The 232512-nt window shown below is 45.7% G+C and overlaps 14 protein-coding genes, 1 long non-coding RNA gene and 1 pseudogene across 45 annotated transcripts; 10 read left to right on the top strand and 6 right to left on the bottom strand.

The window, feature by feature from the left end:
• Window positions 1–1180: 1180 nt before the first annotated feature.
• On the bottom strand, window positions 1181–11351 carry CTSK (cathepsin K). The gene is made up of 8 exons (XM_019740006.3): window positions 11210–11351; window positions 9587–9710; window positions 9007–9129; window positions 8766–8921; window positions 7564–7782; window positions 4044–4209; window positions 3688–3793; window positions 1181–1878 (listed from the first exon to the last, which is right to left on the bottom strand). The coding sequence occupies exons 2-8, from the start codon at window positions 9707–9709 to the stop codon at window positions 1779–1781; spliced, it is 993 nt and encodes a 330-aa protein (XP_019595565.1). The 5' UTR covers window position 9710; window positions 11210–11351; the 3' UTR covers window positions 1181–1778.
• Window positions 11352–12751: 1400 nt separating this feature from the next.
• ARNT (aryl hydrocarbon receptor nuclear translocator) lies at window positions 12752–66747 on the bottom strand. Of its 3 annotated transcripts, none has more exons than XM_019740002.3 (22): window positions 66580–66747; window positions 48583–48694; window positions 45862–45906; window positions 41027–41071; window positions 38216–38260; window positions 35948–36161; window positions 33071–33284; window positions 31760–31862; window positions 30219–30284; window positions 29741–29826; window positions 27859–27935; window positions 27042–27176; window positions 23758–23832; window positions 21285–21436; window positions 18629–18739; window positions 18396–18471; window positions 18119–18242; window positions 17824–17926; window positions 17312–17459; window positions 15913–16072; window positions 15330–15499; window positions 12752–14650 (listed from the first exon to the last, which is right to left on the bottom strand). In XM_019740002.3, exons 1-22 carry the CDS (start codon window positions 66602–66604, stop codon window positions 14561–14563), a joined length of 2376 nt encoding a protein of 791 aa, XP_019595561.2. In that variant the 5' UTR covers window positions 66605–66747; the 3' UTR covers window positions 12752–14560. The 3 variants fall into 3 exon arrangements, with proteins under 3 accessions (XP_019595561.2, XP_019595560.2, XP_019595562.2); XM_019740001.3 differs by having other exon boundaries at window positions 15913–16075; XM_019740003.3 differs by lacking the exon at window positions 38216–38260 and having other exon boundaries at window positions 15913–16075.
• Window positions 23851–24565, top strand: LOC109451624 (protein CEBPZOS pseudogene; annotated as a pseudogene).
• Window positions 66748–82847: 16100 nt separating the features above from the next.
• CTXND2 (cortexin domain containing 2) lies at window positions 82848–83142 on the top strand. The gene has a single exon (XM_088799595.1). The coding sequence runs from the start codon at window positions 82852–82854 to the stop codon at window positions 83017–83019; it is 168 nt and encodes a 55-aa protein (XP_088655721.1). The 5' UTR covers window positions 82848–82851; the 3' UTR covers window positions 83020–83142.
• Window positions 83143–88414: 5272 nt separating this feature from the next.
• Window positions 88415–111052, top strand: SETDB1 (SET domain bifurcated histone lysine methyltransferase 1). 6 transcript variants are annotated; one of them, XM_074319121.2, is made up of 22 exons: window positions 88415–88499; window positions 89728–89998; window positions 90778–90929; window positions 95612–95646; window positions 96283–96382; window positions 97002–97127; window positions 97298–97499; window positions 98299–98372; window positions 99640–99830; window positions 100563–100692; window positions 101358–101532; window positions 101618–101776; window positions 102387–103073; window positions 103533–103649; window positions 106860–107029; window positions 107582–108210; window positions 108766–108794; window positions 108909–109041; window positions 109324–109489; window positions 109840–110051; window positions 110317–110405; window positions 110605–111052. In XM_074319121.2, the coding sequence occupies exons 2-22, from the start codon at window positions 89739–89741 to the stop codon at window positions 110720–110722; spliced, it is 3954 nt and encodes a 1317-aa protein (XP_074175222.2). In that variant the 5' UTR covers window positions 88415–88499; window positions 89728–89738; the 3' UTR covers window positions 110723–111052. The 6 variants fall into 6 exon arrangements, with proteins under 6 accessions (XP_074175222.2, XP_074175220.2, XP_074175221.2 ...); XM_074319119.2 differs by having other exon boundaries at window positions 88495–88609; XM_074319120.2 differs by lacking the exon at window positions 88415–88499 and adding an exon at window positions 88544–88682.
• A 243-nt stretch (window positions 111053–111295) lies between these two features.
• On the bottom strand, window positions 111296–120442 carry CERS2 (ceramide synthase 2). 5 transcript variants are annotated; one of them, XM_074319126.2, is made up of 12 exons: window positions 119805–120120; window positions 119141–119211; window positions 114899–115072; window positions 114363–114480; window positions 114047–114165; window positions 113769–113826; window positions 113618–113668; window positions 113311–113403; window positions 113001–113129; window positions 112744–112850; window positions 112479–112632; window positions 111296–112290 (listed from the first exon to the last, which is right to left on the bottom strand). In XM_074319126.2, the coding sequence occupies exons 3-12, from the start codon at window positions 115069–115071 to the stop codon at window positions 112156–112158; spliced, it is 1137 nt and encodes a 378-aa protein (XP_074175227.1). In that variant the 5' UTR covers window position 115072; window positions 119141–119211; window positions 119805–120120; the 3' UTR covers window positions 111296–112155. The 5 variants fall into 5 exon arrangements, with proteins under 5 accessions (XP_074175227.1, XP_074175226.1, XP_088655722.1 ...); XM_074319125.2 differs by having other exon boundaries at window positions 119141–119215; XM_088799596.1 differs by lacking the exons at window positions 119141–119211; window positions 119805–120120 and adding an exon at window positions 120425–120442.
• Window positions 120443–121217: 775 nt separating this feature from the next.
• On the top strand, window positions 121218–126522 carry LOC148757804 (uncharacterized). Its single transcript, XR_016021775.1, has 3 exons — window positions 121218–121458; window positions 125605–125827; window positions 126401–126522. It is a non-coding gene; the product is annotated as an uncharacterized LOC148757804 (long non-coding RNA).
• Window positions 126523–126653: 131 nt separating this feature from the next.
• Window positions 126654–135462, top strand: ANXA9 (annexin A9). 2 transcript variants are annotated; one of them, XM_074319073.2, is made up of 14 exons: window positions 126654–126818; window positions 126939–127039; window positions 127507–127597; window positions 127759–127855; window positions 128412–128506; window positions 128723–128836; window positions 129047–129137; window positions 130198–130277; window positions 130463–130522; window positions 131118–131202; window positions 131338–131433; window positions 131514–131575; window positions 134717–134839; window positions 135076–135462. In XM_074319073.2, the coding sequence occupies exons 3-14, from the start codon at window positions 127523–127525 to the stop codon at window positions 135136–135138; spliced, it is 1041 nt and encodes a 346-aa protein (XP_074175174.2). In that variant the 5' UTR covers window positions 126654–126818; window positions 126939–127039; window positions 127507–127522; the 3' UTR covers window positions 135139–135462. The 2 variants fall into 2 exon arrangements, with proteins under 2 accessions (XP_074175174.2, XP_074175175.2); XM_074319074.2 differs by having other exon boundaries at window positions 127512–127597.
• A 491-nt stretch (window positions 135463–135953) lies between these two features.
• MINDY1 (MINDY lysine 48 deubiquitinase 1) lies at window positions 135954–144355 on the bottom strand. 4 transcript variants are annotated; one of them, XM_019739966.3, is made up of 10 exons: window positions 143516–144355; window positions 140607–141385; window positions 140182–140239; window positions 139698–139762; window positions 139145–139303; window positions 138710–138812; window positions 138202–138344; window positions 137197–137388; window positions 136758–136901; window positions 135954–136493 (listed from the first exon to the last, which is right to left on the bottom strand). In XM_019739966.3, exons 2-10 carry the CDS (start codon window positions 141057–141059, stop codon window positions 136413–136415), a joined length of 1398 nt encoding a protein of 465 aa, XP_019595525.3. In that variant the 5' UTR covers window positions 141060–141385; window positions 143516–144355; the 3' UTR covers window positions 135954–136412. The 4 variants fall into 4 exon arrangements, with proteins under 4 accessions (XP_019595525.3, XP_019595526.3, XP_088655723.1 ...); XM_019739967.3 differs by having other exon boundaries at window positions 140607–141422; window positions 143516–144233; XM_088799597.1 differs by having other exon boundaries at window positions 140607–141438; window positions 143516–144233.
• A 336-nt stretch (window positions 144356–144691) lies between these two features.
• On the top strand, window positions 144692–161620 carry PRUNE1 (prune exopolyphosphatase 1). 4 transcript variants are annotated; one of them, XM_088799598.1, is made up of 9 exons: window positions 144692–144847; window positions 144906–144926; window positions 151298–151390; window positions 151930–152132; window positions 153564–153748; window positions 154757–154915; window positions 155606–155700; window positions 157822–157980; window positions 159743–161620. In XM_088799598.1, the coding sequence occupies exons 1-9, from the start codon at window positions 144692–144694 to the stop codon at window positions 160169–160171; spliced, it is 1500 nt and encodes a 499-aa protein (XP_088655724.1). In that variant the 3' UTR covers window positions 160172–161620. The 4 variants fall into 4 exon arrangements, with proteins under 4 accessions (XP_088655724.1, XP_019595528.2, XP_019595529.1 ...); XM_019739969.3 differs by lacking the exon at window positions 144692–144847 and having other exon boundaries at window positions 144892–145500; XM_019739970.3 differs by lacking the exon at window positions 144692–144847 and having other exon boundaries at window positions 144893–145500; window positions 151298–151458.
• Window positions 161621–161750: 130 nt separating this feature from the next.
• On the top strand, window positions 161751–169403 carry BNIPL (BCL2 interacting protein like). 2 transcript variants are annotated; one of them, XM_019739973.3, is made up of 10 exons: window positions 161751–162316; window positions 163152–163241; window positions 163438–163502; window positions 163715–163939; window positions 166325–166507; window positions 166698–166800; window positions 166956–167087; window positions 167961–168047; window positions 168231–168329; window positions 168787–169403. In XM_019739973.3, exons 1-10 carry the CDS (start codon window positions 162273–162275, stop codon window positions 168821–168823), a joined length of 1065 nt encoding a protein of 354 aa, XP_019595532.3. In that variant the 5' UTR covers window positions 161751–162272; the 3' UTR covers window positions 168824–169403. The 2 variants fall into 2 exon arrangements, with proteins under 2 accessions (XP_019595532.3, XP_088655730.1); XM_088799604.1 differs by having other exon boundaries at window positions 163715–163756.
• Window positions 169404–169528: 125 nt separating this feature from the next.
• C7H1orf56 (chromosome 7 C1orf56 homolog) lies at window positions 169529–172015 on the top strand. Of its 2 annotated transcripts, none has more exons than XM_088799603.1 (2): window positions 169529–170784; window positions 171773–172015. In XM_088799603.1, the coding sequence occupies exons 1-2, from the start codon at window positions 169699–169701 to the stop codon at window positions 171932–171934; spliced, it is 1248 nt and encodes a 415-aa protein (XP_088655729.1). In that variant the 5' UTR covers window positions 169529–169698; the 3' UTR covers window positions 171935–172015. The 2 variants fall into 2 exon arrangements, with proteins under 2 accessions (XP_088655729.1, XP_019595531.3); XM_019739972.3 differs by having other exon boundaries at window positions 171616–171908.
• Window positions 172016–172125: 110 nt separating this feature from the next.
• CDC42SE1 (CDC42 small effector 1) lies at window positions 172126–179976 on the bottom strand. 4 transcript variants are annotated; one of them, XM_019739949.3, is made up of 5 exons: window positions 179401–179551; window positions 176071–176363; window positions 175433–175543; window positions 174646–174734; window positions 172126–174402 (listed from the first exon to the last, which is right to left on the bottom strand). In XM_019739949.3, exons 2-4 carry the CDS (start codon window positions 176122–176124, stop codon window positions 174660–174662), a joined length of 240 nt encoding a protein of 79 aa, XP_019595508.1. In that variant the 5' UTR covers window positions 176125–176363; window positions 179401–179551; the 3' UTR covers window positions 172126–174402; window positions 174646–174659. The 4 variants fall into 4 exon arrangements, with proteins under 4 accessions (XP_019595508.1, XP_019595510.1, XP_019595511.1 ...); XM_019739951.3 differs by lacking the exon at window positions 179401–179551 and adding an exon at window positions 179008–179283; XM_019739952.3 differs by lacking the exon at window positions 179401–179551 and adding an exon at window positions 176476–176731.
• Window positions 179977–180049: 73 nt separating this feature from the next.
• MLLT11 (MLLT11 transcription factor 7 cofactor) lies at window positions 180050–185355 on the top strand. Of its 2 annotated transcripts, none has more exons than XM_019739947.3 (2): window positions 180050–180425; window positions 184104–185355. In XM_019739947.3, the coding sequence occupies exon 2, from the start codon at window positions 184110–184112 to the stop codon at window positions 184380–184382; it is 273 nt and encodes a 90-aa protein (XP_019595506.3). In that variant the 5' UTR covers window positions 180050–180425; window positions 184104–184109; the 3' UTR covers window positions 184383–185355. The 2 variants fall into 2 exon arrangements, with proteins under 2 accessions (XP_019595506.3, XP_019595507.3); XM_019739948.3 differs by having other exon boundaries at window positions 184108–185355.
• A 1053-nt stretch (window positions 185356–186408) lies between these two features.
• GABPB2 (GA binding protein transcription factor subunit beta 2) lies at window positions 186409–210663 on the top strand. 5 transcript variants are annotated; one of them, XM_088799601.1, is made up of 10 exons: window positions 186409–186894; window positions 188248–188337; window positions 190789–190928; window positions 192868–193035; window positions 193584–193778; window positions 195739–195877; window positions 200124–200240; window positions 202076–202261; window positions 205451–205584; window positions 205739–210663. In XM_088799601.1, exons 3-10 carry the CDS (start codon window positions 190821–190823, stop codon window positions 206036–206038), a joined length of 1347 nt encoding a protein of 448 aa, XP_088655727.1. In that variant the 5' UTR covers window positions 186409–186894; window positions 188248–188337; window positions 190789–190820; the 3' UTR covers window positions 206039–210663. The 5 variants fall into 5 exon arrangements, with proteins under 5 accessions (XP_088655727.1, XP_088655726.1, XP_019595503.1 ...); XM_088799600.1 differs by having other exon boundaries at window positions 188252–188337; XM_019739944.3 differs by lacking the exon at window positions 188248–188337.
• A 5641-nt stretch (window positions 210664–216304) lies between these two features.
• Window positions 216305–229352, bottom strand: SEMA6C (semaphorin 6C). 3 transcript variants are annotated; one of them, XM_019740056.3, is made up of 20 exons: window positions 228843–229352; window positions 227127–227176; window positions 225293–225464; window positions 223525–223639; window positions 223184–223247; window positions 222968–223024; window positions 222514–222615; window positions 222213–222303; window positions 221886–222005; window positions 221602–221690; window positions 221064–221281; window positions 220647–220778; window positions 220223–220375; window positions 219815–219988; window positions 219399–219545; window positions 219040–219117; window positions 218858–218913; window positions 218631–218675; window positions 218194–218289; window positions 216305–217767 (listed from the first exon to the last, which is right to left on the bottom strand). In XM_019740056.3, the coding sequence occupies exons 3-20, from the start codon at window positions 225408–225410 to the stop codon at window positions 216743–216745; spliced, it is 2880 nt and encodes a 959-aa protein (XP_019595615.3). In that variant the 5' UTR covers window positions 225411–225464; window positions 227127–227176; window positions 228843–229352; the 3' UTR covers window positions 216305–216742. The 3 variants fall into 3 exon arrangements, with proteins under 3 accessions (XP_019595615.3, XP_074174666.2, XP_074174667.2); XM_074318565.2 differs by having other exon boundaries at window positions 229138–229342; XM_074318566.2 differs by lacking the exon at window positions 218194–218289 and having other exon boundaries at window positions 229138–229352.
• Between the last annotated feature and the right edge of the window lie 3160 nt (window positions 229353–232512).

The following is a 232512-nucleotide window of genomic DNA, read 5'->3' on the forward strand; positions in this document are numbered from 1 at the left end:
CTTCCCTCCAGGTTCCTGCATTGCCATCTTGTGCTTCATCTGTTACTTGTTCTTTACATCGCTGCCAGAGGAATCCTGCTAAAATATAGATCTGAGCGTGTCTCCTTCCTGCTCAAAAATATTTGATGCCTACTCAGTGCCGGTGTGTCTATAAAATAAAATATGAACTTCTTGGGACACGGGAGGCAGTGAACGCCCTCCAGGATTCATCTCCAACCTACTGTCCTCGCCTCAGCTCTACTAGGGATGTCTTAATATCCTGTACTTGAGCCGCTCCAGCCCTCACCCTGTAAACACACTGCTCCCTCAGTGCCTCTGTTCGACCAGAACCTTCGGGTGATACACTCTCCCTCCTTCCATCCCACTCCCCACCCCTGTCTTCTCTGCCCATTCAGACCTTTCAAAGCTCCGTTTTCAATGAAGCCTCATTTAAAATCCCATGAAGAATTAATGACTCATTCCTGAACTTGCATAATTAGTATTTATTTCATTATGATTGGTATTATTAGTTGTTTGGTATTATTGGTATTATTGGTATTATTAGTCTGTCACTAGTCTGTCACAAGGCCATGTCTTACCATGTCTTACTAATTTGTTTCATCCTCCTAGCCTTACATGCACTGCTTAGCACATGGCAATGAATAGTTACGCACAAAAAATAAATAATTTTTGCATAGAATGAGGTTAAATAGTGCCTGACACATGGTTAGTATCCAATAAATGTGAACTCTTTCTAGTGGTAAGAATAATAGGCATTTTGTGAAAAATGGTAAAACCGGTTGTGCTGATTTATTATTAGTCAGCTAAGTTCTTTTAGAATTAATCCTACCATTATAAAGAGTCTCAAATGTCCTCTTTTGTTAACAGCAAACGTTTCGGTTCTAGAACTTCAGGAGGCCTTAAGATATTTTTTCAAGACCCAAGTTTATGTGTCACTTAATCCGGTCCCCATAAAATGAAATTAAATATTGAAGTCTCCCTATAGCCATTTAACCCCTGAAATTTAGTACATTTCTTAGTACAGAGTAAGCACCTAATAAATATTGAAGGAATGAACAAATAAGTGAATTGAGATGAATTGTTTGTGACGCTCTCTTCAAACAACGAGCACATCAAGTGCGAGGAATGTGTTTTATGCACCTTTTTGTCTCCAGCACCTCACACAGTATCCAACACGAAATGAGTGGTTACTAAATAACTATTTATTAAGTTATAGACAAGAGATAAATACTCAGTTTACTTTAAAAACGCAAAGAAGGAAAAAGAAAACACATTTCTTGTATCATGCTAACTTGTACCAACAATTTAGGAATAGATTTATGAATTGGGGTATAAAACACAGAAAATGTCTACTTTGGGAGATAGAAGAAGTGACCTTGGAGGCTCAGAAGTCTCCAAGGTCACCTTGGTCCCCAAACTGTTCAATGAGAATCTAGCCTATCTGAAGACCTGTGGCCTCTAACTACTTACCCAGCATCCGCCCTAGGACAACAGTCAGGGCAGGCTGCGGTCACCTCTCTTAGCCTAAGAGCACGCCTGTTAGGGAACTTCCTCCTGTGGCTCAAGTGAAAAACTAAAGGCCTTGTGTGGAGAAAAGGGAAGCAGTAGGAGGGTCCCTTGAAGCAAAAACAAACGGGGAGACTGAATGGACAATCTCTGGATTACTCCCTCTGCTTCACGAAACGCACACCAACTCCCTTCCAAAGTCCATCAGTAAGGCGCACCATCACACCATCACGGAAAGAATGAAAGAGCAGGGTGGGGTCGGCCGGCTGGAGTCACATCTTGGGGAAGCTGGCCAGGTTGGCAATGCCACAAGCGTTGTTCTTATTCCGAGCCATGAGGATATAGCCTTTGTTTCCCCAGTTTTCTCCCCAGCTGTAGAACCAATCAAGACAAATACTTATTACCCTCAGGTATTTAGGTATGAAAACACTGAGTACCGTGCTAGGAACTGATGGCATACAAAAGTGAATAAGACTGTTTTTGACCTTAAAAGAGTTCAAAGTCAAGAGATAGAGAGAAGGCATAATGCCATAGGTCTCAAAGGTAGGAGAGATTGCTTTTGATCAAAGGATCAAAAAAGACTTACTGTATGAGGTGGCATTTGAGCTGAGGCCAAAGGCTGGATAGAATCTGGTTCTATGGAAATGGGATGCCAGTGGAGGCATGTGAAGTGAGTAACAGGAAAGGCAGGAAAGCATGGGACACGTGTTAAGATCACATGGCTGAAAACTCAGGTGCCTGATGGGGTGTAGTGAGACTTGTGTCTGGCAAGGTAGGTAGAGATCCGCTGGACTTATTTTTATGGCCAGACTAAAGAGTTTGACCCATCGTAGCGGAGGAGACACTGAAGGTTTCTGACTGGGAGAGTGATCTGATCCGATCTGTGTTGTAGGACGAGCAATCTTGAAAACATGAGTCTAGAGCATGCGAAAGAGGCAAGAGAGTCTGAAGCTGTGATCACAGGAGTAAAACCCATAGGAGAGATGAATGCAGCTAGGAGAATGGATGAGATTGCTAACGGAACAAGTGGAGAGAATAGAAGGTTAGGGGGGAGAGCGAGAGAGAGAGAATGGTCTGTGTATCTTCCTAAATTGTTTTCCTGAGTTTTCTGTCCCTTTTCCCCAACCAGCCAATTCTCTGATTACCCAATACATTTTCCTTAAGACCTGTCCCCTACACCTGTTCCCTTTTCCACAGCTCCCCAGTGACCCTGATCCTGCCTGGGCGTGTCCCTTATTCCTCCCAGCTCTCCTAGATGCAGCCTCCCCCCTTGGCACCTGGGTAAGGACACGGTAAATGCTTGGGACTGGGAAAGGGAAAACACAGGACAGAAGCCATGGGAAAAGGAACACCTTCTTAGAAGGGTGCTGGGGTTTGCCCTTAGTTGGGACCGTGATATAAAAGTTGCATTTGAAGCACCTCCCAGCCTCACGTTCTATCCTGCCAGCCAGCAGCCCAGCCCTGGCCTGTGAACTCCCCAGAGGCAGGACGCAGTGATACTGCCAGGCTGCTGTTGACCCCCGAGGAAGGCAAAAGTATAATTCTCATAAATCTGCCCCCCAACCCCCCGCCAAAGTCACAAGGGAGCCAAGGTTACCCTGTCGTTTTATCTATTCCCAATAATAGTGAAGGAAACATGAAGTTTTGCTATCTACTTTCTGGAAAGCGTTTTTCTCCACAGACTTCAAAATCTTTGGCCAGTTCACCTATGTGTCTATCCTAAGTGTAACTAGAAGGGCAGAAAGCTGCCGCACGGGACAATAAACCTCCACATTGTTCCCGACTGCTTTTAGACAAACTGATGATGGAAACCTCCTGAACAAACTGATCACGTTAGAGAACAGAGAAAGAAAAAATATATAATTCCAAAGCTCCTGCTGGTCCTTGCTGCCTCTCTCTGTTCTGGTTAGCTAGGTCGGTCCTTCTTGGGGGCCGTGAGACCACTGAGCTCGCGCAGACGTCTTGCTCCTTTGTGACTAAGCACCTTCCACAAGGACCAGCCGCCCAACACAAACTCTGAGTACTGCTGTCTGGCCATTAAATGTTAGGGTAGCCTCTGACTGAGAATTCGGAGACAACTTTGTCTTGATTTGAGAGAGAGAAAGGACTCTTGGGAAGTTGGAGTTGAGGCTGAGTGTCCAGAGGGAGACTGAGTGACAAATGTAGTGTTCCCATCATTACCTGTTTTTAATTATCCAGTGCTTTCTTCCCTTCTGGATCCCGTATCCCACGGCCAAAACCGCATGGTTCAGGTTATCGCTGTTGCAGTTTTCATCATAATACACACCTAGGAAACAATCAGTCAAGGTGAGGCTTTCTGCCACCCACTCCAGGAGACCAACCCTCCGTGGAATCCCATCCCATCAGTAGGGCTTCTGACATGGATGCTCTATGCTGCGGCAGCTGTTAGCTTCTCTCCGGCAGACTCTGTCTGACTATGGAAACTAAGCACTGAAAAGGCCCAGTGACCTTTGCGAAGCTGCCCAGCCCACATCCTGAGAGACCGGTGAGTGTGCTCTGGGGGAACAGCTCCCTACCTTTGCTGTAAAACTGGAAGGAGGTCAGGCTTGCATCGATGGCCACAGCCACGGGTCCCACGCGGGCCACTGCCCTCTTTAGGGCTTTTTCATTCCCCTCGGGGATCTCTTTGTATCCTCTGCACTTGGCTGCCTTGCCTGTTGGGTTGTACATACAACTTTCATCCTGGAAAAAACAGGGTTGAAATAGGATTAGGACAAAGCAACAGGCAGTGAACTGGTGAGCAAGAAACTCTACCAGTGTTTCAACTGACGTTCAGTGAACTAACAGGGGCTGCAAACTGGCCTCCAGAGAGGGTCTGTTCGTTCTTCATCAGTTTCGACAACTGTAAAAAAGAATATGAAAAGTGGACGCCTTGCACCATACACAAAAATCAGTTCCAGGTGGTCTTGAAACATAAATGTGAAAGCAAACACCATGAAACTTAGAGAGAGAGAGAATACTTTTAGTACCTCAGTGTAGAGAAAGATTTCTGAAATAAGATTTGTTTTAAGGCACAGATCACCTTCTAGCCCTGTAGTATGTGTGAGCCTGGGAGGGCAGGGATGCATCAGCTGCTGTGTGTGTGTGGGTGGGGTCGAGGCCAAAGCCCAGCTAGGGGGAAGGCCTGGGCCCTACGCACCTGTCTCAGGGGAGCTAGTGTGAGGCGAAGAGCTTGTGATGGACCTCGTGCTCTCATGAGAGACAGAAGAAAAATAACAGAGCCTGACAGGAAAACAAATTAAAAAAGAACTTAGTGATTTGGCCTGTGAATTTCCAACACTGTGGTTTGCAAGTCCAGGTAACAATGGTACGCTTCACTGGCAAGCCACAGGCATGAAATCTAATGACCCCCCACGTGAAGGTGGTAGGTTTTTTTTGGCAATTCATTTTCCTACAGACCACGCTTTCAAAACCCTAAAGATGCATCTGGAAGAATACATTACCTACATATTAACAATAAGAGCAGCATTTGACATGATATTCTAAGATTACACGATATCCCGTCTTAATAATTTCTCAAGATTCCTTTGTTTGCGGCCATATTTCCCTTGATGACTCCCTAGTGCCAAAAACTGCACAGATCTACAAAAAAATTAAATATCTGAGGAATCGTTTCGGAACGACGTCGTGCAATGATACTTTAAAGCCAGCATAATGTGCGTAATGTGCTGGGATGAACTTAAATTACTGTATTATCTGGCTCTTGCCCTATCAGATCTCTTCCTTTCTGAGTTTTATTTTTCTTTACCTCCCTCCATTCAGTCACATGCTCAGATGTGAAGTTCTTTCAGTTTTGGACAATAACTGCTTTTTAAAGGCTGTAAAGCAGATGCAAGAGAAAAATTGCTTAAGATTCAGAATGTTAAAGGGGGAACACATATCTTATATGGCTAATTCTCATTTTAATTGATTATGAGAACCAAATCATTCCACATTGTTCCAAAGTGCTGAAGACATCATTTGAGGGGTCAGGAGAGCAGAAATGAGAAGTCAAATGCTCCTTGCATTCCAAAATAGGGTCTCAAATATTACATAATTTTTCATTTAAATTATTCAGTCTCTGAGCTAGTAGTTAAACACTGTCTCAATAAACTGGTTAATATAGTACTGAATAAACGATGCAAACTGTCCATGGATCAACTATTAGCTCTGATAGTATTTATTTTTCTTTAAAATAGTTAAGTTGCACAAACCTTAAAATTGGCTGCCTGTATTAATCAACACGGAAAAAATTATAAACGTAAATCTGATTTTTTTGTTGTTGCATATACTGTTGGGATTTGTTTAAGTTTTTGATATCATGTGATGACAAAAAGTTGTCAAATGAGTAGTCGACAATTTAAAAACGAGTGTTTTGCCAAGTTCACATTATCTCACTCACTAAATGGCCAGATGTGTTCAGAGTTAAAAAGCTAAAGTGTTCAGGCAGATTTAATACACTACACACTACAGCAGCCCCAGCGTTCAAACAGGACTTGGGACCCAGCAGTTTTGAAAACTGTACACCGATTAAATGAATTGTTTTTCAGGTACCTCCAGTTTCTCAGCCTTGTATACCTGACAGCTAAAACACAAACAAACAAAAAGACATAACATGGAATCATAATGGGATGAAATTTACAAAATGAAGTACTGTTTTGATGTGGCCAATGTCATGAGGTGTTGAAACAACTTTACTGTGTAAGTTGTTAAATATCCAGTGAAATGGACCTGTTCAGTCATTTACGTTAATGAGCATTTTATTGCAGCAGATATCATTTCAGACGACTAAACATGAAGAAATAATGCTTACTGCTACTGGGGTTTTTTAAAGGCACAAACGGCCAAGGAAAAAATTCATAATTTCACGACACTAAAATTAAGAACTTTTCTGGATTGAAAGACGTCAGAAAATAAGCGAAAAGACAAACATCGACCTACAACACACAGAGTATTAGTATTCAAACATTTTTTTAAAATTCCTAAAAACCAGTAAGAAAGAGAAAACTAACCTAATTAAAAATGGAAAAATGATATAATATAAAGTCAATGCAGACAGCCAGATAAACGTACTGATGAAGCTGTCTCTATGGGATTTCTTACACACTGCCCGTGGGAGTATCCATTTTTCCAAACCCTTTGGTAACCCATTTGACATTATCTGGTAAAGCTGAAGATGCATGTACCCTGAGTCGGCCGATTCTGTCCCATGGTTTTATATTCTAGTAAAGACATTCTTGCACTTGTGCACAGAAGACACGCTTGGCAATGCTTGCAGCAGATAAACAGATCACGCAGATAAATTTGGCTCTGCTGCACAACTAGTGGCATGAATTTGAGTATGCTGTTTCATCTCCTTAAGCGTCAATTCCCTCACTTACAAAGTGAGGCTAAGTCTACTTTACAGGGCGGCCATGAGGATTACATGAGCAAATGCACGAAGCACACAGCTTAGCACAACACAGCCATCATTTTTATTACTAAAACTTGCTGTTGCTGCTTCAAAGACGCCTGCTACCAAGGCCCCCTATTATATTATCTGTCAGCCCCAGGTACAGTAAAAAGCCCTCAGATCTTCCTTCTTTTGGGTAAGACAGACCTCCTTCCTGTTGCTAAATGATCTTCTAGGAGGAAGTGAGTTGATCTCTAAAATTACAACAAATATGAAGCAACTTGTTTTTCTCTCCTTTTGTATATGTTTGCATGTTAACTTAGACAATTTGCTTCAGTGAGCTCCAGATCTGCAGTGAGATTCATGAAGTTGGCATGGTGGGTTTGGGATTTGTGATGGGAACGGAGGAGCTCCCAGAAACCTGCTCAGAGGTCTGTGGAATAACCCGTCCTCTGTTTTCTCTCCAGGGCAGAGAAGCAGATCGCCTCTGGCAGCCTAAGCTCCTCCAGACTGTGGGAACCTTCCTGGCCTTCTGTGGGCACTTATCCCATCAAGAAAGCAGGATAAGTTAATAGCAAACGCGATTTCTAGAATTGTCTCCAGTGCGTAACAGGAGGGGAAGGAGGCGCCATGACAGAGCTGTGTAAGTGTGGGGACAGTCTCACCTGTCCCACATACGGGTAGGCATCTTCAGAGTCGATGCCCCGGTTCTTTTGCACGTACTGGAAGGCGTTGGTCATGTAGCCCCCTCCGCAGCCATCATTCTCAGACACACAATCCACCAGGTTCTGGGGACTCAGATTTAAGAGTTCACCGGTTTTCTTCTTGAGCTGGCCCTCCAGGGCACCCACAGAGCTGAACGCCCAGCAGGAGCCACACTGACCCTGAGAGGTGGAACAGAGAAACTGTCAGTCACTGCAGGTGCCACTTTTTGTTTCTTCCCTCTACCTGGGTGATGAAGTTCCAGACAGTTTCGAAACTCCAGCACACAGGTCCCCGTGGCTGTTCTTCATTTAACATTTGTTGCATTGTCATTGCGCTGGTAACGATTTTGGTAACGATTACTACTGTTGTTACCATTCATTGTAGTGAAGCAGAGAATACTGCCTTTGCAACCCCTTCCTTACCCATGTGGCCTTGGGTATGTTACTATACCTCCCTGTGTCTCAGTTTCCTTACCTGTAAAATGTGGATAATAATAATATACTTAATGGGATTAAAAAATTAATTCACGTCAAGGATTTATAAATTTCTGACACATAATAATCTCAAAAAGTGCTAGCTATTATTAGGGTTTGTTCAGCTAGAGTGTAGATTTTAGTTTCCTGTTCTATTTTTTAAGATTGAAGAGTTTTTGAAGACACGGGTTATGACTTAGTTGTCTTGAATCTCTACTGGCTAGCACTACACCTGGTAGATTCTGGGGGGAAAAAACAGTTTTTGTTGAATGAGTGTTAAATCAGTAGATCATCTGGTTGATACAATCAACGTTGTGAAGGCCATGGGAAAACTGGCATTCTCATGCTGGTAAGAATGTAAGAGTGTAAAACCTTTTTTGGAAAGGAGTCTCTGTGACCTAGTGATTTTAATTTTGGGATGTATTTTGCGTAAATATTTGCACCTGTGCACAAAGGTGCTTATAGCAACACTATTTGTAAAAAAAAGAAAACCCATAAACAACCTACATGTACAAAGCTGGAGATGAGTTACATAAATAATGGAATAGGCTATATTCTCTTAGCATGGGGAGAGGTACCATAATTCCTTGCCCCTTTTTCCTGGGGCCTTCATACCTTAAGAACAAAGCAGCAGCAAAGGAAGAGATCGTGCCAGTTTACCTACCCACACCCAGGAGACCGGAGGGTACCTGGTTTTTGACCGGAGTGACGTATCCCTTCTTTCGATAATCGATCGAAGTTGGGACTTTGCCTTCCCAGTCTGGGATGTAGAGGGTATCGTTACTGCGGGAACGAGATGGGGGTACTTTGAGTCCAGTCATCTGCTGAACCACCTCTTCACTGGTCTGGGACAAAGAAGAAAGAGGCCAGGCCTAAGCAGCGACCTGAGGCCAACAGGGCAGGTAGGCCAGGTGTGGAGGCTCAACTCACCATGTCCCCCAAGTGGTTCATGGCCAGTTCATAGCTATGGACGCCAAGGGAGGCCTCAAGGTTATGGATGGAAATGTGCTTCAGGTTTTTTTCCCAAATTAAACGCCGAGAGGTTTCATCCACCTAAAGAGAGCAGTCAGTACAGGCATACACTGTGTGCGGTTCACAAAGTTATATGATGTAATACTGTGGAGGTTTTTAGGAGAAAAGATGCAAGTTCCAGTGATAGAGTTTACCGTCTAGTTGGGCAAATGACCACGGGCTTATTAAGAGCATGCAAAAAGAAACATGAATAATTGAATGCAAAGCTCTGGAGAGATGGATAGAAAAGTTGCTTATGGATTAACAACATTCATCTGAGAAGTCGTCCCAAAGGAAAAAGATAAGACAGTTGTAACGAAAAGGAAGGATAGTACTTGATGGAGGGTGAGTCGAGGAGTAGGAATGAAAACCCCATGTTAACAGTTAGGGGACGGGGGCAGGGTTGCTTGGCTGGGGTGGTGAAAGTATTGGGACAGAAGCAGGGAGCCTGGAGGTCTCAGGCTCCCCCCCACCGTGCTCCCCTCCAGGTCCTCGGCACCTTGCTATTATATTGCCTCCTGTGGGTCTTCTTCCACAGCTCCCATTGCGTGTCCAGTATCTCCTCGGGGGTTAGAGCAAAGCTCGCCAGGGGCAGCAGCAGCAGAACCTTAAGACCCCACATTCTGGGGAAGGGGACAATTAGAGGAGACTCTTCTATTTGCCAAGAAGTTCCTAGCCTGGCTTAGGATGAGGAGCTACCTGGAGACATAGTCCCAGACAGGTGGTTCTTCACCTTTGGGAACCATAGACTCCTTTGAGAAGCTAAAAGTTTTGCAACCCACTATAACCCCTCTCACCAGAAAAATGCATGCACACACAGTCATTCTGGGGAGTTCCAGAACCTGAAGTGCTGACCCCCTTCCTCCGCTGTATGAGGCTTTATGAGGAAGGTAGACAGAGAACAGTGGTGGTCAGGAGGGGTCTGGGATTGGATGGGGTGCTGATATACCTGGTTCCGTCATTTGACCTAGGGAGACTCAGGGCGCGCGCACGCGCGCGCGTGCACACACACACACACACACACACACACATCCACAGACAACTAGAAACAGGGTAGAAAATGGACGATCAGCGTGGGCTCAGCATTTGTCTCGGTGCCCCCAGCAGACTTGGAAGAGATGGGCAAGGTAAGTGCAAGGGGATGACGGTGGTTGGAGAATACACAGAGGAGAGATTTCCAGCTAAGTTCTGCATCCCGACCACTTCCAGGCATCTTTTTCTTTAGTGGCTAAATTCTTTCCTTTTTCCAGATCTTAGCAGGCGTCGACAAGGGTAAAGTTGACCATATTTCCTATTTTCTAACTGAGAGAATGGATTTCCTGTCTCCTCAGTATTCTTAGCAGTTCTTCTTTCTCTTCTGGTTCCCCCCTCAGGCAGGAAGCTGTTCTAATCTTGACCAGCTGCTGTGGGAAGGTTTTGGGGTTGTTTTTTCTCTGACAACAAAAAATCTCTGTGACCGCCTCACAGGCCAAAAAGCCTCAGAACCAAAGCTTGTTAAAAGAATGTAAGACAGAAAAGCAATGTGCTATGACCATTAAATACACAGCTTTATAGAAGTTTGGTCTAGCGTCGCTCACTTCTTGCAGTGGCTTACTTACTTATGTGCCCTCCATTTTAAGAACAATTTATAGTCTTGCATAACTTTTGAATTTATAGTCCATTTTTGTGTGCTCTTTGCAAACTGGCAAATATCCAGCAGGACATTTACTATCCGGAATGTTAGGGACTCTGAGATGTCACAGATTAGGAAGTACTGAGCTACCGTCTCCCTGCACCACTCCACCTTCCCGCTACAAGTTAACCCTTTGCGTACCTTTGGCCAAAACAGAAAACCCCACATAAAGGGCCAAAACACAAAACCCCCCCTTTGAAGGATGGGTAAAGGATCCCCTGTATTCTTGGCTTTCACTAGTAACCACGTATACATACAAATCACAAATCCTTTAGAAGAAATCCTAAAGATTTCCAGGTAGATTGTATACGGCCAGGAAATGACCTAAGGGCATCATTTCCATCCACGCAGCCTTTGGATCCCCGAGTCACTACACCCCTAACACTTCTACGATGCAGAATTGGCAGGAACAGAAAAGCTAAAAGTACTAGGAAGTCGAAAAAACGTTACCTGCTGGCAGGGATCTGTTCTCTGGGCTGGTTTCCGCAGGGAACTGTGGATAATGTGAGCGGATGACTGGGGTGCTGGATTTATTCCATTAGAATTGCGGAAGTCAGCTCCAGCTGTTGGTTGGAAAAATTGGATGGGAAAGAAGGGAGGGTAGAAATGCTGAGAAGGGGACTTGGGGGGGGGGGGAGGAGGTAGTGGATTTGCATGTTTCTGCGTGGGGGTGTGCACCTAGGTGGAGGGTTGCTTTTTTTTCAGTTTCACATCGACTCTAAGGGCAGACCAAAAAAATAGTAAAAAAACAACCCTCAAATCACATTAAGTTGGGGCTTATCTTCTCTTTGGTAGCTAGAGGGACACAGTTCTGGTCTCCCCCATCCTTATTAATTATATTGGGGGGTCACGTTTTCCTGACTTTTCCATTACTGTCTCTCCAACTTTGAAACTTGTTTTGTATTTGTGTCTGATGCTCCCATCAGAGGAGAGGGAATAAACACAGAAGGCTAGGAAAGAGTCGTAAGGGAAGTCAGAGGTTCCAAAAGCATCTGTATTTTATAAGCTTGTTGGCTAAGTCGTTGCTGCTTCATGGAGAGTATTAGCTCTCCCAGCCAAACATGCCTTTGCTGAGGAAGGATGTGCCCAGAAGGGCCAGATGAAACCGGTTCTAAAAGTAACCCAAAGCAGTACTCCTGGGAATTTCTGACAGCACATGAATCAATGGCATAAGCACTGCCAAGATCACACGTGACGTCCCTTACTAAGCTCTCAGGTGGTGGGATGCTGATGAACAGTGCCTGTCTCAGTTACTAAAACCCCCAGCCCAGGTCATCTGAGCTTCTCCTACTTCCCCCAACACCCAGGCATGTGACAGATCATGAGTCTAGCTCAGCCCCCAAACCACACCCCCAAACTCCATTTTCTTCCATAACCAGATGTGGGGCAACAGGAAAAGAGGGTCCTTGGAGCAGGAAGAATACATGGGCTCTGGATTCAGTTTCTGGCAGGATTACGCACGTATTCCTCAAGAACACAGTTCTCTGCCTCTGGGTTTGACGATGCGCTGACGAACCACATGGTCCTAGAGGCTTGCCAGGTCCGGACCTGAACAGTGTAAATTTCCCCGTCCCTAATTCCTTTTCACCCAGAGAGGAGGACATCCTGGAGGAAGGAATCCAGATGGGCGCTGCTGGTCTCAAATCCCAATTCTCCCCCGCTCTCCCAAGGATTTAGGTAATCCCCACCCCCACCCCCATGGTCAGATGTCCTTGCTGATTTTACTCAGAATGAGTCAGGGTCAGGAGGACAACCAAGGAATGCTGAGTGATCCGAGCCCTGTGATTCCTGATTCCTGAAATTATAGACACACTGTGTTTTATGTTTATATATTTGGAGCTCAGGCTATGGATTCAACTAGTTGTGGGTGTTTGTTGTTTATGAGCTGGAAAGGAATAATAAAGCCGCAATCAAGATGACACAACACAAAGCTTACAAAAGGAAAAAATATTTTGTTTTAAAATACTTGCTACATGTCATTATTTTTGCCACTGTACAAAGGCCAACAAGAACAAAACAAAACAATCAAAAATAAAACCCTGAAGGAAAAGCGGAAACAAAACCCCCAGAGCATCTTCTCCCTCCCCGCTCCAAAAGCCCTGTAATAACTGTACAATATTATAGTTCTGATCACATTTAAAAACAGGTGATTATTAAAAAAACAAGGATTTCATTGGAAACTCAACTTTTTGGTTTCTTACACTGTGATATAAATATATATGTATACTGTATGTGTGCACATAGAATAAAAAAATAAACTGTTTCCTTTCCCACTCCACGGCCTGGCACCAGACTGGAGACAAAGGGAGGGAACGCCCGTAGTGACTGCTCAGCCTCTGCAGGCCCCCCGTGCGCCTTAGTCCACTATGGCTACATTTAACGTCTTCTCCTTATTAATTCAGTCTTGCACTGAAGATACTGGCCTGAGCCAATGAAGAAAAAAAGGCTGATCCACATGACTGTTACCTGAGGACGACGGGTGACAGTAGGAAGCTGTGCCTACACTGATATGGCTGTAGTTAGTGACTAAGTGACCCTGTCGGGGATGGGCAGCCTGGCCCTGTCTATCACATGGTTTATGACACTTACGCTATCAAGCAAATTCAATCTCAAGACGGGAGAGAGGGAGCAAAGGGGAAAGAACTACAGGCCCAGAGGAGACCTAAGTCTCAATTTCTTGCCAGACTGGATACTCTGAGAATGGGATGAAGAGGCCACTTTGCAAGGCTTGGTATTTGGTATAAACTCCAGCAGTGTTTTCACTGGGCCTGCTAATCCAAGAAGTTGAGTTTCCATGCAGAAATAACCGCCACAGAACACACACAGGTGATTCCGACAGAAATATGCAGCATTATCCTTATGGCCACGTAGGGGACTTCTGAACATGTTTCTCTTGCCAGCCTATCTCCGTAATGTCTGCAGATCTTCCATGTAAGGCGAGAGCACCAAAAGCAGGAATGACCCAGCTTTATCACTAAATATGTTTGATGAGACCAAACAGATCAACAGAAGACTTTACATATCTGCTTACAGTTGCATATTGGCTGGGCATCGATGGAAGTGCAGCAAAGTCATTTATTGAAATACTCTTTGGCTGCAATACTAAGTGGAAAATACCTGGAAGATTTAACTCCTTAGGACTCTTAGAAAAAACAGAGAAAGACAAAGATAAAATCTGGGACAAATTTTGCATAACTCCCTAATAGGGAGAAAGAAAACACACACATACAGATACACACACACACCACACACACACACACGCACTTTCTCTCTCTCCTCTCTTGCTTCCTCATTCAGTTTCTTTCCAGAGGAATTGCTCACAAGCAGCAGAAAGAAAATTTGCTCCCGTCCTACAGCCCCACATACACCTACCACGTTTCATGGTCCTCATTTACGAGGACAGTTCTCCTTTCCCCCACCTTAGTCAGAATTTCTTTCCAAAAACGAACCATAGAATCCAAGGCAAACGGTGGACGTCAAGTTCTCGAACCTGCCCTTGACCTTAGCACAATCATTTCTGCACAGATCCCTGGTCAGGAGACCTAGGAAAGGCATTCCTAACCTCACCCAGCCTCAGTTTCTCAGAGGGTCCCCAAAGTCTTGAGGATTCAACCCCATGTCATCTACAAATTCTCTCCGAGAGGCGGGACGAAAAGGGGAAGGCCAGAAGTGAAAGGGCGTTCACCTTAGGGGTGAGGGAAGGGAAGGGAGAGGAACTTTTATTTTGTTTACAAAAAGAGTTGCTTTTGAAAAACAAACGGTGACTTTTTTCCCCCACCCCTTATCCTCACCCCAATAGTTCTATTCTGAGAAGGAGGGAAACATAGTGAGATCAGGAAACTCCTCGCTGTTGTAGCTGCTGCCCTGGTCTCCCAGCATGGACAGCATCTCCTGAAAAGAGAAGAGCAAGTTTGGGTCACATCCCGGGATCCCTTCTGTGTACCGAGCTCCTCCCCACATCCCTGCGCCCCCATCCCTGGCCTAGAGCTCCTGCTCGGAGCCCTCTTTCCTCCCGGCGAGTCTGGCTCCTGGCGATGCCAACCTTGTCTCCTAGTCCCTTCTGCCTTCCTCCTACAGTCCCACATTTCCCCCTTTTCTAGTCCTCAGTACTTTCAAAAGGAGAAAAATATGCCTGCCACATTTCATGTAACCCCCTGGAGGTTCTTACGGAGTATCTTTCATCCTATTTGTTTTCTACCAAAACCCGTTTTGCCTTCTTTCAACCTGTGTTTTAAACTAGCTCTTCCTTTGTGCTAAGATTATTCCATTCAGTCTTACAGTCCCCTCAGGATGTATGTAAATGGACCTTTAGAATCAGTACGTTTATTATACACAAGCTACTGTGCAGTGGGAATGGACTGAAACTAATTCCATGTCTTCGCAAGTGGTCTCGTTAGAGGCTGTGTGCATCACACTAAGTTCACAGTCTTTCCAATTAATGACATTTCTGCCCCTGTTCCCACTGCGTCTTCCCCCACACCCCAATCACGCCCACTCCATGCATGCTTCCTCTCTGTCTCTCCTCCCTGATCCTTTCTCTCTCAGTTCCTGATTTTCGGACTCTTCTCACCTGGAAGACCTCAGGCTGGCCGGGTTGCTGTGTTGACGGCTGTTGAACGTGTTGCTCATTAGAACTGGACCGATGGTGAGGCTGCTGGCCCTGCCACTGTGGCCAGACTCCCACCCCCTCTGCTGTCCGTGTCTGGAACTGTCCTGCGGTCTGCCCAGCCTGCTCAGGAGCTGTGAGGAGGAAGAAACTTCAGTGTAACTCCAGTGGAGGGAAAACCTAGACACAACACACAAGTGATTCATTTCACCGGGAACCGTCCTCCCTTCTCTCTGCCAGTCAATGCCTCTTTTAAAACCCAGCCTAAGCTAATTTTTCTTCTCTAGGGGCCTTTCCAAAGAGTTCTTTGCTCATGTTAGATTAAATTCACCTATTATGAAATGTATATACCTCCATGCTTTTTGTTATACGTGCGAAAGTCATTTTCATGTGGCTAGGTTTTAAATTCCAGATGGACTGTCGTCTTGCATTTCTCCACAATTAGCTCAGTGCATCCAGGACACAAGCAAACTGTTGTATTAAACTACCAAACTCTTTCTCTTTAGGGGTGTGGTTTTCCTGTTACCTCCTTCTGGTCTGAACTCACCAAAGCTGGACCCACGACTGGTGAGACCAGGGTAAGCAGCAGCGCCAGGGGACGCGGTGGGAGCACCGGGGAGGGACATGGGGCTAAAGGAGGACGGAGTCTGAAAGCTGCCCACACCAAACTGGGCAGAGCGGGTCTTGGCTGTAGCCTGCGTGGCCACCTGCTAGAAGAGAGAAAGGCACGGAGAAGAACACACGGACCGTTAGCACGACTGCACATCCACTCCTAGGAGAGTCACGCCCCCCGTCAATCACTGGGTTCGAGCCAGCTCCCACTCCCCCTACTGCGCATTTCTGCCAATTAACTCCCAATCTCCCTGGACACTATTTTTGAAGCAGTTGTGATAAAGTACAAAAAGAACTATGGGATTAATAAAAGTATACATTTAGAGTTGTGAGAACTAAAAGAAAATGATTTAAATAAAAGCATTTTACAAATTGTAAAGTGATATAGAAACTGGAGGCATGAATAACAGTATAGTATCACATATGGAGAAAAAACACTTTGCATCATTTTGTTCTTCAGTCTGCATTGCATCCATTTGTTCCTAATGATGCTTTTTGGGGTAACTAACATTTTTCTCATCATAAGACTAACGCATATGTATTGCAGACTATTTGGAAAGTGAAGGAAAATAAATAGAAAAAAATCACTCATAATTCTACCACCAAAGACCCATAGTTAAAATTTTTGGATAATTTCTCCAGTTTTTATTTTCTTGTGCATTTTTTTATATATACAATTGAGATCATTCTCCATATAATTCTGGAGCCTACTTTTGGTTTTGACTTTTTTATTGAAAATATTCCTATTTAACTATTTACATTTATATTATTACTATGTATTATAATACATAATACATACTATAGTTATATGTATTATAATACATAATACATACTATAGTTATATGTATTATATGTGTTACCTATTATATATTACTAACATAAGTATATATAAATATATGAAAGAATATTAGTGTTAGGCTTAACATATTATATATACATATACGCATATATATTATAAGGACTTTTCAACACATATTTTTTTTGTAAACAGACACTACTATGTGTAAATTCCTAATTAATTTTCTCTTTTGTTCCTGTATTTTGTCATCCTAACCAAAGTGGAAACTTCTTTAAATTTACTCCAAAACAAATCTGAAAATTGAACCTGTTCTAGATGTTCTGTGTGAGCAATCTAATTTGAAGTGAATATGTGAAAACCATAGACTTTGAGATTTTTATCTACTTGCTCCCCACAAAGAAAAAACCGGAAAGTAGGCAGTGGGAGCTGAGGAGAAGGTGCCTAAGATAGACAAGAATAACTTCACACACGGAAAAAAGTCCGACCAACCAAACAAAAAACGACACACTGGCGAGAGAGAGATGAGAAACTTTACCTGGGCAGAGAAGCCTGGGCGGGTGCTAGGGGTCCACGTTGGGGCTGCTCCCTGGGTGGGGTTGGAGTGGCGGGAAATCTGGGCCAACATCTGCCCTGCAGAGGCTGGTGGCTGGACGATGGTTACAGGAGGTGCCAGAGCACTATTTCTAGGAGTGAACAAACAGTAAGGTAAAGGATTAAAAGGACGCATTTATCACAAACTCTAGGAACACAGGCCAATCTAGCACTCTCCTTAGGTTCCCTTAACTTCCCGGGGGTTAAGGAAAACTTGATAGCAGAATTTGGAGAAAACAAGGAAGACTGACAGTCACACACTCATCGGGACACACAGAGATGGAACCTGGAGCATGGCAATAGGACAGGTGTGGCAATAGGACAGGAGGAAGGAAAACAGCTTGTCTCATCCTAGGCCCTGCAAGTTCCACTGCTTTGTAGGCAAGAATAAAACCTGGATTCAGCAACTGAATCCCTCAGTTGCCCTGTCAAGCAGCACACACATATGGGGCTCACCTGAAATTCTCTGCCGGCCGGGGGGTAGGAGGGAATGTGCTGCCCTGGGAGAATAGCTGTTGGGTGGCAGGGACAGTGCTGGAGGAGAGGCCTTTACTCTGATCTGCGGACCAAAAGGAGCGGGGGGGAGGGCCGGTCAAGGGGCTGTAGTATATGAGTTCAGCAAGTTCCTATTTACTCAGGACGTATTACGATTATGTGGAAATATGTTGGAAGACTACTGATTGGGCTGCAGCAGGCCCATCAGTCAATGATTGAAATGAGAATTTAAAAGGAGAGTGAGGAAGAAACATACCTGCATTGATGTTGGAGTAGATTTCTGAAAATCGTGGATCTCTATCCTGGGCAAACAGACCATCTGACTTCTCGAGGGACTTGCTGTGTTCTGGCCCTGTGGTTGTCACAGGCTGAACAGAGACCTGTGGAATCCAATGATAGAAATAACCACGAAAGGTTTAACATGACAGGTCAATAACCTAAAGTCCAAATAATGATACATACACTCTGACTGGCACTGGGGGGACATTTCTTAAGGAAACGCTCACCATCCTCTTCCAAGGAGACACACTCACCTGGGAATGACTGTAGCTGGCCAGTCCATCTCTTCCTGGTACCACATCCAAGTCCGTTTGCTGTGGCTGTTGCTGCCTGTATGTCAAAGGCCAGTGAGGAGAGAAATAGGAAGATTCTTAAAAAGATTCTAAGTAAAGGGCCTTTGAAAAATAAGCAACAGGAAAGTGGGACTACAGACAGCCACACCCTGGCTAGTCAGTGCTGAATAAGTGATTCTTCTGTCCCTTCTCACCTGGGTGCCAGCTGCCCTGAGCCCATCTCCAGGGGTAAATTAGCTGTGGGACCCAGCTGCGGCCTCTGGATTGTGCTGGACAGTGTAGGTCGTGGTTCCTGGCTGGCGTTCCTGGGAAATGGAGAGGAGAGCAAATGGTGGGGCAGGGGGATGATGTACAGGAAGCTCTGTGTGTCCCCTATAGGCGGGGCAACCACTGATAAATTCCCCTTTCAAGTCCAATCCTAAAGGTAACCTAAGATCTCAGATTCAACACACAATTCACACTGTGGACAACATGGTCCAGAAAAAACTCCTATGGCACATGCGTTCATCTGTTTGGGTTCTAACTCCTCTTAGGTATTCAATACCTAGTTGTTGTGGACGTGTGTATAACTATGCCTGCATGTCCATATTACTGTGTTTTTAAAAAGTCTAAGTAAAAAAACTGAAAGCGTACATACTGACACATTAAAAGAGGTTATTTCTGAATAGTGAGAATTTCTTTTCTTCTCTTATAGCTTTTGATACTTCCCAAATTTTCTATAAAGAATACTTATTTAAAATATTAACAATTAAAATTAATTGTGGCAGGGAAAATTCTATGTAAAAATGGAGAAAGCCATTATTTCCTGAAACAAGTTCTTTTTATCTTTTCTATTAAGCTTACTGGTGACACTGGCTAATAAAATTACATAGGTTTCAAGTGTATAATTCTATAATGCAGTCTATATATTGCATTGTATGTTCACCACCCAAAGTCAAATCTCCTTCTATCACCATATATTTGACACCCTTTACCTTTTTCTACCTCCTCCCTTTTTCTCTGGTAACCACTAAACTAACTGTTGCTGTGTCTATGAGTTTTTGTCTTGTTCATTTGTTGCTTTCAGTTTTATATGCCACATATGAGTGCAATCATACAGTTCTCAACTTTTTCTGCCTGACTTATTTCGCTTAGCATAATCATCTCCAGATCCATCCATGTTGCTGCAAGTGGCAATATTTCATCTTTTCTTATGGCTAAGCAATATTCCACTGTATGTATGTACCTCATCTTTATCCAATCATCTACTGAACACCTGGGTTGCAGAAACAAGTTGTTAAAAAGATTTCAAAATTTAAACAAAATGGAAACACAAAATACTATTTGTTCTGTAATATAAAGATGCAAAAACAAAAATCTACAATAATCATGATCATATACCTGAGTCCTAAGTTAATAAAAATTCCTAACCCAATCCACTCTGTTATACTAATTAGCAGAAAATTAAACTTTACAAGCCAGAAAAACTGATTTGAAGGATACAGATCCAGTGTTATTGCCAGCTACTACTCACACTTGCTAATTCCTTATAATCAGATCTTCAAGAGGTGGGTTTAAAGCCAGTGCTACAGACAGATTAAACGGAAAGGAAGCCACTTGACACTCACTGGGATAGGTACAATGAAAAAGACAGCAAGAACGTGGAGAAACTGTCACTCTCATACACTGCTGACAGGAGTGTAAAACAGTACATTTTGGAGCAGCTTTGGAAAAGTTTGGCAGTTCCTCAAAAGATTACATACAGCGTTACCACGTGACCCAGGGATGTACCCAGGAGAATAAAAACATATCCGAATATGCAAATACTCGTGGCAGCATTCTCAATAGCCGAAAAGTGAAGCGACTCAATATTCGTCAACGGATGCAGGGATAAACAAAATGTGTGCAGCCATACAAAGGAATATTATTTGGCAAAATAAAAGAACGAAGTACAGATACATGCTACAACATGGATGAGCCTTAAAACACTATCCTAAGTAAAAGAGGCCAGTCACAAAGGAAGCATATATTGTATGATTCCATTTATGTGAAATGTCTAGCGAGAACAGGCAAATCTACAGAGACAGAGTAGGCTAGCTGTTCTATGTGGCTTGGGGTACAGGATTTCTTTTTGGGATATGAGCATGTACTGGAATTAGACTGGTTAACAGTTGGCACAACCCTGTGACACACTTAAAAAAACGTGTGCTTTAAATGAGTGAACTGTATGGTATGTGAAATCTACCTCAATAAAATTGTTTTTTACAAAGCTGAGAAAGCAAGTTCAAACAGAAAGAAATGAAGGAACAGAGAGGAATAGACACTAACAAAAGAGTGGAGAGCTATGTTCTAAAGCAAACTATGGGCCAAAGCCAGTCCATCGCCTGTTTTTGTAAATAAAAGTCTGTTGGAACATAGACATTTTTGTTCATTTTATTTGACTAAGACTGCTTTCATGCTGTAACAGCAGAAATGAGTAGTTGCAATAGTGACCATACGCCCCACAAAGCTAAAACACTTACCATCTGGGCTTTTATACAGAGTGTGCAGACACCTGCTCTATAGAAAAATCCTGCCAGACCAGAGCAATAAACTGGTGTACAAAACAAAATCCTTTCTAGAAAGGGTTGAAACATAAATTGATATACAAACTCGTCACATTCAGAACCTAGTAGTCTCTAAACTAACGTCTGTTAAAATAAATTCTACTGGGACAAACTACCCAAATTATGAGAAGTCGGAAGAAGAGGCACTTCAAACTAATGGTGTTTACTACTAGAAAAGGAGACGAGAAGGAGGTAGCCTGCTAAGGCTGAGCAGACCGGGCCCAGGAGAAACCCCACTGCCAGGAAAGGCCTTTGTGGTACATACTTCACATTGGTGTTGGTACAGATGATGTACTCAATTTCATCTGAGTAAGGGTTTTGGAAAGTAAAGGAGCTGGTTCTCATCCACAGCCATTCTCTGTTCTTAGACCGGAACCGGAACATGACAGACAGCACCTGGCCTTTTAATTTCACCACCTGAAAAGTTTTCATGCTATCAGTGAAATCCACAAAAAATTTTTTAGAAAATTAAAAGTAAATAAATAAAATTCCCACTTCAACAACCCTAGGATTCTTGTGTCACTGTCCTCTTTTAACGTTACTAACAAAACAACATGAGTGAAAACTAAATAACGAGGACATATATTTACCATGTTTCTTCCCAGAGTCCCACGCTATCTGACCACTCTAGTCAAACAAGAATAACAATTACTTCCAGGAGTGTAAAGACTGTGTGTTTCCCCACTTCCCCTGGAAAGCCCCTTAAAGACTGCTGATCTAGCTTTACAGTCTATACCAGGAATTTGTAAGTTTAATGATACTGAATATAGTTTACACACTGCTCCTTAATCTTAGCTTTTTCCCTCAAACCCGAGAATTTGTTTTCATAGCACCCATGGCGGTTTCTATAAATAAAACTAAGTTGACCTTAGTCTTATTTTGCTTTAGTTTTTTAAAAGAAACTAATTTTAGATTATTTTAGTTCCTAGTCTCATGGCATAGGAAATAATCTTCTGACCCTCCCTCTCTAACAATAAAGAAAAAGTAATATTAGCAACTAACATTAATTTTGTAGTTACTATATGTCAACCACTGGGCTTTGTGCTTTTTCTTTTTTTTTAAGAACATCAACATTTATTTAATATGATAAAAAAGAAATGTGATATAAACATTTGCATTTAAACAATAGTAGCCTTTAATACTCCCATGTACTCACTGTATAACATAAACACGATGAATATAATAACATTTGTAACACAAATTAGGTACTGGGTTTGAAAACCTGCTTATTGCTATACATATCTATTTCAAAGAAGTATAAGCCCAGTACTTCAAAATATCTACATTTTAAATTGCTTTTTAAGAAAAAGTTAAGTGATAACATTTGTGTTTAGGCAGTTACTGCTGATGTTACAATCTGACAAAGTAATAACTACAGCAGAAAATGGAACATACTTCATTTAGCAATACAAAACTGGCATGTTTTAAATTTATATGTATAAATAACTATATATAAGTATGTATATAATATATAAATATATATATAAATAGCTTTTACAGATCAAGTGTGAAACGAAGCACTGAAGTAACTAAAATGGAGGATGAAAAAAGAAAATAATTTTCATTGGAATAACTAAATTTATGTAATGAAAAGCAAAAAGAAATATAAACCCATCTAGACTTAAGAAACATCAAAATCTGGAAAGCAGCAACTAAGTGACTGTAGCCTGCATGTTAAAAAGCACCTTCACTTGTGTACTCTAAAATCATAGCAGCAAGCTGGTGTCAGAATCTAACCATCTTGAGATTACGGAGTGTATACATGGCCATTAAAGCTTCTTGGAATCAACATTTTCCAGAAGTGATAAAATGATACTCTGTGGCCGAAAGTGTCAGAATTATAAATTTCGTGGATTTAAAATATACCCTACATTATCTTCTCACACTACTGAAGGTCCACGTCCTTAGCTTTGAATGGTGTCAACACAAGTCCGAATAGTCCATCTTGAGATTACAGATACATGAAACAGGATCCTTCTGTGAGCTGCAGCAGAGTGGATGGAACTGTGATGCTGGAGAAGAGGACTCAGGGGACAGAGACTTCTAATGGCCATTGTCTGATCTGTTCTAGAAGTTGGGCCGTGTGCTATAATGCATTACCTCATTTAATCTTCCCAAGAACCCTCTGAATTTAAGTACTGTTATTATACCCATTGTATCAGGGAGGATACTACTGAGTCATAAAGAGGAAAATTAACTGGTCTAATATAAAGTAAGAACGGCTACCTAATTCACCAGACATTTTCAGGACATAGGCCTGAAAATTACAATTAAGAGAGTCAGCTTACAGTGAAGAGTCAACTCTCATTTATCTATAACGGAACTGTAAAATGAATTTTTCTACTACTACCCACAGGTCAGTGAAGCCTAGAATATTTTAAATATTAGGTTGGTGCAAAAGTAATTGCAATTTAAAAGGTTAAAAATAATTGCAAAAACCACAATTACTTTTGCACCAACCTAATACTTTAAAGACAGTCCCTTGGATGCAGCTAGTTAGAGTCAAGACAGTCAGCAGCCAAAGCCAAACAAAAGAAACCTCACAAATTATTGAGTCTCAAAGTATTGGTCCTTTCCTGTTCCTGAAAAATACAGGTTAAGTCCTAAAGAATGTAAAGTCACACTGCCTGCCCCAAGTTCTTGATTCATCAGTTGTCAGTAAGTATTCGTGGAATGAATGTGATAATAGATATTAGATAAAAATATTATTTGGACCCAAACCAGGAAAAAAAGGTCACCTGTTGGAAGCTGTCTCTTAGAAGCTGCTGGTCTTCAGGATGACAGAACTCTACGATGTTCTTTCCTAAGAGTTCCTAAAAGGGACAAAGGAGAGGAAGATTAACACTTTGATGAGCAGCTAACTTTCCTGGCCCATTACAAGGCACTTGGGTTTCATTTCTCCTGTCTTCATCCTAGAATTGTAGTAAGTGTGGAGGAAAAAAAAAAAAAAAGACAGAAACAAAAGATGGAATCTGCTAAGCAACTAGCCGCTAGAGAGTTTTTCTTTCTCAGAATATTGGGTGTTTATTTTAACTGCACGTACAGATTTAAATACATAATCCAGTCGTCCTACATGTACAATTTGATGATCTATGGTAAACGTGTACAGTTGTGCAACCGTCACCACAGTCCACTTTTAGACCATACCCACTGCGGCAGCCGCACATGCACACGACTTGGGATGGCCCGTACCATGGAACCACTGGCAAAGATCTGTAAAGGACATTTAGTCGCTGAAATCTGTGGGCATATTTGGAGCATATGGTTTGTTTAATAAGATGAACGCAAGCCAAGATTTCAGGCAAACAATGAGCAAGAAATTTCCCTTTATCTTGGAAGTTTATATTACAAATCTATTGACTATTCTGGAATGTACAGAATCAGAGAGCAAGATCACAAAAAATGGTTGAACAGCAAAAGTTAGGAATTTGGCTAATATTCAAGGTTTATCCTATTTCATAGTATCAGGCAAGATTAAAATCCCAAAGTTGACATGGATGGATTCTGGAATATTTAAGACAAAATGTAAATTCTAATTAAGCCAAAGGTTTTATTCTTTGGACTAACTGTGAAGAAATTGATGGGAGGTTATGTTTATTGTTAAAGTTTTGTTTATACTACTCAAAATAAAGTGGTTCTCCTAAAAAACAAAAGAAAAAAATGTCCACTGCCCCCAAAAGTTCCCTTGTGCACGTTTATAGTCAATGCCTGTTCCCAATCCCCTCGCCAACCACAAATCTGCTTTCTGCTTCTTTAGTTTTGCCTTTTCTAGAAATTTCATATAAATGTAGTCAAAATATATAGCCTTTTATGTTTGGCTTCTTTAACAAAATATTTTTGAAATTCATTTTTGTATGTTCCGTGTATCAATAGTCTATTCCTTTTTATTGCTCAGCAGTATTCTAACACAGACATACCACCGTTTGTGTAACTATTCACTAGTTAATAGACAATTAGACTTTTCACTTTTTGGTTATTATGAATATTATAGCTGTGAATATCTGTGTATACATCTTAAGTGAACAAATGTTTTCATTTCTCTTGGGTAAATACCTAGGAGTAGAATTGCTAGGTGGTGGGGTAAGTGTATGTTTAACACTTTAAAAAACTGTCAAAATGCTTTTCTAAAGTGGCTATGCCATTTTACATGTCTGTCAACAATGTATGATGCTTCTAGTTTCGTCACGTTCTTGCTAAAACTCAAAAAAAGTTTTTAATTTAATTTTTAAAATTGAGCTAACATTGAGAACACTTCCTAATCTAGCCATTCTAGAGGGCATAACATATAGTGGTCTCACTTTGGTTTTGATTTGCACTTTCATAACGACTAATGGTGATGGGCATATTTTTATGTGCCTTCACATTTCTTCTTCGATGAAATGTTTACTCAAATCTTGTACCTTTTTGTTTTTACTGGATGTTTGTCTTAATGAGTTGTGACAGCTCTTTATGTATTCTGGACACAAATCCTTTTTCATATATATGATTTGCAAATGTTTTCTCCCAGTTTGTGACTTGTCTTTTAATTTTCTTAATGTCCTTTTAAGAGGGCAAATTTTAATTTTGATAAAATTCAACTTATCATTTTTTTCTTTTGTGAATCATGCTTTTAGTGTCATACAAGTAATCTCTGCCTAACTCAAGATCACAAAAATGTTCTCCTAGAAGTTTTATAACTTTTGCTCTACACATTTAAATCTTTGAGTTGATTTTTGTGTGTGGTAGGAGGTAAGAGTCTAAGTTCTTTCTTTTTTTGATATCCAATTGTTCTATCACCATTTGTTTGAAAGATTTCTTTTTTCCCCACTGAATTATCTTGGCATTTTTGTTGATAATAGGTTGACCATAGGGGGCCGGCCTGATGGCTCAGGCGGTTAGAGCTCCATGTTCCTAACTCCGAAGGTTGCCGGCTCGATTCCCACATGGGCTAGTGGGCTCTCAACCACAAGGTTGCTGGTTCAATTCCTCGAGTCCCGCAAGGGATGGTGGGCAGCACTCCCTGCAACTAAGATTCAACATGGCACCTTGAGCTGAGCTACCTCCCGATGGCTCAGTTGGTTGGAGCGTGTCCTCTCAACCACAAGGTTGCCGGTTCAATTCCTTGTCTCCCACAAGGGATGGTGGGCTGCGCCCCCTACAACTAGCAATAGCAACTGGACCTGGAGCTGAGCTGCGCCCTCCACAACTAAGACTGAAAAGGACAACAACTTGAAGCTGAACAGCACCCTCCACAACTAAGATTGAAAGGACAACAACTTGACTTGGAAAAAAGGCCAGGAAGTACACACTGTTCCCCAATAAAATCCTGTTCCCCTTCCCCAATAAAACCTTAAAAAAAAAAAAAAAATAGGTTGACCATAAATGTGAGCACAGACTCTAGTCTGGTCTATTGATCTATGTACCTAGCCTTATACCAATACCACAGTGTCTTGATAACAATAGCTGTATAATAGGTATTGAGTCAGGTGGTGCAAATCCTCCAACTTTGTTCTCCTTTTCCAAGACCTCGTTTTCACCAACCTCTTCATACAACCATAGCCAGAACTCCCTTCTGGCCACTATTGTTTTGAATGTTGACATAATGACTTATTTCTCAACTCAGGTATAGTTACCTGGTCTGCTAAATGAGAAATCTAAATAAAATCATGACAACTTACTTGTGGGTTACTATGCATCTAGGTGATTACATGAATTATCGAAAGGTGGCCATGGCACTGTAACTAATTAAAACGAGCACTTTTGCATCACTGTCATCTGCATTAATATCAGTAACAAAAAAATAAATATGTATTCACACCTGCTGCTCCCACCTGGTTTCACACACCATGTTTTTCTAGATCGGATGCTAGCCTTGGTAAGACTCTGAGAATAAATTTAGCTGCTGACAGAATAGGATCGTCTCTTTTTCTGAGCTAGGGCTGGTATGTTTGGCTGTCTCTAGAATGACATGACTGAATAATCTCAGCACAGCCGAGGGCAAATGAGAGCCCGCGTTGAGTGGTTGAACAGCTGCAGCTCTCACCTGTGGTTGGTAGCCAACAGTAGCCACACAGCGGTGATCCACAAAGGTGAACGTGCCCTCAATGTTGTGTCGAGAGATGAACTCTGTTGGTTGACAAACATTACTCATGTCTGTGCAGTTGGGCGAACTAGTTACCTGAGAGTAAAGAGACAAAAATGAGGCAAAATGACACCATTCTTCACAGATGTATTTCCTACCTCCTCACGGTCACTGACATGAGGCTCCCCATTTTAGGAATTTCAAAACTTTCACACCACATTCAGGAAGGAAAAAAGACAATCACCACCAGAGAGGGCACAGGCCTAGCCCCACTCCCACACACGCACTCTTTACCAACCTTGTAAAGAAAGATAAAAATTCATTTAACCCCAAACCCACCTACTTCCATTTAGCTAGGCCGTGTTCATTACTCAGATTGGAAAATTGTAATCCCAAGTAACCAAGATGCTTATCTATTTTTATGAGAAGAATCAAAATAGCCCCTCTTCTTTATTGTTAGTCATGGAAGGATATAATGAAAAAAACTTTCTTCTCTTGTACAGGAGCAAAAGAAATCAGTTGGAAATAAAAAATTCAGCATTGTAAAACTAAATATATGAAAAATAAGGGGAAAAGATTTCCCTCCCTCTCTCATCCTTTTCAGTTTCTGCTAAATCCAAGAGAAGTAATATTAACTATGAATGCCATAATCCTCCAAGTATTTGGAACTGTATAGAATTCTTCCTTTGTAGTCGGAGAGAAAAATAACATGAAAGTCCTGACGGAGATTTCTTCTTACTGAAAAGGGATGATATAAGTGTGAGAAATTCATACTTGCCTGCAGTCTGCCAATGGCCACCAGGCAGAACTTGCTCCCCTGGCCGGCCTCTGGGTCGTCATCTGGGAGGGAGACACCTTCAGGAAGGTGAAGTTAAAAGGTTTAACAAGGATCTCAAACTCAACTGCCTTCAAAAGTCAGATAGGTAATGATTTAAACTACATGGATGTATGAAGAGGCTAGATGTAACATAATGAGGAGTGCTGAAAGAGAAGAATAAAAGGACTCATCGATACAGAGCATAAACCATCGATGGCCTCCAGAAGGGAGGGGGTGGGGGGTGGGCAAAAAAGATGAAGGGGATTGAGGTACAAACTCCCAGATATAAAATAAATAAGTCACGGGGATGCATTGTACAGCATAGGGAATATAGTTAATAACATTGTAATAACTGTACAGCAACTAGACTTATCAAGATCACTTCGTATGGTATATAAATGCTGCATCGCTATATTGTACACAGAGAACTAATATGATATTGTATGTCAATTATAATTTTTTAAAAAAAGAATAAAGGTAAAAAACAACTACATAGAATTTACCATATATGGCAGGTACTGTTTTAAGTATTTATATATATATATTAATTTATATATTTTACCCATATTAACTGTAATAAACTGCAGAGTACAGGTCCTACCCAAAGTACGTATTCTAAAAACTATGCTGGCCAAACCAAACACATATGAAGGCAGCCATTCATTCTGTGACCAGGTCATAGGAAGAGAACAGATGTCTTGCCCAACCCATGACTTTTAAAGTAAGCCAACAACCAAAATGAAATTATATCAAACACCAAGAGTCATTTATGTCCTTTGGAAAAGAGAGAAGCCAAAGTTTCAATGTCTTATATGGCAAGGAAAGAAGGTTACATTTACACTCTACTATTCATAGTTCTCTTCTTTTTATCAAGAAAAATAGTATTTCTTTGAGAGCTATACAGAAGCATAAAAGATCATGTATACCTCAAGTATATGATTTATACAGTATACAAACTAAAATGTCCTAATGCTATTGTTCTTAAAATTAATTACATGTAACTACCATTTTTGGACGCCTACCATATGCCAGGCATGGGGCTAGGCACTTTTCTTACATTAAATCTAATCGTCATAATAACACTTTATGGGATGTATTACCTCCAAACTACAGATAAGAAAACTGAGGTATTTTTATAAAGGTCAGGCAATTTACTCAAGGACATACCGCTAGTAAACAACAATGCCAGAATCAAACCCAGGTTTTTCCAATTCCAAATCTCTTACCAAAATACACCACCTTGCCTCTCGTTTCTCTTAGTTTTTGTCTCCCTAAAATACCCACTTCCAAATTATACATACCTAGCAGGGAAGTAACAAAGTTGCTAAGATTTGGAAAATCTAACAAGCCAGTTTAAAAGGCTGATCCTGCCACCCCAACCACCTTTCTCACATTCCCTCTTTGACTTCAAGTTCTGGTAAATCTAATCACATCCTGATTTAAATGCCTTTGCAGAGAATATTCCCTTTATAAGTTACTACAATGAAGCCATTTCCCCCCTTCTCCCTACTTTAGAAAGCTTTCCCAAGTTAACTGTATTCAATGCCAACTGTTTCTTTATACACAAATACTTAGAATATAGGTCTTCTGTGTACATTATTATGAACCATTCCGTGACACAGCCAACACTGAGTCATTTTCAAGGCTGGGCAATCCATCTGCTCAACTGGTGTATACGCTCCTTAAGGGAAGGAAAGGGGTCTACTTTTTCTTTCCTATTTTCTTACAATTTGTACCAAAGTGCATTTCATATACCAGGTACACATGATAAATGTCAGCAAACTTTCCTGGCCTGTGAGGCGCCTGCTACGCCAAAAGAGAAACCCCTGTCTAACTTTCCTACCTGCTGGGGGCCAGGCTTTGATGTAGCCCGTGCAGTGGACCACCACGAAGTGCGGCTCCCCATCCTTCACAGAGCCAAGTCCGTTCCTAGAAGAATTACAGGTGTGAGGAGAAAACCCTACCTACCCAGTAACACATCAAAGGCAACGGCGACTTAGAGCCTTTAACTTTGTGCTCTTGGGTATTTAGAAAATAGGATACCTGTACTTGGATCTTTCCCACCCAAAAGCGACCATCATATTTTTGACCCCTGCCAAGCTAAAGCAACTTAAAGGTACTACAGCAGGAAGACAGTAGGTAAAGTGATAGGGCAACTTCCTTAAATGGGGTAAGCAAAAGAAGTTTTAGAAGTTCAGGAAAATATTGCCAGGAAAAAACTAACTAGAAGTGAGGGAGTAGGGGGAGGGCTGCGGAAGGAAGTACTACAGCAAGAGGCAAAGAGGGGACGATCTCTGCTTTTTCACTGCTCAGGCTCTCACCTGCATCTGTTCCTCACGAAGCTTAGTCTGTTCATGGAGACCGGGTCTACAGAGCTACTGCCACATCTGTTTCAATGAACAGAGAGATGAAAAGCAATTAAGCTGCAATATCAAAGAACTTACCATCGGTTAGCAGCCAGCTAACAGGCTCTGGGTACAACTAGACACAGAAATTTAGCAACAATGCTCCTAACAAAGAAGAATAAAGAGGTTAGGTTTGAAATTTCTAAAACTTGTAACTGTCCTGGAATTTGAAGTCAAAATGTTCTGCATGCAGAAGGGCAGAGATTCTCTACATCAGGGGTCAGTATGCTTCTTCTGTAAAGGACCAGACAGCAGACATTTTCAACTTTGTGGGCCATACAATCTGTTGCAACTAGTCAAATCTGCTTTTATAGAATGAAAGCAGCCATGGACAATATGTAAACAAATGGGCGTGGTTATATTCCAATAAAGCTTTGTTTACAAATTAAGAGCTGTGGTTTGCCAACTCTATACCACAGCCCAATCTATTTGCTACGTTTCGTTATTATTTATCTTGCTCCTGCCTGTGTGTTTCCATTAGCCATGTCCACATATTGGGACACTTTATCCCATCTTCTCTACTTTCTCTCATTTCTTTAAGTTAATAATAATAGATAAAACTTACACAGAACTTAATATGTGCCATGCATTACTCTCAGCCTCTTTACGGATATTTATTCATCTAATACTCGTAACTTTATGAAGTTGGTATTAATGTCACTCACAGTATTAGATGATGAAATCAAAACACAAAGTAGTCATTTAATCTGATCCTGATCTCAGAAGGTAGTAAGTGGCCAGTAGTACGGGCCTGAAGCTACACTAAACCAGAGCTACAACTCAATTTTGCAACTCTCCCCAGAAACCTTTCTTAACATCCTATGCGTCATTTCTAATAAGCATCTTCTCAGTACAACGTAGTCAATTTCCATTATACAACCTGAACTTTCATGACTTTAAGAGATGTCTTTTCTACCTGTGTAGAAAGCACTATCCTTTCTTCAGAATCCTAAAACATATAGTATTTACAGTATAGTATTTATAAACACTAAATACTAACTGAAAGACATAAGTCTCAATTTCTACCAAAGGAAAAGAAAAAGGCAGAAGTGGTCTGAGTACAGGATAATGTCTCATGATATACTGAGAAAAAAATATAGGTTTTGGAGTCTGACTACTATGGATTAAAATAAAATCCTGTCTCAGACATTATCTGTGTAATCCTGGGAAGTTAATTTCTTTCAGTCTGTTTTTTAATCGGCAAAATAGTAACCCTGAATTCTACCCTATTGGGCATTTGTGAGAAACGAGATGACAGTCACAAAGCACCTACCGTATCTGGCACAGGAGTCCAGTCAATGTTCCCTTATCAAACACTTTATTCTGTGTTACAGCCCATGTGGGTCTTGAGAGTTCAATTTAATCCAACTGGAGTTTGGATGTAAGAGTTGAACTCCTCTGACACTCAGCTCGTAACTCTTCCTCCGTCAAAGCACAACCTTCAGCGTGACACTCACCTCATGCGGCAAATGAACGACCTCCTCGAGCCCATACACATCCTCATGGAAGACTGCTGACCCTCCTTTTTCACTGTTCCCGTCTTCAGATCAAGGATACGCCCTGAAGAAGAACGTGAAGGGCAGTCTGGAGCACATTCCCATGCATGGGGCCGAGGGGGAAGGATACTGAAGGCCAAGATGAATAAGCAGCCTGTTTGTGCCCTCCGGTCTCCTTGCTTATCACACAACAGGCCAAGTAAGGAATGGATTTTAAGCCTAAAATACCTCAATTCTCATCAATAAATCTTACTCTTAACTTCAAAGGTAGCACTGGAAATAAGCCTGTGCAGGAGAAGGTTAGGAGTGGAAGGCTGTGGTGGCAAGCAAGAGGCAAGGCTATAATCTTGGGTCTTATTATTTTATACAAATGCATGCGCACACGCATGCACAGACACACACACAGACGCACAGACACAAAGACACATACACACTCAGTGAATGTTTCTGATTTAAAAACATAATTTTATAAGCTACAGAAACACATATCTATCTTAAGCCAAAATTTTATATTATATAGAAGCCAATGGCAACTTTTGGGGGAAAAGAACTAGAAAAATGAAATCCATCAAAAACATGAAAGAGGGGAATACTAAATGCCAACATTAATATAGCCATAATGGACTTCCCTGCATTTTATTTTAATTACCAGTTTTGACCTGCTTCCACTTTAATTTTATTTCCAGAGTTGCTTAGAAGCAGATGTGACTTGTTTCTTTAGCAAAACTCTGGCACAAAGACTGAATAGTATTAAAATGGTAGGGGGGTCGGGGGATCCAAAACCAAAAAAACAAGACAGAAAAATAGTACAGATACAGAAAAAACCCTTATACACAGACTAATAATCATTCCCCTCTAAAATAAAAATCTATTATCAGAGAACCTAGTGCAAAGCTGAGCACAAGTGGGGAGAAAAAATACCAGGTAGTTACCCATACAAATGGGACAGAAACATGGATAATTTAATTCTTTCAGAATGGAAAAAAAAGTGTATCGTAGGTTTGGCTTTTACTAGTTTATTTACATTAATATTAAGATTAAAGGAAACTTTTAATGAGCATTGTCACTACTGAAACATTTTCTAAGGATGAGCTACAGTCTATTATCTGCTTGTGAATACAAAGAACTGATTATATTCATTAAAGAAGAAAATTCTAGAAGCCTTGCCAGATTCAGTAAACAAATTATGAGCTGAAGCTCTTTTTCTATCTCAGGGAGAGAGAAAAAAGAACGAAAGGACTTCCTTGCATGTCCCATCCTCAGGTCTCATACCTGTCAGGGCGTTTTCCGAAGTGGAAAGCTGCTCACGAAGCTTGTCCACGTCATCTGGGTGAACCTGATCATAGAGGGTGCTGCCAAACCATTCCGACTGTGGCTGATTCAAAACCGGGGTCACTGAGTCAGAGACGTACACCACCCGGCCTGTCTCACACGAGACAATAAACAGAAAGCCATCTGCTGCCTCCAAGATCAAGTGTTTCAGTTCCTGACCAAGGAAGGGAAATCAAAGTTAATACTGAACGCTGAACAAACAAGTATTAGTCCTCATGGAAAGAAGACACTTCCGGCCGTAAGTGTTTTCTCCATAAGCAACTGCTGGCTCCTGCCTAATCTACAGCCACAGCTGTGCACCCTGAATGTAATTACCTTCCCTGACAAGGTAGTTTTTTCCAATAGATATTTCCACACTGTGTCTATGTCTCCACCTCGTCCTATTTACCTCAGGACTCACGATGGGGAAAAAAGACTTCCCACTAATGATAACTGAGTACTTGATTTCACCCCCTCTGGACTCTTGAGGATCTTCCCCTACAAATATTCCCGTTTTTCTCTTTCCTCTCAGATCTATAAACATGCTCAAGTGTTCTCAATTCTATACAAATCTTCCTTCAACTTTGCCCAATCAGCTCTCATGCCAAGATTATATACTAAGGATAATGCTAGTTAGAGTCACTGGTTCTGCTCCCTTACCTTGCGTTGCTCCACCCACTGCACTTGTCACTCTAACCCACAGCTTTCACGCTTTCTTCAGGAGCTGATTAATTGCCAAGTCCCCTTTCTTGGGGGGGACTTTACTCAGTCTGTCTGCAGAATCTGACAACGCTGTCCCTTCTATCCTTTAAACTGTATTTTCCCCTTCTTCTGTGACACCGCACTCCAACCTTTGCTTCCTTGCTAAACGTCCCTTCCCTACTTCCAGCTCCCTTTCCTTCAATCAAGTCTTTAAGTACAGGCATTCTGAAGGTTCTATCCTAAGTTCTTTTCTATTTATACCAGTTTCTCTCCCTGAGATATCATATCCACTCCTCCCCACTATGAAATGATAGCCACATCTACATCTCTAAACTTGCCTATTTTTTTTCCTTGAGCTTTAAGCAGGTCTGGATTCCAAGTATCTGTTAAGCATTTTCAAATAAATATTCCACCAGCAACTCAATTTCAGCATCTCAAAACCTGTCATTATTTCCCCTTCCAAGAACAACCCTGTGCTCTCCCAGCGTTCCCTTCCTAACAGGCTCACCTTCCTCTCAGGCTACAAGCCTGGAAATCTAATGCCTCTCACACCCCAGTGATAACTCAGTTTTATTCATTCTCTTTTCCAATACTCGGTCAGTGCCCTAGTCATCTCAGGCCAAGACTAACGAAGTAGGCTCCCTGCTTTCACCCTCTCCAATCCACCCTTAAAATGTTTCCACATGTACTAATACATTTTTGATGGCTTGCCATTGCCTAAAAATTAACATCTAAATTCTTTAACATAACACCTAAATGTTCCACCAGCAGGTCCCAGCCTACCTCTCCATGCTCTGCCAAGGCATTCTCAACTACTTGATTTTCCTTGAATAACCTAATTATCCTCACTAGGCTTTTGCTCAAGTTATTCCCAGGATTTACAACCCCATTCCTCTAGCCTTTGTTTTCCACATTTGCGTTTCTACAGGACTCATTACTGCACCTCTATTACAGAACTGATTCTGTGTTTCTGTTATGCCACCAGTGACAATCTCTTATCATTCTTCATTTTTCTCACAGCACAAAGCACCTGGTTAGCCCACAAAAGGTACGTAACTGGAGTTTGCTGACTCAATATCTGTATGTGTACTATTGGAACACACTGATTAACTATTTCAATGTACATATATATATATATATATACATATATAAAATCTGTGCTACATGTACTTTCATAGAGACCATCTTACATGGAAAATTCTTCTTGCTTTTTTCCAAGCCATATTCTTTCCTTCCTTCTAATCCTTTGAATAAAAGGGTGGCATTACAGGTCAATTTCTTTCTTCCTTATACCTCCTAGATTTTCCAATATTTTCTGCAATAACCATGTGGTATTTTTAATAATCAAGACAGAACATGGCTTCCTTACTTTTAAAAGTCTTTGCTGACCATCCTCACTCAGGCCTGGTCACTCTATTCACTTTAGCCCTCCCTCCAGTATGCATCTACTGTATCTAGTCCCATGTAAATTATTAATCAGATTTTCTTTTTGGTATATGTACTGCTGAAGCAAGCACTAATAAGTTTTTAAAGGCATTTCTTCTCTGTATGCATTTTCCTATCATTTTTCACTTCTGTGTGTATCCTGCCACTCGGATATGCATATTCAGACTGAGTTCCTGAAAGACTGGCAATGTTTTTGCCTGCTCCATTCTTTTCATAGTGCATCAAATGTAACAGGGCACATCTCTAAATGACAACTGCCTGTTAGACAACTTTTGTCACTAAAACCGGAAGCTGCTGCAGGAATAAGAAATCAGTTTCTTCCGTCTTTCACAACCTAAAGCCAAGGAAGAAGACTGGTGCCGTGGACACAATGATCTCTTCTTCCTGCGATACCACTGGTCTTCCGTCGTATAGGCTGTACTCATGAGTGAAATACTAAAATGCTTACAAGCTTGCGAAATAGTTTTCACAAGTCTTCTGGTTCTCACTGTTCCAATGCTAATAAGTGTTACTAGGGAAAACTCACTTTCCCATGGTCTGAATTTTTCCTTAAGAGCCGAATTCTTGTCTTTTAAACAATCTACAGACTCAGCTCTGCCCTGACTCCGCTATTCAGGATTACAGTCATCTACTCCAAAAAGATCAGCATTTTCAACAGACTCTAGACTCAGCGCCATCCATCCCAGAGACCTGATCAGTGAGGAAAGACGGCTTGTAGGTGCCATCCGTGGATGTATTGCCAGTTCCTCGCAAGGACTTCATGTGAGAAACTGCCATGCGTAAGATGGTGAGCTTGTCTGGTTTTCGAGCCAGGGCACTACAGGTGGGTACCATGTCTGACAGTTCTGTGATGTAGGCTGTCATCTTGTTCCGTCGCCGCCGTTCAATTTCACTGTGATTTTCCCTGTGTGGAAAAGAGAGGAGAAGTCCCATCCAGGTGCTCACATTTGGCCATTTGGGAGCAGGGAGAGTGATATGGATACCAAGTGAGCTGCTGAAGAAATGCGGTATTTAGATTTAGGAGTGCTTAAGTCTCAGAAGTTAGAGGAAGGTTTGCCAACCTTCTCATGCAGAGCAAGCATGGAACAGAAACTAACAAGGCAGACAGAGAATAAGCAGATACCAACAATTCTCTCCATTCCCTGGTAACTCCACCTTCTACATAAATTATCACTCCCTCAGAACAAAAAACTGTTAAAAAAAAAAAAAGAGGCTTAAAAAATGTTGATTTTATTCATTTAAGTTCCTGAGAGACAAATAACCTCAGCTTGGCTGACTCCTTGTTTACTAATTCAACTTTTTAAAGGCTGAAAGCATAAAATGACCAGTTTTTTCCAACACAAGTATGTTGCTCAACAGCTGATACAAGAATTGATAGACTCAACACCCTTGGTCTATAAAATGTTGTTTCTCTTAAGATTATCTCTGACTCTCAACGCTAGAAGACAGAATTAGAAGACTCTGAAGTTTTATTCGTCCCAGCAATGCACGAAGTCCTACCTTCTGTATCTCGGTGTGGTGCCAGGGCACCAAGCTCAAGAGATTGTAAGATGCCATCTATGAGAGGTCCCGTATGGATCCCCAGTTGGGGACAAAGTGAACTGAAGAGTAGGAGTGGAGTGGGGAGGAGTGTGAAAGGCCTGGAAATAGACATCTTGCATCTCATGAGGAGTACATCACGTCTCTAATACTGACACCCTCAAAATCAAGACAGAATGATACCATTGTTAAAAATAATAACACAGTAGTTTCCAAATTGGATTTCTGAAAAGCCTCATAGGTCCTCAGCGTCTCCCCTGGGAATGCCTCAGGAGCAAACCAAACAACACGCTGCATCTCTGCTTCTACTTGGGCAGCTGTGCTTGTCTTTTCATTTACTGCTGTTACCCCTGAAGGAGTCTATCTGAACAAAAGTTCTTTGTCAAAACAAAAAGAAAACCACTAATCTAACATAAATCTTTTTATAAGAAGAGCAAACTAAGGTCAAGGAGTTTAAGTGACTCTTCCAAGGGTTGCCTCCAGGCCCCTCCCACCAGGCTGCATCAGTTTTTTGATGAGTGAAAAATTTCATAGGAGACACGACTTGAAATAGCAAAATAAGATTGGGCCCAGCTGAAAGAGGGAATGACCAATAAGGGGGAAAGTAGGAAAAATAGGTGTTGGGGTCAGTGAGTTATATCTCTCTGAGTTGTCCCAAATCACAGAGCCCAGAAAACAGAAAAATCTGGGCACATTTCTTCTGCGCTATTTCTACATTATCAACAAGTCTGCTCTCCAACTGGAGAAAAGGTCTCAGCACAGAAGTCCATACTGAGTTACTCTGTCTGAGAAACATAAAAGTCCACGCTCAGACTGAAAGCACCTGTCTTCCTAGTATCTGACAGGTTTCTGGCACTGAGGTCCCAAAGGCTCATCTTTTAAACAGCCACATCAAGGCTGCTGAAACTTTTGCAGGAAACCACAGAAGACTCCATCACCAAAGCCACACCAGCAGTGCTGTGACAGTAATCTAGGCTGTGACTCTACATAGGAAAATAAAGGTTGGAGTCAATGCTGAGGCCTAAAGGCCCCAAACTCACTGCAAACACAAGTATATTTATTAGCTTTCTGATGAAAGAGTATTTCCCTGCTAAAGCACCAACTGGTAATACAGCTGCATTTTTATTCTAAAACCTTTTTATTCTGTGAAACTTAGGGCTGAGTTGAGATAATGAGGAAAAGAGAAAACTAACAGCAATTGCTTAAATTCCTAAGTTAAAATTCCCTCAACACACCACCCACGTGCTGATGGGGGAAGCCAAAGTTCCTGTTACACACAGACGTCTAAAAAGTCTTGTCCCCTCTTGTCATAGATAAGGAAAAACACAGAGAGAAAGGGGAAGGAAAGAGCAGAGTAAGAAAAGGACAGAAAAAGCAGCATCACCTGCTTCATCATGCTAAGAGATACTGTTCTCCTACCTGGCAAGTCTCTCTTTATCCGCAGAGCTCTGCTCATCATCCGACCTAAAAACAGAATTAATGAACTAAGCTAAAATTTAAATAAATAAGAAGGGAGGAAGAAAGGGAGGAAGGGGGGCCAGGGGGAAGAAAGCAAGACAGGAAAGAAAAGGAAAAGAAAACAGAATAAAATAGCTGCAGAGAACAGAGGGAAATGAAAATATGGACAGGAACCTTGCCTGTAACTCTACAAAGCCATCTGTTAGGATAAAGAAAAAAATAACTTACAGGACAAAGGTCAACACAGAAGCAAGGCCAATATTCATTATAATTAACATAATCTGAACACAGAAAGCATTTTGCCAATCAGTCTCTATAAAGACCAGGGAGATACAGCTTGAACAGAACCAAACAAGAGACTACCATTCTCACATACTGTTCCCAATCTGGAAAGAAATGACAGCCACATAATCAAAGAGGAAATCAGGATAAAAATGTCAAAAAAGTGACCACAAATACAATCTTTCTATAACACATAGGCACACACACACGTACTCACAGACAAAATAACCAACCAGGTTCTACTGGAGAAATTATGTCAGTAAAACTAAGAGCTCAGTTCCCGGCATTTTCCCTATCATTGATTTGATCCTGAAATATTTCTATTTCGGTCACTTTCCCGTTCGTTTTTCTGCAGTAAAGCCATACACTGATGGAGCCCCAGTACCAACTCCAAACTGAAATACTGGAAGGTCTGGTGGCAAAGGAAGAAACACAAGGTGTTGGTAGGTCAGTGTATTAGTAATCAATTCCATTTTAAATACATCATGTAAATAGATTAAGAAGCCTCAAAAAAAAAAAAGGTCTAATTATATCAACAGGCTGAGAGACTAGCTATTAAAAATGACAAGAACAATGACTTTACCAATATATGGCAAAGTTTCTATAAAATGGTCAGCAGAAAAAAAAGAGACCCAAAGTAACAATGATGAGAAACATGTAAAAATTTACATATACTAACTAGAAGAGAAAGAGAACTGAGTGACAGTAAGTAGTTTAAAGTTTCATGTTCATTGGGTTATTATAGTTCCTTAAGAAAGTATAGGGGTGGTCGGTTGGTTCAGTCAGTTAGAGCGCAGTGCTCGTAACACCAAGATCGCAGGTTCGATTCCCACATGGGCCAGTGAGCTGCACCCTCCACAACTAGACTGAAAACAACGACTTGACTTGGAGCTGATGGGTCCTGGAAAAAATACTGTTTCCCCAATATTCCCCAATTAAAAATAATTGGGGGAAAAAAAGTACAGATCATTTTTTTTAAGTTGAGAAAATCCATACGTTTTCAGCTTTTGAAGACCCTCTACTGAGTTCCTAAGGAGGGTATGTGAAGTGAACCAGCTTAACAAATCATATCGTAAAGGAAGGAGTTCTGTTGTTTGAAGCCTATTACTACTGCCTCCCACTACTACAGATCCGTAATCCCTATCCTCTAATATTTCTGCATGAAATATGTGATGTATAAATATTCGCATTAAGCAGGACAAATGAAGACTAAAATAGTTCAGGTCATGTTTTCATAGCCTTTTGGAGTTTCAGCCAAGACAGACTGTGAACCCACCGCTCCTATTTGACAGCCTGACTTTCTAATGCAGCTTGAAAAACTATTCCCCAAGTATCTGACTCATTTCTCATCTTAGAGATGGTTCACATCCTAAAGTGCTTACAAGTATCTACTTCAATAAACAAATTCTTCAAAAACCTCTTCAATTCCCTCCTTTCCTGTCACCACTGCCACCACTCTAGCCCAGGTCCTGGTGGTTTAATATCTGTCTTATTATTTCACCAGCCTCCTATCTATGGCCCTGTCTCTAGTGCTTCTCTTTGATCAAGTCTCCAGGCTGCTACTACAGAAGACTCCCATGTGCATTTTACACGGCATCTTGCCGTTCAAAGCCTATGATGGCATCTTACTACTTCCGAGTAGTCGAACACTAACTACTCTGGCAGGTATTTCTTCGGCCTCTACACTAGTGGTTCTCAAAGTCTGGTCCCCCGACCAGCAGCCTCTGCAATGAATAAGCACCAAGCGCTGAGTTAAGCGCTGGACTTGGGGTTCTTCATTTTTCTGAGGTAGCTGCATACTCAAGTTTAAAAAAACAATTCACTACTTAATGATACATATACAGAATGAACTTTCTAAAAATAAAACCAAAAAACAAAATACTAAAATAAAATTCTTAAAAACTAAAAATAAAACCAATATCTGAGTTGAAAAGGATTTACTGTTTAATAAAGAGCAAAGTATTTTTCATCTTGATGGGTAATTTAAACACGTTTCTTTCCATCAAGACTGCAGTCTCCACAATAATTGTTCCTCCGCTGTCATCTTAAAAGAACAAACCCATGATCTGTAAGACTTTGCAGACCCATTTAATAATAAATGCAACCAAGGTATTCACGTTGCTTGGCTTCCTGTGGACACCCAACCAACACACTGTATAGCCAGGTATCTAGCAGATATGTAAAAAACACTGTAAAATGTGCCATCAGTTTGAAGCCATATTACCTGAACACCAACGGTAATTACAGTACTAAGTTCGTCAGCTTCAGGACAGGAAAGAGACTGGACAGAGAAATTAAGTCTCACTGAAATAAAATTAACTTATCAGAGCGTCACTTCGTAAGTTACATAAATATCACCTGAAACTAATATAATATTAAATGTCAACTGCAATTGAAAAATGTTAACTTTAAAAAAGAAATAAGATTAAAACTCAGTATGCGTGAATTGCCTGGCCCCACCACGTGGACCAAGATACACTAGGACATTACCTGGCAAACCGCTCCTTATCGTTAGACATCTGATCGTCGTCACACCTGAAGGAGAAAAAAGGATTAGTTCAAAGCATTACACTTGTTATATCTATTTCACTCTGAAATGAAAACTAGAAAGGAGTAAAATATTCAACAGAAAAAAAGCCCATGGAAAAGCACCAGAAAGCCAAAGCGATAACAGCATCCCACAGAACTTAAAAAACCCACTACTATTTCTCAAGTTTCTGATGTCGCCTTTGCCATTACTTATCAGACTCTACAAAAAAAAGATACTGTCATAAGGGCACAGCTGACTGCCCTATCAGCACCACTCTGAGGTTAGGGACAGTTTCGTTTTTTCAAATTATGGCAAAAAACACATAAAATAAAATTTACCATCTTAACACGTTGCGTACGGCGGGGTTTAAATCCCTCGTGAAGATTCTCGTGATGCGTACGCAACGTGTTAAGCATTTTTTAGCGTACTGTTCAGTAGTGCTAACTATATTCACGTTGAGCAACAGCTCTCCAGAACTTCTTCATCTTGCAAAACTGAAACTCTATACCCACCGAACACCATCTTCCCATTCCAACCCTCCGCCCCACTCCAGCTCCTGGCAACCATCGCCATACTTTGTTTTTTTCTGATTCTGACTGCCTTAGGTACCGCTATAAACGGAATGATTCCGTACAGCTGACGCTTGAACAATATGGGTTTGAACACGTCCACTCACATGCAGAAAATCCATGCGTACGTGGACCCATGCAGTTCAAACCCACGTTGCTCAAGGGTCAGCTGTATTTTCAATCAGCCGTTGGGAAGCCACATCCGCAGAGAACTGACTTAAATTATACTGGGATTTTTGACTGCACGGGCTATAAACCTCAACTAATTTGACCCTAATCTCTGAGTTGTTCAAGGGTCAACTATATTTGTCTTTTCACGACTGGCTTATTTCACTTAATATAATGTTATCAAGGTTAATCCATGTTGTAGAGTGACAGGATTTCCTGCTTTCATTGGGTGTATACGTCACATTTTCTTTATTCATCTGTCAATGGATATTTGGATTGCCTCTACCTCTTGGCTACTGAGAAAATCGGGTAGGGAACATGAGTGTGCAAATATTTCTCCAGGATCAATTATTTTGGATAAATAACCAGAAGTGGGACTTCCGGAGCATATGGTAATGCTGTTTTTCATTTTTTGAGGAATCTCCACACTGTTTTCCATAGTGGTTGCACTATTTTTTTTTAATGGTGGCCACCCTAATGGGCGTGAGGTGGTATCTCTCCGTTTCAATCTGCATTTCTCTAATGATTAGTGATGGTGAACACCTTTTCATGTGCTTGTTGGCCATTTGTATATCTTTGGAGAAATGTCTATTCAAATCCTTTGCCCATTTTTAAATCGTTTTTGTTATAGTTGAGCTGTACGAGTTCTTCATATATTATAGATATTAACCCCTTATCATATATTATTTGCAAATAGTTTCTCCCATTCCATGGGTTGGTTACTTTTCACTGTTTCCTTTAATGTGCAGACTTTTTTTGTTTTTGTTTTGTTTTTAATGTGCAGAAGTTTTTAAGAGATAAAGTATGATTTAAACAATGCACCTTAAATCTTTGATCAAGGAAACACAATCCATCCATTCCAACAACTTCTATTTAATAAGCTAATAAATCCTGTTTGTTACTACAGAAACCACAAAGGAGGATGTGTCGAGGGAAGAAAACCTAACTCTAAAAACAATACTGTATTTTCTGGATGATCTATATTTTCCTTTTCTCATTGGCTCAGGGTAAAGCAAAGATCTATCAAATTTGGGCAGGAAGTGCTTCTGGGAGATAGGTAAGTCTTATAAAATTTGCAATTAAACCGTTATTAAATTAGAGCCAGAATTTATACTGCTCCTTCACAGGCTATAAGTCCTCAACTAATTTAACCCCAAGAATTGTCAAAGTTTTGAAAATAACTGGAAAGTGGAAGTGGAAGGATGGGCGACCATGGAGATACAGTAGCATTTCAAGCCAAGGACAAATGGTCTATGTCCTTTTCTAGGAGACAAAATATGCTATGAATCAGACGCTACAAACTCCTAATGAAAATAAGTGGCCTCAACTGAAAACAAAGAGACCAATAATTTACATGTTAACTTTGAATCTCAAGACTGAGTCTTCTAGAGCCTTGCTACTCAAGGGTGCTCAGTGGACCAGGCGCAGCAGCTTCACCGAGGAATCTATCAGAATTCAGAACGCTGGGTCCTACCCCAGACGTACTGAATTAGAACCTTCATCTTACCAAGAACCCCAGGTGAAGTTGTCCATGCAGTCACGTCTGAGAAGCACTAACCAGGTACTAGTAACTCTGATAGTGTACCTAGTTTCAAAGCCTTGATAGTCTTAAAAATAACTTTATAGATGTTGTCTAGAGAATATAAATGATATATAAACAAAGCAATGAAAGAGATAATAAATTACAACTTTCAAAAGTAGCATTCACTAAAGAGATTCAATGTTGATTTACAGATACAATGCAAATATGGCTTTCCCTCACTAACCAGAGTAGAAAAGTATTGATGGTCAAAGAAATTCGGTGAAACCTCTCTCAGGCATAATGACCCATCACCTAGTGAGATGAATTGTGACAGTCATTTTTTTATGGTTGGGAAAAGAACAAATGAACCTTTTTGGATTTGCATGTACAGTTGACACTGGAACAATATGGGAGGGGTTAGGGGCACTGACCCCCATGCAGTTGAAAATCCACATATAACTTTTGATTCCCCCAAAAACTCAAGTTGTCCCTTGGTGTCCATGGGGGATTGGCTCTAGGACACCCCCCCCCCCCATGGATAACAAAACCCACGGATGCTCAAGTCCCTTATATAAAATTACGTAGAACAATCTACAGTCTGCCTTTCATATCCATGGATTCCCAACCACAGATCTAAAATAGTGTTTTTGATCCACAGTTAATTGAATCCATGAATGCGAAACCTGGAGGTATGGAGGGCCAATTGTGTATTTATTGGGGGGAAAAAACACACGTAAGTGGACCCACACAGTTCGAACTCACATTATTCAAGTGTCAACTGTAGTTTGTTACTAGTAGATTTTGTGGAAATAAAGGCAGTGACTCAGGGCTAGAGCTAATAGGTATCAAGTAGACTAGTGGTTACCTCTGTTCCATTCATACGCACAACATAATTCCGCTACGAGTGTCTTCATTACAATTAGGGATTCCCAATTCGAGGAATTCCCAACAGAACTGTTTGAAAAAGTCTATCCTTCCCCCAAAGTTGAAATCTCTTCCCCTCTTCACATTTACTGACACTCATTAAGTCTGTAGAGTTTTCTTAGAGAATTATTTTCTTCAATATTTTGCAACTATTTCTTTATGGTGGCCGAGCCACAGCTGCTGTTTTCAAGAATATCTGGAAGGGTTCATCAACTAACTAGTCAGTAGCTAGAAATACAAGCCTTAGCTTTACATGTTACTTAAAAATAAAAATAAAAAAAAAGATATGTCACTGACTGAACTAAGTAAGCATTATAAAACTAAACAATGCCAAGCAATTTCCAATATGAGCATCCTCTGTGTAAAAACAAACCCAGAGATTATGAGTGTGTGTATGTGTGCACATGTACATTTAAATACACTTACATATGCACTGAGTATTTCTGGAAGGATACTCAATAAACTGGAAACTGTAGGGAAGGGTTCTGCAGGTCTGAAGTGAAAGGAAAATGTACTTTCACTAGATATAACTTTGCACGATTCAAAAATTCTGCAACAAAATATATTTATCTTACGTTTAAAAGCTTAGTTAATAAGACAAACAAATAAATGAAATGAAATCTGGACACTTGCATAATAAAATCAATTTGAAAACACAGGGCTCCTTTATCTACCTCTCAAGTAGCTGAGCCTCTGCAATGTAGACACTACTCAGGTAATATTTCTAACTTTGGAAAGAAAAAAGGCAGGTTGCAGTCCAGCTTATCTTCCTTTCTCTGACTCTTACTGCTTTCCTTACTTAAAAACAAAACCAAGTTACTGGTCTCAGCAAAAACGAATATTTCTTCCCTGAAAGGACTCCTTCATCAATATATTGGAAAGTCCATTTTCAATGCTCCAGGAGACTCTTTATTCAAAGACACAAATTCCACTCCTGCTCTGTAGGCGACATCATGGGATATCAGAGGATCCCCAACAAATTACACCTGCCAGGATCCACTCCCTTGTGTAACCCCCACACACACACTGATGCAAGGCTTTGGCCAACAGGACATCAGCAAATGTCTATACAGAGCAGAGACTTGATAAGCACTTACTTACAAGGTATAATACATCCTACAGTCCAAAGGATAAGGACTCACCCTCTGGATTGTAGCCATCACCATGCAAAGAATCTCAGTCTGGCTTCCGTAAGGATAAAAGACCACAAAGAGACACCAGCTATGTCAGCCAAGTCCACTTCCCAGCTGACCAGCTAGTGGAATGCAGGCTTATGAGTGAGTCGAGGCAAGATACGCAGAGTAACTACCCACCCAGCCAATTCACAGAATCGTGAGAAGAAATCGTTGTTTGTAAGCCACACACACAGCAATAGATAACTGACACAGAGGGTCTTGTAAAGTCTCTGCCCTTCCTTCATTGAGCTCCTTCCTCCGGAGCTATTAACAGAATGCTTGAAAATTTTATGGGGCATAATATAATAGGAAAGCTTAGTTTTAGGATGAAGTACTCTCCTTAAGCCTAAGGATGAAAATATTATAAGTCAGAAATATAGAGATCATGAACTAATTTTTACTATCAGAAATCTAGAGAAAGTTTTTCAAAATCTTACCTCAAAAATTTACTGTTCCCTTCTCCATCATCATCAAAATCCAACCTGGGGAAAGCCAACAATAAACAGTGTAAGCTTACTGATAATACAGAACATTCAGAAATTAAATATTCTCAACCTACAAGCTACCTGAACACCCACCCAAATGGAAGAAGGAAAAGGGGAAGTAGACAGAAGTTAAGCAACGCTATGTTACTTCTTCCTCTCTGCACCCAACAAGACAAGGAAAGTGAGACATCAAAAAAGCGTACCAAATGCTGCTACCTTACGTATTTCTAGGGAAGCAGTCAGCCTTTGCCCGAGTTTTACATCAGAGTACGTCCTCTACAAAAGGAATAGGAATCCATACAAAAAGGACAAGAAAAAACTAATATGAGTAATTCAGGTCCTTTTTCATTTGTGTAGTCTAAGTGATGTTATCAGCTCTCTGAAACATCTTTCAAAACAGCAATGTTACATAAGGGAGTGATGTAAGACCCTGATCAGAAGCTGGTTAAATGATGCTTCTTTGCTCCATTCACCTGATTAACATGCAATACGCTACATTTAAGACACTTTGCTAGATGAGGTGAAAGCAAGAGATCTGCCTTCGAGGGACTCTTTGCCTAGACAAAGAGAATATAAAACAAGTGAGAATGGGAAAGGGCCACGTGGGGAGCACAACCAACATGCTATAGATGTTCGGTGAAAGCAGAGGTGACTTTCATTTCAGGGAATGAGGGAAGGTTATAGGTAACTAGGAAGGCGGATCTACTGCTAGTCTCTGCACTCTATTAAACTAAACATTACTCACGTACCACCTTAACCCAGTGAGCTCGTGGCATCTACACTAGTGTGACAAGCTGACAGTACGGGCCTCTCTCGAGATGGGTTGTATATGTACACAGCATCAATCCTGAAACTATTCATTCCTCTTCCTCCCAGTAGCCCCTGATCACCTGTCAAATTCTACCTATGTACCCAGTAACTCCATTTCTAAGACTCTGTCCTAAAGAAATAACTAGAAAAAAATGTATGTACAAAGATCTTCACTGAACACTATATATAATAGCAAGATCTTCAAAACAACTTAAATGTCCCAAAATAGGAATTAAGTACATCCCTTTATGCAACTATTAAAAATTATGCATACCCAGAATATGTAACAATATAAAAAAAGGTTATTACATATGATTAGGTAAAAAGACCAGACTATATAAAACTATATAATTATATAACTATTTTTAAAATCTATATATAAAGAATGAAGAAATTACACGAGAGAGGACTCTGGGCAGCAAGATTACTGCTATTTTATTCTTTCTAACTTTTCCAATCTTTCTTTAAAAGAATGTGTATTGCTTCTTTCAACATATTTTCCTGATTACCAATACACATTCATTTCAGAAAATCTGGAAATAATTAAAAACAAATAAAAAATCAGTCTCCCATAAACCTATCAGCCTGAAATTTGATGAGTATCCTTTCACCTTTTTGCTATACACACACTATACATATTTTACACATTTTTTGCTAGCAGAGTGGTATATTACATACACTGTAACCTCTTCTCTTACTGCTGTGAACATTTTCCTGTACTGACACATTTGTCACTTCTAATAGCTGTACAGTATTCCATTTTTAAACGTAACTTAACCAAACTCCTAATTTTGATCTTTATAGTGCTTCTAATTGTTTGCTATTATACATAACCACAACAGTGGGTTTAAGAGAGTGGACTCTACAGCTAACCTCCCAAGGTTCAATCACAGATCTCCCACTTACTAGCTTCAGGACTTCGAGTAAGTTACTTATTCACCCTATGCCTCAATAAACGAGTTAAAATGTGTCAGGCCTTTGCAGACATAGTAGAAAGTCTTAATATGTCACTCACATTGACACCTTACCCCAGGGATCACTCTTACGTTAACTATTCATGGGATAAAATTTAAAGGCTAGCTATCATATTAACTACCTAATTTTTAAAAAGAAAAAAAAATTGTAATACCAAGAAATTGATAAAATACTATCTATTCTTCCAGGCCTTTCTAAACCTCCTTTCTGAAGACTTTCCCAATCTTTAACAACCAATTGTGGCATTTCCATACGATGAAACACACGGCACTGTTTGTTCCTTTCTGACAAACTTGGCATATTCTACCTTGTATTATATTTATGTGCATGGTGAGGATCCCTGTCAGAACATAAGCAACTTAAAGACCAGGACTGTATCTTATTTAGCTTTGTCTCCCACTAGCAACCAGCACAATACCTCACACTAATTACGCATTTCATAAATACTTTTGGAACTGAATGGACTCTGCATTCCAAATCAAGCCACGTGTCAATAACTTAGAGGAGAAATATTCTCCAGTTTAGCATTCTCTAAATTCAGAAAAGTTAAAAAGCCTACCCAAAAAGATTGAGAATGAAAACACAAAGCTTAATGAAGGTAGCCAAGTTTTCTCAGCAACAGTGAAATCTTTGGGCCTAACCATAGTCCTTTACCTTGCAGAGATTTTTGGTTTAAAAAAAAATGATTATAAGAAACGTAGATAAAAAGATTAATTCTAAATAAAGAATTAATTCTAAATAAAGGGACTAAAGAGAGTTATCTGAAAGCAGTGCAGTAAATAACCAGTTGAAGTGAGAGGGTTAGGAATAGCCAAGAGGGTTCAGTAACTAAGTAAATCAGGCTGGCTTATGGGAGAGACATTCACGACACAATACAGCCAAACTCACCCTGGTCGCCGCTTAATAGGCCTCTGGACAATGGCTCCTCCACCTTGCATCCCAGGCCCAGGGTTTCCAGAGGCAATGGCTGGACCCAGTGATGGTACATCTGACGTCATTTCTGTCAGAGAAAAATGGAAATACATAGTTTCAAAAGATGGTCCTTGCTTATCATCATCAACAAGTTGGTTAGAAGGGCTCAAGTTATGGATAAAAATCTCAGTAGTTTGCTAGAAAACACAAACACTCATATCCAGATTGCTCTTCTAGAATTCTTACACTGATAAAAGATTTCCCCCCACTTCAGTTCCCCCACTTCATAAGAGTTTGGAAGAAGGAATACTATACTCTGCAGCTTTCACTTTTAAAACCTTGTAATGGTGACATAACATTAACCTGAAATACACACACAAATTGGTTTATACATTTCACTCATGCAGCAAATATATATAACTTAGCTGCACTGATTTATTATATTAAGAAAATACAGGAAACCCAAAAACAAAAATCACCTAAATTCCAACACTCAAAAAAAAGTATACAGAGCTAAACTGTAAGTTCTTCATTATGGCTCCTTTTCCGGCCCCCTTTACCCCCTTTCCAATTCTATCTCATCCCCCAGAAGTAACCATTGTTAACAGGTGAGCTCATCTCATCTCCTATTTTTTCCTTCAGATTATGCGTACCTATCATCTCGCTTATCAAAAATAGTCACATTTTTTATTAATAAAAATGGAATCCTGACTACAACATGCTTTTGTCATTTAAATATACATCATGGATACCTATACATACACACAATTACAGACATATATACCTCATTCCTTTTTATGACTTCAATCGTATACCGTTGGTGTGAAAGTAATTGCGGTTTTTGCAATTTTTAACCTTTTAAACCACAATTACTTTTGTACCAATCTAATAATACATTATTCAACCATTTCCTGACTGACATTTATGTTATTTTTATTTACCATTTTACTATTATAAGTTTTTTTACTTTTTAACTATTGTAAATAATGCGCCAAGAACATTTATGTATACAACTTTAAATTCTCTTTTGCTATTTAGGATAGATTCCTGGAGATGGAATTCACTATGTCCAAGTATATAAGCATTTAATATTTTGATGGATATTGCTAAATTACATTCCAAAAAGGCGGCTACAATTTATGCACCCACTAACAGGATGTGAGCACCTCTTCCCCTCACCATCACTGGATAGTATATGTTTTAATTTTACCAAATTAGCAGGTAAAAATGTTATATTACTTGTTTTAATTTGCATTATGTTTCTTTTTATATTTATTAGTCAACAGAAGTCAATGAGTTGACTTCATATCTTTAATATTTTTATGCTGAACATGGACTTTTTAAAATGAATTTGTAGGATCAGTATACAAGGGATATTAAGTCCTTTGTCTATTATGCACTACAAAGATTTTCTCATCACTTATATTTGCCTTTAGTGATACATTTTGCATTTTATGCTGTTAAATTTATCAATGTTTTCCTAAATAATTCCTAGATTTCTGTCTTGCTTAGGAAAGCTCCCAAACTTCAAATTATTTCTATATTGTCTTATACTTCTGTTTCTCATAGATTTTTAATTGATCTGGAATTTATTACCTTATGCCTGCCTGGCATAACATTAGGACTCTCATCATTTTCTTCCAAATGGAGAGCTGATTATTCTAGGATCATTTGTTGAAAAGTCCATCCTTTCCTCATTTATCTGAGATGACTCCTTTATTATACTTTGTCTATAGATAATTATCTCTTTCTAGACTTTTATTCTGTATTAGCATAGCTTTCTGCTCCTATGTCAATACTGAACACTTGATTACAAGAGCTTCACCATACCTTTTAATTATCAAATAGGAAAGTCCTCCATTCACCATTAATTTACAAAAATTTTTTTATTAAATGTCACATACTTATTTGTGCTCCTGGGACAATGGAATAGATGTACTTTTCCCTATTCCTCCTGCTAAGTACAACTCAAAACCTCGGACATTACATAGAAAACAAAATAAGAATACTCTGAAAGGTGGAGGGAGGCAGACCAGCTGGGGACCACAGGACCTGAGGAATGACATGTGACGAGTTTCTCTCAGTTTTCTTTTTTGCCTCCTATATCCCAAACATGGGGCTGAAAAAGTTGGCAAGCTGGTAACACGAAGGGATACAGACAAAAACAAACCCACCAAAAGCCTGCTCTGTCTAGCCATAGGACGAGGAAAGGCGAAAGCTGACCAAGACAGAAAATTCTTAGACAACTACTCTACCCCAGCCAAACACCACAGGAAAACTGTGACCTCATTTGCACTCTACTGGCAAAGGTTGAGTGGGGAGGCAAACCATCCGTCCTTGCAAGGTTGTAACAAGGTACCCAAGAACCCCTTCTGGGATGGTGTCACAGGCCAAGTAGGGTCTTGGAACTTTCATCTCCACTGGTCAGAAGTGAGGACCTGTCCCACACAGTGTCAGTGGAAACCATGTGGGAAGATGTAACTCCCATCCCCATCCAGCAGTAACAAGAGCCTTCACCTCAGGTGTCAACAGAGGCTGAGTGGGGAACCTGGAATTCTACCCCCACCTAGCCACAACAAGGCGCACTCCTCCCACCCCCAAAGTGGTGCCAAGGAAAGCCAGCTGAAACAGGTTTCAAAAAGATCCAGTACCACGTAACATTAATACAAAAATGTCCAGGCTTCAATTTTTTTTAAAATCAATTATCATACCAAGAACCAAGAAGATCTGAAATTGAATAAAAAATAACAACCAAGGTATGCCAACAATGATGTAACACAGATTTTAGAATTACTTGACAAAACATTTTAAAGCAGCAATGAGAAAAATGCTTCAACAAGCACTTACTAACACAGTTGAAACAAATGAAAAATAAGAAGCCTCAACAAAGAAATAGGAGATATAAAGAAAAATCAAATAGAAATTTTAGAACTGAAATAAAAAGTTAAACGGATGGGCTCAACAGGAGAATTGAGGGAACAAAGGAAACAATCAGTGAAATGAAAGACAGAACATTAGAAATTACCCAATCTGAACAGAGAGAAAATAGACTAGGAAAGAAAATGAACAGGAAAAAAAACTAACAGAATCTCAGGTACCTGTGTAACTATAACAAAAGGTCTAATATTTGTGTCATTAGAGTCCTGGAAAGAGAGGAGAAAGAGGGCTGAAAAATAACATCTGAAACTTCCTAAATCTGGCAAGAGATATAACCTACACATTCAAGAAGTTGAGTAAACCCCAAAAGGATAAACCTAAAGAAATCCATTACTATACACATTACAATTAAATTTCTAAAAACTAAAGATAAAGAAAACTTTAAGTAGAGAAAAACAATACCTTACGTATAGAGGAAAAACAATCCAAATGACAACAGATTTTTCATCAAAAACCATGGAGGCCAAAAGAAAGTGGAATGATATTTTTTTAAGTTCTGAAAGAATTGCCAACCCAGAATCCTATATCCAGTGAAAACATCATTCAGGAATGAAGGGGAAATCAACACATTCTCTGACGATGGAAAACCAAGGAGAATTTGTCATCAGACCTACCGTAAAAGAATGGCTAAACAAAGTTCTCTAAACAGAAAGAAAATTATACAAGGAATTTTGGAACATCAAGAAAGAGCAAAGAACATAGTATGCAAAAACATGGATAAAATCAATAGGCTTTCCTTCTCCTTTTGAGTTTCTAAATTATGTTTGATAGTTGAAGCAAAATTTACAATGCTAATATGTTTCTAAATGTATATAGAGAAAATACTTAAAACAATTAAATTATAAAGAGGGAGAGTAAAGGAATGTAAAGGGAGGTAAGATTTCAACACTTTAAAACTGGTAAAATGAAAACACCAAAAGACTATGACAAGTTATGTGTATATAACGTAATGCCCACTACAGCAATTACAAAAAAAGCTGTACCAGGAGATACATTAACAAACATTATAGGTAAATCAAAACGGAATTCTAAAAAATGCTGACATAATCTATAGGAAGGCAGGAAAAAGAAAACAGAGAAACAAAAACCAAAACAAACAGAAAACAAACAAAATGGCAGCCCTAACATACCAATAATTTTATTAAATGTTAATGGCCTAAATAATTTTATTAAATGTAAGTGGTCTAAATGCCAATCTACAATTGACAGGCAGAGAAAATTAGAAAACATGACCCAACTATATGATGTCTACAAGAAACTCTCTTCAAATAAAAAAGCAGAGGCAAAATGAACGAGAATGGAAAATCATATAAAATTAATCAAAGGAAAGCAAGAGTGGCTATATTAATAATAACCAGATAAACTCCAGAGCAAATAAAATTACCAGAAACAGAGCAGGACATTATGTAATAAAGATTCAATCCACCAAGAAGACGCCTGGAGGGAGCATTTGAGATCTTGCTCCCTGACATATGTTGCCAGTTTGGCTCAAATAAACTCTTCTAAAAATTCTCAAAAAAGAAAAAGACACCTGCTGTATATGCAACAAACAAAAGAGCTGCCAAATATGTTACACAAAAGCTGACAGAACAGAAAGAAGAAAATAATTATAGTTGGAGACTTCAACACCCTCTCTCAAAAGTTGTCAGACCAATGAGAAAGAAAAGCAACAAAGATATAGATTTCAACACCACCACTAACCAACAGAGTCTAATTAACATTTACAGAAACACTCCAGTCAACCCCAGATACACATTCTTTTCAAGTGTCCCCAAAACATATACCAAGATAGACCATATCCTGAGCCATTAAACAAACCTCTTTTAAATTAGAACTGAAATCATCGATTGTATTCTCCAGTAACAATGGAATCAAACTAGACTTCAATTAACAGAAAGACAAAAGGAAAATCTCCATATACTTGGACACTAAACAACATATTTCTAAATAATCAATGAATCTAAGAGGAAGGCTGAGAGGAAATAAAAATGCACTGAACTACAATATAAAAGAAAATACAAGTTAGCAAAATTTGTGGGACACTGCAAAAGCTGTACTCAGAGGACATTTTATAGCACTAAAATGCTTACTTTGGAAAAGAGGAAAAGTCAAATCAATCATCTAAGCTTCCACCGCAAGAATCTAGACAAAGAACAAAATAACCCAAAGCAAGCAAAAGGAAGGAAATAATAAAGAACATAAATCAATGAATTTAAAAACAGAAAAACAATAAAGAAATTTTTAAAAAGAGCTAGTTCTTTAAATAGATCAATAAAGTTGACAAACTTCTAGCAAGAAAACAAAAAAGAGAAGCCATAAACTACCAACATCAGGAATGAAAACGGGTATCACTACAGACCCTGAAGAAATCAAAGGGATAGTTGGCAATGCTAAGAATAACTTAGACACAGAAATTTGGTAAATTAGAATGAATCAATTCCTTGAAAAAACACAAACTACAACTGACCCAATACAAAAAATCCAATGACTTGAATGGCCCCATAACTATTAAGAAATTGAATTCACAATTTTAAAACTCAAAAAAAGAAAGCTCCAGGTCCAGATAATTTCACTTGAGAATTCTACTAAATAAGAATTAACACCAATTCTACGCAATCTTCTCCAGAAACTAGCTGAGGAATGGGACACCTACCAATTCATCTTATGAAGCTAGTATGACACTGATACCAAAACCAAAGACAGTACAAAAACAAAACAAACAAAAAACTACACATCAACATTCCCCAAGAAAACAGATACAAAAAGCCTCAACAAAACATTAGCAAATAGAACTTAGAAATACGCAAAAGAATTATACACATAACCAAGTGTGATTTATTCTAGGGACGCAAACTGGTTCGGTATTTAAAAATCAATGAACATAATTCACCATACTAACAGGTTAAAGTAATAAAATTACAATCAGATCAACCTATGCACAAAAAGCATTTAACAAAATTCAACACCCATTCGTGATTAAAAACTCAGAAAAACAGGAACAGAGGGAAATGTCCTCAAGTTGATAAAAGAAATCTACCAAAAAATAAACAAAAACCTACAGCTAATATTATATTTAATAGTGAAAGACAATGCTTTCTCTGTAAGATTGGAAACTAGGCAAGAATACTCACTCTCGTTACTTAAACAGAGCGTGCGAAGTTCTAGCCAGTGCAAAGATGCAAGAAAAGGAAATAAAAGGCATATATACAGCTCAAAAGGAAAGAGATAAAACTGTCCCCATTTTCAGATGGCACGAGCGTCTTCATAGAAAAACCTAAAGCATCTATCAAAACAACCTCCTAGAATAAATTCAGCATAATTTCAGCATACAAAATATTTTTAAAAATCAATTGTTTCAGATGACGTATTACAGAATTGCACACCTGAAATCTATGCAACTTTACTAACAATTGTCACCCCAATAAACTTTAATTTTTAAAAAATCAACTGTTTCTATATACTAGCAATTAATACAAGGACTCCAAGATTAAAATACAAAGCCATTTATAATCATTTAAAAAAATATTTAGGTATAAATCTAACACGCACAGGAATTAATTGTATGATGAAAACTACACAACACTGAAGAAAAAAATCAAAAATCAAAATAAATGGAGAGACATAGTATGTTTATGTTTACTTAGCATAGTAAAGATGCTAATTCTCTTCAAATAGATATACAGGTTTAATGCAATTCTTACCAAAATTCTACCAACATGTTTTTGTAGATATAAACAAGGTTATTCTAAAATTTATATGGAAAGGTAAAAGAACTATAATAGCTAAAACAACTTTGACAAAGAAAAAGTGAGAGGAATCAGTCCACCCAATTTCAAGACTGTGTAGCTACAATCCTGCTGTCTTAGCAAAGGGACAGATGCAGAGATCATTGGAACTCAGAAATAGAGCCACAGAAATATGCCCGAATGATTTTTGACAAAAGTGCAAATGCAGTTCACTGGAGGGAGGAAAAATAGCCTTTTTCAACAAAAGGTACTAAAGCAATGGGACATCTGTAGGCGAAAAAAGGAACTCAACGTAAGCTTCACCCCTTATATAAAAATAATCAAAATGAATCACTGAATTAAATGTAAAATGTAAAACTATGTAACTTTTGGGGGAAAAAACAGGAAAAATTTTTCAGGATCTAGAGCGAGGCAAAGAGTTCTTAGACTTAGCACCAAGAGCATGATACATGAAAGGAAAGAAAAACTGATAAATTGGATTTCATTGAAATTAAAAACTTTTGCTCTATGAAAAACTGTCAGAGGATGAAAAGACAAGTTAGAGCGGAAGAACACACTGCAACAAAGGACAAAGCATTTGTATCTAGAATATAAAAAGAACTCTCAAAACTCAACAGTAAGAAAGCAAATGGTACAATTAAGAACATGGGCAAAAGACAAAAAGAGACATTTCACCAAAGAAGATATACAAATGATAAATAAGCACATGAAAAGATGTTCAACATCATTAGCCATGAAGGAAATGCAAATTAAAACCACAATGAGCTGCACTACACACCTATCAGAATGCTTAAAATAAAAAAATAATAACAATACCAAACGTTGGGAATGATACAGAAAAAGTAGATCACTTACACATTTCTGGTAAGAATGTAATATAGCATCACCGTTCCGGAAAATAGTTGGGAATTTCTTTAAACATGAAACTGACATATGACCCAGCACTGCACTTGTGGGTATTTAATCCCAGAAAAATGTTTACACAAAAACTCGATAATTGTAGTGGGTTGAATAGTGTAAAAATGCATGCCCAGATAGAACCTCAGAATGTGACCTTATTTAGAATTAGGGTCGCTAAAGATATAATTAAGATTGAGGTCACACTGGATTAGGGTGGACTCTAAATGCAATGATTGCTGTCTTTACTAGAGCAAGAAAAGGAACATTTGGATACAGAGACACAGAGACTGGAGTGATGTGTCTACCAGCTAGAAAAGAAGGTAGGTTTCTCCCTCAGAGCCTCCAGAAGGAACCAAACCTGCCAATATCTTCATTTCAGATTGTGAGCCTCCAGAACTGTGAGAGAATCAATTTCTGTTGTTTTAAGCCCTCCAGTTTGTGGTAATTTGTCACAGCAGGCCTGGGAAATGAATACAGTAATGATGTATAACTCTCTTAATACACTCTGGATTTGATTTACTAATATTAGTAGCTCCTTTTAAATGGAAAAGGAACTTAGAGTGATGTTAAGGGTAGCATAGTTAAGAGGTACTCTTAGTGCACTAAATTCAAGTACCTTCTATGAAAGTCACAGAAATTGATTTTACAGAATCAAATTGTCAAATTGAAGTTGACAGAAATTACAGAAAAACAGTAAATATAACATATTTTAGTCATTCAACAGTCTCCCAGATTTACAGAAAAGCTACTTCTAAATGTACCTATCTTTCCTGAAATAGGAGAAATAACATCAAACTAAGTCATTGAAAACATACGACTGAGAAAAATAGGAGTGATAAAGCATTACAAGTCGAATAGATAATGTTTTTTTAAATGTTGGTAACAATAATCCGTCATATTGGTAACTTGTCTAAAACATGAACCACTTTGGATATGTTTTTTAATGTTTTATTTATAAGTCCTAAAATCTACCTCCAAATTATATAATAAACTTCACCTAACCTCAAAACACAAGAATAACATACACACATAAATTTGACAACTTAGATAAAATGAATCAGTTCTCTGATTCATTTTATGCACGTCTTTTATTACAAGCCCAAGCATTTATCACTGACTTTAATACTGGACAAAGAGAGTACTCAAAACCACCATTAAAATGATGATGCGTAACAAAGCTACAGTAATCAAAATAGTATGGTACTGGCATCAAGACAGACATATAGACCAATGGAATAGAGAGCCCAGAAACAAACACTCACACATATGGTCAAATGATTTTCAACAAGGGTGCCAAGACTATTAAACAGGAAAGGAAAGTCTTTTCAACAAATGGTGCTGAGAAAATTGGACAACCATATGCAAAGCATAAAGCTGTAGCCTTCCTTACCTTACGTCATGTACAAAAATTAACTCAAAATAGATCAAAGACCTGAATGTAGGAGCTAAAACTATAAAACTTAGAAGAAAACATATGGGAAAAGCTTCATGACATTGGATTTGGCAATTTCTTGGGTATATCAAAAGCACAAGCAACAAAAGTGAAAAGCAGATACTTTTGATTTCGTGAATTTGGGCTTCACCAAAATTAGAAACTTTCGTTTATCAAAGAACAATATCAACAGAGTAAAAAGGCAACCCATGGAATGGGAGAAAGTATTTGTGAATCACTTACCTGATATGGGATTACTAATCAAAAACGTATAAAGAACTGCAACTCAACAAAAAGAACACAATCTGATTAATATAAAATGGGCAAACAACCTGATAGACAATTCTCCAAAGGGATATACAAATAATCAACAAGTAAATGAAAAGATGCTCAACATCACTAATCATTAGAGAAATGCAAATCAAAACTATAGTGAGATACCACCTCACACCCATTAGGAATGGCCACCATTTAAAAAAGAAATAAAGAAAAGATCAAGTGTTAGTGAGGATGTGGGGGAATTGGACCTCTTGTGCGTTGCTGGTGGGCGTGTAAAATGGTGCAGCCACTATGGAAAACAGTGTGGAGATTGCTCAAAAATTTAGAAATAGAACTACCTTATTGACCCAGCTATCCCACTTATGGGTATATACTCAAAAGAACTAAAAGCAGGGTCTCAAAGAGACAATTGTACAACCCCCATGTTCACAGCAATATTACTCACAATAGTCAAGATGTACTGTGTTTCCCCAAAAATAAGACCTAGCCAGACCATAAGCTCTAATGCGTCTTTTGGAGCAAAAATTAATATAAGACTGGGTCTTAGTACAGTACATATACAATATAATATATAATATAGGGTATAATATAATACTGGATCTTACATTAATTTTTGCTCCAAAAGACACCATTAAAGCTGATGGTCCGGCTAGGTCTTATTTTCAGGGAAACATAGTAGTAAACAACCCAAGTGTCCATTGAGATGAATGGATAAAAAAGTGTGGCATATACAGCCTATAAAAAAACAGGAAATTCTGTGTTATGCTACCATATGAATCAACCCAGAAGATATTATGATATGTTAAATAAGCCAGTCACAAATAAACAAATACTATGATTCCACTTATATAAGGTACATATAGTCAAATTCAGAGACAGAGTGGAGAATGGTGGTTGCTGGGGGTTGAAGAACGGAGAGTTATTGTTTAATGGGTACAGTTTCAGTTTTGCAAGATGAAAAAAGTTCTGGAGGTGGATGGTACACAACAATGTACATATACTAATACCAATGACTGTACACTTAAAAATAGTTAAAATGGCAAATTTTGTTATGTGTATTTTGGCCCAATAAAAAAATATTTTAATACATAAAAAAAATTGTATTTTTTAATCTATTATCTATTGAATTGGAAATTTATCCACCATATACAATTAAGAGAAAAAAAGCTACTGAAAAGTATATATAATATAATTCTTTTTAAAGTTCATGTGCATAACAAAAATCTGGAAGAATTCATTTGATATTTATTGCATGCCTACTATATGCCAGGTACTGTTGCAGGCCCTAGAGATAAAGGATTAAACAGAAGAGACAAAAATCTTAACCCTTATGAATTTTACATGTTAGTGGGAGAGAGAAAAACAAAGAAATAATTAAAATATAAACTGGGTTGACAATATGAAACTAACATTTTATAGGCAAAAAAAATGATTAAATATTGGTAATTTCATATGGTTCAACTTAATATTATAATATATAGTGATAAATGTGGAGAACAATATACTAGAGGAAGTTAAATCAGAAGCATATAAAGGTTCATGTATAGGAGGGTAGCAATTTTAGATAGTGAGGGAAGACCTCACTGAAAAGGTAACATTTAAGGAAAGATTAGAAGGAGGTATGGGAATTAACCATGTAGGTATTTGGAGGAAATGCATTCTAGAAAGAGTGCAAAGGCCTGGAGCTGAGAATGAGCCTGTTAAATTCTAGAAATAGTATGGATGATATCATGGCTAGACTGGAGTGAGCAAATGTTATACAGTAAACTATTAACAGTGGTTATCGCTGGGATGGCATTTAGAGACGTCTACATTTTTCTGTATATCTATATAACATTAAGTGCATATTATTTTTAAAACCAGAAAATGCATGATCCTTATTTTTTTTTTTTTAAAGAAAATTTATGTGTGTGGGGCACACACTGAAAATCTGAGCAAACACAGTTCAAACTCTAAAGTTAGATAAATCTGGATTCCAATTCTAGGGTTATACCACTTAGCACTTGTATGACCTTGGGCAAATGACACAATCTCTCTAAGTTTATCTGTAAAATGTCTAACAGTCCCTACCTTTTGGGAAGATTAAGTTAGATACTGCATGTGGAAATTGCTTAGCATAGTGCCTGACACACTAAGTATTCCTTAAACAGTGGCTTTATAAAAATATATCGAACACCAAAATGGTAACTGCTTTTGCCATTATTAATTGTTGTCATTTCAAAAGTAACATATTAAAATAGATATGGATATACAGAAAATCAAATGGAGCCAGTCCATAAAAATATTCAAATAATACAGAAGCAAACAATCAGAAGTAAAATTCTCCCAATCCCAATTTCCCCCTATGGGTAACCGCTGTTAACATTCTGATATGAATCCCTTCAGACCTTTTTCTATGTATGATATATTATAGGGCTTGGGGTTACTTACATAAAATGTAAATATGATATATTATAGGGTTTGGTGTTATTTACATAAAAAAAAGGTGAGGGACCATATTATACTTGTTCCAAACATTTTATTTTTTCCATGTAACAATATCTCTTAGAAGGTATATCAATAAATACAGTGTTAGCACATTCTTTTAAATAGTTATACAGTACTTTATAACACAAATGTAAATATTTACGAAATTCAAACTATCACTAACATAATGTTTCAGTGAACGTTCTTGTGTATCTTCATGCACAGGAGCCAGTTGTGTTTCTATACTAACAAATTTCTGAAAATGACCGGATCTAAGGAAGCACATTTCAACCTTTGCCCATTACCCTCCAAGGAGGTTACACCAATCAGGAGCCTCACCAACAGTACCCAATTATCCATACCTCCACCAGCACTGGGTTTTCGTAATCCTTCAAGTTTTTACTAATTTTCTCGGTGTAAAATAATTATCACTGTTGGTTTAATGTGCACTTTTCTATTATTAGTAAGACTGAGTATATTTTTACGTGCTATTGCTATTCATTTTTTTCTATCTCATCCTGTAAATTTTAAATAGTGAATATATTTTCTTCCTAAGAAAAGCAAAAATTTTCCATAAAAAAGTTCATACTTTTAATCAATCAATTTATATAGGATCTAAGAGTTAGAAGACTTTAGAGGAGGAAAAGATGACTGAGATGTTTGAAACTAAGGTCTGGCGTAGTCCCTAGCTAGCACAGAGGAGGTAATCAATTGGAAGGAAAAACCAAAGGAAACAAGGCAGGCAGCCGGCCAGCCAGTCAGGAAGCTTCAAAAGGGTAGGTCAAGCGGGCCTCAAAAAAAGTGAAGGAGGCATTCCACATAGACAAAAGGACATGAGCAAATCCACCAAAGGGAGGTATGAAAATAGCTGTGAAGAGCCGTAGGGAAACCGACCTATATAGAGCATAGAGTCTACATACAGGAGAAAAAAACAGATGTCAACTGTGAGAAGGCTTTGAATGCCAAGATAAAATCTTAGATCTGATTAAACAACTGAAAGACAAAATACACCATAAGTCAGAGTGACAAGAAAAAAATGTAAATTAAATGATTAAACTGATAGATTTAAAGTTTGAAGCAATAGAAGCAGGGAGACAAATAAGACTAAGCAAAATGAGGTGATAAAAAAAGCCTAAGTGAGTATGATGGCAGGATGAAAACGTAAAGGAGCTTCTAAATTTTTCAACTATGCAACTTCCGAAATAAGGATAGTTAGCTAAATGTATACATCTTTTACTTTCTTCCCACCCACCCATAAAAGAATTATACAAAGGAGAAAAACAATTTTATACAAGATATAAAACCACATGGATGAAAAAAATGGGAGGAAGAGCAATACATTTTTGGAACCTGGGTAAACTGCCTTGGTAGGCCCAAGAACAGAATCCTAAGCCAGCAAGGAAAAAAGCAGAAAACCAATTCAATTTACATACTGGAATCCCCCAAAGTCTCATGAACTGGTGATTCCAGTGGGAGGTGGGGGGAGGGCGAGCGGGGGTGGGGGGTGGGGGGGTGAATGAAAGCTAAAATAAATAAAGAGGATTGATTCTACATCTGTTTAAGCGGCAGGCAGATTCCCACATCCTCTCCCTGGTTCCTTCCAGGAGAGAAACTGCCCTTCCTCCGCCCTGTCAAAGGCTGCTTTATTCTCTGGAGAGTGTTAACCAGAGGTCCTCTAGTCTGGAGAACACCAGGCAAAGTCGAAAGTAAGGAAACCATACTGAAAACAGAAACTAACAGCAATGTATGCCAAATGGTTGCTTTATTTTTCTCCTATTGTACTGCCCCTTCCCTGTATTCCATGTTTCTTCTTTCTTGGTTTACTCTCTCCTACTAGTGAAGCACATGGTCTAATAAATTCCCAAGAAAGAGTGTAAAGAAGACCTTGGATGTATGAAAATATCTTTCCTCTCCTTCACTAATTGATAGTTTGCCTAGGTATGGAATTCTAAGTTGGAAATTATTTTGCTTCAGAATTTTAAAGGCATTGCTTCATTGTCTTCTACTTTCTAGTGTGACTACTGAGAAGCAAGACCCATCTGATTCCTGGAAAACACCAGGCAAAGTTGAAAGGAAGGGAACCATACTTTGAACTGACCTTTATTTTTCCCTGTGGAGCTTATAGGATAATCTTTGTATCAGATGCTGAAATTTCATGACAATGTGCCTTGACGCGGGTGTGTTTTCATTCACTAGTCTGGTCCTTTCAATTTGAAAACTCTTATTTCTGGGATATTTTATTTAAACAAAAAGTTTGGTTAAAAGATATAAAAATGGCTGTCACTGGGAAGAAGAAACTGAGAGAAGGGAGTAGAGGACTGCTGTTTTTATAACAAATCATGTAAAATTAAGTCCTTGAATATATGCATGGATAATTTTGATTAAAATAACTTTAAACATTTCGATGTTTAAATATATCGATTTTCAATATATGTTTTATATGGTTTAAAATGTTTTATGTTTTAATATCTTTATATGTTTAAAAATATATACTTTTATGCCCAAAAAAAAGAGAGAGATGTGATAGCCAGGTAAATACGTAAAAGAATCCAAACACTTCTAGTTGCTTAGCCTGAGGAACTGGAAAAACTGGGATAGTCATGAAAGATACAGAAAAGTTAGGAAGGGCAACAGATTTGAAGGAAATAACAGTGGACACATATATAAGTAGTATGTTAAAGATTATTCAACTAGAGATGTCTTTTAAATAGATAAAAATATAGAAAAGAAGCTTAACTCAAATTTTACTAGTTTTGGAATTAAATACCCCCAAGCTGTCATGGCCTAAGTAAAATCAAGAGAAAAAGGTTTAGTTTTCTTGAGTGTTGCAATTTAGTTTTTGAAGATCAATCACCATTTGGCACTGTGGAAATCTCTATGGTTATTGTCTTAGAAGAAGGTCTTCATCCATAGCAGAGAACCTCAAAAAACTTTCACAAAACAACCATAAAACAGCCTATTAATCTCATGTTAGTGGATTGTTGGAGTAGAGGGGTAGGGCTGGAACACAACAACTAAACTGAGAGACCACTATTTCAAAACAACAAGAAAACTAGAGTTCCCAAGAAAGCAGAAGTTATCTACTTCTTAATTTCTAAGAAAATAGGAAAGATTCAGGTTGGTACCACAAATCTAATAGCATACAGGGTCTTTATAAAAATGTTAATTGTATTTCAGTTGCTGAATTAGTAAAATATAAACTTTTTAAACAGTTTTTGCAATAGAATATAACAGTTAGCATCTTAATTTTACAATTTTATACTTAATTCCTATTTCTTGGTATAGTTTTAAAACTATAATTTATATAGGTGAAAATTATGTGGGGAAAAAAATTTTCCTAAATGTCAGCCTTAAAAACCCAAACAGTGTTCCTTCCCTTGCCTTCTACCATATTCTCCATCCACAATAAATGGTACTAACAAAAGAGTCTCTATTAATGAAAATACCAGAATGAAGGGAGGAAGAACCTACACTTGCACAAACTCATTCATGGCTCTCTGGTTTGAATACTGAATTGTAAATCAAATACCTAATCTCTTCCCTATCAGCCCCTTAGCCAATGCATTACAAATCACACATGCAATTTAAAGAGCTCCTCAAAACTGATAGTAGTCTATAGACAAGAAAGACATGGCCTAAGACTTCATGGACCACCTACCCACCCACTCCTGTTGGTAGAATTAGTGAAAATTAATAGAATATGAAGAATTATCAATTCATGCAGAAAAAGGCCATCATCACATTAGAACTATATTATGTCAGCATAACTCTTAGAGAGTATAATCTTACTCTTCTTTTGATCCAGCACCATGTTAAGACAGTGAAAATACAAAGGAACCAGGTCCCCAGCAAGACATTATAAAGAGCCATCAATAGTCTCTAAATTATACTCTAAATACAATTAAAATGATCAAGCATTGTTATTAATGCTGTGGATTAACATAAATGAAGCTTAGAGAGGAGTCAAATAATTATTTAAAAATCCTTTGCAGATATATGTAAAGATAGAACATGAACTGTAGGGAAACTGAACCACCAGCAAAAAAAAAAAACAAAGTAGAAAAATTCAAAGAAATAGGTGTGATGTAACTAGTCCTTAACAAGGCTTTAAGAAAAGAAAGTTTGACCACACAACAAAGACTTCCAACCTGAAAACCATTTGCTTTCTTTTCACTGAGCACAGTACATTTCCATCCTGTGTCCTCATTTCCCAAAATGCAGCAGGCTACTAAAAGTCCACAGTACATCTATGATCTTTCTTTTGATATAACAGAGTAAAAGGAGAATTGAAGAAAGAAAATACATCTTCTAATTGAATTATAATGTGTCGAATATGGGATCAATAACGTGGAAGAATTTTTCACAAACAAAAAAGAAATCTACAAAGTGCAGAAGCAGGCCACCAAAGGACAACAAACAAAATCCACTGTTTCATTAGCAAGGATACTGCACAAATACTTGCTATTTTCTGCTTACAGATTAAAGCTGATATTGATCAGCTAATGAAAATGTGGTCAAGAGATTATCATTCTGGTTCCTGTTGTTCAAAAAAACAAAACAAAATAGAGCAACCCCACCCACACTCTGGAAAAAAGCTTCTGACGTGAACTGAACTTGTTTACCCAGGCCACCTCTTAATAAGAGAAATGCTCTGCAACTTGACTAGGGTTATATAAGTATTTTGCAATGTGTTATCAGTATAAAATCTTGTTTATTTATTCCCTAGTTAACAGATAGAGGTTATTTTACTACAAAGCCGTAATACCATGTTTCCCCAAAAATAAGACCTAACGGGACCATCAGCTCTAATGTATCTTTTGGAGCAAAAATTAATATATGGTAATAGCATCTTTCCAATTTGACTCCATCACTCAGCACTTCCTGCACTGGAATTTCAGCCATTAATTTTATCTCCTTTTCCTCTAAAAAAATTTTTTTAAAGATTTTAAAATATGATATTGACCTTCTTTAAATAGCTCTGTTCCCAGATACATGGTGGGAAAAACTAAATTTCAGTGATTCAAGTGTAATAGCAAAATCTGGGTATTGCAAAATAATACTGACTTTCAGAGCCATGAAAGAAATCTAAATTTCAGCATGGAAACAGCATTGAATCCCTTCCACTGCAATATTTTCAACAAATTCACTTCTACTTGCTTTCTTTCTTTTTTTTTTTTTTTTTTTTTTTTTTTTAAGTCTATCAAAGATAGGAATTTCTAGGAAGGGATTTCATTTTGCAGGAGAATGGCCAAAGTCAGCAAGGCAAACTAGGACCCCTAAAATGAAATACTTCCTAGGGAAAAATAACTACAATATAGTGGAAAGAGGACTAGGAATTTGAAGACTTATCGGTCCAAACCTGCTGCACTACTCCCCCCTCCATCTCTTAGACGCGACTGGTTGTCTTTTTTTTGTTTTTTTGTTTTTTAACGTCCAAGCTCCCTCTTTTGAAGAAATTACCATTGAGAAATGGCATGGAACTGAACTTGTCTCGATCCACACCAAACAGTATTTAAACTTGGGATTCTGGATGCATGCTTGCTGTTGGCAAGATCTGCCCTGAACCTCAACCACTTCACAAACCTCTGCCTTCAGCAACTAGACCCTAGAGGCACCTCTTCAAACAGAAACGCAAGTTTCAAAGAACAGCCGGGGGGCTGGGGTGTGGGGGGGACGTGGAGGTACAGCCTAGAAAAACTGTGAGAATACACCGGTATTGAACTTTTTTTTTAACAGACATGAAAATCTAAACGTTTAAACATGTGGAAGTGCCACCTTAACTAAACAGCAACGTGGTCCAGTGTTTATGAATCCAAACTACTTTTAAAGGAAACCAAGACCCTCTGCCCACAGTCACTGGGCATCACGCAGCTCCAGTGGGCAGAGGGTTGAAAGAGGACCACACTGCACACCGGGACGCGGCCAGAGGAGTGCAGGCCGGCCAGCCCCGTGTGGGCAGCAACTCCAGCAGAACTCGGGGAACCGAACCCTCAACTCCCACCGCCGGCTCCCTCCCTCCACCTCGGGTCTCCCCAGGTCCCCAGGGTTGGGCCCCTCCCCCAGGTCACTCCCCTCCCCCACCGCCCCCTCGTCGCCCCCGCGCGTCCCAGCGCCCTCAGCCCCAACTTCGGCCCCTCAGCCCTGGGTCTCCTCAGCTGCCAACCCTTTCAGCCCCTCCTCCTTTAGAGGCGCCCCAGTCCTCCGTCTCCTCACCGGGGTTAGCAGTAGTTGCCGCCATGGCCGTAGGTGCCACCGCCGAGGCACCCCTCCCCCGAGTGGGAGGAGCCGCCGTCACCGAACTGGGGGGGAGCAAGAGGGGAGAACCACTCCCCAGACGCGGCGCCCTACAGCCGCCACTGCTACCGCGGAATCCAAGATGGCGGCCGCAGCAACCCCCACCGTCCCCAGACCCTGAGGCGGAGAGACCCCGCCCACAGGGGGGCGGAGTCAGCCTCCAAGGCCAGCCTCCTTGGGGAAACCGACCAATGGAAACGCCAAATCGACCAGAGGCAGAGCTGGCCACTCAGGCAGCGGGTCCAGTGGAGGAAGGAGGGCGAGGAAGAAGTCAGCTGTCTCCCTAATCCCACCTCCTGTGCGTCAGAGGTCAGTGATGAGTGACGTCAGTGAAAAACTATTTTACTAAAAAGCTTCCTTTGGTGGTGGATTCGCCCGGTTGGCCACTCTCCAGACGATTGGTTTCGTAAACCCTCTTTAGGGTGCTCTAATGCTTAAACTTCACGTGGTGATTTGTAATCCTTTCTATAGTTTTCCCTCTTTAAAGACCTTTGTCCCTGGTGAAAAAAGTTCAATAACTAATTTTTGAATGTCTGCTATAGAACTGGTAGTACAAGAGAATCTGGCCGCTTACGGTCTAGAAAAGGAGACATCGACAGCCAAAACCAGGAGGCAATATATGAAGAAAGTGTTTTGATTGAGTGCAATAACTTCCTTTGGTCAAAGATAGGGATGTAGTAATGGAGTTTTAATGGGGAAGTGATAAGATGAGAACTGCACAAATTATTTTCTAATAATATAGGAATCATTGAGCACTTTGGGCGAGACACTGTCTAAACTGTTTTATATGTTGTAATCCTCACAACATTGTGAGGTCAATACTATTACAGTGTTATTTCCACGTTCCAGATAAGGGAACAAAAGCAGAAGTTAAGCAGGGGACATCCAGCTAGTTAGTGGTGTGGAAGGCAAACCAAAGGCATCTGATTCTGGGAACACGTTACACCCATTCCCATTTTAGCACTATAAGATACTATCTCCTCAGATGTCTTTCACAAACTGTTTAATATAAATTTAATTAGAATTTCACCAGAATTCCCATTATGCGGTTGTGCATCTTTGCATTTTATAGATTATATGTGTACTACAAAGATTACATTGATTCATTTCTCTGAGTTCACAGTATAGTTTAACCTCAGCAGAAGTAGTATAACATAATTTGTTTATTATTGTTTACATTTGTTAGAATTAAATTTTTATTTGTTACTATTTTGTTGTGTTGCATTTCCAATTCACCAAAAGGAGAAAAATCATCCACTCAAAGAAGTACATTGAAGCATAAGAAGTAGGGGAAAAGGTAACAAGTACTTCAGTTCAAAGTTAGGTGGTAAAGGTAGCTAGTGGTGCAGATATAGAATGTGAATTATTATGTACCTTTAAATGTGGTAAGTTCATCCAAGCAACAAAAAAATAAAAATGTAAATAGGAAGTACAACTATGAATATCTGAAAATTGGGTTTTATTGGGTTTTATTGGGCCAGCAATCCATTTGTCCCTTGCCCACTACACCTTGACTGTTAGAAATTTTTGTCAGTTATTCAAAAAGCCATCCAAGCCTTCAAATCATTTTTGAACTACATACAATAATAACCTTGCTGCCAAGTAAAATGTATTTTTCCAGAGTAAATGCAAAACAATGTTTTCCAGTATGAATAGGTGAATGTGTAGATAAAAAAGATCCAAGTTATACACCTCATTAAAAAAAATGGTGAAAGTCATTTTGTTTCAGAGATGCTTGTACACCTAGCTACAAAGTTAATAACGAATGTTTTGCTTGGAGAAAGCATAACAAGCTATTGGCCAAAAAATCCCTAATTAAATATCACAAAGAAATAATCATGGTATACAATACGAAAAGGCAATATCAGCCCTGTACTTACTAACAGATGTTTACCTTCAAAGCAGTCACCCTTGGTATCTACACTATGAATCATTGCACAGCATATACTCGTATGCAGTACCTGAGGAAAAATGCCCAGAAACTTCCTATTTGGTTTATCATTTAAAATTCAAGTTACAGAAGGAGATATTTTTATTTAGAAAAAAAATGTCATTTAAAAAAGAATTATTTTGTGAGGTATGAGAAAATCCGGAAAAGGTATCTTGGGATCAAAATTGATGGAGTTGTAGCTTTGGTTGTAGAAAGGATATTATTCCAACAATAAATAAAAGGTCGGTCCACTTTCTGTTTTATTCAGAGGAATATTTCTCCTGATTCTGATTCAGCATAGAACAAAATAGTACAAACTGTAAATATAGTAAAATAACAGCCAGTAAGCATAATCTTTGAGAAGAAAATAGGCAAATGATAGAAGACTACTTTTTCCACAATTAAGTATGGAGGCCAATAATGGGAAAGGGACTTTCACAAGGTTATTAAAACAGACTGGAGTAAAAATCCTTTCTTTACTATACATATAATACTAAAAATACATGTATTTTTTCAGATAGTAAGTTTGCCCTAATGGCTTATCTGAACAATATTTTAATTACTTTTATTAACCTGAACTTACGACTTCTAGTTCTAAATACCATGATTTTTTTTTTTAATGCCATGATTTTTAATCTTAAAACAAAGTAGCGGGATTTTGTAAGAAAACCAGACTGTTAGAGAAATGCCTTGACTGCCAAAAGTTTATTATTTCACAATACATGATAGTTTTCTTCATCAGAGAAAAAAAAGTGAGTGACGCATTATTGAACATATTTTAAACCACATCCAAGTGTTGCAACTGAATAGGGGAAAAATGCTTTTCAGAGCCAGATACAACCCATGCAACTGAATACAGCTCCTATTCTCTCCCAAGTTGAAGCATTGAACTTTTGAGGTTGCCTTATGCTCTTCTACTTAGGATCTCACAAATTACTGAAAACTGTCTTCAATTAGAAACTCTTCATGATACTAGATCCATGTTAAATCCAATTACAGTATTCTCCCCTTATCCCCAGTTTTACTTTTCATGGTTTCAGCTACCTGCAGTCACCCGCAGTCCAAAAATACTAAAGGGAAAAGTCCACCTCACTACATCTCATCACATAAGCATTCTCATCTCAGATCATCACAAAAAAAAGAAGGGTGATTGCAGTACAATAAAATATTTTGAGAGAGAGAGAGACCACATTCACAAAACTTTTACTGTAGTGTGTTGTTATAATTGTTCTGTTTTACTGTTAGTTATTATTGTTAATCTCTTTATAAATTAAATTTTATCATGGGTATGTGTATGAGGTATGAGCAAACAATGTGGTGAATATTTAAATTTTAAAAATATATATTACAGTGAAAGACACATTGCCATTAATCCCCCTCAAAATACTCCCCCTCACTTCGAACACCCTTACCCCATAGTTTCTGCCACTTTCTGAATCAGTTCTGGAAGTTCTTTTTCGTGAGTGTCTTTAGTTGCACTGTTGTGGCTGCCATGATGTCCTGAATCATTTTGACTTTGGGGAAGAGGCAGAAGTCACAGGGTGTCAGATCCGGTGAATAAGGTAAATGAAGACACACCATAATGTTTTTATTTGACAGAAATTGCCGTAGCAGAAGCGATGTATGACATGGAGCCTTTCCATTGTGATCACAAAATATGGTGAATGCTGCTGCCAAATGCCATCCAACAGAAAGACAGGGATCTTTAATATGGAAGCAGCACATTGAACCTTAGTAACAGTGAGTGACAAGTTTCAACTTGTTCAGTGCAGTCAGTCGGGTGTGAGCTACGGTTGAGAGAAGGTGTGTTATTCTCTCATGGAAGGTGTGTAAATCATGGATTACGAACAACGCATTAACATGAAATGGGCAAACAGTTTCACCCTCCGTCACAACACTCGTGTCACACATCGCTTCTGGTACGGCAATTTCTGTCAAATAAAAACATTACGGCGTGTCCTCATCCAACTTATTCACCAGATCTGGCACCATGCAATGTCTGGCTCTCCCCCAAAGTCAAAATGACCATGAAAGGTAAACATTTTGAATCGATTCAGGACATAGAGGTAGCCACAGACCGTGCAACTAAAGACGCTCACAAAAGAGGACTTCCAGAACTGCTTCAGAAAGTGGCAAGAACGATGGGATAAGTGTGTTCGAAGCAAAAAAATACAAATACAAATAAAAATAAAATAAAAAGTGTGTTCGAAGCAAGGGGGAGTATTTTGAGGGGGATTAATGGCAATATGTCTTTTACTGTAATAATTTTTTATTTTAATTTAAACGTCCACCATATTTTTTACTCACACCTCATGGTCAGGAAAAAACATGGTATATGTAGAGTTCGGTACTATCTACAGTATGAGGCATCCACTGCAAGTCTTGGAATGGATCCCCCAAAGATAAGGGGGACTACTGTATTCAGAATTATCTGGTAGCCATCGAACACTCATTATATCGGACAAACTCATTGTAAATTCAGATTTTTCTAATTTTAGTAGGAAAAAAATTAGGAAGTCGATTGTGAAGACTGACCTAGTCCATGTTTTCAGCTTACCAACATTAAAGTTAGTATTACTACTATGTTTTTTAAACTATTACAAGTTATTCTGTTACCTTAATCAATTTTTTAAATAAAATGGTGATCCACAGATGCACCAGTTTTCAGTGCTTCCAGAGAGAGTTGCCAGATTTAGCAAATAAAAATACAGGTTGGCCCGTTAATTTGAATGTCAGATAAACAACAAATAATTTTTTAGTAGAAGTATGTTCCAAATATTGCATAGGACATATTTATGCTAGCAAATGATGTATCTTTTATCTGGAAACGTTACTCCTGGCAGTTAGAATTTTAAGGAACACTAATCCAGGTTATTTTGGGGAGGTGAGAGACTGAAAGCAGGAAATCCACTTGGGTAAACAGCTATGCAGAAATCCAGAGGAGAAGTTTCAAGGACTTGACATAGGTCAATGAAACTGAAAAGGAAATGATTGTCGTGAATAATGTTGTCACAGAATAATCAACAAGTCCTGCCATGTAATTGTATATGGAATGAGAGAAAGCTAGGATATCAAAGAAGGCATTTAGATGATATCAGTAACAGAGGCAGGTGCTAACTGGAAGTTCAGATTTGTTCAGCTGAAGTTCAGTTGATGGATTGGTTGGTGGGACAGCCAGGTAACAATGCTTATTAAGCATATGAAATAGGGCATCGGCCCAAAAGACAGGTTGGGCCCTAGACCTAAATTTGTGTATCGACTGTAAGTGACTGGTGGTTACAGAGAATAACAGCACCAAAGTTAAAAGAAATAAGAAAAAGCACATAAAGAACACCTCAAAAACTGCTTGCTTCCGATGATGGAAGAAGGAAGAGGCAACCTGGAAAGAGCAGGGCAGTGGAAGCCAAAGGCGTCTCAAGATAAAAGAGTTTGGGCAACAGCCTCATATTTTCAGAGAAGAGGATGAGCAAATCTAAGGAGAGTAGAGGGAGTGGAAACCATAGTTCCAGTGAGTAGAAAGTGAATAGAAAGTGAGTAAATAGAGGCAGATGGTTAGCATACACCACTTTTTCAAGACATACAGCAATGACGAGAAAGTAACCAAAGGATACTGGGGTGGCAGACAGGTTAGGGGTGGGACTAGAAACATATGTCTATAGACTGAGCTTGTGGAAAGGGGCAAATTAGAAATGCAAGAAAATATATGTGCCCAGGAAAAGAAGTGAGACTGGTCCGAGGGAAAACAAGGAGATAGGTTAGGGCTGCGTGAGGAAGTGTTACTCTCAAAAAAACCAAGGCACCCTTTTACTAAAAAAGTGCAGATGTTTTGGAGTGGAGGGAGGGAGGTTGACAACTCTCATGCAATGGCTTTGATTCTCAAAGAGAAATAACCGGTGAAACTTCCACTGAGGATGAAAGGTAGAAATGGTGCTGGGTGTAGCAGTACAGCTGTAGGTAACTGGTTGAGAAGTATATGAATTGTCACGTGCTCCGAGGACCCAAAAAGAGAAGGCATAAATTTTCATGACATTGTGGAGCACTGTTAATTCTTTCTCTGCCAATGCTCACACAGAATCCTGAGGAAAGGGAGTGAACAGAGCAGTTTACCCAGAATTGGAGGACTGATTGACAAATTAGGTCATATCTTGGTGATGGAAGATTCTGGAACTGCAGAAGAAGCACAGTTTAAAAGTGTGTGGAAGGGGGTGACACTGGTCAGAGAAACAAGAGAAGCCAGAAGAAGGTTATTGGGCTGAGAAGAGAGAGATTGAATTCTGAAAGCTGACGTTGATTGTAGATTCAAAAATGAGGGAGCGGGAGTGGCAGAGGACAGGAACGGGGAACAATATATATCACAAAAAGTTATGTTAAAAAAAGTTCTATATCTTCAAATCAATAAATGAAAGATGAGTAGCCTAATCAAAGAATGGAAAGGATAGGTACAGGAAATCTTCAAAAGACATACAAACAGTAAAATTCAAATACCATAGTAATCAGGGAAATGCAAGTTTTTAAAAACCAAGGTATTATTTTTTGCCTATTAGCAGGACAAATATTACAGAGATTGAAAGTAATCTATATTGGTGCTACTGTGAAAAAACAGACACTTTCACAGATCTTTGAAGGGACTGTGAACTGCTATCACCTTTTTAGTGTGTAATTTGGCAATACTTACTAAAATTCTAAATGGTCATATCCTACAAACCAGCATTTATATTTTTAAAGTTTTGACGAATTTATCCCATAAAAACGTGCCCAGATAAATATGTACAAGGATCTCCATTGCAATGTTGATATAACAGTAAGATATCTGAAACAACCCAAATGCCCTCTAATAGAGAAAATGGACCATGGGTTATCTATGCAATGGACTCAGCAGCCACGAAAAAAAATGAAGTGGCTCTAGATGTATTAAAATAGAAAGATGGCCAAGATATACTGTTAAATGAAAAAAACATAAAATAAGTATTATTTTATAAATAACAATCACAATAAATACAGAAATTAAAGCTGGAGAAATTCACCAAACTGTTAACAGTGTATCTCTGGAGAATGGGATTAATAGGACATTTCTATCTTTTGGTATATATATATATATATATATATATATATATATATATATATATATATCTGTAATGTTTGAATGTGATATGACTTTATATTACATTTATAATTATTTTTAAAAAGATATAATTTTATTTTAAGGTCGATCACTAAATAAATGGTAGTTATTATAATGAGCCCAAAGCCTGGTTTTGTTTCAGGTTTTAGTTTTTCCTACTCTAGAAAGAAAGAGCTACTATACTGCCCTTCCCTCAGCTCTTCCACACAATTTCATATGGTCAAGAGCAAGGGACATTTGGAAACTGAAAATATGTTTTAATTGCTACATTTAGTGTTATTGGGGAAAATAAAAGTCTGAGGGCTGGGACTATACCTCATTCTCATTCTGTCCCCAGCAATTAGCACAGTGATTGAGACACATAGTAGGCACTCACTAAATATTTATGAAATATAGCACATTTTGCAGGAGAGTTACTTTTTTTTTTTTAAGGGGTGATATTTTGGAAATACATCTACTTGAAAAAAGAAATTTTGAGTAGATAATATGCACAAGGTATATGGTAATTTGAGGCCCTGAAGTGTGTTCTTCCAGAAATATTCTGTATATTTATAAGCATACACACCACACACACACACACACACACACACACACACACACACACACACATCCTATAGAAGTTTTTTTTATAATGAACCAAATAAAACCTCAGAGGAAATAGTAGTCAATTTTGCATTTGAGTTATATATACACACGTATAATAACTAAAGCTAAGTGAAATTGTTTTGACTTCTCTGATCCAAATGTCCTAAGCAAATTCTTTTTGAGGAAAAGGGGAGGTTTTTAGAGCTTCATTGATCTTGTTGGCAAAGTTTCTGATTCATTAAGGTTGGGATGGGGGTCCAAGAATTTGCATTTCTAACAATTTTCCAGGTGACGCTACTCATCCACCCGAAAGCCCACGACTGGCTCATTCTCCCATCATGTGGATCCTACTTAGAAGACATCACTGGAGCGATTAACCTTGGCTGCCCCAGACCTGGCAGAGTTGTGGAAATATTCTTCTACTGATCTAGGCTCCAATTTAATCTCATGGGATCACTTTCTCACTCACTATAGGAGTGTCTGAAACTTGATCCTGTTTTAGTTGAACTATTTATGAAGCCTCTGAGTTCAGTGTGGGAGTGGGGAAGGGAGAGAGCTCGCAACCATCTCCTTTTGTAAGAGGGGGTTGAGGAAAAGAGGAGAGGCTGCCAAGAGATGTGCTTGAGTGGGAGACTGCCCTGCCCACAGCCAGCCTTGGATGTCACTCTCTCAAAGGGTAAGTAACTCCCCTATTGCCTTCCTGGGGGAGTTTTTATGAAATAATCCCCCCAATTCTTCTGAGTTTAATAGTACCTTTCTACACGCTTGGGAAATACTAGGGAAATGACTAAGAGAAGTAAAGAGCTATTTTTTTCTTGGAGTTTTTTTTGTTTTTGTTTTTTTTTGTGTTTATTTTTTTTGGAAAGTGAAACTTTCATCTGAGAGGGGATGGCTTAGGCATAGTCTTGTTTTGAGGCAAGTTAGGGGGCGGGTGAGACCACTATTGGTCCTATTAGCTATAGGATGTCTTGGATTTGGGGGCTTATAGTAAGAAAGCTTTATTATTATATTTCTTCACCATCACCTCTCCCTTCAGACTAAACTTATAGCCAGGAGAGAAAAGCTGGGTCTTTTTAAGTTGTTTTGTTTTGTTTGAGAAACATAAGGTACTACAGATGGTGAAAATGAAGTGATTTGGGAACAGAACACAAGGAAAGGAAGAAGTGATTGATCTTTCTAGTAAACGTTAAGTAAAAAAGGAACTGACTTTGCTGCAGATTTATAAATACTGTTATTCTGTTTACTGTCATGCGGGGTGTTATGCGGGGTCTCTGGTCCTGCTCTCCTCACAAGAATGCAGGATATGGCGAGGCCAAAAAGGAACACCAACAGAGCCATAGATAGGGGCGTCATACCGCTATATTCTCGCTGGCGGCTGGGTTGGAGACACAGGAAGCAGGAGCCACACGATCCACAACCTGCCATCCGCTTCTCTGTCAACCGACCCCACTTGCTAACTGCAATCCACACTCGCTAGCTCAGCCACGGCAGTTATATCAGTGGCTAATGGCTAACCAGTAACAGCTGATGGCCAACTAGTCACAGCCAACGGCCGTCTACTACTCGAGCCAGCATCTTTCCATGTGAGGCTGAGAGCCTGGGAACTGCTCTCTGGGACTCTGTCCCCACACTAACTTAGCAGGATCAAATTTTACATAAACCAATAGATTGATGCCCGACCTCCTTTTCCTTACTCTGGTCCTGAAGGTGCTGCTATTCATCTCACACAAAACAGCAACCTTCAGAGCTACTAAAAAAAAATTGTAGGGCAGGTCCTCTCTTTGGAAAACAGATTTTGGATCTACCCTTTTATCTGTCATTTGGATCGTCAAGAAAAAGAGAAAATAAGAGCCAAGAACATACAAGGCATACCTGGTACCCAAACAACATTAGCCTTTTTCTTTTCTTTTTTCAGTAAGAATGTATTTTACTCTTTGAGGGAGAGGGAGGAAAGATATCAGCCTAACAGGAGCCAAATTAGCTTATTGGAATTTGGCAGCTATGAGTGAGACATTTGAATAAGTAAACTGGAAACCTTTGATTCAAAGTTCAGGAATTCAGATTCAATTAGATAAGGAGAAGGAGAATCAAAGATGACTTGATGTTTGCCCATTTCCAGATATTGAGGGTTTTCCATCTCTCCTGCAGCAACTGAGGCTGTTGGCAAATCCCCTCCTTGAAATTCTCTCATCTCTTCAATTTCATGACACTACATTCTGCAAGTTCTCCTACTTGTAGTTATTCCATCTGTGGTTCCTTGACCTCTTTCCTCCCCAAGAAATGCACACATTCCCTTGCTTCTAATTCTCCTTGACCACCTCACCTACTCCTATGATTGGGTGACTCTTAGCTCTAAAGACCTTGCTCTTCTTTCCTCCTAAACTTCAGTCCCACATTTCTGCCTCCTGAGCTTGCCACACCTTTAAATTCAACCTACCCCAAACTGAACTCATCATCATCCCTTAAAATATCTGCTATTCCTAAAATACATAGTAGTTCTATGAATGGCAACGTTTTTCGTTCAGCCATCCACGTTCAAGGCCCAGAGTTTTCTTTATCACGTCCTGCTTCCTCATGCTATATGTTCATTTCATTTATAAATCCTGTCAAATCCTTTCACAATCTCACATCCATTCCGTCCTTTTTGTGACTCATTCTGTTATCCGAGTTTATGCTGTTGTTACCTCTTGTTGAAACTGCTACAACTCCTCATTGTTTTCCATGCTAGGGTATCTATTATTTCCTGTTCCCAATACCTTCTGCAAACTGTTATCAGTTGCCTTCCTCCTCAATGGCTTTGATTATTTACCTTGCTTCATTCAATAAGCATAAATTGTATATGCACAATGTGCCAGGCTCTGATATAGATATTCATTCATTCATGTAAGTATAACAGCCCTGTTCGGTTATGCCATGAATGGCACAGATGCAGGCCTAACCCTTAGAGCTTACATTCCAGTTAGAGACAGTGGGACACATAGCAAGATACGGGCCCTGCTCTCAAGGGTTTGTCTGCTCAAAATCCTTCAGTGCTTCCCCTATGCCTGAAAGAATAAAATCCAAATTCTTTACCCTGACTTATCTCAAGCAAGAAAAGTATATCTGGATGCATAATCTTGAGTTTGCATGAGTCATATATTCTGTATTGGGTACCACATTTTAAAAGGGATATAGATACAGTAGAATTTCTTCAGTGGAAAATGACTAGAGTGATAGAAAGACCATATCCTCTGAGAAATGATTAAATGATGAAATGATTGAAGAAATGAGTCAACAAGTACTTTATAGCTATCTTCAAATCCTAAAGATCTTGAATATGGAAAAGATATGTGTTGTCCTACGTGGTCATAAGTTAAAAGTGGAACACAGCCAAGGAGACAGATTTGGCTTAATGTAAAGAATGCTTTTCAAAAACGGACCACTTTGGAAGACCGTCACTTCTTGACCCCTGAAAAAATTACCCAAGCACTTAAAGCAGGGCCTTTGCAGAAATGATGCAACAAGGTGTCTTTTAAAGATTCCTTCCAACTATGAGATTCTACGATTTTAATACCTTTCACTTTCATGTATTTCGAATTCCACCATACTGAATTAAGCAGAATTTCCCACAAAGTTCCCATGCTTCCCTGCCTCCATCATGTTCTTTCTCTGCTCACAAGACCTAGTTTATTTTGTTGTTGTTGTGGTTCTGTACTTGTTAAATGGTAAATGATGCATTGAAATTAAATTTAAAGTTGATAGAGTTCAAATAATAATAGAAGAAGACCTGATTGTAATCCTTATTTCCCAAATCACACAAGTATGTAGGTAAAATAAAGTGACAAGAGCCACTATAAAAGGGTATTCAGTCTTGAGTCTCCCATACCCTAGGACGCAGGTGTGAGTAAGCTCAGGAGAGGTGGGTCAAAGGACACTTTATCTCACAGACACTGTCAAAATCTTATCCCTGCCAGACCCAGGAATCCAGACTGTCTCCCTTAGGGTGAATTTTTCACCAGGAAAATATCTGGTGAGAGATAAAACAGATGGCTGGAAGGCCCATTCCCAATCATCATAAAGACTTGTTTTGGCACGTAAAGTCTGGGGGGGACACACAGCCTAAGCTCAAATTGGAATCCTTTCTTCACATCATGTCATATGTTGAATGTCTATTATACTCCTTGCACCCAGTGAATTGAAACCCAGAGTGGTTGTCAGTGCTTTGAATTATGGGTCCCAGGCCTTCTAAGATTCCCTTCTCTGTTGATATTAGACTCTTTCCATACTGTGTAACTGTGACATATGACAAATATGCTCCAGAACGCCATTGAAATGAAAAATTTATATAGCATCGACTTTCAGATGCTCCATAGCAAGAGAAATGATGCAAGAAATGAGGAACTTAGTAAACCTATGGAGGGTAATAATAGCAAACACTTGCCTAGCAGATGTGATGTGCCAGTCGCTGTTCTACGTTCTCTACATGCATCGATTTATTTCATCTCAACATCCACTTCATAGGATTGTTATATGTTACCCTCACTTTACAGAGAAGGAAACCAAGACTCTACTTCTTTCTTTCCTAGTTGAACTCCTTGTAAATAATTTAAAATTTTAATGTCTTCGTTTCCTCACCGCTCTTTCCTGCTTAATCCACTAACATCTGGATTCCTTCTTTACCACGTTGCAGACACTGTTTTCTTTTAGACCACCAATAGTCTTCTTCTACCTTAATTTAGTGCCACATTCTCCAACGCATTCATTCATTCATTCAATCAATGTTTCTACATGCCCACTTTAGCAAAGTGGAGTGCTACATTCATTCACTGAACAGATATTTATTGATATATTATCTATAAATATCTAATTAGGTAATTAGATAGCTAATTAGGTAATTAGATATTATCTAATATATCCTAGACTTTTAGGATAATAAAACCCAACACGTTAGATAGGGTCCCTACTCTCATGTAGGATTACTATTTTATCAGAGAAGACAGACACTAAAGTAATGATAATAAACTATAGTGGATGTTACTACAAGATCTCCCTGGGAAATTAACATTTAAACTAAGACCTAAAAAGTTGACTATAGGAGGTGAATCATGTACAGAGAATGTTAATGGAAAAGGTTTGGAGGCAAAGGCGGATCATTCAAAACTCATGATACTGTGAGAAAGAAGTCCTGCATTGCTGGGTCAAAAAGTACAAGGGAGAGACTGGCAATAAAAAAGGCAGACCAAATTGTAGAGAGGCTTGAAATCCTGCTGGTTGGCTCAGTTGGTTAGAGCACGGTGCTCTTAACAAGGTTACCAGTTCGATTCCCACATGGGCCAGTGAGCTGCACCCTCCACAACTAGATTGAAACAACTGCTTAACTTGGAGCCGATGGGTCCTAGAAAAACACACCTTAAAAAAAAAAAAAAAAGGAGAAGTTTGAAGATAGTGGAAAGCTGCTGAAGGATTTTAATCTAAGGGCTGTGAAAAATAGTGTAAACAAAGCCACCTCAAGATGGAGTTGGAGCTACCATCCCACAGGAATTGCCTTACTACTCAAATCTTTGAAATGTTTATACTGGCTAAAATAATCTTTGGACTGGGCCAAAGCAACATTGTATTCCAAACAACTGTTTGCAAAGCTAGCAGAAAAGCAGACAGTCTGACTACTGGACTGCAAATTAAAGACATTCTTTAGAATGAGCACCACCATTTATAGCTAAAGAATCACTTAGCTTATTGCCCCTATAGAAATCCCTTCCTTCACTTACTAACACCAAGAGAAATTCCTTCCTTCTATTCATGTAATTATTCCCCTTCCCTTTCTCATACAAATCTCTTGCCTTCACCTCCTAATCAAAACACTATTTGAGTTTCTGCCTGAGTCAGAACAGCTATTTTGTATCTCAAACACTTGTTGTCTTTTATTTTTCAGTTAACAGGACTGATCAATTTATGTTTATTAAAGATCGCTTTGTGGTTTGGAAGGTAATAAGAGTGTTTTCAGGAAATTGGAGAGTAGTTGCGGGAGTCTGGCATTTGACAGCCTAGAGTACAGTGTTGGCCATGGGATAAAGGAAAGGAAATTGATTTGAGAGAGATTTTGGAAGTAGGCCCAAAAGGGTATTAACACATATAGGGAAGGAGAAGCCAATGAAACGTGGGTCACCATAGCGCACATGACCTGCTCTGAAAGAGCACTGTAGAAAAGACAAGGCACAAACGACCCATTAAATAATTTTTCAAAACAAATCTATTGGCATTTTTTCTCTCTAGGCTTGAATGATGCTCAGCTCTCTTACTCTCATGATGCACTTTTCATAGTTTCCACAGAAATTCCCTCACTGGTGGTATCGAACTTCAGATCCCTCGGAATCAATGTCCTTCCTCTGGCTGGTCTTTGCAATGCTGAATTCAAGTTCATGTCCAGCCGCTTTCTGTTTAAGTAGCTTCAGCCTAGCAGGAAGCCCTCTTGGCCTAGATTCTCTTTTATATAACCCCCAAGCTGGGCCCTGTCTGTGGGGTCCATATCTGGCCCCTCAAGAGAAAAAAATTCCTCTTTGATCAATTTAACTTCAACTCTCCCTTTTTCTCAGTTGCCACAGGTTGCTTCAACCCCTCTTTTCTTCCTTTCTTTTTTAAAAATGTTGTCTTATTACGGTAAGAACACTCAACATGGGCTCTACCCTCTTAAATTTGTAAGTGTACCACGCGTTATCAATGACGGTAGGTACAATATAGCATAGCCAATCTCTAGAACGTATTCCTCATGCTTAACTGAAACTTTCAAACTTTCTGCCCGTTGATTAGTAACTTCTCATGACTATTGATGTTGGGCATCTTTTCACGTGCGTATTGGCCATTTGTATGTCTTGTCTTAGAGAAAGGTCTATTTAGATTGTTTGCCCAAATTTTTGATTCGGTTGTCTTATTATTTAGTTGTAAGAATTCAAGATACAAATCCCTTATCAGATGTATGACTTGCAAAGCATTTTCTCCCATTCTGTGAGTTGTCTTTTCGCTTTCTTGACAGTGTCCTTTGAAGCACAAAACTTTTAAGTTGGTGAAGTCCAATTTATCTGTCTTCTTTTGTTGTTGCTTGTGCTTTTGATGTCATGACTGAAAATCCTTTGCCAAATCCATGGTTTTGAAGATTTATTCCTTTGTTTTCTTCTAAACATTTTATAGTTTTAGCTCTTACACTTAGGTCTTTGATCTACTTTGAGTTCATTTTAATATACATATGATGTGAAGGAAGGGTCCAACTTTATTCTTTTGCATATCAATCTCCAGTTGTCCTAGCACCATTTTTTTTCCTCATTGAATGGTGTTGGCACTCTAATAAAAAAACAGTCAGTCAACAATAGATATATGAGTTTATTTCTGGACTCTCAATCTAGTCCATTGATCTTTATGTCCTCCTTATGCTAATATCACTCTATTTAATAACTTAATAACTATAGCTTTGTAGTGAGTTTTGCAATAGGGACGTGGGAGTCCTCTGACTTCGTTCTTTTCAATATGATTTTAGTGGACTCAGTTGTTTTTTTTTTGTTTTTTTTTTAAGATTTTATTGGGGAAGGGGAACAGGACTTTATTGGGGAACAGTGTGTACTTCCAGGCCTTTTTTCCAAGTTAAGATGTCCTTCCAATCTTAGTTGTGGAGGGTGCCGGTCAGCTTCAAGTTGTTGTCTTTTCAGTCTTAGTTGTGGAGGGCGCCGGCAACCTTGTGGTTGAGAAGACGTGCTCCAACCAACTGAGCCATCTGGGAGCTCAGCGGCAGCTCAGCTCAAGGTGCCATGTTCAATCTTAGTTGCAGGGGGCGCTGCCCACCATCCCTTGCGGGAGTCGAGGACTTGAACTGGCAACCTTGTGGTTGAGAGCCCACTGGCCCATGTGGGAATTGAACCAGCAGCCTTCGGAGTTAGGAGCACAGAGCTCTAACCGCCTGAGCCACCCGGCCGGCCCTAGTGGACTCAGTTTTAATAACTGAAATTGATGACTTCTAGGATGTACCTGATTTTTCATTACGAGCTGGGAATGATAGCATAGCTAAACATAGTGATTAGAAGAAAAAAAAACAATTTTATGTTCATATCCAGTAAGTTAAGACTCCACAACAAATTAGTCAACAATACACACTCTCAAAAATTTTAAAAACTCTTAGAGAAGAGTTTGGATTTAATCCATTATTGGACTGTTCAACACAGCTTTCCCTGGATCTTCTAGGGCAAGGAAGCCCCAGTTGATTTCTGAGTTATACATATTGGCTCGTGTTTTGCCTTGGAGTAAGTCTCTAAATATTTAATACTTTTATGTGTGTGTATAGCTTGAAAGTCACCTATACTAACTTTACCAGTTTCATAAGTGCTCCTTAAATAAATCTTTCTGATTTTTTTTTTTTTTTGGCAAAGCCTGTTTAGTTTCCACATAGTGTTATTAAGAAAATATATACATACACGTACACATATGAACCAATAAGCTTGTGTTATCCTCCTTTGTCTAGGAATATGACAAATCTGAAGAGATACCTGAGGAGGTAGCTACTGCTGGACAAGGTCAAGAGGTGTGTGTTCCCATGGATGACTCAAGCCTGACCAGCACTGTTGATGTAGACAAAGGTTTTGCCATCACCTTTGTTGTTCTTCTGTTTCTTTTCCTCATAGTGATGATTTTCCGCTGTGCCAAGTTGGTGAAGAATCCCTACAAGGCCAGTTTCATAACCACAGAACCATCCCTGAGCTGAACTATGAGAAACACCTGGTAGACTCTCCCCTTCACGGGAGCTTCAAAATCTTTTATATGGACGATTATGATCCAGACTTTGTATTATTTCACCGGCCTACTTCTCAGCCTTCTCACGCTTGTATTCCACAACAGGCACATGAGGGTGAGTTGAGAATAATAAAAGGGGTGAAACACAAGCCAGTTTGTATTGTTCCTCTTCAGGGAAATGGTTATAAAAGGGGGACAGAGACAGGTTGAACTTGTTGATTAAAATAAGGCCATGGGTTTTAATTGTCTAGGATCTCATGTCCTTAAGATAAGACAGTTGGCCATAATTTTGTTATGTAATATAATATCGTGATGCTTGGTAAGGCACACCTGAAGCTGGAAGCCCTCCCAGAGGGGGTCCTAGGAAGTCCCTTCATTATACGAATGTAAGGCTAGCAGGAACCGATTGTCCTGTGATAAAAATCTTCTGCCCTTCTCAAGTGGACTCTGTGGTGGAGAAGGGTAATTCGTCTTGAGTGACTTCCTTAATCTCTTTCATCTAAATTTACTCATCTATAAAATAACATCTAAGAGGTTGAAAATAGGCCCTCAAAAAAGATATGTCCATGTTCTCACCCCCAGAAACCTATGAATGTGACCTTATTTGGGGAAAGGTTCTTTGCAGGTATAATTAAGTTAAGGGCCTCAAGATAAACACATCCTGGTTTATCCAGGTGAGCCCTAATTCCAGTGACAAGTGTCTTTATAAAAGACAGAAGAGAAGACACATGGAGACAATGGGAAAGGCCATGAGAAGATAGAGACAGAGGTTGGAGTCAGGCAACTACAAGGTCAAGAACTCTTACCCGGAACCACCAGAAACTGGACTACGCAAGGAAGGAATCTCCCCAGAGTCTCTGGAGGGGAGTGCAGCCCTGCCAACACCTTGAGGTTGGACTTCCAGCCTCCAAAACTGTGAGAAAATAAATTTATGTTTTCATAGCCACTTAGTTTGTGATGATTTGTTATGGAAATTACAGGACACCAATATATAATTATAATGATGATGATGATGATGACAATGATGACAATGACTTTCATTCCCAGGGAACTTTTAAGAGAAAAGAGAAGGAAATCATAATCCCTACTCTCTGAAGTCTGAAGTTAGGGAAATTTGGTAGGGTGGACTATGGTCAACTGGCGGGAAAGTCCGTAAGAGAATTCACTAGAAGGAAAGGGAGCATCTAGACCACCAACCAAAGCTTGACACAGGTTTGGCTTAAGAGGATTGGTTCTGGCACAGAAAGTGATAGAGATTAAAGCTCTCAAGTTCAAGTTCAGCCATATGTTCTAGGCAACAGTGACCTAGCATGTGACGGTGACCTAAGAGAGCCATTGCCTTGGCATCTGAGTGGGAAGCATCACTGGGACTTGGGCAGGGACCTCGACCAGCTTATAAGTCACTTTAGAGGAGACATGGACCCATGGCATCATGCTGGAGCAGGCAGTAGCAGTGACACCAAATGGTTCGGAGACATAACTCTAACCACACACTGTTAGCAGAGACTTGATCATTGTTTCTGTTCCCAACTCTTGGAAGCAGGATTGAGCAGAGTAAATTCCCAGGATTATTCAAAAATGGAGGCAGGGGAACCAAAGGCTTCCAATGGAGGTACTAGAGTTTACGAAAGAGAGAGAGAGAGAGAGAGAGAGAGAGAGAGAGAGAGAGAGAGAGAGAGAGAGAGAAATACGATTTGTACCCTGATTTAATGAAAAGAAATCCAGGGTAAGGTGACAGTCGGGGTAAAACAAAATCAGATTAAGACTGATGTCAGTACATGAGTGTGTGCCCCCCAAAAAACTCAGAAATTAATGTTTCCCACACCCCTTAAAATAAAACGCAGGACAAACACACGATTAACGAGAGCATCAGTCTGCAGTCATTAGAGAGTCACAGGTCTGACTGTTACCCTACTTTCTCCGGTAACCTACCTAGAAAAAAAACGCACCACTTGGAAGAAGTAGACCATCCGTGAAAGCAGAGAAGTAGAAACAAGTCAAGTCAAAGTCTCGCAGGGCCAATGTGAATGCTATTCAGGAGACTGGGCATTTCTAGTCCCTGGGGCTGAATAGTTCTTGTGTGAAGATTCAGTGAGTTGCCGCCCACAAATCGCTATCTGGTTTTACTGCGCACATTATCTCTGCCAATCTGATGTCCTTAGGCATTCCTTTCACACACACACCTCTCCCCCTTAAACTGTCAGCTACAGATCCGGTCAGGTCTGCAGAGAAGTTTTACTGGGCCAGGCCCCTTCCAGTGTTAATCTACAAAGCATGTGTGGGTGTGCGTTAGATTCTCTTTGTTTTTTTGAGTCAACATTTTCAAATTACGTTATAAAAGTAACAAAATGCACATGGTAAAAAAAAAAAAATTTGCTTTCAAACCATTACCTAAGGATAAAAATGCACAAAATTCTTACACACTGCCTTGTTCCCCAATCCTTCCTTCCAGGGGTAACTGCTGTTAAAGTAGTTTGTTTTTGCATGTATGTGTATCTTTCCAGACAGTTTTCTGTTCTTTTTCTTTTTCATGTAATATGTGTGAATAAACTACTTTCATGTTTCAGTATTCAAAAGGGATAAAATGGTGTACTGTGAGAACCCGTACTGTCACTCTTGCCCCACCCTTCCATTTGCCCTCTTCAGAGACAACCAGTGCTAATTTCTCATGTCTCCTTCCAGTGATATTTTAGGTATAGGTATATTGTTGCCACTGTTTACACAAATAATAGCATGCTAGGTATCATATTCTGCACCTGCTTTTCTCATTTAATAATAAGATCACATCATATCAACGCACAAAGAGCTTCCTTAACCTTTTTTGAAAACACAGCAGGAAAAAAAAAAAACACACAGCAGGAGTTTGGGTGTGCCATAATTTGTTTAACCACCCCCTGCTGATGGAAATTTGTATTGTTTCTAAATAGTTTGCTATTTCAAACAATGTTGCAGAAGACAATTTCGCACATATCCTTTCAAAGGCATGCGATTTCAACTGTATGTAGTTTAATTCCTAGAAGTCGAAGTGCTGGCTTAAAGAGTATTTTACAAAATTTTTGAATTAGTTGTCAACATTCAAAACTCAGAAGTTTTCATAGAAAAATATGAATTTTTAAAATCCCTTGAAGAATTGGAGATCCGGTAATGTATCTATCACACAGGACAAAAATTAACTGGAGCTAAGTAGCAGCTGCTCCCTGTAGATGACACATGTATTTCCCAGGTGACCACACTCCTCACCCACCCCATTTTGCTCCTTGACATTACTTTCTTGATGCCTGAAACCCTTTGTTTTTAATCCCTTTCTTCTTTTGTTTTGATTCTGAGCTCACTCAGCAACCTTTAGATTATGATCTAATTTCCCTTAAGTCTGTTGTAGGGAAAGGATCATTTGGCATTCCAAGGTTTTGGCCCTTGGGCTATGACTTCTCATGGTCAAGTATTAAGTACCATGTGGTTGTGATGTTTCAACGTATCAGTGGATTACCGGAATGAATGTGCTGAGCACACCAACGTGAATAGTCCAATTGGTGTATCAGTTATTTATGACTTTATATTATTAAACTGGCAATAAACTACGTCAATAATTTGGAAAACTTAATAATGTGAGTCATTTATAACAGGACCTAATGATCTCCAACAAGAGTTCATCTTCAGATCTTAACAAAGCCAAATCTTGGCCCTGCCCTAGAAAGGATTACACAGCTCAAACTTGCCTTTCCTACAGTGCTTCTCATATTTTAGTGAACAAATTATTAAAATTCAGATTCTGATTCAGAACATCCTTAATGGGATCAGCGATTTAGAATCTCTCACAAGCTTACCCGTTGTGCAAGGCTTTTAGAAGCCACTTTCTGCATCCCACGGCTGATTTCTACGTCTCATTGTTTCAGCCTTCTCAGAGCAATGAAGAAATCAGACTGGAATATGATGCCCCAAATAGCTTCTGTTTCTCTTCAACATTCCCCATTCTTTATTTCTACCCCAAACCACCCATACACATGTCAGAAAGCTGAAAGAATCTAACTAACAGAAACTGTGGGGACAGAGTCCCAGGAGAGCAGTTTCCAGGCTCTTGACCTCACGTGTAAAGGCGCTGGTTCTGGGAATAGCGGGCCATCCGCTGTGACTAGTTGGCCATAAGCTGTAACCAGTTAGCCATTAGCCACTATTATAACTGCCATGGCTATGCTAGTGTGTTGGTTGGCAGAGAGGTGGATGGCAGATTGCAGCTACCAAGTGGGGTGGGTTGGTTGACAGAGAAGCAGACAGCAGATTGCAGCTCCTGCTTCCTGTGTGACATGCAGGGTGGCATGCTGGGTCTCTGGTCCTGCTCCCCACATAAGAACGCAGGACATGGTGAGGCCAAAAAGGAACACCCACGGAGCCATAGATAGAGGAGTCACACCACTATATTCTCGCTGGTGGCTGGTTTGGAGACACAGGAAGCAGGAGCCACACTGTCCACAACCTGCCGTCCACTTCTCTCTGCCAACCAACCTCACTTGCTAGCTGCAATCCGCGCTTGCTAGCTCAGCCACCATCTTCTTGCTAGCCCCTATCTGCTGCTAGCATAACCACGGCGGTTATATTAGTGGCCAATGGCTCACTGGTACAGCTGACAGCCAACTAGCCACAGCTGATGGCCATCCAATCACAGTTGATGGCCATTTACTACCTGAGCCAGCACCTTTCCACGTGAGGCCGAGAGCCTGGAAATTGCACTTCTGGCTCTGTCCCCAAACTCAGATTCCATTTGGGGGAATTTCTTCCACGGAAATAAAAGTACTACTTCAAAAGGATGTTACTGTTTATTGTTGCATTATTGGTAGTGGCTAAAAACTAAAAATAATTTAAATTTCTAAACATGGTTTAGACAAACTTTGAAGTATTATGCAACTGTCAGCCAAATTTTCTCCTTTTTATTGACTTCAAGGGATGTCCACGTGTTAAATGTAAGCAAAGCAAAACAAACAACAAAAAAATTTCACACACGTGACCTTGTACCTACAAGCCTAGAAAACTAAGCTAGTATTTTACTTCAAAGGAGCAGGGGTGGTTAAGCCATGCGAGAGAAGACGATATTGTTTTTCTTATTACATCTTGCTATTCCTCGACTTGTTACAATTTGTATGACCTACGTAATAAAACAAAATCCAGTAAAAGTGAGAGAAAAATATGTAAACCTGAGTGTCGACCCACGGAGTCTTTACTTAATAACCAGTATTGCTGCCACCAGTTGGGGGGGGAGGGTGGAGGAGGCGGAGCTTCTGTAATATATTCCAGACCACGCCTACTTTACTCGGCCAATCGCTTCTCCCGTGTGCCCTGCACGGCTCGCTTTGACGCATGCGTACTCGCCTGAATTTGCCTAGCCTCAGAGGGTTACCCTGCAAGCTTTGGGTTTGACCCCGTCAGGCTACCGTCGTCGGGACCGGAACGGCACCTGAGGTTTGCTTCCGGGCGTCTCTTTTGCTTCCCTTTCCCTCCCCTCACGTTTTTACCTTCCCCCTGCTCCCTTTTCTCTTTCGTTCTCTCCCGTAGAGGCCCACCCCTGAGGCGTGAGTCTGGGGTCTGGTTGGTGAAAAAGAGCTATTGTGGCTGGAAGCAGGGAGGTGTGGGAATTTAACTGAGGTATTTGGAAACCAAGGGCTTGTCTGGAATGTTTTGTTTGTAGGAGGAGGTCCGGTGAGGATGGGAAGGAAGTTTTCCCCCTGCGGCGAGCGGGGGCGGGGTTGAGCTGGGTTTGCAGGAGCGTGGGACGCACCCCTACAATGGGTAACACAGGGCTGGGGCGGGATCTGGGCAAAGTGAAAAGTGGAGGCGCTGAGAACTGGCACTGGGGTTCCCCCGGCATACTGGCATCAGTTTTGCTTTAACCATTTGATCAGAAAAGCATCTAACATCAATGTGTGGGTTATTTGGGTTGTAGGTTTTAGGTAGCCACATTGTGTTCCAGGTTGCTTTATTTCCCTTGCTTTGGAGAAATCTCGTTGCTGCAAGCTTTTGTGTGCTTAAGTACTGTAGACTCTTAAAAAAGTAAATTTCCACATGTAATGTAATGTAAGGAGAGCAACTAATGAAAGAGAAAACAGTGAGTTAGTGAGTGATAGACCGACCTCTCCTCTCCAACTGGAGGTATTTGTTCAAACTAGGCAATAGCATGCAAACAAAGATGTATCTCATTAGTCCATTAAGGAACACAGGTCACAGAAATACAGGCATACCTTGTTTTATTGCACTTTATTGCGCTTCACAGGTGTTAACGTTTTTTAGAAATTGAAAGCAAAGATCCTCTACCAGCAAAAAGATTACTTTATTGCAATACTCGTTTTATTAAGGTGTCTGGAAGCCCAACCCTCAATATCTATGAGGAATGCCTATATCTTAGTAAATCGGCTCTCTTGAGTTTCCGAAAATATTGTTTCCAGTAGTTCCCTGTTGTACAGTGTATGCCCTCTCAAACTTTTAAATCTTACTCAGGTTTAAAGTCTATAGTGTAAGATGAGAACTCTGTAGAATCTCAGCATCATATAGTGGAGAATGGGGAGAGAGCCCAACATCAAATCTAACTATATTTGAATAACAAGGAGTAGAAAGGAATTTTATTAGGGGGCCGAAATTCTCTGTTGTGGTTATAATGACAACAGAGGTAACTTTAGCTTTCTCTTCCATGTAGAGGACAACAGCATGTCCTCCCTCCCTGGGTGCCTTGGGTTGGATGCAGCCACAGCTGCGGTGGAGTCCGAAGAGATTGCAGAGCTGCAGCAAGCAGTGGTTGAGGAGCTAGGCATCTCAATGGAAGAACTGCGGCAGTTCATCGATGAAGAACTGGAAAAGATGGACTGTGTACAGCAGCGCAAGAAGCAGCTGGCAGAGTTGGAGACGTGGGTCATACAGAAGGAATCTGAGGTGGCCCATGTTGACCAGCTCTTTGATGATGCATCCAGGTGAGGACTACATGGGAGGAGATCTCTCCATTGGCAGACATTTTTAAAGTATAATTATGCATGACACTGTGTCATGCACCTTATAGTTTCCAAGGTACAGATGTGCAAAACCTGACTCTGCCTCAAAGGTTAGAGTCCAATATCTTACCTCACCACTATCCATATACAGAGGCTGCCAAAAAAATGTTTATACATTTTAAGAAAGGAACAAACGGTATTAAAGTTGTAATACTCAATATATACTGATAACAAAAGATGAAGACAGTCATGTGTATACATTTTTTTGGCACCCCCGGTATATAGAATATTCCTCTATCAGAGCCTAATATGTGATCGGAAATAGGGGCCAGGTCTTGAGTCCCTTCCCTTCTTCCTCTCACTCTACTTCAGAACAAGTGCTTTGTTTTCTTAGTAAGATCAACTGAGGAGCGAGGATTGTGAAGAGTTACTGTCTTATGTAACTGGAGCATTAATAAGGTCCTAGGGCCCTAGAAGATTTATTTCTGGTGCCCTGGTTGGCACTCAGGACACATTTTCAAATAACAAGGTAGATGATGAGATGTGGTTGAAAGGCCCGTATTTTGGGCTTACTGTGGATTTTTGAGGAACTAGTCTGGAAACCACTACTGAAACATTTTTCTATGGGAAAAGCATTCTGTTCTAAACAGAGATGCTTTGGAATGTGGCTGTTTAAATTGAGGTCAGCATATACTTAAATATATATAAATTCGAATGGCTCGTACACCTACTGACCTTTTCTACATGTGTTCCAATATTAGGGCAGTGACTAATTGTGAGTCTTTGGTGAAGGACTTTTACTCCAAACTGGGACTACAGTACCGGGACAGTAGCTCCGAGGACGAAGCTTCCCGGCCCACAGAAATAATTGAGATTCCTGATGAAGATGATGATGTCCTCAGTATTGATTCAGGTAAGAGATGAAGCTGTGGATCGGGACGTCTCAATTGAAATTGAAACACTAGAAGGTGAGAAGATGGAAGAGAGGAGACACCACTGTCACTAACTCCATGTTCCAAACCGTTGGACTTGTCTGATACAGGAAGAAATAGAATGTTGTTAGTGTTATAGTGTCTCCTACACGCTACTTCCTGATTGGTTATCCTCCTTTCTTTTTATAGGTGGCATTAGCACCAACGTATATATCCCAAAACAGTACATTGTTTGGTTTTATTTATTTTTTAATAGTTTTTTAAAGGTATATTTTATATACGATAAACTGCACCCACTGTAAGTGTACAGTGTGCGTTTTAGTATATTTATACAGTAATGCAAACTTCAGTGCAATTTAGTTTTAGGACACTTGTGTCACTCCAAAACATTCCCTCGAGCCTGTGTGAGCAGTCTCTGTTGTTACCGCAGCAACCACTGATCTGCTTTCTTCCCGTAAAGTTCTGTCTTTTCTAGAAATTTCATATAAATAGAATCACAATATGTCTTCTGTGGGATGTCTGGCTTCTGTCACTTAACATAAGGTTTTCGAGGTTCATCCGTATTGTTGCATGTGTCGGTAGTTTGTTCCTTTTCTGCTGAATGATATTTCATTGCATGGCTGTTCCACATGGTTTTACTCATTCCTCAATTGATAAACATTTGGATTGTTTCCAGTTTAGGCTAGTATGAGTAATGCGGCTGTGAAATTTGGGTATAAATCTTTGTGTGAACACTATGTTTCATGTCTCTTGGGTATTCTACCAGGAGTGGAATTGCTAGGTGTTGTGATAAGTGTACGTTTGAGTTTTTAAGAAACTGCCATGCTGTTTTCCAAAGTGGCTATACCATTTTACATTCCCACTAGCAAAGCGTGGGGTTCCAGTTTCTCTATGTCCTTGTCAATGCATGGTATTGTCAGTCTTTTATTTTAGCCATTCTAGTGGGTGTGTAGTATTGTCACACTGTGATCGTAGTTTGAATTTCCCTAAGGACATTAAGCATCTTTTAATACATTCACTTGCCATTGATATATGGTCTTTGGGGAAACATTTATTCAAATCTTTTGCCTTTAAAAAAAATTAGATTGTTTTATTATTATTATTATTATTATTATTATTATTTTTAAATTGGGAAATATTGTGGAACAGTGTGTTTCTCCAGGGTGCAGCTCAGCTCCAAGTCCAGTTGCCGTTTTCAATCTTAGTTGCAGGGGGCATAGCCCACCATCCCATGCAGGAATTGAACCAGCAAACCTGTTGTTCAGCGCTCGCACTGTAACCAACTGAGCCATCCAGCTGCCCCTGTCTTTTTATTATTGACTTAGAAGACTTATACTTTAGGTACAACTCATTTATTGGATATACAAGTATTTTATAAACATTTTCTCTCAGATTATATGGTCTTTTCATTTTCTTAATGGTGTCTTTAGAAAAGTAAACATTCTTAAGGTAGGGTTGAGGTTGGTTTGTTTATTTTGTTTATGGCTATCCAGTTGTTCCACTACCATTTGTTGAAAAGACTGTTCTTTTGGTACCCTTGTCAAAAATCAGCTGGCCATGTATGTGAGGATCTACTTCATCACATTGATATAAATGTCTATATACTAGCACCACTCTGTTTTAATTACTATAGGTTATAGTACGAGTAAGTATTAAAATCACTTTATTAGTGAAAAGCCTCCAAATTTATTTGTATTTCATATACGGGTATATTCCAAATTTTAGGAACAGCTTGTCAGTTTCTACCCCCCAAAAAAATTTTTTTTTGACCGGCTAGGATTTTTAATATGAACTGTATTGAATCTAAAGATTAATTTGGGGAGTATTGCCTTTGTAACTAATAGCAAGTCCTCTAATGAATGAACATGGTACATCTGTCCTAAGTATTAGGAGTTTATTATTTTTAATTCTAATGTGAATGGGATTATTTTCTTAATTTTACTTTAGGATTGTTGCTAGGATATAAAAATATAGTTGATTTTGTGTATTGATCTTGCAGCCTATGACCTTATCAAGTTCACTTATTACTTCTAGAAACTTTTTGTGGATCCATTAGGATTTTCTATACTCTAGATCGTGTCACCTGCAAATAAAGTCAGTTTTACTTCTTTCTTTCTAATCTGGGTACCTTTTATTTCTTTTTCTTATCTTGTACTCACTGGAACCTCCAGTACAATGTTAAGTAAATGTTTTACAAGCATATCCTTTCCTTGTTTCTGATCTTAGGGGGAAAACATTTGGTCTTTAAGCATTATAATGTGAGCTGTAGGGTTTTTGTGGCAACACTTTTATCAGGTTGAGGGAAGTGGCTTCTATTCCTAGTTTGCTGAGTGGTTTTTATCATACCTGGATTGGATTTTAGATTTTTGTCAGCTACTTTTTCTGATGATCATATGATTTTTGTCCTTTATCCTGTTAATAGGGTGTATTAATTATTTTTTTGGATGTTAAACCAACCTTGCATTCCTGGAATAAACCCCTCCCCCTTCATTTTAGTATATAATCTTTTTTACATGTTGTGGTTTCAGATTTGCTAATATTTTGTTAAGAATTTTTGAACCTATGTTCATGAGGGCTGTTGGTTTGTAGTTTTATTGTTTGTTTGGGTTTGGTATCAGTAATATGGGTAATAAAATGTTAGAAAGTATTCCTTTCCTCTGCGTTTGTGTGGAATTGTGGTATTTCTTTCTTAAATGTTTGATAAATTCAGCAGTGAGACCATTTTGGCCTGGACTTTTCTTTGTGGAAAGTTTTTTGTTTTTTTTAATAATCTTTTTAGTTTGGAATAATTTTAGATTTACAGAAAAATTACTGAGATAGTACAGAGAGTTCTTGCATACCTTTCACTGGTTTCTTTTAATGTTAATAACTTATATTACCTTGGTACCTTGGTCAAAACTAAGAAGCAAACATTGGTACATTGCTTTTATCTAAACTCCATACTTTATTTGATTTTTGGACTTTTTCTGTTCTTGGATCCAATCTAGGATGCTACATTGCTTTATTGTGGAAAGGTTTTTAATTACTAATTTATTTTCTTTACCTGATATGTCTACTTAGATATCATTAGTTTGTGTCTTTCTAGGAATTTGTCCATTATATCTAAGTTGTTTAAATTATTGTCATAAAGTTGTTCATAGTATTCCCTTATAATCCTTTTTAATTTTCATAGGTTCTGTAGTGATGTAATTTCTTTCATTCCTGACATTGGTTATATTTGGATCTCTTATTTTTCCTCGGTTGGTCTAGCTAAAGATTTATCAATTTTGTTGCTCTTTTTCAAGGAACCATTTTGGGGGTTCATTGATTTTTCTCTACTGTTTTTCTGTGTTCTCTCCTGTTTTCCTGTTTTCTATTTCATTGATTTCTACTCTGATCTTTATTATTTTCTTCCTCCTACTCTCTTGGGTTTGATTTGCTCTTTTCTAGTTTCTCAAAGTGGATGCTTAGCTTATTGATTTTAGACCTTTCTTCCTTCCTAATTTAAACATGTAAAACTATAAATTTCCTTTTAACAATGCTTCACTGCGTCTCATAAATTTTTATATGTTATATTTCATTTAGCTCAATTTTTTATTTTGTGATTTTTGTTTGACCAGTGGATTATTGAGGAGTACATTGTTTGATTTCCAAATATTAGGGAATTTGCCAGATTTCTTTCTGTTGTGAATTAATTTCATTGTGGTCAGAAAACATACTTTGTATCATTTCAGTCCTTTTAAGTTTCTTTAGACTTTTTTAATAGCCTAGCATGTGGTCTGTCCTAGAGAATGATCCCTGTGTGCTTGAAAAGAATTTGTATTCTGCTGCTGGAGTGTTTTATAAATGCTACAACAAAAATGACCTTCGTAGGATGACCCACATGTGGTATGACTCCATTTACATGAAATGTCTAGAATCAGCAGATCCATAGAGACAGAAAGCAGATGAGTGGTTGCTGGGGGCTGAGGAGATGCTTGAATGGAGAGTTACTGCTAATGGCATTTTCATCACCTCAATAAGGAAATCCCATACTTATTAGTGGGTTTTCTTTTGGGGATGATGAAGATCTTCCAGAATTAGATAGTGATGTGAGTTGTACAACCTTGTGAATATACTGAAATGCACTAAGTTAACATTTTAAAATGGTAAATTTTATGGTATGTGAATTATACCTGATTTTTTTTAAAGTTTTTTTAAATGAAATGTCAAATGTATTTCCTTAGTTGCACTAGCCACATTTCATTTGCTTAGTAGCCGTGTGGTAACAGATTGGACAGTGCAGATGTAGAGCAATTCTATTATAGCATCAGAGCAAGAAGTTCTACTGTATAGCACTACTCAAGAATAAACAACTTTGCTTAATTTATTGACCACATCTCATTTTTTCAAGTCATTCAAGCTAATCCATAAGTAAGTTATTGTTATAAAAATTCAAAACCCAAAATCCCACAGACTGCCACCTGTCCCAGTACTTTACCCCAGGTAAGCACTGTCACCTATTGGCTGTGTATCTCCCTGGACCCTTTTGGTACTTTGACATAGATACGTATACCTGTGTCTACTTTGCAGTTGTTATCAAGAGTACTTCCACGATAATGCTTTTAGGTAGCTTAGTTCTTGATTTCTTGGAAATTGTTGTATGTAAGTATCTTACACTCGTTAGAGTTTTTCTCATCCACAGGTGACGCTGGGAGCAGAACTCCAAAAGACCAGAAGGTGAGTTGGAATTGGTAGGGGAAGGGGGACAGATAAGAATATGAAAATGGGAGAAACTTTTGACCTGACCATTCAGTCAGTTCAGCCATTGACATATAATCCTTCACCCTGTAATCAGCCCTGTGGGTTGTAGTCCTCTAACAGATGTGGTAAGACTGCAAAAGAGGTTACTTAAAGATGCATACACTGATTGCTACCAAGTGTAGAATCTGGCAGTGTCCAGCTAGGTGAGATCAATCAAGGGAAAACTTCCTAAAGCTGATTTCTGAACTAGATTTATAAGAAAGGGCAGTTTTGCCTGATAAAGTAACCAGAAGCTTCCAAACATAACTAATTCTACTTTGTTTCTTGGAAGACAAGTTATTTCTTTTTCTGAAGTCATTTCTTTTTCTTTTTTTTTAAATTTTTATTTATTTAAGTGTGTTTTTCCAGGACCCATCAGCTCCAAGTCAAGTAGTTGTTTCCATCTAGTTGTGGAGGGCACAGCTCACAGTGGCCCATGTGGGGATCGAACCGGCAACCTGGTTGTTAAGAGCACCGCGCTCTAACCAGCTGAGCTAACCGGCCGCCCCCTGAAGTCATTCCTTCCCCATCCTACTGTTTTAAAACTCGTTTCCCTCCTGCCCTTCCTTACAGCTCCGTGAAGCGATGGCTGCCTTACGGAAGTCGGCTCAGGATGTGCAGAAGTTCATGGATGCTGTGAACAAGAAGAGCAGTTCCCAGGAGCTCCATAAAGGTTAGGGTCAGATGGGGGTGAGCTCCTACAGAGAGTTCATGGGTGACTGGCTTTGTTTTAGCATCTAAGAATCCTTCTCCACCTCTGTTGGGCTATACAGGTCAATATAAGATTATTTTTTATTTTGTTTTCCCTTGTGTGTGTAAGTCTTTTGCCTGCCGATTTTCCAGGGTGTGATGGCTTTGTCCAAATACCCGTTTAGCTCATTTTTGTGACTCCTTCCAGATAGAGATGAGAGAGGAGAAGAATTCAAACACTTAGAAAGCAGTTTGAGGAAAGCTCTGTTTGTAGAATGGGGCTGTTTCAGGAAAATGTGGTATAAATACTACTTGGCACTTCATGAGTGGCAGGTAACACTGTTAATGAGTTGGAAACATTTGGTTGAAGTGAGATGCCCTTGAATTACATGCAAATTTCAATTATTTGAGTTTTTCCTGTTAGCGTTAATAGTCGAGTCAGCTTTGTCTTATGCTTCTGCCCTTAGTCAAGAGAGAGCAAAAGTAGTTAAGGATCAAAGATGGCCACATTTTCCCTGGTTACCTCACTGCCCTCTTCTCTTCTCCATTCTCTCCCCAGTCTCTGTCCTGTCTCTTGAGAATGCCTTCGCTTTCTTCCACAGGGACTTTGAGTCAGATACCCGGAGAACTAAGCAAAGACGGGGACCTGATAGTCAGCATGCGCATTCTGGGCAAGAAGAGAACTAAGACGTGGCACAAAGGAACCCTCATTGCCATCCAGACGGTCGGTACGTTCAGCCAGTGCAGGAGCTCACGAAAGGCAGCCTGCAGGTCTCCTTTGCGGACCGACTCCTGTCCGTCCCCTTAGCCGGGCCTCTTGTCTCGCACTCGGCAGCCAGGATGTACTCACAGACTGATGGCTTGGAACATTTGTTGTGTATCTTTCCCTTTCCCTCAGGGCCAGGAAAGAAGTACAAGGTGAAATTTGACAACAAGGGAAAGAGTCTGCTGTCGGGGAACCATATTGCCTATGATTACCACCCTCCTGCTGACAAGCTGTATGTGGGCAGTCGAGTGGTGGCCAAGTACAAAGACGGGAATCAGGTCTGGCTCTATGCTGGCATTGTAGCTGAGACACCAAACGTCAAAAACAAGCTCAGGTACCTGGACAGAGGACTGGAAAGAGAGCGGAGGCCGGGAGCACAGCACCTGCCCTGTTCAAGCCATAGTCCAGATCTCACAATTAGCCTTTGTGCTTAGTCCCCAGTGGCCAGAAACCCTTTCTCTTTCTTTGCCACAGGAGTCATGCGGGTGATTCTCTCTTTCTCCTCTTTTTTTTTTTTTTTTTTTTTTTAACCTTTCTCAAGGACAACACTTGGAAATCTAGGAGAGTACTCAGGATTGATTACTAGGGGAATAAGGAATCCTTAGAAATCAATAAATAAAAGTGGAGACCAAATGGTTTTCGGAATAGGAATCTGATAGTGGAACAAGAATAAATAGCTTTTGGAAAAGTGGGCGTATGTTGCTTAGGTTAAGGGAGAATTTTTGTTGTTGTTGTTAATATATTGGGGAACAGCGTGTTTCTCCAGGGCCCATCAGCTCCAAGTCAAGTCGTCCTTCCATCTAGTTGTGGAGGGCACAGCTCAGCTCCAAGTCCAGTCGCTGTTTTCAATCTTAGTTGTAGGGGGCGTAGCCCATCATCCCATGTGGGAATTGAACTGATAACTGTTGTTCAGAGCTCGTGCTCTAACCACCTGAGCCATCCGGCTGCCCAAGAGAGAATTCTTAACTCTTGGGGTGGGAAGAAAGAATAACAGGGAGAAAGCAGTAGACTGGAACATCTCTGAAGGGTGTCCTGTTTGAGACAGAGGAGTGGAGGCTAAGATAAGATAATGCCTATAGGTCCATGTTAAATACGACCCCCTGATCTTTCTGCCATCACTCTTTTCCTTACAGGTTTCTCATTTTCTTTGATGATGGCTACGCTTCCTACGTCACACAGTCTGAACTGTATCCCATTTGCCGGCCACGTGAGTGTGTTTCCTCTCTTCCTTAGTGGTGTAGACTGTCTTCCTTACCTTGTGTTTCTTCGAAAGACGCCCAGTTGAGGATCTCTAGTATTCTTGATGCTTCAGTCCCAAAGAGCAAAAGTTTGATTAAACCCTTTCACTGCATTAATTACTTTCAAATTTTTCCCTTTCAAAATGTGTCAAAAATCCACAAAAAATAAAAAATTGATATCTTGACTATTTTATGCATTTAATAATAACATTTTGAGCTGCCTTATACATTACATTTTTATTTTAAATCTTTGTTATATGGTAATAAATTTACCATTATATTGAATTTTAACAAAAAATAAACATACTAAATGGCATCAATTAGATGTAAGTATAAATAAGAATCTAATGGCATTGATGACATAAAAAATGTATTACAAAATGTTACACAATATGGCATACAAACTGTCTTTGTTGTTGATAGTGCAAGCCATAGGAAAACATACCTGAACGTTGCAGCAAAAGTGTTAATGTCCTTTGGAAGATACAGTTTTATTTGTTCATCTCTAGTGCTGGGTCTCTGTAGCCAAAGAGTGAAACACTGGAAGGTCAGGCCTGACCTTGGGTGGATACTCATATTGTAGACATGTTTTGATTTCTTTTCTAAGTGATTAGGTTTGAGACGATGTTACTGCTTTCCTGGTCTCATGCTTTGTCTGACGTGTATATAAATCTGTGGTCTGCGTAGTGCTTTCTACAGAAGCTATGTTAGTGGGGGCTTCATGCTGTCCCCTGCACTTGTGAGTGGCTTGGGGACAGACTCCTACAGAAGCAACTGTTTTTAATTGCAGAAGAGTCAACTAACACTGCTGTTTCCATATAACATGACAGTAAATGCTTTCAGGGTTCCTTAGAAGCCTGATAGAGAATGGGAAAGACAACTTTTTTTTTTTTCAATCCGTTTCATGATGCCACCTGATCTTTTTGATTTACCTCTAGACTTATATCTAGTTAGCAAGAATTTCCGTTTAAATTTTTCTAAGAAGAAACATCCATTTTTCCGAGATGAGTGACTCAACCTATATTTAATATTTACTTGACTTGTGTGATCATTTACATGGTGAGATCCGATGCTTTTAGGTGATCTTAGGTTTGCAGCCCTTGAGGTTATGATTTCTTCATTTATTTTTATGTCCCTCCCAACTGACAAAATACCAAACATCGCCTTGCCAACCAGTTTTTCCTGTGCGTCGTGCCCTGGCTGCCCTCTCTCAGCCCTCCTTCTTTCTTGGGACAGTGAAAAAGACGTGGGAGGACATAGAAGACATCTCCTGCCGAGACTTCATAGAGGAGTACATCACCGCGTACCCCAACCGACCCATGGTGCTGCTCAAGAGTGGCCAGCTTATCAAGACTGAGTGGGAGGGCACGTGGTGGAAGTCCCGAGTGGAGGAGGTGGACGGCAGCCTGGTCAGGATCCTCTTCCTGGTACTGTTCCCCTAAAGTTTTGGAGGGTCCGGGGGGGCTGAGGCGCGTAAGAGACAACAATGAGGATGGTTTTGTCAAACGTCATAGCTTCCCTCTTTCTTGTTCTCCTATCTGTTCTCATTGCTTTGGGTCAAATTTTGCTGTGTCCTTTGTGTTCTCCTGTGGGTGGTGGTTGAAAATAAATTACCTGGATTTAATTAGGATACCAATCTGCATGGTGGTGGTGGGGGTTTTTGTTTGTTTTTTTTCATCTAGGAGTAGCCACGTTGCATGTAGGTACAGAAAAAGCAGCCAGTTCCATTTGTCCGTGCTTAGGGTTTGGTAGCGGAGAGGGACAGAGAAGGAGGGGTCAGGAATTGGAGGTCCGGATGCTCTTTCAAAACCCAAGTTAATTCTTAGATCTTATGTATCCATCCTTTTCTCCCCCTCACGCCTTAATTTGAATCCTGTTTCTTCACTGAGCTATCGCAGCTTTTTGTTCCTAAGGCCTTATGATCCTGGTCATGTTTCTTATAGTCAGTAAAAACATCTATCGCTTCTGAGGTTTCTTAAACAAGACATATATGTTTTTCTAGTTCATATTCCTGATGCCTGTCATGGAGCCCAGCACATCAGTTTCTTGACGAGATGAAGAATTCAGGGCACATGGAGTATAAATTCTCCGCAAATGGCAGGATAGGGTCTAGTCTTTAACCCATTTAATCCCGCCCTTCCTTCCTCCCAATCCCCCAGGATGACAAAAGATGTGAATGGATCTACCGAGGCTCTACACGGCTGGAGCCCATGTTCAGCATGAAGACATCCTCGGCCTCTACCCTGGAGAAGAAGCAAGGGGGACAGCTCCGGACACGTCCCAATATGGGTATGTCCTGAAAGATACCCTGGGGGAGGGAAGAAACGCACACCCCAGCCAAGGAGATTATATACAATGGCTATCCTTTGTTTACCAGGATGATACTACTGACTCATTGGAAACAGGACGTGTACCCTGAGTTGTCCCCAGTAGTGGTGATGGATTTGTGGTGCTGCTTCCACATGCTGTGGCTCTGATTCGTTCTAAACAACCACATAAAAATCTGAAACAACTGGCTTAGGTTAGGGATGTTGGTGGTAGCTGCCTCTGGTACTCACAGGACGATCACCTGCTTTTTGTTACCTGTGGTCACCATTTTATAGCCCAAACTGGTTTTGTTTTTATGTGTTCCTGGCATACTTCCTGTTTGATTTTTTTTTTTTTCCTCACTACACTAGTTGATCAAAGAACATATTTTTGGAAGTTTTCACCAAAATAGAATCACTAACATAAGTTGTCCGAGGCAGGAAGAGAAACTCTTACTGTGTAAGTCAAAGCCAGGCTGTGCCAGTTTCCCCACTCATTGTGTAAAGATTGGGAACTGACAGTCTTAGCACTCACTCAGAATGCTTCCATTTTTGCTTTTTTATGTTATGTAAATTGAGGACCAGGTGTGTGCATGAAGACAGGTGACACCGTGATCTTCTCAGTGATCCATGTCCTTTTTCCTGTAGGTGCTGTGAGGAGCAAAGGCCCTGTGGTCCAGTATACCCAGGATCTGACCAGTACCGGCACCCAGTTTAAGCCAATGGAGCTCCCACAACCTACAGCCCCACCCGCCCCGCCTGCTACACCCACCCCACCTGCCCCACCGGCTCCACCTCTGTCCCCCCAGGCAGGTGACACTGAGTGAGTGCTAGTCCTTCTTTTTGGCCAGTTTCTTTCATATTTCGTATTTTCTGTATCCTTTACCATATGATCTCTAATCTCCCAGAAGCTTGGAAAGCCAGCTTGCCCAATCACGGAAGCAGGTAGCCAAAAAGAGCACGTCTTTCCGGCCAGGATCTGTGGGCTCTGGTCATTCCTCCCCTACATCCCCCGCACTCAGTGAAAATGTCCCTGGTGGGAAACCTGGGATCAACCAGACATACAGGTGAGAAAATCTCAGGTGCTCTGGGGGGGGCTGGCAGTATGAAGTGAGTGGTCCCTTCTAGGGAGGTTCCTTGGCTCCAAGGGCCTTTGTTAAGGCTATTACAGTGAAGAGTTTGGACTTGAAACAAAAGCTTTAACCTTGGAAGCTTCCAAGAAACAGAACATAAAAATAATTGAATTAGAAACTGGGTGCCAAGAAAGTCATTTGTTAAAAGTTCTCATTGACTGTGGTGTCATCATTGGTACAATAAAAAGGGAACACTACAACCTCTTTCCTTGAACCGTGGGAGTTCATAAGGACATTTATAGGACACACAGCAGGAAAAAGAGCATTGGTAGAAGACTGGACTCAACTTCCATAATTCACAGGCAAAAACTTTTAGGAAAAGATACACTGTTGAGATAGAGGTATTAATGGTCAGTGAAGATTAACCAGGATGTTTCCTTGTCTGGGTCTTTTGGCAAGGCATGGGAAAGTCTGGTGTCAGCTTCAGCTTCAAGAGCACAGCTGTTTGAAAGATTAAAGAAGTGGTTTAGCCAGGTGTGGGGGGGTAATTATATAACAGATAGACCCTGTTGCATTCTTACCTGATCTTGCATCTCATTTTCAGATCACCATTAGGCTCAACAACCGCTGCCCCGGCACCCCTGGCGCCCCCGGCGCCCCCAGCACCTCCTATACCCCCCGCTCCCTCAGCACCCCCAGCCCTCCCAGCCCTCCCAGCTTTCCCAGCATTCCACGGCATGCTGGAGCGGGCCCCGGCAGAGCCCTCCTACCGCGCCCCCATGGAGAAGCTTTTCTATTTACCTCACGTCTGCAGCTATACTTGTCTGTCGCGAGTCAGACCTATAAGGAGTGAGCAGTACCGGGGCAAGAACCCTCTGCTCGTCCCACTGCTCTATGACTTCCGGCGGATGACAGCCCGGCGCCGAGTGAACCGCAAGATGGGCTTCCATGTTATCTATAAGACACCCTGTGGCCTCTGCCTTCGGACAATGCAGGAAATCGAACGCTACCTGTTTGAGACTGGCTGTGACTTTCTCTTCCTGGAGATGTTCTGTTTGGATCCGTACGTTCTTGTGGACCGGAAGTTTCAACCCTTTAAGCCTTTTTACTATATTTTGGACATTACCTATGGGAAAGAAGACGTTCCCCTATCTTGTGTCAATGAGATTGACACAACCCCCCCGCCCCAGGTGGCCTACAGCAAGGAACGAATCCCGGGCAAGGGTGTTTTCATTAACACGGGCCCTGAATTCCTGGTTGGCTGTGACTGCAAGGACGGGTGCCGGGACAAGTGAGTCGGGAGGGCTATTGCCAGCCCTGCCTCCACCTGTTTCGGGGTTGCCTTTCTTTCCACCTCTTCCAGTGCCTTCTGTCTGTATCCCTTTCCCCTTTCCCCACCTGCCTTTACCTCATTCCTCAGCTTAACTGCCTTGAGGCACCATGAAAACTGTGAGATAGAGGCACTGGGGTTGACTTGGCCCCACTGCATAACCCTGGGTACAAGTGTGTGTTTCTGTCTCTGATTCTCTGCCTCTTCCTTTGTTTCCCTCCGCCATACTTTCCATTTCATCATTTGTCTCTTGTCTTATTCTTACTCTATCATATGCTTACTCCATCTTTCCCTTTCTCATTTACATGTATGAGAGAAGAAAAAGAAATTTCCCCACCTTAACCCCATCTTTTTATCAGTGCTTCTTGCCTCTAAAGAAAACCTCACAGCTCTCGCTGTCATGCCTTCTATCGTGTACAGGTCCAAGTGCGCCTGCCATCAGCTAACTATCCAGGCTACAGCCTGCACCCCTGGCGGCCAAACCAACCCCAACTCTGGCTACCAGTACAAGAGGCTGGAGGAGTGTCTGCCCACCGGGTAAGTAGGAGAAAGTACAGCACCTCAGACTGAGGGGCACGTTCTTGGTTTCCTATGCTTGTAGGAACCATCAGAATTCTAAAATTTAGAACCAAAAATAGAGTAACCAAAACAGGCATTTTATCAGTTAAATCTCATTTACTGAAATCCCAGCTCATGTTTCTCCCTTGGGCTTTCGTTGAAATGAAGACATAGAATGATTGAAAAGTGTCTAGTAATTTTCTGTTGCGGTCAAAGGTGATCTTAATTTTATAGCTGTATGAATGTCCTAACAGATTTCCCTGAGCTCTCCAACCAGAAATTGAGTGGCGGTAGGCAGAGCCAGCATGTGCGCTCGAGAAGAACAGATCAGGGCAAGAGGAGAGTGGTTGCGTAAGAGTATGTGAACTAATAAGCCTAGTGCTCAAGATACATAATTAGCAGAGAGAACAGGAGAAGAGAGGGGAAGGGCATCAATGAAATAATGCAGATATTTTCCTATAATTGAAGAGTCTGTTTCCAAATTGAAAGGGCCAGTCAGGTCCCAGTGTAATGGATAAAAATAGACCTGCACTAAAACACATGATAATAAAAACACTGAGGACAAGAAGAAAATCCTAAAAGCTTCTAGAGAAGAGAAATAGATCACACACACAAAAGAGATTCAAAATGACTTCAGCCTTCTCAAAGCATCATGGGAAGCTGGATAGCACTTAAGCAATCCTTTCAGAATTCTCAGGGAAATTATTTCTAACCTACAGTTCTAAACCCAGGCAGACTGTCAGTTGAGTGTTAAAGCAGGCTAACGACGTATTTTAGAACATGAAATACCTCAAAATTTTCCATTACTCCCCTTCTCAGAAGTTACGAAATAGTTACCAAAACGAGGGGATAAAATCAAGAAAGAGGAAAGCATACAGATCCAGGAAAGAGGATCCAACTCAAAAGGGGGGTGAGGGAAATCCCACAGATGATAAGGAAGGAAAAGGGGGCTTCCAGGCTGACTGCTGAGTGTAGGGAACAGCGGGTACGACAGCGGCCAGACCTGGCTGCAAGAGCCTTCGGGAAAGTAAACAGTTTGATAGGAAACCTGCTGTGTCTGAGTATCTTCAAAGGAGATTGAGACATTGAAACCTAAACAGAGGAAAAGACAGTTACTAGCTTTAGCTGCATCACTGTATCATTTATGTTTTTGTTACAAACAAAATATTTGAATCTTGTAACAATGTTTAGACTTGATAATGCTGGGTGGTAGGTAAGTATTCATTGTATCTTTTTTACCTGTTGAAACGTTTCATTAAAATGTTCTTAAATAACCACAAATAATATGTCACTCCCCTACTTAAAACTCGCCAATAGCTTCCCACTGGACCTCGGATTTTATTCTCTTAGTCTTGGGTCACAAGACACTACTATCTTGCCTCTTCCTATCTCTCTCCCTCCAGAACTGTTCCAACCACACTGATACTCTTCAGTTCCCGGATCCAGTTCACCCAGTGTTTGCCAGCCTACCTCGAGGGCCTTTGTACATACTGTGCCCTCTTCTTGGCGTGCTCCCGCTGTCCTTTGCGTAGTTACCTTCTTTAACCTTGAGCTCTCTCAGCTCTGTTCTCACTTCCTCAGACAAACCTTTCCCGGTCACTCTAAAACTGGGTCATCGTCACTCCCTCACTTCTCTCAGCGAGCACCCTGTGTGTGTCCTTTATAGCATCTGTGACAACTGGCGCTTATTTGTTGAGTTGTTTTTCTTCTCTTTTCCATGAGAATGTAAGCTCCGGACGGGGTGGGGAATCTTGTCTGTCTGGCTCACCGCTGTATCACCAGCAGCTAACTTACCCAGTGCCTGGCACCTAGTAACACCTCAAACACGTTTTGTTGAATGAATGAGGGATACTCAGTATAGCTCTCTGGAAGTTTCGTCTGGTGATAAAACCTGAGTTCACATTCTGACCCCCTCCCTCCCAAGCTGATCCTGGCTCTTCAGCAGTAAACACTGACACCTCCCACCCTCACGCCCAGTGGAGTTTCAAAGGACTGAACTACGTCGTTTCTTGATATGGTTGCTGGTTCCACGGTGTATCTGTGGAAATTCATTGAGCTGTAGACTTAGGTGCCCACTTTTTTCTGTGTATGTTATGCTTTAACAATGTATTTAAAGTTTAAAAACACCCTCATAGGGCTACTTTGAGGATAGAATAAGAATGTATGTAAAGCAGTGACGTGATACTAAACCAAAAGTGTATGCTCAATGAATAGAAGCGAGTCTTACCTTCTTTGTCCAGAGGGATAGGACTGATGTCATCAACCAACTAAATGTATTCTTGTCATCTTTCCAAAAGTAAACATTCCCCTTCAATTTACATACCAGGAGAAGAAGTAGTCAAATCCTAACACAGAGCACAGCAGGTAGAGCAGAAACACTGACACCTGGAAAGACGACAGTTCTCTCGCTGTAACTACTTCCTTTAATGTCCATATTTTCTGCAGCTCTCTGATTAACTTCAGTGGTTTACTTTTTTTTTTTTTAATTTATTGGGGTGATAGTTGCCAGTAAAATTACATAGATTTCAGGTGTACAATTCTGTATTACATCATCTATAAATCCCATTGTGTGTTCACCACGCAGAGTCAGTTCTCCTTCCATCACCATATATTTGATCCAGTAGTTTACTTTTAAATGTTGTTAAATCCCTTGAAATGGATACGGAACATGAGCTCCCTGAGATTCCACTGTCGTGTCCCCAGTGTCTGACACAGCTCTTGGTGTTTTTTAAGACGTTCACTGGATAGAAAAATGAAAGTCAACTTTACCAAAAGAAGAATCCCATGAAATTTAGTACCAGTTCGCCCTCTTTACCCCCTTTTAGTATCTACGTATTGGCTTCTGCGTTTCTCACATATCTTTATTCATGCATCGACTTTTACACACTGACGTAGCTTACGTACTTATTTTAATGGCTCTTACCCTGCTCACATCACAGTTGCTGAGCTTTTCTCCAGGTTAGTCATTCTGCTATTCACTGTTACTAATTGCAGTGCTGTAAATTTCTGCCGAAATCACTTCTCCCCCTTCTGAATTATTTCCTTGGGCTGTATTCCCAAATGAATCAAAAGAGCACAGACAGCTCAGTCAGTCTGCTCACTTATATCTTAAGAGTGATAACAGTTGTGTGGATTTAATGCTCTAGTGATCACTGTGTCGTGATCCATTTTCTTGCAACCTCCTCCCAGAGTTTATGAGTGTAACAAACGCTGCAACTGTGACCCAAACATGTGCACAAACCGGTTGGTGCAGCACGGACTCCAGGTTCGGCTCCAGCTGTTCAAGACGCAGAACAAGGGCTGGGGTATCCGCTGCTTGGACGACATTGCCAAAGGCTCCTTTGTTTGTATTTATGCAGGTTGGTGACGAAAGGTTTGCAGTCTTGGGTTGGGACGTGGTGGGGAATTGAATCCGTGACAAGTTTGAACATAAGAAAGAAATGCTTGACACGTGAAACAGGACTACGAGGAGGCCCAGATTTTCTTCTGTAAAAAACATGATGAGTGATGTGTCCATCTGGGGGGATGAGGGAGGGACAGAAGTGCTTCCTAAGGACAAAAATGACAAGGGGTAAAATTGCGGGTGTGCTGTTTCGGAAGAACGTGACGGTGAAGTCCTCAGTACCATTTTCTCCCCCCATCACTCTATCCCGTCACTCCGCTGCACCCAGAGATCTTTGGGTGGAGCTGAGAAACCTGTTGGTAAACAAAGGAAGGAGGATGCGTGGGAAGGCAGGAAGCAGGACGTAAAACCACAGTAAGCTCCTCGTGCTCCCCTGGCGAAGGCGCACAGGAGAGGAGACTCCAAGTGGGGGCTGCGTGCTTGTGGGCTGGGGATGGGTGGAATGGGCCTTGCTCTTTCTAAAAGACCCTCATCACCCTGGAAGGCCTTTCCTTTGCTTCGTTTCCAGGCAAAATCCTGACGGACGACTTTGCAGACAAGGAGGGCCTGGAGATGGGTGACGAGTACTTTGCCAACCTGGACCACATCGAGAGCGTGGAGAACTTCAAGGAGGGCTACGAGAGCGACGCGCCCTGCTCCTCCGACAGCAGCGGCGTGGATCTGAAGGACCAGGAGGACGGCAACAGCGGCACTGAGGACCCCGAGGAGTCCAATGACGACAGCTCGGATGACAACTTCTGCAAGGACGAGGACTTCAGCACCAGCTCCGTGTGGCGTAGCTATGCCACCCGGCGGCAGACGCGCGGCCAGAAGGAGAACGGCTTGTCCGAGACAGCTTCCAAGGACTCACGCCCTCCAGACCTCGGCCCCCCACATCTGCCGGTCCCCCTCGCCATGCCTCTGGGTGGCTGCAATCCGCCCTCCTCTGAAGAGACGCCCAAGAACAAGGTGGCCTCGTGGTTGAGCTGCAATAGTGTCAGTGAGGGTGGCTTTGCTGACTCAGATAGCCGTTCATCCTACAAGACCAGCGAAGGTGGGGACGGCCGGGCTGGGGGAGGCCGAGGGGAAGCCGAGAAGGCCTCCACCTCGGGGCTGGGCCTCAAGGAGGAGGGAGACATCAAGCCGGCCAAGAAAGAGGTAAGCAGTGACAGGGGCCGTGGCTTTTGGTGGCTTTGGTGCCGTCCAGACTCCATGCTGTCTCCCCAGGAGTCTTCACACGTAGATTGTTTACTCAGTGGCTCTTTTCTGTGGTAAACCTGATCATTTCCTCCTCCAGCCAGCACAATCCCAGTGTTTGTTTCAAGAACCGAATTATTTTAAAATCAACCTGCTGAGTAGCTTCACTTCTAGAGTGAAGGGTTTATAAGTGACTTTTAATGATGTTGAAACCGACCACATTACAGGTAGTGAACTGTGTCCCTTGTCCTTATAAGACTCTACCCGTGGTGTTTTCCATGAGCATTTGACGCCCTGTTGGGGAGGGTGGAAGACCTCTGCCAGGCGGGGTTTGCTGGTGAGAAGACAATTGTTGCTGTCGGGCTGCAGAGTCATTTCTCCACACACACCTCACTTTAGAGAGCTTAGCTTTCCCTGGCTAATGTCTCTGGAAGTCATTTGAGATGAAGACTAAATGTTGGATTTGTTCCCTAAGACCTCAGCCACATTTAACCCTCCACTTGCTCTCTCTTCCAGGACCCTGACGACCGACCCAAGATGTCAATGTAAGTGCCTCCTTTTGACCTGTTTCCCAATCTGCCTTCTCGTCTCCAGCCTACGAAAGAAGCCAGAGAAACAGCCAGTAACCTGACCCCTCTTGCTCCTTCCGCTCCCATCAGGGTTACTGAGAGCTCTCGAAATTATGGGTACAACCCGTCTCCCATGAAGATGGAGGGACTTCGCCGCCCGCCTAGTAAGACGAGTATGCACCAGAGCCGCCGGCTCGTGGCCTCAGCCCAGTCCCACCCTGATGTGAGTGGCCTCGTCTCACGCTCCGCCTCACCAGCCTTCTGTTGGGTTCAGAGTCTGAGTGCAGGGATGTCCGCTTCACCTCAGGCCCTTCACTGTAACGACCGCTAGAGCTTTCATGCTGCTTTGGCCTCGACTTCCTGTCTTGTTTCCCTCCACCCAACCTCTCCTCTCCGCCTTGCTGTAGCCTCAGCCCCTCCCCGCCTAACTCCTGGTAAGAGCAGGAGCTTGAAGGGCCCCGTCCATTTACTCTTCTTCCTTCCTCTCACCCTTCTGCCTCCCCAGGATGTCCTGACACTGTCCAGCAGCACAGAAAGTGAGGGGGAAAGTGGGACCAGCCGGAAGCCCACTGCTGGTCAGACTTCAGCCACGGCCGTTGACAGTGATGACATCCAGACCATCTCGTCTGGCTCTGAAGGCGACGACTTCGAGGACAAGAAGAACATGTCCGGTAGCCTGGAGGAGTTTAGGGTGGTGGGAGGAGCCTAGGAAAGTTGGTAGAGGAGTTTTAAAGAAAGCTGAGGACGTGGGGGAAAATTCAGACCCTGAGAGTTGGTGCATCTCTGGGAGGGCTCCCTGGCTCCCGGCTAAACCCGTCCACTTCCTCTCTGGTTCTCCACTCTTCCCTCAGCAACTTTATCCAGCAGATCTAATCCTGCTTGGAAAAAACTGTCACTTACGATCTTTGCTTCAGTCCCAACTTACTGTTACTCCTGAGCTGCGGTCGATGGGATGAAAAGGGGGTAGAATATCCAGCCATGAGTTGGGACGGGTCCTGACCCTGTTCTCCTTCCTGTCCAGGTCCAATGAAGCGCCAGGTGGCAGTAAAATCAACCCGAGGCTTTGCTCTTAAGTCAACCCATGGGATTGCCATTAAGTCCACCAACATGGCGTCCGCGGAGAAGGGGGAGAGCGCACCCATCCGGAAGAACACCCGCCAGTTCTACGACGGCGAGGAGTCCTGCTACATCATCGACGCCAAGCTCGAAGGCAACCTGGGCCGCTACCTCAATGTGAGACCCCTTTTCCCGCACGTCTGGGTGCTGGATTCTCCCATGGGCCTCAAATCCAAGTGCTCTTAACACAACTCTAGAAACTCACCTCTTCTTGTTACAAGTGCTTGATCTCGAAGGATCCTAAAGCCGTAGCTTTCTTTTAAAACTCCCCTGCTCTGATGGGGAGGATCCGACGGCATCGTTTTTCCTCCAGCCCTCACGCCTGCCACAAAGCCGGGTCCCGTTTCCTTGGTTCTGACTGACCCTGTCCTTAAACCTACAGCACAGTTGCAGCCCCAACCTGTTTGTCCAGAATGTCTTCGTGGATACCCATGACCTTCGCTTCCCCTGGGTGGCCTTCTTTGCCAGCAAGTACGAGGGAGTCGGGAAAGGGGGTGTGTGGGGAGGAAAAGCAGCCCAGGGTCAGGGAGGGGCGAGGACTTCTGCGATCCTGAAGTGCCTCCTGTGACCCAGCCGGGACCCAGCCCCACCCCCACCCCCACCCGTGCAACCCCAGGCACCTGGGCTCCCTGCCATCCTCACCACCCGCCCCCCTTGTGTCCCTGTGCAGGAGAATCCGGGCTGGGACAGAATTGACCTGGGACTACAACTACGAGGTAGGCAGCGTGGAAGGCAAGGAGCTGCTGTGCTGCTGCGGGGCCATCGAGTGCCGAGGGCGCCTGCTCTAGCGCGCGCTGCCACCTCCCCTGCAGCCTCCCGGCCTGCCCTCTCCTCAGGAACGGAGTCTCCCTGACTGTTCAGCTCTGACCCCCAGCTCGCCAGTCTAGCTACGCCCCCAGCTCCTGGTCGATAGAAATGGGGGTTCTGGAGCGGGAGACCCCTTCCAGTGTGGTGCTAGCAGCCTGGGCCTGACATCCCTCGGTCCTGTTGGGCATCCCCACCATCCGACATGTGTTCTGCTTCGAACGGACTTGATTCCCAGAATGAGGGCTGTGTATCTACTACCCCTGGTTTGTATTGTTTCTTGAAAGTCTTTCAACAAGGTGTTAAGACGAAGACTGTGATTTGATTTTTTTTCTCCCTCAGCCCCCACGCTCCCAGTTCTGGGTCTTTCCGTAAGAGGTCTGTTCGCCCCCGTCCTTCCCAATGGGCAGCTGTCATTAGTCTCGAACCTTCTCTACCTTTGCTTTTTCTTATTTGCCCCGTGAAATTTGAAACCGGAATTGTTATGTAACCATGAGGAAGACGACCTTACTTTATTTAGTTGATTCCCCCTTCTCAATTCCCAATAGTCTCAGACATTTGTTGCCATGTTTTACTTAATCTTTAATATATTTTAATTAAAAAAACCATTAACAGTACATTTTGGTCTGAAGTGGTCCCTCTGCTAAAATGCCAGGTGCTAGCTGTAATTCTGGCTTTAAAACCAAAACCCCAAATGTTTAATAAATAAAAAAAAAATCAGAACTAGTTGCCATTCTACTTCAAACCAGCTAGCCTAGGGGGAGAGGCCAGAAAAAGGAGGCAGTAAGATCCTGGACCTGTGACTACAGGGACAGCTGGCAGAGAAGTAGTACCAGAGACTGAGCAGTCCCCAGTATGGCCCCCACTTTTTGGCAGAGGTAGGGTAAGGGTCATGTGTACCCTCCTACACTCAATTCATTTGCATCTTAGGAGAGAAACAGTTAAAGTCTCAGCTTTGGTTTCTGGTCCAAGTTAGGGAGCTTAGAAAGATGAGCCCTGGTCCAACTTTGGCAGAATGAGGCCCACAGATGGGACAGTAAGGCACGCCCCTGGCTCTGGAGGTCAGGGAGGCAAAGGCAAACGGCCAGCCTCTGAAGGCTACGGAATGTGAGTTGCAGCCCCCACCCCCAGAGTTGAGGAAGGGTCCTGAAAGCAATAGGAAGGACAACTTGGGAAATGAGGCCGTTCCCCCCCCCACCCCCGACGAAGGACATAACCAGCTTCTCCAGGTAGAGACCTGGGGATAGGCTGGTTAGGATTTGGTTTAAAGGCAACTGGGTGACTAGCAGGGGTGGGGGCACAGAGAACTCTTCTCTGGCTTTCGCCTTTCTCTCCAGAGCTTAAAGTGACCCTGTGGGGAGGGTGGGGTAGCTCCTTGGCTTTACGCATTAATCTGAGGGGCTGCTGGGACAACGGTTCAGTCATTCTTACGATGGTTGTTGAGGATGGGGTGGCCGTTGGCTAGGGGCCGGCTCTTTGCTCCCCCAGCCGCTGCCTCCTCCCCCTCAGAGCTCTCCGTTTCTTCCCGGTCACTGCGTTCATCTTCTACCTGCTGTAAAAGGATAAGCAGGGTTATTCCATGTCCTCCGAGCCCGAAGGGTGGCCTGTGTGCGGGCTTGTTCCAGCTACAGCCAGGCCCCACCGCAGCTTCTCAGAGGCTGCTTCCCGTAGAGGAAGGGGTTTGGGCAGCAGCTAGACTTAAGCGTAGTAGGGCCTACAAAGTGGGGACCGAGCCTTCACCTTTCCAGTTATGAACTTGTGAGCCATCCGCAAAATGAGGTAGGCCCAGAAGATATGCAGCGTCTGGAGCACTCCCATCATGGAATTGAAGAAGTAATAGCCAAAGAAAGCAGGGTAGAGCTCCAGTGGGTACACCACGGTGCAGTGCAGGATCCTGGGAACAGGAAGCAGGGCAGAGCTGTAAACCCCGCAGGGGGAGGCCAGGATGGAGGACAACGGCGGGGAGGCAGGCGGGACGCGGGGTGTGGTCCAGCCTCCTACTCACCAGAAGGGCAGGATGACCAGGCGGGTGATGATGAAGACGATGGCGAAGACGATGAAGATGTTGTTGCAGGTGTTTTTCCATCCCGCGTAGTTGAACATCTTGGCTGACTGCATGGGGAGCCCCGGCCGTCATCACGGGCCCCTGGCTCCCCCATTCACATTCACGCGTACAACCCGGTCCCCGCACCGGCTCTCTGCCCTGCCCCCACCCTACAGAGGGTCCAGAGAGCCTGGCCTGGGGCCTCTGGGTTTGCTGACCTCCAGCAGGTAGTCAGAGGAGTCGTGCAGAGCCATGATGAGGGTCCCCGCTCGGATGTAGTTGGCAAACCAGGAGAAGCTGATGAGGATGATGGTGGCCACGTGGTGGATGATCTGCTCCTTGAAGTCCTGCAGGAAAGAGGCAGCTTGTTCCGGACCTCAGCCCCCGCTATTCCCCGTTCCTCCCGCTCACTTTCAGTTCCCCATTGCCCACAGCTCCATCCAAAGCACCCAGAAACCGGAGGGGAGGCTGTTCATCACAGAACTCCACGTCGGCTTCTAGGCTTCATGGCGCGGCCCCTGGACCCACCTTTCGTTTGACATCAGAGGCAATGCTGAAGAGCAGGGACCAGTAGAAAGAAAGTTCGATCATGTAGTACCAGTACTGGGACGGGATGGTGGTCTGGAAGGGAGGAGAGAGAGGTAGGGGCCCCAGAGCCTCGGTCTCCCCCCTCCAGACCCAGCCCCTTGGCCCCTGAGGTTACGTTTAGCGCTGTGACACCAGTCCCTTCTGCCATGTGTTCAGGGGTCACCTCTTCACAGGGGTACATGTGTCCCAGCCCACCCTACTCTGATTCTCTTCGTCACCCCCATATAAGGAAATCAGGACTCCATACCTGTATGGGGTAGCCCTCCCAAACTTTCTTCATGTCATAGAACCAGGGTTTCTGCAGAGATGGCAAGAGGTTAACAGACGGACCCACATTCTATGGCGTCCCCACGCCTTGCCAGAGGACTGACTCCCACGGCCCAGAAATCCCCACTCACATCCACAATGACAGCCATGCCGGCAATGAAAGCAACCAGGTAAAATGTGAATCTCCAGCTGGAAGAGGAAGCGGAAATGGCTAGAAGAGTGGGGTGGGAGGAGGGCACAAGCCTCCCGCCCCCAAGTCCTCCAGAGATCTTCTGGGAACATAGGAGGGACCCAATCATCTCACCTGGGTGAGACCTCACCCTGCATGCAGCTGTTGCCCCCACCCCTCCCAGTAAGACACACAAGACCTTCCTCTGCCACCCAGCTCCGCATACCCCAGCAGCCCCACCTGGCCTCTCGGAACTTCTTGAGGAGACTGGGCCGGTCCTGGTTGCGGCGGCGGCGGAACCAGCGTTCCACCTGGCGGCCAGAGAGCCCACTCTGCCGGGACAACAGCTCTACCTCCACCTGGGTGTCGCGAAGAAGCCATCACAGGGCACTTCAGAACTCAGCAGCCATCCCCCACCCTCCCACCCTCCCCCTGTAGCAACCTAAGTCAGCACCACCACCTTCCCACCCACCCTCTCCTCTCCTCCCTTCCCCTCCCCTCTCCTCCCTTCTCCACCAGAACTCAGCAAAGCCCGGAGAGGGGCTGCAGTTCATACCTGTTTGGGATGCTTGCCGTTGGTCAGGTAGAAGTGCTCCAAGGTGGGATTGGGAGCTGCCCGCAGCCGAGTTTTCTCCTTGACATTCAGGAGGGCAGCCAGGGGTGTGGCCACGTAACTGGGGAAGGAACATGAGTGAGAAGTGTCTGGCTCTCTGGAAGCACCGCGGTCTCTTGGTAGCCCCTAAGCTGGGAGAGGGAAAGGACTGCAAGCTCAGGCAACTTCATCCTGGGCCTCAGTTTCCCAGCAACCCCTTCTCCGGCTTCTTTGGTCTACCCATCGCTGACAAAGCCGCCTGTGTTCACGAGTGACCAGGCGGGTGGAGGGTGAGAACAAACAAGCATTGACAGAAAGGGTATGGGGGTGCCGAGTCCTCAGGAAGACAATGCTGCCTTCAGTGGGGGACACAGTAGGCAGGGACCTGGGTGGCCAGAACAGCAGGGTCCAGGACCACTTAAAAGGCAAGAGACACTTGAAGTGCAGGAAACGGTGTGGCCGGCAGCCAGGGAGGGCATGGGGGAGGCTGGTATGCTCACAGCTCAAAGAAGTATCGAATGATGAGGAAGAGCAAGGCCAAGGGTAGTGTGATGTAGAGGTCTGAGGCTTTGGCGTAGACACGTCCATCTCGGTCTTCTAGGTCAGCCCAGGTTAAGTTCACAGGCAGCCACAGCCGTTCCCACCAGAAGTAATCATACAAGGTCTGGAGCATCCTGAGTGAGGAGGTGGGGGAACGGAGAAGGCATCAGCGGGGGTCGCCATGGGGGGACAGAGAGAGATGATAGTTTTCATGGTGTAACAAAAGGAGCAGGGGGCAGAGACTCAAGCCCTGGGCTCCGGTCCTGGTCACGTGGCCTTGCCCAAATCAGTTTCCTCGTCTGTAAGATGGCGTTTTTCTAGTTCTAACATTTACTATTGACTGTAACTACAGGTGATGCTGACACCACCACCACCACCACCCCTCCCCCCGGCCCAGAAGGCTGGATGCCCTAGAATGAAAGAACCTCAGGTCGCCTGTCATTCTGCGATCCCAGCATGGGGGACAGGCAGGATCTGGCCCGAGGCACCCTCCCTTTCCCCCACTCTCCAGCCACCCCCTCCAGCCCCTCAGCCAAGCGACAACTGCAAACTTCCCAGCCGGGGAAGCTCAAAAACAGATTGCAGGTATTAACCAATGTCACCACAATAAATTTAATTACAAAAGAAAACAAACGTATTGCCGGGCTGGGGCAAGCCCTCCCTTTTCCCTTCCCTAGAAGCCATCTAGGCAGCAAATCCCTAGGGAAAATTAAAAGGCTAGAATAAAGTAAAATTATGTCCCCAGATGAGGCTGAGCTCTACGACAGTCAGTGGACAGCAAACTTTTGCACACAAGATTAACACCCATGACAAGCCACCCAACGCCTACACATAAGGCAGAAGAGCCCTAAGTAGACAACGTGCTACACAAAGTCAGAGACTGGGGGACAGGAAATCGAAACAGCAGACCAACGCATCTGGCAGAACCAGGAGCTACTGCTTGTTAAGGCTCCCCTGGAAAATAAAATACTAGTCTGCAGGGGGACAGCTGCACAAATACCCTCAGCTCAGGAAGAGCTGCTGCTTTCCTCGCCTCCGCCTTTCTCCACTGAGAGAGAAAGGATCCACGAGGGGTAGTGACCACTTGGACATTGAATGAGGGGGGAAATGGTCTGTGGTTCACAGGGAGCCAGCAGTTGCTTGGAGCCCAGAAAAGAAGCAAGATGGTCCCAAGAGTCAGTGATGCTGGAACCAGCACACCTGGCAGTCCTGGGACTCAGCAGTGAACGCCAGCAGGGGGACAAGGACGGTAATTTCCAGGCTCCCTCTCCCTCACCCTCCCAGGAGACAGGAGAGATGGTGGTGTCCAGGCTGGCCTTGGGACCAAAGCTGACTCAGAGGAAAGGTGGTCGTGCCCCCCTACCCCCGCCAGGGAGGAAAGAGAGTGGGGAGCTTGTTCCCCACTGTGAACTGGAGACCAGTGGCTGCCCCTGGCAGAAGGCTCATCAGATAGATCACAGCTGGGCTGGGCCTCTCATCCCTCCTCCCACAGCTCCGCCACAGAAGCACTTGCGAAATCCCTCTCAGCCTGTCACGGGTCAGTATTCCAGCTCAAGGACTTTACCCTCTTGTCCCAACTCCTGGTCACTGCTCTCTTGGATGAAATCAGAGGTCAGCACTAACAAAGGAGCTTCAGCTCCACCTTCCCCCCAACACCACACACACACACACACACACACATTCCAGGCCTCAGCTCCTGAGGGCACTGCCCCTTCCCCCTCTACCTTAGCCAGAATAAATATTTAATTAGTTAAAGAGATGGAAGCCTTTTGAACTGAACAAAATTAAACATAATTATCCACAGTGTAACTTTCCCCACACAACCGCGCACACGCACACACACATTTTTCCTAGAGAAAAGTGGTAGAAAATGTAATAGAGAAGGGACAGGGCAGACGCCATGTGGTGGCCCCTGGCTGTCCCTTCCCACCGTCGTGCTTGGCCTGACTGGAGGTGGGGAGTATACCTGACCCAGTCACCTGACAGCTATGGCTCTTGGAGCCGTTTGCCCTCCGGGGAGATCTAAAGCCAAGGGCACAGACAGGCCTTGGCGTTGGCCCCATCCCCACCCTGGTCAGACAGGGACATTTTGAGGATTAAAGATTAAGGGCACTGACTGGGGTCCCCCTGGCCTTTGGGGCCCAGGAATGTCTGATGCCCTTCCTATTCCAACAAAGAAAGTGAGGGGCTCGGGAGGTAGGCAGAGGTGGCAGTGGTCAAGGGCAGGTGCCCGGATCGTGGTCTATCTGAACCTAGGACACGACAGCACCTGTCTCCTTCCCGCTCCACGCAGGGAGTGGAAGGCGGGTGTGAGCTGTGAGGACAGAGCATAGTGTCAGGCATTCAGAAGTGCAGAGTAATGGGGGCTCCTGCACCTGGGTCTCAGGCTTTCTGTGACCACAGCCTTCCATTAGCAGATGAGCCCTATCTCATCCCCACCCCACCCCCACACCCAGCCTGGCCCAGCAGGGAGAGGCACCCGTTCCAGGAGGTCGATCCAGGAGGTCGGGACTTCAAAGTCAACATGGGGGGAAGGGAAAGCAGGGGCTCCCACCCGGCTCACTTACACACCCTCACCGAACCAACGGGTCTGCTCCCAGGGGCGGCGCTGGCGGCTTCTTGGCACCCGCACACCAAGCCAAGCAAGGGGTCCCATAAACAAAAGGCTGGGGCAAAAAAAGGGGGCCGTGTAACGGGGACAGAGACACCAGTCCCCTGAACCTCAGGGCACACACACCTACAGATAAGTTTCCACGCACAGATTTACTCCCCCACCCCCCCCCCACGCACACACAAGGAGACAATAGGTGTGTGTGTCTCAGATTCTGACACGCCCATGCACACACACACACACACACACACTCACACCTCCTCAGAAACACAGACGCCACTTTCGGAGGCGCAGGCTGGAGAGGGGCCAGCAGAGCAGGGATTCATGGCATTGGATTACCAGGAACTTGAGCTCAGCTCAGCCCAATCCACACCCTTAGCCCCAACTTTGACTGACCCCTCCCAGGTGAATGAAAAGGGGCAGAGGGTCCCCAGGGGGACTTGGAGACCCAGAGGGCAGGGAGGGCAGAAGTGTGCGTCTGTGAGAAAGGGATCTCACAGATTCCGTGTGGTAAGAAACAGTCCCTCTGGCTCTCAGAGGTTGGTGGCATAACTGAGGAAACTATAACAGGATAAGCAACGGAGGAGAGGGTGACAGAGACCGTCCCACAGGCTCCCGGCTTCCACTGAAGCCTGAGGAACCACAAAAAAGAAGTGGGAGACGACCTGAATAGTCTTCCTCGTTGAAAACTGTTCAGGCAGCAACAGCAGCAGGCCATGAACTAAAAGGTTGTGAGCGACGGATGAGGCCAAGAAGGGGCGGCGTCACGGCTCCAGGCTGCCGTCTGTGCCCCCAAATCTCGCTTGTCTGCGCTGCCCCACCAGGGACCCCAACACACCCAAATACTGCATGAGACTACAGCACCCAGGGGTCAACAGAGGCTGGCAGGTTGAAGATGGGGGGAAGGGCTGAAGGGCGCATGAAAGGACCGGCCAGCCCATGGCCAGTGACAGCGGAAAGAGGCCCTTTGTCCCAGAGGGAAAGCTGCTCAGAGACCCCAGTAAAGGGAGTGGATTGTGGGGTACCCTGGGACACCAGGAACTCTCTTTAGAACAGTGCCTGTGCAGGTCACTGGATGATGAGGGCCAGGCCCCTAGGGACGACGAGGCTGCAGACAGCTCCCTAACCCCTAGGCGCCTCATCACCAGCTCAGTCACCACCCACCTTCAGGCCCGGGACCTTCGGACCGGGACAGTGACTCCTCCAATACAGATGTGGGAGTGACGGCCTGCTGGAGGCCGTCCCTGATTCGATTCTCTGGGGAGAGGGGCTCCCTCCACACCTCACGGTCCTCAGAATCCCCTGACTGTTGGCCTGGTAACTCGGGTGACTGGGACCAGGTTTGGATGCCAGGAGCCTGGCTTGGGGTGAGGGAGAAACCCCCAAGCTCAGACCACAGAGTCAGGCATCACACCTGCAATTAACCTACTTGCCAGAGAGCCTCGGGGCCAGTAATTCACAAGCTGTGGCACAGCAAACCAGTTTCACCAGCAGCTCCCCGTCCCCCCCGCCCCTGCCACACACACCCCATAACGGTTTAGGAGCCTTACCCTTGGGGGGCACACACCCCATAACGGTTTAGGAGCCTTACCCTTGGGGGGCCGGGGCAGACTCTCAGAGGCACTCCTTCCTGTTTCCCGTTAAGCACATGGACGCTCCGACCTCCCTCCGGGAGTGGGCACAGTACGCCGGTCAGAAGAGAAAGAAGCAAGACCCTCCTCTCCCCTCCCTCTCCGGCCACGGACCCGTCCAGGCCAGGGGTAACGCTGCGGGCCCCTGCTACGCTGGGGGCTCTCGCGCAAATGGTCACCAAGCCTTGCTACTGCCCCACAAAGGGGCGCCTGTGGCTCGGGCCCTCCGCCACATCCCCGTGTCCCAGGGCCCCCACCTCCCGACCCCAACCTGTTGCCCAGGAGGGCCTCTCGGCGCGCCCGGGAACGCCGAGGTGCCCGACTCGCCGGCCCGCGGGCGGCGCTGGGGGCCGGCCGCTCCCGCCAGGCGCCCGGCCCGCCCTCCCCCAGGCCCGCCGCCATGAGCGCGCCCGCAGAGGCCCCGAGCGCACGGCCGCCCCGCCCGGCCGCCCCGGTCCGCGACCCGGTGCCTTCTCCCCTCTCGGCCCCCGCGCCCTCCCCAGCCGGGCCTCTCCAAGGAGCTGCGTCGAGGCAGCCCCCGGTTCTCCCAACTTCTCCGCGGCCGCTGCCCGCCCCAACCCTGCGGGCAGTGCCCTGGGCGCCCGGGCCGGGGTCCCCACTCACTCGGCGGCAGCGGCGTCGCGGAGCTGGCCGGGCCGGGGGCCGCTGCTCCGTCTCCCTTCTCGTCCGAGCTCCGGGCCCCACCGGACTGGCTCGGCCCGCTCCTCTCCTCCCCCTTCCGCCCGCCCGCCTGCCCGCTCCCTCCCTCCTTCCTCCTCCTCCCGCCGCCCGCCGAGCCCAGCCGAGCCGAGGCCGAGCCCAGCCCGGGAAAGAAAGGCCGCGAGCCACCCCGGAGCCGGGAGACTGGGCGTGGGCCTGCGGCCCGGCGGCGAGAGGGGAGGGGAGGGCGGACGCGGGCCGAGGCCTCTGCCCGGCAGCCGCTCCCAGCCCCCGCTCCCCGCCTCCGCCTCCCGTTCCGGGGACCCCGAGCCCTCGGGCGGCGCCTACTGCATCACCGCCCCGGGGAGAATCCCCCGACGAGGGGCGATAGTGCGAGCTCCCCCAGCCTCTCTGTCTCTCCGTTAGGGGTGCGATGGAGCCCTCAGACCCGCGAGGTGCCTGCGATCCCCCGCGCGGAGGGGCCGGGCCCCTGCCCCACCCAGCCCGCCCCCAACTTCTGTCCGCGACCGCAGCCTGGCAGCTGCCCCCATTCCCTCTGCCCCGCCGATCGCCACACTTCCCACCTCCAGCCCCACGGGGCAGTGGAGACAGGAGGGCGCCCCGGCTTCCGGGCGGGCGCAGCCCGGGGGCGTCCTGCTCGAGTGCAACGCGCCCAGGCCAAGCGCCCCTCCAGGGCCGACCCAGGCAGCGGGCCCTTGTGATTCCACTGCGGTTCCCAGCGCGGAGCCCGCGACCCCTAGGTGTCCCCACCCCGCCGCCGCCGCCATAAAACCCACAAAGTTTCCCCCCAACTTATCCTCAGCGGGACACATATCCTCCTGGCAGACTCTGAAAGAGCCAAACCCCAACTTTTGTACAGTGCATTCGAGTTTTCAATCTACATCCGTGTTCAAATTCATCTTTTAAAAATGTTTTTCCTTTAGTCTGGTAAAATTGGTGTTTCAGGAAGATGCAACATGTTTATCCTAGAAAACTGTCCTTGGCTCCTAGTGTGGACACTGTGTGGCTAAGATATGTTTGAGGGTTTGTTTAGAGAGAGAGCTATAATTACTCCATGTAGAGGTAACTTAATTTTTTACCTTGATGAAATGTGGGCGTTTTTATACTGTCTCAGAACCTCTGACAGTAGCTTGTTCCATGGTTCACCTGGTCAAGTTCAGGTGCTCTGACAGTTCTTTTAGGATGGACTGCGACCCCCTAGTAAACTAGTTTGAGAGCTTGGCCCTCACCTAAGGCTTTTTCTGGAGAGGTTGAGAGGCAGAGGCGGACGGATTTCTAACCTGTTTGTTCTTTTGCTCTTTGCAATGGGAAGGCCCACCCCCTGACCCAGTCTCTCTCCCCCACCCCCCCACCAGGCCAGTGGACTCCAGCCTTTTTCATCCTCAGACCTGCCAAATTTTTCAGTTCCTAGCAACCCCTCTAGCCCTGTTTTCCTTTGCCACACGCTGAACTCCTTCCTTCTTAGCAAATGTTGTAACTCTCCTCTTTCAGCCTTCCAGTTCCAAAGTTCCCTCTACCTTTCTAGCGCGCCTCCCAAGATTCCTCCTCCGTTCACCCGTTTCCAGCAGGGTTCCAGTATGTCCTCATTGGACCCCAGGTAACCTTTGGGTCCCTCTCTAACTCCTCCCCACATCTCTGTCCTACTTGACGCCCCTTCTTTAGAGTCTGAACCTTCTTAAGCAGTTTTCCTGTTGCCAAGTTTTCCCAAGGTCCCCACCAAATGGTGTTTTTTTTGGTTCTTTTCTTCCTTAGTTGTGGAGGGCGCAGGTCACTGACCCATGTGGGAATCGAACCGGCCACCTTGGTGTTATGAGCGCTGCGCTCTAACCACGGAGCCAACCGGCTGCCCCAGCCCTCCCCCCCATCACCAGATGTTTTAAATGATTCCTCGGAGGACTGGAGACCAGTTAACATTGTTAACTGATAGCAGGGGTGAGGGGAAGTTTTGGGGCAGAAGTTAGATTACCAAGGCCTGAGAAATAAAGATAAGAGGGTGTAACCCTCCCCCAGGAGACAAAGGAGGAGGATGGAGAAGAGGAAACCTGGCCTCAGGCACTATTAGAAAGAGGCTACCAGTTCTGTCAACATAATTAGGACACACACACACACACAGTGTGCAGCCTCGGCTGGATCAGGAGATTTTGACCACCGCCCTTGTGACCCATCCCCCATGGCCCCGGGCTGGCATAGCCACACCCATAGTGCCCCACTGCTGCCTCACTTCCTCTATACGGGCTGGTGAGGTGTCCCTGAGGCCTTCAGCCTGGGATTTAGGTATCTGAGCGGGCTTCCGGGTGGGCAAAGACATAAACCCTCACTATGGGAAGTGGGTCTACCCAGGTAAGGCTGCCTCTTGCAACATAGAAGCCTATTTGGGTAAAGGAGTAGAGCTTGGCTGGCTAGGACCTGAGCAGAGGGATTCAGGTGCCAGGAGTTCAGGGGGGAAAAAGTTTCCTTACAAGAGAAAAAATAGCCAGGAGGAATGTCTGTATACTCTGAAATCATGCAAGGCAAAGTACGGTCACACAGCGCATGAGGACGTTTTGGTCAAGGGTCCACAAACACAAAAGTGGTCCCATAAGATTATAATGGAGCTAAAAGTTTCCAATTGCCTAGTGACTTCACAGCAGTCTTAAAATCGTAGGAGCGCAAAGCTTGCAAAAATCAACAAGGCCTTGGTTGAGACAGCAAACAACTTTAATCTGGGTGTGGAAGAGGATGATCCAAGCTCCTTAGAGAAGGTTCCTGAGTTGACTAATGAGTTGTTGGAACTGGAACAGGAACGCAAGAGGCAAGAGAAAAGGAAACTGCAGAAGAAAAAGAACCCCCAAAATATTCACAGTGAAGGATTTCGCAGGAGCTTTTCACAAGCTCCTTAAAAAGTTTGAAAACATGGAGTCCCCAACACTGAAAGGTTTTCATTAATAGAGAGGAATGTTTATGGTGCATTTTCTGTGTGAAAGAACAAAATTCAGCTGAGTAAATTTAAAGATCTAATTGGCTTTATTAAGCCTTTCATGAATCCAGCAGCCTCCCACCAAACTACTAGAAGGAAGCTCCGAGGTTTTGTACAAAATGGAAGGTTTTTATAGGCAGAAAGAGGGCTGGACTAAGAAGTTAAAAAAGTGGATTATTTCAGGCAAGGACTTTCCTTTAGGGAGAGGCAGGGGGTCTTCTCAGGCAGATTACCCCACTAAAGTTGATCAGGAAATTCCAGACTGAATGATTTAAAATTCCCCTCCTGGGAAGGCTGAAACTGCAATTAGATTAGTTATTAAATTTTGGTTTGGTACCATGGCTTAGCAAAAGTGACTCCATTTTGGCCTGTTTTTTATTGTGTTTGTTTGTTTTAACATCTGCTTACAAGCAAATCTACGATGAAAAAAAGAAACCAAGCTAACCACTGTGGACTTGTTTTTGAAGAGAGCTGCCTCCCCATGAGGAGCCTCAGGCAGGTGATGTAGAAGGTGTTTCCAGAAGAAGTTTCCAGAAGAAGGCATTGTTGTCGTAGATGACACAGCTCCATGTTATTGCTCCTGAAGGCCTTCCCATGGGACAAGATGTGGAAAACAGTGATATACTGATGACACAGACCCTGTGTAGGTGGAGGCCCATTTTTTTTAATAGAAAAAAGCTTATAGAATAAAGTTATAAAGGAAGAAAATGTTTTTGTACAGTTATACAATGTGTGTTTTAAGCTAAGTGTTGTTGCAAAAGAGTCAAAAAGTTTACAAAATGTTTAAGTTTATAAAGTAAAACACAGTAAGCTAAGGTTATAGTAAGCTAAGGTTATTGAAGAAAGAAAAACGTTTAAATAAATGCAGTGTAGCCTAAGTGTACAGAATTTATCGTCTACGGTAGTTACACTATGTCCTAGGCCTTCACGGTCACTCACTCACTGACTCACCCACAGCAATTTCCAGTCCTGCAAGCTCCATGCGTGGTGAGTGGCCTATACAGGTTTGAATTGTTTATCTTTCATACCATATTTTCACTGTGCCTTTTCTATGTCTAGAGATGTTTAGATGCACAAATACCATTGTGTTACAGTTGCCTGTAGTATTTAGTACAGTAACATGCTGTACAGGCTTGTAGCCCAGGAGCAGTAGGCTAGCCCATATAGCCCAGGTATACAGTAGGCGACACCAACTAGGTGGGTGTGTGTGCCCACGATGGAGTCACCTAACCACGCGTTTCTCAGAACTTGGACCCCAACTCAGCCATGCCCTGCTCTGAGTGATGAAGAAAACACTGAGAAGAAATTAGGAGACCTGGATTCTGGTTCCAGCACCATGGCCTTGGGAACTCACTCAGCCTCCTTGAGTCAGTAAGAGGGGGTAGGAGACCAGATGGTCTCTAAGCTCTCCTCCAACTCTGAAATTCTAAAATGTAGAGCAGAGGGGGAGGAAGTGATTGGTAAACCTGTAAACAGTCATGCTCTGGAGTTGAACAAAAGCAAACCGAGGGACAAAAGAAGTGAGATCCGACCAAGTTTCAGTGGGGCAACTGTAAATGTGTCACACACCTCCCCACACCCCTAGGCAACTGGCACTACGCTTGGGCCACGTGACTGGGGTTCTGCCTGCCTTCTCCAGATTCTCCAGATTTGGAGTTCGGCCTTGAGGTCAGCCAGGAGTCCCTTGCAAAGGCTGGGACTGGGAAAAAAGAGCCCTCTCTCCCCCTCCATTCCCTGCTAAGCCTACTTGGGGCCTGTGCCCAGAAGAGACTGACCGGTACAGAAAGCAGAAGGCATGGGGACCCTGGCTGTGGAGCCACTGTACTGCAGTAACCCAGCCCAGGAAGTCTCCTGCCTGTCTCACAGGGGTCCCTTGAGTAGATGTCTACCCAAGGCTCTTCTCCTGATCCTGCCTGCCCACCGAGTCTCTCTAGGAACCTGAGGTCTTCAGGAGACTGCTCTTCCCCACGATGGAAAGAACAGGGCTTTGAGATCTGTGTGGAACCAGAGCCTCCAAACTTCAGGTGGCCACGAGGGGGCTCTCGGCTCTCGGTGGCTACTGATGCCCTCTTGTGGCCATATTGGGGAATGGCAGGAAAGATGTTGCAAAAGAGCCGAGATTGGACTTCCTAGGGAAACAAGTTAATAAGTTATCATTGTACAATAACATAGCAATATTTATTATTACATATTAGTTAACATTTTGACACGTGTACTTACCACTCTGTGCCTGTCACGCTCCTAAACTGTTTTACATGTATTAATGTATTTGATTCTCCCAATAAGCCTAAAATATTAACACTGTTATTATCTCCGTTTTGACAATGAGAAAACTGAGCACAGAAAGGGTAAGGTAGTTGCCACGTTCCCACAGCAGACCAGGATTCTGAGTCTAAGGAGTCTGGCTCTAGAATTTCTGCTTTAACTATTCTGAAACTAAGACTCGTTTTTCAGGTTGCCAGGTAAAATACAGGAAGCTCAGTTAAATGACAATTTCAGGTCAACAAATAATTTGTTAGCATAAGTATATCCCATGACATATTTGGGTCATACTTAATACCAATAAATTATTTGTTATTTGTCTGAAATTCTAATTTAACTGGGTGTCTTGTAATTTTATTTACTAAATCTGGCAACCCTAATTTCCAAGGCGCCTTTCCCTGTCAGATGTTATCACATATATTACCTCATTTAATCCCACCCAGGAAACTTAGCCTCAGGTGCCCCAGGATACTGTCCCCCCACCACCACCCCCAACCTCTCCCAACATTCTCTTTTTTTTTTCAGGTAAAGAAACAGAGACGGAGACCTGAAGTGACTCGCTGTGGTTACAGAAGGTAACAAGTAACAGAGTTGGGGACTGGACCCGCATTTCTCCAGCGGACACCAGTGTGTGTTTCCCATTTTCACAGGAGAAAAGTGATGGACAGGGATTGGCCCATGGAGATCCCTTCCTGGCATCTCCTTAGCCCTGGTCTGTTTTGTGGAAGAGCTGCAGGTCCCTCGTCATGTAAGAAAACCAGTGAGGGCCTTCCTGGGTTGGGACCCTGGCACAGGATTGGAGACAACCCCCTAAGCTTCTGTGCCCAGCCCCCACCTGACTGCTCTAGGGAGGCAGGAGGGGACTGCTCCCAGACCCTAGGGAGCCGGCTGTCAGGTTCCAGTAGCTGCCTGTTCAGGGGCCCCTGCGGCCCCTCAGGACTGTTCACCTGCTGCCCTGTGCCCCGACAGCACCAAGCCCAGCTGCTAAAACAGTCCTGGCAGCCAAAAGGCAACTGAAGGACTCCAAGGAACAGGGACCCAGGGAGCCTTCCGCGTCTCCCTGTTGCCTTTCGGGAGCGCGGTGCTTCAGCCCACAGGGAACACCCTGTGCATTTTTTTCTCTTGACTCTGCTGATCTGCTCCCACCGCCAAATATCTGTGCCCTTATTCCTCACTGATGTACACAGTCCCCTGGCCCTCCCCACGCAGCATGCTGGCTCTAATAAGGCAGTTGTCAGGGAGTGTCTGCGCTGGGACCCCCTCTGGGGTGCAAGCTGGGGTGCATGGCCGGTATGTGCCCCAACAGGTTTTTCTCTATCAGCCTGAGATCAGCCTGGAGCCTGTCTGACCTGCCCCCCAGGGAGCCGGAGATAGAGCCAGGTCAGAAGCTGGATGTAGAGACTGGGTTTCTATGGTCCGAGCGGGTCCCGCTGGGAAAGCAGCGCACAAAGCCTCCTGTGTGCCAGTGGAGCTCCTGAGAGGCTGAGTGTGGTTCTCACGCGTGGGCTGAGGAGATGCTCCCTAGGGAGGTGTTTGCTTGTGGGACCCGGTACCGCCTGGTCCTCTCCCACGTTTGGGAGGGGCCAGAGCCTGAGACAGCAGCTGGACTGGTCATCTGACTGGCTGCTGGGCAGGCTGCTCGTGCCCTGCTCTCCTCTACAGGGCCACACAGGAGCTAGTGCCCACACAGGCACGCCACCAGGCTGTGACCACACCCACCTCGCCCTCAGCACCTCCGGGTAAGCACTGGACCTGGGCCTGCAGGCTGGCGGGGGTGGGGGGGGTGGGGGCTGTGCATGGCTTAGGGGAGGGAGGAAGGAGTTTTCCTTTCTAACATGAGTACCTGCTCTTTTGCCCAGGCACCCATGTACCAACAAGAACACAGAGTCACATCAGCTCAGAAATTGCACCTGCTGACCTAGAAATCCCTGCCGGAGACTCCAAGGGTGAAAGACAGCAGGTAGGTGGCTTGGCCAGCGGGGGCTCACCGGGGACAGTGCTGTGAGGAGTTAGCTGCCACCCCACATTTACTCCTGCCATCTTGCCTCACCCGGGAACACCCAGCCAGGCCACGGGAGGTAAGGACGTGGAACTCAGAAGGGGTCTTCCACCTCAGGCCCACAGTTAGGGAGCCCTGGGACCAGCCCTGGAGTCAGCCCTGGAGGGCTTGTTTGGGGCTAGTTTCGGCAGCACCCTTGCTTCTTGAAGGAGGGTGCGAGGTGGGGAAGGTGGGGGCTCCCCTCTTACCCCTCTACTTGGGCTCCCAAACCTGCCAAGCAGGTTAATGTCCCATTTTTCTACAACAAGGGGAAAGAACAGGCAATGGGATCCCAGGCTCTGGGACCTGGCGGTGGGGGCTGGGGGGTGGTCATAAAAAGTCCCAAAGGCCGGGAAGTTCCCCTCAGCTGGCTCCTGTCCCCTCCCCAGCACAGTGAGTTACACCATGTCTGTGACCAGCGGGAAGGCCGGACTGTCTCTGACCCAGGAAATCCTCAGCTACCTGGGCCTGGCCAACAAGGTAGGGGCTGCTGGGAATGCAGGAATCATTTTTACTACATCAGCTCCGGGGCTGTGAGGGGGCCAGAGATGGGGAAGAGCAGGCCCTGAGGCCTGCCGAGGGCCTGAGTGGGGCACCTGGGAGGGCGTGGGCACACCTGCAATGCCTCCTTGCTCTTACAGACGGCAGCGTGGGGGACCCTGGGTACGCTGAGGACCTTCTTGAGCTTCAGTGTGGAAAAAGATGTGCAGAGGCTGCTGAGGGCCATTGCAGGCCAAGGTGAGCCCCTTCCCCTGTGCACTAGGGGATCTACCTTTAAGAAACCAGATTCTGGTCCGAGAGAGAGCCAGGAGGGAGGACCCGGCCATCTCGATAAGTGGTTGTGGAATGTCTTAGTTCCTGTAAGTCAAGTACCACAGGAGGTGTGGCACCGGCCTGCTCACACACCCTGGGAGCTGTCTCATTGTTTCCATTCTACAGATGAGGAAACTGGGGCTCAGGGAAGTGAAGAGGCTCGCCCAAGGTCACACATAAAGGGTCGCCCAAGGTCATAAAGGCAGAGCCAGGGTTCTAATCCAAGTCACTGATCCCCCAAAGCCACTTTTTCCCCATCACACTAGCTACCTTTGCCTCAGTTTGGGTCAGATTTGCATGCTGTTTTGGCATCGTATTTGTATCTTCTTTTGAGACCAAATGGAAGTGGGGGTGAAGCCCTCTCTGAGCGCTTGTTCTCTCCTCCTTTGCAAGTCTGAGGAGTAAGGGGACCCCAACCCTGTAAAGACCCCGCTGGGGGTCTGCCCGGTGGGCACACAGCCCAGCCCTCATCTTCGTTCAGGTGTAGATCGCAACGCCATTATGGACGTGCTGACCAATCGGAGCAGAGAGCAAAGGCAGGTCATCTCCCGAGCCTTCCAGGAGCGTACCAAACAGGTGAGACCCCTCTGACTTCCCAGGAGCAGCGGACTGGGGTGAGAAGCCCCCTGAAAGGCCTGGGGTACAGCAAGAGCAGGCCAGCCTGTGCCCCCTGGTTAAACGGGGGAAAGTGCTTTGGGCCTGAGATGAAAACCAGCCAAATCTTCCCAAACCTCCCCACACGCTTGGGCCTCCCCCTCATGCCCAACCCTCTGTCCTGGGGACCCCTTCCAGGATCTGCTGACGTCGCTGCAGGCAGCAGTCTCCGGCAACCTCGAGAGGCTCGTGGTGGCCCTGTTGAAGCCAGCAGCCCATTTTGATGCCCAGGAGTTGAGGACAGCCTTGAAGGTACCAGGAGGGGAGGCTGGGACATGGGGACACACTGAGGGAGGGACATGGCTGGGCGGCTTGGCCTTCGCCCCTCCAGAAGAGTGGACTTGGCAGAGGCCCCTTTTAACATTCTCTGTGGACCCTTAGAAGGACATGTGGTCAGCATCTGCTCTCTGCTGGGGTGAATGACATGGTCCCGTCTCAGGGTGGCCTCCCGATTTCTTGTAGGACTCAGGTTCTGCTGAGGACGTGGCCATGGAGATTCTTGCTACCCGTGCCCCACCCCAGCTGCAAGAGTGCCTGGCAGTCTACAAACACGGTGAGCGCATGAGGGAGAGCGCCACAGGAGCTGGGAGGGGTCAGAGGGACTGTCCTGTCCTCTCTTGCAATCACTGTGGCGAGTCCTCTGGGAGCCTGTCTGCCCGACCTCTGTTCCCTGGGGCTGTCTCCTTCCTCCCTGACCTCCTGTCCTCCCGGTCCTCCCACCAGTGCTGAGTCTCCCCAGGGGAGACAGCCAGATGTGAGTCTCCCCAGGGGAGACAGCCAGATGTGATCTTTAAAGAAAGAGAAGCAATGAGTAACCATCTTAGTCTGGGGCTCCAGGGCGGATCCCAAGGTAATGACAATGTTGGGCGCTGTGACAGTCCCAAGGGTACCCATGTCATCTTCCCAACCCCTGGTTGATTCTGCCGTCACACCACATCCCAGGCTGAATGGAACCTTGCTGCAGCCGAGGGGAAAGGTGGGGACCTGTTCTCTAAGTCACGGGGTCACCTCTCAGGCCCCTGGCTGCTGGCCCTGTTTGGCTGCCACATGCCTCACCCACTACTTGGGAATGAGTCTTTTCTCATCCTCATCGTAGCCCCCCCTTTTTTTCTTGCTTTCCCCCATTTCCTTTGCTGTCCAGTCTTGGCCTATCTCCTAATCCCTCTCCTACCCCTCTCTGTTCTCTTTTCCCTTCCTTTTCTCCCTTTCCTGCTCTTTTCCCTTTGTAACATCCTACCTCCCGCATCACTTTCCCTCCCCTGCATGGAGGGGGCCAGGCCCTAGCCGTCCTGCCTCATATGGATTTCCCGACTTCCTCTTCACTGTCTGGCCACCCCTGGACTAACAGATGCCGCCTGCCTGCAGCAGGTTGGCACCTGGAGATGAGGCCGTGCCACAGCACGAGATCCCACAGCAGCGGGTGGTCACGTCTTCGGGACGCTTTTTGGGTGGCCATGATGGTCCTTCTGCCTTCCATCCTGGGGACTAGCAGCCATGCAAGCAGGGGATGGCAGGGTTGGTGGGGTACACTGGGTCAGGCATTCGACAGGTCCTAGAGGCATCCGCCTTGGAAAAAGTCAGGAGGACTCAGGCAGCTCCCGACCCCACCCCAGATTTCCAGGTGGAGGCTGAGGAGGACATTAAATCTGAGACGAGTGGCATCGTGCAGGATCTACTGCTCGCCCTGGCCAAGGTGAGGAGAACTGACCTGCAGGGGAAGGGAGGTAGACCACCTGGGAATGGGGTGGGACAGAGTGGGGAGCATTGTTGTGGTGCGATGAACAAGAGAGGGCTTTGGGGGGAGACCAGGTTTGGTTTGTTGCCCTGGAGATAAAAAGCTGCCCCTCAGAGAATCCTCCTGAGACAGTTTCCTTCTAGGGGGGCCGTGAGAGCTCCTCTGAAGTCATTGACTATCACCTGGCCGAAGAGGACGTCCAGGTGAGCAAGGGGTGAGACCGCACAGCCATGCACGGAAGACATGCCCTCCACCGTATTTTAGAGCCAGTGACCCACGTACCCATTTGTCCTACAAACCTGTCCTTGCCGTGAGGAAGGAGTCCTCCGTGGAGTGGGGGCCTGGGGCCTTTTCACTTGTCTAGCCTCTGACTCCTGAACTCACAGAAAGGGAGCTCGGCAACTCTCATGGGTATTTGGGTGGGGGACCCTCCCTCGGGGAACACTTAATTAGTGGGGGCCAGTTGTTCCCAAACTGGAGGATCGAGCTGTAAGGGTGGAGTCCCTCTCTTGGTCCTGTCCTTTTTTTTTCAAGGAGGGCGCAGCTCACAGAGGCCCATGCGGGGATTGAACTGGCAACCTTGGTGTTATTAGCACCACACCCTGACCAACTGAGCTAACCGACCACCCCCATTGCATTGTTTGAAAAACCATAAATAAAAGCCACTAATTCGCAGGTTAAAAATAACTTTTCTGCCCTTAATCCCATTCCATCGTCATCATGGTGGATCCTGGGAACATTGTGATCGTGGCTCTCCAGCCCCCCAACCAACGATCCTGATTTACTCCCCCTTCCCAGGCACTGAAGCAGGCTGAGGGACCCGGCACAGAGGGGACATGGGTCCTTATCCTCACCCAGCGAAATCCTGAACACCTCCTCCGAGGTACCCACCAGGCTTGTCTCCCCAGCTTGCTCTAATGATGAGCTCCGGCTGAGGAAGGTGGGGAGGGCTTATCCTTCTCTGTGGTAATCAACCTCCCACATTTCTCTCTCTAACTACCTCCCCGCACACTGCAAGTGTTTGAGCAGTACCAGCGATGCACCGGGCGTGATTTGGAGCAGACTGTCCAGAACCGTTTCCACGGAGACGCCCAGATGGCTCTGCTCAGCCTAGGTAGGGGCCTTCTCGCGACACGTGGGGTCTCCTGGGGTTGGAGCTACCTCTCTCCATCTCTTCTCCCTCTTTGCTTCCAGCCTCGGTGATCAGGAACACACCACGGTACTTTGCTGAGAAGCTTCATCAAGCCCTCCTCCAGGTGAGAGGGCCCCTCCTGTTCCCTCGCTTTGGAACAAAAACTGGTGGGGAGACACCTCGTGGGCCAGAGGGGAAGTTTCACGCTGCCGCTAACGTAACAATCTCATAGTCACTTTATAAGCATATAGCAGCTCGCTTCCTAGGGTTGCAGACTCTCTCTTCAAGAGTAGAGGAGCGAGCTGTGGTGAGAGCTAAGTTAGGTGACCCTAAGGGGCACTCAAACCCACGTTTTGGCCTCATTCATGTCTACATGGCTAAATACAGATAAGGTTGGCTCTGGAAGACCATGCTTTGTCTGGTTTCACTTGTTGCCAGAGTGGTGATGGTGGGAACACCAGCAACAATAACGACAAGAACCAGCATTTCTTAGGTGCTCCCTGTGTGCCAGGGCCTATGCTTAGCCCGTTACACACTTTTCAGTTAGTCCTCACAGCCACACTCCATCCCTGTGTTACAGCTGGAAAAAACTGAAGCACAGAGAGGTTAAGGACCTTGCTCAACGACACACAGCTTTTAGGTCGTATAGTCTCCCTACACACACAGGCTGGTCCTGTAGGACATTTAACTGCCACGCGTCAACTCCTGGTCTATACAATAGATGTAGGTCTCTACAGGCAGACCTCATTTATTGTGCTTCACAGATACTGCAGTCTTTTAACAAATAGCAGGTAAGACCCTCCACCAGCAAAAACATTACGACTTGCTGAAGGCTCAGATGATGTTTGCCATTTTTTAGCAATAAAGTAGTTTTAGATTAAGGTGTATACATTGTTTTATTAGACAATACTATTGCACAGTTAACAGACTACAGTATAGTGTAAATATAACTTTACTACGTCTTAGGAAACACAAAAATTCAAGTGACTCACTTTATTGCGGTGGTCTGGAACCGAACCCACAATCCTCCCGCGTATGCCTGCACTATAAGCTCCACCATGAGTGCTCGTAGCACCCAGCACCACCTTTCTCCGCACTGGTCAGACTCTGTTCCATATGATCCATAGTTAAAATGGCGGCTTCGGTTGGAGTGATTTCATAAGTAGAATCCAGTCATTCTGCTCATTGAGCTAGGTCTCCTATTAGGACAACTGTCTCCCAAAACCCAGAAATAAAAAACTCACCAAAACTTTGAAGAGGAAAAGAGTGGTTACCATTTGGCAGAGGGAATAGCTTTCTGTGTACTGGCTGAGAGTCTCACATGCCTTATTGACCACTGTTCAAAAGACAGTGCATTTAAGTACTTGATTCATCATCCAGAGATTTCCATTCTGACAGCAGATTATTGTACTTACCCAATAAAGCCTGGACTTTTATAACGAGTCAACACAAATTCATTTGAAGAGTTGTGCTTATCTAATTTTGCTGTCAAAAAAAGAGAAAAACTTTTACCCCAGCAGTAAATAATTATAATGTATGTCTTTGGGTTACAGGACCCACACTCTTGGATGTAAATGCCAGATTTATCTTAGAAGTAGGAATCTAAAAATAATCTAGGCCCAGTTTTCTGAATTTTTTAAAAAGAGGATAAACTCAACCAGGATACTTCTGTACTATTTTATGAGAGATAGGTGAAAACATAGATTGTGAAGAATATTTCTTCAGAAAAATGACCTTCAGTGAAGGCTGATTCAGGACACATTTGGACCAACCTGAACCATAAAATAAATGTTCGTTATAAAGATCATTATTAGACGCCAAGTACATTGTCAAGTATCAAGACAAAATTCATATTTAACATAGGTTTGGTGTGGACGGTACGTGTACACCAGAGGGAGTGTTCAGTTAATGAGTGACTCTTGCCCCAGTTCTACAACTTTGGAGTGACGAGAGTTGGGCGAAGGGAAGAATCGATACTTGGGGGAACAATTGGCAATCTTTATCACAATACGAAACTGATGCTACATGAAATTTAAAATATGGTAGCCATCAGGCCCACTGACGATTAGGTAATGAGTCCAGATGAAATATAGTATCCTGTTTTCCCTTCATCCCTTTCTTTTGTTTCTTCATGGGAGTTTATGACCTGTGGGGTGCCATGGGTGTGGGTTTCAGGCAGTCTGGGGAGGGTCATGTGAGTCAAGTAATTGAGGAAACTGAAAAATAGGATATTAAATGGTGGACAGCTCATGACACAAGTAGGATTTTTGCAACCAAAAGTTTTTATGTAGCAACCTCTCATGATAACACTTTACTTACTATAATCAATTGTAATGCGTGATTGATGTAATGACATGATGATGGGTTTGTGCCTCTATTATTTCTAAACTGAACCTTCCATTATCTTCTTTAACCAAAAGGCAGGAGGCCTGGGGCAGGTATAGGAGAAAGACAGTGATGCTGAACCCCAGGGGTCCAACCAGGAGAAACTCATGTGTAAAGATGAGGGCAGCCAGATGGCTTGTTGGGTCTGGATTGGAACCGGAAGTCACATGACCCTGCTCCCTCTCAGAGCCCCACCAACTCAGTTTTTGGTTTATTTTGTTGTGTGTGGGATTTTTAAAAAATTTTTGGGGGGAATATTGGGAAACAGTGTGTTTTTCTGGGGCCCGTCAGCTCCAAGCTGTTGTCCTTCAATCTAGTTGTAGAGGGCATAGCTCAGCTCCAAGTCCAGTGGCCGTTTTCAATCTTAGTTGCAGGGGGTGCAGCCCACCATCCCACGAGGAAATTGAACCGGCAACCTTGTTGTTGAGAGCTCGCGCTCTAACCAACTGAGCCATCCCACCGGCCTCAACTCAGTTTTCTCCTTAGACATTCACTATCTTGGAAGTTAAAAATAGTCTTCCTGGCTTTCATACTGGAAGTCTTTATAGGAAGCAAGTCTTTTTTTAAGGCCCTGCCTTTGGAGCTGCCTACCACCAAGCTCTGGAGGAGCGAGGCTCTAAGCAACTGGCAGGGCCAGGAAAGACATGTGGAAGGAATGAGAAGTATTCCAGCTGCCCCCAGAGACTGATCTCCCTGCTGTGCCGCACATCTTCCACGAGGATGGACAAAGATAACTTTTCCCCTACATAACATATACTTCTCTTTTCCCTTGACTCTCACGTCACCTCCACTGTTCTAGAATAATCTACCGTGCTGTTTAATGCCCATCCTGTGAGAATCTCATTGCCACCCCTCTCCATTCTGTTTCGTCCCCCACCAGGAAACTGAGCCCAACTACCAAGTCCTGACGCGTATCCTTATTTCTAGAAGTGAGACTGACCTTCTAAGCATCCGAGCTGAGTTCAGAAGGAAATTTGGGAAGTCCCTCTACTCTGCCCTCCAGGTGAGACTCGGCTAGTTCTTAACCTGGAGCCCCAGAGCTTCACCCCTCACCTCTTCCCCGGCATCCACTGCACACAGCAGAGCATATCATGCCCTGGAGAATTCATGAGTCTTTGGTTAACTTAGGTGTCGGACTCCAGGCACCAGATGAGTTCTAGACCCGCATGAGGGAGGGGGCAGAGTGCCTGGGCCATGAGGGTCGTGAGTCCTTCTAACACATGACTCTCTTATGTGTAGGATGCAGTGAAAGGGGACTGCCGGTTAGCCCTACTAGCCCTGTGCAGGGCTGAAGACCTTTGAGACCTCCCTGCCACCATCCCACATGACATTCAAGGATCTGAGCGTCCCATGTGTGGCTGAGCCTACAGGAGACCAGCTGGGCCTGCAAATAGGATAACCCCTCACTGAGCACATGTTCCAGCTTCTTGTTGAGGCTGGAACTCGAAGTTTTCTTTTAAATCTCTTAATGTCCCTCATCTCCAAGTGATGTCTGGTACCTGGGCCCCCTCACTGTCCTGGGTGTGGGTTGATGGGATCTCTCCGTGATGGTTTCTGCCCGACTCATCTTTCCTGAGCCCTGGGCAGAACATCTCAGTGATACTTGAATTCTTTTGGCTACCTTCACAGTTGTTTGTGTTCCCTGATTGAAGTTTGGGTGGAACAGGACGTGGGCTGGGAGGAGGCCTTGAAATTGGAGGTGCCTTTGATGTGTGCTTGGATATGCAACAGGGAATCCTGTTTGGGGCTCTAGTGCTGCAGTTATCAACAACCCCTCTCCCCTGGGCATCTCTACCCTCCCCTTGACCCCATTATTCTCTCTTCCCCAGGAAACTTTAGGCAAAATAATTGAGAAACAGAAACCAGGACATGGTCAGAGGTGGCAAAGGACCATGCCTTGGAAACCCACCTCCAAATGAAAGGACTAGTTCCCAAAGTCTTATCAAGAACATAAAAACAACCAAAAAAGGAAAAAGCGGGCTTTGGTTCCCCCTGCTGGCTCTATTCGAAATGACAGCCAACCCCTTCACACCTCTTTACCCTCCCTCCCCTTTCGCATTCCTCAATTGGGTCAAATACTTAACCCCATTGCTGCAGGGTAAGGCAAACAACACACCTCAGGAAACAAGTTTTATTTCCAAACCCCTAGGAAGGCGTTACAAATAATGGAGATAGAAACCCAAATCAAACCCCTACACAAAGGAAAATGGGCCTGCAGGGTAGACAGGAGGACACAGCCAGTCAGGGGTGGGAATAGGGGAGATGCATTCTAGACAGGGACCTCACCCTAAGCCTGAGTCTGTGTGCTAGTGTGATATTCTGGGGAAAGGGAGCTGGGAATCAGAAATCCTCACCCCGCTAGCCCCACTGTTGCCCTGGGTGACTGGCAGGAAGCGAAGGCCACAGCACATGAGGGCAAGGATGCCACCGAGTCTGACCTTGGCATTGACTGCCTGCCCCGATCCCCACCAGTCCATAAATAAGTTACCCTGCATATCTTGGGGCTTGACGGGGCAGCAAGCGAGCTAGCCAGGGCCTCTGGGAGAAGAGGCAGGGCAGCCTGGCACTGGGCAGCGCTACAGGAGGACACAGTCGGACTCTTGCTTCGGCCTCTGTCGACGCTCCCTGGCTGGGCGTCCGGATGTGGCTCCTCTCCCCTGTGTGGATGTAACAACCAGTCACCCGGCAGCCTTGCCAGAGCACAAGGCCTGAGACTCTAGGTAGAAGCAGGGGTCGGGATCAGGAGGGAGAAAGACAGGAAGGGGTGCAGGGGCGAGGGCCAGACAGCGGAAGGCCCCGAGGGCATCCTTGAAGAGACAGCCACAGGCAGGGCTCACAATCGCACATGCGTGCACCGGGAGCGGCAGGGGTGGCACAGTGGGGTTGTGGGCAGGCGGAGGGGAAGGCTGCAGGGGGCTCACCTGCGGCACCAGGGCCCGGGCGGGCACAGGCTGGACCCCTTGCTGCTGTTGGTACTCCTCATTCTGCAGCTGCTGGGCCAGCTCCAGGTCGCTAAGGCCCACCGTGCCTTGTGGCTGCTGCAGGGACAAGGCGATCAGGTAGTCCTGGAGGGGGTAACGACAAGGTGTGGCTGGATTAGGTCTCCAAACCCGTTTTTCCTCATCCTTCAACTTCTTCACCTCCTCCTCCGTCACAGCAAAATCCGCAGCCAAGTAGGTCCCCGTGATGCCAGAGCATACACAGCAAGCACGAGAGGGTCCAAAGGTAACAAAGTGAAGGGGCATGGGTGTCACGTGCTACGATCTCTGGATGATCCAATGCATGCCGCTGGCCTACGGCTGCGCGTGCTCGGACGTGCGTGAACGTGCTCTCTGCACCCTTCCCAAAGGCCCCACACACCTGGTCTACCTGCCGCTGCTTTTCGGGGGAGCCACTCCCACCTTCTGCTCCCGGCCCCTTGTCCAGGGAATGACTGAGGTGAAAGTCAGAGTCACAGAAGCAGCTGTCGCCGTCCACATTGTGCAGGCTCTCCCACACCACTTGCTCCTCCTGGAGAAAGCCTTGGTCGGTGACCAGTAGGTACAAGTGACTCTGCAAGGAAGAGGATGGAGCTGATTGGGGGGGTAAGTGATACAGAGGTGGTTTGCTGCCCCAGATCATCTGACATGCTCAGAGGCCATTTGAACCAATTGGAATGCCGGCTGGAACACGCCACTGGACACGTGAGCATCTTTTGTGCTTATGTGGCTATGGGAAGAGGGAAGGGGTAACTGAGTGTGTGGTCAGCTAGGTGGTCACCGTGGTCAAGCAGGGTCCTCAGAGTGGAGGTCCCACCCAAGATCCTGCTTCCTCCCCTCTTCCCATGGTTCTCTGGGCTCACCCAACGGCTATGAGGAGAAATCCTTTGACAACCAAAGGCCTTTCCCGCTCCTCCCAGAGAGCTTAGGTAATTTCTAACTTTGCAAAACTACAGTATTGTTTAAAAGTTCCACTGTCTGTCCCTTCCTGGGAGAGGATTATACTTTCCTGTCCCCACTGATGGCAGGCTTGCTCCTCATGGCTTGCTCGGGCCAGTGAGATGTTGGCAGAAATGACACATGTCACTTCCAGGCAGAAGCAGTAAAAGCGAGTGCATGGTGCCCCTCCTATATTCCAGATAAAGGCTGTTTTTGTCAGCCGGGGTCCCAGAGTGGTGATGACGTGGGACGGACGTGCAGCCAATCTACAGTGGACACGCAGCCTGAGAGAAGCAAACCCTTGTTCTGGCAAGCCACAGGGATGGGCAGGGACACGTGTTACCAGAGCTTAATCTACCCTATCCTGACTGAAGCACTGACCCGGAAGGAAAAGGCCTGAGGACAGAAAGAGCACTCCCCTCCCCCCCCCCACTCCCGCACCCATCACCTTGTGCTTAGTCATAGTGCTGAAGTGGTTGTTGCGGAAAAAGACGCTAAGTTCATCCTCCTTGGCCGTGGCCGTCAGCTCACACAGTCCATGGTAGGTCAGCTGTGCCGCGGTCGTCTCCAGGAACTGCTCTGCGATCAGGCCTGCGACGGGCACAAGACAGCGGGGGCGGGGGTTTGGCTTCAATCCAAAGTCATAACTGGTAGGACCCCCCAGACAGTCCCTGTCAACAGGCCTAGGGGTGTCCCACCGTCTGAAGTCCCTTCCCCGAAGCCTGGCCACATTCATTCATTCAACAAAGCGTTACTGAGTGAGCAGCTACCTCGTACCAGGCACTACGCCGGGCAACAGGGGGACATGCCAGGGAACGACCACAGTTCCCCAAACTCCCTTTCATGGAGTTTACATGCCAGTGGGATGTAGTAGGAGGGAGACAGACAAACCATCAACCTAAGTAGCCACCATTCCCTCCACGTAAGATCCACAGCGGGGAAGGGAGGGGAGTCACCTTCTGTCACGAGGTTGGTGTCGCTGGAGTGCTTACAAGTAATGATCTTCTCTACCAGCTGGTTGTAACTCAGTTTCCCCACTGCGCTCACAGCCTCGGGACTCTGCATGGGCAGCGGGGCAGGGGGGTACAAAACAATAAAACATTGAGATCTTTTTAGGAAGGAAATGAACCAAACCCACAAGAACGGCAACCCGTGACCAAAGGTTCCTGAAACTTTTGATGTCTAAAGACCCGCATACGGTCTGCTTGTGTTTCAGTGGTACCCCCCAAAATGGTTGAAATTCAAGGAATTCTGCACTGGGTCCTGCCTCTCAATGCTTTTACCTTCTGGAACCAATCTAATCCCTACCTCCTTAACCCTCACCCCACAAAACTGTGCTTCTCTGTCAGCCTGAGCTGGATTAGAGGTGCACGGGGGCCTCTCACCCTCACCTGTGGGTCCACAAGCCAGCCGTGGTACAGAGGTATGCCCAGGAGGTCGAAGATGCTGCATTCTGGTGTATACTCAAAATCCGAGACGCCCGTGAACCGCACGTTGACATCCAGACCTGTGGCCAGTTTAGGCAGCACTGTCATTGCATCGTCCACATTCTGGGGGCAGGAAAGAAAATGGCGGGTCTATCGAACCAACACACTGTCCATCTTAGACTTACACAATGTTATATGTCATTTCTATCTCAATAAAGCTGGAGGGGAGTTAGAAAATGATGGATAGTCTAGCCTCCCCTCCCCCTACCCCACTCCCAAAGGTAAAAAATTAATCTTGTTGCTTTTCTTCCCTGGTTCTTCTACAAGCCATTACGTTCCCCCCTTTGCCTCAACCCTTCTTCGGCTAATGTAACTGAACATATTCTCTAGGACGCAGATATACCCTCCTCTTCTTCCTACAGAAAGAAATCAGAGTTCCAGGAACCTTCAAGAAAAGCAGCAGAAAGGCTTCTCTTACTAGCCTGTAACCCCCGCTGTCCACAGACCTTTTGCTCACCTGCTGAAAATTAAGCTGCAGTCCCTCTGACTTCTCCTGGGGTTTGATGGACAGGAGGCAGTCTCCTACAAGACAGGATTCCTCATCAGCCTACCTACCGATTGTCCCCAAAGCCGCTTTGTCTTCTCCTGGGGACTGGCTGTGAGGTCACGGAACCACAGATTTTTAAAGCTAGAAAGGGCCTCAGAATCTAATCCAGGCCTTCCGTTTCTCAGAGGAAGAAATAGGCTCACACAGGGGAACGGCCCCCCCAAGCTCACATAGTGAAAGCTCAGGGCAGAATTGGGGTTACAACCCAGGGTTACAACCCTGACACCCTGACTTTTGCTTTTCATTCCCCAGCCTTGCAGAAAAGCCCCCCAGACCGCCATCCTCCCCAACACATCAGAACCCCAGACGCGGAGTCCGTCAATGTTCTGGATTTCTGGTGAGTGGACAGCACTTAAGTCTTCTGCGTAATTCCCCTCAAGGCCCAGTCACTCACCGAGGTGGGCCATGAGCTCGTCTGAGGTGATCACTTCCTTCTGAGGGGGCAGCTTGACCTGGAGGCAAAGGGGTGACCAAAGGGTCAGCCAAGTGAGTGCTTTCCGTCACACAGCACTGAAGGAGAAACCCACAGAAAGGCGGGGAGATGGCAGGGGGGTGATGGACAAAGAAGGCTTGCAATGGGGGCGGGGGAATAAATGTGATATACTTCAAGGCAGTCCCATGTGCCAGAGGGTGGACGATACAGGACTAGGACAGGTAACTGTTTTGATGAACATTTTATCTCACTTGTTCAAGCTGGAGAAACAGAACCATCTGGAAAGTTTTGACTGGTTTGAGAAAAATCAGGATGCTCCAGGGGGTGGGTCAGGGAAGAGAACATTCCCCCCCATTTTCTGAGCCCCAATCCAAACCATCTCTCACCTTCCACTGAAGAAAGAGGACGTTCATGATGGCGAGGAGGGGGCAAGGGCCGTTAGCACTCTGTGTGATGACGGGCGTCCGTTCTCCCTTCCAGGGGATCCACTTTACACAGTAGAAATCCAACTCTGGCTGTCGGGCCCTGGGGGACTGGGGAACCTCCTGGGGCCTGGAGCACGCCCCCTCTGTCTCTCCCTCGGGCTCTGTGCCATGGGCCGGCCCTGGCTGGCTTGAGCTAGTGTCAGGAGGAAGGGACTCAAGTTTATCCCGGCCCTGGGCTGGCAGCGAGGCTTGGTGGGCTGGCTCCTGCTCTCCGGCTGGCCCGTGGGCGTCTCCAGCATCCTCATCTTGAGGGAGCTCATCTGGTTCTGACGGGACCTCATGGTTTTCAGAGCTGACTGCTTCTGCAGTCCTGGCCGTCCCAGAGGCCAGCTGCTCAGGAAGATGGTCTTCCATGGTCAGGAGGAGTCTACTGAGGGGTACCAAAGGACTTCACGGTCCTCGGGCACTTGCCTAATCCAAGCGTGGTATGCAAAACAGAGACCGATCCAATACAAAGGAAATCATTGGGCTGGGAAGCAAACGGACCCAGAAAAGTCTTGGAAAAGGGTTGCAGTGGGCAAGGCTGGACAGTATCTGCAGTCACTCCTGTCGGGCGAGTGTGTCTTTGTCAGCTTGGGTAAACAAGGGCAGCCCCAGCGTGAGCTCTTTTCACCTCTAACCTTCTGTGACCAGATGGGGCCAATGAGTGTACAGGACCTTCAGCCTTGGGACAGGTGATTCTAGTGGGATTGAAGACATTGGGTGGAGTCAGCTTCCCTGAAACCGATAAGGACTAGGAATGCAGAAAAGACAGAGAAAAGGCAGAGTAAAAGGAGCAAGACAGACGGGAAAGAGATGGAGAAAGAAATGTTAAAACTATACTAATGGTTATTTAACACAGTTTAGCTTTAGCTTGTCCTGTAATAAGCATCACGTCCGTAACCCCCACCTTTGCCAGGATCCAAGTAATTCCTCTGCCCTACACCAAACTCCGCTGTTCGTGGACCTTCCTGAGCACACACAGGCTGTTTGTACCCTTAGGGCTACCTTCTCTCTGCCACAGCTCAAGGACGAAGCCATGAACAGTCACACAGAGCTTGGAGTGAAGACTAGAAATGCAGAGTCAATATCATGCCCCTAAAGACGAACCACTGGTGAGAAGTCCTTCGTGTCAGAGGACGCTACTGAACCTTACACAATCTCAAACCACAACAAAAAGGTCTTGGGAGGGGCTTCCTGTAGGCTAGAGAGGGGAAATGGAGGCCGTAGGGATTTGAGTCGGAGACTGGTACTGATTAATAAGTGGACCACAAAGACCACAGCCCCGCACAAATTCTCCAGTAAGCTTTCCTGGACAGCTGGAGGTGAGATAGGAACTTCTCCCAAAACCGCCTAAACCCAGAGATACATTTTGGCCCACTATTTATGGAATATAGAAATACAGCTCATCGATTTACATTAAAAAATGCTCCAGGTACATTCACCTGTCTGTGCCTTGGTTCTTTCTGTCTGTTCCCATCTAGGTCATTCTAGATCTGAACCCGGACCTGTTTAACCTGCTCTCTATCGTACTAAACATCAAGTTCAGCAGGGACAGACATTTAATTAACACTGTGGATAGTCAACAATAAAAAGCCACAAACTCTGCCCTCTGGAAAACATCTCCCTCCAAACTCCTTGCTCCCCTAGTCTCCTGACTCAGGGTAAGAAATGGGAAGACATTAAACTTGCCAGAAGTCTTGTCTTTCCTCCAGCTCCTTCCTACCCTGAAGTCATGGCTTCCTTCTGGTAATCTGTCAGGAATTTAGGGCAAGGGTATGGCCTGGGAGATACAGTTGAGGAACATAAAAAGTTCCGAAATACACCTAGTCACCCAGATTGATCCTCCTGATTCAGACATAATTAATGCTAGCTGCATCTGATTCGCATGTTGCTAATTTAGAATCAGAGTAGCAAAAATTGCCTGCAGGCCTGACACTTTATTTTTCTCTCTCCTTTCCTCCCCTCCCAAATGACACTTAGAATGAGCCTCAGAAGCAGAAACCAGAGCCTAGGAAAGTTTAAAAAGCCTAGAGGAAAGCAGGGCTCATTTCTTATCTTTTTTGTCCAACGCCAGAAAAATGATCAATAATTAAGTGGGGGCTGGGCAGCTAGCTGGCAAGGGGTTGAGCCAAAAGAAACCAGGAGCTGGACAACGGAGGGAACTGCGTGCCAGAGAAACTGGGCAAAGCTGAGTGGGCTAAGTCTAACGCGGCTGGGCAGGAAACGTAATGGAGGATTTCCACTGTACAAGGTGTATGTCTGGTGAGGTGGGCATGGGGTATGTCAGAGCAGGAAAGGCGGGGCGGGTATTCAAACAAACAAATCAGGATTCCATTCTTTCCCTCTTCTCAATTCGAGTCCTACGCATTCTCTCCAGCTGGCGTTATCCTCTGATGGTGGGTGAGGGAGTTAAAATAGCCCTGGCCCCTCCCTAGCAGTGCCAGTAAGTAGCCAAAAGTTGGCAGAAGCCTATAAAATGGGTAGATAGCTTTAGTAAGACTCCCACCCCTCCCCCCAGAACTTTCCTCTCCCCACATGTCCCTTACTGTCCCACTCCAATCTCCTCAGTGTGACCCAGATCTTCATGCAACTAATAGTTTAAGTTACCCCCTCAGAAGAAGTCAACCACCACCATAGGGCAGAAAAAGAAGAAAATGAAGAAACCAAGCAGCTTCCCTTTTGTGTATTGCCCCTACCTTAGCCCCTCCAGACCTGGGGAGACCAAAGGTGGGAGGTTAGTCAGTGTCACCTCCCCAGAGCAAGAGAGAAAAATAACTGAGGGTAGGTAGGAGAGGAGGTGAAAGAAATGGATAAAACGAAGTTTTTACCTTAAAGAAGTGGGTGCTGTTCCCGGACTAAAAAGGAGGGTTCAGATCTGGCAATTCGATGGGGGCGGTGGGTACAAAGAGGGGTGTCGCCTCAGTTGCAGCTGCCCTCCAGCTGTCAACACCAGTTTCCACATACAGGTTTATGACAGCGGCGGTCCTGGCTGGGTCCTGGCCACTTCCGGACTCACGCCCAGGACCCAGGGCACTGGAGGAGGGTGCGCACAGGCAGGGGCACAACCCAGGTGCCCCCCCCAGGTGGCTCAGAGCGCGTCTTCAGGATTCCTGAGTCGCCGCGTCTAGGGCGTGCGCTCCAGGCCCTGACTACAAGCTGGTTTTCAAAGGAAGTTTGTGGTTCTTTTTTCTTCTTTTTTTCTCTTTTTCCCTCTTTTTTTCCCATCGAGACAAAGAAAAATTAGTCAAGGAAAGGCTTCCTGGAGAAGGCGCCTGCCCAGCACGGTAGGGTTTCCATCAGGGCTCTCTGACCTGGTCAGCAGCTTGGTTGATTAGCAGCAGTGAGGGAGCGAGAAACAAGGAGAGAAAAACAACAGAGCCTTTCTCTTCCCTCCGCCTGCCGCTGAAAGGGACGGAGCGCTGTGCCTCTCTGGTGAGAGCAGGGAAGAGCAAGTGCCCTTGCCCAGCGGGGAGGAGCAGGGCTGGACAGCAGCAGCCCGCTGGATTTGGGCTTTCTCGGGGAAGACAGTCCTTTGCTCTGGATCCACAGAAGCAGGGCCAAAGAGCGAGATATTTACACGTTTACCCATTTAAAGTAAAAAAAAAAAAAAAAAGAAAGAAAGAAAGAAAAGAAAAAATCCTGCTGCTTTCCAAGTTCTTACTTTATCATTTGTTTGATCCAGAAATGAAACTGATTGGGCTATGGCCCTGTTAGTGCAGAAATCGCTGTGCAAGACCCAATACCCCTGTGCTCCGGTCCTTGTTCCCACACAGGCTTCACCTCCTCTCAGCTGCTAGCTTGGGGAGCAGCAAAAGCTAGTGTCAGTCGGGCTGTAGGAAATAAAAGGATGGATTAATAAAGGAGGGAACATTTGATGACGAGAGTACATTTGTTTGCAGCACTCTGTACACCGGGGGCCTGGAGGGTGGCAGTTGGAAGGAGGATGGAACACGACTGCACATTCTGAAGGGCCCTCCAAGCTCTACGTACTGGGCTGCCGCAGGATGACTGAGCAAGCAACTCTGAAGGCTGAAAGGGCAGTTGGCACAACTGGGGAGGCAGAGAGCAAAGAACCCAGATTACAACAATCCAGGAAAAGAATAAGGAGACATTTCCGAGGCTGTATTAGAAAGAAAGCAGCAGCAGGAGTTGGCAAGAGAGTGTAGGTATTAAGAAGAGGCGCCAAAGATGATTCTAATGTTTCTATCACATGGACAGTCACAGAGTTGGTGGCAATGGGTCAGTAAAGGGGAGAATTCAAGAAAGATGGAGAAAAGCTGTTTTGCCATGTGTAATTTAAGATGTCAACCAGAGGCTCAGTGTAATATATGGAAAGATGCTCTACTTAGCCTGACTCGAGAGGGAAAGTTCAGATGCCACGAAGACAGGTTACTGTGACACATACACGTTTGTATGTCAAATGACTGAGCTTAGAAAATTCTCCTTCCCTCAATTCTTGGAGCCATTTCGGAGCTTCTGGACTACGACTCCCAGGAGGCCCTGCGCCACGCCCCACTTCGCACCTCCGGAAAGGTATCCCGTGAGTCTCTGGGCGCAGAACTCCGCCTCCGCCTCCGCCGCTGGGGGCGGGGCGACGTCGGACTCCAGGAATGCGCGCTTACGCACTTCCTCCCCGGGTCGGGGCCGAATCCCAGCATGGCGGGTTCGAGTCCCGCCTCCTGACTGTAGCTACAAGCCCCTGAGTCCGGGGTGGGGCGCATTTGCCGGATAACCTCTCCACCGCGAGGGGCGGCGGCGCACGTTGCACTTCACCATGGAGGACTACCTGCAGGCTTGCCGAGCTGCTTTGCAGGTAATGCACGCCTGTCTGTGACTGTAAGAATGGAGCGAAGATGTGGGATGTGGGGAGGGTCTGTGTGGAGGGAACGCGGAATTGTGGGGTCGGGGCTTGGGGACCAGGGCAATGGGGAACGCGAACCTCGCTCGTGACAGTGGGAATACAGCTCAGGCTCCCCATTTTGGGCCCCTTGCTTTTGGGGTCTGCCGGAGAGCGGGGAGGAAAACCGTGGGTCTGGGTCCTGCATCTGAGCCTCTGGCCGCTGTCGCCTGGCTCAGTTCCCGCGAAAGGTCCCGGGCTGCGCCGCCGCCAGGGGTGCCCCGGAGGCGTGTGTGCTCCTCGCTCCCCGCCCCTCTTCCAGTTCTCCGCTCTCGAGGCCTCCTTGGCCCACTGGCCTCCAGGTGAACCCCGGGGGTACCTGTGCTCCTGACTTGATTGCCACTGAACGAGGTTTCTGTCCGGCGGGCCTGACTCAGCCTAGAATAGAGGTGGTCGTGGGGTTGTCATTTACAACCTGTGTTTGTGATCAACCCGCACAAGCCATCGGGCCTATCTGTTCCCCCGCAACCTGCAGTGGTTTGCCAACAGCTTTCTTCCTTGGCCTTAAGGCACACCGATTACATAACCCCCCACACCCTATCCCCACCCCCCAGCCCCGCCTGGAAGATAAGCACAACGTGTGTTTGGAATCAAAACTATAAACACGACTCTTGAATGCTTTGTGGCTTATTTTCGGGGCTCTCTGAGCCAGTTGGACTCTCCAGCCGTGCAGACTGGTCATGCAGCGTGAGGCTGCTATCCTCAGCAGCAAAAAGCTGGCCCGGAGAGGTCCCAGGAGGTCACCTGTCCCCCTTCTCCCCCCCACTTCAAGTTACACTGTCCCTGTGGAAACTTAGATGTTTGACTTCGCCTTCCTTTCTAAGTGTCTTAAATGGCGACTACCCCTGGGCCATAGATTCTGGTCTTGAACAAATCCTGAAAGTCACCTGATTTCTCCTGCAGAATTAGCTGCCGGTGTAAATGAATGTCCTCACCTGAAGAATAGGGGTGAAGTTCAGTTTTAACACCAATTAACACCAGTTACTTGTGAGATACAAATTTGGGGCAAGTTGTTTTAATGCATAGGGCGATTTGGAACCAATTCATTTTGGTTACCTCCAGTTTCTCCCACAGGGAACTCATGAGAGGACTAAGGTAGAGTCTTTGTGGCACCATTCCTAGTGTGAAGCATTTGGATCTGCCCCCCCACAACCTAGATGACTGGTCTCTTTCCCACCGTTTGATCAAGAGCCCTTGGACCTGAAACCACCAAATAGCATTTCATTGCATGCATCTATCCCACAGCATCTGCCCTCCAGAGGTTAACAGTATACAGAGGGTGCCAAAAAAGGGGGTATCTTCTACAGCAGTATGAAGCTGAGAACACTGGATTTTTCTAATATTGCTGGTATCCTGACCTTTCTGTGTCTGCATTCATTCCCCAGGGCGCAAGGTTTCGATCTTAATTTTTCTGAATGTGTGAACTTGTGAGTTGAGGTTGTAGCTTAGAACTCTCCTCATCACACAGCCTAGCCAGGGCCAGGTGGAGGGGGGTGAGGGGGCTAAGAAAATTAGACTCGAGGTATATTAGTGAGTGAACAACAATAATTTAGATTGCTTTTACTTACCGAAGTTGTAACTGTAGGTGGTGAAAACATTTTAATACAAAAAGGATATGAAATGAAAAAGAAAAAGATTCGTTTTCTTCTCCCCATTCATTCCCCAGAGGCCACACTTGTTTCTTGTGTAAAGAAGACATGAGTAAGAGGCACTTAAATTTGAGTGTTTCCGTTTTAGCTTTTTTTTTTTTTTTTTTTTTGTAGTTTAACTTTTAGAGAATTGTGAATGCTTGACTTTTACACAAGATAGAAACAGCTGATAACCCAGCCAACTCTCTTGTTGATAGCATATTTTTAGCATTTGATACCAGAGGAATTTTCTGCAGCCTCTGCTCCAATGACAGTAAGGTTGCTCCATTTAAAAGAAATCCTGGTTAACAAAATGTCCTGTTCGTGGTGTCTCATCCCTAGTGGGGAAGAATCTTTGCTTCAGGGTGGGGCTGTACTCAAGTTCAGGTGCAAGTTCTGAAGCCTTCACATAATTAATCAGTGTTGTCCACACTTCCTCAGGCTTGAGGCAGGAACCGGGAGTGGTTGGCTTTCCTTAGAAATGTACAGTCCTGGGATCGCAATCGGTCAGTCCCATTCTCTGCTGGGAGGGCTTCTCTGTCTCTGGCTCCTTGTCTCTTTTTTCACCCTCCCCTATTAACTATTTTGTGGGCTAGGCATCAGACCACATTCAGCTTCAGGAGGGAAGTGGTTTTCTTTGCCAGCACTTCCCCCAACCCCCCAGTCCACAAAGAACATCAGGATACAGTCATTCCAAGTAGTGGCTTGTTGTTGTTTTAAAGAAAAAAAAAAGTTTATATTTACTTGTGGCTCTGAGATTGGATTTCTTCCACTGGCAGCTCAGGTTTCCTCATGCTCTAAGTAGAACTATATTTGCTCTGAACTCTTCTGCGGATGGTCAGAAAACAGGCTGTTTGGCTTGTGCCTTAAGCTGGCGGGGGATGGGGTGAGGTTGAAGAGTTGCCCCTGTTTTTCCTACACGGCGGGAGAATGTTGCCCTCTACACCTGTTTGCCCAGGGAAGCCTTCATTTATTCTGACATGATCATTCGTTGCACCCTTTTTCATTCACAAGAGTCTCCTGGTTTGAACAACAAAGCACATGGCTGCCTACCTGGCGAGCTATGTTAGGGATTTGGGACGTACACCAACGAAAAGCTAGTGAGTTTCTTAAGGTAGAAGTTAAGCTCCATGTGACAGCCACGGGTGCTGACAGCTGGAGGTCTAGAGGAGGGGGTTGCTCTGGCCTGGGCGGTGGTCGGAGAGGGGGCTTTGGACAGCGCCTGACCGGGTGGGAAGGCAGAGGGGCTGGAAGGGAGCTGTCCTTCCTACTACAGGGTGGGCACTTCTGTGCTGTCTCATTGACTCCTCGTAACAACGTCATGAAATTAGTTACAGTATTATCCTCATTGGAAAAAAAGGAATCATGCGGGTTACGGAGGCCAGGATCCCACCGCAAGGAAGAAGAAGAAGCAGAGCTGGGATTCAACCCCAGTCTGGTCTTTTCAAAGGCGAGCTCCGCTGCTTTCAGACAGAGCAGGACAAACAGGGCTGGGCCCGAGCACATCTCGTTTTGCGGGTGGTGACCAGACCAGCTGAGCTGCGGGAATGGTGGGTGCTGCGCAGGATGGCAATGCCACCATCTCCCTCGGTCACTCGTACTCCAAGATGTGCTAAAGGTCCCACAGCATTATTCCTTTTCTAGTAGTTTCTTCTGGCTGCTGGCTGAGCTTGGCTGAGCGCAAAGGGTCATTAGCCTTCCCCTGGAACTCATTTCCCCTCAGCCCAGAGCCGTGGTGTGTGTATTTGCTTCCTGCTTTCCGCTTTGCTGCTCAACCTTCTGTCGATGCTGGAGGCCTGATCCAGCCTGTCTGCTGCCACTGGAATGAAGCAGTACTACCGTGTTTCCCCGGAAATAAGACCCAACCGGAGAATAAGCCCTAGCATGATTTTTCAGGAGGACATCCCCTGAACATAAGCCCTAATGCGTCTTTTGGAGCAAAACTTAATATAAGACCCGGTATTATTTTCGGGGAAACGCAGTTATACGAGTGAGACTGGGAAAAGTTCTCCGAGGGCCCAGCAATAGGTCTCTCCCCTTTGCTCTGCCTTTTCTCTGTTCCTCTTACCTTTTTCTCCACCATCAGGGGCTGTGGCCACCCGTGTTTATATATTAGCGCCCTCTCTAGAGAACATAGTGCCACCCCCCTTATTGCGTCAGCGAGCGACTTATCTGTGTAGCCACTTATCTCAAGTGCTTTGTTGCCGCTTTGGTCCACAGCCATCTGGGCAGTGCTTGGTATCCAGGAAACAGAGCGGCCTTCTCTGGTGTCAGGAGGAGGGATTGCGAGTCAGAGGACTGGGGTCTTGGGTACAGAGTTCTCATATTGTGTTGGAAAAGTTTAATATTGAAAAGGGTCCCCCATGCTGTTCAGTCGGAATGGGTCTTGGCTGCCAGCCTCTTAGGCTTAGGGGAGCGGCACAGGGGAGAACCTCAGGACAGACTTTCCCCAGAGGCCCTGCACCCCACATCTTGACAGATGACCTCTGCCTTTTGTTCTTCTCTCTTAGCAGTGGGAGTAGGAGGTGAGAAAGAGGGTGGTTTAAAAACAAGAACCTAGTGAGTTACTAGATAAGGCAATTTCTACCACCAGGAGTCTTCTGAAATCGCGCCTTTCTGGCTATAGCTTTACTGGGGTGTGGCGCAAGCAGGTAACAGCCAATACAGGGAAGATGATTCTAGGTTCCCTTAGACTCTCTTTTCCCTCAAGTTACATAGTTACATAACTTTTCCTAAAGTTATGTGATTGATAACTGTTCATTCCTATGTTTTGCTCCCCTGAATCCCTTGCCCACTTTTGTAAACTCTTCCATCTTGTAAATCTTCCTTGTTTGAAGAAACCAGAGTGGGGATTTTCAGCTTTCTGTCACGCGGTAGTTCTCAACCAGGGGTGATCTTGCCCCCCAGGGAATGTTTGGCAAGTCTGGAGACATTTGATTGTCATGACTGGACGTGCTGCTGGCATCTAGTGGGTAGAGGACGGCCCAGGACGGCCCCCACAGCAAAGTATTACCCAGTCGGAAATGCCAAGAGTACTGAAATTAAGAAACACTGCTGTAACAGGTGGCTCTCATTGGGCCTCACTTTTCCCTTCGTCTCTCAGAAGCAAAGTGATCAGAGAGAATTCTTGTGCCCTAAGCTGAGCCGTGGACCTCATGGCCTCATCCTACCTGGCAGAATGCTCATACCTGGAATGAAATCATAATCCTTAAAGTACCGATGTGTTCAGATCGGCACTTGAGGACGAAATGATTAGTTCATGCTCGTAAAAATATTCGCACGGTGCACGGCACACTCAGTAAACGTTTCAAAATAAAACCAAACCCCTGTCTCTGCTATTGTGGGCACTGGAGGTTTTAATGTAGATGATTTAAAACTGATAGCTAGGGAGGTGCAGAGGAGCAGGTTAATAATAAGCTGCTCCCTCCTCAGACTTCTTCCAGCAGCTGGACTTTCCAAAGCTTTATATCTACCAGTGCTAAGAGGCGCAGCTGTTCTCACTGTCATCTCCACCTGCTGGGAAAGTGTCTGCTTCTCGGGCTGCGAGTGTTGGTTGTATCTGGTTATCGTGGAGGCTCCTCGGGAAGGGGGACCGCTTGTGGACCAGTGGATCATGGACTAGATCTTATTTTTACCTTCTTTTCCAAGTCTGTTTGCCTAGTCTTGTGATTTAGAAGTGGAAGGACTCTTCCCTATTTTGAAAATGGGAAAAAACCAGCCAGGGTTGATACGGCTTCAATGCCTCAGCTCCCCCAGATGCCCTGCCTTTGACTCCTCATGTGCCCAAAGCCACATCAGAAATCAGAGTATTCTCTGTCTCCTGCTGTTCTTCCGTAAGTTACCATTCGAGGGGACAGTGTAGCGGAGAAGAAAGGACACTTTCCCACTAACTGACTGTGTGTGGAACGCTCAAAGCTCAGCCAAAACCCGGGCGCCCTCTCAGCTAACGTCCTCATCCATGAGGTGGGGACCCCTCAGATGACCTGGCCTCCCTCCTCTGTGAAGATCAGTGAGGGGATGTGTGTCAGGCAGCTGGAAGTGGGTAATGATGCTTCTGCGCATGTCCCATCCGCCTTCCTCCCCAGGAGTCCCGCCGGCTGCATGTGGTGCTGGGAAATGAAGCCTGCGACTTGGATTCCACGGTGTCAGCTCTCGCCCTGGCGTTTTACCTGGCAAAGGTGAGTACTTAAGTGAAAAGATGTGGATGCAACACCCAGCGCTGCTGCCTAACGCCGGCTAGTCTTGGGTAAGTTCCACCCCTTAACTTTGCCGAGTCTCGTGTCACCCTCTGTCAAGCCCGAAATGATACCATTTTACAGTGTGGCCATGAGGAGCAAATGAGTACGTGTATCTGGCCGCATGGTAAAGCGTAAAGCACTAGGCAGACAGTTTGTTACCGAGTTCCTCAAGGGGAGCGGTGATCTGGTGCGAATTCCTCATGCCATGCCTGTGTCAGTTCTGGAAGACTGAGCGTCCCTTCTCCGCGTCCTCTAGGACTATTAGGTCTTTTCCTTGAGTTAACTTGTTGACCTTCATGTTATTGCTGAGAAGGAGAGAGGACAAGCGCTGTCCTTTGGTTTTTATCCACTGGGTCACTGCGGCTTCGGGGAAGGCAGTAACTTACCCAAGATCATGTCTCCCTGGGTCCCCATAGTCTTGTTCTGTTTCCTGTTTGTGCCAACACACTGCCATAGCTTCTTTTCACTTTCCTCTCCAGACGACCGAGGCGGAGGACGTTTTCGTGCCAGTTTTAAATATAAAACGTTCGGAGCTACCTCTACGAGGGGACAGCGTCTTCTTCCTTCAGAAGATGCACATTCCAGAGTCCCTCCTGATTTTCCGGGACGAGATTGACCTCCATGCGTTGCGCCAGGCTGGCCGTCTCAGCCTCACACTTGTTGACCATCACGTCTTACCCCCGTAAGTGGCAGGAGCTTCAGCTGATAGTTCCCAAGGGCTGTGTTGCCCTCTGATGAGGAAAATAGAAAGAGAGAAAGAATTTTTGCTCTCGGAGAGCTCACAGGCTAATCATAATTGATGGGTCATATCAGAGACAGAAAAAAAGCAAAACTATTTCCTACACAAGGCAGAATCTCATTAGTGTCTGTTTAACAAAGGTGCGCACCTCCCATAATTTCATCCCTAGTTTAGGACTAGAAGAAACTGCCAACAAAGCCCCTGCAAGTGTGAGACCTTCCTGGCTGGCTGGCTCCTGCTATTAGGAAAATGTATTTTTTTTCCTGAGCCCAGTGGTGATGGCAGGACTTTGACAGAGGGTAGCCTCAGGGCGTGGGTCCAGCCACCCATTCACTCATTAATAAACCTCTGTTCAGAGGATGCAGGTGAGACAGAGTCCATGATTTCAAGCTTTCAGTCAGGAAGAATTAACTAAGCAAACAGGTCATTGTAATGGGTTTAGAGTTAAGTGATTAGTGTCACTCTAGGGGGCAGTGGGTGTGTGTGTGTGGAGTGGTTACTGAGTTAACCCTTGATCTCAGCCTTGAAAGAGGGCTAGGAGTTTCCTCAGGGAATGGGGAACCCAGGTATGTAGGGAAAACATCCAGGCAGAGAGCGAGATTAGAATAAGCAAAGGCAGGCAGGCATGAAATAGCATGGTGAATTGTGGGCACTGCAATTTGTTTTGCATCGCTGGAGCATAAACTATGAGGGAGAAGTAGGACATAGAAAAAAGATAAGAATAGAGAGGTGGGCAGGGGCCAGAGCCTGGAGACCATGTAGGTCCTGCCAAGGAGATTAGACTTTGTTTTAGGACAGTGGGGGACTAAAGTTAATTATACTTATTCCAGGTCCTAAACTCATCAAATCTTCATTCTTCAAATGATCACTCAGGTAGCATCGTGGAGGACAGCTTAGGAAGGCCCAGGACCGGAAGCAGGTGTTTGGTTACAAAACTATTGGAATAGTCCAGATGAGACACTGAGGGCCTAGAATAAGACAGTAGCAGACGGTTGGCAAGGAGGGGATTGAGACAGAAGCCACAGGATCTGGTGACCTGCCTGGAATCGGGGTATTAAGTGAATTGAGGAAACAGGAGAGATTAGACGTTTGGTATCAAGGGTATCGTTTGGAAAGACAGCCCTAAAGGACATCAAATATGTGAGTAAGGTCTTGGTGGCAGATACTTTGCCAGATTACACAGGACCTATGGAAAGATGACGTCAGTTATAACACTGGAGAATTGAGAGGAGTGAGAGGTAGATGTGACCTCTAAGTCTTGGCCTGAGACGCCTGTATTTTGCTTCATGAGTGACGTGGGGATTGGTCAGAAGCAGCGGAGTGCTCCTACCTTTCTTTCTCTTTTCCCCGCACCCCACCCTCTTCCCCACACAGAAGTGACGCAGCCCTAGAGGAAGCAGTAGCAGAGGTGCTGGACCATCGGCCCATCGAGCAGAAACGCTGCCCTCCCTGCCATGTTTCGGTGGAGCTGGTGGGGTCCTGCACCACCCTGGTGACAGAGCGGATCCTGCAGGGGGCACCAGAGATCTTGGATTGGCAGACCGCAGCCCTTCTGCACGGTGAGAGTGGCTTGGTTGGGGCCTGACTAGTTAGTTCCTCTATTCCTATCCCAGAGAAGGGAGAGTGGAAAAGTCTAGACTCTTCCAGCTGGACCGTACCCTCCCAGAGCCATTCAGGCCACAGCAAAGGATGGGAGTCTTTCAGGATACAATTAGGTGCTAAAGGCTTGGGATACTTTGTTGTTTAAAGGCTTAGGGGATACTTTGTTGGAAAAAGCAAAAAGGAAACCCAGGACAGCGGACTCAGAAGCTGCCTTAGCCCCACAGTATAATGCAAAGAGGGGTAGCCGAAGAAGCAGGACACAAATTCTCATGCTGTTTCTGCCCAGGAAGTAACTACCATGTTTCCCTGAAAATAAGACCTAGCCAGGCCATCAGCTCTAATGCGTCTTTTGGAACAAAAATTAATATAAGACCCTGTCTTATTTTCCTGTAAGACCAGGCCTTATATCATATAATATAACATAATATAGTATAGTGTGATATAATATAATATGTAATATAATACCGGGTCTTATATTAATTTTTGCTCCAAAAGATGCATTAGAGCTGATTGTCCGGCTAGGTCTTATTTTCGAGAAACACGGTATCTATGTGACTTTGAGGAAATCTCTTAACCTTTTTATTCTCATTTTCTCCATTTGTGGGGGGGAAAAAAAAAAAAGACAGCAAAAGAGTTGGACTAGACTCCCTTTTCCAACTTATAAGCTTCTTCACTGGAATTTGGCCTGCAGAAGACAGAGGTCCTCTCTCTCAGACTGGGTTTCACAACTTCCTAGGACTGAGGTGCTCAGGCTTCCTTTCTTCCTTCTCCCCACTTTCCTGCCTGCATGTGAGTTCGGATTTGGGCCGTCTTCCTCGGGACATAGTCCCAGTTCCTTGTTTTCGATGAGTTTGCTGTGCCGTCTCCTCTGTATCACGTCCTTTCGCTTGGAGGGTTGTGTGTGTTCCAGGGGTCGTGCGTGGAGGGCCACGAGACCTGAGTTCCACCCTCTCCCTCCTCCCCAGGAACAATCATCCTAGACTGTGTCAACATGGACCCTAACATTGGGAAGGCCACCCCAAAGGACAGGAAATATGTGGAGCAACTGGAGGCCCTCTTCCCGGATCTGCCCGAGAGAAAAGACATCTTTGATTCTCTGCAAAAGGCAAAGTTTGATGTGTCAGGTGGGAAGGGGTACACTGACGTCTCTCCTGCCCAGGTGGGGAAACAGGTGGGGAGCATCATCGAGACAATTTCAGAGTATGCGTAATGATTAAACTTTATGCCGGAGAGAACCGAGGTGGTGTGTGAGCGATCAGGAACTGGTCAGTCGTTGACTGGATTGTTCTGTGTGAGCTGTTGTGGGGGAAGAGGAGGAGGAGGAACAGAGTAAGAGTCTCAGAGTTTCCAGTCTAATCAGAATATAGACATAGAAATAAAATATGCCAAAAGAATACTAAATCATCAGAGTGAGATCTGGAAGCAGAAGAAATATACCAAGGTGAATACCAAGGACAAAGAAAGAGAACAAAAAAAATCTTCCATAATTATCTACCCAGCTACCACCTCTTGACGTGTAGAAAGAAAAGTGCCACGTGTGCTTTTAGAAAATGAAAACAACACAGAAAGGGGGAAAATCCTGAGCACAAGGCTCCCTTCTTCCTTTTATCCTCTCTCTTGTTCTAATGGTAGCTGTTGTGACCCAGTAATTTAAAGTAATTTTGATTATCTAATGACATTCTCAGTTACCAGTCCTTTCTTTGCCCCAAAGAGAGGTTGTGTTCTTCCTCTTCCTTGGCCCATCTTGGTATCCTCACCTTCCTGGTCTTAGGGCCCTGGGTTCTTTGACCTCAAGTCTCACATCTGCTTTCTAGGACTGACCACCGAGCAGATGCTGAGAAAGGACCAGAAGACCATCACCAGACAAGGCCTCAAGGTGGCCATTAGTGCAATATATGTGGACTTGGAGGTAAGAGCAAGGTGCAGGTGTGGTGGGCACGAAAACCTCGCCCCTCATGCCTGGCTCTCCTCCGGAGGACATCTCGTACCTTCCTGCGTCTCTCCGTCTCTGTGGTCACTCCCACAGTTTCCTGGTTTCCCTGCCTCCACTTTTGCGCCCCTACAAACCCTTCTCCCCACAGCAGCTGGAGCGATCTCCTTAATACGTAAGATCACGCCACCCCTCCCTTTCCCGCCTTGTCAGTGGACTTCTAATAACACGCAAAGGCCTGGCTGTGGTTACAGCGCCCTCCTTGGTCTGGCCCTTGTCTTTCTCTCTGACCTCACATCACTCCAGCCCCACTTTCCCACTCCTGCCCTCATGTTACTGCCGCCACGCTGGCTTGCTTTCTGTTCCTCGGCGCCATTAAGCTCATTCCCAGTTCAGGGCCTTTGCACTCGCTTTTCCCTGTGCAGCGCCGGCTCCGCCGTATCACTGAGCTCAGGTGTCTCCTCTTTTAAGAGGTTCTTCCTGACCGTCCTCACTGAAATGATACCCTCGCCACTCAGAAATCTCTAGATTTATCTTACTCTGTTTTCCTCGTAGCACTTAACACACTGGAATAGTCCTATTTCATGGTTTCCTTGCTTATTGTCTCTGTTCCTCTGCTGGTGTATCAGCCCCGCCAGAGGGAGGACCCTGCTTCTTGGGTTTGGGTTGTGTCTCTAGCACCTTTGCCAATGCCTGGCACTCAGTGGGTGCTCAGTAAACTTTATGAAATGGGTGAATGAGTAGAATTTTGATACTTGATATCTGAAGTGGTATTTGAATTCCTGGTTCCATGTCATATTGGTTTAAATCGTTCGACAACCTGATCTGAACACATATTCTCATTGTCTGCACAGCTTTCTACTAAATGCTGTGTACAAATGCTGAAAAACTAAATAAAACAAAATAGCATGACCTCTTCCCTTACGACTCATAACCTACTTTGGAAAACAGACATAAGAACTGAAAAGGCTTATTACCAAGTACCATAAGCACAATGCAAACTAACACATTAAAAGTGCCAAAGGGAGGGCCGGCCCAGTGGCTCAGGCAGTTAGAGCTCCATGCTCCTAACTCCAAAGGCTGCCGGTTCGATTCCCACGTGGGCCAGTGGGCTCTCAACCACAAGGTTGCTGGTTCAACTCCTTGAGTACCGCAAGGGATGGTGGGCTCTGCCCCCTGCAACTAAAATTGAACACGGCACCTTGAACTGAGCTGCAGCTGAGCTCCCAGATGGCTCAGTTGGTTGGAGTGCGTCCTCTCAACCACAAGGTTGCCAGTTCGACTCCCGCAAGGGATGGTGGGCTGTGCCCCCTGCAACTAACAACGGTAACTTGACGGACCTGGAGCTGAGCTGCGCCCTCCACAACTAAGACTGAAAGGACAACAACTTGACTTGGGAAAAAAAAAAAAAAAAGGCCTGGAAGTACACACTGTTCCCCAATAAAGTCCTGTTCCCCTTCCCCAATAAAATCTTTAAAAAAAAAAAAAAAAAAAGTGCCAAAGGGAGAGAGAAGCCATGATCAGAAACAGCTGGGGGTGCTATCCATTGGGGGATCCCCTGGGGGAAACACTGCATGAGATATTGGAGATGAGCATAGATTGGCAACGGATGAAGCGCCAAGGATGCAGTTGTCACATGTCTGTTCTTATTTGTGTGCCCCGTTGTTCCATTTTGGAATAAAAATACCCAAATGGCAAAGACCTTTGATTGCAAGAGCAGGGGAGTCTTGCACATGCCAGGCACATTACATACATTAGCATTTTTGTACTTCCTAAAACAACCATGTTTGGTAAATGTTTCATCCTCACTTTACAGACAAGAAAACTTAAGTCCGGGGAGGTTAACCTAACTCTTTGATCATAAAGCTTATTTATAGGTAATAGAGCTGATTTTTAAACCAATTCTATCTGAACCCAAAGCCCATCCTCTCCCCACTCTACACACTGCCTCCCAGCATAGAGTACATCCAGGTACCTCTTATGGCGTACCAGTCCCAGGGTAATATGCAGCAAGAGAAACCCTTCCTGAGCATGTTGTGTTCGTGGTGACAAGGAGGGGCCAGCTGTCATCCTCAGCCCTGTCCATTTCTTCTCTTCCAGGCCTTCCTGCAGAGGTCTGGCCTCATTGCAGACCTCCGTGCTTACTGCCAGGCTCACAGCTATGATGCCTTGGTTGCCATGACGATCGTTTTCAACCCTCAAAATGAGCCAGTGAGACAGCTGGCTATTTTCTGTCCCCATGCAGCCCTCCGAATGACGGTGAGTCTCTGTCCCTTCTCCAACCCGAAGGCCCTGTGGCGCTCTGCCTGTACGCGCGCTGCCCTCTGTGGTAAGACCGCTCCTTGGTTCTTATGTTGACACAGGTCCTTCGTAGTCCCAAAATCTCCCCTCCCCGCTTTTTCCCATTCTCTACATACGTGAATACCCTCAATCATTGTTGAGAAAGGGAGATTCCAAAGAGAGTTAGAGACACGGTTCCTACTTAGAAGGAACTTAAAATCAGCTTCAAAGAAAATAAATTTGGAGTTAAGACTTGGTGTAATCATTGATTCCCACCCCTGAAAATCGATTCTATTTTTTTTTTTTTTTACCCTATTGCCTTGAAAATGGAAACACAAGAGAAAGCTTTTCTGCTACTTACCCGTGCAGCAATTAATTACTCTTGTTTAGCGCTGACTGTTGAGAAGTGGTCTGGGAGCAGGTGTGTTTTCTTGCCTGATCTGCCATGTGGCCCCCTTGCCCTCCTCCTCCCCTTCCTTTTCCTCCGTTGGCTACTCATTAGCCCAGAGGAGAATTTAAAAGTGGACGTAAGGCGGTCCAGGGGCTCTTTGGGCTGCTTGGCTGTGTGAGAACTGCCAGGCTGGTGACTATAGCCAGAGAACCCTCTGAGCCCGCGAAAGGTACGTCTGTCCCCCTCCACCTCTCTCTGCCTGCCTTCTCCTCCAGGAAACAAGTGTCACTTCACTCAGTGGAAGGTAGTTTGGTCCTGTGGAAAGAACTAGTTTCTAAAGGCAGGTAGACATGCTTTTCTGTGTCGGGTTTGCCACTTCCGTGCTCTTTGAGCCAAGGCAAGTCAGTTGACTTCTGAGTCTGTAAGTGGCATGATATTACCTACTCAGTAATCAGTCTGATGTAACATTAAACACAGTATCGTGTAAAGTATATTGCTGGGCAGTCAGCACTCGGTACTGGGTGGCTCTTCCCAGGCGTGTCATGAAGGAAAGGGTCCCTTGGCTGATAAAGTGCCTGTCCCCACTGTGTCCCCACCACAGCCTGTCTGTGCTGGGCCACAGGAGGCCTCTCCCACCGTCCCTGCCATTGCCTCTCCCTCCTCTTGGGACAGTATAACACAGCGATTTCGAGCACTGCCTTTGCTGACAGACCTAGGCTCCAGTGTCGGCTTTGCTTCCTTCAAGCTCTGACTTTAGCCAAGTTACCTAATCTGTCTAAGTCTCAGTTTCTCTCCCTGTAAATGAGAGTAATGGTAATACCAATCTTATAAGGGAGTTGTGAGGATTCAAAGAGAGAATATTGGTAAATGGCCAGATGTGGCACTGTGCCTGGCCTACCTCCCACCCCACTTTGATCTGTTCATTCATTCTGCCCTGATTCTTCCCCGACCTCAGTAGAGGTCTGTCCCGTCCCAGCTAAGGCTAGAGTTCAAGTTTTTGAGCCCAGGAATACACTTGGAAACAACAAGTGTCCTCCTAATAACAAGTGTTAGGAGCTGGGGGCCCTGGGTTCTGGTTCAGATTCCACCATCATCTACACGATCGTGTTCATCTCTCGGGGCTTTGGTTGACGTAATAAAATGAAGTCTATGGTCTCAAGTGTTTCTTCTGTTTCTGAAACACTAGCTGTATTAGCTGATGTGCCCTTGGTTGCAAGCAATAAAACTGAAGTCTAGGTGACTTAATAAGAAAACCGTTTTCTCCTCTGTAAGAGAACCCTGTACCTGGGAAGCCTCAGCTCTTTGCCTCACCGCCTTCTATACCATTTCCCCTTCTTGTCTCCCCTTTAGATCTGTGGAGTCCTGGAACGCTCCCAGTCTCCGTCCCTGAAGCTGACCCCTGTCCCAAGCAGCCACCCCAACCTCCAAGCCTACCTCCAAGGCAACACCCAGGTCTCTCGGAAGAAATTTCTGCCTCTGCTCCAGGAAGCCCTGTCAGCGTATTTTGACTCCATGACAATCCCTTCGGGGCAGCCTGAGACAGGGGGTGTGTCCAGGGAGCAGGTGGACAAGGAGCTGGACAGCGCAGGTACCCCGCTGATTCCTGGACTGAGTCAAGATGAGGAGGACCCCCCACTGCCCCCCACCCCCATGAACAGCTTGGTGGACGAGTGCCCTCTGGATCAGGGGCTGCCGAAACTCTCCGCCGAGGCCATCTTTGAGAAGTGCAGTCAGATCTCGCTGTCGCAGTCCTCCAGCGCCTCCCTGTCCAAGAAGTGACTGTTGGGACAGGAGGGGATAGCGAGAGCGGTTGCTTGAACCATGTTTTGAGACGTTTGCATGTTTTGAGACGTTTCAGCAATTGTCTTCATTGCTCCAGGATCTGGTGTATTGTGGTCATAAACCTGGGAGGAGAAAGAAGTACAAGAGAGCAGCTGCTTCAGGAATGGCTTTCTGCCTTTCCACCCCACCCCCCGTCTCTACCAATCAAATTTTATTATTTAATTCTTTAAGTCTGCACTGACTCTCCTACATCTCATTTGCCAGGAGCACAGAGAATGTGTGCCCCAGAAGTGCCCTCCATGAGGCTCTTTCCGGTGTCTTGTGGAACCGCACGCTTATGGTCTCCACGTATTCGCTTATTCTCTGGTGAAGTCAGGTATTTACTACTGAGCGCCTACTTCAAGCTAGGTAGAAACATGGAGTGCATTGGAAACTCTTATTCCAGTTTTCAGCCATTGGCAGATTTCCAGCTTCGTGACCCCTCTCTCTGCCCCCAGCTAGGTAACGATGTCTGATTCTGAGGTGACGAAATTTCTGTTCGGAGCTTATTGTGACTCTCCTGGCATTACTGGGGAGCAGGGTAGAGGCCATTATTTTCTGTCCTGATCAGGTGGCCCGGCTCTCAGTTTCTTTGGATTCCTCTCCCCCAAAGTCTGAGGAGACCCAACAGACCCTGGTTCTGGAATGTTCTGGGCCTAAGACTTCATGGACTCTGCCCAAAAGCCAGCAGAACTGCGTTAAGAGCCCGGGCTCTGTCCCCGGCCTTAGTGGGTCTGTCAGTTTCTCGTCCGTGTCATCCTCTTGCTCATATTAAGAGGAAGCGTGGAGTTCTAACACCAGCTGCCATGAACCGTGTGTCTTTTGCGACAATTCGTCTCTCTAGGTCTCATTTTCCCATGTATAACACCAAGGACCTGGACGCAAACCTCTCTCACATTCTGTGATCTGCCTCTTGCCGCCATCCTTTCTCTCTGCATCTCTGAATGTTTTTGGTTTTATTTTTCTGTTTTCCCTGGGAATGCTCGGGGTCACCAGATTGTCTGTATTTATACGTGCTTGTGCCAAGGGACTCGGTCGGCCTCATGTAGCATGTACAGAGGTATGTCTCACACCTTAGTGACCCGGCTGAGAGCTCCCTCCCCTGACTTGTTCGGCGTGTGTAGTCTCCGTTTCTCTTCAGATCGACTTGTCCCCCTTCCCCCACTCCCCCCGCAGCTCTATTCCACATAAGTTGCCAAGTTTCACTGAGTAGTGGGGGGTGTGGAGGTGTGACGCGTGGCGTCTTCATTGTAATGGGGGGCGGGTGGACTTCCTGCGGAGATGATGTGTGTAGCCATTGGAAGGTGAAAATAGTCGTGTGATTACTGAACCAAAAGAGTTTATGTTTTGTAATTTGGGTACTTTATTTTGCATTTTGTTAAAGTATTAAATTTTTTTTTTCCTGTATGGGGCCGTATTGTCTCTTTTTACAACTTAAAATCAGGCCTTTGCCTCGGATCACTGTTTCAGCCTCAAGTTTCAGCTCCCTTCTTCCTGCTCTACTTCATGTTTTCCTTCCGTTGACTCTTTAGGAATGAGGCGCAACAGTCTTCTGTCACTTGTCACCCTTAGCCTTTCCTTTCATTTGTTTCTTCCTCCAGAACCCTCCTGAAAACATACTTGCGTTGCTGATGTTGCTTATGCTCAAAAGGTAGGGCCAACATAGTCTTAAAACCAAAATGGGTTTTACTGTTGCCTTTTTGTCTTTTTTTGTGTGTGTGTGTTTTTAAGCATCTTCCAGGTTATGAGGAGTCTGAGAACAAGTGGCCTCAGTACATAGACCTCTACCCGCCCCCCCCAAGACTCGCCCCTTTAGAAAATGCACTCTCCTCCCCCAAACCCGCCCCCACTTAGGCAGGGTTATTCTTTTGGGTGAACCTGCTCCCTGGGAAGGGAGGTGGCAAAACCTGTTTGAAGGTGAGGTTCCCTCCCTTCCAACCCTTCCTACTGAGGCAAGAGCAACAACAGCTGAGAGAGAACAGGGTACGGAAGTGCTGGGAGCTGGGACCGCCGGCTGCCTGGAAGTCCAGGTGTAAAGGAGACAGGAAGATTTGTGAAGATGGAAACTATAGCGGAGGCAGGAGAAAAGACATTGGATCTCGGGTATGTGAGACCTGGGTGAACTCAACTGGAAAGAAGTGAATGGTCTTGGGGGATATTCCCACCACCCAGCTCTTACCAGGTCTGATCTTGGGTTCCTAGAGGCAATAAGACTAAGAATTTGCAGGGAAGACATGGGGGTGGCTTTAGGTAGGAAATGTCGCAATGGTATGGGAACGGGAGGCCAGGGTAATTCCCTGTGTGTGTGTGTGTGTGTGTGTGTGTGTGTGTGTGTGTGAAGGAAATATTCTGTGATAAATCTGACCCTGTTCTCTGTTTTCTAACACTCACCCTCCAAAATGGCCATTCTCTAGAAAAGCAGACCTAGAATTAATTTAGGTCCAGGTGCTCCTCCCCAGCAAATCTTTCTTCTTACCCTCTTCCTCCACCCCTCCACCCATGCCATGGTTTCCCCTGGCCACTCCCAGCATGGTGGAGGAAAGGCAGGCCTGACCAGGTGCCATCTTCCCCAGCTTTGCCCAGTGACTGTGGGGCAGGTCTGTTGGGTTCTGGCCAATGGTAATGAGAAGCACTCACCCCTACTGTGGAGGTGGAGCAACTGCCACAGATGTAACTGATGAGCTGTATGTTCTATCCTTCCTCTGCTCCTCAGCGCAAATGAGGGGCGATCCGTTTGTAGCCAGCGGTGAAGCGGGTGGAAACATCAGCCTGGGAGACAAGAGATCTGACTTTGTTTTAAGGCCTGCCCTCTGCCCTGCACCTGAGTCACTCTTCCCCATCCCAGGGTCTCCTACCTCCCATCCAGTCCCCTTAAGACACTGCCTAGTTTGCCTCATGATAATCTTTTCTTCTGGGGGGTGGGGGGACTTACGGTCAGGGAGAATGCAGAAGCGACAGGACTGGGAGCACTGCTGAGACTCGAGGGACTGGATCTGCAGGAGGAGTGGCAGGATGAAGAATTCCCTAGGTGAGGAGGTGTGAGGGAGGCTGGGAGAAGGGGGGTGGTCACAATGGAGGGCAGGCATGGGGGGACTTGAAGGGAAGAGGCCGGATAAAGAAAGCGGAGGGGATGAAATCGTGGCGGGGAGAGAATGGATCAATCAACATCTGGCTTGGTGCCTTTAGCCTGTGTTTCTTCCCCCTTTTAATCTTTTCCCTTCCAGGTTGCTTCCTGAAGCGGCTGACCCTTCCGAAGATACTGATAATCCTCAAAGTGACTCACAGGCAGGTAGGAAAAATCAATCCTAGGCCTCAAATTCTTGATTCAAATCTAGTGAAGGGTTATGCCACCCATATCCCTTTGCAATTTTAATTCCCTTTCCCCAAATGTCCTGTGCTGTCTCCGTATTGTCACTTCCATCTACACAGGAATTCTAACCTCCCCCGCTAACACATACACACATCTTTTTATTTTTTTGTCCCCCTCCCCCTCCGACCCAGGTACCCCCAGCACGTTAGCCCTGTGTGGCCAGCGTCCCATGCGTAAGCGTCTTTCTGCCCCAGCGTTGCTACTGAATCTGACGAAAGGGCCGGGAGATAATGGAGCTTCTCCTGCCCACTCTGTACCTTCCTCTCCTGGTGGCAGTTCTGACCTGGAAGTAGACGAATTAGAGACACCTTCAGACTCGGAGCAGCTGGACAGTGGACATGAGTTTGAATGGGAAGGTGGGAAAGACACCTGAGGGCTGAGCTGGTAGAAGTAGCGGCCAGTTAAAGAAGCTCGGGATGGATTTAGTGGGACTGAAGTTAGAACTAATAAGGTGGGGACCGAGAAGTGAGGTCAGCAAAATTGATTTCCTCAGAACAGAAAGCTAGAGCCCAGAGATCCAAGGCAAGGGTGTCAGCAGAGGGGGGCTGGGGTCCCTTTTTATTAAGGAAAACTATTGAATGACTGTTGCGTGCCATCACTGAGCTGGAACCGGAGATATAAAGTCCCCACCCTCAGGCAATTCTCTGCTTAGTAAGAAATGAGCATAAATAGAAGGAAATGCAATTTCAGCTTATGACCTTCACATGTCCAGGGTACAGAGCAGGCCGGGAGGAGGAGGTCAGCACTGCGGGAGAGGCACTAGGAAAGACCACAGAGGAGGTGACTGACAGCTGTCCATCACGTAGTCGGACGGGCATTCTAGATGGAAGAGGCGATTGGGGCAGCGGCATGGCATTTGGGGAATTCCAAGTCTCAAGCATGACTATTTAGATATTAAGGAAAATTTGGTTTCTTCTCTACTCACAACACTTCTGACACCAACTGTGGGTTTTCCCATCAATTCTCCAGCTCTCCAGACACCAACTTGTGTCCTGCCATTTAGTTAGAACATGAACCACTTAGAGTGAGCGCAGACCCCAAGGTTAAGCATCAGTCCCCCAAGACTGTCCCCCTCCCCGCACTTCAAACACCAGTCACATGTCCAGGTCATGGCCTGTGCTGGCTACCACTACCCCCTGCTCGGGTTCGATAATTTGCTAGAATAACTAACAGAACTCAGAAAAACAATTTCCTTACTAGTTTACAGGTGTATTGTAAGAGGCTGCAACTCAGGAACAGCCAGAAGAAAGAGATGTGTAGGACAAGGCATATGGGGAGGTGTGTGGAGCTTCCACGCCCTCTTAGCACCCCCATGTGTTTGTTCACCACCGACCCAGAAGCTCCCCGAACCACCTCAGCTAGGGTTTTGTGGAGGCTTCATTGTGTGGGCACGACTGATTAGCTCACTGGCCATTAGTGATTAACACAACCTAGTCTCTCTCCCCTTCTCAAAGTTGCAACACTCTAATCACATGGATGGTTCCCCTGGCAACCAGCCACTAATCCTTAGGGGCTTTCCGATGTCACCTTATTAATAAAAACTCATGTGGTTGAAAGGCGCTTGTTATGAATAACAATGTTTACTCCCTTCATCTTTCTCATTGAGTGTTTCAGGAGGCAGGGACAAAACCAAAATATATATTGTATCTCAGATATGAAAGGCGGGGCGGTTAAGAGACAATGACAAAAGATAGTGCTATGTTAAGTCAGCAAGGTCAAACCACGGAGATTCTTGCTGCCCTGCTAAGGAATTTAGATTTTATCTTTTATCTTTAGATGGGGAGTCATTGAACGGTTTCATCAAGGGAGTGACGTGATCAGAGTTAATCACTCTGAAAAGATCCCTCTGTAGGGTATCAGTCCTATTATGGTGCAGCCATACAATGAAATACTAAGTACGAGCCAGCTATTTTTTAAAATGAGGTGGGCATCTTATTGTCATTTGAGTAAAAAAGGGAGGGGAGAAAAGAAAGCTTGCTCCGGCAGTGGTGTCGAGGGTGCAATGGAAACCAGACCAGAGGCAGGAAGACCAGTTAGGAGGCGAGAACAGGCCAGGTGAGAAATACTAAGAAGCTGAACCAGGACAGTAGCAGCGGAAAGAGTGATAAAAGTGTAATGGAGGCAGAGGGAAGAGGACCCAGGCTCCACTTGGCTCGAGGGCCAATAGAGAAGAGTCTCGGGTGATGTACAGATTTCTCTCGCAGGAAGCTGGGTGGACGCAGTCCTTCCCCGAGAAAGGAATCTGAGAGAGGAAGAATAGCATGAGTCTGAGTTGCCCTTTGGGCCTGGTGACTTGGAGGTGACAGAGAGACGAGTAGAGGTGTCCCGTGTAGGCACGCAGGGATGTGGGTCTGGAGAGAAGCCTGGGCGAATCTGGGGATCATCACCTTACGCTGCTAATGCAAGACGTGGGAATAGATGAGCTCACCCGAAGAAAAGCATGGAAAGAGGAATAAAGAATCCGGAAAAAAGAAAACAAAAACTGATACTGGCAAGGGCCATGGACCTACCACAGGGCAAGGTTGCTTCAAGGGCACCGTCTACTGCAAAAGTGAGGATGATGAGTCGTAGGAGAGAGCGACCAGCAAGGGGTTGGCGTATTGGACAAACTAGGGCTGGCGTCACGGGGAAGGAACTGAGGGATGACAGGGTGCAGTAATAAACTAGGAAACGGGGGACGTTACACGATGCTGAGGGTGTGTGTTCTGCCCTGTTGACCCTTCCCCATCCCTCTGTTTTAGACGAGCTGCCCCGGGCAGAGGGCCTGGGGGCCAGTGAGGCCGCTGAAAGGCTGGGCCGGGGTTGCATGTGGGATGTGGCTGGAGAAGATGGTCATCGCTGGAGGGTGTTCCGCACAGGCCAGCGGGAGCAGCGAGTGGACATGACGGTCATTGAGCCCTATAAGAAAGTCCTTTCCCATGGAGGTAATCGCTGGCATAGTGGAGGGGAAGGACTATGGCTTCTGGACTAAAATGCCATCGCTGGAAACCCCGTGATTGGGTGCAGCCATCCTTCCTGTAACTTCCAGAGACCCTCCGAGTCCCTCAGCCGAAACGTGTCTGTCAATACATATTTGTTGCTTGAATGAATGAATCTTCCCCTTATCCTTCCCAGGTTACCATGGTGATGGCCTCAATGCTGTCATCCTCTTTGCTTCCTGTTACCTCCCCAGAGGCAGCATTCCCAACTACACGTATGTCATGGAGCACTTGTTTAGGTGAGGTGGGAGGCCCGAAGGGCCCAGCTGGATGTTGGGGGGAGGCATACAAAGGGAACCCCTTCCACGACCAGTAGCTGATTTTAGAGTCCATAGTAACGTCCCTCTCACTCCCCACGACCCAAACACCTCCCCTGACAGTTGCGTCCCCCCAGGTATATGGTGGGAACTCTGGAGCTGCTGGTAGCTGAGAATTATCTGCTTATTCACTTGAGTGGAGGTACCAGCAGGGCCCAAGTTCCACATCTGAGCTGGATGCAGCAGTGTTACCGGACTCTGGACCGGCGGTGAGCCTCGGGACAAGGGGCCACGGCTCTGGCTCTGGCTCGTCGTCTTCTCTCCCATCCTCCCGTTCTTTCTTCTTCCATTTAGTTCTTCCTCTTTTGCGTCCCTCTACACCCCTTTCCCAGCCTCTCCCATCTTCTGTCCTCTTAGACTCAGGCAAATCTAGTTTCAAATATTTTTTTTCTCTTTTTTCCTGTGGCCTTTGTTTTTATTCTGGATTATTCTACTTCAGGGGTTAGTTTCAAATCTTGCCTTCACCATTTACTAGCTGTGTGACTTTCGACAAGTCACTTAACCTTTCTGAGACTCGGTTTCCTTGTCTGTGAAATGGCAGTGAGAATCCCTTTGTCCCTGGGCTCCCTTCCGTCTCCCACAGTCTTGTCGTTTATTTCCCTTTCCAGTCCATTGTCTTCTTCTCCGCCTTCGTCCCTAACCCACACATCTGTTTTCCCCCCTGTTCCTTTTTCCCCTCTCTCCCCTCTTCTCTTTGTTCACTTTTTCTTTTTCGCTCCTTTGTTTTCGTTTTTGTTTTCTCCTCATGGGTCTTCTTCACCTGGAGTTTTATAAGTAGGCCTGGTCCCGGAGGATGGAGCAGGGTACAAAAGGAACTCACGTGAGGGGGGGGCCCAGGAGGGAAATGGGTGGAGAAGACCAGGCTGAGAGGTTCTGAGAAGACGGCTTCCTAAAAATGAGCATGCAGGGCTCAAGCTGGGGAGAGCTGAGCTGGCAGTTAAAAGAATGGCGATTAGACCCAGTTGCCAGAGAAGTCTAGAAAGTAGAGACGGGAAGGAAGTTAAAGGACAGAAGATAGCCCCGCCTGCTTTTCAGGCCTGAAGATGGGAGACAAAATAGGCTGACTTCATCTTCTTTTTCAGGCTCCGGAAAAACCTGTGTGCCCTGGTGGTTGTCCATGCCACGTGGTACATGAAGGCGCTCCTGGCACTGCTTCGGCCCTTCATCAGGTACTCGCTCGGGGGACAGGTTCCCCCCATCCTTCCCCATTTTCAAAATCAGGATAAGGGAACTTGCCCCATCCTGTCTCTTTCAGCCTTAAGCACTCTCCTTGTTCCATTTTCCTTTATGAGGGTCTCCAGGAGCCCCCTTCCCGGTACAAAACACGCTTGGTTTGTCCCTCTTTTTTTCAGTTCCAAGTTTACACGCAAGATCCGTTTTCTGAACAGCCTGGGAGAGCTGGGCCAGCTCATCTCCTTGGATCAGGTCCACATCCCTGAAGCTGTCAGACAGTGAGTCCCGAGTTTTAGGATAAAGGGTGGGGGCGGGATGTGTAAAGCCAGTTTCCATTTTCTTAATACCGTGCGGGAGATACAAAGCAACTAACAGCCAGAGGCCCTGCCTTCTGCTTCAAGGTATCTGGGAAAACTGCACACACCCAGGGAAGAAAGGAAGGACACTACTGTATCCAACAAGGACAAATGAAAAACTATACAGAGAAGTGCTGAGACACCAGGATTCAAGAAATGATCACAGCACCGAATTTAGAGGGATTCAGGCCAGCCCTAGAAATTAGAAAGGGACGTATTGGCAGTGAGTGCGAGAGCCTATGCAGTGGGGAGAGAGCTAGGGAGCAAAGAATCCTAGATGAGACCCACTCAAGCACCCACTATTCTCTCTTCCAGTCACCTGGCTTCTCCCTAAACCAGTGCGTAAAACACAGGTACCCTCTCTCCCTGTCTCTCCTAGGCTGGACCAGGATCTCCATGGCTCAGGAGGAACCTAGCATAGGACTGGGATAAAGGGCCGGAGAACCAAGCAAAGATCTCCATCTGCCTACACCCGAACCCTGAAACCCTGAAACGTGAGCTCTTGTGTAAACATCTCCTTCACCCCCAGGACCAGTGGATCTTCACATCTCCGTGGCGTGTCATTCCTTCCGTGACCCTGCCTTCAAAGCAGGGCTGGTCTGGAACCTGATCTGCTGGGTGCCTTTCATTTCAGAAGTAGGGGTGCACATGGTGGCATTTTGTGCGCGAAAGTGCAAGGCTGGGGGTCTGAGTCCTGCTTTAGCTGTAGAACCGTCATCTCTGAGTCATCTGGGCCTCCTCGAGGAAAGGGCTGCAATCCTTTCCACCTGGGTGTGGTATTCTAGCCCTAGGGTGAAGGTGAAGGGTGGTGGGTGGGAAGGGCGGGGCCAGGAGTCCCTCCCTAAATCTGAGAGGGCCGCTGTGTGCCCCCCTTTCCTTTTTAGCCCTGTCTGCTGCCTGTGAGCCCGGGGAAGGCGTGTTTTCAAAACCTGTCCTTCTGTCCTCTTGAGTCAATTGAGATTTGGAGCGCTTAATAAACTGCCATGAGAGGTTTAAGCTCTGCACCGAGGAAGTGAACTCTTTTCTCCAGCCCCTGCATCACAATCCGTCTGTCGGTGGAGTTCTAGTTGCGGGGGTTCCCAGGATTTTCAGCGGAGCCACTGGGGCTGCGGGAGCCACGGGCGGAGGGCCTGGGGGCGGGGGTGGGGGCGTGGCGCGCGCATCAGAGCCCCCTCCCCCCTGGGCCTCAGTTCTAACGACCCGGTGGGTCAAGAGCAGACGGGAGGGAGAGAAGGTAGGAGGCCCGGCCTCGATCTCTGGGCTCCCTCCCAGCCCCACACCGTCCAGCCCCATGGTCCCCGCCGCCGACGCGCTGCTCTGGGCCCTGCTGCTGAGTCTGGGGTCCCGGGCGGCGGCGGGGGCCCAAGAACTGACTTCGGCGGGGACGGCCGGTACGGCCGGGACGGCCGGGACGGCCGGGACGGCCGGGACGACCGGGACGACCGGGACTCGGCCGGTCAGTTTCCGCTTCCAGGGCCCAATGACCCGCAACTACCCGTCCACCGCGCTGACGGCTGCCTCCCCGAAGAGGAGGGTAATGATGCAGGACGAGGACGATGTCGTGGCCACTGCCGACCGCCTGGCAGGCCCAGCAGCTGCGGAGCTCTTGGCCTCGACGGTGTCCACGGGCGTCAATGGGTCGCGGTCGTGGGAGCATGAGGATGGGACTTTGGAGGAGGGGGTTGTGATTCACGTCGATAAGAGTAGCACCAGCTCGGAGGTTCCCAGTACGGTTCCCAGTTCCGTTCCCAGTACAGCGGTGGGGCCCAGCTCAAGGTTCCCCGCGAATGTCCAGGAGCCGGAATACAGGCTCTCCACAAGCCTGCCGCGCTCCAGCTGGAGGTCCACTGAGGACCTGGCGCTCTCCGACACGAGCCTCAGCCAATGGACAACAGCAGGTGCCACCCCACACCGCTCCTCACGTCCCTCGCCCACAGCCATGCCACCTCCGGAGGACCTTCGGGTGATGCTAATGCCCTGGGGCCCATGGCACTGCCACTGCAAGTCAGGCACCATGAGCCGGACCCGCGCAGGCAAGCTGCAGGGCCTTTCGGGGCGTCTCCGAGTTGGGGCGCTGAGCCAATTGCGCACGGAGCACCGGCCTTGCACCTATCGTCAATGTTCCTGCGACCGGCATCGTGAGGAATGCCCCCTGGATTCAAGCCCCTGTTCTGATGCCAGCTGCACCACCCAGCCCAGCACCACCAGCACCACCAGCGCCACCACCAGCCCCATGCCTCCCCTCAGCAGCAGACTCAGACCCACGCCCATGCACTTGTTCAGCCCCAGCCCCGCCCTTGCTTTCTGGAGGCGGGTCAGGATAGGGCTGGAGGATATTTGGAACAGCCTCTCTTCAGTGTTCGCAGAGATGCAACCAGTAAGTGTTTGGCGATGAGCGGGGATCTTTGTTGATGGATCTGAACAGCCCTGATAGGCAAAGCCTGTTGCTCAGCAGCCACTGTGCTTGTGTCAACTGCTGCTTGTATGTCTAGTTATTGATTCGTAATGTGCATTGGTCTGTCCATCCTGTTGGCCACGATTCCACTGGTTATTCCTTGAACTGCTGGTTGGTTATTAGGTAACATGCATAGTGGGTCATTAGGTGATGACTGACCAAGCTGTTAAGATTGCAGATATGTAAAGAATTCCTGATGAGCAGATAATTAATGGAGGTGGAAGATAATTAAGTTTTCAGCTTCTCTGTGCAGTTTAATAGTAATTACAGCCAGTGTCTGAGGTCTTGCTATGTGCACTTTCCCTGGATCAGCCCTCCAACCCCCCATGAGGTATTAGTATCCCCACTTTACAGATGAAGAAATGGGGGTTTGTAAAGTTGATAAGTGGCAATCACAGCAGGCCTTAAACCAGGTTGGTTTGACCCTAGTGCCGACTCAACCACGGTCCCAAAGAATTCTCAAGGAAGCACAGTTGAGCCACCCAAGGCTCGACTGACCTGGTAAAATATTCTCAATGGATAGGATGATAGGACCTTTGGGGAGAGGTGAGGGACAAAATGTCCACTTGGTCATTTTGCCGGTTTCTGTTGTCTTTCTCCTTACGTGTCCAATGGCATTCACTATGTTAGAGAAGCATAAACACAGTAGTGTTGAGGGAAGGAGGGTTTGTGGGGAGAGGGACATGAAGTAAGGAAGGGAAAAGAAATAGATTTGTTACATTTCCCCTTTTCTCTATTTTCTTTCTTACCCAGATAGACAGAAACCAGAGGTAATGGCCATTTGACCTACAAGAGGAGGTGTCGGCATCTCAATCTCTCCTCCCTTTTCAATCCCAGCACCCCCCGGATATTTTTAGTACAGAAAAACAAAACTAGAAAAAACATTGTTTGGTCTCGTGTCTTTTTACAGAGGTATCTGTGGAAGGAGAGACCGCCAGTCTCGTGGACCCTAAAACTGAACTGTGAAGCTAGCAGCGTGTGGCTTGGGCCCTTCCCCCATCCCTCAGATAAAATGTTGATATTGTTCACCTTGCTCATTGCCAAAGTTGTTTTTAAACAAGTGTTTCTTTAGAGACTTGGAAAATCTCAGGTGAATACCCAGAGAAGGGAACAGGAGGAGCAAGGACGTGGGCCCCTTGGACGATAGTGGTCTCATTGCCTTCACAATACGTAGCCTTCTCTCCTTGGAAAGGTGCACAACCCCACGTCAGCCACTTTCTAGGCGTTACCCAACACTCACCTGTAGTGATTAGTCTGAGACTATTTTGCTTACACTTTTTTTTATTTGAAAAATGTATTTAAAAGTCCAACAAATTTTTTTAATATAAATTATGACTCTCAAACCCATTCCCATCACTCTAAATATTGTTAAAGTGATGGCAGCATGCACATTAGAGAAGGTAGCGAAAGGTGAAAGCACCAAAGAAAAGATTGTGTCCAAATAGGCATTAGAATAAGGCTGAATGAAGATCAGAGTGACCAGCAACTCCAGGGGTCCCCATCTTTCTACCCTATCCTGTCAACCTTTCAGATCTAGTACAACCCTCGAGCTATCGAGCTACTTCCAGAGCAACTAGCTAGACTGGAACATAAATTGTGAATGTGTCTCCAGGACCAATCTGACCCTGAAAAACTCCAGGAAATACACTGAACTTGGAAAAATGACACTTTAGTCACTGTAGCTGGGGGCAGACGGGAGGGATGGTGCAATCAGCAGAGTGGATCCTAGTTCCCACGCTCCTGACACCCCCCCACCACCGTCCAACAGGACGCTTCCTGTTACGGCGCTAATGAGAAAGCAGGCAGGAGCTCATCTGCCCTGTTCTGCCTTCCTCATCTCCCCGCAAGGAAGGGACCAGAACAAAAAACACCTGAGAAAACGAAGTGCCTGAAGATCCTGCTCCTCCATTACGTTCCCACCTACAGCAGACTCATTAGCTGGGCGGGGAGTGGGACCTGGTCTTCAGACAAAATTCCCTGAGTCTTACCTGTGTCTGGTTCCAGGACAAGGGCACAGGCATAGGGCTTAAAGCTGGGGAGGGGAAGTGGGTTGTCTGCAGCTCTACTGCTTTCCACCCCCCAAGCCCACCATACCCCATTCATGCCTCCATTGGAGGCCCCCCTCGTCCTGAGAGCAAGAACAGAGAAGCACAGAGACAACCCACACAAGCACAAGCCCCAGACTGAGTAGGGCTGTTTGGCGACTGTGCAGCCCCGCTAAGCCTACTTTACATGGGGGCCAAGCTCATCAAAGCTCAGGCTTAGGGTGAATCATGGGGTGGGGGAGGGTGGCGGTGGAAATCACTTACGGGAAAAATATCTTGACTTGAGAGCAGTGGCTATCAACGGGGGTGGGGGGTGGGGGGGTGATTCTGCTCCCTAAGAGACACTTGGCAACATCTGGGGGTACGTCGGTTGTCATAACTAGGGTCGGCCAGGGATGCTGCTAAACATCCTGTAATGCACAAGATAGTGCCCCCCGACAAAGAATTATCCAGCCCGAGATGTCCAGTGTCCAGGTTGAGAAACCTTCCTCTATGGGTCTCCCTGCTCCCAGGCTGTGAGGATTTTAAGCTCCCTAAACTCACAGATGAGTTCTTCTGAACACATTTATCTCCCCACCTCCCCTCCTCAAGGGTCCAGAAGTCCACCCTGAGACATAACTCCTAGTTTTGTGGCATTTCTCTCCAGATCCCTCTTCCTCCTCTCACCTGGGCCAGCAGGGAGGTCGGCAGAGGGCAGGCCAGGTCCCCAAGGCTTAAGTGGAACGTCACCAGGGTAAGAGCCACCCCTTACCATAACTCTCATTCAGTGGGAAACAAGGCTCCTAACAGGAATGGGGTAAGGACAGAGGTAGTAGCAGGATGGGGGTAATTAAGAGAACTCATCTTAAATTAAATCTTTAATTAATTTAAAAAAGAGGGAAAGGTGCTGAGGAGCTAGCAATGCTACAGAAACAGGGACAGGGGCCTAACTAGAGAAAGACGCTGGCTCTGGCAGAGAGGTACTGACGAGCGGTGAGCTTAAGGTCTGAGACGGAGAGAGAGTAGCCCAGGCAGTGGTCACCCTCCCAGCCCCTGCCTGACATCTGCGTCAGTTCATCGCGAGAAGGAGGAGGCGAGGGCAGGGAGGTAGGAGCTGCTCGGCAAAGCCAGCTTCAGCTCTGGTAACCTCACCCACCTGCGACTTAAGGAGCTCCAGGTTCAGAGTTTAAAAACAGGTGGCCCGTAGACCATCATTCAGGAGAAGGGAACTCTTTCCAGGTTCCCAGAAACTCCCACTTCAGATCTGAGCGCGTCCAGGGCTTCAGCTGCGCTCCTCTGGCCAACGAGTAGTCACTTGGTCAGTCCTGCTGCTTCGACCCCATCTCCAGGAGGGGCTGCAGCCAGAGGGAGTGGAGGGAGGCCAGCCCCCAAGCCTTCCGAGGCACTATGAGGCAGAGCGGGGAAAGGGGGCCCTGGGGGCACTGGTTCTAGGAGGGATCTGGAGGGGGCAGCATCTCTTCTGGGCTGGACAGAGGGAGGCTTCAGACAGCAGAACCTGATTTAAAAAAAGGAAGATTAGCCTCCAAGAACCCAAGGCCTTAGGGAGAAAGGCGCAGCCTCGCGCAGACTCCACTTCCACAGCGTTCTCTTGTCTCCATTTCCATCTGTCTGCTCACCCCTGTCCCTCTGCCTTCCTGGATCCCACGAGTATGTTCCTGACTCTGCCCCCCTCGCTTCCCATTCTCGCGGAGGAGCTGAGGCACCAGCGGGCGCTGGGTGGGTTTCTCTAATCACTCACCATTCCTGTTGGAGCTACAAGCCCCGGGAATTGCTCCATGGCCTGTCTCGGTTTCCCTTGGATCTCATCTGCTCCTGCACCGCGCCTGTCTGTGAAAAAGCGCACGTGAAACCCTCCATCAGTCTTCATGTCGCACAGTAGGAGGTCGCCCCTGGGTCCTCCCCGGGAGAGGCTGACCCCATCTCCTTGACAGTAAAATCATCCAAAAAGGTGAAAATTCACCACCATTCCTCCAAGGGAGGTCTCACTGCCTCCCTCCACACTGACCTTCGTGAGGGAGACATAAAATGCGCCTTTTATGAATAAGTTCCTCTCACAAAGGGCCCTCCTATTTATCGAAGTTTCACAATTGGTGAGAGGATTCCTGCACTAGCTCCAGGCCCACTGCCCGCCCTTTGAGAACAGATACACATATTAGGACCGAGGCGCTCGGCCTTCCCCTGCCCCCACATCCCCAAGCACAACATGATTTACTGTGGCACTGAGACAGCAGTTCTTAGTGAACAGAAGGAAGGGGTATGGCGTTTGGAAAAAGCGCCCATGTAACTTTTAAAGGCACATATCCCCCATCCCAATGAAGAACAATCTGCCAACTGTAAAGATGGGGGGCCTAGGCCAGAGGCCTGAAATGCCAGGTCTCGGGTTGATGCAGCTGGTGACCAAGACTAGAAACCTAGCTTCTTACTTCCCCATCGAGTATTTTGTTATGTCCTCTCCCTGAACTTTCAAAAAGGGGAACAGTTCTAGGCCACAACCCCCTATCAACCTGTCCCCCTTCCCTTGTTACCATGGCAAGTCCGTCTCCAGCCCCCATCTCCCCAGAGCCAATGTGAGTCAGGTGGACAAAATTCATCGGTTCCCCAATCATGGTCCGGTCGATCCGTCGCCTCTTCTTCTTCTGTTTCGAGAAAATGGGGGAGTTATGTCTGAAACGCCCTCCTCCAGTCCCCTTGGAAGGGAAAAGTCTTGCAAACCACTAAGGGAAGAGCTAAGAGCCTGGAGGGCAAGGGGATATGGCATCATAAGAGGGAAATCACGAGGGTGTGAAAGGCAAGGCCGGAACAGCCTAAACCAGAGGACACAGGCAGGGTGGGAGGGGCAGGAGCCTGCAGAGTGAACACTGGACAAAGAAAGGACATGTCAGAGTCACCTCTGGCTGATGAGGAAACAATGGGGGAAACTGACAGGTGTTAAGCTCCACCTACAACCCCTGGCCAACTCAGAACGGACAGGAACAGGAAGTGCCAGCCAGGACTATTCACGCCTCCCACCCGTCCCCGTTATTCCAACGCACACCTGTTAGGCCACAGCCTGACAGAGAGGCAAGAAGGGTGCCTGGGAGGAGGCAGATCCCAGATGGTGCGTCTGCCTCCCGAATATGGTCCCCGGTTTCTGTGTGTGTGGGGTGGGGGTGGGGAGACTCACCGGCTGGGGTTTCTCTACCACACAGCAGCCCAGTTTGTGCCAAAATTCACTCATGTTCCCCGACGGTTCCAGTTTCACTCCCCTGCCCGAGGCCCCAGAGGGCTCCTGCTCTGGCGCCCTGACCGTCCACGGCGCACTCCCCTCAGGTGTTACCAACACCCTGGGCACGCGGCGGCACGGGCCAGAGAAAGGAGAGTCCTCGGCACCCTTAGCTGAGCAGTGAAGGGCAGTGTCTCAGACCAGGGCCAGGGGGCGGGCGGGTACAAGGCTATGTCTTCCTCAGACGTGGAACCCTAGATGAGCAGAAAGCAGAGGACAGGTTAGCGAGAAACCCCTCCGTCCCCGAGAAGCCTCCGGCTGAGCCCATGTTCCTGTCCAGGGCCTGGTCCTGTCCCCAACACTAACCTCCTCACAGAAGAACTTCACAAATGGAGGCTCAGAAAAAAGGAGGACACCGAGGGGTTAAGGAGCCGTAGCTGCTGGTACCAAGGGAGAGGAAGGGGGCTGGAAGCCTTTAGGGTGACAGGATGGGCAGGGACCAAAGGGCAGTGGCAGAAAGGAGCAAAATCTGGGGGTGCTACCGGTGCCACCTCCCTTCTCCCTGGGTTTAGGGCAGAAGGGGAGGGGCACGCAAGTGACTTTGAAGAGGAAATGGTGGTTTTGGTTTTCTGTTCTCACAAACAAGGCCTCCACCCCGTCCCTCCCTTTTTTCTTACCTGACTCTGAACACCTAGATTTTCTTCAAGACCTTGACTACTAGGTTCTAGGTGACGAATGTAGCAGCTTGGACCCCAAGAAAGACTTTCAGCAGTGAGGAATGTCTTCCCTCTGTGTTCCCTGACCTTGTCCCTCCTCATTTCCCTCAGCTAAGATCCAGCCCCTCCCAAAAGACATTTAGCAGTTCCTTTATTACTTGACCTTGAGATCCTTCCTGAAGGCTGTGCACACTCCATTTCTGTGTCCTGTATCACTGCATGCCTGCGTGTGCACCTGTTTGCACACACGTGGCAGGGCCAAAGCCCCATGTGTGCCTTTCATGGATCACCTGTGCCAGGCTGCAGGTACCTGTGCCAGGTATCTGCTGTCCCATGAGAAATCTTTTTCCAGCCTCCCCACCCTCTTCACATGTCCTATCGTGCCACGCTGCTCATAGGGCCTGGGCCTGCCTGCTCGCTTGCCTCCCTCACCCCTCACGCTATGACCTGTTCTCTCCTCCCCACTCACCACTTCCACCCCCAAGCGTCATCAGCCAACCACACACTTTCCAAAAGCATTAGTGTCCAAGGAAGAACGTTCATCCTGCGAGCCAGGGTAGGGCACACCTGGCCTTCTCTAGCCGCATCTCCCCGACCTATCACAGGCAACGTGTCCTATCACTGGCAACGTCCAAGTTTCCAAACGGGGCAGTTTCATGAATATTACACTAGAGTGTGAATACGAACCTCCCCTCCCTCCAGACCTGGAAGCCTGGGGCTCTGGCACCCTAGACTGATCTAAGAACAGAGGGTGTTTTTTTTTAACAGCCTTGAGATGAGATCACACAAACCCTGAGAGGCAGCTTCTAGGGAAGGGAAGGACCCAGGAGTCTGGGCTTCCTCTTAGTTCCCTTCCCACCACTGGAGGGGAGGAGTAGAGACGGGCCGGAAGTCACAGCGCAGTGGGACAGAGAGGGGAGCTGTGGTCAATGGGGAAGTCAGTCACAGTGTTTGTTGTGATGGTGGCGGGTGGTCAGGGTTGGAGACAGGGGTGCGGGTGAAGAAAACAATGGAGAATCAGAGGAAACCCCCAACACCACTAGACAGGCTGTACTGAGACTGGACTCTCCCCAATACCCCCCTGCTCAAAGCTGAGTGGACAGAAGTGGATGGTGGGAGGGGAGAGGAGAGAAAAGGGGGAGGAGGAGAGAAAAGGGGGGGAGGAGAGAGAGGGAAAGGGGCAGTGGAGGGAACAAGGACGTTTCTGTTCCTTTTCCAGGGACCTGGCCAGAAATGGGTGGAGGGAAAGTGTGTGTGGGGGACTTGGCACGAAATGACCAATGATGATGAGAAGTGACCAGGAAATTCCATTCTCCAGGACACAGGACACAGGGGTCTCTAAAACTTGGGGGTGGGGTCAGAACGTGGAGAAAACTGGGCAGGGTGACCGGGGGTGGGGGAACAAGGCCAGGAAAGGAAGTAAGAGTGTCTGGCTGTCACTCCCCTTCTTTAAAATATCTAAAGAGTGGGTTGAGGAAAAATGAAATCCTGAGCTGTTAAGCCCAGGAAGCGGTACTGAGCCCACTATTTCCATCCCATACGAAGGAGCAGGAGCTGGTAAACCAGCAGGTGGGATCAGGATTAGATCATGTAAGGCCGTATCCTGACAGGCCCACATCTGGGCCTGACATCCAAATAGGCAGGGTGAATCGGAGCTGGGAAAGACACCAAGGTCACACTGGGGCGTAAGGGCTTCAAAACCACTGGGGAGTAAGCAGAAGGGATGGGAGAAAGTTTCCAGGGGGGAAGGATGTACAGAGGTAGTTCCCCGGTCCTATTCTAGCCCCAAACCGGTTTTCCCGGTCCCTGCTGCCTCCAGCCCCAAGGCCTCCAACCCGCTGCCTGACAAGCCTTCACAAGAAGCAGCTGGAGAGAAAGAGAAAGAGAAAGAGACTTAAGAGAATGGAGTGGGCAATTCTGGCTATAAGCCCAGGGCTGCAGCTGGTGGCCTGTGGAGACCTCCAGACACGGGGCCCTGCTGAGGGGTTCTAGAGAAGTAGGGATGGGCCCCACTTTGCAGGCAAGTGACAGGCTTGTGCCCCAGCACCAACCACGTCTTTCCCCAGGTGAGGTCTTATGGGGCCTTAAGAGGAAACAGAGGTAGGCCCCAAGCTGCCCGTCACAGAGACTCCATTTCTGCCCCCTCCCCAACTCTACCCAGGAACCCTCGGCTCTTCCCAACCTGAACTTGGGCTGGGGCTTCTCTGCGAATCCCTCCGGCCCGGTCACTGTCGCCCGTGGTTGCCTCGGTCTGATTTAGACCTTCCAGGACCCAGTGCGGCTTCACTTTGTCTGGCCCACGCCATCACCGAGGTCAGTGAGTCTCGGAGACCTTGCCCCTGCCACCTCCCCCAACAGCCCAGCTCCCTCTTTCCCTTTACTCCTCTGCGGCCTCGGCCTGCGCGCCGCGCGATCGTGGATGGGGACGGTTACTCAGGGAGCGCACCCCTTTTCCCACAGACCCAGCTCGTCCACAGCCAGGGACACCCTCCTCCCCCACCCCCAGTATCCGGTGCGGCGCCGCCCGGTAGTGCAGGCGGGGCTCACGGGCGGGGGACCAACCCCACGGTCTCACCTGCTCTGCTCCCACATCGAGGCGCCCGGCTGCAGCTGGTGGGGGGCTCCCGCTTCGTGCCCGCCAGTGTGGGGTTCCCGGGCTCGCTCCTCGGCGCGGTGGGGGAGCCGAGGGCGGGCCGGCAGAGGTGGGGCTGGCGGAGGGCGGAAACGGCGGCGACGCGATTACGAAACCCGTCCGGCTGGGAGCCGGGCGCACAGCTCCCCCCCGGACTGAAGAGGCGCTGCAGCCGGAGCGCCGTGGGAGGCCGCCTGGGAAGCCCCCGAGGGCCGCAGCCCTGCTGAGCGAAGCGCGGCATGCGGACCCCTGGAGGAGGCCGGGCATCCAGGCTGGGTCCCCCGGAATCGCACGTGCCCTTTGCGCGCCGAGGCAAAACGAAGCGGAGCCCCTAGATCCCCCCAACCCAATTCCGAGATTCTCAGAAGCATCCCCCCAGTCTTCTGTGTTCTACCCCAAATGGAACAGGGCTCCGTTTATTGGGGAGGCGAGTTGGGAGGAGTAGGGACTGGAGGAAAGGAGGCAGAATTTTCCTGATTCTCAAAAACGCTTCGTAACTGAAATCCTTAAACTGGGGACTAAAGGGGTATCCTCTCTCCATTGTTGCCTAGAGTTAAGGGTTTTAACCCCTAAACCGAAAATCCGAGGACAATTGACTGCTCGCTCATTGCACCCCCCCCCCCCCCTCGTCAGCCTGAAGAGCCGGGCAATCACTGTGTAGACCAATAAGCCAACTGAGATGCCTCACGCCTGTCTCCCTCCCCAAAGGGTTCTGGAACCTGTCGTTTGAATTAGCCGAGTCAGGCAGGGAGGGGCGGGGAGTCCTTCCGCCGGGCTTAGGAGGGGCTGCATTGCAGGGGGAGACAGCCGACCGACTCACTCACTGAAGGGAGGGAGAGGGAGAGGGAGCGAGAAGACAAAGCCGGCGAAGCCCCCACAGCTGTCTCTGTCTCCAGCCCCGAGCAGGCACCGGAGCCCCGCCATCCTCCCTCCATCTTTGGAACACGCTAGTAATTCATTGATAACAGGTAAACTAAACTGGATTGGGGGGCAGGGACTGCAAAGACAGAAGAGCAGCTGCTTCTGGTTAGGTTGAAGACCCCAAATAAGGATGAGGTTGGGGGACAGTTCACCGGGAGAGATGGCGCGACGATGAACAATGGGGAGTTATTTGGTCACCGTTTCACATCTCTTCGCTCAGATCTCCATCCATGATAATGCTGTACACAGGCATTAATTTTTAACAATTTACATGTAGTTATCGTTTCTCTGTATTTATCTCCTTATTTCAAGCATCTGTTTGCCTCGTGACACTGTCCTGTGTATTTTATTATCTTCAGGACAGTTATCTGCATCTTCCTCTTCAAGCTGTAATTTGTCCCTACCAGTTTTTTTGATGAATCTCTAGTCCTACTGTATCGCTGTGGCTTCTACTTCCTTGTATTTCCAATTTCTTTCTATAGTGTTCTATTGCTGTGTCTACCCTCACTCCTAGAAAAGTTCCGGGGGAGGTATACGGAGATAATATTGAGATGAATCCTCACCTTTCTTTAACAGTCTCCCCATCTCAAACCTTTGCTCCAAAGAAAGGCAGCTTGAGGTAGGAAGATGGGGGGGCGCCTGTATTGGAGAACTGCCTGATACCATATTGAAATCATCAGTACAGCCCCCCAGAGCTAGGTATGGGGGCAGATTCTGGAAAAGGAACGCTTATTTGCAGCTCAGGGCAATAGGTGGGGGAAGGACATGGCTAATAAGAAAATCCGACCCCGAATGAGGCACATATATAGGAAGCCAGAGAGCTTCCATTGCTTCCCATCAGTAGCCCTGGTCCTCCCCCTACCGTGGTGGCAGCGTGACACAGCAAGGCCTGGCTGGGTAGGCCCTGGGTTCCCACGGAGGGTCTGGACAAAGGGTATTTGGGCGTGTCCGTGGGGCTCAGAGAGAGTGTGTCTTTTTATACTACATATTTGCTAATCATGTATCACTAAGAATAGGCAGTGATATTTAGAAATTGCCTAAAATATCTGGGTGATTTAAAATGAAGGCTAACGGGAAGTAGTTATTCGGCATACATTGTGGCACAAGACACTGTCCAAGCCCTTTAAGATAAGTAAATGAAAGAGGTAAAGATAGATGAGGTATGGGTGGAGAATATTGGGGAGGGGAAGAGAAAGCTAGCTGAAAAGAGACCTCTTGCAAAATTTGGATACTTGGGAATTAAATTCATACTATTTTAAGAATTTCATTACTAATGTAAAGGGTATTTTAGCTCCAATTTCCTGTGTAGGCAATGTTCTTCACTTGATTTTAAATGCCACAAATGCTGTATGAGTGTCTTTCTAGAATGCATTTACTCCTCTCTGTACATGTCTCTGGGACAGCTAGAGAGTTTAGGCCTTTTAAGTTCGTATTTCGTGAAATTTCCCTTAGCTTTTCTAATTGCAAGAGAAGCTCTGCCAGACACTCCGATTGTCTGGGCAGGTTGGACACGTGGGCTGACTAAGAAAAGGAGTCCGCTTGTCAAAGAGCTTTATCCCTGTTTTAGATTCTGGCTTGCTCTGCTGCCTTTTGCATTTTCCCCATTCAGATCAGAATCACAGGAACAATTAGCACCTAACCCACTGGATATCTGTTCTTCAGGAACTAAGAATTCTGGAAAGTTTTGAGAATATTGGTATTGGATTATATAAAACATTAGGCAACTATCTGTGTACAACACATCAAAAAAAAAAACAATCAGGCTGGGAGTTTTGAGACCTGGGTTCTATCCAAACTGACGGGAAGGTTTCACAAGTCACTAGAATTTCCAAGGTGTTTTCTAGTTTTAAAGGTCTATGATTACTTCCCTCTTATGATTCTACTTTTTAAAGAGCCTATTTTTTGCCCAGCTTATACTCAGCTCACTCTGGAAAGGGAAGGGATATAAAAGAAGCCAGGTAGGTAGGCAAATCACTGGTAATATTATTTAAAAATGCCTTTGGACAGAAGTCAGTAACATTATCGACTCCTGAGGTTTGCTTCTTAGGATCTCGGTAGTCCCCGGCCTAAGCTGGGGTTGGTTGGTTGATAGGTTCAGCCATTTTTTTGTAGCTTTCTTTCTGTGCATGTCCCTCTGCAAATTACTGTGGAGATGATCAGAGCTGAGTATCATAGGACGATGACCTCACCTTCCCAACAGGCTCCCACCCTGTTCCAGTCCCCGCATCGCACTCCTTCCAAGCAGCTTCTCAGCTGAGTAATGCTCGGTTCCCAGGGTTTATTTTGGAGCTTGAACCTAAGAAGACAAAGAGCAACTCAGAACTCACTTTCAATATGAAAAACATTCCAGTCTATCTACTCGCCACTGCTAAAGCCGCTGTACTCACACATAAACGTGTTCTAGATTAAGGTTTTCTTTTTCTGCCTTAGTGGAGACTTTTATATGGGGTTATAGAGTTTCTGTGAGGTAGTGGTTATCATGTTCGCCTGACACATTATATGGGGACATTTTGGAACCTGTTTAAGGCCACCAGTAGGGGTTTCAAGGCCTGGTGAGAGCCAGTGGAGTGTGCTGGAGGAAGCCTTTGGAAATGGGGTTCTATTTTTGGTGGCGGTGGAATGTTCTTTCTGCTCTTTTGGGAACATTTCACCTAATGCTTCTCGCTCCTTCCCTTGGCTAGTAAGCAGCAGAGTGTATCATAGTCATAACATCAGGGTGGGTGGGGTGAGCAGAAAAGGTGACAGAAGTACTCATTGAAGCATGGAAAAGTGTCTTAATTCCTGTTAAAGGACCTTCTCCTTCCAACCTAAACTTTACTTTTACCTGGAATTTCCAATCCATTTGCTCTATCAGGTAGATTGTAGCACTGGGATCAGAGAAAAGGGACCTGTTATAGGCAAATTCTTGTAGCACCTGGGTTTTGTTCTGGAGAGGTAGGCTAGAGAGAAATAGATAGGCTATTAAGGCTTATCTGTGGACTATTAGACGGGAGTGGCAAGGTATTCACTGTATCAAACAGTGAGGGAAAATGAATCAGCAGCCTTGAATGTCTCTTGTGTGCAAAGCCCAGTACTTGTGAAGAAAGTACAAAGTAGACTGGTTTTTACCCTTGGGGAAAGTCAGTCCCTTGAAGGAGATAAGACTATCCTTGTACAAGACACTAACAATGATCTGTCACCCCAAACATCATGATTTAAGTAAATTTAAGAAAGTCCTGGACGAGGAGAGTTTATTGTAGGGTTTGGAAGGCAGGGAGGAAAATAGAAGTGGAAACCCTTTTCAGAGGTCCCATGACCTATTAAAGCTAAGGCAAGAACAAGTCATGTATTTGCAAATAATAATAGGAGTTGAGGGGAAAGATTCCTCTACAGACAGTGGAGTCTTGAAACTTGGGTAGTATTTTCAGATGGAGAGTGGAGAGAGTTAAGCAAGACAGGAATGAGCATAACTAGCAGAGAAGGTCCTACTGCGAGGAAGAATGGGGCCAGACTCTGGAAGACCTTGAAAACCAGACTCAAGGTAGCCCTGAAGCTGTAGGCAGTAAAGAAGTCATTCCAAGTTGGGGAGAAGTTAGGTCATGGTAATAAAGTGTTCCTGAAGCTTGTCCTAGGGAACGTGGATTATGTACGAGGCAAATAGAGATGGAAAGTTTCTAAGTAAGGAAAGGCCCTGGGCCACAAAGATACTGCTGTAGCATGAGGACTGACAAATGGTTTCTTTCTAGGAAGTTATGAGGGACCCTGTGAGTAGCCAGTACAGCTCCTTTCTTTTCTGGAGGATGCCCATTCCAGAACTGGATCTGTCGGAGCTGGAAAGCCTGGGTCTGTCAGATACATCCACCTACAAGATCGAGGACAGCAGCGTTGGCAAAATGACCGGGCAAGCAACCGGAACAGAGGAGGAGAAAAACCCTGAAGGTGATGCCCTCCTTGAGTACAGCACCTTCAACTTCTGGAGAGCTCCTATTGCCAGCATCCATTCCTTCGAATTGGACTTGATCTAAGCCCGAGACTTCTCTCCCACCACCTTGCCCTCATTGTCTTCCCTTTCAAGCCCCTTCCTTTCCACCCTTTCCCCCTATTAATCTTGCTCTCTCTCCTCTATTGTGTTGAGGTGCTGATGAATCTGCTAGAGTCGTATGGTGTTGTATTTATTTATTTATTTATTATGTATTTATTTATTTATTTATCTTCCTTATCAGTCTCTCTCCAAAGCCCTCAAGCCACAAAGGGTTCAAGCAATGGAGTACTGGGTCACAGAGATTTCCTCCACCCCCTCCCTCCACATTAAGTCCAGAAAACAGGCCTGATGGGGGCACCAGAGAGTATAGTAGTGCAAAATGGAAGGAATGATTGGTTTCCCACTCCAGGACAGTAAACACAAATATTTCTTAAAGGGTTGAATAGCTTGTAAGTTTTCATTTGAGACTATCTGGTACGAGACAGTCAGATTTCTAAAAGGCTGAGGTGATAAGAGTCTTGCATTTTTGTTTCTGCTCCTTCAGTATTACACTCTTTCGCAGAGAAATTGGGGGTAAAGGTATAAAGCAAGGGTGTTCCCATCATGGAAAATGAAAATAGGGGAAAGCAGTGAAGCATTTCAGATATAGCTATGGTTTCTCAAAAGGGTGTTTCTTCTTCACGCCTACTCACTGTACAACTTTGCCCCTAAATGTGGGTTGAAAACTCTAGCTGAGGAAAATCACTCCGTTTCAAATCTTAACATGCTGTCTTGCTATTATGATAATTTGCAAGGTTTTGATTCAGTTTCTAAACATAGGGTTTGGGCCTTAGTATTTCGGACTTGTTCTCCTGCGTTTGTGATGTATGGTATTGATCAATGGGCCGTCAGCCACCTTGACCATGAAATGAACAATCACATTCTGACCCTACACCTTGTCCCCATTCCTTCCAAAATTATCGCTGCTGATTTGTGCTGCCATTTACTCATTTCTTTAATAAAGATATTCAATCCCAGGACTGCAGTCTAGTTTCCTCTCTTCACTGGAAAGCAGTATAGATCTCAAAAATTAGCCTTGCTTTCACATTTAGCTTATAGTTTTATCTAATATTCTGGAGGAAGAATGATTTGAGTAGACTACACATTAAAATGATGAACTTCGAAAAAGGGTAAAATCAACTTAAAATTATTATTTAGGGAGAAAGCTACAACCAACCCCTCTTCTGCTTGCCCACTGACTACCAACATATTTAATGTAATTCTAGGTGCCTCAGAAAGCACCTGTAGAACTAAATATGCTCCTTATCTCAGCCTAGGTGCTTAACAAGATAAATGAAATCACTCAAATATATTATCTATTTGCTTATTTAAATCTCGCCTCATTTAAAAAAAAAAAAAAAGGAGTAATTCACAAGTAGTTTTTGGGTCTCTACTATATGAAACGTACTGAGCCAGGATCTAAGAGGATGTAAACAGGAACGAGACAAGATTTTGACTCAAAAAGGGAATCTGTAAATACTAATATAGACAGTACTTGGACGATATACTGTAAATACTTTAAAGATGACAAGATCTACGTAAGTTCAGAAAAAAGAGAGACGGAAATCTTCCTCGTAGGCTTTGAAAGGCCAAAATCAAGCCAAAAGCCAACCTCTAATAAAGAATGGAGTAGTGATGGGTCCTTTCCTGTTTTTACTGGTTTCTGAAGGGCTTCTTTCCCGACGTCTTGCGGTGCTATAGTCATGGCCATGGGTGCGTGGAGATGAGACTCAACTGTTCGGTAAATAAAATACCTAAATGGATTTGCAAATTCATGCTCCATCCTCTTCCAGTTCCCACCCGGCCCCCAAAAGCTCCTGTTATTTGACACTTCGCGCCGTCAGCTTGGCTCTGGGGTCCTTACTTTCAGGTTGGAACTGGAAACACGTCCGTCAGGCACCAGAGTTCAAGGCTCGCGCACAGCCAGGAACGTCCCAAACAGCTTCAGCCGAGGTTGAGGCAGAAAAACAAGCTTTTCCCATCAACCCTAAGGCGGGCCCCCCCAAGAAGCAACCAAGCGGGAGCCGGATCGATGCAACATCCAGTTTCTCTTCAGCGGTTCGCCTCGTTCTTGGCGCCAAAACAAACCATCGGTCCGTCCCCCGCCGGATCTACACGACACGTAAGACACGTAACCGACAACCCTCCGCCACGCTAAATAGTCCTTTCTAAGATGTATCGGACACACGCTTTTTCACCCCAGAAGGCCTCCTGTGGAAAGCCAGCGAGCCTCGGCGATGCGTCACCCTCCTGTTCGAATGACAATGTGGGTCTTCTAATCATTTTCTCTTCACAGATTCCTCCGCCAGACATGATATCCGCGGGTCTCCACTTCCGGGTCCGCCATTTTGTTGCCTCCATTTCTCCACGAGGGGGGGTTAAAGGCCCCCAAAATATGCATATATGAAAAGGCCAAAAAGTAACCGTCACTGACAGGGAGACTTAACTAGAGAAGGGTACGGGACCAAACTGGCGGGCTCGGTGGAAGCGCATCCGGCAGCGTCCCGGACGAGGAGGTGAGGGGGAAGGAGGGATGTGGGGACTCCGGGGGGCGTTGGGGGTGGCCCGGGACCGGGCTGTGGGACGTCGCACCGCTTCCCAGCCCAGCCCCGAACTTGGTGCAGGCAGAGCGCGCCCCTTCGCCAGAGCGGGTGCAGCTGGGAGAGGGGGACCGAGAGGAAGGGGATGCTGCTGGGAGGAAGGGGAGGGGACTGGGAGGAGGTGAAGAAGGGGGTGGGTGTAAGACCTGGGGCTGGGGAGCTGGACCAAGGGAAGCCAAGGCCACAGAGGTGACCGCTAGGGGGCAGCGCGGAGCCCGGGTCCGGGACTGCTCCGCAGGCTGAGACCTTGGCTTCCTTCCTGCCCCAAATTGCCTCTTCTTCCTGAAGGACAGAACTTTGCTGGGAGGAACTGGAGGATTTGTGATAGAGGAGAAAACGGGGACTCGAGTTCTCTGGCCCCAGTCATAGCCTAAAGAGTATTAGTGAGCTCAGTAATCTGAACAAGAGCGTAATGGCCCCTCCTCCAGTTCTTGCACAGTTGTTTGTACAGCTGGCGGCCCAGTGGGGACGTGTGCAATAGAAAAAGAACAAAAAAGGTCCTCACACCAGGGATTCTCGATTTCAATTCTCCATCCCGTTAGCTTTCTGCAGGCTCACAGACTTCCTTGAGCACGCAGAGCTCATCCCGTTCCTCTCTCCCCCTTCCTTACCAGAAGGTTTTCTCTGCCTCACACACACACAGCACACACACATCGGTGGAAAAGGACACTCTGTGTCTTACCTTCAACAACTTAACAACAGTTTTTGGCCACCTGGGAACATATTTTCAACATACCGTTGGACCCAGTCAGTCTAGTGGAGATGTTCCTAGGCATCTGTTTTCATCCACGCCTTGATAACAGTTAAAGGACCGCCCCACCCAAAGTCTTATACCAGCAAACGTAATTACTCTCTAATAATAGAGGGCTTTGTTTTCAAGAGCGCAAGCACCTCATCCATTATTAAAACACGCGTATTGAAAGTTGTCGTGTGTGTGTGTGTGTGTGTGTGTGTGTGTGTGTGTGTTTGAGGGGGAGGGGTGCTTTGTTGTTTTATTCATCTCCAAAGCCCTAGGAGGCAAGTGGAAGCGGATTTAGTTTCTTCACTTTACAGATAGGGAAAGTGGAGGTACATCCAATAAGGGAGAATGTTTTCCCTTGGTTTTTAGTAATCAGGGCACCCAGAAGCGCCTAGACTATCCTCTTGTCTCTTAGGCTATATCTCTCGTCTGGTGGATCTGCCAGCGCTGACATAGGATACTGGCAGGATGGCGCATAGTCCCCCCAAAATGCAGTTATTTTAAAAAAATAACATTTGACTTTACTCAAGATAGATGCTTTGAGGTTAACTCAAAAGAAAAGAGTAACCGAGGACGGGAAGAGCCTTGAACACATTTCTAGGAGACCTTTTCTATATCAGGTAATTACATGCTAATCCCAAAGTTTATATTTTTGTATAGTGAGAAATAAGACTTTTCATGGCCTAAAGAATAGGATGACAAATTTGGGTCAGTCGCCATTCAATGGTACCGATACAATGAATTCACAAATATGATTAAAGAAATGTGATAAAATTAAGGTATAAAGGCAGATTACAGTGGAAAAATTTGCTCAAATATATTTTGCAAGAGTTCAGGTGCTGAAGACACCAGTTGCCGGGAGATAAAATCAACATATTTAAAGTATCTTGTTTTCCAGAAGTATCAGCTTCCCAGGAATGTGAAGAGAACCAGATTTCTCCTTAAACAGATACCTCAGCCTTCAACTGTTTTGTTTTTGTTTTTGTGGTTAGAGGATAAAGCTGGAATTTCATTGTGAGGATAGTTTAATCTTGCTTTGTGCCAACATTTCTGAACATCCCAGTTGAGGGCATTTTTGCTCTTTGTGATCAGTTACTGTAGAGGTATTAAGACTTGCTGATAGACTTTTATATACAGTATAATTTGAGGAAATGTGAAGGAGTCATTTCTGACCATTGAAGCACCTAGAAATTTATTCTTGTTTTGAAGTATTAGTAATAAGATAATTGAATTGAAAGGTAGTTTTGATATTTTAAAAGGAAGATAACCATGGAGAAATGCAAAGTATCGGTTTTCTGTAAGAAGTTTTTGCTATCATTTTTTTCTAGCATTTCCTTGAGTTGTAAAAACTGACACTTAGATTATAGCAGTTGGGGCGGCCGGATGGCTCAGTTGGTTAGGGCACGAGTTCTGAACAACAGGGTTGCTGGTTCGATTCCCACATGGGCCGGTGAGCTGCGCCCTCCACAACTAGATTGAAGGACAACGACTTGGAACTGATGGGTCCTGGAGAAACACACTGTTCGCCAATATTCCCCAATAAAATTTTAAAAAAATAAAAGATTATAACAGTTGACATTATTGAAGTTCATCCTCTGCTCCTGAACATTTCAGAGGCCCAGACCAGAGCTTCTGGTGGATTCATTTTGAACAAACTCTCCTGGTCTCTTGGACCCGTGTTTGAGCACAATGCTCTACGATACAAATTGGAAAATTAAAACAGTGGCTGAATGATTTGCCTAAACAGTGATTCTCAGATTTTCTGGTTTCAGGATTCATTTATATTCTTAAAAATTGTTGAGGACTCCACTGTGTTATATCTACTGATATTTACTGTTTTAGAAATTAAATTTTAAGTGTTCATTGATTAAAACAAAATAAATCTTTCACATGTTAACATAAAACATTTCTTTTTATTTTTAAGTGTGTTTTTCCAGGACCCATCAGCTCCAAGTCAAGTAGTTGTTTCAATCTAGCTGTGGAGGGCGCAGCTCACAGTGGCCCATGCGGGGATCAAATAGGCAACCTTGTTAAGAGCACCACGCTCTAACCAACTGAGCTAACTGGCCACCCAACATAAAACATTTTTATGAAAAGTATATCTTCCAAGTTAAAGAGATAGTGAGAAGAATGGCATTGTTTTATGTTTTTGCAAATCTCTTTAACTTATGGCTTAGTAGAAGACAGCTACATTTTCATATCTACGCCTGCATTCAGTTCGTTGCAATGTGTACTTGGAGAAAGGGAGGAGTATTTTTATAGTTTTTCAGGTCATTGTGGGTATTTTTTGATGCTACACAGAAGCTCAACAAGTGGTAATTTCTTAAAAGTTCGTTGCAATGAGGAATCTGAAGCTACGTTAATGAAATCTTTATACTGTGTTATCTTAAAAACCCATTGATCTGTCTTTCACTTTGAATCGTTTTACCTTTGCATGATTTTATAACGTGCATTGGTTGTTTGCAAACTACTGGTTTACCAAATTATGCAGATTATCCAAATGTTGGTATATTTTATTATACACTATAAAAATTTCACATTCATTAGCATCACCACACCTTTTGTCAGAAAAGTTTATAATAAGCTGTCAACTCATGGTGGTGGGTACAGGTTTTCCAAAATTCTAATTTTTGCTTGAAAGCTCGAACTGTAATTGATAATTGACAATAAATATTGTCGATTGTTTTCCTTGAAGTGGCATCCTGAGTCTGTTCATTTTTGGAAAAGTGTCTGCCTTATATCTACCCGAGTGTCAGTATCTTTGGTTTGTCTATTCATCATTTCATGTGACACAATATTTCTACCACGGTCATTTCAAAGGGATGAAATGCTTTTTTATTGATTCCGTGAGCCAGAAAGGTGATAATGTGTTGCACATATTTCCAAAGTCTTTTTCTGGAGATTGAAAGTGAGGGAACTATTGTTTGAAACTCTTCCAGGTATCTGATCGTTTGTGTTAGATGAGGTAGAAAGGAAGTGCCCTACCAAACAGTCACCTTGACAAGCATATTCAAGTACGAGAGGGCTTCTAAAAAGTTTTACAGGCAGTTTTCCTTGTGTTTGAGTTACAGCTTCCTGAAAACGTTTGTTCCTATGCATAAAGATGTCTTTGGTGGACTTGGGGAAGAGGTTGCTAGAAGCAGCAAGAAAAGGCCAAGATGATGAAGTGAGAACATTGATGGCAAATGGTGCCCCATTCACCACAGACTGGGTAAGCTGTCTCGACTGTTCCCAGTGTGTGCTGACACCAATCTTTTTCTTTTCTTTTTTTCTTTGAAGTTTATTGGGGCGACAATTGTCAGTAAAGTTACAAAGGTTTCAGGTGTACAATTCTGTAATACATTATCTATATCTCACGTTGTGTGTTCACCACCCAGAGTCAGTTCTCTTTCCATCACCATATTCGTACTAGACCCCGTTTACCCTCTTCTAGAGCCCCGCTGCCCCTGCCCCCCAACCAAACTTTTTCTTAAAGGCTAAACAGACTTTATTGATTTTTATTCATTCCCTTCCTCCCTCATTCTCCCCACAAGAGTTTTATTTTGTCTCATCTGAATATGTGGTTTTCTTTTTTTTTTTTTTTTTTTCCAAATTGAAAGTCTCCTGTGGATATATAGGTGGTAATTGTAAAGGTATTATATACTTGTGATTTTCAATAATGCTTTTTAGAGTATTTTCTAGAAGTTTAATTCTCCCTGGAGTGTACTTGGGTTATGGGCTTCTGTAATTAGCTAGAAATTAAACAAAACCAGTGTAATGAGAGTGCATTTCTAAACTAATAAACTTCTTGTTTCCTTTTCTCTAAAATGCCCTGGTTGATAAGGAATAGTCTAGCCATTTAGTTTCCTTTACCACTGTTAGAAAACATGAACAGGGAAGGTGTAATTTCATGAGCCTAGACAGCCGGCTTGGAGAGCAGCATCTGAGAAGACCCAGGTCCCGGTGACTGTGAGTTTGCTTCATGTTCGTGGATGTTGTAAGCACTGCCTGGCTTGAACAGTTCAACCTCCCTTCTGGGGTGATTAATTCATAACTAGAGGCAAGCAGGTTCTTGGCACTTGACAAAAAGGAGGAGAGCAAGCCCATGAGATTAGAATTTCTAGAAATAGATCTGAAAAGAGTAAAGTGAGTTACCTCCAGTTAGGCAGCGAGGCTGAGTATATGAAAAGCACAGAATAAATGAAATAGGCCTAAAATAAAGAGCGTAACACAAGGAAAGGAATAGCACTCTGGCCGCAGTGGATGTTGGTAACTGATACGAGATTTACTTTGAAATGATGCAGACCTCCTTATTGCTATGGACACACCACTGCTAACTCTTTGTTGCCTCTTCATTTCATCAGTCTTTCTGCTTTGCTTTGCTTTGCTGTGGCAACAAACGCCTGTTCCAGCCAATTCAGCTGGCATCCCACATGCAACTGTGTAGTCTCTGCCCTTTTCCTGAGAACTGTTGGGAATCTGCATCAGTCCCTTCCTGTTGCCCATGACACGATGCTCTCGTCTGCGCATTTTTTCACCATCTTCTAAGTCTTGTTTAAAATCATGTCTTGTAGGGAATCTTACCTGACACATCCACCTGTCTTAAAATCCATTATACTTACCACTTATTTAATTGGTGGTATATTTGTTTGTCCATTAATATATTAATTTTTCCCCCCGTTTTTCCGCCCCCCCCCCCCCCCGTCCCCACACACTCCGCTTCAAGCCATTGTTTCTCAGTCTAGTTGTGTAGGACACAGCTCCCTGGCCCATCTGAGGCAGTCAGTTGGCAGCTCTCGCCAGCTCCCGGCGACTCACGATGGCTGCCCGCCATCGTGGCAGCACTGTATGGCAGCACACAGTAGCCCACGGCAGCCCAGCTCTCCTGGAGCCATTGTTCACGATCTTAAATGTAGAGAGTGCAGCTCACTGGCCCATGTGGGAATTGAACCAACGACCTCGGCATTAGGAGCACTGTGCTCCAACCACCTGAGCCACCGGGCCGGCCCTTAATTTTTAATAAAGTCACTTCTTCAGTGCTGTCTGCCCAGCCAGATTCTCTCTCCAAGGACAGGAACCATAGACTTCACCTCTTGTCCGTTTGTATCTGTCCAGTACTGATTTAGGAGTCTGCACACAGTTGATATTCAGTGGGTATTCTTTTCCCACAGCTTGGAACATCACCCCTCCACCTGGCAGCCCAGTACGGTCACTATTCCACAGCAGAGGTGCTCCTTCGAGCGGGCGTTAGCAGGGATGCCCGGACCAAAGTGGACAGGACCCCCCTGCACATGGCTGCAGCCGACGGCCATGCACACATCGTGGAGCTGCTTGTCAGGGTAAAGTAAGACTTGTGGCGGGTCTGTATCGTGAAGAAGACATCCACCTCCCTTTCTTACTTAAATGGGTGGCAGGGAACTGGGTTGGAAAGGATAAAGTTTAGGACAGTTTACAGCATTGAGTGTTGCATCTCTTTCAAGAGTAATCATGGCTACGAGGATTTTGTTTTCTTGACTTTTGAAAGCTAAACACACTTTATTGGCTTTTCTTCATTCCTTTTCTGGAGGTGTTCTCTGCACTTACACCTATTTTTTCAGGCACTCAACTCGGTCAATAAATGCAACAAAAGTCTGTTCTTTCCCCCTTCCTCTCACATCTGTTATGATAATTCCCCAGTGATGTCCCTAGAAGACCCGCTCACTGAGGCGTTATGTCTGTCAGCATGCAGGGTAATTTGAGAAATGTTTTTCCCTGTGCTATTTTGTAAACGTGATCTAAGTTTGAATGTGTGTAATCTGCGGAAATCCTCCGTATTGGTGATGGCACCTTGGACCTGTGCTACTTACTGTATCCAGTGTCCGTTTGAAAAGTGACTTTTCTGTGACAGAATGGCGCCGACGTGAATGCGAAAGACATGTTGAAGATGACAGCTTTGCACTGGGCCACCGAGCACCGCCATCGAGACGTCGTGGAGCTGCTCGTCAAGTATGGCGCCGACGTCCATGCCCTTAGCAAGTTCGATAAGTCCGCCTTCGACATAGCCCTGGAGAAGAGCAACGCTGAGATCCTGGTGGTGCTTCAGGTCTGCGGCGCGTTCCATCCCCACCGTGCGCTTCCATTGCAGGGAAGAGTCTTCTGTAGGCACTGAGTCACAGCTTAATTTTCCTCATCTTATCAAAGCAGTTCTCCTAATATACCGTAATCGCGTGACTCACAGTCATTAGTATCTTAAAAAAATATGTCTTCTACAACGCCCTGAATTATTCACTTGGGATTGAATAATCAGGGTGGCCAGTACAAAAACAAGATTTACTTGGCTTTAGAGCATTTTCTTTGTCCATGAAAATTTCGGTTTAACCTTTGTTTTCTGAATGTGCATCCACTGATGTGAGGACAGTAAATACGTAGCTGTAACGCCTGTTGAGGTGTAAGGAAGCCATCTCAGAATTAAAAGTTAGGTGTGATGATTTCACCCTGTCGTTTCTCAACACGTTGCGTCCGGACCACGAGAATCTTCACGAGGGATTTAAACCCCGCCATACGCAAAGTGTGAAGCCAGCACTTGTGTATCAGGGAATACCAGGATCAGGGATACAAAGATTAGCGTGACCCCGCCCTGAAGTTTAGATAAGAAATAAAGCATTATAGTACTCTGGTGCTAAACCGATACCTAGCAACTGTTACTGAGCACAGAAGAGGGCACATTAAGGATGCTGAAGGCAAGGGTTAAAGTGGGTGTGGAATCTGAACTGAGTTTTGAAGAACTAGGCAGAGAAGTGGGAAAATGATATTGTAGGCATGAAAAAGAGCAAGTCGAAGACAGCGGTGTGAGAGGACATGGAATGTGCAGGAAAGAGTAAGGAGTTCTGTGGCTGGAGGCCTGGCCAGGGCAGTGGAGTTTGGGAGCAGCTAAGGCTTGAGAGTTAGGCTGGGTGTCACATGGCACACAGAGGAGTTGGGACTGTCTTGTGGGTAACGGGGCCCCAGTAGAAGCTTTTCAATAGAGGATTGATGTGATTAGATGTTTTTAAAAAGGTGATTATTTGGAGTGTGATATGGAGACTGGAGAGAGAAGATTTTAATGCTCAAGAACCATGTTGTGACTTTCATTAGGCCAAGCAGGAGCCAATGAGCACGTGAGGTAAGGGAGTGAGAGTGGAGGACAGAAGAAGGGGCAGGTTTCAGAAGAAATTTAAAGTAACCAACCAGAGATGGATAATCTGTTTTAAGCTGAAGCCCTTAGTCAGGGGGATAAGTAGAAAGCCATTTCTGCTGCATTTTCAGTGGTGTGTTTGTTGTTTCTCACAGATGGTTCCCTCTAGACTGATTATCCTCTTCAACTTTCAATTCCTAGTTTAGAGCCCTTTCATAATTGGGACTTTTTAAATAGTGATCGTGTCTGTAGAAAACTGCTTCTGAAAGTAAAAAACTAAATAAAAATGAAGATAAGTCTCTTTACACTGAAATTGCGCAAACATTCCTAGAAGCAGAAATGCAGGACATGAAACTCTCCTTTAAAATGTGGCACTCATTTATTTGCTTGTTGTATATTCTCTCAGGAATTCTTCAATGGCAGAATGGAACAAGTAGTTGGGAAAAACTCCGGAGAATATGCTTCTCTGTAGATTGTCTGCAGGGACCTCCTGCTAACACATTGACTTGTAGATAATTGAGCACAGACTGTTAGTGCTGGAAATTACTTTTTAGGTCACCCTCCTTTATTTTTCAAATATATATTAAAAAAAGATCCAGAGAAGTTAAGTGAATTGTGTAGAAGTTTTTGCAATAATACACGTGTTTTTTTTTTAATTCCCCTAAAGTAGAAATAAGCTTGGGAAAGCAACCTAACATCCCTGTTGCCCTGGTCTGGGGCAAAAAAACCCCCCACAGTGGTCTTAATGAGGACGCTGAGCTCCCTGGGACATTATGTGCTAGAGCTAGTTCTGCTTGACTAGAGCATGGGGGCGGGGTGGCCCTTCAGCTAGTTAGTGTTCTGACTTTGAAATATCCACCTTGGTTGTTTTTTTGTTTTTTTTTTGCAGGAAGCAATGCAGAACCAGGTGAATGCTAATCCTGACAGAGCCAACCCTGTGACCATGGCTACCCCGTTCATCTTCACCTCAGGAGAAGTCGTCAGCCTTGCCAGCCTCGTTTCTTCAGCCAACACCAAGACAACCTCAGGTAATACTCTGATAATGTGGCATTTATTTTAGACCAAAAATGAACAGAACCCCGGGTTTTCCTATGAGATTAACAGATAGCCCGTCTGAGACCCACTCCTTTATTAAAACATCCCCCAAATAGAAGACGTATACTAGATTTTAAAGCTAACGCACTTATCCTTCCTGAGGGAAGGGAATAGCCTACCTGGAAAGGTTATACCTGAGTGCTTACAGTGCTGAAAGTAAAATATTCTGCAGGCTAACCTGTTGAAGGATTGTGCCTGAACCCAAAATGAAATATAGGGCTGCTTCCATGTGGTACTGCCAAGGAAAATAGTTAAATATTCATACTCCAAAGCAGTAGCAAATAAAGCAGAAGAAAGCTAAGTGGTAGTTGGAATGCTGGTGTAAAAGAGGTACTTGTGATTATTTGAAGAAGAGCCTCGATTTGTACTGGAGAACCTATATAACAACAGGACAGCAGAGAAAAGCACTTGGGATTGATATTTGGAAACCTGTATGTTTTTAACAAAAAGGTCTATCTAAAAAGGGGAAAACTCAAGTTGTTTTCAACACCTCTTTACAAATATTTGTTGTACAACAAAAGAACGTGCGTCCTCGTTTAAGTTTTCCAGCTGACTCTTGGTTCCTTTTTCTGTTTCTTTTGAAAAATAAGCCACTGTATTCCTCGTTAAGTTTATAGAACATCAAAGGAAGGTGTGGAATGAGATGTTATTGAGGGGCAGTGTAGTAAATAGAGCGTATGCACAGTCTACGTAGAATTATGTGTTCAGAACTGCGTTCAGATACTAATTTATGAATTGACTAAATGCTTGACTGTGGGAAAACTACTTCTCTTAGCCTTCTTTATTTATCTATAAAATTGAGATATAATAATATCTACTTTAATAGGTTGTTGTGAGACTGAGATTTTGTATTTCAGTGTCTATTTTACAGCAGGGCTTCAATAACAGCTAGTGTTCAGTGAAAATGAGGTTATCAATAAAGGTTGACTGTGTCGTGCCCACAAGGGGGCAGTAGTGGCCTTCATTTTTTTAGGCCACCAACATTTAAAATCGCTGCGCTTTGCTTTCAGCTGGATGATTCAAAACATGTAGCTTAAATATATGTATACGTGTAATGACAACATTCACAGCCTTTTGGATTTGTTACGGTTCAGACCACACAGATTAGAACAAGTGCTTTTATGATCCAGAAGAGTTTAGAAGCCAGTAATGTTACGTGTTCACGAGAGTTGGTCTAACGACTAAAATTCTCCAGACCCTGATCTGGAACGGTAAGCGAAGTTGAAGACATTCAGAATAGAGATGCTTAGCCTTGGCTCCCTCAGGACTATATCATGTTTGTTATGTTGCTTTTGGCAAATCGACTCTTTTTTCTTCTGTATGTTGACAACTACAAATTGAAATTGCTAAGCCATCCCGTAATAGAGCTGATCGCTCCAATGTCATCTTAACCAGGAAGCAGTTCTACCTGGCTCTCCCCATGAGGGGATTGGCCTACCTGGAGCTTAATCAGTGCAGGTGAAAGAAAGGAGAAAAGCTATAGGACAAATTCAGGTTGTTACTCAACCGGGTTAAAGGATTTTCTTTTCCTGAATGGTGGTGGGTGGGCTTCTTGTTTCCCATCATCCAGTAGTAGTTGTCAGAATTAACTGAAAGTGTCCTAGGATTATCATGTTGATGGATATTTTTGATACCGAAATCCAGATTACAAAGTTTGCTTTCAGTTTTCCATTTGTGACTAAAAATATGAGTCATCAGTGCTACCATCAAACCGCAGTGATTTGGGAAGACAGGCTAATTTAAACATTAATCAGGGTAAAACAAAGCTATGAAGATGAATTTCCTGTTTCTGTAGGAGCATAAGAGGCATTCCAAAGTCAAATATAAATAGCTTTATATTGGGTCATAAGAGGATAGGCTTGGAGTCTAAGCAATTGGGTTCTAACCTGGGCTCTGATATTTACTAGCTGCATGACCTTGGACAAGTTACTTAGTTTTTCTTTGTCTAGTTTTCATTAACTCACCAAGATTGTCTAGCCTACCATAGCATACTCCCCTAAATCTTGGTTTGAGAGTTTATTTATATAAGCCACATTTAAATAGGTAAAAAGAGTCGTCACTGATTAGGCCATCGCCCTTCCAAAAACAACAGTATCCATGTACATTTTACTTTATTTGTTGTGTTTTATATTGAGGAGAAGAAAGCAATTAGCGTTATTGAACGCTAATTTTATTGAAAAAATATAAAGTAATTTTTTTTCCTAGAACTCACTGGGATGAGTCTAAAGAGGTAATTTACATCGTCTCTTTTCCGTTTCAACGGTGTATGTCAGAATGCTAAACCTGATTTTTCACAAATGTTCTTCGTTTTGCTATTAAGGGGCAAGGTGGGTGAGTCATTATGTTTGAATCAAAGGGAGAACACCCTTTGGTGGGAATCAGCATATGCTAGAAAGTATAGAATGCTTTTGTCATGAAGCAGTTCTGCCCAGCTCTTCTCCTTTAGCTGGCAGCCTACCTGAACTTTATATTAATAACAGCTATGTGTGTGGTGTGTACACTGTGGTGAAATCATAACAGCGTTGTTTTTTTATTGCTCGTGACTTACTGTCACATATAGTCCAACCTCCATGAGGATATAGTTTTTTCATTCGTGAGTTCCTATGTCAGCAGTTGGTATGATGGACCGAGTAATGAGAAAAGCATGAACTAGGCAGGAAAATTAGGGAATGGGCTGGTTCATGCTCTGCATGAAGTCATTAGATAGACATGGGCTTCTTTCTGGAGGTCAAGCATGTGTTCCACTCAGACCATCTGGTTCCCTGAGTATGTTATGAGAGAATTCAAATAAAATAGGGTAGCGTCACTATCTCCACCTTCATCCCCACTCCCACAGGCCTCGTCCAAAAGCTTTCATTCAAGTCGTTTGCTGCTATGAGGAGGACTGGTACACAAGTAATCTACCTCCTAAAGGAAAACCTTCTGAAATTTAAATTTATACGTAGGTTACCTAGGTGAAGCATGTCAGAAAAGGATTCTTTGCTCTGTGGGAATATTTATTATAAGGTGTATTAAATAGGAGTTTCCTTAAGTGTTTGACAGGTCACTGACATTTTCACAGAAGAAAGGCTGGTAAGAATCTTCAAGTGTAGGTAGGGGTAAAACTTAAAAATTAAGAGTACATTTAAAAAGAAGATACGTGTATCATGTAGAGTCCAGTCGAGACAAAACTACATGGTGATTTCTATAATTTTATTTCATATGTAGATATATAATTTCTAATCTTACATATCTAATTTATACAGAATCATTAGTAAGAGTGGATTAACTACTACGGAGAACCCTAAAGAGCACAGGAATGGCCAATATAGGGAGCAGCCACCACTCCCATATGACAAAACTTAATCTCCTGCCAGCTGACAAGAAGTGTTTATAGAGTCCAGCTTCAGTATCACAAGGCAGGGCAAAGAAGGGTGGATTTGGAATGGAGAGGCAGTAAATCCACAACTGGCACAATAAGTGTCTCTGAAATAGGGAAATGCAATTCATTTCATGAAAGTTAGATTTATGCACAACTGTTGAGTAATACTTTTGGTTCATAAAGTGAGGCATGATGCCTGTTGCCAGATCTAATGCATTTGCCTCTTGGGACTTAGCTGTTAAGACTAGCAGATGCAAGAGAAAAAGATAATGGACAAAGTTTTTTCAAAAAGCACATCATGACATAAGTAAAGTAGATGATTATTGTTGTTGTTTTTTAGCATTAATCAATTGTACTTAGCCTTTGACATTCACTCTGTGAACCTTTTGGTTTTCAACTGTCCTCACACTAGAGGTCAGTCCTATTCTCCCCTAGCAGCTGATGAATAGAGGTAGTAGGTGGAGGAGAGCCCAAGAAGGACCTATTCTGTCCCCACCGCTCAGCGGGGAGGCCTGCCTTGTTTGCTGTCTGCCTGCTGCCCGCAGAGCTCTGCACAGCCCGGGCCGAGATGGAGCAGCTGGGAAGGCAGTGGCCCTACACCAAGCAGGATCACTCAAATCCACTTTAAATGGAAACCTTTTTAAATCTCAAAAGCGTTTGAATGCCATGATAACTGGTTTATGTCAGTTTGTATTAGAGAGCAAGCTCGATCGAGGAAATTACAGTGAAAAGCCAAGGTTTTGATTTAATGAGCCATTTTTAGTTCATCTCAATTTATTCTCTCCTCTGGACCTCACTTGCCTTTTTTACCGAAATAGGTGACCCCCATGCCTCCTCAGCAGTGCACTTCTCACATTCTACCACCTCAGTGCTGGCCACCCTTGCAGCTCTTGCTGAGGCATCAGCCCCCCTCTCCAACTCACACAGAGCCACAGGTAGGTAAGGGACAGCTGCTGAGCAATTTGCCATTTCTCCTTTTGTTTTTCAATCTCCAGCAGATTGGATTTGCATGACATTAAGGAATTGTGGTTCATTGGAGACGGCTAGGAAAAAGCCATGTAGAGTCACTGAGCATCAGAAAGAAGAATCACTGGATGATATAATCAGAGAATGACTAAGTTAGTTATTCCTTTGTATTTTTGCAGTTTCACGTTTGACCTGATTTCAGTTGCTTCAGATTGAAATATTTAGTCTTCTATTAATTAGCAGATGTTTTTGGAAATACTCTATGTTATGTTTTGACTGATGCTATCATAGAATGATTCAAAATAGCAACTTAGATATCGTGTGTTAAAGCATCAAAATACATGGGACGGTTCCCTCTCTCACTGTCATATCTTGTGTACTTCAGATTAGCTTGTTTTATTTTCACGGGAGATGTTATTTTGGAATTTCCAATGAAATTGAGCAGATAGCCGCTGTATAGTGAGTGCCCTTCTGATACTTAAAACAAAAAGGTTTTAAGTCACTTAGCCAGAGATAGTGGTCTACTGGGAAAAGGCTTAGGACTTCATTTATGTAGGGATACCTAATCGGAGGTAGGGCTACATAGCCATCTAGGAATCTTTCTGGAACCTTCTGGCAGTCTGCTCCATCATAAATGAAAGCAGGTTGTTCTGATTTCTTTCTGCCATCGACATTTGGGGAGTGAGAACATTTCTCCAGTTGTGTTTTCCCGACTGGCAGCCATCACAAAAACCTCTACTCAGATGTGTACAAGTGAGCAGCATGTTAGAGGGAAAAGCAGTATATTAAGCTTGTGCTTGTTATTCTTTCCATTTGCTCTTTGATATTGGATAAATCGCTTCTTCAGATCTCAGTTTCCACATTTCTGGCATGATTGGTGGGGTTCGATTATCTAGCACGGTCCTTTCAGCTATAACATTTAACCCTTCTCTGTTTCTAAGAGGTATGAATGCTCTATTTCCGTTGAACTACGTGAATGTGGCTCATATGGACAGTCTACACCCCGCTTATTGTGAAATCCTACTTGTGACTCTTTAGATAGAGGAATTCCCCGTTAGAGAGAGGAACTGCTTCCCCTAATAGTTATTGGGGATATTGACTAACCGAACTGAAAATCTTGATTCAACATAATGCATGTAAATCTCTTAGAAAGAAAGCTGGCGCTTAATAAGCAGTCAGTGTTAGTTGCTACGAATATTGTTGATCTGTCAGATGGGAAAAGCCACCGACTATTTTTGTCTGTCAGACTTCCTCAGTGCTTTGACTACTTGACATATTATTTTGCTGATTCAGCATTAAATGCCTCTATTTCCTTATAGAAATAAATCTAATTTATAATTCTTTTTGTAAGCTCCATAGATTTATTTACACTTTCAAGATGCTTCCTGAAAAAAGAGTTTTAAGATCAAATATGTTGGGGAAACTCAGCCTATCTTATCCGCTCTTGGGGAGTCACTTGGAGGGTGACTGTTGGGGTCTCTGATCCTTCCTACAAAACAAACGAAAAAGTATAAGCACATTTTAACCAGGATTTTGGAAACGTATTTGTACCTAGAACTCATCTTAAGCGAAAGGTATTAATATCTCAAGACATATTAGAAAGTACTGTTTTAAGTCATTCCTTCTTTTCTTTTCTCCTCTGACGTAGACTTGTTCACGAGAGCTTGCATGTGTGCACTGTTGAATCTAACTTTTTTTTTCCAAGTTTTCCTATCCTGATATTATCAATTTCCAGGAGGCTGAAATTGCTCCATTCCAATTTTTTTTAAAGCTGAAATTTTGCATTTACTTTTGTCACCTCTAGCTAATTCAGAAGAAGTCATAGAGGGAAATTCAGTTGACTCGTCAATTCAACAAGTGGTGGGGAGTGGAGGCCAGAGGGTCATCACCATAGTGACTGATGGCGTCCCTCTGGGTAACATCCAAACTGCTATACCTACTGGAGGCATTGGCCAGCCCTTTATTGTAACCATGCAAGATGGACAGCAAGGTGAGTCATCCCATGGGACAACTGTTTATTAAAAGATAGTTTAGACACTTCGCTCTCCTCTAAAAATGAGGCATTCAGGAAATGGGAGAATGCCAGGAGCCAGATGGGGCAAAGAAGCTCGGAGAGAAAAACAGAAACCAGGTTGGCAAAGGCTAATTTCCCTAACATATATAAAATTTGTGAGTAAAAACCAATAATCTGGTAGAAAGAGCAAATAATATGAACCAGTAGTTCACATAAAGTAAAATCCGGATGGTTCTTAAAAATAGGAAAATATGTTCGGCCTGCTTCATTCATTGCAAGAGAAATGCACATAAACACTGCACTGAGGTACCACTATAACACTGGTTGTCAAGGTGTGGAGAAGCAGGTGCTCTGACAAATCGCCATGGAGAGTGTTAATTGATGCATCCTCTAAGGAGCAGGTTGGCAATATCTGTCACCATTAAAGATGCACAGACCTTTTGGCTAAAAAGTTCTTTTTCTGAGAATTCATATTCACACACGCAGGAATGACACGTATACTAAGTTATTCCGTCCAGCCTTATTTGTCATCATCAAAGATTAAAGGAACCTAAGTAGATGTCAGAAGGGAACTGGGTAAATCAATTATGGTGCACCCATACAACGAAATACTTTGCAGCTGTTAAAAACAATGAGCAAGTTCCTTATATACCAGTATGGTCTGATCTCCAGAATGTATTGTTCAGTGACGAGAGCAAGGTACAGGCCAGTGTGTAGAGAATGCTACATTTGTACTTTTTAAAGGGGGGGAATATGTGTGTATTTGCTAATGTATTCATAGACTATCTCTGGAAGAATGTTCAAGAATAACGTTATTAGCATTGGTTGCTTCCTGGGAGGGCACCTGGGTAGCTGGGGATGAATGCAAGGCTTTTCACTGTATAAGCTTGTGTAGCTTTTAATTTCTGAACCATGGGAATGTATTACTTATTCAAAAAATACGTAAGTAAATTTTTTTTAAAGAAAAACTATCCATTACAACTTCATTCCTTAAAAATGTTGGAGGTTGAAAAGAGGAGGGTTGGTATAATTGCCTTTGCATTACCAAAATTTTGGCTTGGCCTAAATAATTATGGGGAGTTTATAATTTTCAAATTGTTTGAATTGATGGATCTTGGCAGTGTGGGAAGAAAGAGTAGGAATTAAACATTTATAATGCAAGCTTTGATATCATAAATTCTTACTGGGTTTATTTGGAAATACACCACTGATGGTTTTGTGAACATGATTTTCATTTAAAGTTTCGTGGGGCTCATTGGGTAGGTGAGAGACTCTGCTTGTAATGGAGTTAAGTAAATGAGAACAGAGTTGTCTTGATGGAAAAAAATAAAATTTGAGGTTTTACTTGGATGAACTACACTACTTTTTAAAAATGTATTTCACCAGACCCAAAGAAGGAAAGCTGAGATTTTGTGACTTATCTGCAGGAAATTTACAATCCCAGACTAAACTTCCATTTTCACTTATATATGTAAGCTGCTTTCCACTGCCATCAATTGATGACTCAAGGAATACAAGCTAATATTTTTAACTTATTTATTATAAGTTTGTTCTTCCAGGACCCATCAGCTCCAAGTCATGTAGTTGTTCCAATCTGGTTGTGGAGGGCGCAGCTCACACTGGCCCATGTGGGGATCAAACTGGCAACGCTGGTGTTACGAGCACTGCGCTCTAACCAACTGAGCTAATCGGTCGCCCCCACAAGCTAATTTTTAAATCAACCATCCCAAATACCTAGGTACATCTTCTGTTTTAAACAAATCATAATTCATTTTAAAACCTAAATATAATTTTTAACATTTTATTTTTAGATAATTATAGATTCATATACAGTTGGAAGAAACAATACAGAGAGATCCCATATGCCCATCACCTAGTTTCCCCCAGTGGTAACATTTTGCATAATTAGAGTGCAGTGTCACAGGCAGGAAATGAACAGTGATACACCCCACCAACCTTATGGAGATTTTTCCAGTTTCATATGCATTCATTTGTGTGTTTGTGTATGTGCTTAGTTCTGTGCAGTTTAACACGTGACGTTTTGCATGACCACCACAGCTGAGTACCACACAGCCCCATCACAGGGATCCGTCATGCTGCCCTTATATCCACAGCCACCTCCCCTCCCACCCCATTCCTAACTCTGGCAACCTCTAACTCATCTGTTCTCTCTATATATACTTTGTCATTTTAATAATAATGTTACATAACTCGAATCATACAGTATTTTCAGATCGGCTTTCTTCTCTCCGCATAATTCCCTTAAGATCCCTCCAAGTTGTTGTTTGTCTCAATAGTTGATTCCTCTTTACTGCTGAGTAGTAGTCCAGGGTGTGGATGGAACAGTTTGCTTAACCATTCACCCACTGAGAGACATTTAAGTTGTTTCCAGTTTTGGGCTATCAATGGATAAAGCTGTTATGACCAGTCATAACAGGTTTTGTGGGAACATCGATTTTCAATTCTCTGGAATAAATGCCCAAAAGTACAATTGCTGGGTCGTATGATAAGTGCATGTTTAGTTTTGTAAGAAACGTCCATCCTGTTTTCTAGAGTGACCATTTTCCATTCCCACCAGCAATTTGTGAATAATTCAGGTTCTCCACATCCTTGCCAGCATTTGATGTTATCACTATTTTTTCAATTTTTAAATACATTCCAGTAAGTGTGTTGTGCCCCAGGCGTGTTGTATGCTTATGTGTGGTGACGTTTTTCACAGCTATGAGAAGACATAATTAAATTAGATACAGTTAATGGCAAACTGCTTTCATGGGGGGTGGTTCTCAAAAATCTCATATAAAAGAATAATTTGTCTTATGTAATTTGTCTTTAGACAGATTGTTCCTGCAGAAGTGTGAGCTAATTGGTCACAGCTTCTGACCTGGAGTCAGACATGTTTATAGAAGAGCCTCAGACCTGGGTCTTCACTGCGTGGCTTCCAAACCTGACAGTCCTCACCCTCCCTTTCAGAGGCCGCCTTAGTTCCTCTCGAATCTTTTCTGTTGCTCTCTGCAGGGCCATGCTTGCCCTGTTGATTCTAAAATCCAAAGGGATGTGAAACGTATCAGGAAATATATACCAGTTTATTTTCTAATTTGAAACAAGCAAAACCTCTCTGTTTTACAATGTACTCATCCCCTCCAATTGGTGTTCTTTGGCTTGTAGTTCTAACTGTGCCTGCTGGTCAGGTTGCAGAGGAGACTGTAATTGAAGAAGAAGAGGAAGCAGCCGCAGAGAAGTTGCCGCTGACTAAGAAACCCAGGCTAGAAGAGATGCCAGACAGTGTGGAGGAAAGCAAGGTAGTGTTCTCAGCGGTGTGCAGGGAAGAGAAGGGCAAGAGTCTAAGCCGTACCTTGTACGGCCCGAGCCCTTCTTTGTCTTTCTGTCCACTCTGCGTAATCTGGGGTCAGGAAGGCTTACCAGGCGGTGACATGACACGGTGTACTTTTACAGGAAGGCACGGAAAGAGAGCTCCTCCAGCAGCAGCTCCAGGAGGCCAATCGGCGAGCCCAGGAGTACCGGCACCAGCTGCTGAAGAAGGAGCGGGAGGCGGAGCAGTACCGCCTCAAGCTGGAGGCCATGGCCCGGCAGCAGCCCAATGGCGTGGACTTCGCCGTGGTGGAAGAGGTGGCCGAGGTGGACGCTGTAGTTGTCACAGAGGGGGACCTGGAAGAGAGAGAGACGGCAGTGACTGGGGCAGGGGGCACCCCCGGGCCTCATACTGGGGTTTCCATGGAAACTGTTTCATCTTAACGTACAAGGGCCACAGTCCGTACTGAGTCCATCGTTTCCCTCTTTTTAAAAGAAAATCCACTAGAGGACCAACACTGTGTAAAAGTTAAGAATGTCCTTAAGGAGAAAACTATGGCAGGGTACAATGCTTGGGCCCAGGAGGGCTCTCTGTGCAACAGGAACAATCAAAGCCAGATCTAGGGAGCACGTCTGCGGAGCGGCCCAAAGAGAAGGGACCAGCTTTCTCAGCGTACGTCATTGCTTTAAGCATAGAGGGCAAAGAATGCTGCATGTTGTAGGTCGATTGTTTTTTAAATAACTGACTTTCTATCAAAAGATTCTATTTTCTATCAATGATTTTTAAGATAACATTCCTAATACGGACCCACCCAGAGCTTTTAACAACTGTACCGTCAAGTGACCTGAAGATTTGCCTTAGATCTGGGACGTGTGTCTGTTAGAGAAGAAACTAATTGAGAGGGGGGTTAGGAGCAAATTCGGGGGGAGAAAAAGGAATATGATCCACTTCTAAGGGAGCAGGCGCTCCCCCGCTATCCTGAGTTAATCTCACTGGAAAGAAATTTGTGGTTGCCTGACTAAATTTGCATCCATCGTGTCCATAGCTCAGATGCCAGTTTAAGAAACCGAAGTATAAATTTTAAAAACTGGAAAGGAGAGAAAACTTGTTTATGTGGGAGAAGTGTATATAAATCCCAAGTCCTCCGGCTGTTTCACAATGCTGGGAAGTGGCCAAAAAGGCTTGTCGGGTTGTGAAACAAGCTGGTGTCAAGATACAAGCTTTGCTCCGGCTGGATTTTATAGTCGCTATCAGGAGGGGAGTCTGTTGGTAGAACAACTGGCTTCCAAACGTTTCTTTATGTAATATCAAGCTTTAATATCAGCTCTTTAATTTCATAAACTCTGTTGAGATTTCTAAGTGTGCCTTTCTGTGGAGCTTATGTGGTATCCTCTTACATGCAATAAAAGAAGGGGGCAGGAGAGACGCGTGCCAAGGGCGTTGTGTAGTTTCGATGCCATTTGATTCGGGGGTGGGAAATTGCTCTTTCCTTGGGCAGAGGGGGGGAGAGGAGGGGGAGAAGGGGCTTGTGCACAGACGGCTTCCTTGCCTTCCTTACCAGGTGCCAGGTGTAGGCTGGCAAAGGCAGTAAGAACTACCAGCGCCATAAAGTAAGGAACCAAAGATTCTGGCCAGATACTTCGTGTGCCTTCCTCCCTTCTCCCCACTATGCTTGCTCCTTTGCCTAGACCTTTGGGAAAGTGTTTCATTGCTGAGTTTTCTTTGTGTGCCAACTTGCCGTGTTTTTCAAAAGGGAACTAGGGATGGAGAGGGCTTGTAGGGAGGTTACGTTACAGAGGTTACTGCCTTTGAATTGGGCCCTCCCTCTTTCTTGATGCGCTTGCTTGCTTTGTCGTGAGAAGAAACCAGAGGAGATGTGCCAAGTAAACATTTGAATGACTGTTCAGAATACAGTTTTCTTAATTAGCGATCATGGGGAAAATATACATTTTTAATTCGGGATAAAACTTGAGAGTTAACATGGTTCTGTTTACCTTGATTAGTGAAGTAATTTGCCACAGTTTTCCAGACGTGAAAAATCATTTGGGGCTCAAAATAGATCGAGACTCTAACTCCCCAAACCACATTTAACAAACAATGGGCTGTTGGAGGCTTGTAGGCAAACATCCGTTTGGAAACTAACCTTGAGTGCAGGCCTCCGCAGCCAGGTTTTCTCCGTGGACTCACACCCAGCGCTTCCCCGCTGACCAGAGATTGTTCTGGGCTGTGGGGATGACGGAGAAATGCAGTGGAAGAGCTTCGGTGAGGGTGAGCGGGACCTTGGAGAGTATCTGCTGTCCAATCGGCCCGTTTCTGTTTGTGATGCTTTTTGTTTTGAGTCTTTTTGGGATCCCGGTGCTGACAATAAGCTGCTATGCTGTGCCTTAGCGTCACTGCAGATGGACCAAGTGTCATTTCAGATGTGCTTTGTTTACGTTCTTGGCATATAGGTTGACTTGAAATCCTTTTCTGTTACGAGGGTGGAGGTAAACACTGCACAAGAAGATATCCAGGCCCAACCACCTCACTGTCTAGGGTAGATTCTGACTGGGCCTTTCCATCCAACTCTCCCTTTTGAACATATAGAGTCCCTACTGTCTGGGGGAGCTGTTTATCAGTTCTTTCTTTCTGTAGGAGGCTATCATTCCCACTCAGAAAAACCTCTAATCCAACCCGAGTCATTTTTGATGACGGATCTCTGAGACTGGGAATTAAAGGAGAGGTTGGGGTAGGGAGAGAGAGAGAAGGGAAATGTCTAGAAAGGGGTGGGTAGCAAAAAGGTACTTGTTTTTATTCACTTGAAACAGACCTTTTGGCATCTTAGAGGAGGGAAATGGGATTTGGTCCCCAGTTGTGTAGCCATGGAGGGAATAGTAAGTCAGGATCCCTTGAAGTAGTTAGCAGTTAAATATTGAATGCATGAATGGCAATACCATTTTCCGATTTTGCATTTCTTTCTGAATCAGCCATGGACGTTGGGAAAATGTTGCTACATCTTCTGGGTTGGAGGCTTCCAACTGGCTTATCGGCAAGGTTGGATTACAGAGAACCAAGGAACAGACAAGTGATCCAGGGGAAACCCGGGGCCTGGGATGACTTGCCCACTTTACAATAAAGCTGCTTTAATAATATCAGTATTAATATAGGACTTCTAGACTCTGCCTTTACATTTTGGTCTTAAGCCTTCCCCCCAAAAAGAGAAAGAAAGAAATCTTAATATTTCTGTTCTTGTTCCTGGCTTCAGGGAAATTACTTGTAAGAGTCCGTGTACAGTCTCTTCCTATCACTACCTCTGTGGGATCTCCCCATTATAATGCCCGAGTTGGGGTCTCTTAACTGAAATATGGGAGAACTTGGCTTTAAGCTGTCTGTATTTTGAACTCAGTGCCTTAAAAAATGTTCTTGTTCTCTGTCAGATCTGCGATCAGTTCTTTTTGGCTTTGCGTTTCCCCCTTCAGCCTTAGCCTTGCTTTATTCACATGTGTGTCTGCTCAGTAATGTTAGAAATACATGGCATACAAAATTACTTTCTTTCTCTGTGCTCATGTAAAAGAAGTGAATTCACCAGAGGGCTGTACAGTTGAAGTTAGGGATCGTGTGACCAGGGCATTTTTAATAACCGTTTGCTGAGTGTATATTAGTGTGTATGTTTGTAAATACATATGGGTTTTCCCACTTTTCTCTTTGTTTATTCGAGGTTCACCTCCAAAGTATCTGGTATAAGCTGGAAATATTTTTATTTCATTAAACGCATGAGAGAGGGTTCTCTGGATTCACTAAAGTTTTCTCTGGATTCACTAAAGTTTTCTCTGGATTCACTAAAGGTGGCTTTGGCCCTTCGCTGAGAGGTGTGCTCTGACAGGCAGTAATGAGAAAGTGGAGGAGTGAGGACCAGGGTCCCTGGCTGCACAGAGGTTTGCGTAGCATATGGTGTGATGACACCATGGACGCTGAAAGACGCGGGCAGTGTCGGGTAGACATGGGGCGGCCCTTCCGCAGGGCCAGCCTCTCCACGCCTATGGCAGCTTTTTTGACTGTTACTTGTACAGTCTCTTAGCACCAGAAGATTTGAGGCATGTAGTGAACTCTTCCCAGAAGTTTAATATTGAGTGGGAATCAGTTTCTGTTCCAGTTTGTTGGAGAATGGCCTCCTGTTCCCTCCTCTTTGTGCAGACATCTCTGTATGGCCAGAAAAGGAGCTTAAGAATGGAATACATGTAAGACCACCTATATGCAGCTCTAGGCTCTTATCTGGTGCCGTTTTCTGTGATGTTTTCCCCTTCTGAGTTAGTACTCTGTTGCCTACGCCAAGATATTGAGCAAGAAGGATATAAATTCGAATTCAGTAGCTTTGAGCCTCTGGTGCTGCGCTCCAAGCCTCTCCAGGATTAGGGGCTGGGATGACATTCTGAGACTCTACAGTAGCAATTTGGCTTGTTACTGGCAGGAAATGGTGATTCCCTATCTCTCTCTCTCTCTCCTCCGCTTTCCCCTCTAACTACTTCTGCTTCTGTGACCCCGTTGTTCTTATCTCATTGAGTCTTTACCGGGAACTAGGACTTAATTAGTAGGTCATTTCTAATCGATGGGCCTTGTCTTGCTTGGGTCTCTCCCGTCTATCCCTGCTACGTCTTTTGTTTATCCTGAAGGGGTTTGTTTCTGAGAATTAATGTCAGTCACACCCTGTCTCCTGTGCCTCCTAGTTGCGGGTTTCAGGCCTCTTGCTCTGCCCACAGCAGTGATAGCCTCTCTTCTCTGGCTCCGCCTGGAGACTGTCCTTCCGCCAAGGCCATTCCTGTGGGGGTGGGGTGCCTGGATGCTTCTCCCAATGTCCTGTTGTTCAGGTTGTCCGACAGCTTTATGTACAGTATGTTTTAGGAAACCTTAAATACACTTCTCTTTTATTTTAATAAAATAGGGTTTGATTCTGATGAGCAAATTTGTGTGTGTGTGTGTGCGTGCGTGCATTTGTGTATATACACCTCTACAGATCTATATTATATATGCAATTTTTGTACTATCATTTAAAATAAAGATGTTTCTTAATAAAATATCAAAGTCTTATCATTTTAGGGTGTCATTGACATTTTTTTCCATCTCCTGGGCAGGAATTGTATCTACTCCCTGATCACAGATAAACCTCATGGGCGGCCTCGTGGGCATGCGTTCTGAGGAATGCGTCCTCAGGCCCCTCGTGGCCGTGTGACCATCACAGCATGCACGCGCACACACCTAGACGGTGCCGCCTCCTGCACACCTGGGCTACGGGCCTGTGCGCACGTCGCCGTACTGAGTACTGCAGGCAGTGGTATTTGTGGATCTAGGCCTCGCGAACACAGGAAAGGTACTGTGCAAAGCTGGATAAAAGCTGGTGCACCGGTACTGGGGTGCCTTACTGGTCCCCCTTACGGTGAATGGAGCGGGCAGGACTGGATGTTCCTCTGGGTGGGTCAGTGAGTGAGCGGGGAGTGACCGTGAAGGCCTGGGACGTAGTGTGAATCTGTAGACGACACGCTCTGTACACTTAGGCTACACTCCATTTATAAAGCGACGGGGCATGAAATCAGGCACGAGAAAATGATGCGATCGAGAGACGCAGTGAGCACGAGGTCCTGAGGCTGCCGCCGGCGTAACACGGCACCGTCTACAGCGGACTTGTTAAGTGGAAAGCGTGCACTCGAACGATCACATGAGTCTCGTATAGTAAATACGTCAACCAGTGACAGTCGTTTATTGTCGTTTTCACGTAGTATGTACTGTACATGATTGTATACGTAATTGTGTACTTTGATACACGTGGCAGCACAGTAGGTCCGTTTACAGCGGCGTCACCACAAGCATGTAGGAATGCGTTGCACTGTGACAGTCTGACGACGATTATGACATCACTAGGCGATAGGAAATTGTGAGCTCTTCACAACCTTAGGTGCTGCACGGCTAGCAAGCTTTCCCTGTCCAACAGCTAAACGAGCGAGGGCAGAGTGGCCAAGGCCATTGGGGCGACGTCCTGCCCTTCCCGGGTCTCTTCTCACGTGGCCTTTTCCTTCTCTAGCCCCTCCTCAGTTGGTATTCTTAGCAAGCAGAGCAAGTTGAGGTAAGAAATGAAGTGAGAATGGAGAGAGCTTCTTAAATTTATGTCTTCCTCCCTTCTCTCAGCCCACACTCGCTCCCCTGAAAGCAAACAACCGAGAGAGAAAATAGCAGCTGAAGAAAATAATTCTGTGCCTTGTGTGGGAGTAAAGTCAACGCGGAGAACAGGAGGGAAAATTCAGGCCCAGGGAGGCTTGGAAACGGTGGATTGGCTCTGCTGGCCCCTTGACTATTCGTAATAAGGTGCCTGTTGCTACCTCTGCCATTCAGTTCACGTTCATTACGTTTGAGTAGCAGTCTGTCTGTGGCACAAACCCCACTGGTAGCCAGGGTTGAACACACCCATCTGGCTGGCTAGATGGACTCCCCACCTAGTGTGCGTATAGGGTTCCCAAAAGCTGCTCCGTTGGCAATAAGGATGACTTCTTAAATAAAGGAGGGTAATACCAAAGTCAAGGACATAAACATCCTGTGTTCAACAACTAGAATCTCCACTGCAAGCTCTCAAAGTCAATATTTAGGAAATTGAATACCTACCATGTACTCGGCTGCATTAGGCAATTGCTTTTTGGTAAATACATGTAATCGACAAGTACTGTATACATATTAATTATAAGGTGGGTCTGGTCTGGTGGGTCCCTCTTCAATGTATACATGTCTGCTCTGCTGAAAGGAAGAGAGCAGGGACTTGAGTCTTAAGATGCAAAGAACTAAGAGTCTTGTTGAATTAAAACGCTAGTGAGAGAAGTCAGCAGGAATATAGGAGAATTAAAAGGGAGGTGGAAAGTGAGGAACCTCTGAAGGGTAAAATTCTTACATGATGGGGAAAACATAAATTAGGACAACTTGCCTAAGAGTCTTCTCTCTGCGTGAAAGTGAGCCCTCTACTCCAAGAAGAGCAGTAGGTAGAAAATACAAGAGAAGTTGAAGTGGTAGCAACCTAATTATAACGACACCTATGTAAGGTTTGTGCAAGATGTCTGATAGGGACCCCTGAGGACTCTGCTCCCATAGCCAGTCCTAAAGTTTAAGAAAGTTCTTATTGAGAAGAAGAGGCCACATCGAGACTGAATTAAGAAAAAAACAAAATTTTTTTTAAAGAAAGCTCTTATTGTAAAGGAAAGTGATGGTTGAGCGAGAGGCATTTTTATCAATAACAGCGTCCATGTTTTGCTACATGTCTGGCAATGAACTAGGCACTTTGCATACACAGAAACGAACCTATCTTGCAAGCTGTGTGTTATCTTCAGTATATAGATACAAAAAAACAGGTTGTGACTTTGTCCAGAGTCCCTCAGCTTTAAAAATACGGTTCCTCTAAAACTACAATTTCCACATAGAGTTTATGAGTGTTCTTCCCTCTGCAGCTCGTCCGTTAATCAGAGTGCTCTCTTACTGGGCTTTGGGCAGCTGAATTCATCTCCAGCTGCAGTTAAGAACCTGGGGGGGAAGTAAATTCTCCAAGCAGCCTTTCCTGCAAACTCCCCAAAGTAAACTTTGCTCCAAAACGAATTCAGGAGGCATCTCCTTAAAGTTGCTGGCCACCAGTACTTAAGCAGGGAGAGTCAAAAATAACCTTGTGGGACACGTATGGGGTTTTCATCTCGAGGTAATGCTGGGTCTTTTCTCTTTCCTTCCAGATTACTCTCCTCTCTCCTGTATCTTATTCTCTATCTTTGGAGGCTGGTCTGCGTGTATTTAATCAATGGGCTCCCTGCACTTTGACTTCCAGTGGGATCTAACAAACTGGGAGCTCTGGCAGGAGACTGGAGGGAGAGAAAAGACTGACTGACCCCTCCATTGGGGTCACCTGGGCCTCGCTGTACCCTTTGAGTAAAGGTCCCTGCTCTCAAGGCAAACTCTCCTTCCAGGTCCCAGTAACCACTTCCTTCCTTTGTTCTCTCAGGCCTAAGGCTGTTACTAGCCTCCAGTTACCGGCCTAACCCTTGCCCACACTTTTCAAAAATAACCCTTATTTTGAGCATGTCATCTATTTCCTGTTGGGACCCTAACACACCTGGTAAAGGTAGGTGATCTTTTGGATTCATAGGCTTCATATTTTATCCATGTACTTGAACTTTACTCTCATATATGTAACTTTACATTCTTAGGAGTCCCCAGTATTGAAAGGTCAACGGCTGAGTTAAGTAGCAGTGAGTGACTCATACCTGTGTGGCTCCCAAGTGTGGGGCAGTGGCATCGAGGAGACACAAATCTGAGAGACAGTAATAGCTCAGGCCCTTGTGACTTAGCCCCCAAAGAACTCATGATGCTGAACAGCTTTTCAAGCTTTGTGGCTGTGAAACCTTCAGGTCCCCAAAGCCTTACACAAGCTGATGGACTCTGCCTATTGGGGCCCTGGTTTCTCCATAACCTCCCAAAATCCCTCTGAGAAATCAGCTTAGAATTCCCTCAGGATGACAGCTTCATACTCCTTTTGGCACATTCAGGTTTTTCTAAAAACAAAGTTTAATATCCTAATTTTTTTTTTTTAGAAAAAAGGACTATCAGCAGATGCCTGAATTGGGGCCATGTTTATCCCTTTGTTGTCAGTGAAAATAATTTCTTTGAATTCACCGCCTTAATTTACTATTCATTCACTGCTCTGTCAGGGTGAGGTATTTCATGAGTATGAATGAATTACATACTTGGGAGTAGTCGACTTTATTTTGAGCAAATTACCATTTCCCACGAAGCACTTAATTTAAACCCATATATTTCTATGGTGCTTTATAAACTTCTGTTGGGCATATATTCTTTCCATATTTACAAAAGAAACTGAGGTTCAGAGAGGGCAACTGAATTGGCAAGGTCACACACAAAACTGTTAAGTGGCAGAGTCCAAGGACTGTTACTCTCACTGCAATATAGTTGTTTTCAGTAGCCCTGAGAAGGTTCTGAGAGTCCAGCTTAGGCACTCTCCATCAGAGAAGTGGCCATACTTTATAAATACTGATAAATGAACACCTTTCACAATTAAACGGCAACCAGGACTTTAACCTGTAAATTGCTGCTGCCTCCAAGTCACAAGGTTAAATTTCTATTGTACTTCTCTTTTGGGTCTATATTTAAACCTGAGGAGCATTTACCCCTTTCCTTATGACCACCTTAGAGCAAGGACTAAGTATTTGTGAGACTTGGCCCTCAAGAGGACAGTAAAAGGCTGCGGCTTTAAAATGTTTTCTTTGTCCTGGCTTCCATACTTTGGTTTGAAGAGGATTCGCCACTCCTAGCTCTCTTTCCTGTACCATCTAGGAAACTAGCAATGCTTTCAAGTCATCTTGGTTTAAGAAAGGCATCCGAGGGGGAAACAGACTGAAAGGACCTCTCCAACCTGGTGAAACAAGCTCAGATGTGGCGATCAAGCTGACGTGGGAGGAATGTTCAGAGGGCGTTTCAAAACCTTGAGGGTAAAATCTATAAAGGAAGGTTATGAGGACACAAAGGGAAACAGATTGCTTAGGAGAGCGCAAAGTGAGGAACAGCCTACGCCCGAGTTTGGAGGAACCACCAGCTCCCAAGCTCCCATGCTTTCTCCTTTAGCAAGTGTTTTTACATATGTGATCCCACTTGAGTGTCTCAAACAACCCCATTCTCCAGACAAGGGAACGCAAACAGGGTAGAGCTTTGACTTGTCAGGATCACAAGTAGTAAAGGGCGGAGCTAGAGACAATTCTAGGGTTCTTCAACAAATTGTTCTTAGGGGTTTCCCGCCCAAGGCTTTTAGGCAGCGAACTGGGGGGCGACTGGGCAGGCGTCCCTATCTGCAGGGTTTGGTCCGGCCTCCAGGCGGCGCCAGCGGGAGGATGGCCTGGGGCCCCAACTGGGCGGACACGCGCCGGCAAAAAACCCGACTTGTAAATCCGCAAAAGCAGCCACAGCTGGCGCGAGGCCTTATGTGTCCTCAGCGCGAGGTAGTGGGCGGGGCATGCGGTCTCGTTCGTCCCTCCCATTGGTCCCCGGCGTGACGGACAGGTATTTGCAGCCAGCCCCAGACAGAGGAACATCACGACGGCCGCACGCTTGCAGATCTTCGGCGCGCGGGGCTGAGTGCGACCCCGGGCGCCTCCAGGCCACGCATGCGCGCGATGACACGCCTTCTCGAACCCCCCCTCGCGCTCCGCGAAGGGGAACTGTTCCTTAGGGAACAGCTGGGGCCGACCCTTTGCACTAACAGGGCTGAATCCTTTCCTGTTTTGGTAGTCTACCCCTCATGCAACCCAAACACCCCTAATTCTCTTTAGGACAAGATTTCCTGATATGAAACACGCTGCGGCTTCATTTTATTTCCCCTAAAGTACCCTCCCCCACCCCATGGAACAGGCTGTGGAAAAAAGTCCTTCTTCCCTCAATCCAGAAACGTGCTCCGAATGCCCTCCCCAACCCCTCCTAAACTCTACCGTGGGTCTCCTGGGCCCTGGTTCATCTCCACACCCTTTCTTCCCTCGTCTCCTTCAGGAAACCTTTCCTGATTAACCCCGGTGGGACTGCAGCCTTCCCAATTACTCAGGAGAGCTCAAGGCCAAGATGAAGGCAGAGATTCAGGGGCGAAGGCGCTGGGAGCTGGGCGACCGATTCCCTCCCCGCCCCGCCCCTGCACGAGTGAAATCAGGCAGCGGTTCGGGGACACAGCTGTATTGGGAAGCAGAGGCTCCTACACAGTAGGAGGAGGCACGTCCCAGGAGGCCCGAGGACTCTGTACACACGCACGCACGTGGCCCCAACCCCATCCGTCTGTCCGCCTGCGGCCCACCTGGGGCCCAGTCCAGGGAGGAAGCCCAGAGGGGCGAATTAAGGCAGCTTGGCTGAGGGAGGGGGGAGTGGGAGTGTGCCGGTCCCCCCGAAAAGCTGGCTCACTGAGGGGGCAAGCTTCTCATCTCCCACTCCTCTCTCGAGGGACAGAGGGAAAGACAGTCAATAAATAAACCCGAGGCGGGCAGGGACCCCAGGAGACTCTCAGAGTCCAGGAAGGCTGGAGGTGTGGGACAAGGAGAGGGAGGTGACCTGTCCTTGGAGACGTAGCCCCACTCATGGCCAAGGTCGCGGAGCAGGTCCCTTTAAAAGTTAAAATGGCTGCCGTTGGGGACAGCCGGCTGGGAGGAGGGCCCGACCAGGGGGAGCTTCGGAGGCAGCTGGGGCTTTTCAACATCCACCCTCTTCAGGGAGCGGCCCCGGTAACCTTCAGGGCGGCCCAGGTACAGGAGGTGTCTTCCGGGCCCCCCGGAATACCTGGAGGGGCCTCCCGAGGGGACTCGAGTGAGCAGGGCGGGGGGCACACGGTGAGCGGAGAAAGGCAACCTGCGGCTGCCTCCGACCCCCAGGCGGGGAGCCGGGACCGGCCGGCCAGGGGCTGCCGGGTGCCTGTCTGGGGGTACGTCCAGGCGCAGCGGTGGGGCGCATTCCCGGGGCAGGAGGCTGGAGCCAGCCAAGAGGGCGGGGGGCGGGGCGGGCTCCGGGAGCGCCCGTGGGGTCAGGGGGCCCGAGGGCTCAGAGCCCCTCCGGGGCGGCTGGGGGGCGTGCAGGTAGCGCAGCAGTTCCTCCAGGGTGGTCACTTCCACAGCCTGCCCCGGACAGCCGGGGGGTGGCGGCCTCACCAGCACGCGCGGAACCGGGCCGCTCAGCGCGTTCCCACCACGTGCCCGGCCCGGGCCCTCCTTGGCGTTGTTCCCATTCTGGTTCCACTCCCAGGGACCCCCGGCGTTGCGGAGGTGCTTGACCGGCAGCTCTGGCGTGGACTCCGGGGTGGGCAAGCAGGCCAACTCCGGCGGGGGCCCGGCCTCGGGTGGAGGCAGAAAGGTGGTGTAGAGCTGGGGCGTCTGTGCCGCGTCTCCGTCCTTGGATGGTGGCGGTGGCTCGGCGCTTGGCCCGTGCAGCCGGGCCAAGCTGCGAAGAGAGAGAGGGCGTGGGAGCCCCGGGGTCTCGATGTCCTTGTTCCGACGTCGGTGGGCACGGCGACAAGCGCAGGAGACCAGGAGGCCAGAGACTGAGGCGCCCAGGGCGAAGGCTGCGGCCACACAGGCCAGGAGCAGTGGGATGGGGACGGAGCGGGAGGCCGAGGCAGCGGGGAGGTCCCGGCGCACGCCTGCCGACCGAGAGGGTGGAGGCTCAGCGAAGGCAGGGCAGGCTGGGATGGCATGGGCTGGGATGTCAAGTTTCCAGAACCTTCCACTCTGGCCTCCTGCTGCTCAGCTTCTCTCCAGCACAGCCTTGACCCTCAGCTACCCCTTCCCAGATCCGCCCCACACACAGCCCATCACACCACCCCTCACACTCAGGCTAGAGCTTGGGCCTGGGGTATCCCCATCCCAGCTCTGGCCCCTTGTAGCCAAGCCAAGAGCAGTGACCAAACTGCCGGCACAGAAGGCTGGACTGGAATACCTAACTCTGGGGAGGGGAGGCTCCAAACACACGTTAGTGAGCACCAAACACGGGTCAGTGAGGGCTTAGAATTCTTCCAGAACCAGCAGCCCCACACTTCACTCCTGTCCCTCCCAGCCAGCCCCCTTACCCTCAGTGTGAGCTCCAAGAGTGGAAGACTGGGGCCGGGGGTGGGCATCACTGGGGGGGCTGGGGGTCTCAGGGAAAGGGCCAGGACCCAGAAGCACTGGTGACAGAGACCAGGTCAGGGCCAGTGAGGCTCCTGCTCTCCACCTCTGACACCCATTTAGTGGGTCCCCCCACCCGCCCCTTTAGAACCCAAAGGTCCAGAACTCCAGCCTCTACTTTCTTCTGGGTGTGGGGAAGGGCTCACCATGCAGGACATTCATTTATTTGTTCCAAAACTATTTATTAAGCACCCTCCTATGTATATGCTGGCTATTTGGAAGATGGTACCCTGTTCTGAGACTCAGGATATCCAGAATGCTGCTCTGTTGCTGCCATGGGCACAGATTGGGTGAGTGTGGGATGAGCAAGGGAAGGTGAAGTTAGGACAAGAGGACTCACCATAAGCAGAATTCCCTGTGCCAGACTGACTCCCGGTAGCTCCATCTGTGAAGAAGGGACAGAGGCTAAAGATGGGGGCAGAGGAAGCTTCATGAAGAACTGAGGAGGGTGACTGGGCCACAGAAGGAAAGAAAGACAAAAATCCATGCCTGGGATGGTGTCTGTGACCATCACAGCCATGTGCAGCTATGGCTGCAGCTTTAGCTGCAGCCTCCCCTTCTGTTTACCTTGGCAGTCACCGTGCTCCGTGGATTCCTGGTTCCCAGCAGGGTCCACGTCAGTCCTAGGAGGACACGGAGGGGGCTCGATGCACTTAAACACCTTGCCCCACCCCTAACCTGGCCCTCCGCTTCCTCTCGTAGTGGTGGGGAACTTTGTCCTCAGGAGATACGGGGTGCCCCTCACTTACCCACCAGGTCCCCTGATATCCACACAGCCTCTAGAGCTGTGCCATCCACAGTACGGGTCCTGAGAAGCCAGACAGCTCCTAGGGAAAACTGAGTCATGTGAGGCTGGGACCCTCTCTGTTCTGATCACATTCCATTCCCGGCCTCTTCTACTCTCAGGAGACTCCTAGCCCCAAACTCCCATCCTATGCACCCCAATCCCTATTCCAGACCCTGGTCACTGCCCACCAGCAGAACCCAGGAGGCAGCGCCCCACCAACCATCCCCTACCTTTTTTTCCCTGCCACCCCAATGCCTGTGTCCCTGAGCTGCTGGCCCAGGGAGACGGCCCAGACAGGGCCTAGCCTCAGGCCCCTCTCACCTCCGACAGGCCCCATGGCGGGCACACCGACTGAGAGGGAGGTAGATGATACAGCCAGAAAAAGCCACAAAGAGCCTGTGACCTTCCGTGTCCAGCTCCAGCCCTACGATGCGCCGTGCTGTTTGGGCTGCCCGCTTCCCACTGCACCTAGGGGGAGGCCAGAAGGAGTCAGAAGGGGCAGGCCTGGCGAGGTCCCTTTTTCCCTGGGTGGGTTAAAGAATGGAAGACGGGAGGCACCCAAGCAACTGAGTATAGCTCATGGGGCAGGGGTTCCTGAGTGACCACGCTGCCCCGCCATGCTGTCTGGCCTCTCATCAAGCCCCTCTCTGCATCCCATGTTGCAGTTCCCACCCCATCCCCACATCCCATCCCTACTCTGCTGGGGAACCTGCAGGACAAAGGCCTCCTGTTCTTACCGGGCAGGGCTGTAGGCATCGATCTCTTCCAACAGGATGGGCTCCTGTCCCCCAGCTTTCTCCCCCCGGGGCAGCACCTTCAGCACTGTCCCATCGTTGGAGCCGAGGAACAGGACGGTGGTGTTACTGTAGGGACCAGCCGTGCCATCCACAGCTACCTGGGTCAGTAGAGCTCTGGAGGGATAGGCCTTGGGTCAGGGCAACCTGCCTGGTGGAAGCTTGTGTATTTCGAGGACAGCCCATGTGTCCTGGTACCCCTTCCCCCAGCCCAGGGTTTCCGTCATTAGCTCTCTCCCTTCCCCTTTCATTGGTTCTTCCTCCCACCAATATCATTTACCTTGGGGGTGGGGTCAGAGAAGGAGGGTGGCGGGGAGGGGAGGGCAGTGGCCAGTGTTTTTTAGCCCATACCTGCTGGTGAGGGTGAGCAGAGGCTGGTGGGTGGCGGGCGGCACGGCGGGGTCCAGCAGTGGGTGAGCCTTGATGAAGGTCAGGACATCATCAGGGAGATCGCGGGAAGAGGGGAACAAGGCAGCCACACCTACTCCTGCGCAGGATCCTGGCCTGGGGGCACAGGGGAAGGGGCCGCCTTAGGGCAGGGAGCTGGGCTGAGCTAGGCCCTGGGCCTCACTCCCCAAACTCGATCAGTAGCCCTTGCTCCCCTCCGCACACTCACACTCCTGCTTTCCTTCCCAAGGGCAGCTCGCCAGTCCCACTGCCACCCCAGGACAGCCCCCTCCCCAGGCCTGGACACCTTTCCCTTTCCTTACAATCCCATCTTGGGAGCAGACACTGCATGCTTCTGCCCCACACAAGCCACCCCCATCCTGGGTACCTGGGGGAGGGGACCCTGTCCTCAGACACAGGGGTCCAGGCCCCATCCAGACTCCTCTGTTCCTTGAACTTGCCCTCAAACCCACGCTCAATATCATCCAGGTAGAAGGCGCAGACCGCAGAGCCAGGGATGCTGAGGGAGCCAGAAAAGACTAGGTGTTGGAAGGCACAGCACAGCCCCTCCCAGGTAAGACGTGGCAGCTACCCTTCATGCACCATATTGGGTGGGTGAGGGGAAGCCTAAAAGGGTGGGGCTGCACCTGGGGGCTATGCTAGGAGAGAAAAAGATGGGCGGAACAGCAAGTGGCTTTGAAAGGAGCTTCCCCCCACTGACCCCATCAGTAAACTTTGAGAGGAGAGCTTGGACGCTGCTGGGGCAGGGGACAGACTGGGCGACATTCATTAGTCTGGTACCAACCTATTGGTCTGGGTGGTGAAGACTCCAAAGAGGGCAGAGCGGCCGTACAAGTTCACGGGCCCAGTCAAGGCCTGTAAGACGTCAAAATAGAAGGCAGAGTCCCCAGGGACGGAGCAGTTGAGCCGCAGCTTCAGGAAGGATGTCCAGTGGCGGTCCAAGGCCCGAGGGGAGCCGCCCATGTCACGCTTACACACACGGGCCACACGGGAGAACTGCACCTGCAAGGGGAGATTCAGGGGATGAGAACAGTGAGACAGCCTCCGGGCCAGCGGGGTGAGAGGAAGGCAGTGAGTTAGAGCACCGGACATAATGTTAGGGGCGCAGCAAAGAAAGCATGTGGCATAGTGTGCTGGGTCAGTCTGGGTCAAGGAGGGGGTCACCACAGGATGTGGGGGCAGAGGGCTGGGGGCTACTCCAAGTTGGGGGCTCCGAGTCAAGGGGATTGTGTTGTGGAGATTTGCAAGTTGTCCCCTGACTCTGCCTCTGAAGGACCCAGCAGAAGCTCCCAGCTCCCCACCCCTGGTGCCCACCTCCTTACCCGCCCCAGCCGGGCATCCTCCACAGAGACCTCTCGGAAGAAGAAGTAGACATGGTCTCCATGCTCCAAGGCATGGACAAAGTGTGGCTCTGCGTGGGAGCAACAGGAAAGCATGTGGCAGAGTATTTGTACCTGCTCAGAAACTCCTGGCCCCACACAGCCTCTCCCCTCTGGATGCATGCACACTGCCACCATCATCTGCCTGCTCCCAGCCACAGGCCCCCCCGACCTACCCCCTGCACCTCCACCCCAAGGGCAGCCGCCCTCCCCAGGCCAGCCCTGACCTCGGAGCCACTTGGAGTCGTACTTGGCGGAGCGGAGTGGGGGCTGAGGCCCAAGGCTTCTGTAAACTACAGCATCACTGGCCTGGAAATCTGCAGCTGTGGCCGAGTACAGGCTGCCCTCTGGAGGGGTGGCAGGTGGGGGTCAGGGGAGGGCTCAGGAATCTGTATCCTGGCTCTTCTTGGGCCCCCCACACCCACATGTCAGCCTGACCCTACCCCTCCCTCAGCCCTGCACTCGGGAGCATGGGGGAAGACCAAACTGGGAGAGGGACTAAGAAGGGGGCTCCCTCCAGCCACATGCCTGCTTCTCACTGCCCAGGTGCTCACCTGCAAAGACAGCCACATTAGACTGGGTGGTGTCAAAGGGGCATCGAGCCTGCCCGCTCAGCTCCTCACCCTCCTGCTGCAGCGAAGTGACCTGGAGGCAGAGGGAGCAGGTTCGTGGAATCCTTGGGGTCTGGGAGTCTGGTCCCATAGCCCACTTCCTGTGTCCTCTTGCTTCCTTCCCTCACCCCTCCTGGCCACTCCCATTCCCCCACACCTGCTGGTCTGTCCCCACCAAACTGACTGTCCGCTTGGGCTCCCCTCCCACACCCGGCCTGACTCCACACCCTTGCCTTCTTCGTACCCCATAGCTGCGGCACACAGGGCTGAAAGAGTTGGTTCCACAGGCAAGGAGTGTCTGCGAGTCCCAGGGGACCAGAACACGAATGTAGTTGTAGCACTCGTCCTGGCGGACACAAAGCTCAAGGTCAGCGCCACGGTCCCTGGGACTGGACAGGGGTCAGTCACAGGAAGTAAGGCTACTCCCCCTGGGCCAGTCAGAGCAATGGCGGGTAACACCCCAACTAAGCTACTCCTAGCACTGTGGCCTCAGGCAGGTTCTTTGGCCTCCTGTCGGAGCCCCACTTTTCTGTGACCCATGTTAAAGAAGCTAAAAATCATTCATTCCCTTTCCTGCACATTTTCCTCTGTGGCCTGAGATGAGAGAAGGGGGTGGGAAATTGGGCAGAGCAGAGGACAGCTTGGACAGAGCCTAGAGGTGCGTCATCTCCCCTTGAAATTCTCATTCCACTTCTCACCGTTAACTTCCCCCGCACAGCGCAGTTCTCCACGTCTTGGCTCCTCCATGTTAGATACTGAAGGGAGAAAGGGAAGAGCGAAAATCATGGGGCAACCCAGACCCCACCTAAGTAATGCCCCTTTGGGATTCTGCTGCCCACCCCCTTGCCCCCCGCTAGACCTTCCTTCCCCAGCCTCGTCTCCATGCCTGCATCCCCTCCCACCCAGCCCCTCACCTTGTTGGGTACCAGCCCCTCCCCTTCTTCTTGAGCTTGAAGGTCGAAGGAGAAAACGTGGTCCCTGAAGGGACAGGTAAAGAGGGATCAGAGACAGGTCAGGGCGCCCCACCTGGGCTCCTTAGCCCCTGCCTTTCCCATGTTCAGCTGCTCAGGGACAAACAGTACAGACCTCTTGCCCCCTACACTTCCCCTTATTCCATCTGTGCTCTGGGCACCAGCATGTGCATGTCCCATGGCTCGGACACCTGCCCATGTCCCCTGCAAGAACCTGCAGTGGCCATGCAGGTCCCATGTCTACCCAGCATGTCAGCCCCACAACTGTGCTGTAGCCAGTTTACCGGGCAGCCACTAGCAAGGTCCGGTTCAAGGTCAGGAATCTCTGAAAGTCCAGCCCAAGTTCTGCAACCACAGCGTCATCCTCCAGGCCCCGGAACCAGGATAATGGGGAAGTACCTAGAAAGCACAGAGAGGGGATGCTGTGGGCCAGCCATGATACCTCCCTCAGCGCCCTCTCCAACTAGAGGAAACCCACCCCGGGACATCGGGACATCGTAGCATGTGAGATGAATGGTGAGGTATGAATGAAGCTGTTGATAAAAACGCTATTAGCTAACTCTGAGCACTTAACCTCTGCCTAGCACTGCCTTAACACCTTAGATGCATCGTCGCATTTAATACAACAACCTGAAGAGGTAGGTACTAATATTGGCCCATTTTACAGGTGAGAAGCCTGAGGCTTAAAGCCATGAAGCAATTTGCATCACTCGTTTGGCTTGGATGCACCAGGCCCCTGGATTCAGATCCGGATCTACCTGACTCCAGAGCTGAGCTGGTCTCTTCTTGGTGCTGCCTTGGGGCTGGCGATTCCCTTCTGCCCCCAACAATGTACACTGTCTGCTCCCAGCCCTCTCCTTGCACCCTGCCCTCAAGGTTCTTCACAGGCCACCTCCACCTCCAAGGTTTCTGCCTCCTCTGACCAACTCCAGCACCTGTCCTGGCTGATCACCCAGACATCAGCGCTCAGAGGGAGGCCAGAGTTCGGGAGAGATGGTTTAACATTCGCACGGTACTTAGAACTGCGTCTGGCACATATGTTTGCTGTTCTTATCTACCCCCCAACAGTTATTCCCAATAACCCAACTGCAGTTCCTTCATCCCTAAAACTACTCTAAATCCTACATATCTCACAGGAACCTACAAATAGATAAAATTCTTCTCAGAAAAAGTGGGTTCGTGGTGTCCCTCCCGATGGGACGTGGCTCAGTAGCGGTGCAAGTAGAGAGGAAGGTAAGAGGCGCTGGGAGCCAGTGAACTAGCCCCTATTGTCGCTAGCAATAACGGCAAACACATATAAAGCATTCGCGTTGGGCCAGTGTCCTCAGCACTTTTCCTGTATTACCTCGCTTAAGCCCTAAATAAGCCCATGAGGTATTAGGTTGGTGCACAAGTAATTGTGGTTTAAAAGGTTTAATTGCAAAAACCGCAATTACTTGTGCACCAACCTAATAGCATGCTATTACGATCTTCATTTTGCAGATGAGGAGACTGAGGTAAAGAAAAGACAAACGAGGGTGGCCGGATGGCTCAGTTGGTTGGAGGGCGAGCTCTCAACAAGGTTGCCGGTTCAGTTCCCACATGGGATGGTGGGTTGCGCCCCCTGCAACTAAGACTGAAAACGGCAACTGGACTTGGAGCTGAGCTAGATTGAAGGACAACGACTTGGGGCTGATGGGCCCTGGAGAAACACACTGTTCCCCAATATTAAAAAAAATAAAAACAGAAAGGGTAAATGACTGGGCCAAGGTCACACGGCTAGTGAGCAGCTTAGCAGGGGTTCGCACTGGCTGTGGTTTGGTCTGCTGAGTCCATGTTCTTACCACCAAATGATGCTGCCTCGAAGGGAAGGAAGTTGCCCCAGGGGTGAGAAGCGACTGACCTGAGGGGCCAGCTCTCTCCACCTGCCTGCTCCCCTTTGTCGGTCAGGCTCTGGACTTCCTTGAGGCTGAGCGCCTGCCTGCACCTTCCCTCCCTCACAGGGAGTCTGGTGTCTAATTGCCGAGACTGCATGCTGAGCTCACACACCGGGGCTCAGTACTGGGCACTCACCTTGCAGGTCAGAGGTCAGCAGAGGGCGGGGGTCCTGGGGAAAGGCGGCCTGGGTTTGGGGAAGTGAGAGCAGCAGCAGCAGCAGCAGCAAGGGCATGAGGTGGGGGGCGCGGGGCATCCTGTGCGGGGCAGCTCAGGCCCCAGGGGGTGCCCCCTCACCCATATGCTGGCCCTAAAAGAGGACACAGAAGAGAGTGGGAGAAGGGGCCAAATTCCATCCCCCCTTGAAGCAGCCAGGCTCCTCCCCTGTCTATCCCCAGAAGACCCTGTGGAGTGGGGGAAAGAACTTTCTCTCGGGTACTGCCTCAGTCTGGTCCCAACCAACTGTCAGTGTCACTCAAGGCCCTTCCCTCTCCAACTGGCCCAAACTGGCTGGTGTGAGGCCTGCTTGAATGACCCCAGGTAAGGACAGGACACACCCGCTCCCCTCCCAGCCTTCTCCCTCAGCCTTTCCTCCTCTCTCCTGACTGGGCCTGGGACATTCGGTAGGTGACACCTCCTAGCCCCCCTCTTACTAACCCCTTCTCAGCTATAATTAGACACTGAAGGCTTAAAATTATAAATAGTGACTCCTTGGCACTGGGAGGAGGAAGAGGCCACGATGTTTGCCTCTCCCTCCCTCTCAGACCCCCATGGCAGCCAGGCAGAGGCGGCTGTGAGGCAGCCACCATCCTGGCTAGGGTTGAGGAAGAATGGGGGACATCGGGGAGGCAGCCTAGGGGTCATTGTCCTGGTCGAAGCTCATGCTTCAGGGGCCCTTCCCATCGCTAGGGAGAAGCTGGGGGGGAGGGGTGCTGTCTTAGCCAAAAATGAATCTCATCAAAGCCAGATCAGAGGCTAAATTTAGCTCTGGCTGCAGCTGTCTGCCCGACCACTGTGCCCCCTCCCAGCCTCTCTAGCCCCCTGTTCCCTCCCTGGCTCCTAAGAACCAGTGCCTGTACTTGATGGGGGGGGGGGGGAAGCAGACCCACCCTCTATGAGGATCTGGGGATAGAAGGGGTGACAGTGGTGAGGAGAAATGGATGCACATGTCCCTCTTTCCCTTCCTCGAAATGGAAATATAAATAATTTAATGACAGGCAGGCAATTGTAGCCCAAAGTCCAGGAAAAGATGGGTATGGTGGAAGGGATGGTGAGACAGCCCTCCTTCTCACCGCCCCCCCCACGCCCCCCCAGGCTGGGACCCACAGTGGGAGGTGTACACCAGCTTTCCGCCTTCCTTCCCATGAAGTGAGGGCCTAAGCAGGCTCTGGAAAGCAGGTCAGGAAGGGGGAGTATCCTTTCTGTGAACAAACAGCTAGCCTTCACCAATCCTTATTTGCCCATCCCACAGTGACCCCTGAAGAGGCTCTGGGCAACCAGGTTCAGCTCATTCCATCTCCCCAACAATTCCACTCTTGGAACCAGGACCCAAGTGTACTGCACCCCCAACCCAGCGTCACTGGTGGGGAGGCTGACGTCAGATGGGGTCTCAAGAGAGCTGGAGGAGGAGAGGGGTAAGATTGCCTAATGATGACCCCCCTCCCCAGGGGCAGAACAGTCAGCTAGCTAACGACCCTCTGGTACAGAAAGGCCAAGCCTTCCTCCCCCACTCCCCCACCCCCAACCATGTTTCCGGATGCTGATGCTCCCAGGGGAAGAGAAAGGGACACAGCTTGTCTCCTAACCTCCCCCTCTTGCTCCCCCCTCCCAAGTTGCCCTGGGCAACTGGTATCTTCACCCAGGAAACATCTTTGGTCTCTGGCAAGTGGGGAGAACAGCCAGACCCTCTGCCTGCTCCCAGGCCATGCCAGCTTCAATCCCCTGCCCTCAGGAGCTGCTGCCCTTTCCTTACCTGGGGTGGTGACTCCGGTGGGGGTTTGAGGGGGATCGGAGACCTTTGACCTGATGGAAGGAGGGACAGGAGGAAGAGACTGAGTTACACTTCCTTACCACATCCGTTAAAAGTAAATGTGAAAATTCAGGAGCAGTCTACTGAGGCTGGGGTAGGGGAGTGCTACCCTGGAGGGGAGTGTGTGTGTGTGTGTGTTGCCATTGAGCTTGGTTCCGAAGGTGCTGGCCGCTTCATGCCCAAAGAAGTGAGGGCAGGGCCTGGCACTGGCCCCTAGCCAGAAACTCCTGGAACTGCAGGACCAGTCTTGGGAAAACGGTGACTGGGAGAGTTTGCGGGGCATGAGGACCACTCCCACGTTAAAACCCTTAGAATCCAGTAGCCTTCTTAGCAAAAGCGTCCTAGCTGGGGACAATAGAGGCTAATTTGCATCTCATTTACATGCTCTTCATTTCTAGGCAAAATGCTGATAGCAAGAACCCCCCACCCCTTCCTTCATCCCTGAGAGAGCAGGCCCTGCATCCTTCTCACCCCATTTCTCTCCAGCCTGCTCCCCCAGCTAGATGCAGCCTCTAAAAACACTTGGTTGGCCTTTGCATGGGCCCCCTATGACTTAACTGTGATATATCTTTAAGAGGGCTTCCATCGCTGTTTTGGGGGAGCAGCGGCTGAGCAGCCTGGGGAAAGGCTTACCCTCCCGGCCCAAACCCAGCTGCTCCATACGCCCCATCTGAAGCAAACGGGGAAGGCCTGGCCCGCTTTTTCTCCCCCTCCTAGGTTCTCCCCTCTCTGGGAAGAGGAAACATCTCTCTTCTCTCCTCCTGGCCCTGCAACAACCTCTGGGGAGTGGCCAGGGTCATTGCTAGAGTCCAGCGGGGGCTGGGGAAAGGATGGAGAAGGGGAGACCAGGCTAGGGACAATAGCAGGAAGCCCTCTGGCTGGTCGCCCGCCCCAGTACACCTTCCTCCGGGGGAGCAGGGGGCGCGCCGAAGAGCCTCGCAGAACAGGCGCGTTCCCATCTCCAAGACATTTTCCCCACCCTTAGCTCTCAGAGCCAGGTTCACACCTACCCTCCCTCCCACCCAGCCCCCAGCGAGGATAATCCAGGTGTCTAGAGCTTCGCAAGAGATGGGCCCGGGGCCAGGGGCTCGACGTGTCTCCCCCTCACTGGATCCGGGGCTCCGAGAGGGGCGGGTAGCAGAGTCTGGGCCGGGACCGGGTCCCAGAGCCACGTTAGCGGGAGGAGGGGCTGGAGGGGCCTGCAGGCGCAGACCGAGTGGGGATGGGAGCGCGGGTGGGGGAGTGGAGGCGGGTCTCCGAGGCCAAGGAAACAGGGCCAGAGGCTGGGAACCGACGAGGGCGGGCCCGGGGCTAGCGCCGAGCGGGTTGGGGGGCTCGAGAGGCAGTCGCGGACTCGGCTCTCCTCCTTGGGAGACCTCGATCTAACAAAGCCCGGGGGAGAGTGGGGTGCGGGAAGGAGATGGACTCTGGGACTGATGTTTCGCAGGGGGCCCCATTCCCCGACTCGGTGCCGGAGCCAACCCCCTGGGAGCTGCTCAGACTCCCTCTGGCACAAGGACTGAGGTGTAGCCGTGACACCAAAGTCCGAAACGACGCGTCCCCTTCCCATCCCTGCAGGGTCATCGAGAGGGTCCGGTTCTCTGTGGATCTGGGAGGCTTAGTTTCCTTGCTGGGGAGGCAAGGGACCAGGTTTTCTACCTTCTGTACGGTGCGCGCCTCAAATTATCCCCTTTCGCGCTCCTCAGTCCAGGGAACGTGACTTAGAGATCAGCAGAGGTGTCCAGACCTTGCGCCCACCGTGCAGTGACCGGGCTCGGTCACGGTCCCGTCCTCCCTCCGCGCACCTCAACTCCGCCGACCCTCTCGGCCAGCCAGGCACAGCGCGCGCTGGCACCTCCCGGGTCCCTCTCGCACATCGGAAGCTTGGCCCCAGCCTGCGGCGCCCTGTCTTCCCTGCCTCCCTGCAGCCCAGTCCCTGCTCCGGGGTACTTGCTCCGAGATCCGGGCCAGCGGGACCGAGATCGCGGCGGGCGGGCAGCGGCCCCGCACAGCGCCGACTTCGCAATCCGTGGTGGGGGGCTCTGGCGAGGTACGATGAGCGTCTGAGTTGGATGGAGCTTGGATCTGGACTGCCGAGCGCTGTCCAGTCGGGCGAGCCCAGGGTCGAGTCGCAGACCCCACTCCCGCCGCGGCTCCGCGGAGGAAAACAATGCGACCGCCCGGAGCTCTGGGCCGGGCCCCAGCTGCCCCGCCCGCCTCCCAGCGGGACCCGCCTCCGGCCCGCCTCGGGGTCGCTGCAACTAATCCGGCTCTCGTAGGCCGGCTAGACCCCGCCTTCTCAACACCTCTCCGCCAATAGTCCTCTCGAGGGCGGGGCGTCGGGAGCACCGCCTACTGAGAGGCCAGGCTGGGAGGCTGAGCTGGAGACCAAAGCCAGGCGCGAGCTGGAGACATCCGCGGACAGTCGCAGAGACCCGAACAGAGGAGGGGTCACACGCTGTAACATGCAGAAGCCCTGGGAAGGAAGAGCAGCTGGGAGAAGAGACTGACAGGAAACCCGGGGACCTCGGTTGGGCTGGGCTGTCAGAGATGACACGACCCACCCTCCTTCCTTTCCGCTCTCCAATAGCTTTGGCTGCCCTACTCCCTGGGGAGTCTCCTGCCCACTCCCCACCCCCACCCCCCGCCACCCACTCTGCCCCCAGGTGTCTGTTTCTCCTCTCTACTCTTTTTATTTCAACCCCCTTGTCTCTCCCCATGTGCCTCCTCTGGTTCATTCTGACCCCAATAAAGGAGGCCTAACAGGCGGCTTGAGGCCTGGGAAAAGAAAGGAAGATGCCACCAGGAGGTTTGCCTTGTACCCATCATCTCCTCCCCTCCCACCGCTACTGTCAAAGCAGAATGGGCTTGGGCCACTACGCCAGGAAGCCAGAGTGGCTGGCAGTCGGGCTGTTGGGTGATGGAAGAGGACAGGTGAGTGGGGCTGAAGCCAAAAGAGAGGTATGAAGATCAGGACAAACTGACTCAGAGTCACACAGAAAGAGGAGCAACATGGAGACCTGGAAGAGGAAAAGTGACCAACTATCCCAACACCACATAGCCTTACTGTCCCCCCCAACACAGGATTAGCGATGTCCCACCTTTCCTCAGGGGACCCTGGACATCCCTTCAAACAGCAAAACTCTTCCTTCTCCATTCCTACCTTCCACAAAGACGCTTTGGTTCTGGGAATGTCCGTGGGGAGGAAGAATGAGGCTACTTTGGGCAGCACTGATTGGCTCCCACCTTGGTATTGCCTGCTAAGATTCTTGCCTGCGTGGGGGTTGTGACAAAAGACAGACGTTCTCAAAATTCCCAGGATAGTGGGTGGCCTGGGAGACATTGGCATTCTTGGGTAGCTTTATTTGAGTGGCACCTCCTTCCCCCACACCCCCACACCCTGGTCTCTGGACTGGCGGAAAGGAGAGACAGGGGTTTGCTACTTCTGGACAGTCTTTACTGGGCTGAGATCAGGGCAGGGAGCATCAAAGACTGGGCTAAATAAACCCCACGGTGAGGAAGCAAGAGACATAAACACACACACACACACACACACAGAGTCAGAGATGGAAGGTCAGGTGAACCAATGAGATAAACAGAATCAGAAACAATGGAACAATACTTACACAAGGTTAATTGCCCAGGGTCTTGGGTCCAAGGCAGCTCAGTGGCCAGTTGGGACTGTTTTAAAGACTAGAAAGAGGTTTTGGGAGAATGAAACCTCAAAATATAGAGGTACTCAGAGGTTGAAAGAAATCTCCTCAGCTCCTAGCACAGGGCCTTAAGTACTCAAACCTGTGCTCATTGAATACCTCCATGAATGGGGCCTAAGGTGTACTTCATTTAAAGTTTTAGGGCCCAACTGAAATCTCAGTTCAATCCGATAAGTAGTAAACATTTACTTCAGGTGCAATCCACAGTGGGATGTGGTCCCAGTCTTTAAGAAAATGACCATCTATTTGAATGAAAACAAGACTTGTATGTACTAAATGATTAAAAAGCATTACCAAATCTCAAAAAAAAAAAAAAAAGCTACATTGGACATAATTCTTAAATGAAAGAAAAGATAAGAAATTTTTTTTTGTGGTGACTACAGGGAAAAACGTTGGATACATTTTATCATGGAGGACGGGGAGAACCTTGGTGGGAGCTGGTTTGGTGCAAAAGAAGGGAGAAAATGTTCCAGAGAAGAACAGAGTTTACGCATAAGGTTTTACTTGGTGCGCGTGGAGCCTGAAGCATGGAGAACAAAAAGGTCCTGAATGGCTGATAGGTAAGTCAGGTACTAGTTAAAAGCAGAGAAAAGGGGATGAAGGAGACAAATATAGACCGCCTGGAATGCCAAGGTGAGTAGGTTAAAATAATTTGATAGGGATAAGATGTCATTTGAAGTTCTTGAATAAGGGTTTTACTTTTCAAAATGCGTTATTGTAGCAAGAAGACAGGAACAAGAAAATAGTTCAAGGATGAGGGGAGAGAGACGGTCAGACAGGATGGGGGCATTGGATGTGGAAAGAAATGGATGAATCTGAGAGCTATTTCCAAAGACAAGTTTAGATGACTCTGTCCCTACTCCCAGGGTCTTCTAGAGAAAAATCACAGGCCCATAGGTTGGCACCTTTAATACATTCAGGATCTCCAAGCTTGGAAATTTACCCTCTTCCAGTCTCTCTAAGTCATTATTGCAAATGTTTGCCTCTTTTCTCAAGTTCCTTTCACTTCCTTAGTCATCTAAGAAGAATCCAGAGCCATCTTTGGAGGAAAAAAAAGGTCATAAAGTAAGAATTCCACCAACTCTGTGACCTCTACAGATGCACTTCGCTGCTCCCTCACGTCCCCCTCAGCCAGAAGCTGAGGCATCCGTGTTGCCTGTCCAAGGCTTATCTTTCCATTTTGCTGTAAGCTCCATGCACACAGGGCACAGCCGTGCCTGCCTCACTCACCACGGTAGGCTTTGCACTGACACTGTGCCTGGCACCCGGACTGACTATTCACACACCAAATCTGTACTCGGTATCTCCTACCAAGGAGCTTTATGCCACATGTCTTCAAATCCTTTCTCCTGCCTTTATTTTTAACCTTCCCTTTTCTACCGACATTTCCCCCTCAGCATGTACACATACTCAAGTATCTCCCATAATTAAAACAAAAAAAGTTCTGAACTCTCCCTTGATCCTGGTCTGCATGTGCATGTAGCCATCGCTCGATTTCTTTCTTCCCTTCACAGCTAAATTTCTAGAGTCATCTATGCTTGCTGACCCCGTTTCCCCCTACTCATCCACCTCTCAATCATTTTAGTTTCTGCCCCATCAATCCACTGAGATTGCTC

Source organism: Rhinolophus sinicus, chromosome 7 (genome assembly GCF_057876585.1).
Source record: "Rhinolophus sinicus isolate RSI-liver-muscle chromosome 7, RSI-T2T, whole genome shotgun sequence".
NCBI lineage: Eukaryota > Metazoa > Chordata > Mammalia > Chiroptera > Rhinolophidae > Rhinolophus > Rhinolophus sinicus.

Coding starts and splice junctions, on each gene's coding strand:
- MINDY1 (XM_019739966.3), bottom strand. CDS start 141,059: ATGGAAGACCATCTTCCTGAGCAGCTGGCCTCTGGGACGGCCAGGACT. Junction 138,813..139,144: donor GCTGGCTTGTGGACCCACAG/GTGAGGGTGAGA, acceptor CTGCCCATGCAG/AGTCCCGAGGCTGTGAGCGC. Junction 136,494..136,757: donor CCCGGGCCCTGGTGCCGCAG/GTGAGCCCCCTG, acceptor ACATCCACACAG/GGGAGAGGAGCCACATCCGG.
- MLLT11 (XM_019739947.3), top strand. CDS start 184,110: ATGAGGGACCCTGTGAGTAGCCAGTACAGCTCCTTTCTTTTCTGGAGG.
- CERS2 (XM_088799596.1), bottom strand. CDS start 115,071: ATGCTCCAGACCTTGTATGATTACTTCTGGTGGGAACGGCTGTGGCTG. Junction 113,669..113,768: donor GCATGGCTGTCATTGTGGAT/GTGAGTGGGGAT, acceptor CCATCTCTGCAG/AAACCCTGGTTCTATGACAT. Junction 112,851..113,000: donor CCTCTGACTACCTGCTGGAG/GTCAGCAAACCC, acceptor CTCCCCATGCAG/TCAGCCAAGATGTTCAACTA.
- SEMA6C (XM_019740056.3), bottom strand. CDS start 225,410: ATGCCCCGCGCCCCCCACCTCATGCCCTTGCTGCTGCTGCTGCTGCTG. Junction 223,248..223,524: donor ACCTTGCTAGTGGCTGCCCG/GTAAACTGGCTA, acceptor CTGTCCCTTCAG/GGACCACGTTTTCTCCTTCG. Junction 218,914..219,039: donor GATATCAGGGGACCTGGTGG/GTAAGTGAGGGG, acceptor GTGTCCTCCTAG/GACTGACGTGGACCCTGCTG.
- ANXA9 (XM_074319073.2), top strand. CDS start 127,523: ATGTCTGTGACCAGCGGGAAGGCCGGACTGTCTCTGACCCAGGAAATC. Junction 131,576..134,716: donor TTCATCAAGCCCTCCTCCAG/GTGAGAGGGCCC, acceptor GTCCCCCACCAG/GAAACTGAGCCCAACTACCA. Junction 134,840..135,075: donor CCCTCTACTCTGCCCTCCAG/GTGAGACTCGGC, acceptor TCTTATGTGTAG/GATGCAGTGAAAGGGGACTG.
- PRUNE1 (XM_088799598.1), top strand. CDS start 144,692: ATGACTGAGCAAGCAACTCTGAAGGCTGAAAGGGCAGTTGGCACAACT. Junction 144,927..151,297: donor CACAGAGTTGGTGGCAATGG/GTCAGTAAAGGG, acceptor CTTCCTCCCCAG/GAGTCCCGCCGGCTGCATGT. Junction 153,749..154,756: donor GACCGCAGCCCTTCTGCACG/GTGAGAGTGGCT, acceptor CCTCCTCCCCAG/GAACAATCATCCTAGACTGT.
- CTSK (XM_019740006.3), bottom strand. CDS start 9,709: ATGTGGGGTCTTAAGGTTCTGCTGCTGCTGCCCCTGGCGAGCTTTGCT. Junction 8,922..9,006: donor TGAACCACTTGGGGGACATG/GTGAGTTGAGCC, acceptor TCTTTGTCCCAG/ACCAGTGAAGAGGTGGTTCA. Junction 3,794..4,043: donor CTTCCAGTTTTACAGCAAAG/GTAGGGAGCTGT, acceptor ATTGTTTCCTAG/GTGTGTATTATGATGAAAAC.
- SETDB1 (XM_019739989.3), top strand. Junction 97,500..98,298: donor AACGTCAAAAACAAGCTCAG/GTACCTGGACAG, acceptor TTTTCCTTACAG/GTTTCTCATTTTCTTTGATG. Junction 98,373..99,639: donor GTATCCCATTTGCCGGCCAC/GTGAGTGTGTTT, acceptor TTCTTGGGACAG/TGAAAAAGACGTGGGAGGAC.
- CTXND2 (XM_088799595.1), top strand. CDS start 82,852: ATGGATGACTCAAGCCTGACCAGCACTGTTGATGTAGACAAAGGTTTT.
- GABPB2 (XM_088799601.1), top strand. CDS start 190,821: ATGTCTTTGGTGGACTTGGGGAAGAGGTTGCTAGAAGCAGCAAGAAAA. Junction 190,929..192,867: donor CCCCATTCACCACAGACTGG/GTAAGCTGTCTC, acceptor CTTTTCCCACAG/CTTGGAACATCACCCCTCCA. Junction 200,241..202,075: donor CAACTCACACAGAGCCACAG/GTAGGTAAGGGA, acceptor TGTCACCTCTAG/CTAATTCAGAAGAAGTCATA.
- ARNT (XM_019740001.3), bottom strand. CDS start 66,604: ATGGCGGCAACTACTGCTAACCCCG. Junction 45,907..48,582: donor CCTATTAAGCGGCGACCAGG/GTGAGTTTGGCT, acceptor GGCTTTCCCCAG/GTTGGATTTTGATGATGATG. Junction 17,460..17,823: donor CGGCCGGCAGAGAATTTCAG/GTGAGCCCCATA, acceptor GTTCACTCCTAG/AAATAGTGCTCTGGCACCTC.
- C7H1orf56 (XM_088799603.1), top strand. CDS start 169,699: ATGGTCCCCGCCGCCGACGCGCTGCTCTGGGCCCTGCTGCTGAGTCTG. Junction 170,785..171,772: donor TGTTCGCAGAGATGCAACCA/GTAAGTGTTTGG, acceptor GTCTTTTTACAG/AGGTATCTGTGGAAGGAGAG.
- BNIPL (XM_019739973.3), top strand. CDS start 162,273: ATGGAAACTATAGCGGAGGCAGGAGAAAAGACATTGGATCTCGG. Junction 166,801..166,955: donor GTCATGGAGCACTTGTTTAG/GTGAGGTGGGAG, acceptor GCGTCCCCCCAG/GTATATGGTGGGAACTCTGG. Junction 168,330..168,786: donor ATCCCTGAAGCTGTCAGACA/GTGAGTCCCGAG, acceptor TGTCTCTCCTAG/GCTGGACCAGGATCTCCATG.
- CDC42SE1 (XM_074318965.2), bottom strand. CDS start 179,698: ATGCCGCGCTTCGCTCAGCAGGGCTGCGGCCCTCGGGGGCTTCCCAGG.